The sequence below is a fragment of the Pteronotus mesoamericanus genome, unplaced genomic scaffold (assembly GCF_021234165.1).
Source record: "Pteronotus mesoamericanus isolate MK-2021 breed Mesoamerican mustached bat unplaced genomic scaffold, CSHL_Meso_final contig_20, whole genome shotgun sequence".
NCBI lineage: Eukaryota > Metazoa > Chordata > Mammalia > Chiroptera > Mormoopidae > Pteronotus > Pteronotus mesoamericanus.
The window spans coordinates 11,959,013-12,202,204 of record NW_026555085.1 but is presented as its reverse complement, the minus strand read 5'-3'; the positions used below and the strand labels follow the sequence as shown (position 1 = coordinate 12,202,204).

Sequence of the window (243,192 nt, the reverse complement as noted above, 5' to 3'; positions counted from 1 at the left end):
ATGATCTTCTGTGTGTTAACTTTCTTCTTTACCCAACTTCCTTGCACTGATTCACCCCTAGTCAGAGTCAACCTAGAGGAAAACTGGGGTTGTTACAATCCGGAAGCAAAGACAGTACCACTCTAGGTGTCCTAATATGGAATTAAAGACAGTAAGATAGATTGTAGGAAATTTTCTGCTCTTAACATTATTATTTTTTTCCTTCTATTACTTTTGGATTAATTTTAATGTTATTTTTTTTTAATTCTCAAGTTGGATGTTTGCTACCAATCTTTTTTTTTCAATGTGTTCCTCTAAGGCAGTGATTCAAAAACTTGAGCATGCATCAGAATCACTGGGAAGTGTTGATAAGATACAGATTTCTGGACCTCACCTTCGGAATTTCTTATTCAGGTTTTGGGCGGTGACTTAAAATTTGCATTTTTATCAAGTTCCTGGGTCATTCTCTTGGCCTGGGACCAACTTTGAGAATCACAGATTTATTAAAGCAATATATTTCCATTGTATACTGCTGTAACCACATTCTATAAATTTTGGTATATAGTGTTTTTATTATCATTCATTTCTAAATATTTTCTCATTTATGATTTCTTCTTTGGCCCATGTAGTATATTTAAAAAATGTATGGCATTGTTATCCTTTGTTACTGATTTCTCATATCATATTGTGGGCAGAAAACACAATCTGTATAATACATATTATTTGGTATGTGATGATATTGGCTTTGTGGAGTAGAGTACATAGTCACCTGGCTCTTCAAAGCCATTATTTCTTCAAACATTACCTTTCTTGCATTCTCTCTATTTCCTCCTTCTTGAACTTTTGTTTGATTTCTTTTTTCTTCTTTATGACTTTTAATCTTTTTCATTTTTCCATACTTTTAACTGTCCAAGGTGCATTCTAGATATATCTTCTAGTGTGCAAATTTTATTTTTAGCCGTGTGTATTCTGATATTGAACTATCTATTGAGTTTTTATTTTCAATGACTTCATTTCTCATTTTTAGAAATTACATTCAGATCACTTTCAAATGTTCCTGTTCTTGTTAATAATGTCTTATTATTTATTTATGGTTCTAAATCTTTGTTTTAGATCTTTAATAATTTTAAATATGCTTTTTCAGTAGTGTTTATTATATTGTACTTTTAGAAATCATCTTAGAAATCTAATTGTACTTTTTTTGTGTGTGCTAATCCTCATTTAAATGATTGTTTCCTTTGTGCTTTCTAATTATGAATGTTGAGGTCATATTCACTTAGAATTAGCTGCGGGAGTCTTGAGAGGCCTGTGTTGAGAGCATGTACCTTCAAAGCAGCCTTCCATATGTTTCTGCAAGGGCAACGCATTCTAGGAACATCATACACTCAGGATTAGGCACTCTCGGAATTGCATATACCCAGGACAAATTCTTATATCAGTTTTTTGGTTTGGGGGTTTCCTAATAATGTTAATTCAATTCTGTGGAATTGTCTGTGTATAAACTCTTTTTTTAAAATTATATTTTATTGTTTATTCTATTATAATTGTCCCAGTTTTTCCCCCTTTGTTTCCCCCTTTGTTTCCCCCTTTGTTCCCCTCCAAACAGCTTCCCCACCCCCTCAGGCAATCCTGACACCATTGTCCGTATTCATGGATCATGTACATATGTTCTTTGACTACTCTATTCCCCAGGCTGTACTTTACATCCCCATGACTCTTCTGTAACTACCAACTTGTACTTAAGTCCTTTTAATTTACCTTTTTTTGTACCTCCTTTCATCCCCCTCCCATCTGGTAACCATCAAAATGTCCTCTGTGTCTGTGATTCTGTTTCTGTTCTACTTAATTGTCTATTTTGTTTTTTAGCTTCAATTGTTTATAGATATATACTTGTTGCTATTTTATGGTTCATACTTTTGAATTTCTTCATCTTAAAAAAAGACCCTTTAACATTTCATGTAATACTGGTTTGATGGTGATGAACTTCTTTACCTTTTTCTTGTCTGGGAAGCTCTGTATATGTCCTTCTATGCTAAATGGTAACTTTGCTGGGTAGAGGGATTTTGGTTAGAGGTTCTGCTTTTCATCACTTTAAATATTTCTTGCCAATCTCTTCTTGCCTGCAAAGTTTCTTTTGAGAAATCAGCTGACAGTCTTATGGGAGCTCCCTTGTAGGTACTTAGCTGGTTTTCTCTTGCTGCGTGTAGGATTCTCTCTTTGTCTTTAACCTTTGGCATTTTAATCATCATGTGTCTTGGTGTGGGACTTTTTGGGTTCATCTTGTTTGGGACTCTCTGTGCTTCCTAAGCCTTTGTGTCTATTTCTTTCACCAAGTTAGGGGAGTTTTCTGTCATTTTTTCAAATAGGTTTCTAATTTCTTGCTCTACCTCTTGCTTCGCTTTCTGACACCCCCATGATGAAAATGTTAATATGCTTGAAGTTGTCTGAGAGGCTCCTTACACTATCCTTATTTTTTTGGATCTTTTTTTCTTCTTGTTGTTCTGATTGGTTGTTTTTTGCTTCCTTACATTCCAAATTGCTGATCTGATTCTTGACTTCATCCACTCTACTGTTGATTCCCTGTAAATTGCTCTTTATTTCAATTAGTGTATCCTTCATTTATGACTGGATTTTTTTATGCTGTTGAGATTCTCACTAACTTCATTGAGTATCCTTATAACCAGTATTTTGAACTCTGCATCTGGTAGATTGCTTATCTCCATTTTGTTTAGTTCTTTTTCTCAAGTTCTCTTCTTCCATTTGGGCCATGTTCCTTCATCACCTCATTTTGGCAGCTTTCCTGTGTTTGTTTCTATGTATTAGGTAGAGCTGCTACAACTCCCTGTCTTGGTAGCATGTCCTAATATAGTAGGTGTCCCATAGGGTCCAGTGGCACAGCCTCCTTTATAAAATTTTAAGGGAGATTCCTTTTTCCCACTCAGAGTGAAGATTAAAAGGATTTTTGTCCTTTCTGTCTGCCAGTCAGTAAGTTTTGCTATAGTCTATTATTTTTAATGACATTACGTTCCTTTGAAAGCCTGGATCAGCAATCAGAGTATACCGAAACCCACGCCAGCAGTAGAGCAACCCAGAATCAAGCTGATTCATATGCAGAGCTCTGAAAACTTAGAGATTTGAAGTACCGCATTACTCTGAAAATGGGTAAAATAATGCTAAATACAAGAATATTGTTTGAAAGTCTGTAGAGCAAGAAGTTAGATTATCCCATCTCCCTCTCTGAAAGAAACTGTAGCTATATCCTCTAGAGAGGCTGTACCTGAGGGTCTTTGGACTGGGAGACACCAGGTGCAACTAAGGATAGGGATGATGTACTAAATACTAGAACATTAATTCAAAGTCGGAACATTGAAGAGGCTCACACCAGTACATTACCCCCTGTACTGTGAGAACACCAGTGGCTGCTCATACCTCCCTGGCAGAGTTTGAAAGAGTCTTCTCCAGAGAAACCGACCAACTCAAAAGAAAGAAAATCTGTCAGAGGGTGGAACCCTATATTAGACTGTTTGGGCTGCTATAACAGAATTCCACAGACTGGGTGGCTTAAATAAGATAAATTTATTTTCTTACAGTTCTGGAATCTGAAAGTCCAAGATCAAAATGGCAGCAAGGTTGGTTTCTGGGGAAGCCTCTCTCCTTGGCTTGCAGATGACTGTCTTCTCTCTGTGTGTGCCTTTCTTTCGTGCGTGTATACAGAGAAAAAGAGGTTTCTGAAGTTTCTTCCTCTTCTTATAGAGACACCAGTCCTATTGGATTAGGGCCCCACTCTTATGACCTCATTTAATCTTAATTACCTCCTTAACAACCTTAACTCCAAGTATAGTCACATTGGGGGTTAAGACTTTAATTTGTGAATTTGGGGAAGAGGGACACAATTTTGTCCATAAAAAACCCTAACAATATGCTATATTCAGGTCACCTCACCTAAGTACAAAGAACTTCCAGTCATTTTTTTAGTGACTCATTCTTAACTATGAGCAGACAAGCAATTGTGCATGGACATTTGAGCAAAATCTATAAAAGAGAGGCTAAAACATATGAAAAAGGTAGAAAGAGCATCAAGTCAGAGAGGTGAAAAGAACTTTTTAAAATGTCATTGGAATTCTTGGGACTAAAGATTTTTACATTCATGAAAGAAGAACAGGAGGCCAGGGAAAAGAAACATCCAGGAACAACAACAACAAAATGCTCTTAGATATTTAAAATGCAAAAGCTCTGAATAATAGGAGTTCTAAAAGAGAGAACATCATCATAACAACAAAAATGGATGGATACAAATTACAAAGGAAAATTTTTAAGAAAATTTCCAAGAATTGAAAGACATAAGAGTCAAGACTGAAGTAGCCCATTTAGTACTTAGAACAATTGTTTTAAATATAGTGACATCATGGCAATCATTGGGAAACTTTAAACAACCAGGAACAAAGAGAGCATCCTACGAACTTCCAGAAAGAGAAAACACAAAGGCTCCAGAATCAGAATGGTGCTGAATGTGTCCACCTTTAAAATAAGCATTTTAGATCACATTTATCATGTTTTCATTCAAAATTTTTAGGTATTGGGATCAGGAGGGGTGGTGATTTAGGTAATATTATTTCAAAAATAACTAAACTGTGAATTCACTAAAGGCATGGACCCTGTTTTTATGCACATATCCATGTTCCTAGAACAGTGCCTGAAGCATATTAAGTGCTCAATAAATACTTATTAAATGAATGAATAAATGAGAAGTCCATATTAATTTGTAACCTAATAATGCTTCATCATTTTTCATGGCTGCATAGTATTCATGCTATAAATTCATCATAATGTATTTAACCTTATTGATGAACTCAACGGATCCTTCTAGTGTTTTCTGTGATTAAAATAATACAATACTGAATGAAATATCCTATTCATATAGATGGGCAAACTCTTTTTAAGTATAGTCAGGATAAATTCCCACAAGGGAGTATACTAGGTGAAAGGGAATAATGTAATTGGTGAAAGGGCCAAAGGAGCAAATTGAGGGAGGCTTAGAGTGGACAGGAGTATAGAGAAGACCCATTTGGGTGGCCACCTATCATTCCTAAGCTCCTAGGGCATTCTTTCTGTTCAGGGCTTTTCAGTGTGGCTTCTCACTGGGCCCATACGTAATTCTAAGTCTTTACTTAATTTTTTACTTCTCCTCCTACAAAAGTAAATCTATATTGTTAGGCAAAATGGTTCCTAGTGCTTGTCATGACCATGACTCTGTCTTAAGAAGCAAGTTGCTCTCAATGATGACCAGTTCACCCCAGAAGAGAGAGGCCCGTATCAGCTGAAAGAAATGTTCTTACATAGAGAAGTAAGTCCATTAAGTTGTTCACTGCTTTGGAACACAGAGTTCTTAAAAAGCACAGGTTGGCTGCAAGCCACCTGTGTTCCTGGAGGCCATATAGTGTATATCAAGCCACCCATTCCCTTTTGGGTGTGGAGATCCATAGTCTTGCTTCCACCCCAGACTCTGCTCCTGTCCATAAGTTCCCTTAATAAACTCTTTTTATAATTCTGGAGTTGTTAGCCTCTTTCTTGGGTCTCTCAGCCCCATTCTCATTTGGAGGTCAGTGTCAGTACACCTTGGAACATTTTCCCAACATATGTACCATTCCCTCAGAACCTAACCTAGTGCTATATTTATCCATTTAATGATCAGTTTAATTAATTAATTAATTCAACAAGTATTTTATTGGGTTCCAAGTACCAACTCAGTTCTTACTACAGGAGAAATAAATCAGTAGATACAACAGGCAGGATTACTGCTTTCAAGGAGCTTTCAAGGAGAAATAGGCAATAAGGACTTCCAGTCAAGAAGGAGGTATAGGCTGACATGGTTCGCCTATATGCACAATCACAAGGAGCACAAGTAACCTTAAAACAAAAAATACCCAGAACTGCTAGAAAATTGAACTGTGTGGAAGTCTGACAGCCAAGTATTTAAAGAAGAAATATTCATCCAGATGTGTAGGAGGGAAGAGATGAGGATCTGGAGCAGTAAGGACACAGTGTGGCAGCAGTGAGGTGGCAGCAGCCAGCAGATTCACTTGTAGATAAAAATCAGGAGGGATACTTCCAGAGAGAGTGATCTCAGCCCCAGGCCAGACAGTACAGCCCAGAGTTCCAGCATTGGAAACAAAGTTTAAAAAAAAATTTTGTTGATGATTTCCTTTGCCGTGCAAAAACTCTCTAGTTTGATGTAATCCCATTTGTTTATTTTTTTTCTTTTGTTTCCCTTGCCTGGAGAGAGATATGCAGTAAGGATTTCACTCTCTTTCAACTTCTTCCCCCACCATATATGACTCTTCCCATTCCTCCATCCTCCTGATATATTATAATGTAGGTAGGTAAATTTTCAAGAGTTTTCATTGTTATACCAATAGAAGTTATTTATAGCTGAGTCATACAGTAAATTATGATGATTTTTCCTAAACATTTTGTTTTCCATGGAGTTAATAATTGTCTTATTTTTATAGTTTTTGTCTGAACACACCAGAATATTGAAGCTCTCATTCTCCACCAATTGTTAAATCTCTCATACTGAGACACATCTAGTTGTCTATAAAATTTATCTTATAGAAACTTCTGGAGTTTTTTGACCTACTCCAAGTGGACTGGTTACCCTGTTAGCCATCAGTGGATTTCCCATGAAGTTAATAAAACTTACACTTTTTTACTTTACGCTCACTTACTTTAGCAACATAGCCACATAATCATGAGTTTTGTAAAATTTGCAAAGTAAAATATTTTAATTTTGATTGGTTAAATTTACTGTCTCTTTCCTATCCAACTTTCCATCTGTCACAATTCTTTCACACTGAAGTTTTGGGATCCATCTAAGGGGAAGTAAGTTGGAGAACCATTCAGTTTAGATTTAGTTGGATTTATTTATGTAGTTTGCATCACATTTGTGTAAACTTAGATCATTGTCGGTCAACCATGGAGGAATTGCTTCAGGAATATTCCTCCTTCCTATTGTGCTAACTCACCCTGGGTTGTAACCTGAAGGTGCAGGAGCAGAGGTTATAACAGGATATGAACATGTCCCGTGGTCCCTGGCAGCAGAAGTGGATAGGTAAGGGTGGGGAAGCAAGGTCTGAATGTAACGGAGCAGAAGCTAGTCTGTGGAAATTTTTTGCTCATTCATCAGATATAAGAAATTGTAACTGATGGATTCAGTTCTCAGCAATTCAGGTCTCTCCCAGCAGAAATATACTAGATATTGCAACACATCCAATTATAAATACATGGCATAGTTCTTTTTGGGGGGAGGGGTGGGAAACACATAAATAGAATTTATCAGAATTTTGCTTAAACCTGTAGCAGTGTTACATAGACCACTATGTATATGTGAAGTTCTTTATTTTATACATCTCTACTCTCAAAAATAAAAACAAATTTTGATTAACTATACTCAAGAAAAGATGAATTATCTCTTGGTCCTCTCTACAGAAAAATATTACAAAATTATTGTCATATGAATAAATGATCAAAAAGCATACAGCCTTCACTTACAGTTTTTACATTTTGTCCTATGTAAATTTTCCCTCAAATTTGGAAAGACAAGAGTTGTAAAAAATATTGATCTCCTATTAATTATATGTGCATTGAAGTAGTAGGCAAGAAATGTCCTGGCATGTGCAACTTGCTCTATCTTTATTCATTAAAAAAAAAGATGAGCCCTGGCTGGTGTGGCTCAGTGGATTGAGCATCGGACTGCAAACCAAAGGGTCGCTGGTTCGATTTCCAGTCAGGGCACATGCCTGGGTTGCGGGCCAGGTCCCCAGTAGGGTGTGCGCAAGAGGCAACCACACACTGATGTTTCTCTCCCTCTCTTTCTCCCTCCCTTCCCTCTCTCTAAAAAATAAATAAAATCTTTTAAAAAAGGTGAATTGATGGATGGTTAGAGGAATGGATGGATATGTGATAAAGTAAGTATAATAAAATACGTAGAATTCAAGTGGTAGGTATATGGTGCTTCTTATAAAGTTCTTGCAACTTTTCTGTATATTTTAAATTTTTCATAGTAAACTGTTGGGGGATAAATTATACAGCTGAAATACTTGTATATAAAGGAAAAAGGTATTAGAGAATGGATCAAGCAATTAACTCATAAGAATACTCTGTTTTTCTGGATTTTGTGATGTTTGTGTTGTCAGCTTTTTAACATTTGTAATTTCCTATGATTTCTTTTCACATTCTGCATAAATATTTATTTCCATTCCTAATTTGTATTTGTAACTTTGCATTTTATTTTTTTATCCTTACCTGAGGACATGCTTATTGGTTTTAGAGACAGGGGAAGAGAGGAAGAAAGAGAGGGAGAGAAACATCAATGTGAGAGAGAAACATTGATTTGATTGCTTGGTTGCCTTTTGTACCAAACCCACAACCTAGGTATGTGCCCTGACTGGGAATTGAACCAGCAACCTTCAGCTCTGTGTGGGACTATGCCCAACAAACTGAACCACACCCTCCAGGCCTGTTTTATTTTCTTAAACAAAGGATCCCCAAATTGTATAAACCTCAGACCCCGCAAAGCCTGGATCCACTCCTGCCAGGCACAGAGCAAATATTCTGATATCTCTTTCCACTTTCTCTTTGGAATCTCCACTATCCTTAAGATTCCCTTCATCCCTCCTATGTCGAAGTTCATGTTTGCTGGATCCTATCTATGTCTTCTAATCTTCTATATTCTGGGATTCACCCTTATTATAGTGAAACAAATATTACAGTAGCTTCCTAAGAAAGGTTGTATGACAAATTAATTTTTGAGACCTTGCAATTATGAAATTATTTTTATTTTACTCTTCCACTTGATGAGTTGCCTTAATATACAATTGTAGGTTGGAAATAATTTTCCTCCAGAATTTTGAAGGCAGTTCCTAGTTGTCTTCTATCTTTCAGTATTTCTATTGAGAAATCTAAAGCCATTTTGATTGCTGATTCTTTATTTCTGATCTGGTTCTCTGTCTCTGGAAACCTAAAGGATCTTTTTTGTAATCCCTACAGTTTTGACATTTCACAGTGTTGTGATTTAATGTGGCTTGGTCTTGGTGCTGAGCACTAAGAGGGTCCTTTCAATATGAAAACTCGTATCCTTAATGTCTGGGAAATTTTAAAGAATGTTCCCCCATATTTTCCTCTTTTATTTTCTCCTAGAACTCCCTGGGCTAGTCTATTTTTTTCATCTTTTCCTCCTATTTCCCCTGATTTGTCTCTTTGCATTTCTTTCAGGGAGATTTCCTGAACCTTATCTTCAATACTTTTAATGAATTTTTAATTTCTTCTTTCCATTTTTAATTTTCAGGAACTCAATTTTATTCATTGACCATTTTATTTTAAACAACATCTTGTTCTTATTTTATGCTTTCAGTAGCTTGTACCTGAGGATCTCAATTATAGGTGTGGTTTTTTGTTTTGTTTTGTAGTTGTTGAAGTTTTCTCCCCTCTTACATAGTTTCTGTTTTATCTGATTTCATTTTTTCCAGGTGGTTTTGATCTTTATTTTTCATATTAGAGGCTTTAATATGTGGTTGTTGGCTCATTTTTAAGAATGGGAGACTAAAAACTGATAAGATATTCTGAAAGCACGGGTAGGGCATATCCATGGTGAAATTAGCTGTAGGATGATCTGCCTGGGGTGTTTCATTTGGAAACCTCCGTTGTCAATATCTATAGGTCTTTCCTCTTAGTTTGATCATATTTCTCATAGAAGATCCTTAGTCTTTAGCCTGGATGATAAAATGGTCCTATCTTTTTACACTTTCAAGGGAGCAATCCAGTATGGCACCCACTGTCAGAATCTGCAGGAACAGATTTCCCAAGGTGATATGCTTAAAACTCATTGTAGACTGGAAGGGATGAATGTGTTCTCTTTTCACTGATAAAAGGGTACTCGTATACTTTTTTAAAAAAATGATTCCCAGTGGCCTAGGGTCTGTATACAACAATTACTGTTGACATTTGTTTCAGTCCATTACTTCTTTTGCCAATAGCTGAATCCGTTGATGGTTAAGCTTATACCCCTCTGTTCTTATATCTGCAAATACTGTATACTTTGAGTGTTGTCATTAGAGTATGTGGCTGTCTCATCCCTTCCTAGTTTGGGAGGTTCTTATGTGTTCAATCTGTTCATAACTGATGTATGAGTAGGTTGTGCTGCTTCCCAATGGCGGGAATAATCCCAAATATATCAAGTGTTAGTCTTTGACCTGTAGGGGCCATCATGAAATGAAACACAGCAGCTATACTGTGTAAAAAAGGGAAATTCAAAGATCTGTCCATATGATTTGGGGATATGAATTAATGTTTATGATCATATTCAGTGTTCCCTGGGTCTTCTTCCTTTATGATTTGATTGCAGATAGTAAATTCATAATTTATCTACCATTTGGTTACAAGGAGTTTTCATTTATACTTTAATCTTTCTTCTGAGTTGTGAAATCATAAGTTCCTGTATCAGTTTACTCAGTGATTTATCATTATATTGGTTGCCCACATTGTGTAAAACCCAAAAGTGGGAGGAAATTTCAGTTTAGACTTACATGTTTAGTTATTATTTTTCCCAATTCATAATTCTTCCCCACTGTTTGCATCGATCCTTCACTTGTACTTTGTCAAAGAAAAGTTTTTAAATCCTTATTTTTATTTTTAGGTCCCTTCATAAGTGGCACCATCAGGTATATTTGGGGGTTTGGACCATTTATTGGCAGGACTCTTACATATACCCTATTATTTTTACTCATCCCTTGGTCCTACCACCGTAGAGGTACGTGATAAAGGGCAATTATTACCAGAGTAAATGGCTTATGACAAGACTATAGGCCTCCTCATGCATGTTCTTGAGCTAATGAATATTCTTAGCTACAAAATGAGGGGTCAATTCCTTCCTCTTTTCTTACCTGGTGCTTGGGAGAGATGGACATGTTGGCAGGGCTATTTTATATTTACATTATAAACCCATTCTTGAATCACATTAGCTGTAAAATTGTGTTTCCAAATTAAATAATAAGGAATCAGGAATGCCATACTTCTGCACAGCTTTCTAAGTAAGCTGTTGATGCATCTTACTAGTTGATGCTATAATGGCTGTTTTTAACCTAATTAAGTATTAATTATTGTGAACGTACTTTTGGTCTTGGGAGCTGGGCAGCAGTGAAATGTTTAACCTTTTAGCAATGAGTGTGGTGTTACCTTCAGGCTCAGCAGTAGGTAGGGAAAGGTCAGACTGAAAGGGTTGTTGGCAGTAACATGTTGGCTGTTAAATGCCTTGGGCCCTGGCCCTACCTGGATGAACTCTGTCCACTTGTGTGCCTCCCTTATCTTGTTGGAATATCTGCAGCTTTGTTCCAGAGGAATTCCTCACCAGGGATTTGTTGGCATCCACAGGACGAACCAGGAGCTTAATTTTGTCAGAATTGCCCACCAATTGAATCAAGCAGCCAAGCCAGTGCTTTACACAGTAAACAAGGCCCAGGAATTTTAATATATGAGAAAATGTCTTGTTTTATCTCTAGAGCCCAGGTTCACGTCGTGGGTACTGCCTTTAATCTGCCCACTGGGACGAGATCCTTCATTCTCCTCTCAAGTATCTCCCCCACTCCCCAGGCTAGGTGTAAAACGACTGCCTCTCATGGCGGTTTTAGAAGTGAGGGTGACAGCTTTTCACAACCTAGCGCCCGGGCTTTGAGTAGGAAGACGTCGCTCGGCAATGATACTGGGTGACTGCAGGAGGCGCTCTTGTCCAGGGCTGGCCTCTGCGGCGCCGGGCGGAGGGTCGGTTTTCCTATCCCTGGGGTTCCTTTTCTGTAACAATGGAGCTTGCATTCGTTTGAACACGACCGAGTCCCGTTGGGACGCAGAAATGCTTGATGTCCCTTTGCTGTTTTGGATTCAGTAAGCAGTAAGTAACTGACATTCAAGGGGAGATAGAGTGTTAGGCATCCTCAAGACCAGAAGGCAGAAGCCCATTCCTTCCCTTTCTTAGAATCCCAAAGAGGCTCTAGCCTCCACCGGTCAAGGAGGTATCTCCCATTCTGGTCTGTCATATGGACCCAGAGGAAGGGCGGCACGCACAGCGGTCTGTAAGGCTTCCGAGGAGTGTGGGCCACGCCCTGCACAAATTCTGATACGGTACTCAGATGTGAGGTTTCCGTCTCCAGGGCCCTATATGCCCATTGATACCTATGCTTGCTTTTTAGTGGCAGAGTGCTTGAAGGACAAAAGCCTCCGCCTGGTCCAGGGTGACTCCCCTAGGTGCCAGACTGTGTCTTGGAGGCCTGTGAATTTTCTTCTGGTTGATAATGCATCCATTTTCAGTCAGAAAAATCAAGGGAAGACAGATCTTCAAGGCACAGTGGTTTCTGAATCATCCCTAATTAATATGTGGTAATTGAATCGAGTAACTTCAATGTCTGAATCAAGTCACCTGTTGAAATTGGCCTTATCCGATTATGGCACATTGCTGGAGAATTGATATTTCATTGTGCAGGACCAAGGGAGTTGCTGGCCTTGTATGTGAAGAAAGATCATTATAAGTAGGTTGTCAGTTTAGCAAATACAAATATGAGACACCCAGTTAAATTTAAATTTCAGAGAAACGACAATTTTTTTTGTGTATAATATGTCCCAAATACTGCATGGAATGTACTTATACTAATAATCAATTTGTTCTTTCTCTGAAATTCAAACAGAAATGGGTGTCCTGTATTTTACCTAGCAACCTTAACTGTAAAAGAGGAAGTTCAAACAATCTTAGACCTTGGACTCTCAACCTCATTGTGCAGAGATATCATCATTAAGGATTTTGGTTATATTTGGATACACACAAGTATTTATCTGTGTGTTCAAATCCTGGCTCTTCCAGTTGCTAGCTGGGTGACCTTGGAAAGGTTTTCTAATTTCCGTGGATTTTAGTTTCCTATTTGTAAGTGGGGATAATAATAGTATGTGTCTCACAGAATGTTAACAGGCGTTTTAATGTGTCTGGCATACAGAAGGCCCTGAATTGTTATCACGGATATTATATATTACGTCTTCAAAATTCAAATGGAGACATAGTATATGAATTATTCTATACCTTACTTTCTCCCCTTCCCTACATTTTATATCTTGCTTATTCTTTTTTACAGATGTATAGAAATCCCTTAAAAATGTTAACTAGTTTCTATTGATGGTCATTTAGGTTATTTCAACCCTTTTCTGTTTGATTACTGCTTCAATGAACACCTTTGTGGTACAACAGTTGTCCAAAGGTGCTTATTCTGGATAGTTTAGTCTACTTCTCCCAGTGAGCAGGGCTGCAACTGAACTTGTGGTCAGTGGGACTAGGGGGTTCCCTCACTCAGGGGCTGGCAGGTGGCTTTCCCTGACAACGCAGTAAACATGGTAAAAGGACTGAGGTTAGAGTGCCTGGATGCAAAATTTAAGAGGGCACTCAAATTTCAGTAATCAAGAAAAAAATTAATGTAATTTTTTAAAAAAATCAATGTTAATGTCAAATTCTATGATGAATAAAATATCAAACAAAATATGAAAAACAGGATAACAGTACCATGCTGAGTCATATTGAATTATACATTAACTTTTATTTTAGAATATTACATTAAAATATAATTTATCTTGATTACCGAGTTTTTGGTGCTCCCTGAAATTTTGCACAGAGTGCTTCCTTTGCCTCACACAGGGCCTAAACTCTGGCTGCCACCTATCCAGATGGCACAATGTCCAAGCTTGCATTTCATTGATAAGATGGTTCTCATACATGCCCTAAAAGAAGGGAGTCCCTCAAGGCATGAGGTCCCTCTCATGGAACACAAACCCACACTGCATATACAGTAGACTGCCTCATCCTGGCACACCTCTCCAGGGACAATGGGTTGATGGGGACCACGGGCCTTTTCTTATTGACCTTAACCTTTCCTCATTAAAGCCTGTTCCTTAAACCACACCCTGTGGCTTGTGGAATTTATGTTGAATCCTATCACACAAGAGTTCTGTTCACTTGTTTTTTTTGGAACTCCTGTTATCTGGGTATTGTACCTCCTGGACCAGGCTTCTAATTGTCTTCTTTTCTTTCCCTCTCCTATTTTCCCTCTCCTTGTGCTCTATACAAGGGAGATGGAAATTTTCTCAATGTCATCTTCTAAATCTTCTGTAGGTTAAAAATAAATCTCTGATGTTATTCCTTTATTTATTTATTTATTTTCATTATTAACAAGAATTTTATTTTTTAATTTTTTAAGGTTATAATGCAAATTGCTTTATTTTTTTAAATTTATAAATCATGTTTATTCTATTACAGTTGTCTCAATTTTTCCCCCTTTACCCCCATCCACTCATCCCACCCCGACCCCCACTCCCACAGTCAGTTCCCACTCTGTTGTCCGTGTCCATGGGTCATTCATACATGTTCTTTTAGTCCCTTCCCCTTTTTTCCACCATTGTCCTCCGTCCCCATCCCCTCTGGTCACTTTCAGTCTGCTCCATATTTCCATGCCTGTGGTTTATTTTGATCGTTAGTTTATTTTGTTGAATAGAGTCCACTTATAGGTGAGATCATATGGTATTTGTCTTTCATCAACCAGCTTATTTCACTTAGCGTAATATTCTCCAGGTCCATCCATGTTGTTGCAAAAGGTGGGAGTTCCTTTTCTCTCTCTTTCTTTCTCTTTCTTAAATGCAGATTGACTATTTATTTTTTTAAATGTCAAAATTAATTATAAAATTAAAAAAAATTTAAAACCTTTATAGTCTCAGCAATTAAACCAACATGACACCAGCACATAAATAATCAAGTAGATCAGTGAAATATAATGAGCATTCTAGAGACAAACATATATATCTGTCTAACAATGTAATGTATGATTAAGTTGATATTTCAAAATAATGGGTAAAATAAGGCTTATTCAACAAGTAAGGTGCATGGACCATTATTACTTGAAATAAAACAAATCTAGAGCCCTATTTCACACATTATACAAGAAATATTCAGGTGAGTTAAAAGTCAATATGTAGAATCCAAGGAGTTTTAGGAGAAAATACAAACTAATATTTTCCTTACCCTGAAGTAAAACATTCAAACCCAGAAGCTATAAAGTAAAATATTGACAAAATGACTGTATTAAACATTTAAGGCTATACAATAATATACATATAAGAAAAGTTAAAGGACAAGTAATAGAATAGGAAAGTATTTGCAACACATCTAAAAAAGGGCTAATAGTTTTGTTTTTAGGGGAAAAGTTCTATAAACATTTAGTCAAAAAGTGGATCAAGAATACCAAAAAGCCATTTAAAGCTTTTTAAAAGTAATAAAAATAGGCAATAAATATACAAAAACAGGTTTAGTGTCAACAAATAGTAAAGGAACAATTAAAATAATGCATCATTGTCACAATCAGATTAATACGTATTAAAAAATATTGGTAATATCAAGTACTGGCAACTGTGAAAGGAACTGGGTATTCATAGACTCCTTTTCTCCATTTTCTTAAAGCAGTCCCTTTAGCACATTTTGCAGTGCTGGTTTGGTGGAGGTGTATTCTTTTAGTCGTCTTTGGTCTGGGAAACTCCTAATTTCGTCTTCCCTTTTAATTGAGAGCCTTGCTGTGTAGAGCAGTCTCGGTCGCAGGCCTTTGCTTTTCATTCCTTGGACTATTTCTTGCCGCTCCCTTCTGGCTTGCCGTGTTTCTGTTGAGAAGTCAGCTGCTAGCCATATCGGGCTCCCTGATATGTTACCACCTCTCTCTCCCTTGCTGCCTTTAGGATTCTCCGTTTGTCTTTGATATTTGCCATTTTAATGATGATGTGTCTTGGAGTAGGTCTCCTTGGGTTCCGCTTGAATGGGAGCCTCTGTGCTTCCTGGACTTGTGTGACTTTTTCTCTCCTCAAATTAGGGAAGTTTTCCATCCTTTCTCAAACAGGTTCTCTAACCCTTCCTCATCCTCTTCTCCTTCTGGTAACCCTGTTATACGGATAATTATTACGTTTCAGGTTGTCCTGCATTCCCCTAAACGCCTCTTCATTCTTTTTGAGTCTTTTTTCATTTTCTTGCTCTTTCTGGGGGCTTTTTTCTACCTTGTCCTCCAGCTTGCTGATTCGATCCTCAGCTTCATCTAGCCTGCTTTTGATTCCTTCTGCTGTGTTCTTCAATTCAGAAATTGTATTCTTCATTTCCTCTTGTCTCTCATTGATAGTTTCTACGTCCTTTTTCATGCTGATATGGTTTGCAGTAAGTTCCTCGTAGTTTCCCTGTAGTTTTTTGTAATTCTCACTGAGCTCACTGAGCTTCCTTAGAACTGTTGTTTGGAACTCGGCATCTGCTAGTTTAATTGCCTCTTTTTCATTTAGTTCTCTTTCTGGGAATTCCTCCTTTCCCTTCGAGCCGGGGTACTTCTTTGTCTTCCCATTATTTGTGAGACTCTTCTTCTTTGCTTCTGCTTCTTAAATTGATCTGTCTGGATTTCCTGACTTTGTGGTGTGAACTTCTGTGGTTGGAAACTGCTGTTTTTTCTTTCTGGATCTGCCTCTGATGATGTCAGATGTCATCCCTGACTGACCTTAGGCAGTCTGTTCAAGACTTCCAGGAATCTACTGTCTCTGGCTGTGTCCTTCAGCGGTTAATCTAGTCACTCTGCACTCAGCAGGCCGCCTTAGACAGCTCAGGTGGGGCGGAGGCCCTTGCGGGGGGGCGGGGGGGGGGTTATTGGGTCCTCTTACACGTCGTATAGGGAAGGAGTCAGCACTGGGATCCTGCCGGCTACTCCTCCTTTATCTCCCCTAATCTTCCGTCCTCAGTCTCTCCTCAAGTGTCTCCAGACTTCTCTGAGCCCCCTTTAGCCGGGGATCTGTGCCTGCCACTCTGCACTCAGCAGGCAGCTTAGACAGCACAGGGCGGGGTGGAATCCCACCTGGGGGCGGGGCTATTAGGTCTTCCGACCCTTTTGCTGCTCAGGGGGAGTGGTCTCTGCCTGAGCAAGATGACTGCTGCCGCCTGGGGGATGAGTCAGCACTGAGATCCCGCCGGCTGCTCTCTCAGTTCTCTTCCAAAGCCTCCTTCTCCAGTTTCTCCTCAGGTGTCTCTAGCCCCCTCTGACCTCGCCTTTCCCGGAGTGATGTCATTCCTTTAAATTCCAAGAGCTCTCTCACTCTTTTTTCTCTGAATATTTATTCATTCATTCATTCATTTATTTATTTTTAGAGAGGGGAAGGGAGGGAGAAAGAAAAGGAGGGAAACATCAAAGTGTGGTTGCATCTCACGGGCCCCCTACCAGGGACCTGGCCCACAACCCAGGCATGTGGTCTGCACTTGAGAATCAAACTGGAGACCCTTTGGTTTGCAGGCCGGTGCTCAATCCACTGAGCCACACCAGCCATGGCTGAATATTTTTTCTTTATAGGATTCTATTCTTTTTTAATGGATGCAATATTATAATATCTTTTCATTTTTCTAAGGATATCAATGATAGTTTTTCGTTTGTTTTTGTTTTCTTCTCTATAGAACTGCTTAACCCACTTCCTCCAAGTTCCTTTTTCTGTGTGCATATTTTGGTTTCTATGCTTCATCTTAGAAGTTTTCCTCAGATGCCTGGTGGTCTTTGGGCATCTGCTCCTATTTAAGCCGACTGGAAGCTTTGACTGTGTAGGAAAGGATTTGTAGTGTTCTCTGCCTGGATGGTATCATTGGGGGAACCCTTAGTGTTTATACCTACATATATTTCCTTGTGAAGTGGTCAGATTCCCCGGATTAGTCTTTTCCAGTTTCCTTCTGGAAGGGTAAAAGCCAGGCAACCATCTTCTAAGGAGCAGAGACAAAAGAGGGCAGAAGTTTTAGAATCTAATACTTAAAAGTGTTTTGTCTTGTTCCTCTGCCCTCAGGTGTGCCTAGTGTCCTCCAGAGCAGACACCCCCGCCCCCATCCACCTGTTTTCCCTTCCCGGAGAATAAACCTCCACTCTTTCACTGTGGTGGGGTAGGGAATACGGAGGGTGTTTAGAACTCCAACTGCCACTTTAGCAGTATTTCAGTCAGTTCTTTTTTGTTTATCCCTCCTTCTCTCACTGGTTCCATCAATTCATAGCATTGGATTCTATGGTATAAATGGGTTTGATTCTTATCTTTCCCACTGCCATCTTAGAATTCTATTTTCTCAGGTCTGAGTCATTTACTTATAGGACAGCTGAACTTTTTGTATATTTATTTTGCAGTTGTCTTACTCTTAAATTATCAAAGTATACAATCATAACATCTGAAATTAATGAAAACTTTCTTTTCTTTACTAATTTTTATACTTTCTATTTCTTCCCCTTCTATAGTCGTGCTGGCTTATACCTTCAGTGTGACAGGAAATAGTAGTGGTGATGTGGGCACCTTTGTCTTTTTCTTGGATTAACTGGGTGTATTTTTAGTATTTCACCATTACACATGATGCTGCTTTGGGTTTGATGCGTACATTTATATGTTAAGGAAATATTCCTTTTTTAAGTGAAGAGATTTTAGCAGAAATTAATGTTGAGTCCAATTTTTAAAATCTGTATTCATAAGTGAAAGTTGTCTGTAGTTTTCTTTTGGCTGCTATATTTTTCAGGTTTTGGTATCAATACAATACTGGTTTTGTAAAAAGGAGTCTGAAAACTCGCTTTCTGTCTTATGCTTGTGCATAGTTTAATAATGTTGGAACTCTCTGGGGAGTAAACTATAAAAATTATAGTCCAGTACTTGGACAGGTTGGCCTTCCCCTGTCCTTCAGATCAGATCACAGCTTGTAGGCCGATGCCTGTCTCTGAGCAGACACATGCTGTAGTCTCAGCAGGCACAGAGGGAATACTGAATGAAAGATGAAAAATTTACTTTCTGGAAGCTTCAGGGGGCCGGAAAAGGAGGAGAAGGAAAAGGAAAAGGAGGAGGAGGAAGTTAATTGTATTGTTTGGACAAGAATTTAGTTCGACAGTCCCTGTTTCTCTTTAGCAGGTCTGATAAAGTAGGACAAAGTAAAAGGAATTTCTACTGCTCCTTTCTCCACAGTTCTCAGACTTGGCCCCACAATCCTGCAGTCACCCTAATTGCCTGGTAGAAGCTTATTCTGAGGAAATAGATGATGCCCTCTCTGTACTACTGGAACAAGGTCTAAGGTTGTCACTTGCTTACAAGCAGCGAAGTTCTGTGTTAGTTTTGTGACTTTAAAGAAAGTCGATCCCTTTCTTTAATGACACATGGTATTTGGTTCATTGTACCAGCTTTGTTTTGGCTGTCTAATTCAAAGTTTATCTACCACCTGGAGAAACACTGAGGTGGATGATTCTAGAAAGAGTTTAATATGTTATAAGTGAGAAACTTCTGGCTGTGTTTGCAAATGAAAGTTACTGCCTCTGGAGGCTTGACTTCACCATCAGTGGCTGAACAAGGTGACTGGGTGGTTCTTAATTTTCCAAGTCTACTACTCTATGAAACAGGAAGATTTTGAAGATGTCTTCATATTTTAAATGGGCTTTGAACTTAGATCCTCTCTATACTCCCTTTTAACTATCATAATTGATAAGAGAATCAGTACGGCTCGGTGACCAAGACAATAGGTTCTAGATTCAGACAGATATGATATGAATTCCATTTCTGCTCTAATTAGCTATATGACATTGGTCAAATTAGTGAGCCTCTCTGAGCATCAGCTTATCTATAAAGTGGAGGCAGTCATAGTACCTACATCATAAAGCTGATAGGAAAATGAAACGAGATATTGGGCATAAAGCTTCTGACATGGTATCTTGACCACATTAAGGGCTTATTACACATTAACTATTGTTATTGTTCTTACTATTATTCTATAATACCAAGAATAATAATATTATTATTCTTTAATAATAAGAATAACACTTCTTAAACTGATACTTATATCACTAAATTGGAGCTTTTGGAAAGATACTGATAAAACGCAGTCCTATTTGGGAGTTAGATGATAGCTTCCATGTCCTTTTTTTTAGGGTGAAACTTTTTGGATGCCTAGATTATTTCGTCTGAAAGTGGGCCAGAGTTTTTATTCTGGTTCTGGATGGAGAGACTGGACTCCAGGTCAGCAAATCTGGTTGCTACTTCTGATTGGTCATCAACAGAGCAAAGGGCACCTTTGGGGAGTTGCCTGCTCACTGCACCATCTGAGCCTTTCCTGGTCATCACACCGCCCCTTCAGCACCTTTTGGACAACACTGTACAGCTCAGCTTCCTTCCCTCTGACTCTAGCTGGGTCCTCTTTCTGATGAGTCAGTCCAGGTTCCCAGGAATAGTCTAGACTGTCTACCGATGAAGAAGTTTGTTCCCCACCCCCCTCCACTCTCTCGGCAATGTTTTCCCTCTGTCTTGCTTCCCCAGGGACCCTCCAGTCTCCACCTCCAATTACTCTGTGTTTCTATTCTTCTTCCCATTAACATAAGACTATATCTTTTATTCACAAAGTTTAATAAATGAATCAAATTATTTGGAATGTGTGCTGGACTCCTTTGCTTATAATAAAGTCTTCCTCAGATCAGCACCGAGAGAGGCTTCCCAGCTGGGCTTCACTGGAACCAAAACACAGCTTAGAAACCAGGATGGGGTCCAGGGCCCAGAGCTCTAAGACAATGACTTGTTCTCACCTTGGTAAGAGATTGCCCACTCCTCGGCATGGCAGTGACACAGCTCTCCTCTGCCTCTGCTCCTCACAGTTCTCCCACCTCTCACCTTTTCCCCTCTACCTCATGGCTTCCACTCTCTCCAAGTTTGTGTTTATCAAGAGTTCTGGGCCTCTATGGCTTCTCCTGTCTCCTGTCTGAGAAGCAGGCATTTTTATAGCAGAGCTCTTAGGCTGCTGGCTGGGCCACTCACTGACTGACCTTGCATTGGTTTCCCACCCTTGGTCCATTCACCTTTGGTCATGGAAGACACATAGCTCTGCCTGGGGCTTGTGCCTCAGCATGAAAATATGGCAGGGCCATGATTGTGCCCAAAACTCAGAGCTTGGCTTTATCCAGGAAACACTGGTATGCTTCCCACAAGTGTAAAAGAGTTAAATTGGAATTTCAATGATCCCCAAAACAGGTGGATAGGAGAATCTCATGGGCAAATTTTTACAAATGCAGATTTCTAGGAGCCACTTAGCTATAAAATGGGGGCAGTTATAACACCTCATGAGATCGATGTGATCTTTTCGTGTTTTTTTGTTGTTGCTAAGTTTGTTATGAAAAACAGTTGGAAATCTCATGCCCCCAAATAAGAATTTGTTATATCAGTGGTTCTCAAAGTCTGGGAAGATGAGAGAGGGACTGTATATATACAGATTGCTTGGGATATTTGTATCATCCTCATCCTTTATCTCTATCCCCAGAATGGAGGCAGAGGTTGAATTTCTCAGATGAGATGACATACCAGATGCAACCCTCTACCCACAAAGGCACTGGACCAAGTGACCTAGAGCTGTATGTCCTGAAAATGGAATCTCATGTGGCCAATCAAAATGATCTTGCAGAAGTATATATTTTTAACATGCAAAGGAGGTCATGATAGTAAAAAAGGTTATAAAACATGACTATGGTAGGAATTTTTAGAGAAAAAAGTGAATATATATATTTACAAATAGCTAAGGATCTAGTTTATTAAACATCTGGTTGTCAGACTTGCTGCATAAGCATCATTATGATAGAAATGTAGAATCTGGGGCCTTACTCCAGACTTAGACTCTCCCTTTTGACAAGATTGCTACATGACTGGAGTGCACATTAATCTCTGAGACCCACTTCTCTGGAACACTGGTTCTTGTCTTGGGTGTTCATTAGAATTCACCTGGGGAGCATTAAAAAAAAAAAATCTTGATGTCCAGGTGGCACCCAGACCTATTAAATCACAGTCTCTGAGTATTCAGCTGGGCATCAAATATCTTCAAGCTTCCAGGTGATCCTGATGAGCAAGCAGCCAGGGTTGGAAACAGCTGCTGTTTAGCCTATGGATTGTGAGAATCTGGTGGTTTAGATTTTCTTTCTACTTCTCTGTATTTTCTGATTATGTAAAAGTTTATTTTATTGATTATGCTATTAGAGTTGTCCCATTTTTTTCTCCCCTTTCTCCCCCTCTGCACTGTACTCCCACTCCCTCCAGCATCCACCCTCTTAGTTCATGTCCATCAGTCATACATATAAATTCTTTGGCTTCCGCATTTCCTATACTATTTTTAACATCCCCCTATCTATTTTGTACCTACAAATTACCCTTCTTATTACCTTTTCCCCCATTCACACCCTTTTCCCTCCCCACTGATAACTCTCCATATGATCTCCGTTTCTGTGATTCTGTTCTGGTTCTAGTTGTTCGCTTAGTTTGTTTTTGCTTTTGCTTTTGTTTTTTAGGTTCAGTTGTTGATAGTTGTGAGTTTGTTGTCATTTTACTGTTTGATTTTGATCTCCTTTTTCTTAGATAAGTCCCTTTAACATTTCATATAATAGGGGCTTAGTGATGATGAACTCCTTTAACTTTATCTTGTCTAGGAAGCACTTTATCTGCCCTTCCATTCTAAATGATATCTTTGCTGGAGAGAGTAATCTTGGATATAGGTCCCTGCCTTTCATGCCTTTGAATATTTCTTTGTGGTCCTTTCTTGCCTGTAAAGTTTCTTTTGAGAAATCAGCTGATAGTCTTGTGGGAACTCCTATGTAGATAACACTCTGCTTTTGCTGCTTTTAAGATTCTCTCCTTATCTTTAATCGTGGATAATGTAATTATGATGTGTCTTGGTGTGTTCCTCCTTGGGTCCAGCTTCTTTGGGACTCTCTGAGCTTCTTGGGCTTGCATGTCTATTTCCTTTGCCAGACTGAGGAAGTTTACCTTCATTATTTTTTCAGATAAGTTTTCTTCTCCTTCTGGCACACCTATGATTTCGATGTTGGGTCATTTAAAGTTGTCTCAGAGGTTCCTAAGCCTCTCCTCATTTTTTTCTGAGTTTTTGTTTCTTCTTTCTGTTCAGGTTGAATGTTTATTTCTTCCTTCTGTTCCAAATCATTGATTTGAGTCCCAGTTTCCCTCCTTTCACTGTTGGTTCCCTGTGTATTTTTCTTTATTTCACTTTGTATTGCTTTCACTTCTTCCCTTATTTTGTGTCAATATGCAGTCCTGTCTGTGAGCATCCTGATTATCAGAGTTTTGAACTCTGCATCTGATAGGTTGCTTATCTCCTCATTGCTTAGTTCTTTTTCTGGAGTTGTGATCTGTTCTTTCATTTGGGCCATATTTCTTTGTCTAGGCACACCTGTTACATTGTAAGGGGTGGAGCCTTAGGTATTCACCAAGGTGGGGCAACCTACTTTGCTGCGTTGTGGAGCTGTATGTGGGGAGGGGTCAGAGAGGGAACAATGCTGCTTGCTTGGCTCTCACCTCACTTTCAGTCATTTCCCCCATTACCCACAGTGAAATGGGCCCTTCTGGTGCTGATTCCCGAATGGGTGGGTTTGTTTACGTCTAGGACCTGGTGGGCCTCTCCAGTGAACTCTCCTGTGAGGCAGGGGGTTTCTCCCGCTGCTGCAACCCCTACAGATTTTTACAGCCAGAGGTTTTCAGGCTTTCTTTTCCTGTGCTGGAACCCTGAGTTGCACAGTCTGCCTTGCTCCCCCAGCTGTTCTTTCCAGTTTATCTATACACAAATGTGGGCTGTCCTGTCTGCCAGCCGCTGCCTTGCTGCACATCCTCTTTGCCTCCGCTGCCCATCTCCACCCCTCCTACCGGTCTGAATGAATGTTTCTTCTTTAACTTCTTGGTTGTTGGACTTCCATACAGTTCGATTTTCTGGCAGTTCTGGTTGTATTTGTTTTTAAATTTGTTGTTGCCCTTCTTTTGATTGTGTGAAGAAGCAAAGTGTATCTACCTACGCCTACATCTTAGCCAGAACTTGAATGTCTCACAATGCTGCCTTAGGCACCCACAGCCAACCAGAGTATCCTCATGCATTGCAGAAGGTCTGCGGCTTCACTGAGCCTGCTGGGAGCAAATGCTTGCTTGGTCCTGATTTTTGTTAAAGGAAGCATGTGTTATATTTGTAATGATAAAGAAGTTTTTTTCATTGTAAAACCCTAAACAAATGCCAGGGTCATCTGAAATTTAGAAGATAGCCTTGAAATGAGGAAGGTGTTTTAGAGTGGTATTCATAGTAAAAAAGGGAGTAGGGGGCACATTCTCCCAGGTTGGGGGAGGGAGAGTGACAACAACATAATCTTTGTACTATTTTATTTTCAATCATGATATTAATTTTTTTACTGTATTTTGAAGTTAAAAGTATCATAGAAATAAAGCAAGAGCTTTTTCATGTTTAGCAAAAGGGAACATTGGTTAAATGTGTTGAAAAACTGTTCTGGAGGAAAAAAAGGGAGTCATCCCATCTACCACATAACCTGGTGTGTTGCTTCCCCTTAAGACAAAAGAAACCAAACGTTGTTGAGAGATCACTAACACCCAGCATTGTAATAGGCATTTCATTGATCCTTGTAATAAGGCCAAGGATCAGCACTACCATATCCCCTTTTTACGGGAGACTGAACCCTAATTAATTAATTAATTCAATTACTTAATTTGCATTTCATCCCTACCCCTGGACTGTCCAACATGGTAGCCACTAATCACATATGGCTATTGAGTGCTTAAACTGTGGTTAGTCCAAATTGATACGTGCTGTGAGTGCAGGATATGCACCAGATTTCAAAAACTTAGTGTGAAAAAAATAAAAAGAATGTAGAATAGTTTATTAATAATGTTTCACCTTGCCCTGACTGGTGTGGCTCAGTGGATTGAGGGCCACCCTGTGGACAGAGGGTTGTTGGTTAGATTCCCAATCAGGGCACATGTCTGGGTTGCAGGCCAGGTCCCCAGATGGGGTTGTTAAGAGACAACCTATCGAGGTTTCTCTCCTTCTCTTCCTCCTTTCCCCTCTCTCTAAAAATAAGTATGTAAAATATTTTTAAAAATGTTTCATCTGCATTACACATTGAAATGATATTGTTTTGGATGCATTTGGGGTAAATAAAATAAACATTAAAATTATTTCACCTGTTTCTTTTTCCTTTTTTGAATGCGCCAACTAGAAATTACTTATGTGGCTTGATTTGTGGCTCAGACTTATTTCTATTTGGGCAGAGGGAATGAGAAGATCCAGGGATATTGTTCAAATTTGTTGTTCATTCTCTTTGGAATGCTCCAAAGAACAGAAGAAGTGGTCTCCCTAGCTTGTTGAGGATTGAAGATTGGGTTGAAAAGAGGTTAAAATGAGTTTTAAGGCACTCTTGCCAACCTTCTTTAGTCCAGTAGTTCTCAGCCTCAGTTGAACATTAGAATTTGCCTGAGAGCTTTTTAAAATCCTGGTGCTCAGCCACACTACTATCTGATAAAATCAGAACCTGGAGAAACCATTTTTCATCTGGCAACTTTTAGAAAGCAGAGACCAAAGATAATCTTAAGGGCTGTTACTTGGGTCATTATAATTTTTAAAAAATGTTTTCAAATTTTCATTCATCGATTCTAGGGAGAGAGAGAGGAAGGGAGATGGAGAGACATCCGTCTGCTGCTCCACCTATTGACGATTCCATTGGTTGACTCCTGCATGTGCCCCCATCAAGGACCAAACCAACAACCCTGATACATTGGGGCTACGTTCCAGCTAACTGAGCCACCTGGCAAGGGCATAATTTTTTTTTAACTGAGGTTGCTTTATTTTCCTTTTGTAAATTAACCGTGGAAGAACAGGATTAGTTATCTTTTTAAAAGAAGATTTTAAACATTAATTTTTAGAGAGGGGAAGGACGGGAGGGAGAGAAACATCAATGAGTGGTTGCCTCTCTAGCGCCCCCTACTGGGAACTTGGTCTGCAGCCCAGGCATGTGTCCTGGACTAGAAATTGAACCAGCAACCCTTTGGTTTGCTGGCTGGTGCTCATTCCACTGAGCCCCACCAACCAGTGCAGGATTAGTTATCTTGAAAATTCAGTCACTCGGCCACTAGGAGGACTGAATTAAACACTTGCAGAATGATAGGCTTGTGTGGTTCAGAAAACAGCTCAAAGTGGAGATAAATTGGCCCTGTCATTCTGGTTGGCAAAGGACCAGAGCACGTTGCTACTTTTTAACTTTTAAGTCCTAACACTCAGAAAGGACTTTACCTTTGTATGAATGACGGTTGATACAATCTTTTTGGAGATCACTTTAGCAATTTAGTTATAGAAAATATTTTTTGAGTGCTCATTCTACATCAGCCACTGTGGTAAGTGCTTCACATGCATTATCTCGTTTAAAGCCTCACAACAATCCTATGAAGCATGTACAATTGTTATCTTAAGTTCAGTTGAAAAAACAAGGCCTGGAGGTATTAAAGAATAGATCCATGGCCACAGAGCTGGAAAATACAGAATTTGTATTTTATCTCCTCAGAATGTGCTTCTTAACCTCTAAATGATGTCATATAAAATAGACTTTGCTTAGTGACTTTAGTTTTAGGACTTTACTCAAGGAAGAAATCAGACAAGAAAATAATTCAGAATAAAACTATACCTAGAAAAACCTCAATGCCTCTATTTTTTAGGAGACTAGTTAAATAAACTAGTATATAACCATAAAATGAAATAATAGGTAACAACTAAAAGTGCTGATGTAAAAGTAATTTATTAAAAAAGAAAAACCTCCACAAAGTATTATTGTTACAAGAGTAAGTTAGAAAACATATTCAGTACAATATCCAGGAAGAAAGTGTTTGGGTGCATGTGTGTGGTACAGAATACTAAAACATTCATAGTGGCTATATTTAGAGGGCATAGCAGGAATTTCAACTTTCATGTTTATATTTTTCTTTATAATTTCCCCATAATGTATCTTTCAGGTAGTAATTTTTTAAAGCAATGCAAACTAATATATTTCAGGATATGAAAGAAAAATGCCTGATTAAAGGAAGTGGAAGAAATAAATGGGAACTGGTTCTTGAAGTTGTCCTGGGCACTAAATTTAGCACTGAAACTCTGGCAGCTAAAGGAAAAGGAGAAATATGTTGGTTATTTAAATTTCATATTATTTCATTTAGTGTTTTAGGAGAGAGACTCTTAGGTGATTTTTTTGCATTTCTAATTGTTTACTCTGGTGAACTTCAGAGTGTGCCACCCAAAATAGATGCTCTAGGCATATCCCAATTCTGTGTTACCAAGTACATTGAACAAGACTACACTTGTGTTCATTGAGTACCTCCCTGGTGCCAGGCTGGGGGCCAAGGGCTAACTCTTGTCTTCCAGAGTACAATAGCACTCTGACTCTTACTTCCTGCTCAGCCCCATATCTGGAATCCCATCCTATTCAAATGTTTCTTGTTCTTAAGTCTAGTTCATGCACATCCACAAGGGTCTCTGGTGCAAACCAATCTTCCCCTTTTGAGAATCCTATTGCACCACCAGGCCTCAGGAACAATTCAGTACGTATGCATTCCCTCATCATAAGCATTTACAATATCTTCTTTCATTATACTGGAAACAGAACTTGAACGTGGGTTAGTTCTCTCTTATGTCTAGAACCCTGGGATCATAGCACTTTTGACTTTGAAACGGGGTACTTGACACCTAGGAAAACTACTGCATCCTGGTTTGTCTGGGACTTTCTTAGTTTTAGCCCTGAAGGCCTCACATCTGGAAATGACACAGAGTCCTGACAAGGTAGCTGGGAACTTTATGGGTTCTCACTAATTATTTCTTGATTGGTTGGGTTGCTTTATATGGTAAAATCCCTGCTGGGCACATTCCCATTTTTAGCTATAGATTGACAAAAAAAATAGCCCCTTATGGTGACATGGCTCTCTCTAATGCAGTGCTTGTATGATCCTCAGGCAAACTCTGAATAAAGGAAAAGACAGGGATTATTAGTCCAGTTGAGAAAACTGAAGCTGAGATGAATTCTGTGAACTTTTCTAGGTACAAGGAGACTAACCAAAACTATATTAGGTCTTTTGATTTTTAACTTGGGCCCCCTGGAATGTGAAACATCCATCATGGAATTTCAAATTGTATCTTCTATCACTTAAAATAATTGCATAGATTTTTGTGAAGAAAACATAAATTTTTCTATGAGATCCAGAGGGCTTGCATATATAAAACATTGAATATCATATTTCTAAATGGGACAATTCAATATTGCACAGACGATTTCCCCAAAATTAGTTATTAAATTGAATGCAGTTTTAATAACAATCTCAACAAGATTTTTTTTGGATTGTGACAAAATGATCCTAAAGTTTATCTTCTAGAATAGTTGCTGGAGAAAAGCTCAAAAGTTTTTTGAAAAAGAATAATTATGAAGACGGGGGAGTTGTAACACTAGGTATTAAAAGTTATTAGACCACAGTAATTTAAACAGTGAGATGTTGGCACTAACTTGATTAATCAATGCAACAAAATAAAAAGTACAGAAAGAGAGCCCCAAGTATTATATATAAGAAATTTGGCTTAAGACAAACATGATTTAGGTCAACTGGGGAATAATGGTTTATGTAGTAAATGATGTTGGGCAAATAGACATTATTTGAATGCAAATAAAATTAGGTCCCTACTTCTCCCAAAATAACAAAATAAATTTCAGATGGCTTACAACTTTTAAGATAAAAAAAAAAATGAAGATACTGAAGAATCAGAAGAAGAACCAGTGAATGTTTATGTGATCTTTCTAAATATAATATAAGTAGTCACCAAAAGGGTAAAAAACAGATTAAATTTGGCTACAGGGAAAATCCATTTAAAAAAGTACAGTAGAAATAACAATGAGGGAAAAACCTTTACTGCGTATATGACAATTTAAAAGACTTCTTACAAAGTTATTTTTAAAAGGACAAGCATACTATTAATACAAAAGTGGCAAAGTACACAATTTACCACAGAAGTAAAAAGGACAGCAAAATTATTAAAAGTTCTCTCTCCTTAGTAAGCAAATGAAAGTAAATACAAACCAAAAAGATCTCTCCTTCATCCCCCACTTTTTCTTTTTTTAACTTAATGACATTTGAAAAAAGTAAACAATATAACCTTTGCTGGTGGGAGAATAAATTGGCATCCTTTCTGTAAGACCAGTGGTAATAGGAATCAAAAGCCTTATCAATGTGCATTCATTTTGACCCAGAATTCCACACCTCTATATATTTTAAAGTAATAATCAGAAATACAAATGTGCAAATATTCTCTGATAATTATGCACATGGGAATTTTATTTATTGTAGTTAAAAGGAAGAAACAAGTTAAATGTTTAGTTCTCGGGAGTTGGTTGCATGACTGATAGATAGTATATTGCTTCAGTAAATTATGAGGCAGTTAAAGAAACATACATACTAAGCAGTTAATCTTGTAGAAGAATATATAATGACATGAAAAATATTCATGGTGATGTATATTGCTAAGTGAAGAAAGCATGTTACCAGCCTGTATTTAGAGTATGACCCTATGTTCTCACACACACACAGAGAACATAACTTGTATATTACAAATGATTTTTTCTTTTTTACTTTTCTGCATTTCTACAGTACCTGTTTATTGATTTTCTAATGATAAAAATTAATAATAACTATTCATTGTTATTAAAGTGCACTTAGATCCAGAGTCAATGATTTTTTGAGGATATGGAGTTACAGGGATGTTCATGTCCTATGATATATATGTACTTCTGTAATGCTTGAATTTTATTTATTGAATCTGTTAATTTTCATAATCAATAGGAAATAATTTTTATTTATTTAAAAAATATTTTATTTATTTAGAGAGAGGGGAAGGAAAGAAGAAAGACAGAGAGAAACATCGATGTGAGAGAGAAACAACAATCAGCTGCCCCTTGCACACGCCCCAACTGGGGACCAAACCTGCAACTTGGGAATGTGCCCTGACTGGGAATCGAACCAATGACTTTTTGCTTTGTGGGACGGTGCCCAACCAACTGAGCCATACCAGCCAGGGCAAAAGGAAGCAATTTTTAAAATGAAAAAAGGGTTAGGGAACAGAAGTTCATACTCTTTGATCCAACAATTTTACTTTTAGAAATGTTCTTAAACTTGAATTTGAGCAAATATTTATATAGAGATTGCTTTTCACAGCATTATTTATAATAGACAAATAAAAATCTTATAACAAATGTATAAGCATATCTAAAAGTCTAACTATAGGGTGCTAAATAGACTATGACAGACCCATTAGCTGCACCTACAGCAGCATCATGAAGTCAGTATGAATCCAACCTGCCTGGATTCAAATCTCAGCTCTATCACTTACTTGCTGTGTGGCCTTTACAAGTTATTTAACCTCTCAAAGTTTCCATTTTCCCACTACCAAAACATTATTCCCATTATTAACAGTAGTGCCTACATTATAGAATGGTTATGAGAATTTTTAAGTCAAGAGTCCATGCAGGAAACAGGTGACACACTCAAATTGGGTGTTTTGAGACTTTAATTAAGGGACTTTTTTTTTTTTTTTTGCGCAAAGGCAAATTTAATTAATTAACATTTTTTTAGTTATATTTTTCATTTAATATTGTTTTATATCAGTTTCAGATGTACAGCATAGTGGTAAGACAATCATATTTCCAGTGCCCAGCTGACATTATACCTAGTTATTACAATATTATTGACTATATTCCCTAAGCTGTACTTTACAGCGTCATGACTATTTTGTAACTACCAATCTGTACTTCTCAATCTCTTCACCTTTTTCAGCCAGTCCCCCAAACCCCTCCCTAAAGGGACTTTTTTCAGAGATGTCAGCATGGTGTAGGGAAACCACCAACGATAGTACAGTACCCTGGGTAGTAACAGCAGGTAGTCAAAGGGAGAATTTAGGCAGTTATTGGAACCTGGAGAGAAAGACAGAGATCCTAGGAGGAGATGAGCTCTGTGATGAAAGCCAAGTGACCCTTCATAAATACCTTGACCTCACTCTCCAGACTCCTTTTGAAACATCTGTGATTAGCCACCGACTGTTGAGATGATGGTGCATACAAACCACCCCAAATCTCAGTGGCTACCACCTACAAGCATTTGGTTTCCTCACTTGCAGGATGACTGGGGCGCCTCTGCTTCAGGTTTTGGATTGGCTGGGTTCAGGTCAGCTTCGTGGGCCTCTTATTTTGAGACCAGCAGCCAAGAGGCCAAATCAGTCAGTCCACTTCAGGCCTCTGCTCGTGCTCCGCCTGAAACATTCCATTGGCCACAGCATGTCGTGTGACTGAGCCTAAAATAAATAGAGTAGAGATATTTATATTACATATACTCTAGTAGAAGGCAAAATCACATGGTAAATCCTAACACAAGGAGAGAGGGGAGAGTCCAGCTGGGGATGGTAGTCCAACCTACCACAACTTGTCACTGGCCAGACCCAAGGGGAGTGGGAGCACAGAAGCTTGTTGAAGCAGTCTATCCAGCTCAGTGTTCAGGGGCACAGAGAGCAGTGTGGACCAGGGGAGAGGCAAACAGAGATATCTGTGCAGGATTACATGAGTTAATATTTTTAACGATTTTAGGAGAGTGGCTGGCACATAAAAAAATGCTATATACTTGTAAGAGTTTGTTAAATGAAATAATTAAAGACAGTGCCATTGAGAATGACATGTTCAAGGATATTTAATGAAGTATTTAAAATGTTCATAATTGTTAAGTAAAAGAGATTTAAGACACGTGTACATTATAATGTCATTTAAAAATACAATATCCCTAGAAGAAAGACTAGAAGAAAACTTAACAAAATGTTCACGTTGTGGCTGGGAGGTAGAGTCCCAGGGGATCTTTTCGTGTCTCTCTCTCTGTTCAGAATCAGGTTGCCACACACGGTCTCGTAGGCTTGTACTGCACAGCTCCGGGAGGCCCCATTTGTCTCGCTCACACCTTCAGCTTGAACAGACTTCTTTTTCGCCCCTGGCTTCTGAGGTATACATGTATTATTCTTGTGTAATCAAACAAATAAGTGCAGTTTTTAAAAATTGCAACCTTGATGTTTCTTTCTAGAACTTTTCAAATACATTTGAAGTTGATCTGGTATGGCATTTTTGAATTAGAATGAAAGAGCAAGTATCTCTGTACTCTAAAGCAATTGTTTTAAAGGCTCATTCACCAGCACTTGGGACTATCAGGGAGTAGGTATATCATCCCCTCAGCACAACTGAAAGGTATTGCTTCATGCATGTAGCATAAAAAAGGAAACATTTTTGGCCTGAGTTATTAAAATTTAAAAAGCTGTAATATATTTTATTCACTGGAGAAATCCAAAACTGATGGATCAAAAATGATGAATATAAAAACAATATTTATATTAAATCCACAATGGAGAAGATTTAAAGGAAAAGGAAGGCCTCTCTCCCCAAGCCCATGATGAAAGGAGCCCAGTCCTTAATGACATCCAGGCCAAACCTGTACTTCCTGCCTTCATTCTTCTTGTTATGTGAGATAATAAATATCCTTACTTTTTAGGCCACTGTAGTTGCGAATTCAATTACTTGCAGCCAAGAGTTATATATATTCTTGTAGCCTTCCCTTCCCATTTCCTTCTATGTGCGCCTACAACTCCTGACTATGTCTCTGTTCTAGCATATGGTGTAATAGTCACTGACATGACTTGTTTATGAGATCATCTGAACAATTCATGGATCTTCTTTCATTTTTGTAACCTCAGTATCCTACTTGGTATCTAACACAAAAGCATTTGCTTTGTAGTTGTCAAGACTTCATACACTCACTGTTCTGGGAGGTGTAGAGGACACTCATCCTTAAAGAGTGTGATAAAGTGGTGGACCCACCCCACGCATGTGTGCGTGCGGGCACATGAGCAGTCTCAGAACGCGGGTGAGGCTGTCAGTAAAGGCTGAGCCAGAAACAAAACCTCCTCCAGCCCTGAGCCCCTGGCAGTGCACTCCTGAAAACTAGTAAATGGAACGGCAAGTCTCACTAGTGCAGGGTGGGGCGACAAGGAAAAGTATGTCTCTTCTCCCATTTGGATTCTTTTAGCTATTAGTTTAATTTTATTTTAAAAAATTATTTGGAAATTAAAATGTTAACTTCATTACAAAGCTAGATCGGGGATGTGGTATGCTTGTGAAGTTAAATGGGCTTGTCAATACTCTTCTGTTCTGAACTTCATCCAGCAAAATACTATCCTCCACCCCTGCTGGGATAGAGGCTCTCCGTGTTTGACTTACCAGGCTGCAGGAACAGACCAGAACACACCTGCACCCCCAAGACCAGGCTGCTAACCATTGGCCCAAGCAAAAGTGAGTTCAGAAAGCCAGGCTTGCTACGGGGGAAGGCGGGAGTGAATATGAACAAAGACATGAACTTCTATACTGGATAATCTGCTTCTCTGAATTCTTTACAATCTTTCTCGCTTTCCTCTCCTGGTTTGGATCATTGAGAGGTCACACTACTTGAACATCCCCCGCACCCCAATCTTGGTTTGGCTTTTGCTTTCTTACAATATGAAGAATGCAGCTTCTGAACCAGCCGAGGAATGTGGGCTGCAAAGCATGGACTGTTTTGTGTTTGTCATCATCATCATATTTTCATATTTTATGCACAAAGCCTCGGTGTGGTGGCTGCAGTTGTCATTGGCAGAACTATGCAGGAATCCGAACTTGACAACCTGGGCCCCCTGGCTACAGTAAAAATAGCCAGTCCAGGCTGCTCTTTGCAGAGTTCACATGTCCCAATGGGCAAATCTGATAAACTAATTTGATAAGGTGTTAACAACAGAGAAGAGGTTTATATGTTACACCTCCCAAACCTCGTTTGCTTTGTCGCAGCAGCTTCTAATGCCTTGACTCAAAGGAGGGTGTCCTGTAGGTATGTTAAGCCATGTGGCAGGTCTCCTCAGGGAGGGGTGCTTTACTTGGCATCCCCAAATCATGGCATACAGGAAGCTCTTGCTTTATTCTCCCACACACAAAGTTGGTGATTGTGAGAATGTGGTGGGAATAGGGGGAATTTTTCAGATTTAATTCAGAAGGAGTAAAACAGGGGTCGAGCCAGAGCAGGGAGCCTTCCAGCCCCACCCCATTGCAACACACTTCACCAGCGTGGGCAGAAACAGGAAGTAGGTGACAACATAGGGCCCTGTGAATGTGACTAGGGCACTATTTCTAGGTTCTGTAGAGTAAGTTACCTGATCAGGATCCATCCAACCACTCTGAGACTCAGTGTCTCCGTTTAGCCTCCTCAGCCTAACTCTGCCATGGGCCCCAAGGTCCACCTGCCCCAGCCCCACATCACAGCCACAGTCTGTGCATTGCTAATCCTGGTAAACCTCAAGCAAACAACTCTCTTGGGTTCTCAGGGGACTGGGCAAGAGTGTGGATGACTCAGTGCGGCCCATCCCCCTGTGAGAGAAACAACTCAAAGCAAACAGTCTGTGACAGTGAGTTAGTAATGTCCGCTTTATTGCAGAATATTTTATGGAAGGTGCAGCAGTGAATAAATAGCATTTGCAAACCTTTTAAGACTAATTTTTGTGTCATGAAAGGGGAAGTTAAATAGACTGAGACTCAAATGATTTATTTCTCAGTTTAGACTTGTGTGTTTCATGCACTTCTGGGACACTTCTTCTCATCTATCTGCCTTTGGGGATCAGCATTGAAAGAAGAGTGAGTCATCATTTGGCCATGTCTTATTTTTCTGTGTTTAATCCATTAATGTAAAATAGAATTAGGCAAGAGGATTAAGAGAGATTAAATGGGATTCATTACTGAATTATTAAAAATTAAGCTCTGGTTTAAGACAGCCTTAGGAGAGATGTGTACAATAAGGTGAGGGACACAAAATTAAGCACAAGAGATATTATCCATTTGTTTCTTGGTAAAAATCAATAAACAGCAACAATAATATGCTCGAAAGATATTATAATGTTTCTTCATCCATGAAGAGACCTTCTGACCCACCTCAGGTAGGGTGTGGACTTAGAAGAGCAGCCCTCGTCCTGAGACGAGCTGATCGGATATTTCTCCTCACTGTCCGCAGGACCAGTCTTCTTCCCCAGCGGGCACTCAGTTTCCAACTGCTACACCATCAAATGGACGCTCGGGGGGATTGTAAACTCCTAGGTAACACTCCAGGGCAGGGCTTCATTGAGATACCCCAAATTATCACACTTCCTGGTGTTCCTTTTAATGACAGAATTGGCTTCCAAGATCAGCTTCTTCGTCTATTCATGACTTTAAGTTTTTATGTGGGAGAACAGAGAGTGAAGATTGAGGGAAAATGCCAGCAACATAAAATTAGGTTTTCCTCAGAGGACTTCTCAAAAAAATAAAATGTTTCAAATATAGAAATTGAATAAAATGTTTCACTTTTTATTTCACTTATATAAGATAAGATGGTCATATGTTGCTTATTCAGTTTCATTTCTCCCAACATACTTCTTAAAACCACGAAATAAGGAAAGTTTCTGTAGGTGCAGCTCATTCTCAGAAGATCACACTTCCAGACTTCAGAGACAGACTGAGCTTTCAAGAGACAAAAGATGTTTTTGCCTTCAGAGTTGCTATGATTTTCATGAGAGCAAAGTAACTGCCTTTTCTTTGTGGGCTCCTTGCTGTTGTGTTTAGTCAAGGGCCAGGGTTTGTAACTCCCTAGGAGGACTCCATAGATAGGCAACTGGGGCTCTGTGAACCCTATGAACTTGTAGCAACATTTTCAATTATACTTATGTGGGTTGGGGAAAATGGAGGATCCAAAGCTCTTACTAGATTCTCGGAGAAGTTGATGATCCTATAAACGAAGAACCCTGGTTTCAAGAATGGAGTATCTGCATACTTTTGGGTTCAGCTGTAGAACCCACAGCTTAAGTATTGGTGATATTATTATCCCCATTGTGCAGTTGAGGAAACAAGCTGACAGAGTTTATATAACCTGTCCAAGGTCATGCAGCTGGTAAGTGGTGAAGCCAGGTTACAAACCCAGATCTGTGTGACTTCAGAACCTGAGCATCTCACTAGTGGGCAATGCTTTCTCTACATTTAATAAGTTTAAAATAATAAGATCTAAAATTTGTGAGGGCTTTTCCAATTTCTCCAAATTTTTATAGCAGCATCCTTGATGGGTGACCCAGTTTTGTCTGATCCCTGTTGGAAATGGGAGCTTCCTATCTCCCCAGAGGTTGGCTCCATTTTTAGATTTAATGAGTGCTTTTAAAATATTAAGTCCCAACTTACCATAGGATTGGGTGCTGGCAAGATGCTTTTAGATGTAAAATGCAGAACGTCTCAGCTGTGCTGTCTAGGACTGAAATTCAGCATCAGTGAGACCTCTGCTGCTTTCCCTCTTCAAAGCGGAGCACATGGGGGAAAGTGGCCTGTGTTCGAAACTGCAAGCATACGCATCAGGAAACAATCTGACATGTGCAGTGTCATATAAAGCAATTTTCCAAAAGTGTTAGAAGGAGGTGTGCTTTGAATATGAGAACGAGCTGGCAATTTCCATATATGGCAAAATCTTTATTAGCTGACATCGAGGTCTTTTTTTCTTTAGCTTCTTTTGTAAGAATGATCCTTTTTGTGTCTCTGTTATACTTTAGAGAACAAGAAATATGGAAGGTAGGGAGGATGTTTTCTTAAGAGTGTTGATTGTTTCTTGTGAGTTCAAATTTTTTCCTGCTTCTCCCAATGTCCCAAATAATAGATGCCTTCAAAGTTGAAAGCGTTTAACAGTAATGCTAGCAAATTAGAAAATTTATTATTATTGCCTGAGTGAACTATTGTTTTTTGTGTAGCTAGTCTCCAAAGATGGTCCCCACAGATCCATGCCTCCCAGGACTCATGTCCTTGCATATGATTCCTTCATGCAGAATCTAGGCTGGTCCAGAATGACTTTAACCAAAAGAATGTGGAGGACTTCCATCCATGCCAGGTCTAGGCCTAAGCCTTAGAAAGGTCCCAGAGCTCACACTTTTGCACTTTTGGGGGTTCTGTGCTGCTATGTATGATGTCTAACTACTCTGCAGGAAAGTAGAGAGAGAAAGAAGCCCTGAGACTATGTGGAAAGAAAGAAAAACTCCCAGCTGCTCAAGTATCCCAGCCTTCTAGCCATCTCTCAGCCTATGAGAAGGTGCTAGACATGTAGGTGAGCTATTGTGGATGTTCCTGTGCACTTGAGCTCTCAGACAACTGCATCTCCAGCTGATATCACATGGAGCAGAAGAACCACCTTGCTGAGCCTAATCAACCTACAGAATAATGAGAGATAGTCAAATGGTTATTTTAAGCCCCTAAATTGTGGAGTGGTTTGTTAGATAGTGATAGATAACCAAACATTTTCATTTTCGTATATCAAACCTTGTTATTTTTATGAGTAAATTAAGTTAATAAGAATGCATATGATAGAAAAGTGATTTAAAAAAATTCATTTATCTTGTAGAACACCCAATCAGAAATAAGCCTCAATAAAGCAATATTTGGACTACAACTTTACACCCACTAGGTTGGTTATAATCAAAAAGAGAGATAGTAACCGGTGTTGGTAGGCAGGTGGAGAAATTGGACTCTCATACGCTGCTGGTGGAATGTAAAATGGTGTAACTGTTTTGGAAAGAGGCCTGGCAGTTCCTCATAGAGTTAGCATTCAACCCAGCAATTCTACTACCAGTTATATACCCAAGAACTTGTACAGGATTATTCATAACAACTTTATTTATAATAGCTGAAAAGCAGAAACAACACAAATGCCTATCAACTGATGAATGAATATATAACATGTGGTACTATCTGCTCAGTATTTAGCAATGAAAAGGAATGAAGTAAAGATACATGCTGCAACATGAATGAACATTGAGAATGTTATAAGTGAAAGAAGCTAGTCACAAAGAACCACATATTGTATGATTTTATTTATATGAAATATTTAGAATAAGCAAATCTATAGGGCGAGAGAGTAGATTAGTGGTTGCCTAGGGCTGGAGAGCAATGGGGAGTGACTGCTAATAGGTACAGAATTTCTTTTGGGGGTGATGACAATATCCCCAAATTGTATTGATGATTTCAAAATGTCAGTATACTAAAAACATTGAACTGTCCATTTTAAATGGGTGAATTGCATGGTATTTAAATTGTGCCTCGATGAAGCTGTTTTAAAAAGTGCAATATTCTTTAAGGCAAATGTTGCTTTTCTTTAGACCACTTTGGGTGCCAGACTCCTGTCTATCATCAGACGAGGCTAACTCAACCCAGATAATTAACTATAACAACAGTTACATGGGCTTTTCAATGGGGGAGTTTGTAGAAACACATACAATGAGAACTGATTCTTAATTTATTATGCAGTTCATATAGTGTAATATTACCATTAATATTTTTATCTTCCTTTTACAAAAAAGGTGAAGATCAGTACAGAAATTTGGTCTGAATCCTTATATTCTCCAACTGCAAGGTTTGTTAAATCACTTCTTGGGGCCTGCTGTGTTCTGGTTATGAAGTGATAGTAGCTTGTCAGCATAAAGAAAAGGAAGAGGGAAGTATTGCACCCTTCTCCACTTCCCAGAAAACAAAACAATGTTTATAACAATACTTTCAAAAAATATCAAAATATCCGAATTCACACTTACATAGCAAGAAAACATAAGTAACATTTCAACCACATTTCTCATTGTCTAATGGTAACAATAAAGTTGAGTTTTATAGATATTTTACATGCTTTCAAATTAAACATACTTGCTCTCTTTGTAGTTAGGTACAGTTCTATACATATCCATTAACCCAAGCTTGCTAGCTGTGCATTTATATCCTCTGTAGTCTTACTAATGTTTAGTGACTTCATTTAAAATTAAAGTAATAAATATTTAAAGAAAATTCTCACTGAAGGACATTTTTCATTGCTTTTAGAGAGGAAAGGGGAAAGAGAAACATTGATGTGAAAGAGAAACATCAGTCGGTTGCCTCCAGTATATGTTTGGACCAGGGACTGAACTCAAAATCTATGTTTGTATGTGTCCTGACCAGGAATCAAACCCACAAGTTTTGGTTACCAATGATGCGCCAACCAACTGAACCACACTGACCAGGGCTAAATAATTACTTTTTGATAAACTAAAATGTGTTAAGTTTCTGAGTATTCAGTTCTGATCAGAACACAATTCCTGCCCTCAGGGAGCTCAGAGTAGATGACAAATGTCTCAATAATGTCTCAATACATGAGGCTATAAGACCTGCAATGTCAGTTTGTATTTACTTTGAATTTATATTTTATATATATATATATAATTTATTTATATATGTATATAATTTAAAGTTTTGCTTTTTTATTTATTTATTTTTTTTTTAAAAACAAAGTTAAAATCTCCCACTATGTCTTGAAACCATCAAATTTTCCTTTGGACTTGCCAAGTTTTGCTTAATATACTTTGAGACTCCACTGTTACGTACACAGTGGTTCAGGATTTTTATAGTTTTCTGATGAATTTTCTCTTACTTCCTGTGGTGTCTAATCTGCTGTTCACACCATCCAGTGAAATTTTGTCGCGGACAGTATTGTCTTTGTCTCTAGAGATTTAAGTCTTTTTTATGTCTTCCATATCTCTACTTAACATGTTCCCTCTTTCCTCTCTACCTTCTTAAACTTATGGAATATACTTACAACAACTTTTAATGTTCTTGCTTATTAATTCTGTTGTCTGTGTTGTTTCTGGCTATGTTTCTAAAGATTGATTTTTCTCTTTGTTATCCATCATAGTTTCCTGCTTCTTTGCCTGGTAAATTTTGATGGGTTGTTAGACATTGTATATTTTACCTTGTTAAATGATGGAAGTCTTGTATTCTTGTAAATATTCTTTTTTTAAAGTGTGTTACTTTTTATTATTGTTTTTTCTTAATCTTCATCTGAGGAAATGCTTATTGATTTTAGAGTAAGGGGAAGGGAGGGAGAGAGGGAGGGAGAGAAACATCAATGTGAGAAAGAAACATTGATCTGTTGCCTCTTGCGTCACCCCAGCTGGGACCAAACCTGCAACATAGGCATAGGCCTTGACTGGGAATTGAACCCTAGCCCTTCCAGTTTGTGGGATAACACTCCAACCAACTGACCAGAGATGTATTCTTGTAAATATTCTTTAAAATAAGAAAAACACTTTTATTTATTTTTAGAGAGGGGGAAGGGAGGGGGAAAGTGAGAGAGAGAAACATCTATCAGTTGCTACTCGTATGTGCCCCAGTCAGGGACCAAGCCTGCAACCCAGGCATGTGCTCTGACCGGGAATCCAACCAGTGACTTTTCACTTGGGTGACACCCAACCAACTGAACCACAGTGGTTAGGGCTGTTTTCTTGTAAATATTCTTGATCTTTGTTCTGGAACACAATTAAGTGACTTGGAAAGATCCTTTTAAGACTTTTGTTACTTTTAAAGCTCTGAGAGGTGGGACCCAGTAGTCTTTAGTCTATGGCTGATTTTTTTCCCTTTACTGAGGCAATAGCCTTCTGATTATTCAATGCCCCATGAATGACAAGGTTTTCCACTCTGTCTGATGGGAGTCCAACTATTCTTAGCCTGTGTCATCTCCCTGGATTGCTCCCATAGGCCATTTCTTCCCTGGCTTTGTGTAGGTTCCTCACACTCAGGTGCTGATGAGCCCTCAGCTGAAGACTGTAGGGCGATTCTTTGCAGATCTCTGGAGCTATCTGTCTCTGTGAGCAACTCTCTCTTCTCCAGTTCTGTGCCTGCAAGCTAGCAGCGTGGGCTCCCTCATGCTCCCAGATCATCTCTTCAACTCAGGGAGACACAGGTCTGCCTGGGTTCCTTGTCCTGGTGCTACAGCTTGGAGACTCTCCAGAGCCTGAGCTGGCATAATCATCAGGCTCACCTCATTTATTTCCTCTTTCGGGGATCACTGAGTACTGCCTGGTGTCCAAAATATGAAAAATCATTGTTTCAGATTGTCTGTCTAGTCTTTTAGTCGGTTCAGGAGACAGAGTATATTTAGTCCCTGTTATTTCATCTTGGATGGAAGCTGAAGTCTACTTCCTTTCTACTAATGCTTTTTGCCTTAATATTTATATTTGTCTGATAGTGATATTGCTAGCTTTTCTTCCATTAGTATTTGCCTGGTGCATATACTTTTATCCATTTACTTTGCACTTTCTTTTATCATTATGTTTCAGGTTTGTCTCTTTAAAAAGAACATAATGGTTCGGTTTTGTTTTATTTTCTAGTATTAGAATCTTTGTATTTTAACAGTTGGGTTTCATCTTTTACATTTATTTGGATTAGTAATCTCTTTGGATTTATTTCTATTTCTTTTTTTATGCTTTTCCTTTATCACCCTTTTTCTCTTATTGCTCTGTATTGTATTTAAGTTTTGCTTATTCTCTCTCTCTCTTTTATTTCTCCAGGTTTGCAAGGTATATACTCTATTTTTATTCTTTTAGGAGTTACAGTTATAATTTTAATATGCATTCTTGACATAATAAAGCACAAAATTAACTGGTATCACTATCCTCCTAAAAATACAAGGTCTTATGAAGATTTAATTCCTTTCTCTTCTCTCCCACATTCCACATTACTATTCCTTAAACTGTGTTTCTGTCTTGTTTTTAAATATCTCCATACAAATTAGTAATTTTTAATAGTCAGTGGCCATTAAGGTTTAGATGATCACCCCACCTATTTCCTCGCCATTACCTCATGCATCCCACTCCTTCAAAGGTCTCACTGAAGAATATCCTTCAGGAATTCTTTCTCTGACTGTCAGTGAGAAGTAAACTCTCTCAGTCTTTTGTTTGTCTGACAATACCTTTATTTTATTCTGTACTCATTCTAGGAACATGATTTAACTGAATATAAAATTCCAGGTTGACAATTACTTTCCATCTGTACATTGAGGATATCGTGTCTCTCTATTTATTTATTTTTTTTAGCCTTTGTTATCACTGATGAGAAGTATGTTTTTGGTAATTTTCTTTTGTAGACAACCTGTCTTTCCAATTGGTTAGATTTACCTTTTCTTGGTCTGTATTGTTCTGCGGGTGTGATAATGTTTCTAGGTGTGGGTTTGTATGTATTTATTCTCTTCAAGACTCACTTTGCTCCTTCAGGCAGAAAGACTCAGTATGTTTGATGATGTCTTGCCCTACCTGGATCCCTCTTCAGGACTGAAGGACCTAATTCCCCAGGTGCTGGGAGCTGGGTGTGCTTCCAGCAGTCCATGGTCAGATGTCAGCCCTCTCCAGGACTTGCCCTCAGAAGCTGAATAGTGCTGCTTCGTCCACAACAAGGTCACACCCCTTCCTGAGGACAGTCTGCATCCAATGATCGGTCGATGCAAGGTTTCAGTCAGCCTTCTTGTCCCAACATGAGACAATTCTAAAGGTCCATTTAGCCTCAGACCTCCCCATGGTTGGATGATCAACTCCTTCAGGTTTTCCAGAGTCCTGCATGTCTGAAATCCCTCAATCTCATGTTCTAAGAAACCCTTCAATACTGGGCAAACCAGGACAATTGGTCACCATTCCCATGAAGCTGGCTGAAGTCTTAGTTGAGAGGTTACACTGCAGCTCATCTTCTCCTTCTGCCCAGTCCTGCTTCCATCCTTTTCACTAGCACTAATTTCAAGAGGTCTCTACAGTAAGTGTCCTGCATACTAGTCTATTCCCCAGGGAACTCAATCTGCAAAGCTTGTCTTTCTAAATTTAATTATAGAAAATTCTTAGCTATTTTCTCTTTAAATACTGCCTTTCACATTCTCTATTCTTTTCTTCAAGGACATCTATTGAGTGAATGTTGAATCCATTCCATCCTCCATTTCTCTTCATCACTGTTTTTTTCCTCCATCTTTCTATCTCCCTCTTTGGATTTGCTAATTTCATCTTCATGTGGGTCTAATATGCTATTTAACCCACCTATTGATTTTTACATTTTAATAACTTCCTTCATTTGGCTTTGAAGACACATACTCATCTAGGTTTCTTCCTGTATTTCTGGTTGCTATGTTTCAGTCTTATTTGCTGGTTCCTCTTCATTGTCCCTGCTTCTAAGTGATGAAGTCACCGGGACTCAACTCTTGGACCTCTTCTCTTTTTCACAATCTAAACCACTTTCCAGATGAAGTCATCAATCATGGGAGTTCAAATGCCATAGATATGCTGATGTCCTCCGAATTTATATATCTACTTCAGCTGTCTCCCTTAAATGCCTAACCAGCTGGCTATGAGACATCTCCACTTTGGAGTTTTAAAACCAAGCTGCTGACCCTCATTCCCAAACCATACAATTTTTTCTATCTCAGGTAATAGTAACTATTATTATAGATGTTTAGGCTAAAATCCTTGGAGTCATCTTTATTGTCCCTCTTTGTCTCACAATACAAATATATCAAATTCTATGGATTTTACCCAAAATGGATGCAGAATGTGACCACCTCTTGCAATCCTCATTGCTGCTTCCATTGCCCCCATCATTTCGTGCCTGGATTACTGTGAGAGCCTCCTGACTGGTCTGCCTGTGGACTATCCTCAATTTGACAGTCTGAGTGATCCAGTTAAAATGTTAGTTGAGATCCTTACCACCCTCTGCTCAGAACCCATTAGGACGTCTTTGTCACTTAGAGTAAAACTAAAGTTATTATGGTGACTTGCAAGTCCCTGCCTGATCCAGCTCCCTGTTACCTACAGCACTCATCTTCCACTGCCCATCCTCTCCTGTGCTCTCTCTCTCTTTCTCTCTCTGCTCCCACCCACCCACACTGAGATCCCTGTGTTACTAAAAGACACCAGGCATGTCCCCACTCAGGGCCTTTGCTCTGGCTGTTTCCCCTGGCTAGAAAGTTCTAACCCACGCATCCACATGGTTTGTTCTCTCACTTTTTCAGGTCTTGAATAAAAAGTCATTTGCTCAGTCCTGGCTGGTGTGGGTCAGTTGGTTGGAGTGTCATCCTGTAGACTGAAGGCTCATGAGTTCAATCTCCAGTCAGAGCATATGCCCAGGTTGTGGGTTTGATCCCTGGTCCAGCAGTGTACAGTAGGCAAGAAAGCAATGCTTCTCTATCACATGAGTGTTTCTCGCTCTCCTTTCCTCTCTCTCTCTCTAAAAGCAATGAAAAAATGTCCTCAGATGAGGATTAAAAAAAAATCACTTGTTCAGTTTGGTTTTCCCAGATACCTTATCTAAAATTTCAACTACTTCCTCTTGATATTTCATACCCTTCTTTGCCACTTTATTTTTTCTCCTTAGCACTTACCCCCATCTTATATGCTACACATTATATTTATTATCCATCTTCATCATTAAAATGTGAACTCTATTAGGACAAGATTTTTCTTTGTCTCTTTTTTTTCACTGTCTATTTTGTATCTCCAGAGCCTTGAACTATGTCTGATACATAAAATGGTCTCAATAAGTATTTGGTAAGTGAATGAATGGGTGACTCTATTTTTCAATTCTAGAAATTTGATTCATACTTTCTTCAGATCTGTCTATTCTTATTTAATAATACCCTGTTACTTTTAATTTATAGTGATGGATAATAGCATGTGCCCAGAACTAGACTGCTTGGGTTCAAATCCAAGCCCTGCTACTCTAACAATTGTGTGGTCATGGACAAATTCCCTAACAACTCATCTGTAATGTGGAGAAAGTAATAGTACCTACTTCACAAGGATTTAGTGAAGATTGAATGAGTTAATATGCTGTAAAAGCCCTTAGAACAGTGTTATGTGTTAGCTCTCTTCATTACTATTATCATATTTAAAATTTACTTATTATTTCTAGTATCTTTAAGATTTATATTATTTTGACTTTTGAGGAGGTGCCAATTTTTGTTTCTTGCATATGCAGACTCTACCGATAAAGCCTAATCAGCCATAGAACACTAAGAGCAAGTTTCTAGTCTGACCAAATCTCAGTTGCTGACTCAATGCAGCCCAGGAGGGAATGCCAGGGGCACTGTGGAATGTGGCTCCACAGAGGGCCGAGGAGGGCAACTTTTGTAAGGTTCAGGTTCTCCTGACACAGGTTCTGAGGACTCTAAGGGAAGTAGACATCAATTCTGGATGTTTGAGGAAGGATTAAGAGAAGTGGGGATTAACCAGAGATTGTGTCATGAGCTGAAGGTGGCTTAGCAACTGGGTACCCCAGGAAAAAAAAAGGTCTGGCAAAGTGGTCTGGGGATTTGGTAGGAAAGCAGTAGTCACTGAAAGCAGGCGTCATTATGGCACTTTACCTCTATTGCCTGGCCTTGGGAGAAACACTTTTCCTTATTAACTCTGCAGCTGGCTTTATGGATGTCTGTCCTCCCAGCCTAATTTGGCAGGGGTGCTGTTTTCTATTTCCCAGTCCCAGCTGATTTTCACTTTTTAAGTCCCAGGTAGGATTTTACTCTTTCACCAGCGCAGCGGGATATTTGTAATTTTTTATTGTGAGCTTATCTTCAGCAGGAGTTTTTTCTTTTTATGGGAGTCCCTCAAGTTCTGGACAGTGACACATCTTCATGGAGCAGATGCACATTTGCTTCTGCCAGATGTTAAGTGTCTCGATGGCCCTAAACTATTTTTTTTATGTCAAATTTCATCTTGGAATTTGCACCATGCAAGTAGCTTAATTTAGACCCTCTATTCCTGCACATGGCATAGGCCTAGGGTCTAAATTTCTTACGCGTGACATTTTGCCTCCACAAATAAGAACCTAGACAAACAGTGAACTTCCTGGCCAATTCCTAGGACCTGCATGCAGTTTTTCTGCCCCTGTTTCAGAGGGAAGAGTTCTTCAAGGCCTGGATTTTATGGAGAAAATGCAGTCATGGCTCAATGCCCGCTCCTTTCCCTCATGAGCATTAGCCCTTGACCCTACCTCCAGATCCAAATTCTTGAGGGCTGCTGTGACATCAGCTCACCTAGCTGCTCTGCCTTTGATAACTCTCTCCAGTCATAGCACTTGGAGATTTCTCTTTACTTTTTTCAAGCTTAGTTGTTTACTTAAACACATACTTGGATTGTATTTTATTCAGAATCTTCTTTGTATTTGTGTTAGAACTGGGCCCACCTTCACAGTAGCTCAACTCAGTCAGTCTTGATGTTACTAGGACTTCAATCAATTTATTGTTTGTTAATATTAAAGGCTTAGGCTCTGAGGTCAGCCTTGCTTTAAATTTCATTGTCTGTCCATTTTGTTGTTGTTGTTGTTTTGTATGACTTTGGTAGACTCTTTAAGCTGCTTTCTCCTGTCTATAAAATGGGAATCATAAGACTTTATTAAAATGAGGTAGTAGACACAAAATACATATGTAAGAACTCAATAGCCCTAGCCAGTGTGGCTCAGGTGGTTGATCATTGTCCCACTAACTGAAAGGTTGTCAGTTCGATTCCCGGTTGGGGCACGTGCCTGGATTGTGCATCCAGTCCTCAGGTGGGGTGTGTACTGAGGGCAAGGAATCGATGTTTCTCTCTCACAGGAGTGTTTCTCTCCCTCTCTTCCCTCTGAAAATAAATAAAAATGTCTTTAAAAAAACTCAATAGACATCACTGTTAGTATGGCTATCAATACAAAAAGTTAAAGAGATAAAAAAGAGCAAGAAAGAAAATGGTGTGCACCTTTTGGTGGCAAGACCTACCCCCTGAAACCAAGAACTCTTCCTCTTTTTACTTCAGACATAGTCTGCCTGTGAATATAGAACCCATTTTGCTGCCAAAAAACCTTTGATTTCCTCAAGAGGGTTCTGAAAAACCTTCCTCTAGTTACGATACCCGGGCCGTGGCTGAAGACTTTGGCTGCCGTGGGTGGCACGTTTGCCTTTTAATATGAGAACCCTGGCCAGCTGTTTGTGTTCTGCATCGTATGACTTGCTGTGCCCATAGGTTAGTGATTTTCCGTTCCCTCTTCAGTGAATGAAAAGCTTTCTCTTTCGTGTCTTCTGAAACTGAACCCCTCCACTCCCAACACACACACACACACACACACACACACACACACACACACACGCATTACTCGTTTCCCAACTAGGGAGAAATACCAAGGTCACGACCCTTCTTTTGCAACACTATTAAAGTTAAGTTATATTTACCTTCATCAGTCCCATACCATGCAGGGTTAGATATATATTTAAATTTCTTCCACATTCTGATTTTGGAAATCGACATCTTTTCTAAATAGTTTCACCTATCTTTCAACTCTCACTTTCTCCAGCCAATAAAGATAAACGAGTCACCACATATACCAAGTTTCTTCTCCACTTTGCCCCTTCAGGGAAGTTTACACGCATGCGCGCGCATGTGCGTGCACACATATACACACACATACACACAGATGTTTGTATACATATGTACATTTCCATATTAAATATAAATACATTTTAATATAAATATATATGTATATATGTATATATACACATAAAAATTTATATACATGAATTTACGTATATACATCTATATGTGTGTCTGTCTGGAAAAAGTCCAGCCATTGTTAATATAATGAGAACAGTTTGCACTACATCAGTGTAACCTGGCAGCCAAGGAGAGTGGACTGGAATGCACATGCATGAACAATAACAACTTCACTGTACCAGTCAGTGGGGGCAGGAGATGCCTTTGAATGAGCATGTGTACTGTGTGGGCATTGCATTCAAAGTGACTGAGTGAATAGAGCAATGAATCTGCATCAAGTTTTGCATTAAGCTTGAACATTCCTCTGTGGAAACTATTCGGATGATTCAGAAGGCCGCAGCTATGGGCAACTGGTGATTGTCAGCTTCACCGGACAACGCACCTGCTCATGCATCATGTCTCATGCAGAGTTTTTGGCCGAACATCAAATCACCCAGATGCCTTAGATCTCCAGTAGCTCAGATTTGGTGCCCTGTAACTTCTGGCTTTTCCAAAAATTAAAATCTCCTTTGAAAGGGAAGAGATTTCAGATCATTGATGAGATTCAGGAAAATATGACAGGGCAGCTGATGACAACTATGAGAACTGTGTGAGGTCCCAAGGCACCTACTTTGAAGGGGACTGAGGTGTCATTGCCCTATGTACAATGTTTCTTGTATCTTCTTAAATAAATGTCTTTATTTTTCACAGTACATGGCTGGATACCTTCTGGACAGACCTCGTATGCACGCACACACACACTATACATATCATCTCAACTTTCAGGAATTCTGAATTAATATGTTATGAAGACTAAATGAGAAAGCATATATGAAAGTATTGTTTGGTATTATATAGGCTCATAACGAATACATATTGTGAATTGGACATATCTCTAGCCTATACATACTGATGACATCTAAAGCATATTTTAAAAAATGCAAATAATAATTTCCTAATGCATTTGTTTTCAAAGCAATTGGACTACCAGTCTGAGTCTGAGTTCCTGTTTCTCAGATGAGACAGTATAAGTTCTAGGAAGCCAGGAATGACTTATAGTTATACTCTGAGTGTTCCCCTACCAGATGGCCTTATGCTCTGCATGGTTTCTTCTTATATACCTGATGTTCATGCCTGGCCTTGGTGTATGAGAATGAACATCCAAGTGCCTTGAGGAAAATGAAGTTGTCTCCCCTCCTTCCTCCCATGTCAAATATTGTAAATAGGTTCAACTCAGCTTCATTCCAACTCCCTTGTAATATGCCTTGCTAAATAAACAGATAAAAAGAGAAACACTACATGTTTCCTAGACTCCTTGACAGCTTGAGTTCCAAGTCCATCAAAGAAACACACCTGAGGTTGGGAAGCAGGAATAAGGAGAAAGCCATGCTTCTTCTGTCTTCTGTCATTTCTGCTGGTGGGCACGCAAGTAGATATGGGTTGAGTTCTTCTGTGACAGTAGTGACAGGAGTCCTAGTGCCTGGCTTTTGGCTTTGTGGGTGTCAGAAGCAATGTGGCCCTAGAGCTTCCTGATTCCTCAGTTTACTAGTGTTGACAGAGTGCTGGCTTCATCTGTGGGCTACTTCTACTATCTTGTTTTGGGAATTCATTCTTGGAATCTCATCCTAGGGCTCTTCCAACAGCTCTTCAATCAATTTTGTAAGCACCTAATTCCCTAATTAAAGTGTTGTTTAAACTGGCCGAAGTGGCTTCTGATATCTGCACCCAGACCCTGACTGATAGAATGTACGAACATCCCTTCCTCTCACATCTCCACAAGGCTGGTAACTGTAATTCTAATTTAAAAATGTACTCCATTTGCTTGAGACTTTGAATCCTACAAAAGCTTACCAACCCTGGGAATGTATAACCCATTGTACGATATTCTCAACCAGTTATAGCTTAGAACAATAAACTTAGATTTCTCTTGGTAAAGATTTTGAATGTGTGGAGAAAAAGGAAGAAAAGAAGGAAGGAAGGCAGGAAGGTATTGCCATTGACAGGGAAGAACCACATGCTGAGCCAGAAGATACACTTGCGCCCTCTAAATTTTACCCCACATCTTCCCCTGATGATGACGAGTTTGGTTTTAGGGCAGAGTGTGACTGACCATCAGGAAAACAAAATAACTGAGAAAGTAGCTAGAGAAATCACCAGTCTCAACTGTCCTTGCCTGGGTCTGCATTCATGATGCAAATTTTCCAAAGTTCTGCCTAGCAAATAAAAAGCTGGCTATGGGATTTGAAGAAAAATCCCTGACACCCTGTACCCACCCCAAGTACGCTTTCAGGAGAAAAAATTTTAATTTAAAAGTGAAATGTAGTTATTTTTAAAGACAGTTCCCCATCTTGAATGCATTTACATTTTTTCCTTCCCCCATTTACAGCCTATTTCCTGAAAAATGTTGAGAAGGTTTAAGTGTCTAATATTTTCCAAGGCCATCTCATGATTCATCAGTTTATTGTTTGTTAATATCAGTCTCGAGAAACTGGCTTAAATGGGAATGTCCATCTGGATTTTCTCTTCTGATTTACTTCGTGGTTGACATGAGAATGAATTAAAAGATTAAAAAGTCAACATTGTGCTGAATCCCTTGAATAACAAAGAGGCCCTGTAAGAACCAAGTGAGGTTACAACAAGCACCCCTCTCCTATGAGAGAATCACATGTTAATAGAATTTGTAACCAGAAGGGGCCTTAGAGTTGTCACCTCAATTCACAGAGGAAGATGCTAGGTCCTACAGAAGGGAAATGACTAACTTGGGATCACACCCTTAGCCAATAGCAGAGCTAGGCCTAGAATTCAGGTCTCCTGAGATTCACCCTCCAGTGCTCTCTCTCCTGCCTTGTTATTTTCAAGTGTACCTGTTTTTATCATTCTTCCCTTCCCTGCTCTCCAGCTGTTTCTACTTTGGTAAAAGTCAGAAACCTTTCTGAATATCCCTACTTATGAGAAATCAGAGGTCAGTTAAGAATTTCCCTTCTCACTAGAGCTCCATGAAAGTCAGAACTCTCATCCCTCCTGTGCAGATGAGGAAGACAAGTTCAGAGACAGAGTTTGACTTGCCCAAGGCCGCATAACCAAAGAGGCTCAAACTCAGGCCTCCTGACACCCGTGCAAATGTCCTTCCTGGCACATTACAACAAGTGGCCTTGTACATTACATGAAAGTGCTGTGCTTTTGTTTTAAGTATATTAAGCAGAATTTGGTCTCATTAAAGGCTGTGCAAGGGGCATCAATGAAGTACAAAAAGGACCTCATTAAAGGATCTGTCCTTTAAAAAGCAAGTCAGTGGTAGTTACCTTTCCAGAGTGAACATTAGAAAGCACTTCCTCTGTAATTTCCTAATCATTTAACTCCCAGATTTTTACCTATAGAGTACACGTGATCTGCATGTCCTTTTATGATGACCTGAATCAAGGTTGACTTGAGCAGAAAGTTGCTCAGGTCAATGATCATGAGCTATTACTTTTGTTCGTGTATAATTGTTTAAATTATGAAAGAATATAAAAATATTACAGATCTTTGGATGATTTAGGAAAGAATAATATATACCCATAAGTCTACCACCCATCATAGTCTTGTTATTTTGTATATTTCCTCTTTGTCTTTTCTTCTAGAAGTGTTTTTACATAGTTTTAAGTGGCCTTCCTCTCATTTCTGTAGCATACTTACAACCTTGCATCCTGCCCTCCCCTGTGGCATTATATCATAAACATTTGTCATGTATTATTGTCTTCATGAGCATCAAGTTTAATGGCTGCAAAACATTCCACCTCATGAGGGTCCTCTAAAATGTCTCTCATCCTTTGCAAGATCCATGAACATTATTCTGGGAAATTCCAAGGAATGTGGAATATTATTGAGGAAATGTGTGAATATTATTCCACATTCAAAGATAGCAATGGTTTGTTTGAATTTCAAAAAGTAAAGGGTAGCTAAATTAGTTATTTAAAATGTTTCCCCTTTAAAGCTGAGCAGTGAGAGAACCTCTGGGGGTGTATTGAGGGAACATGCAAAACAGGATTAGTGGAGAACTGTGAACCAGTCCCTCAGGCTTTATGCCTCTTGACACAACACCATTGAAATACATAACCAACCCTGAGAGTTTTACATTGTTTTTATTCCTTATTATGTTATTCAGTGCAAACTCGTGGTGAATTACTGTCTACCAACTGAAAGAATAAGAAATACTGTCATTAAAATATAAGTTAATGAGAAGAATTAAAATTATAATTCTGTACAGATACATGCCAACATGGAGGAGCCTTGAAAATATTACACCAAGTGAAACAGGCCAGACACAAAAAGGCGCATATTGTATGATTCCATTTATATGAGATGTCCAGAACAGGCAAATCCATAGAGACAGAAAGCAGATTAGTGGTTGCCAGGGCCTGGGAGGCGGGTGGGGACAGGAATGGGGAATGACTGCTTAATGGTTATGAGGTTTCCTTTTTGAGTGATGAAAATGTTCTGGAAATAGAAAGTGGTGATGGTTGCACAACATTGTGAATGTACTAGATGTCATTAATGGTAATTTCTACATTATGTGTATTTTACCACAATAAAAATTATAATTCTGAATTTTTCCTTCAGATAATTCTTACCCGATATGTAAATTGTATTTATTTTATAATTCTAAAAACATTAATTCAAACATCAAAACATATTTGAAACTTCAAAATCTCTTTTGAAAGTGGGAAGGAACAACTCATTTACTGGGGATAAGGATTATAACACCCAAATTCCATTCACAAATGTATTTGTAGAGAAGTACTTGGAAAAAATAAATTCTGAAATCTCTCTCTTTTCTTCATTTGTAAACAAAACATACAAAGTATAAAAATAAAACAGCTGATATTTTAAGTTAAAATGCAAGAATTCTAAACATTATGTAATGAAAACAATTTTTGTCCATTTTAATGCCATATTGTAGTTTCTTTCAATCTATATTATAGATTTTTGTCTCTAAACTAAACACAATGAATGATTCCACTTCAAAGTGTATATTACAGCCCTGGTTGGTGTGGCTCAGTGGATTGAGCAGCAGCCTGTGAACCAGAGGGTTGCCAGTTTGACTCCCAGTCAGGGCACATGTCTGGGTTGCGGGCCAAATCCCCAGTAGGGGGCACTCAAGAGGCAACAACACATTGATGTTTCTCTCCCTTTCTTTCTCCCTCCTTTCCCCTCTCTAAAAATGAATAAATAAATTCTTTTTTAAAAGTATATCACAAATTATGTTTTTCTTATATAATTATTTTAAAGTATGCATCACATGTTAATAGGAAATTAAATTTTTTTCTTAATAATGTGGATATTAATAAAGATTGTATTAAACTAATCTACCATACAATTTTAATAGTATTTTGTTAAAATTAAATAATTTATAAAAGATTTTCGGAGAGTACCTCCTTTGAGCAATGGCTGCACCTGGGAAACCTGGGAGGCAGTGGAGGGAGGAAGTGGTGGCAAAAGTAGTGGCAGGCTTCTGCATGATCAATCTGATCAGGCACTTTTCTAGGTGCAAAGGATACAGCAGAAAAACACAGCCAAAAAACCTGGCCTCATGGAACTTACATCCTAGTGGAAGAGACAGTATCAATAGAGACAGGTAAAATAGACTTCCGGTCAAGATGGAGGTATAGGTAGACATGCTTTGCCTCCTCGCACACACACAAAAAGGAATGACAACTAAACCTCAAAACAAATAACACCCAGAACTGTCTGAAAATTGAACTGTATGGAAGTCTGACAACCAAGGATTTGAAGAAGCCACATTCATAGAGACAGGTTAGAGGGGTGGAGACCTGGAGACCAGGTGGAGAGGCAAGGAGATGTGGAGTGGCGTGGAGAGGCAGTGGCAGTGGTGGCAAACCAGGCACAGGCGGTCCCACATTCATGTATGGTGGATAAAAATCAGGAGGGACACCTTGGGAGCAAGTGATCCCAGCCTCAGGCCAAACCACACAGCCCAGGGTTCCAGCACTGGCAAGATAAATCCCCCTAACTTCTAGGTGTTAAAACCAGTGGAGATTGGTACAGTGGAAGAAACTGCCAGATATTTGGAAGCTTTGCTTCTAGAGCCCATGTAGTCTTAAAACATATGCAAAACCACGCACTCTGTGATTCAACATTGAGAACAGCTGGAAGAGTGACAGTTGCATAGAGGGAGTGCGTGAAATGTCTAGAAATGGGGCAAGTGCCAGGCAAACGTCCAGAAGCCAGGTAGCAGGAGAGTACCCTCTCTAAGTCCTCCTACCTCACAGAGCCACAAAGCAGTGAAGCAGGTTGTCCTGCCCTGGTGATTACCTAAGGCTCTGCTCCACACAATTTACAGGTGCCTTTTACTGGCAGTCAAAGCAGCTCTACCTAATACACAGAAACAAACACAGGGAGGCTGCCAAATTGAGAAGGCAAAGAGATATGGCCCAAATGAAAAACAGAACAAAACCACAGAAAAAGAACTAAGCAAAATAGAGATAGCCAACTGATCAGATGCAGAGTTCAAAACACTGGTGATCAGGATGCTCAGAGAACTCATTGAGTACAGCAACAACATACAGGAAGAAATGAAGATTACACTAAATGAAACAAAGAAAAATCTATAGGGATCCAAAAATGAAGGGAAGAAAGCTGGGATTCAAATCAATGATTTGGAACATAAGGAAGAAATAAACATTCAACCAGAACAGAAAGAAGAACCAAGAATTTGAAAAAAAGAGGATAGTATAAGAAGACTGTGGGACATCTCCAAACGTGCCAACATCTGAACCACAGGGATGCCAAAAGGAGAAGAAGAAGAATGAGAAATTGAAAACTTATTTGAAAAAATGATGAAGGAAAACTTCCCTAGTCTGGCCAAGGAAATAGACATACAAGTCGAAGAAGCACAGAGAGTCCCAAATAAGTTGGACCCAAAGAGGACCACACCAAGATACATCGTAATTAAAATGCCACAGGCTAAAGATAAAGAGAGAATCTTAAAAGCAGCAAAAGAAAAGCAGAGAGTAACCTACAAAGGAGTTCCCATAAGACTATCAGCTGATTTCTCAATAGAAACTTTGCAGGCAAGAAGGGACTGGCAAGAAGTATTCAAAGTGATGAAAATCAAGGACCTACCACCTAGATTACCCAGAAAAGCTATCATTTAGAATGGAAGGACAGATAAAGTGCTTCCCAGATAAGGAAAAGTTAAAGGAGTTCATCATCACTAAGCCATTATAACATGAAATGTTAAAAGGACTTATTTAAGAAAAAGAAGAAGATCAAAACTATGAACATTAAAAAGGCAACAAATTCACAACTATCAACAACTGAATCTTAAAAAAAAGAAACAAACTAAGCAAAGAAGCAGAACAGGAACAGAATCATAGGTATGGAGATCATTTGGAGGGTTATCAATTGGGAGGGGGAAGGGGGAAAATGGGGGGAAAATGAAGGGATTAAGAAGCATATTTGGTAGGTACAAAACAGACAGAGGAATATTAAGAATAGTATAGGAAATGGAGAAGCCAAAGAACTTACATGCATGGCCCATGGACATGAACTAAGAGGGGTATTGATGGATGGAAGCGGGTATTGGGTGGAGGGGGGCAAAGGGAGAAAGACTGGGACAACTGTAATGACATAACCAATAATGTACACTTTAAAAATTTTTAAACTTTTTAAATACTCAATATTTATCAATACAATATTTTTGAGGTGCTTAGAACAATGCCAGGTACATATTACTATGTAAGCACTATATTTTAAATACATATAAGTACATATAAGCACTATATGTTAAATAAAACAACACAAGTTATAAAGTTATTTTTAAAAATACTATGAATTTTATGAGGTTATATATGAGTTGATAAAAGAGACTTGTATAATAACAAAAATATTTATCATTATCTATATCTGCATATGTAGGGAAAGGCAGATTTATGTAATGATTCCTTCATTGTGTGGCTATTTGGGTTACTGCCAATGCCTTGCTTTTGTAAGGGTTACTATGGTGAACATTTTTTCAAACATAACGATGGTTCTGTAGTTTGTTATTTTCTTGGGGTATATTCACAGAATTGGGGTTATTGGTCAAAATGTTAGGATGATGTGTTGCTTTTAATATGTGTCATCATTGCTAATCTTGTCTGCTTATCTAAGCATAGGAAAAAAATAAAATGTCCCAACTCATATAGCCCCTGTACTAATCTTTTTTTTTAATCCCTATAATAACTCTGTAGGGTAGGAGGTAAAATGAGAGTTGAAGAGTTGCTTCATTACTTGATATCTAGGAAGACAAATTGAGTTTCAACTGCAAAGACTCCAAACAAGAAAGACTATCTTGTGTGGTAAATTTCTTTCTCTTGACTGAAGGGGTGGGAGTGGGGTGTGGTCAACCTACAAGGGAGATGGAGAAAACTTACCTCATGGAACCAACAATCTTCCAGTTAAGATTGGAAAGATGAGAAGTAGGTTGGAGAGGGAATAAAGAGTGATTTGTAGGGTTTTGTTGTGTAATAGTTTCCTAGGGCTCCTGTAACAAATTACCACAAACTAGGTGGCTTAAAACAACAGACATTTTTTTTCTCTCACAGTTTTGGAGGCTAAAAGACTGAAACCAAGGTGTCAGCAGGGACATGCTCCCTCTGAAAGTTCTAGGGGTGGGATTCTTCCTCGCCTCCTCTAATTCCTGGTGGTTGCTGGCCATTGTTGACATTCCTTGGCTTATAGACACATCACTCTAATTTTGGCCTGTATCTTCACATGGACTTCGCCATGCATTTGGGTCTTTGTGTCCTTTTCCCCTCTTCTTATAAGAGCATCAGTCATATTGGACTGAGGGCTCACTGTAATACAGTGTGGCCTCATCTTATCTTCATTACATCTGCAAAGTTCCTATTTCCAAATATGGTCATATTTACAGGTTCTGGTAAACATAAATTTTGTATAGACACTATTCCACGAAGTACACTTGAGAAGGAGGAGGTCGATAGTTCTGTCCCTTCCCACTTCCCACTTTGTGTCATGCGGTGGTTAACGCACAGATATCTACCTCTAAACAGTGAGGAGAGACCCTTGGGCACAACAGGCAAGGCAATTATTTTGGGAGGCTGATGTTACCCAGGCACAGAGACCCTCTCTGCACTGAGAAGGCCAGGTATGGGCCCCACCAAAAAGATGTGCACAGAGCCAAAAATTACTAATGTGTCATAAAAGAGAAACACAAAATGCAACGTGTGACTAATACTCACAAAACTGTTAATAGAACTCACAGAAGGTAATTTTAATGGAAATGTAATTAAAGCCATCACAGGAATAAAAGAGATAATTGAATTCATGAAACAAAAAAGAAATTATGAAGAAGAACCAAGTAGTAGAGGTCTTGGAAATAAAAAATATTCAGAAGAAGGAGAAATAGCCAAATGAATACAGATGTAGAGCTACTTAGTGAGCTGGAAACAATAGCTGAGGGATTCTCTCAGAACATATAGTACAAGAGGAAGGAAAGAATGAAAGGAATGCTTAGAAACATGAAAAATAAAACCAGAAGCTCCCAGACCTATTTATACATGTTCCAGAAGAAGACAAAAATTTTTAAAAAGAGAAGATGAAAGGGAGAAAAAATTCAAAATATAATAAAAGCAAAATTCCATTGTTGAAGAAAGACAGTCTTTAGGTTGGAAACTAAAAGAGAGGCATCTACACCTGGATACAACAGAGTGACATGTTAGAACAATAGGCATCAGGAGACTTCCTAAAAGCATCCAAAGATTTTTAAAAACACTTCTACAAAGATTGGTATCAGAATTCTTAATGGAGACAAGTTGGATTATAAGAAGACAATAGAAATATATCTTCCAATCTTCGAGAGAAAAATGGCTACAAATATAAAACTCTATACTCAGCTATTATTCAACTGTGAATGCAAAATAAATACATTTATAGATATTTAAGGACTCAGAAAATTTATCATGTTAAAGAAATCAGTGAAATTAATTGTAAATCCATGTAAGTTAAGGTAAAACTCTGAAAGAAATAGCAGATACAAGTTCTAAGTTTTAAAGCAGATAAAATAGGACAAAGAAAATCCAATTAATCTTACAAAAGACAAAACAACAAAATCCAGAATAAGTAAAAAAGGCAAAATAAAATAGAAGTTCAGATTTATCAATATCACAATGAATGTGATTGGGCTAAGTCCATGGATCACACAGAATCATTTTTTAAACATTTTAATTATATTATATTGATTATACTGTTAGTTGTCCCAATTTTCCTCCTTTTGTCCCCCTCCACCAAACACACCTCACTCCCTCAGGCAATCCCCAAACTATTGTCCACTTTCATGCTTATATGTTATTTGTCTACTCCATTTCCTATATTGTACATTACAGTCCCATGGCTATTCTGTAATTACTTATTTGTACTTCTTAATTCCCTCACTTCTTCCCACATTCCCCCATATACCCCTCCCATCTGGCAACCATCAAAATGCTCTCTGTATCCATGATTCTGTCTCTGTTCTTCTTATTTGCTTGTTTTTTAGATTCAATTGTTGGTAGATATGTATTGCCATTTTATTTTTCATAGTTTTGATTTTTTTTAAAAAGTCCCTTTAACATTTCATCTAATAATGGATCGGTGATGATGAACCCCCTTAGTTTTTTCGTATTTGAGAAGCTCTTTACCTGCATTTCAATACTAAATGATAGCTTTGCTGCATAGAGTAATCATTTATGTAGGTCCTTGTTTTTCATGACTTTGAATATTTCTTGCCACTCTCTTCTAGCCTGCATAGCTTCTTTTGAGAAATCAGTTAATAGTCTAATGGGAACTCCTCTGTAGGTAACTCACTGCTTTTTTCTTGGTGCTTTTAACATTCTCTCTTTATCTTTACACTTTGGCATTTTGATTATAATGTGTCTTGGAGTGGGCATCTTTGCATCCATCTTGTTTGGGAATCTCTGTGCTTCCTTGACTTGTATGTCTATTTCCTTCACCAAAATAGAGAAGTTTTCTTTCATTATTTTTTTCATATAAATTTCCAATTTCTTTTTCTTTCTCTCCTCCTTCTGGCACTTTATGATGCGAATTTAAATGTTGGAACACTTGAAGTTGTCCCAGGGGCTGCTTACACTATCCTCATTTTTTGGATTCTTTTTTTCTTCTTGTTGTTCTGATTGGCTGTTTTTTGCCTTCTTATGCTCCAAATCATTGATTTGATTCTCAGCTTCATCCACTCTGCTGTTGTTTCCCTGTAAATGGTTCTTTATTTCAATTAGTGTGTCCTTCATTTCTGACTGGATCCTTTCTATGCTGTTAAGGTCCTCGTTAATGTCCTCATTAATTTCCTTGAGCATCCTTATAACTAGTGTTTTTAACTTTGCATATGATAGATTGCTTATCTCCATTTCGTTTAGCTCTTTTTTGGAAGTTTTGATCTGTTCTTTCATTTGGGCCCTGTTCCTTTGTCTCCTCATTTTGTCAGCCTCCCTGTGTTTGTTTCTATGTATTAGTTAGAGCTGCTATGACTCCTTGTCTTGGCAGCATGGCCTAATGAAGTAGGTGTCCTGTAGGGTCCAGTGGCACAGCCTCCCCTATCACCCAAGTTGGATGCTTGAAATGCACCCTTGTGTGCGCTGAGTACACCCTCCTCTTGTAGTTGAGCCTTGATTACTGTTGGCGGATCAATGGGAGGTATTTACCCAGGCCAGTCAGGTTCAAGGACTGGCTGTGACCACTGACCACCAACCTCTGCCCTCCAGGTAGTATCAGCAGGGGCGGGGTGGTGGTGCTCCGATGTGGTCTATAGCTGTCCACTGGGTGTGCAGGCTCTTGGGTTTCTCAGGTGGTGCAGGCCAAGGTCAGCCCCCATCTGTCTTTTTCCTGGGGCCACTCTGCCGGAGCTATAAAGCAATCTGAGATGGCTGCTACTTGCGCTGGACTTGGAGATTTCCAGATGAAGTCAAGCTGTGAATCTAGGTTGGCCGCTGCTAGTGCTGGGCTTGGGTCACTTAGCAATAAGTACATGAGTTGGGGGCTTAATGAGGCCAACTGTTGGTTGTTTGATAGGATTTAGGAAGTTGTGAAGCATGAGCCAAGTCCAGCCATTCATTGGAAAGGTCATGGTTAACAGTTTGGGTGCACCCATAAGTTAGGTGGGGTGGAGTCTCTGGGTGTCTCCAGGATGGGGCAACCAGTGTTAGGTTGATGAAGTCTTAGATGTGGCACCCAACTGCTGGCTTGGTGGTTCTGTGGGCAAGGGCTCAGAAAAGGGACAATGGCCTCTGCCCAACTTACTGTCTGAGAGAAAGCTGCCCCCAGCTCCCTCCTTAGTGCCAGACACTTCAGTTCTTCCCTGTATGCCACTGGTGCCTTTCAAGCTGCTACCCCAGTGTTGGAGCTCAGAGGGAGTGAGTCCGAGTAAGTCCATGTGTGGGTTCTCTAAGGGGAACTGCTTGGGACTTCAGTAGTTTGTCACAATGACTCAATCCCTGTGAGTTTTTGCAGCCAGAAGTTATGGGGACTTATCTTCCTGACACTGGATCCCTGGGCTGCAGGGCCTGGTGTGGGGCTGTGTCTCCTAGCTCCTGAGATATTCCTCTCAAATTTTTATCCACAACATGTATGTGTGGGACCGGCTCCTTCCACATCTCCACCCCTCTGACCAGTCTGGAGGGATGTGGTTTCTTTAATTCCGTAGTTAGACTTCCATTCAACTCAATTTCTGATGGTTCTGAATGATGGTTGTTTTATATTTTAGTTGCAATTCTGATGTGGTTCTGTGAGGAGAAGAGCTGTGGTTACCTAGGCCACCATCTCGACCTGAAGTCCCCACAATTTTGCATTAATAAAAACAATACTGGATTTAAAACACTTTAAATATATTTAAGTTTAGAAGAATGGGGTAATTTTGAAAGTCCTTTTTGGCCATTTTCTGCAAGTAACAGGGCACAGAAAAACATATTAAACAACACCATAAAGATATAATGAACAAAATCTAGACTGTAGGACATTCTACAGAACAAACAATCCGGTTCCTTTGACAAATAAATTCCAAGGAAAAGCCCTGGCCAGTAGCTCAGTTGGTTAGAGCGATGCCCCTATATGTCAAAGTTGTGGGTTCCATCCTCAGTCGATCAGGGCACCTACAAGAATCGTCCAATGAATACATAAATAAGTGGAACAAAAAATCGATATCTCTCTCCCCCTAAAATCAATAAATAAACCTTTATGAAATTCCAAGGAGAAAAGAAAAGTGTGGGGGCAGTGGTGAGAAAGATATTTATTATAAAATAAATAACCTTTATTTTAAAGGTCAAATAAACCTTTAAAAAAATTCCAAGGAGAAAAAGAAAGTTTGAGGTTAAAGTGGGGGAGGGGTGATTTATAAATTAAAAGAGCCATGAAAGACAGACCACTCAATTACAGGTGTGGAACTTCATTGGATCTCAATACAAACAAATACACTGTTAAAATATTTATGAAATGTGCAGGAAAATTGGATATTTAATGATATTGTGGTAATGTTAAAAAAAGTTCTTATATTTTATAGACAGATGCTGAAATATAGATAAAATGTGATTTTAAGGATTTGCTTCAAAAAGATAATTGTTATGAGTTGGTCATTTTTGGCTATAAGTTAGTAAGTGGGAGTTTATAATTTTTCTCTATTTTCAAAAAATACACCAACCCTTTGAAGTTTTATAGGTGAGTTCCAGAATGAGAATTTCTGTTATATACATTATGCTAGTGTTGGGAAGATGTCCAGCAAAGCAGCAATGCCTAACCTGCATATCAACACCACTTGGAATGTAGATGCAAAAATGTTATATAAATGTCAGCAAATCTTGTACAGCAGTATATCAGGGGAATATATCATGAAAAAGGGAGGTTAATGACAGAAATCCAAGCATCTAATTTTAACTTAAAAGTTTAAATAATTCACTACATTTACAGGTTAAGCCATCTGATTATCAATAAGTGCTGAAAAATAATTGGTAAAATTTAATATTCATTAATGATTTTTGAAAAACTCTTAACAGTTACCTACAGAAGGGAAATTCTTATCTTAACCAAAGTGTGTACCAAAAACTTTCAGCTGTCATAATCTTAGAGGTGATTTTAGAGGTAATCCTAAGTAAATCAGGAATAGGACAAGGATACCCACTTTCAAGAAACATAAAAAAGAAACCTATACATGAGGATATTTTCCTCCCCAATTAGAAAATCTTATTTGAAATACCTTATACAATAAATAAATTTTAATATCCCACATAATAAGAAATCCTGAAGTAAGACATCTCCAGAATTGGTTAATTCAGTGGTTTACTGACATCATTAAAGGACCCAGGTTCTTTCTGTTTTTTAATTCTAACATACCCAAGAGGTCAGTTTTGCATCTCTCAAGCTTGTGCCCCACCCCTGGAAATAAGATGGCTCCCACACTACCAAGCATCCTACGTAAATCTGTGACGCAGAAGAGATGTTGATTCTCTTCAAAAGTGAGGAAACATTTCCCAGAAGTGGTCCAGAATGTTTCATCACATCTCATTGGCCAGAAATAGGTCATTTGCTCATCCCAGGTTTACAGAATACAACTCCCAGTCTATTCATGATAGATATTTTGTGGGGGAAAGAAAGGAAATGTTGATGGTCAGACTACTGAGATTTGTTTTTATTTTTTTTAAATTTATATATATTTATATTATATATTATTGATTATGCTATTACAGCTGTCCCACTTTTTCTCCCCTCTATTCCCCTCCGCCCTGCACCCTCCCACCAGCATTACCCCCCTCCCAACTTAGTTCATTGACATGGGTTGTACACATAAGTTCTTGGGCTTCTCCATTTCCTATACTATTCTTAACCTCCCCCTTGTCTATTTTGTACCTACTATTTATGCTTCTTTTTCCCTGTGCCTGTTCCCCCATATTCCCCTGCCTCCACTGATCTCCATTTCTGGAATTCTGTTCCTGTTCTAGTTGTTTGCTTAGTTTGTCTTTGTTTTTAGGTTCAGTTGTTGATAGTTGTGTTTGTTGTCATTTTGCTGTTCATAGTTTCTGATATTCTTTTTCTTAGATAAATCCCTTTAACATTTCATATAATAAGGGCTTGGTGATGATGAACTCCTTTAACTTTACCTTATCTGGGAAGCACTTTGTCTGCCCTTCCATTCTAAATGATAGCTTTGCTGGATGGAGTAACTTTGGATGTAGGTTCTTGCCTTTCATGACTTTGAATATTTCTTTCTAGCCCCTTCTTGCCTGTGAGGTTTCGTCTAAGAAATCAGCTGATAGTTTTATGGAAACTCCCTTGTATGTAACTCTCTCCTTTTCTCTTGCTGCTTTTAAGATTCTCTTCTTATCTTTAATCTTGGCTAATTTAATTATGATGTGCCTTGGTGTGTGCTCCCTTGGATCCAACTTGTTTGGGACTCTCTGAGCTTCCTGGACCTCCTGGAAGTCTATTTCCTTGGCCAAATTGGGGAAGTTCTCCTTCATTATTTTTTCAAATAAGTTTCAATTTCTTGCTCTTCCTCTTCTTCTGGCACCCCTATGATTCACACTTTGGAACATTTAAAGTTGTCCCAGAGGTTCCTATGCCTCTCCTCATTTTTTTGAATTCTTGTTTCTTTGTTCTGTTCGGGTTGAATGTTTATCTCTTCCTTCTGTTCCAAATCATTGATTTGAGTCCCAGTTTCCTTCCCTTTACTGTTGGTTCCCTGTATATTTTTCTTTATTTCGTTTTGCATAGCCTTCACTTTTTCCTCCATTTTTCGACCATACTGAATCATTTCTGTGAGTATCCTATTACCAGTGTTTTGAACTGTGCATCCGATAGTTTGGCTATCTTTTCATCACTTAGTTCTATTTTTTTGAGCTTTGATCTGTTCTTTCACTGGGGTCATATTTCTTTGTCTCAGCAGGCCTGTTACATTGGAAGGGGAAGAGCCTTAGGTATTCACCAGGGCTATGCAACCCAGGTTGCTGCGTTGTGCCGCTGTATGTGAGGGAGGGGTCCAAGAAGGAACAGTGCCACTTGTTCAGCTCTTGGCTGGCTTTCAGTCACTTGCCCTGTTACCCACAAGCAATTTGGGCCCTTCTGGTGCTGATTCCTGGTGCTGATTCCTTCTGGTGGGTGGGTTTGTGTACATTCTAGGACCCTGTGGGCCTCTCCAATGAACTCTCCTGTGAGGGTGGGAGTTTCTCCCACTTCCACATCCCCCAAAGGTTTTAACAGCCAGAGGTTTTGAGGCTTTCTTTTCCTGTGCTGGAACCCTGGATTGCATGGTCCATCTCACTCTTCAGTTGTTCTTCCTGGTTTATCTGCACACAAAAGTGGGACAGCCCTGCCCACCAGCTGCCTCACTGCCCACCCGGCCCTCCAGTCTCTGACTTGCCGAGTCCTCTCTGCCCTGGCTGCCCATTTCTGCCCCTTCTACCTGTCTGGATGAATGTTTCTTCTTTAACATTGGTTGTTGGACTTTCATGCAGCTCAATTTTCTGGCAGTTCTGGTTATTTTTTGTTTTTAAATTTGTTGTTGCCCTTCTTTTGGTTGTGTGAGGGGGCAAAGTGTATCTACCTTTGCCTCCATTTTGGCCAGAAGTCAGACTACTGAGATTTGGTTGTGTTTGTTACTCCAACATAACCAAGCCTATCTTAACTCTATTAACAAACCCAAAGTTAACATCTTTATCCTCCTGAACAATAAATCCCGTTGCTCCCTTTCCTATTGATATGCAACATACTCCTTCCCTCCCTCTGTAGTCAAATGCTTTTATTAGTTTCTTTTGAATACTTCCAATATTTATTTATGCAGATATAAGCAAATAAGGATATGTATTATTTTATCCTTTTTTTGCATAAAAGGCAAAACTTTATTATTTTGCACCTTCTTTTGTTTCTTAAAATAGACCCTAAAGATCTTTTCATATCAGTACGTAAAAAGCTTCATATATATATATATGTATATATATATATGCCCAGCATTTAAAATCATTTTATCTTTGACCAGAACATCTATATGTATATGTATGTGTGTGTGTGTGTGTGTGTGTGTGTATTTAACAGCTGTATTGTGTTCCATTGTTTGAATAGAGAATAGTTTATTTAATCAGTTCCTTATTAATGGGCATGTGATTGTTTCCAGTCTTTTTCTATTGCAGATAGAGATGCAATGATAAATTACCCTATACTGTACATACATCATTTTGTTAATGTGCAGAGGAACATATGAAATTTCCAGAAGTGAAAATGTCAGGTCAAGGGGTAAAAGCATAATAAATTTGGAAACTATTGTCAATTGCCTTCTATTATGGTTGTGTATTTTACTCACACTGGCAGTGTTTGAGGTGATCTGATTCCCTATAGCTTTGCTAACAGAGAATGGTGTTGCATTTCTGGGTTTTTCCTAATTTAATAGTTATCTTAGCTTAGTTTCATTTTGCACTTTTTAAAAATTTAAGTTAAAGGAGTTTACTTTCTTTTTTATTAATATGTAAATTTTTAAAATATTTTATTTATTTATTTTTAGAGAGAGGAAAAGGGAGGGAGAAAGAGAAGGAGAGAAACATCAATATGAAAGAGATGAACATCAGTCAGTTGCCTCTTTCACATGCCTCAACCGGGAACTGAACCTGCCATCCAGGCGTGTGCCCTGACCAAGAACCAAACCAGAGACATTTTTGCTTTGCAGGATGATGCCCAACCAACTGAGCCACACAGGTTAGGGCTCTATATGAGTTTCAAATAGGTTGGATCTCAACCCAATTTCTCACCAACCCTTAATCTCTTTTGGGGACTATTTTCCCAGTAAAAATGTTTATTATTCTACAAAAAAGTTACTGCTCTCTATAAATGAGTTTCCAGGATAGAATTCATGACCTGGCCAGTAAAGGGAAGGCCTTGTATTTAAGACATGAACAACTCCCTGTTCACCTAGCTATTAACTTGACTTTTTTAAACTATCATTTGTGGGTCCTCTGTGTAGTTGTGGCTATTTATGTTCAATCAAAAATAACAAGTCAGAAACTGAACTGCAGAATTCTCTTTCTACAATGCCTGTTATTTCACTATGTGTAATTGGACTTCTAATAAAGGATTCCATTATTGTTGATATTCTTCTAGAACTATCTATCTTTCAAGAGCAGTTGTAAGGCTGGAGATGTACCATATTTTGCCATGTATGATGTGCACTTTTTTGCCCAAAATTTTGAGGGAAAAATAAAGATGCACATTATACATGGGTAGTACCTGAAATACCTTGTATCTGTTCTTGTGTTTTGTAATTATTTGCTACATAAAACTTCTTGTACCATAATATATTTTTTAAAAGTGCTAAAATTCTTTTATGATACAAAAACAAGTATCTAAATATAAATAAATAGAAAATTGGGTTAAAAAATTAAAACAAAAGATTTTTTTCCTGACAGTTTGGGACAAAAACGGGGATGCGCATTATACACGAGAGGATATTATACCTAGCAAAATACGGTAGATGTTCTGGTCAAAGATAAAATGATTTTAAATGCTGGGCAAGACTATGTGGGAAGGCAATGGATTTCTTGATTCCTAGAGACCTTTATGAATGGAATGGACTGAAACTTGTCTTTGGTAGTTGAGTTGTTCATCTATCTGAAGGAAGAGTGCAAAATCAGATATTCTTTCAAGGTCCTTTACTAGTTCTTGGTTTTTATATATTTAAAATTTAATAGTACAAACAGAATTTAAACTTACCATTTTGTTTTGCCCAGAAGGTACGTAAGTTTGACAAAAAGCATGAAAATGGTGAATGGAAACAAAAACACAAACTTGAATTTAAATTTGTTCTCCCTCAAAATGACAAAGTTTATGATTTCCCACAGATTCTGTATATTTTTGGAACAAAATTTTTCCTCCATTTATTTCTAAGAATTGCTATATTCAGGAGAAAGACATAGGGAAGAGTGTTTCTTTTTAAATAAGATTTTATTCAAGGTTGGCAACCATTGATATTCTAGGGAATAATAATAAGACAGTAATCATTTGTTCTGCCTGCAAAGTGCTTTTCCATGGAAGGAACTTGAAGAACATTTAGAAATGGTGACCTCACTGACCCCAGTCGCATTGTGTCAAACAACAGGCACACATGTGTGACGATGTTATAGACAGACAAATGGCTGCAAAAGAAAATTAAATGATTTGCTAAAGATCTATTTACAAATCCCGAGTAACAGTTTAATGATCATTTTTTTGTATTTTAATTATTGACAATGGTTTATACATTTCTATCCAAGGTTATAGAAACATCTTAATTTTTTGGAATAAGTGTTTCCTTTAAAATATAATTTATTTTACTTTATCAGATTATGAAAGTAGTCCATAATTGTTGTGGAAAATTTAGAAAATAGAAGACAGTAGGAAGATGAAAAATTCACCATAAACTCACACTCTCAAAAGCAATATCCTTTCTTTTTTTGAAATACCTGGAATGGCCTCTGATTTGTTTGTTTGGTTGTTTTTGTGGTTTCAGTTCCTCTAAGCTTCGTATTTGCACACAGACTTCTAATACGCTATTGCTTTTATTTTTACTATCACTTCAATGTGGGCTAACTCTGTTATAACCAAAGATGTTTTTCTTCAAAAGCACTCCACCATTCTGAGCTGTCCTTCTCCCCCGAGACTCTCAAGCAGCGGAAGAGCTGGCTAAGCCACGGGACAGTGCCATTCCCATTGGCAGCGGCAGCTGCGGAGGGGCAACAGGACTGGACCTGCTGGCTGGTGGGTCTGTCTATTCCCTGGAGGCCCTTCAGCCAGCCCTGCCTGGGCACTGGGCCTCAGAAGGCTAAGTCTTGTTGGGATCACCAGGAAACAGCTTGTGACTGTCAAACCAAAGGCAATGAGGAAGAAAGCATTCACTACCATCTCTCGTTCTAAAGAAGCCCCAGATCTCAGCTGGCTTGTCTGGGTGTTTCCATCATTTGGGAGGTGCTTCATGTCCTAAGGATCGATCATTTTGAAAATCGCCCTGGGCCCTAGCAGGTTATATGGTGTTCCCAAGGCCATGCAGCTGGTTGGTGGCATAGCTGGGACTGGAATCTGTAACTTCTGACTCCAAGGCCAGTGACCTTGTAATCTGCCGGATTCTGATTTCTTGATCAAGCTCCGACTGATATATTGAACCACATGGTTCAAAATCTACTGGAGGATTTCTTCATGCTAGATATTATAGGTCATAGATATTGATTCAGGAGGTCAGTATCAGAAGGTCAAGAAAATGAAAAAAGATGTGACTACAGAGAATTGTACAGGCATACAAATGCCTTGTTTCTCCTTTGCCTAAAATGGAGCAAAATTAACCAGATCAAATTAAACCCACCCAAGACACTTCATTCTGTATGCTCCTGTGGATCATAGAGCAAACTTTCCTCATTCATCCTGTGACCTAATAATGTCCTTCTCCCTCTTTTTCCTGTTATCTATCTCTTTCCTTCCTTCCTCCCTCCCTCCCTCTCTCCCTCCCTCCCTCCTTCCCTTCCTTTTTTTTTCTTTGCATCTTACAGGTATATTTATTTATGCCAAATTCTTAAATAATGACTTCATTTGTAAAGATAAAAACTGCAGTGGAAACAATATTAACTTTTGAAATTGGAGCAAAAGATCAATGGGCATGATTTTAAAGAGAGCAGTTCTAATACTAATGAGGGTGAGAACTGTTGTGGGTCAGAAGGAAAATATTTTCCAGCTTTAACAAATAGCCCTTTAGAATGTATTACTGCTGTGTCAGGCACTGCTGGCGGCACGATGGTTAAAAAGCTCATCTGCCCTTAAAAACCTGGACTGGACAAGAAGGGAATTTGACTGTACAAAACAACAATGGCTTAAAAATAAAAGGGTTTATTCTTTTCCAGAAAAGCAGTCTAGAGGAGATAATCCAGGAATGGAATAATGGTTTCAAAAAGTCACTGAACACCAGGCTCCTTCTATCTTTCCACTCCATTATCCTACGCCAGTGGCTTCCATCCTGGAGGTCACCTCATGATTCAAGGTGGCTTTTTCAGCTTTAGCCATCCCCTCTTCACCCCAGGCAGCAGAAAGGTGGAAGAAGGTTGAACAAAAGGTCCAACATTCCACCTGAGTCTGTTCTCCTTAAGCAGTCTTCCTGGAAGTTCTGGAAAACATGTCTCCCTATAGCTCATTCAACAGAATTTAGGCCCACGACCATCCTTGGCAAGGGAGGCTGGAGAGGGTAATTTGTACGTGGGTTATTGCCACCCTGAATAATGGGGCCCTGCTGCCAGACCATGGGGGAGAATAGATATTGGTGGCAACTTACAACTTCTGCCTAGAAATGTCTATCTGGGGAAATAGGAAACTGTAGGCTGGGAAAGGCAATTAATAGTGCATTGGGAAGGGCCACACAATGGGTTGCTGCAACTTGAAGGACAGAGGGAAGGTGTCAGTCAGTCTGGGGTAGCTTTTTGGAAGAACTTTTTGGCTGAGGAGGATTCAGTAGGCACCAAGGACTGACGGAGGGCAGCCCAGCAGGGGGCACCGGCCTGAGCGGAAGCCTAGAAGCTGGACAGTGCAGATCAACCCTGGGCAACAGCAATAGGGGCCAGGTGTTAAACTGGGATGTAATGGAGCGTTTGGTTGGGAGGGAAGGAATATTGACTGATTTTTAAAAAATTACCTGGGGCAAAGTGTTCTAAGACCACTTTGCCAAGATAAAATATGAATACCAAATTTGCTTCCTTGTTACTGAAATTAACACTCCTGTATTCTGTACATGACTCACACCCGCAGAAATGATCACATTATTTACTCCAATGAGTTCCCCTCATTTGGGATTGTTCAAAATAGCACAAAGAGTGTAATAAGTGAATATATGACAACAGTAATCAAAATAAACACATGGGGATGCGTAAAGACCATTGCCCAAGGCTATTACTCATTAAGTCAGGGAGAAAAAGCCTACAATAGAGGGTTCTGGGCCCTTTTCCTAAATATTAATTGTTTATTTCATGATTCTTTTCTGTTCTAAACAGACCTTAAACTGTCCCTTCCTAATATACTCCCATAAAGGATTATAAACTAGAGAGGAGGTTGGTTTAAACAAAGTAATCAGAAAGTAAGCAATCTTCTTCTCTTTCTCTCTGGCTGGAAGTTTGTTTTGTCTGTTAGGGAACTTTTCTCTTCAGCGCACAGACCTCAAGGTCAAACAGAGGTCACTCTTCTGCTTTTTGAGGTATGGGTGCTTTCATGTTATTTGCTCATTTTTATTGCTGAGAATAACCATCCATTTGCCCACATAACTGGGGCCTCCCCAACACAAAGACTTGAGAGTGGGCACTGGCAGGGGAGTTAATCCCATTCCACACAAAGCAAACAAGTTCAAATCTCATTAAATGTTGGACTTTGCAGCAAGAATACAAACATTTCCCATTTAGCAAAGGAAGATAGAAATGTGACATAGAAGTATTCTAATCATTTAGTGGAATAAATCGTACCAACATGATACTAAAACTGTCAACTTGGTGGAAAGAAGAGGATAAAACTCCATTAATAATACAACAGCAATGCTTAGTTTTTCACACGAGGAAAATTCCATTACGACAAACAGCCCGGGGCTCTCAAATTGCTTTTGTTCTAGATCAGTGGAATATTGTTATAAAGAATATATTTCTAGCAATGATAGTTTGGTTTGAAGATGAAGCCTCGCTGATTTTTCAGAGTGAACCGGCAGAGGCGGCAGTGGATGCACGTGGGGCAGGCTGCAGCTCAGCCCCCTCGCCCCTCGCCCCCTCGCCCCCTCAGCCAGAGCACAACTGTACAGCCCTTTGCGGAGGCCCTGGTTGCACCAGATTGCTCTTTTGAGTCCTATTTACTAAGTTGACTCTCTGAAGTGCTTTTCATTAAGTCTGCCCCAAGACAGGCCTCACTTTTTTAGTGAGAAGCTCCCCCTTGAAAGAATTTCCCATTTCAGGATTTGGACAAATGTTTGTCCCCCAGTTTGGAAACACTTTAGATTCATCCTACAAGGGTCTCGTGAGGCTCTCTCCCCCAAACTGCCCCCCCCCCATAAAACAATGCCATGCTCACGGTGCATCTGGCAAAACGTGGGCCCAAGTCTGCCAGAGGCCTTGCCTGATAATCAGAATTCTCAACTGACATGCGATCTCCAAGGGTACTGTCTTGGCTTGAGTTCCCTTAAAAGCAGATATTTAGACAAGAATTTGGATAGAAATAGTTTGTTTTGGAGGTGATCCTAGGAAGCACAGTGAAGGCTGGAAGATTGGGACAAGAAACGGGAAATGTCAATAAAGAATGCATCAGTAGGCAGGCTACTTCTGTGGGGGCAACTGGGGCCCAATCTCACTGGGGACCCTCTGAAAAACTATAAAAGACACCTTAGAACTGTTCCACTGAATGCAAGGACACTGAAGTATTTTCTCACTGACTCCTGCACCGGTTGATTAAGGATTATGCCTAGGAGTGTGGACTGACATGGTCCTGGGGCCAGAGAGGACTCAGAACCGGAAGAAGCAGTTGCTTGGGATACGAACTGGGTTCACCCAGGAACTTCCACCAGAGCTGCAACTGGCCTCCTGGGTGGGCTGAGGGGTTAGGGAGCATCGAGGAGCACTGACAAAGTCTTTCTCCAAAGCCCTTGCTCACACATCAGATCCCCAGATGCCCACCGGCAGTTCGTGCCCACCTGAGATATGCCAGGGCAGAAAAAGCTTGAGAGTCATTTGTATACTGAGTGGCCTTTTAGACCCCGCTCATGCTCTTAAAATATGGTTCTTTCTCCATCTTAATTCTCTAAACCAGTGCCTTCTGATTTTTTGCATGTAATTGAACTCATAGAAAGGATCCTATTTGAGTAGCATGTTGATTTCCTCAAGTTTTGCTTTTAGGGGACCAGAAATTAAGAGGCTGCTCCTAACTGGAGATGCCAACAAGAGTAAAGAGATTTGGTAACTTTGAGAGCAAAGGGACTTTTTACCCCGGTCCCTTGGCCTGTCCCTGCACACCAGACTTGGACTGGAAGTTCTGTACCTGTATCCTCTTGCTCGTCAAGTCCTGCTGACACTCCTTTATCCTAGTAATTCTAACCTTTCCATGCTCGGGGTCCTTAAGGCTTCTGAGAATCAAAGGAGAACCATGGACTTGGTCCCTAGAAAAATGTGCAAAAACACACACTGAGATACATAACTTGCATATAGCGTCAGCGGCTCCACATAACCCCTGAAGCACATCCTGGGTCATTCTGATCATTGAACCATGGTATTGCTTGGGTGTGTCCATTTCCCTCCATTTCTGCAGGCCAAATGCCTCCATTGGGTTGGCCTGGCTTTCTGACCTTGTCTTTGACATGGTACAGTGAAATGATGAAGAGCTAGAGAGCCAGCTAGCACCTTAGCTGTGCTACACCTTAGCCGTGTGACTTTGGGCAGATCTCTTAACCTCTCTGTGCATTGGTTTCCTCATCTGTACAATGAGGACCATAATAGTACGTACCTTAGAGGGTTGTTTTGAGTCTGAGAGTCAGAGAGTCAGTAAAGGCAAAACACTTAGGGACAGTGTCTGGTGCATAGCACGTGCCATGTCCGTGTACGCTATTGTTACTGTTGTTATTCGATGGAGGCCATTGCTTTGGAAGGTAGAATGACTTAATGGAAAGAGTCTAGGTTTGATATCAGTCAGCAATAAATGTAAACTTTCTCAATTACCAACTGTGTTATCTTGGGGCAAGTGAGGTTTTTTTTTTCACTCTCTTATCCTAAATTTTCTTATTAAGAATCTATTAGTGCCCTGGCCAAGTGGCTCAGCTGGTTGACGCGTCGTCCCACTCACCAAAAGTTCGCAGTTTCGATCCCCGGTCAGGACACGTGCCTAGGTTGCGGGTTTGATCTCCAGCTGGGGGTGCATACAGGAGGCAAACAATCAATGTTTCTCTCTCACATTGATGTCTCTCTCTTTCCTGCTCTACCTTTCTCTCTCTCTCAAATCAATAAATGTATCCTTAGGTGAGAATTAAAAAAAAGAAACTCTTTGTTCGGTGGTTCTCAGTAAATATTTTGTGATTTTCCTTATGTCAGAATGAAATTCATAGGTAATATGATCATCCTTACATAGAAAATTAAAAAATAATTATAATACCCAAATATAAAGGTGAAATAAAAGAAGGGCTGGGGGAAGGGAAGAGAGATCCATGGCAATTGTCCAGGGCCAGCCCTGGAAATGACTTTGAAGAAGGTAAATGGTACTTCTGGCTTCTCACTTCATCTCTCTTTTCTGCAGGACTTTTTCCACTTTCTCCTCCCTCTCAGTTCTCCCTATGAAAACTCCCTTTTAGAAGTAGAGATGATCTCCAGCATTTACATCTTGGTGTGAATATATGTTAATTTTGTATCTCTCAAATCCAAATGGCCTATGAGCATATAAAAAGATGCTCAACCTCACTACAAATTAAGGTAATAAAAAATTTATAACAACGATGAGATACTATTTCGTACTCATCAAACTGGGAAAAATCTAAAAGTTCACCAATACTAAATGTTGGAAAAAAGGTGGAGAAATTGGAACAACCACTTTGGGGAGTAATTTGATATTATCTATGCTGATTAGAAATGCTCATATCCCTACGTTCCAAGAAATCTATTCTTAGGTCTATACCTCAGAGAAAGTATATTTGGTCGCCCCAGAAGATGTACATGTTTGTGGGAGTGTTACTGTTAATAGTGAAAAATGAAATCAAGTGAAAATATTTAAGTATCATTAACAGAAGATCAGATTTATATATCATCATGTATTCACACAAGGGAATATTATGCAGCAATTACAATGATGAATCACAGCTCTGTGTCTGCACAGTGAAGAATCTTAAAACCAATACAGAAAATCTAATTGCAATGTATGTAGTGTGACACCATTTAAATAGCTTAAAAACAAGCTAAACTGTACAATACTCGTATATTGTTTATCGATACATGAATATGTAGTAAAAGCATAAAATGTGTACAAGAATGATTAATACCAACTTCATGATTGTAGTTATTTCTGGAGAAAAAGAAAGAAGAATGAGATTGGGGAAAAAGGTACAGAGAAAGATTTTAGTTGTATCAGCAACGTTTTTGTTCTCTAAAAAAATATGAAGGAAATGTGGCAAACTGTTAAGATTTAATTTGCTACAGATAGTGCTGTATATACTAAGTATTCATTATGCCTTTTATATATTTCTATGAGAAATGTACCATAATAAAAATAATTTTAAAAATTGATGCATCTCTAAGGGGTATTTGTATTTGTCATTTAGTAAATTTTTTTTTGACCTTCTAGGCACCAGCTGCTGAGACAGAGTACTCAACAGTAAACAAGATACAATTCCAGTTTTTAACAGTGATTCTCAAACTTTATTGTGCATCAGAACCACCTGGAGGAATTCTTAGAACACAGATTGTTGGGCCCACCCTGGCGTTTCTAATTCAGTAGGTCTTGGACGGGGTCTGAGAATTTGCATTTCCCAGGTGATGCTGAAGTTCCTGGTTCGGGCACTGCACTTCTTCCTAAGTCTTTTAACTCTACTGTGGACGGACAATCTTTATTCCTGCTGTAAGAATTCTAACAATTCTTGATGGGAGAACCATTTTCTTCATGGCATGCTTGGCCAAGGCTGTGAAAGCACACTTAACGCTGCCTACCCTGAGCCACCAGAAACACATCTTCCTGGCTTCTCAAGAAATTTAACTTCATCCTTTTACCCCTTCCTGCTTGTGGTTGTGTATATTTCACTTTATTATATTAAAATTTTAGCTCTCTTGGGGAAAACACACATCCTGTTCAGTGTATACCCTATATAAAATGTTAACAGTAGTTATTCTTGCATTGTGAAATTATGAGTAATTTAAAAATCTTTTTGCTTGTCTACATTATGTTTCCATAACAAACATTCCCATATGAACAAGTATTAGTAATACAGTAGGGATATTACAGTAAAATAAATACATATCAAGTTGTGCTATGCTCTGCGATGAGGACGGAGATGCTAAGAAGTAATACAAATATGTACTTGCCTTTAAGAGGTTAGTGATCTTATAAGAGAGAACATACATTGGGAAAATATTTGCTAATAAGACAAGATATTTAGGAAACTGTTCATTAAGACATAAATGTACAGTTGACAAGTACTTTAGAAGGAAAAAATGACTGGGCTGAATGGCCCTGGATGGGGCACACAGGCCCAGCCTTGGATGATAAGCCAGGTTGGCATCTGCCAGTGCCAGGAAAAGGGTGAGAGAGGAAGCGGGCGCCTCTGCAAACCCCCCTGGTGCATCGCATAACAGGTGTTCACTGAACAGTGTTGATTAAGCCAAGTGGAGCATTGAACAATTATTGAGTTTATAGAGAAACTTCACTTGGGCCCAGGGACACATTCAGCACATTTACATCCTTCTCAGACTGCAGGTACAAGATAGACAAACAGAAACCAGAATTAATTTCATTGTGGGTTTCTGACAAGTCAAGTATGGGAGGCAAGTCTGTCATTTTCTTCTTTTACATGATTTCTGCATTGATGACCTTATCCCCAAAATGCATCCACGAGTGTTTACAGAGAGACCCCGCTGGACTGCACATATTTCTTAGGTGTGTGCCCTACTTTTGCCCTTAAAATTGGGGAGCTGGTTCTCTGTGGATTATCCATCTTCTAGTTTCTCTGTTCAAAATTATACTTACCCTGAGAGAGCATCTTTTTACAACTTCATGTTTGAATTGTTAATATTTTTCTCTGTTATAAAAGTACTGTGGGCCCTGGCTCGGTGAATTGTCAGCCCACAAAGCAAAAGGTCACCGGTTTGATTCCTCATGAGGGCACCTGTCTGGGTTGCCTGCCAAGTCCCTGGGAGGGGGAGTAGTCCCTGGTTGGGGGTGTGCTAGCAGCAACTGATCGATCTATCTCTTGTGCATCAATGTTTCTCTCCCTTTTTTTCTCTGTCCCTTCCCCTCTCCCTAAGAATTAATAAATAAAATCTTTTAACAAAAACAAAAAAATAAAAGTACTGGGGAGAAAAAAAAAAAGCCTGGAAGCACAGGCACCATTAAAAAAATAATACTTTCATGCTATTGGATAATTTCTCTTTCTTTTAAAAAATACTGTTAAGCAGAGGTGAATATACAGTGAAAAATACTTCCATACTACTTAATTGAATAATTAATCTCCCCCTTCTTATCAGATTTGTTATTATTGTTAAGCACAGGTTGATACACTGTGAAGCTAATGAAGTTAAAGCTCCTTGACTCTCACTTCTAGAGTTCTTTCCAAAGTCCTATACCTAACTTTTGATTTGCAATGGTGTTTTCTTTTTTAAAAGAGGCTCCAGTTATATAAGATTTGGGCTCCACAAAACATGGATACTACACCACTGTTAAAAGCAGCTAAAGGAGTATTATGTGAGCAAATTGTTCCCATTGTTATTGCAGAAAGGACTCAGGCACCCAAGAACTTTAGGGCTATGGTTGCTATGCTTAGATGTAGAGCATCATTCTTTCCTTGGGTAAGACTTTGTGGACTTGGCAAAAGCAGCCAAGGAGCTGTGAATAACATTTAAGGCTGCCTCGCTTTCTCTCTTACCAACTGCTCTGTCTTGAGGGACAGGGTGTGAAGGAGAAAAATGGTCCAGTAAGTACAATTCATTTTCAGCAGCTCATGAGCGTTATTTCCTGCCTCTTTCAACAGCAATCCAGAACTGAGCAAATGACGTAACATAGGAGAGCTGTGCCTCAGGTGCTCTCTGCGACGAGCCTTGGAAATTTCAGTTCCAACACCTCGAGAAAAGGGGCCTTGAAGTAATCAGGGAAATGGGGTATTTTACTACATTTGGGCTACATTTTACACTCTTCTGAGTAAAATATCCTAGTTCTTCCTGTCTGCCTTTCAGATCCCATCAGTCCCTCAGTATAAGCTCAGAGCCTTCCTCCTATACATGCCTTCGCCGGTCTTTTCAGTCCAGAGTGAAATCCTCCTTCCCCAAACATGGCTCTTAAGATATGTACCATTCTTGAAGCTGTTAGAAGTTTAGATTCCAAGTCCTATATAACATGTGATCTTGAATTAGTGATAACTTTTATGAGCCTCGAGTCCCCCAATAATCATTCCTTTTTCCACTCTAATATGTATTAATTTTATAATTAAAATATTTTCTGATGGAAATAATAATTCCTACTGATGTCACAGAGTTGGCATGAAGCTTAACTAAGACAATGTATGTAAACATCTTTTGTGAACTGTTAAATGCTACACAAATATAAGGTACAGGCAGAGATGATATTCCAAATATTTAATGACTGCTAGGCACTGGCTTTGACCAATCAGAATAGTACTTAACCACAGTTCTGGAATTGGGTCCAGTCAATTTCCGACTGGGCCAGGCATTCGCTGTTTAGTTGCTGGATTAAAGGAAGGTGTGGGGTTTCCTGAAGAAGCAGCTGAGGTAAGGGGGACCTGGTGGAGAGAGACTGAGGGATTAGAGACTCAGATATCAAAAATATTTTAACAAGTATTTTAACATGCATATCAGTACAATCTACTATGGTTTAAAAAAGCAATACTCTTATTCATTTGCTAAAAAGCAACAGAGTTCAAAATGAACTTTTGTGTACATATTCAGTGTATGTTTTTTTTTAAAAAGCATGCCCAATCATCTTTTTATTGCACTGGTTTGTAGTGATTTTACAGAACTCAGTTAAACTTGAAAAGCCTATTAACAAATCCTAATTTTTGAGACCTCCCGTTTTCATGCTTAGAAATGTCCAAGATACAATCCAACATTGATCAGCAGACAAAGAACCTGGAAAATCTCAAGTAATAAAGGAAAAGATAATCAACAAACACCAACTCCAAGAAGACACAAATGTAATTATGAGACAAAGACTTTTAAACAGTTATTATAACCATGCTCAAAGAAGCGCCAATGAACACCTTTGAAATAAATGGAAATATAGAAAGTCTCAGTGAATAAAGAGAAGATGCAAAGAATTGAATGGAAAAAAATTTTAAAGGCAAATATAACAACTAAAATAAAAAATTCACTGGATGAGTTCAGTAGTAGAATGGAGATGACAGAGAAAAAACTGTGAACTTAAAGACAGATCAACAGAAATGATTCAGTTTTAACAATAGAGAGAAGAAAAGATAGGAAAAATGAACACACACTCAGGGACTCATGAAACCACACTGGGAGTTCTAACATACACTTTGTCAGATATTTAGATAATCCAAAAGAAATAAGGAAAGGAAAAACACAGGGAAAAAACCCAGAAAGCAATAGTGAAAAGGTAAACATAAGTCCAAATATACCATAAATTACATGGAATGCAAATAGTCAAACACATCAGTTAAAAGACAAGAACTGTCAGAATTGTTTTCTTTAAAAAATAATCCAAAGATATGCTGTCTATAAGAAACCAAGTTTAATTATAATAGCAGAAGTAACAAATAGAAGAATTTAAAAAGATATACTATGCAAAAGGTAAGCAAAAGAAAGCTGGAATGGTTACATTAACATCAGACAAAATAGACTTCAAAGCAAAAAAAAATTAACAAGCACAAGGAGGAACATTACATAATTCATCAAGACATAATAATCTTAATGTATATGCACCAAACCACTGAGCTTCCAGATATGTGAAGCAAAGACATAGAAAATTCACAGCTGTAGTTGGAAATTTTAATACTCCTCTCTCATTAATAAATGGAACAGCCAGACAGAAAATCAGCAAGGATATAGAAGAGTTGAACAACACTATCAAACAACTGAGTTACATCTAGCCATTTGTAAAATAGCTCATGCAATAACAGCAGAATGCACATTCTTTTCAAATACACATGGAACCTCCATCAATATGGACCACATCCGGGGCAATAGAACACACTTCAACAAACTTAAAGGAATTGAAATAATATAAAGTATGTTCTCTGATCATAGTGGAATTGAACTAGAAATCAAGCAAAAAGATAACTGGTAAATCTCCATACCCTTGGAAATTAAATACACACTTAGATAACCTAGAGTCCCAATGGATATTTAAAAATATTTTTGACTGAACAAAAATGAAAACACAAAACATATGTGAAAACAGTGCATAAAAGGAAATTTATAGTGTTAAAATGCTTATATTTTAAAAGAAGAAAGATCTCAAATCAACAAACAAAGCTTTCATCTTAAGAGACTAAGGAGAACAAAATAAACCCAATAAGCAGAAAGAAAGAAATAATAAAAAGCAGAATTCAATGACACTGAAAACAGAAAAACAGTGGAGAAAATAAATGAAATCCAATAGCTGGTTTTATGAATAGATCAATGAAATTAATAAACTCTAGCCATACTGACAAAAAAAGAGAAAAGACACAAATTGCCAATATCAGTAATGGAGGAGGGACTATAACTACAGATCCCACAGTTATTAAAACAACGCTGTTAACAACTCTACATACATAAATTCAATAAGTCAGATAAAATGAATCAATTCCTTAAAAGTTACAAACTTCTAAAACTCACCCAAGAAGAAATAGCTAACATACATATTAAAGAAATTAAATGCAAAGGTAAAAACTTCAAAAAATAAAAAACCCAAATAACTCCAGGCCCAGAGATTTTCTTTGGTGAGTTCTATCAAACTTTTAAAGAACAAGTAGCACCAATTCTACACAATATCTTCCAAAAATTATAAGAAAATGGAACACTTCCCTATTATTTATTTTATGAGGCCATTGATACAAAAATTAAGCTGAGAGTACAAAAAGAAAACTGTAGACCAATATCCCTCATAACTTATATACAGAAATCCTTATCAGAAATTAAGAAATTGAATCCAGCAATATCTAAAAAGAATAATATTCCACAGCCAAGTAGGGTTTGTCTTAGCAATGCAAGGCTGGTTTCAAATTCAAGAATCAGTCAATGTAATTCACCATTCTAAAAAAACTAAAGAGGAAAAATAACAAGAGCATATCAAACAATGCAAAAAAAAAAAAAGCATTTGAAAACATGCATCCATTCATGATGAAAAAAAAACCAACTTTCAGCAATCTAGAAACAGATGGAATTTTCTTAATTTGATAAAGGACATTTACAAAATACTGATAGTTAATATCATGCTTAATACTGAAAGACTAAATGCTTTCCCTTAAGATCAGGAACAAACCAAGGAGGTCCTCTCTCATCATACCTATTCAGTATAGCACAGGAAATCCTAGTCAGAACAATAAGGCAGAGAAAGAAAGTAAAACACATACAGACTAGAAAGAAAGAACATTTTGCCTATTTGCAGGTGACATGGTTTTCTATATTAAAAAATCCCAAGGAATCTACAAAAAACATGTCTTAAATTAAAGAGTTTAGCACAACCACAGAATATAAGGTCAACTCACAAAAGAATGCATCATATTTCTATATATTTAAACAATTTGGAAACAAAAATTAAGAAAGATATTATTTAAAATTTTAACAATACCTCAGTAAATTGAATAATAAATAAATAAACATTAAATCTTTGTTTTAAAAAATAGAAATACTTTGGTACGAACCTAAAAATACTCGTGTAGGCAATGTATGCTGATAACTATAAATACACTTGAAGAAAGACATCAAAGGACATAAATAAATGGAGAGACATACCGTGTTCATGGGTTGTAAGGCTCCATTTAGTTAGACACGTCAATTTCCTTCAAATAAATTTACAAATTTAATGTAATTCCAATAGGATTTTTGCTGATATAGACAAACCAATTCTAAAATTTATTTGGAAAGACAAAGGGAACAGAATAGCCTAAACAGTTTTGAAAAAGGAGGAATCTGTCTAACCAATTTCAAGACTTACTATAAAGCAGCATTAATCAAGACCATATAGTATTGGTAGAGGACTGAAAAACTCTCAAGACGAATAAGAGGAACACAGACAGCCCAATAAAAAATGAGGAAAACATTTTGTTAAAACAAAGATACTTATCATGATAGGGAAAATTGACCAATGATTTTTGTTTGTTTATTTCCAATGCTTTTTAAAAGTATAGTGCTTCCTGGGTATATTACTGTAAATGAGAACATACGTAATTTAGCTTTAAATTTTAATTCTGTTTAATATTATGGGGAAGGTATAAGATAAGCATTTTATTTACTGCAGTTTAATTCAAGTGATCAGCTCTTCCAGAAAACTTTCTTTCACCCTTAAGTCTGATTTCAGTGTTCCTCTGCTGTGCTGTGCCAGGTTCCTCTGTGCATGTCTTTATCATAGCACCTTCCTTATCTCACAGTGTTAACCTGTCTGTGTCTTAAGGATCGTATTTGTTTTATTCCTAAACTCTGGCATAGTTGCTGTCACATAGTGACCACTCAGTGTGTTTGTTAAATAATTGAAGACTTACAAGTCTTTAAGTTAAAATTATTGATAAAATAATTACATGGCAACAAAAAACAATAAATGTGGTGGTTTTAGAATGGTGTCTGACATGTACTCAATAAATGTTAGTTCATTCTTTCAACAAATAGTTAGACTATGTGAAGCACTACTATAGGTGATTGGGTATTTTAAGTTGCAAGCATTTTAGGTTTTAGTTGTTAAAGTAATTAATGGTACAGACGAAAATCTCTGCCCTTATGGGACTTACATTTTTATAGGGGAGACAGACAATAAGTAAAATAAATAGATGAAATAAGTAAGTGGTTTTTTTAAAAGAGGGAAAAAACACTTAAATGTCTAGACACTTCACCAAAGTATGCACGCAGAAAATAAACACATAAATAGAAGCTCTACATCATTAGCCATTAGGAAAACGAATTAAAACCATGATGAGATACTATTGTACATCAGTTAAAGTGAAAAAATAAAAAAGGAGGCATAACAGTACCTACTGATGACACCACTGGAACTGTCTCATTCATTGCTGGTGGAAATATAAAACAGTCCTAAGGAAAACAGTTTGCTCATTTCTCATAAAGTTAAACACATACTTACCTTATGACCCAGCCATCCCCCTGCTAAGTATTCATTTTAGAGAGCAAATCTTATGATCATCCAAAAACCTGCACAAAAATGCTTGTATCAGCTTTATTTGTAATCATCATCAAACCCTGGAGACGACCTGAATGTCCTTCAATGGGTGAATAAATAAAATGGCTACATTACTACTACTTAGTATTAAAATACTGTTTAGCAATAAATACTCTTGCTAGTATAATATGAATAATACTTAGCAATAAAAAGAAATGAACTATTACTATACGCAACAACATGAATCTGTCTCAAAGCCACTGTGTGGAGTGAAAGAAGCATCTCAAAGGATTATATACTGTATGATTCCATTTAGATGACATTCCGGAAAAAGGGAAAATAAAGGAGTGATAGGGAACAGACTAGTGGTTGCTAGGCGTTAGGGAGAATGTGACTATAAAGGGACAGCGCAAGAGATTTCGGGGTGGGGAAAAGAACTGCCTGTATCTTGTTTGTGATAATGTTTACGCATAGGACTACACACACAGACACACAACGTCAATTTTATTATATATTAATTTTAAAAAGAAAGAAAAGAAAGCCTACACCTAGGAAGGGCCTCTGAAAGATACAGTTTGCCAAAGTTTTGTGTTCCTTACTCAATTTCAAAGTAGAAAACAAATATTCTTAATTCAAATAAATAGATTTTTAAAAAATCAAGAAAAAACAAACTCAAAACATACTTTCTAAATATAGGCTCAGTAACACAGTGCCAGAGTTGATTTATCAGGTAAATATTATTCTACATAACTATACAATCATACCTCAAATGATTACAGCAACAGGCTAACTCAAAAAACTAGGTCGGGTGCTTTCTGATATGAAATTGTTACCATTCAGAGTCCTGCTGTGTTGTTTTTTTTCATTGACAATTTAATTTTTTAATTTCAGGCTGAGTCGATTGATAAGCACTGTAGGGCTATTTTTGTAAAAAAAAACCAAAAAAATACTTGTGAAAGGGTTCACATGGTGTATAAGTGATCTGTATTTTCTTTTTGCCTGCATTAATTTTATAACCTAATAATCAAATAAATTATAATAACTCAAGTCAATTGCTAACTAGAATATCATTCACACAAAAATTTTTTTGGACTGTGTTTTATTTTGTAGGAAAGAATGGGCTAGGTTACTCTAGGTGTGAAACAAGTAATTGTAAGTATGATTGTAAATGAGTACATCTGAAAGGATTCCAAACAGTGAGTTCCCTTAAGAAAGATTAAGTATAAAAAATTTGGCAGTTCCTCAAAAAGTTAAATATAGAATCATTATATGACCCAACAATTCCACTCCTGTGTGTATATAACCAAAAGACCTGAAAACACGTGTTCAAATAAGTACACATAAATCCATGTCCACAGCAGCATTATTCTCAATTACCAAAAGGTCGAACAACCCAAATATCCATCATCTGATGAATTGATAAAGAAAATATTGTATATCCATTCAATGGAATATTATCCAGTCATAAAAAAGAATGAAGTACTGACATATGCTACAGTATGGATGAACCTCAAAAACATTATGTTAGCCCTGGACGGGTAGCTTAGTTTGTTAGAGCATCATCCTAATACACCAAGGATTCAGGTTCGACCCCTGGTCAGGGCACATAAAGAAATCAACCAATGATATATAAGTAAGTGGAACAACAAATCAATCTCTCTTTCTCTCTCCCTCTCTCTCTCTAAAACCAATAAATAAAATTTTTAAAAGACGTTGTTTCTTTAACAAAGCAACAACAAAACATCATGCTAAGTGAAAGAAGCCAGACAGAAAAGGTCACTTTTATTGTGTGATTTCATTTATATGAAATATCTGGAAGAGGTAAATCTAAAGTCAGAAGACAGATCAGTGGTTTCCAGGGGTTTGGGGCAGGGGAGAATGGGGAGTTACCGCTCAATGGGTATGGGTTTCCCTTTAGGGTGATAAAAATGTTTTGGAGCTAAAAAGAGGTAATGGCTATACAACATTGTGAATGTATTAAATGTCACTGAATTTTACACTTTAAAATGATTAATTTTGATTTCTGGGCAAGATGAAGGCATAGGGAGATATGCTTTGCCTCCTTGCAGAGCAATAAGAAGGATCACAATTAACCTCAACACAAAAAATCCCCAGAACTGCCAGAAAATTGAACTGTATGGAAGTCCAACAAGCAAAGACTTAAAGGACCCATATTCATCCAGACAGGTAGGAGGGGTGGAGACTGGGAGCCAGGGTGGAGAGGACATGGTATGATGGTGGCAATGCAGTGGTGACAAGGCAGCAGTGGTGGCTGGATAAACGTATGGTCCCACATTCATGTGTGGCAAACAAAAATCAGGAGGGATACCTTGGGAGCAAGTGATCCCAGCCCTAAGCCAGACCAAGCAGTCCAGGGTTCCAGTGTCAGGAAATAAAGCCTCATGACTTCTGGCTGTAAAAAGCAGTGGGGTTGGGGTGGCAGAAGGAATTGCCAGTCTCTTGGGAGGGCTCGTTTAAAGGGCCGACTGGGTTCTAGAATGTATGTTAACCCATCTGCTCAGGGTACCACCACCAGGGCAGCAGCTAGAGGGATGCGAGTCACATATGGGAAGGGGGTGAAGTGACTGGAAACAGGGCGAGTGCTGAGCAAGCCTCCGGTAACCAGGCAGCAGCACTGTCCCCTCTCCAACCCCTCCCCCACAAACAGAGCCACAGAGCGGTGAAGTGGGTTGCCCCACCCTGGGGAATACCTAAGGCTCTGCCCCTTACAACTTAACAGGTGTGCTAAGACAAGGAGTCAAAGCAGTTCTACCTCATACACAGAAACAAAGGCAGGGAGGCTGCCGAATCAAGGAGACAAAGAAATATGGCCCAAATGAAAGAACAGAACAAACCCCCAGAAAACAAACCTAAGTAAAATGAAGAGAGCCAACCTATCAGATGCAGCATTCAAAACACTGGTGATAAGGCTGCTCAGAGAACTCACGCTGAATAGCAAAAGTGTGAGGGAAGAAATGAAGGCTATACTAAGTGAAATAAAGAAAAATCCACAGGGAATGAACAGTGAAGGGAAGGAAGCCAGGGTTCAAATCAATGATTTGGAACATAAGAATGAAAAAGCATTCAACCAGAACAGCAAGAAAAAAAATAATTAAAAAATAAAACAACAACAAGGAGAGAATAAGAAGACTCTGGGACATCTCTAAAAGTGCCAACATCCAAATCATAGGGATCCAGAAGGAGAAGAGGAATAGCAAAAAATTAATAACTTATTTGAAAAAATAATGAAAGAAAATTCCCCTAATTTGGCAAAGGAAATAGACATACAAGTCCAGGAAGCACAGAAAGTCCTAAATAAGTTGGACCCAAAGAGTACCACACCAAGACACATCATGATTAAAGTGCCAAAGTCTAAAGATAATCTTAAAAGCAGCAAGAGAAAAGCAGAGAGTTACCTATAAAAGAGTTCCCATAAGACTATGAATTGATTTCTCAAAAACAAAAACAAAACTTTGCAGGCAAGAAGGGGCTGGCAAGAAGTATTCGAAGTGATGAAAAGCAAGGACCTACAACCAAGGTTACTCTATCCAGCAAAGATATCATTTAGAATGGAAGGGCAGATTAACTGCTCCCCAGACAAAGTAAAGTTAAAGGACTTCATCATCATCAAGCCCTTATTATATGTAATGTTAAAGGGACTTATCTAAGAAAAAGAAGATCAAAACTAGGAACATTAAAATGACAACAAACTCACAACTATCAACAACTAAATCTAAAAAACAAAAGCAAGAACAAAAACAAACTAAGCAAACAACTAGAACAGTAACCGAATCACAGAAATGGAGATCATATGGAGGGTTATCAGAGGGGAGGGGGAATGTGAAGAATGGGGAAAAAGGTATAGGGAATAAGAACCATAATTGGTAGGTACAAAATAGGCAGGGGGAGGTTAAAAATAGTATAGGAAATGGAGAAGCCAAAGAACTTATATGTACAAACAATGGACAGAATTAGGGTGGGGAGTGGGGGGGAACGTTGGAGGGGGAGTGCAGGGCAGAGGGGGTAAAGGGGAGGAAAAAAGGGGACAACTGTAATAGCATAATCAATAAAATATACTTTAAAAAAAAGAAAAAATGGCAGAGGAAATGGAGAAGCCAAAGAACTTACAGGCATGACCCATGGATGTGGAGTAAGGAGGAGAATGCTAGACGGAAGCGGGCTCCCGAGCGGAGGGGACAAAGTGAGAAAAATTGGGACAACTGTAATAGCATGGTCGATAACATATACTCAAAAAATAAATAAAATAAAATGATTAATTTTTTGTTATGTGACTTTTACAGATAAAGTGTGTCCCTGCACTCTTGTTCACATTTGTAGCAGATTTTTTCAAGGAAATGATGAAGCATTAATTTAGTTTAGCCCATATCTGAGTGGAATGCAAATTAATCAGTGATAAGTACATTTTAAAAGTGATCTGAATACAGTAGCCACCGGTTACCAAAGAGGGACATTCCAAGACCCCCAGCGAATGTCTGAAACCGCAGATAGAAGCAGACACTATATACACTGTTTTTTTATATATGCCTATGACAAAGTTTAATTTATAAATTCAGTGCAATAAGAGAGTAACAACAATAACTAATAACAAAGTAGAACAATTACAATATACTGTAAAAAAAGTGATGTGACTGTGATATTATTAAGATAAGAATTACTTGAAGAAAGAAAGTAAACAGAAAAGAAGAAATAAAAAGATGAATTACTTGAACACAAGAACTTCAGTACCATGACCATTAACCTGATAACCCAGGCGGTTACTAAGTGACAGAGGGGTGGGCGGCATCTACAGTGTGGATGCTCTGGACAAATGGGTGAGTCATAGCCTCAGTGGAATGAAGCAGGATGGCACAAAATATCATCACACAACTCAGAACAGCACACAAGTTAAAACATGAAGTGCTTATTTCTGGAACTTTCCATTTAATATTTTTGGACCTCGGTTGACCACAGGCAACTCAACAAGACCACTGAAAGTAAAAATGTGGATAAAGGAGGACTACTACTCTCATCTAAAGTGTTCAGATGGAATTGAGAAACTGGAATGGTTACAAATCATCACAGGAAATGCCCTTTGTCAGAGCTTTCCAATGCTCCTACAAATATTTAATTATACCAAAGTCCTCTTTTGGAGTATATTCTATTTAGCTGCTATTGCCCTAGTGGCCCTTGCAGTTCTTGGGATGTTGTGCGTGTAACACATGCTTTTTGTTGTGATCTTGGCCTAAGAGTGAGAGGAAAAGTAAAGGTGAAGAGGAATGGGGTATTGTGTGCAAAATTTGACTTTGGGACCTGGATGTTTCTAAAATTTTGAAATCTGAGGCTTCTCTCCACTAACAATGGCTCTTTCAAATACCCAAGCATCTTTTCATGGGAATTTTTAGATCATCTTGTTCTTTCTTTGAAAATATATAAAACCTGTGCATGATGCATATCAAATGGTCATCCTTTAAAAATCATCATGGCCCTGACTGCTGTTGCTCAGTGGATTGAGGATCGTTCTGCAAACGGAAGGTCATGGGTTCGATTCCAGGTCAGGGTGCATGCCTGTGTTGCAGGCCCCAGTTGGGGTGAGCTAGAGGCAAAACCTATCGATGTTTCTCCTGCACATCCATGTTGCATTTCCCTCGTTTTCTCCCTCCCTTTCCCTCTCTCTGTAAATGAATAAATAAAATCTTTAAAAAGAAAAAGCAAAACAAAAGGAATCATCATGAAGTTCTTTCCTGAAGTACACTATTTGTGATATTTTCATACTATTTATTCTGAATCCTGACCCTGAAAATTTCAAGTAAAAGTCCTGAGCTCAGTATTCTCTGCTCTTTCCAGACTCACTCTTACCTTTTCTCACTGTACCCTCTGTCCTGGAAGGCTGATTTCCACTGATTTCATCAATGGGCTCCCAGACCCTCTGGCTTCCTATTTAGTTCATCTGTGGGAGGCACATGCAGGTCAGGGGCAGGGGCAGGGGCAGGGGCCGGGGCAGAGGCAGGGAGAAGTTAGCGTATTTATCACCCGCCTCCCTCTCTACATGCTGTGGGTTTACTATGGCTGTGTTCTTCTACAGAAGGCCACCACTTCTGTTGTGTGACCTTCTCACAGCTAGCTATAGCCATAGACACAACTTCAGCAACAGCTCTCTCTCCATTCCAGACATTTCTCTTCCTTGCCCTTTCTGACTTCGGGGTGAAGGGCCCACGCTGCTTTTGGTCTTTTGCTGCTATACCATCTCTTATATAGTATATAACATGGAACACAGGACTGTTGACATAATTTGTGGGGCTCAGTGAAAAATGAAAATGCAGTAACTTTTGTTCAAAAATTACTAAGAATTTCAAGACGGCAATCACAGGCATTAAAGAAAATGCAGGACCTTTCTAAGTGTGGGATGCTGTATGATGGCATAGGTTGCATGCACATCCATGAAGCCCACCCTGCTCGCCGAAAATGCTCCTCGGTTACCTATTGAGTGTACCACCTGTTTCCTGCCAGAATCCTTTCTAATATACAGTCTCGTGGGTTCAACTTCCCACTTGAAAAAAAAAAAATTGTGGTTCCATTAGGAGTTCTAGAAAAGTACTCGTCTACACTTACATTTAAACATTGTGCAATTGAAAACTTAAAAGACTTGCATCTGCAGTAGGAAATTCACTTAATCTCTCTTTTCCTTGCCCTCACAGCTAATGAAGCCACTCATTTGGGAGCCATTGCGGGTTACCACAGCCCTTGGGCACCAGCTACCATGTATTAATTCTATAGCTGAAATGCGTGAGTTCCAAGCATAACTTCTGGGCAGGTGCAGGAAGTTTTAGCAGTGATTTCAACCAGTCAGTTGCCTTTTATTTTTTGTATAGGTTACAGGATCTACTACATAGTTATATTTCCAGGAGAACTTTTAACTGAGCACCTTCTCAAAGCCTAGAACTTATTTTCTCTCTCTCTGGCTAGAAACTTTGCCTGAGATAGTGATCACTTAGTATTACTAAACAAACACCAGTTAGACCTCTTGTCTTGAGTAAGGCCTGGTCTCTCAACACCACCCTCAACAGACTTAGGAGATGGGGTGACTACCCAAAATGATGCCTACTGGTTTTAAAAGGGGAGTCCCATAAGCCCTTCTGTGTCACTATGTTTTACTTGCATTGCTTTGGTTGTTACTGATTCAAGGATGGCAAAGAAATTCGAGTTTGAGAAACACCCCGCAACCATATTGTTTCATTGCCTGAACTTGTCATAGATTCATTTGCTCTTGATCACCAAGCCTTCAACAACTGCATTAGGCACATATTACTCATTCCTAAAGCACACACTTGATTTGTTCCATCCTCACGGTCCCTGTTGCCGCTCAGAGCCTTCACTTGTAGCCTTGGAGGAGGCAGGAAGCGCAAGTGGTATTTTCGTTCCCCCTCCAAGTCTCCAGCTTTTAAAAATTTCTCTTGAAGGGTCACTTTTAATATAAAGGGAAGTATTATACAGAAGTGTTCACTTCTTTGAAGAGTTTCCAAATATACTGTCTTATCTTTTCTCTGAAACATAAATTTTCTCTCAAAGATGACAAACTTTCATTTCAAATCAGGGTCATACATAAAAATAATTCCTGCTCTTTAAATCCAGATGATAGAACAATTACTCTTAGAACACAAGTGCTCCCTGGGCCTAAAACTTTTACTTGGTTATGAATTGGCTACATTTTCATTTCCATTTGACTCTGATCTGTTTTTGGGATAAGCAAATCACCATTGTGGCCTCAGAAATAATCCTTCTCTTGTGAAAGCCAGACTTCTTAGCACTTCTTAGACTTCCAGTCTGGAGAGCTGGAGGGTCCCGAAGAGGTGTTGCACCCAAAAGGCAAATGAGGATACTCAGAGCTACAGCTCTGGACTCTGTGGAGATACACATTTTTGGGGAAAATCTGCCCTCAATTTTAACTCGCCTGTCCCTTTCACCCAGCACTTCTGCCATTCACCTTCCTGTGCGTTGTCCTCTATGTGGTTGTACAGATCTTTAACAATCACCAGCCCACCTTGCGGTCTGCAGTGTTCAGTGTGTTCTCCTTCACTCACTGAGTTACCTGCCAGACACGGGTGCTGCCATGAACGTCTCGTTTAACAAAACTGCCATTTTGCATGCCTACTTATAAGCCAGTATTGTGTGTCAACAATTTACATTAAAATTTGATTAGTTTTTAATGACAATTTACAATAATTGAATAAATCTGAGTTAAAATTTTTAACGTTTTAGAATATTTTATTTTTAAATTATTTCAAATTTATTTGAAACATTTCAAGCAGTCAATAGAAGTAGGGAGAACAGTATATTGAACAACTTTTACAATTATCCATACTTTACTAATCTTGTTTTATTTATCTCATGGTTTTCTTGGGAGAGGGCTGGAGTATTTGAAAAATAAATCCTAGACATACTTTTGCCTCGAATTTCTCATTATGCATCTCTAACAGATAAGAACTGAAGAGAAAAACATAATCCTAATGCCGTTACCACATCTAATGAAATTAATAATTTTTTTAAAAGATTTTATTATTTTTAGAGAGAGGGGAAAGGAGGGAGAAAGAGATGTGTGAGACAAACATCTATCAGTTGCCTCTTGCACGCCCCCAACTGGGGACCTGGCCCACAACCCAGGCATGTGCCCTGATGGGGAATCATACCGGCAACCTTTCAGTTCGCAGGCTGGTGCTCAATCCACTGAGCCATACCAGCAAGGGCCAAAATTAATGATTTCTTAAAAAAAAAATTTTTTTTTATCCTCACCATTGATGTGAGAAACTTCAATTGGTTGCTTCTCCCATGCACTCCGAGCAGGGATTGACCCCACAATCTAGGTATGTGTCTCATAGGGAATTGAACTTGCCGCCTTTTGGTGTACGGGATGATGTTCCAACCAACCAAGCCACACTGGTCAGGGCAAAATTAATCATTTTTAACAAAATAATTTCTTAACATGTATATCAAGTCTACATTTTATTTCCCAATGTCTTTTTAGCATTGGTTTATTTGAATTAGAGCAATACAACATCTAAACATTGCATTTGATTTCCTAGGCATTTGAAAAATCTTTATTTACATGCATTTGACCTTTACATCAAGCCAACGAAAAACGTAGGGTCCCAGTTCACAGGTGGGTGAACTGGAACTTGGAGGTTACAAAACTTCCCCAGGGTCTGATTCCTGGTCAGTGCCAGACTCAGAATCTGAATTCAGATCTGTCCAAGTTCAAAGACTCCATCTTACTCTTTCCTCTTCAGGTTCCCAGAATTTTTCCTGCGTTGCAGAGAGGCAAGAACGCTAGTGGTTAGGACAGGGTTTTGGGTTAGGTTGGCCTGGATTGAAATTGGAGCAAGTTACATAATCTCTCTGATACTACATTTACATCTGCATCTGTAAAATAAGAATACTGTAACGATGGTTTGGGATTGACTAAATAGGAGAATGCATATCTAGTACTTAGTACAGTGGTCGACACCTAGAAACCTCTAGATAAACTTTAGTGACTATTATTAGTGTAGAAGAGAAGAAAGAACAAGAAGCAGTGTTTGCTTTTGTCAGTAGCTCGGGAAAGTTGTTCATCCTTGTTCATACAACCTGTTTAGGATCGAGCCTGAAGGGTTAGAAAGGGTGGGATTAGTGTGATGATTTTGCATGGTTTGGAGAAGGGAACCCTGGACATAAAGTATTAAATAGGCACCCAAGGAGTTTCAGAGGCCTCAGATGGAAAACAGCTAAGCATGTCTTCTGAAGGCTAACTCTTGCCTCCACAGAAGGAAAACTGGTGGGTAGTAGACAGGGTGGGAGGGAGGCTTCTCAATGTTTATTTGAATTTGGAATCATGTGAATGCACTAAATCTATTCCAAAAAATGAATTGCATTAAAAAAAGCCTCTTTTACCATGGGGTACGTGCTGCAGATGGGAAGGTCAGGGCCTAGTCCTCGTCATCACCACCATCACCATCACCCGCTTACACTTTTGCAGCCCGAGGAGGGTTTTGGTCATACAAGGCAGGGCTTGCGCCAGAACTGGGACTGTTCCAGCTTGATTCGGATTCCAAAGATCCAAGGCAGTATTTTAACTATCTACCCTCTGACACTCATTTTAAGAGTTTACAACAAGCCGTCACATATTTGGGATTATTTACCCCTTGGATTGTTTTGAAGCATATGCACTGTTGAGGGTTGAATGTGTTGTCTAAATAATGTCTTTGTATGTATTGCCTGTGCATTTCCCAGGTTTTTAAAGCCATTTTTGATGCTTAAATCAGTTAAGACTCTGGGGACCTAATTTTCTAGGGTCCCTTGGAGGGGGCACATAACCCCACTCACAAATAATCAAGAACTTGCCTAGACACTGTTCTAAGGTCTTTACATATGACACTACACTGTAGATACTATTATACCGACTTTACAAAGAAACAGAATCAAGTGAGATGAAGTAACCTGCCCAAGGTCAGAGGCTGTACAGCTAACCATTAGCCGATACTACCTCTGTTGGCAGTGGGCCAATCATTTAGAGGTCCTTCGAAGGTGATACAAGCCTCCTTGACTGTGTAGCAGCCATACCTTGAGTACCAAATGTCAAATCCTTCACTGCAGTTTAGGGTTTAGGAGCAGGAAAGATCAGAGTGTGAATTTCCGCCTTGACCTCGGGCACTTTACTTACTCCCTCGCAGCTTCAGGTTCTTTATCTGTGCGAGGAAGGAACTTTAGATTAAAAGCTCTCTCCTCGCATTACGAGTGTGGGTGTGTGCTGGGGGTGGGCGGTGGAGGGGCTGAGGTTTCTGGGCGGTGCGCTTTTTCCAGGTCTCTTGAGGAAGCAGAGCGTTTTGAGGTTCTGTCCCGGCCAATTCCCTCTCAGGTCAGGCCCCCGGGCAGTGCTGGCGCTCCAACTTGGCTATTCTTCCTCCGCGAGCAAAAGGGCTGCCCCTGGGGCCAGTTCCGACCACTGCCGGGAGGTCTAGGGTGGGTTCCCCCCCCCCCCCCTCTGAGGGAGTTAGAGATGACTGTATCCTCAGGAAGGCTTCTGGGAGGTAGTGACAGTTGCGTCGAGTCTAGAAGGTACAGCAGGAGTTAGTACAATAAAAAGAGGTGGAGGGGGAAGGGTTAGCGTCCCCCACCCCACCCCCAGCCACAGAACAAAGAAGCACGACCGGCTTACAGTAAAGGAGGAGGAGCTGTGAGAGTGGAGAGGTCTGTAGAGGCGAAATCACACCGGGGCTTCAGGGTTTGGCTTTATTATAAGAGCAACTGGGAGGGGTTTGGAGGAATGTAGTCAGGAGTTTAGAAAGACTCCGTAGCCGCTCTGGAAGAATGGGTCGCAGGGGTCCAGGCGGCTATCGCAGAAAGCAGTTCGGTTAGAGGACCGGCGACTGAATAAAGGGGGGCGGGGACCGAGCATCTGAGACTTTTCTCGGTCCTCGCGACACAGTGCACCGTCCCTAGACTTTCTTTGCTTATATGGAAAGGCCCCAAAGGGGGCTGGGCGCCTGCCAAACTCTCAATCAACAAAATAGCCCAGAGCCCTCTCCTGTTTCGAGGACTTTCTGGTCCAGGTGTCCCAGAATTGGTAGGGTTATGCAGAAAACTCATCGCTGCTGAAGATGGAGAACCGTTACCCCTCAGAATACACAAAAACCTCCGCCGCTTTTGGCAGCAGCCTCCTCTGCCCATGACCTCATGCTCTAAGCTCCAAAATAGCCTTCCCCCGCCCTGTCCACACCCAGCGCCGAGTGGGGGTAGGGTGGGGGACAGTGGTGAAGATCTGGGTGGCGGCAGCACCTTATTTATCCTGCGTGACATTTGGTGGGAAGGACGCAACGACATCCCCTTACTGCAGAAAGCATGGTTTAACTTTCCCGTGAGCAAAAGAGACTCTGTTGTGCGCCCTCGATGAGACGGATGCCTCGAACCGTCTCGAGTAGTCTGTAGAGCCGAACCACCTTCGGTTCACGTTTCTTCGGACCAAGAGAGACGCCTGGAAATGCTGGGGGTCCCGGGCTAGACCAACTGGCGGCCGCGCCTTCGCGGGACCTGGGGGCTGCCCTGCTCTCGCCCTCCTGGCGCCGCCGAGGTTTGAACCCAGAGCTCGCCTTTCAGCCCGCGCCCTGCCCCCTGCTCGCAGCTGCTCTCGGTTTGGGTGCAGCGGTTTCCCCCGCAGAGGAGGAGGAGCATGCAGAGCGGGGAGCGACTCCCGGCTCGGGTTTCTACACCAATGCCGAGCAGCCCCGGGCGGCCTCCAGCGGCCGTCCCTCCTCCCCGGCACCACGTTCCACAGTCATGGCGCGCGAGGAGGGGCGAGCGCGCTCTGCGACAGCACCGGCTCGCCCCCTCCCCTCCGCTGCCCAGCCCGGCCCCTCTCCTAGGCAACCTCCCTCCTCCGCCTGCAGCGCCGCCGAGGTGGAGACCCCTCCCCTGAGAGCTGCATTTCCAGAGCCGCCTGCGGCACCCGCTCCCCGCCCCCATCTGGGCGGAGGGATGGAGCCGCGCGCTGCGCGAACCTCCAGCCCCTTCCCCGGAGTCCCGGCCTCTCCCCGTGCCCCACCAATGCCGGGGTGCAGGGAAGGTTGGGGGAAGGTGCAGACCGTCTTACCCCAGCCTACCTAGACTTCGGCATCTTTGCAACCGCTTTAACAAATAAACCTCAAACCCAAGTTGTTAGATTGCAAAGCGCGTTACAATAACCGGGACGGCTACGCAGGAAGCACTCCTGCACTGGTCCGGGTCTAAGGCGGCAGCTTCCCGGCCACGCTGCCTTTTCCTGGGCCTCTATTTTCCGGCCAAGGCGCAGAGTCTGCCACACCTCGATTTGCTGACAGGTCCCACGCGGGGCCGCAACTCTGTCCGCGCCCCCCGCCCCATTCCCGTCCAGAGTCTCGCCAGCCTACAAAAGGTGCAATCTCACGCACATGCAGAGCAAACAAATAAGGTCGGCAGCGCAACGCCGGGAAGACTGCGAACAATGCGTCGGGCGGGCAGCGCCAGCCAAAGCGAGGGGCCCCGTGGGACATGGGGCGCGGGCGGGGGCCGCGGCGTAGCACCCGCCGGCCGAGGCGCTGGACACCTTACTTCCTGCTTCCCCGCCCGCCGCCAGACCGAGCTCTGCGGAGGGATATCTCTCCCCTCCTCTGTCCCCCTCTTTCCCTCCCCCCGCCCTCCCCTCTTTTTGCTTCTGCTCCCCCCCCCCACCCACTCTGCCTTTCTCTTTTAGCAAGAAAATTATTTGACAGTCGATTTGCTGACAGGGGAGGAATTTGCATCCTGGATTAAAAAAAAAAAAAGGCCGAGAGGAGCTTGGGAACGGTTGCTAGGGGTGGGTAAAGGGTGAAAAAGGGGGGGGGGCGTCGGGGAGCGGATAAGGAGGGTTAAGGGAGGGGCGAGGATGGGGAGCAATGGAAAAGGTAAGGCCAGGTTACCGCGGCTCGGCCCCGAGTGGGCTGCGGCCGGGGGAGGGGCGAGAGATACATATGTATTTCTGTCTTCTTAGCACACCCCCTTCCCTCTAAGCGATGGCTGAGAGGCGGTGCATGCAGATGGGGAGTAAGTTTCCTGAAGGGGAGGGTGGATGCACGCGCGCGGCCCCGCGCTGCAATTTCCACCGGGGAGGGAGAGTGGTTGGATGCGGAGAGTTTGGAGTTGCTTGTGGCGGAGGGCAGGAAGGGTAGCAGGGCCGGGAAGGGGGCTGGCGGGCGCTATATCTGGGAGTAAGTTTCCAGGATCGGGAGAGCCTGCACGCTTGCTCGCTAGTAAGTTTCTGACCGGGGAGGGCGCGTGGGGAGGAGGAGAGGGAGGGGTGCATGTATATAGAAGGGGGGAGGGGGGAGCAGATTTCCTGCGGGGAGGCTGAATGCATATGGAGAGTAGATTTCCTGAAGGGAGGGTGGAGGCTAGACGGACCAAGTAAGTTTCTTGCTAGGGTGGTGGCGGAGGTGGTGGGTTGGTGCTTTGGGAACCCGGAGCTTCCTACTGGGGTTGGGGGAGCACGCTGTTGGGTGGGGGTGGGGTGGGGGGCGAAGGGCCAGGTCCCCTGCTGGGGAGAGGGGCTTGCATCTGGGGAGTATGTTTCCTGGCGGAGCGATATTTGTTTACAGGCTGATGGCAGTACTGTAAGTGAGTAGCGCTTCGAGGAGGCGGCTCTGATATAAATTAATATTGAAATTACTCCATCAGCTCTGCTTGCCCCTCATCTCACCCCCCAAGCGGAGACTGGTCTTGTCGGATTGTCCATGCACTTGTTGCAGAAACAGCCAAGGTAGGCAAGAACCTTATTAAGTTTCATTTTAAAAAGAAAATTAGTTGGGGGATGCTTCGTGAGAAGATGCGGGGTGGGGGGAGGGGAAGGGACAAAGTGGGGGGGGGAATCGAGAAGGAAAAATATTCCCCCACTTCTTTATTTTCAGTATATAACTAGGGCCTTCTCTCTGCTTCCCTTCTTCTCTCTTCCCTCTCTGAGCTCCACGGCTTCCCAGCAAAGGGGGAGGGGGTGCGATGGGCGCTAAAATTGGCAGACCCCGCTTAAAGGGTGGTGGTGGGGTTTGCACTTGAAGGTTGCGATGTTATAAAGCCTTCATTCTTCCAGCCAAGAAACCGCAGGACCCTAGGGATGTGCCTTTTGGGGTTTTTGACATGATGCTTATGTGTCTGTATATGCGCCTGTGGGCTCTTTGGGGGCTGGGTACCCTCCAAGAAGTTAAAAGTGGCCACCCAGATGGGAGAAAATGTGAGGGGGTAAACCTTCCCCTCCAGTCCCAACTTCAGTTTGGAAGATTGGGAAGTTGCTGCTGGCGGTCTGAAGAAATAGATATTAGAAAACAACACAAAACCACCCATTCACTGGCTGAGGCCAAGAGCACCTGGCGGGCAGCCTCTGGTCAGCACTGGGCTGGAGCATGTGCGCTGCCATCCTTAGGTTAAAAGAAAATGACTCCTGGTTCCTTCGTGTGCTTTCAACTGGCCTGCTAGAGCCAGCTTTGTGGAAAACTCTTCCCAAACTAGACGCGGCTTTGGCAAGTGAACGTTAAGTGTTGAAGTCAGTTGCTAACATGGCCTGGGCTGTCTTGTGAGGTGCATGGAAGTGATGCTTAGGAATGACGATCCACGGGTGGCTGAAGAGTTCTTTCAAAAAATGCCTTCCGAAAGCCGACTGGGTGCACTTTCTTAGCAGGCCTTGGAGCAGAGCTTTAAGAAAGGAGTTTTCAGTTGTCCCAGTTGGTACCAACCTTCTGCATCATTAGCTGTTTCGAGAAAGCAGTCTGGTCACGGATGATGTGGTTTTGTGCCCGCTGGAAGGATTACAAGCAGAAGTACTCAGCGGTTAACTAGTTAACCAGCAGTCTTTGCTTCTCCCTGCCTGTTTTCCTGGTCCTCAGCCTGCTGGTTTCTGCAGATGGGTTGTAAGTTTTGGCTGTGAGGTACCTGGATTATGCTGAGAGTTTTAACTTTGCCAGGATAATTTTAGCAACCAAGGTTTAAACCTAGACATGTTTTAGTAGGGGCAGGGAGTAAACACTAGGCAGTGTGGTTAACTTAAGTTGATTAAGCTTTCTGCAGTCCTGTAGCCAGGCTCAATTCTAGTAGGGGAAAAAATGGGTTTAAAAATATTTCTCTACATATTACTGATGGACAGTGCTTTCTTTCTTTCCTTCCTGTCATCAGATTTCCAGATTGAGAATTTGGTATTTGGCAGCTTGAGAGTTGAGTTAGTTGGGAATTAAATATTATTGCGACTTATCAAATGTTCCTAACTAGGCATTGGTTAAACAAATTAGCTATTATTTTTTCCTGCTTAAAATCTGTGCCTGGTTGTTGAATATGCTGGGAAGATAAACAGAATCTTTATGTATGTTTATCCTAGGGTACTGGAATTATTGACATGCTTACCCTCGAAGCCAAGGGCAGTCATTCAGGTTTTTTTTCCCTTGTATTTATGAGATTTATTTTATTGTCTTGCGTTGGCCATTAATCAAGTCAGCAGCTTTTTTTTCTCTTCTTCTGGGATGTTCTTGTGGTAATAAAGGTTTGAAGGCCCATGAATCATAATTCATTCTTTTAAAAATATTGTGGCGATTGTCAGGATTTGATTTATAGGAATTGATACCGGGAGTGACACACCTCTGTGGGCCCCGCCCTTTTAGGCATGTCCATTTTTGCCAAAGATTTGTTGAGAAGCCAGCTTGACATCTCGAAAAAGAGCATTTCCCTTCTGCTTTATGGGCATGAGAAGATTAATTTTACAGGTTCCATAGTAAACATGAGTCTTTTCACAGCTTGGTAAGCAGGCTTCCACATAGCAGGCATGTGTTAATATCACATAGCATTTATGTGAGCTTGCTGTGAAAACAGTTGTTCTATGAACTGTGTGGAAAGTACTCAGTTTTGCTTCCTTTAACCTGCTTGGGCCTGTGGTTTTTGTTGAGGTAGGAGCATTAGTTATAAATGAGGGGACTGCTGCTTATATAATAAAATGTGTGGTTACAAAAACAAAGCTTATTTATAATATTCTTTTCATCATCCTGTGATGGCTGAGTTGGTCACAGTAATCAAAAGCATTGTTTTTTTGGGGAAGTTATAAGGATTCTCCGTAAAGCCGATTAATCAGCAAGTGTTAACATTGTTTTGCACTCAGTAGTTGGCTCAAGATTATAGTATTTGTAAAGTGACAGAGCCTTTGAGGTGATCTGATGGTTAAAGCAGGGGGAAAATGTCACTGAGGTGTGGGAGGGTACCAGTTTCTAGTATTTCTGGGTTTTGGATTTTTTTTTTTTTAATTAAAAAAAGCACGGTTTGATCCATGAGTTCCATCCATGTCTGAAATTCTGTGACTTGGTCTTGCGGAGAGAGGTCTCCAGAGGTCTTGACCGTGTCTTCCTGGGCCAACGGCCAAATTGCTTCATGGACTTGGGCAAGTTGATTAACTTCTGTTTTTGTCTTCTCACGGAGAGAGTGGATTTGTACCTTGGCATTCCAAAAAAGACTTTTGAGTGACCGGGTAATCTTGACCATCATCGCAAGGAAATACTTATGAAAGCCTGCCACTGTCTTGGAAAAAGAAAGTGCATGGTTGAAACCCAATTATATGTGCTAATAGAGAGTGGCACATAATCCCGGTCACCAAAAATAATTTCAGTTCATCTTGGAAGTTTCCCCTGCAGCCAGCTGGTTCACCTGTCTGATTATGCTTGGTCAAGTCTAAGGTTAATTGAGCAGTACCAGAAAGCCTAGTGTGGCTTTACTCATTTTCTGTGAAAAAATTCACATGTGGGTAATTGGAATTTGCTTGTCTATTTGCCATTGGGTTAATGGTAATGATATTGTATTACTGTCGCCTCTGGGATATATCATATTTCACTGTGGGCATTTTTGGGGAAAAACTCTTGATGCTTGTATTGACTTTGAACATTGACATGTAAAGTAAGGATCCAGACAAGTGGCTCAGACCCCAGGCAGTTCAAATTTGTGCTGATTGTCCTGCTCTAAGAGCAGTTGAATTCCCCTCGTTTTATTTCTGACTTCATAAAACTATGTAATTTAGGGAGGAGAGAGGGGTAGAATCTGCTGGAATCTTGTGGATTGATTAGTAGTAATATATCTGAATTTGCATGTTTAAGGCGAACCAATAAAATAAAGGGGAAATGAAAAGGTTGCTTTCTTTTGTGGGGAGAGGGTGACAGGAGCAGCTGGATCTTGTTCCTGGCATGCTTTGCAACAAGGGTACTGCGGCATTTTGAGGAATAATGTAGGCTTGATAACATGAGTTTGATTGCAGGGCTCTTGTAATCTTTTTTTTTCCCCCTGGGTTAAATAAAATATACAACAAAAAGCCTTGTGATATTTTGTAAGAATTTTCAAGTTCTCTCGGCATCTGCTTATAGGGTTTACTGGTTAATTTGGGTTTACTGAAGAAATGGATGAGTTTTGCTTTTTCCTCATGGAAGACAAGCTGAGAATGGGTGGGGCATGCTGAGCTATTGGGCTTTTGGTTCGGCGATATTAACACTTTTTTTTTTTTTTGATAGGAAGGGGGAGAAAGAACTTGTGTGCCTAAATGGCAACGATAACTCTAGGCTCATAGATGGTAACAGTTATTTTCATGCCATGACTGGCTCTGGTTTATTCATTTATACATTTAGCCGCTACTTGTTGGGCACCCACTGTTGGCTAGGCACTGAGGTTAGGCTCTGGGAATATGTTGATAATTCAAGCAGACATAATCATCTCCCTCTGTGAATCCCCCACCCCAACCCTAGTTAACAGTGCAGAGGCAGGTTGACATGTCAAGAAATATGTGTTGCAAACTGTGATAAATGCTCTGATGAAACCTCAGGGAGCGGTGACCTGGACTTACTTAGCTAAAGCAGCCTAGAAAAGCCTCTCTGGGCATTGGGGGTAGGGGGGAACAGAGGGCACCAGGCAGCGAGAGCCTTGGTGGAAGTACTTTGGCTTTGGGGGCAACTGAAAAGAGGCAAAGGTGGACAACAGGGAGGTAGAGAGGGCACAGGAAATGATTGATCATGCAGGGCTCTGGGGGCCTTGAAAAGATTCGGGTTTCGTTTGCAGTGTAGTGGGAAACCATTGAAACTTGGCTGTGGGAAGTGACAGCCCCTAACGAATGCATTGGGGGAGAGGGGCAGGTGTGGGACTGGGGAGCACAGTAACGTGGCGGTTGGAGCTGGCCAGGCGAGGAGGTGACAGGAGGTCAGTGGAGAGAAGCACTTGGGTGTGCAATGAACATTTGAGGTAGAATGGGTGGGGCTTGGTGATGGATTTGTTGGGAGGTAGGGAGGAGGACTCTAGGATAACAGGTTTCTGTCTTGGGCAGCTGGGTAGATGGGTGGTACTCTGCTGAGATAGGGAAGCAGGAGAGCAAAGGGAGCAGAATCACAGTCACGCTGTTTCAGTTTGGGCTCCTTTGAATTTGAGGTGCCTGTTCGACTCAACGTGGAGATGTTAAGCAAGCAGTCCGATACAGCATCCAGCATCCAGTGCCAGAGGGCTGGTGGGCAAGAGATGAAATGTGGGCATCGTCAGCCCAGGGGCGGTATTTTAATCCAGGAGACTAGAGAACATGTACTAAGGAGCCTGGAGGGAGAAGGCAATGTGTATGTGGGTGCGTGTGATAAGGCCAGAAAAATCACCAATGGATTTGGCAAAATGGAAGCCACTGGCAACTTTGGAAAAAACAGTTTCAGTGGAGCAGTGGATTGGGTAGGAGCAAGATTGGCGGGCGTCGGAAGGGGAATAGGAGGTAAGGAACTGGTAGTAGCATGTGTAGACAACTTTTGGGCAAAGCCTGACTGAGAAAAGAGGGCAGAGGAATGGAACAGGAGCTGGAAGGACATGTGGTAAAGGGAAGGGTTTTTGGGGTGCTGGTGGTATATTTGTGTGCTGATGTGAAAGATCAGTGGAGAGGGAATGGTTGACAAGAGCAGTGGGTTGGGTCACCTGAGCAGGAGCCCTTGTGGTCCGTGGGGAACGATCTGGCCTTTCCTGGAGGAGGGACACTTCTTCCTTGTGCCCAGAGTGCAGGTGCAGGTAAGGAGAAGGTGTGGGAGCCGTGCCTGGGTTCTGAGGTGCTCTGCCTCTCCAGGCTGAGGCCGCAGCCTCCTTGGAAAGCACTTTGGGCTCAGGATTTGACTCCAGCGGGAGACTGCAAGGGTTAAGACTGCATCAGAAAATTGTACTGCATTTTTTTGAACATTTGACTGCATTACTGAGCAGTACAGAGGAAAGAGCAGATTCTTTTGCTTTGGAAAAAGAGTCTTCAGTTAAAGTGATTTGGGCCTTCCATTAGATTTATTTGAAAACTATGATTAGAAAAAGACATCTGTGATTTTCAGCCTTGTTCAAAAGTTGGTGGGCACTGTGTCATATGTTTTGAACAAAAAGATCCCCCCCCCTGCAAAAAAAGGCAAAGGTGTGCCTCCTTTAAGGCTGCCTTTCACAAAAATATGCTGTAGACTACCAGCCTCTGTGGCTGACCATGGGGTTTGCATGGAAAGTGGGCGGGTGAGGAGAGAGTCAGAAAACCTGGGTTGGGGTTCAGCTCCATCTTTGGGTCTGGACAAGTCAGCCTCTGAGCCTGTCTCCACATCTGCAAAAAGAGGGTGATAGCATCTGTCGCCTCTCCTCTTAGACTTGTGAGGATGGAATCAGATAATGTACGGAAAGTGCTATGTAAACTGTAAGAGGCAACAGCGAGGTGAATTGATCTTCAGCCAGATCTTATTTTCAGATACAAAAACCTGACAACCAATGAAACACTTTCCTTAATTTCCCAAACCTTCTACTAAAAACCGTTCACCGTATCCACTCCCACTGATGTTTCCTCCTTGAAGCCACTTTCCCTTTGGGGTTTCCAAGTCCTCTGTGATCCCTTTAGGGAAACTGATCTTTCTGTTGGAAGGCAGGCGTCAGAATGCTGACTGTGAAAGGCTAGTCAGTAGAGTTTCAAACTCTGATTCCATATTTAGGATTTGAGAACTGTCCACTCAAAGGGCCAGACTAACTTGATTTGTGAACTGGGTGCAGGAGGACCTTGAACCTACCCAAGAAACACTCTGTGGTGCCCCCCCACCCCCACTTCGTCTCAGCGGTCTTCATTTGCATTCGCAGTGTGTTTTGCAAACGAAGACTTGTGTAGAATTGCGTCTACTTAAAAACAGCCTTTAGTTTTACTGCGTATGCTGGGAAGTCATTTCCAGTTTTAAAAAATATCACATGATTTTCACTAATTGGACCCCTGGCATCTGCTTAGTAGAGTGAGGCTCTTTTTCTTTCTTTCTGCATTAATTTTTATCATGAAAAATCTTTAAACATACACAAAAGCAGGCAGAATGGTATAATGAACCCTCTCGTACCCCTCGCCTAGATTCAGCGGTTAGTCAGATTTTGCACACCTGTGGATAATGAAGCTTCTTGTATTTGTGTAATAAATACAAGTCGTCGGTTTTGAGAGATCAGTGGAACCGATATCAACCCGGTTTCATAGAGAGGGGAAAATAATCAACGAAAAATCAGAGAGGGAGGAAATGGATGCCGTCATTGAAATAACTAGTGTTTACCTAGCATTTTATTGGTCCATGGCCTCTTTGGCTGTCCTATTTTATCTGTCTTGCAACAACCATAGGAGGTAGGTATTCTCATTTTTACAGCTGGGGAAAGTGAGGCTCAAGAAGTAAAACTGAAAAAATACAAATAAGTTATTAACCTGGAGTCACGTGACCAGCCAGCATTCAAAGAGCATGTTTAATGCCAGAATTTGAATGGTCTGCAAATTTTGTCACACTCTCAAATAGATACTGCTATACAGTATTAAATAAGAATGTGACAGAATAGATGCAAAAGATCATGGAAACTGAGACGTTCATCTGGGAATTCAGACTTATAAGTCCAGTGACCTTAGCTGGAAATACTCAGATGATTTAAGCATGTTTTGGACATTACATTTTTAAAAACTTGAGTCGTCTGGCTCATTCTGGAGCATACAGCTTTAAGCCTGACTCATAATTAAAGCCAAAACTTGACTTTAACAAATTGCGTGGCTACTCTCCATCAGCCTCCTACTCTCAGCCCAGTCCCTCTGTGGGGCCCCTCAGTGGAGGAACCAGGACAATCCGTGGTCATTTTTAGATAGTGTGGTCTTTAGTCTCCAGACTCCGGCTTTGGACGTAACTGGGCCTGGGCATTTTGCTGCCCTGGAAAGCTTCTTGAGGGCCTCAGGGGTCTTTGCCATAACAAAGGCTGCTCTGAGGGCCTCTCCTCATCATTGAGAAATTGCCTCCAACCTAACCTCTTTGAAAGATTTTTAAAAGGAAGAGGGGGGAAAAAAAGATGGATTTGATGCCAGGGAGTTTTAATTCCTTCTGTTTTCATCACAATGGGAGATACCAAGCTCCTTTAAAATTTAACTGAAGGATACCAGTAATTGAGGCTGATTATCAAGTACTGGGACTTGTTCACTTTCCTTTGTTAGTTGGGTGAACACATGCTAGCCAAGGGGTTTTCATGGGGAGCTACAGTAGGTAGGGCATTTAGGGGCCTCTTTCCTTTTGAAGAGTCTGAGCTTCTTTAGAAACCAGTATGGAATTCAGTTTCCCCGAGCTGACACTCATTCCTGAAGTCCTTGAGGGTGCTCTGTGCCTGGCTGTGGGTTAGGGCTGTGGGGTGGACTGGAGGGGGTGCAGCGGGGCTCCGGCAGCCCTTGGTGCTGCTGTCGAACTTATCACTGGGCGTGTCTTCCACCCCTTCTAGACTGCCCTGGGGAGAGCAGAACTGGGTCATTCATTTTTGTACCCCCAGGCCCCAGCACAGAGCCTGGCATTAGTACAGTGTAAATGCTTACTTATTTAAGAATTAGCTGCTTTTGTTTGTTTGTTTGTTCGGTTTTGTTTTGCCTTTGGGTGTCTATCTACGGGTTCTTGCTGGAGGAGAAATCCAGGCCTCTCTGCCGCCAGAGTCGGTTCCTGCAGCCGCTGAAGGAGACCAGACTAGAGAAATGTTTCCTTCCTTCTTGCTTTCTTGGCCTCACTGCCTTTAGCTGGGTTGGTTTAACTGAGCTCTCAAATGCAAATGCAGCCCCATCCCCCATCCCTTTTAATAAGTGACATTTTGTTAAATCAGTTATTCAAGACCTTATCTATATTTCTGTCTGTGCTGGCTTAGTCAAAATAGGAAAGAGAGTGAATATTAGATTTCTTCACCCACCCCCTCCTCCCTCCCCTTTGAGCAACTCTACATAAGATTTCTGATAGGGGAGGGGTGCTCTGTCCTTGAAGAAGTAAATGCTGCGTGCAGAAAAAATGTGGAGGGCTTTGACTTGTAGCGAATGCTGTTTTTCAGCAGCTGTGATTTTTCCATTTTTCTTTTTCTTTCTGTTTTGATTAGTGGAACTCATTGTGCTCCAGGGTTGGGAATTGCGTTGGGGGAGGGCGCGGGGAGAACAGCTTTTACTGGGAGAGCTGCGATGGGGAGGAGGAAGGGGAGAAGGGATTTATTGAAAATATATGTCTACTTCTGCTATGATAAAGCGGAGGGCATGTACAAATGCAAGGGGGAAATCATTATTGTGGTAATGTAGGCAGAGCACTGCTTTCTCATTAACGGAGCTTAGCCCACGTGGAGGAGGAGGCTGCCTAGCTGCTTTGAGAGTTGGGGTATTCAATAATAGCAGAAACTCAGGGGATTGTCTCCATCCCCCCCTGCTTACCCCCTCCAGCTGCCTTCTCCTTTCTTTCTCCCATCAGTTTGTAGCCTTTTCATAGCTGCTTGTTGGATTTCATGGGCTCCTTCCTCAGCCCTGCCACCTCCAAATGCTGGAAGGTCTGTTTAATTTTTAAAGTTAGAAGGAAATAAAATAAAATTTCTCCTGGGAACTTGAGAAGAATTTTGGCAACACAGGGTGAGTCAGAGATTGGATTATATGCCCTGCATCCAGACTGCACCATTTTTAGGGGCTCAGGAATTTACATATGCTGTGGGGGTATCCAAATGAGGGTTCCAAATCTCTTACTACTGTTCACAGAGTGCTTACTGTGTGCCGGGCCTTGTGCAGATGTGTCCGTCAGTCAGCCTCCCAACGGTTGTAAGAGGCAGATGTGATGCCCACTTTTCACTTGAGAAAACCGGGGCTCAGGGCATTTCAGCACCCAGCCACAGAACACGCAGGTGCCGAGGTGCGGAGCTGGTCTCCAGCCCCAGGACTACCTCTAAAGATTGGTGGCCTGTGCTACCTTTAAGACCTGGCTGGTCGCTTCCCCTGCTCAGACCTCTAGATTCTAGGAACCTGGGCAAAACAGCCACCGCAAGGCCTGCTGTGGACAGTTACGGGTAGAGTGCTCAGGATGTTCATGAGGGCTCATCCCGAGCTTTCATTCTAAGGAAGGTCAAGATTAGGGACTTGCACCTTTGGTAGAAGAGGTGACGGCCCCGCCCCCATCTCTACCAGGCTGCTCTGACTTTGCCGACAAGTTATTCATCAGGCTTTTATCGAGTGCCTCCCATGTGCCAAGATTGTACCAGTGGCTGGAATTACCAGGACAAATAAGAGACAGAGCTCAGAGTCTAATGGAAGATGGTTATGAGAACATGTAAATATGATACATAGTGATGCCTGCCTAGAAAAAGACAACATTTCAGAAGCAATAAAGGGCGAGAGACTGCGGAGAGCCGCCAGGAAAGTCTTTGTAGAGAGGTGGAACACGGCTGGCCTTGTGTGGGTTCAGTGGAGGCTTGCCAGGTAGGCTGGGGAGGGCACAGCAGGTAGCATGGTGAGTATAGGAAGCCACATGCACTCTGGCCTGACTGAAACATCACTTCAAGGCTTACCTATCTAACGTCATTTCCTATTACCTTTGGTTTGATGCTCTAGAACTGTGCTGTCCAATACGGTAGCCATTAGCTAGGCATGGTTATTTAAATATAAATTAATTAGAAATTAAATAACATGGACAGTTAAGCTCCGCAGTTGCACTAGCCACATGTCAAGTGCTCAGTAGCCACATGTCAAGTGCTCAGTAGCCACATGTGGCTAGTGACTGCCATATTATAAAGCATATAAAACATTTCCATTTGTGCAGACAGTTCTGTTAGCTAGTGCTGTTCACAAACTTTGCTCCTAGGTTTCCTCCTCTACCCCTCACCTGGCTTACTTCCACTTCCTCCACAGGCTTGTCCTAAACACCCCGGCCTGGGCTTCCTTCCCACTGTCCACCTGCATTGCAACAATCCCTCTCTGTGTCTGTCTCCCCTGTCTTCCTTCTAGCTTCTTAAGAGTCTAAGTAAGGTCTTGTTCATCCCTGTGCCGTGGCCTGTTTATCGTTGAGTCCGTAGTACCCAGGTGGCGCTTGGCCCATTGGAAGTGCTCAGTGGCAGTTACAGGTGATGGGGCTGGAGAGGTGAGCAGGGATTGCGCAGGGAGGACCCGGTGCTGCGTTTCGGAGGTTGGTCTGTAGGCAGTGGGAGTCACCACAGGGTTTTAGTGAGGAGGGGTGTGTGGGGGGATGGGGTCAAGTCAGACTTATATATTGGGAAGATTACTCCTAAGGGTGTGGAGGACGGGCCGGAGTGGCTGAGCTTGTAGATGAAAAGATCAGTTAGGAAAGTGCAAGAAACGCAGGGGCAAGAGGGCTAAGAGTCTGGACACTTAGGCTGTGGCAGTGATGTTGAAAGAGTAGCATCACCATCTTGCCAAGTCAGGACCTCCTTCCATTTCTCTCCATTTTGGATGCTGTTTGTGGTTTCTAAAGGCAACTGTGGAAAGAACTCTCTTTCACGTCTTCTGGGTCCCTCGACCCCTTTGGTCTTTGAGGCCCCGGGCCAGTGCCCTGTCACTGTCCCTTTCCACTCTTTGTTGGAGTGCCACCTCTTGCCCTGCTCTGTCCCTCCCTCTCTTTGCTTACCTGCTTGTTTCCCTTCAGGGGACGCCTTACTCTAGGCCGTACCATTTCTGACCCTTAAGATGGAATCTGAGTGAATCTGAGCGGAGGCTGGGGTTTCAGCCTTTTGTCTTGGTCAGCCTGTGTCAGGTTCTTCTCTGAGGGCACTTTGGGGGGCTTAAAGTTAAGAATCTTGTAGAATTTTGAAGAGGAGTCTGGGAAGTAATGTGATCAATCTAGACTCTGAGATAGTTAAGAAGGAACCAGGATGGCAAAATTTAGAGAGGCATAAGAGGGTTATTTGCTTTAGGAAGGTGAGGCAATGTGCTCTGGCCATGGTGACCTCACATCATGCACGTTTGAGGGTAAAATACATTTCAAAATATAACAGCTACCTACTAAGTACAGAGATGTGCCATCATTTTACATACAGGGGTAGGCTAATAATAATAAATAATGCAATAGTTAATTAATAATAATACAAAAATAAACTCTGTTTTGCGTACTCACAACTCTAAATTTACTGTTGCCCACCTCTGTATTTTACCTCATTTAATCTTGAAAGCAAGTCCATGAATAAGGCGTTATTATCCCCATAATACAGATGAGGATGAAGAGGTTTACTCAAGGTCTCATGGCTAGTAAATTGCAGAGCAGGGATTTAAACCCAGAAACTGGAGCTGGGTGACTGTAAAAAGCAGGTGCTTTTCTCTTCTTATCCTGCCTCCCGTTTAGCCTTGCCAGTCAGCATGGCCTGAGTTTTGTTCAGAAATATGACTCATATGATATGGTTCAAGAAGACCATACTGACCCTCTGGGCATATTTCTGGGCAGCAAATTCTCAGAGCCCCTTCTTCCTTATCCTCAGTTCCTTTGCTTTCTTTACTGGCTGAAAAACTTTATTTTGAGAGGGAAAAGATTTAAAAGACACAAAATGCTTTGAGAACTATAAGCTTTACTAGAACTTTACTCTTCTGCCTCATTGTTTTCTGAAGGGGCGAAGTTCTGTAAGGGCTGGGTCCTGGTGCTGTGTTTGCGTTTTGGGCAGGATGTATGTGCAGGTCATACAGTCACCATTGTTCATTTCCAGAAGTGCTCGGGCTTGTGCGTGCTCTCAGCTCCGCCCCAGTTGTTCCGCAGGATTTGGGGGAACGGTTGGTGGCGGGGCTGCACGGTGGGCAGGCATCTGACCAGAGCTGGAGTGCCCTGCGTGGCCTTGGGGCAGTCTCCTCGCCTCCCTAAACCTCCCTTTCCTGAAGTGGTCACATCTCCTTGGATAGGTCATTGGGAAGATTAATGGCAGAATATACCTAAAAATCAGCACTTTGTAAGCCAGATGGTGACCTGGGTTTGTGGAACGGAAGTCACGGACTCCAAAGTCTGTTGAGCAGGCTCTAGTCCCATCCCCTCTCCCTGGTCAGCATGTCATGGCTTAGACTTAAGTCTTGTCTCCTGCTCTTAAGGCCTGGAAGAGATGTGATTCAAAGCTTCATTAGCGCTAAGACTTTTTTTCCCACTGAAATTGTGTATGTGGTAAGTAAGGGTAGTTCATAAAACTTTCTTTAGGGGAGAGAGACTACAAACAGTACATGGTAATTATAGAGAATTTGGAAAATGTTGACAGGTATAAGGAAGAAAATAAAAATAGTCTTTATTTCCTGTTAACATTTTAATAAATTCCTTCCAGAATTTTTTCTAGGCAGTGTAGTCTGAAGCCAGTTTGCCAGGATTTGAATGCAGGAGCCTTCACTCACTGGAAACCCTAACACTGACCTGTAGTGCTGGGTGGGATGAAATGAGATGATGCTAGTAAAACATTTGGGGAGCCCCTCGCAGGTAGTAAGTCCTCAGTAAACATTTGCTATGATATTATGCTTTAAAATCTTATTACGATTATTTTGAATGTGCTTTAATATAGTTCTCATTAAATGTCCCTTAGGAACTGTATTTCTTAAATAGTTGTTTAACATCCTCTCAAACAGATTCTATGTTTAATAAGTATTTGTGGAGCACCAACTGTGTACCAGGTACTGGATCCCATAATTAATTTAGTCTCTATTATTAGAAATTTACCTTATCATTTTTGACTATTATAAATAATGCTTTGATGAACATTCAGGTACATAAAACCATGATCATATCTCAGATTATTTTCTTAAGATAAATTCCTGGAAAGGAGAATTCCTATGTTAAAGAGAGGAGGCATTTTTAAGGCTCTTGATAACATTTCCTAGTTGTTCCTCACAAAGTTGAAAAATGAATTTGTATTCGCACTACAAGCATTTGAGAGTACCTACCTCACTTCATTGGCCCTCATGTCATTGTTTCTCAAAAATGGTAATTCTTGTGTTGCATGGATTACCTTCTAAACAAGACACATTAGCCCTGGCTGGTGTGGCTTGGAGAGCAAACTGGAGGATCACAGGTTTGATTCCCTGTCGGGGCACATGCCTTGGTTGCAAGTTTGGTCTCCAGTTGGGGTGTGTGCAAGAGGGGACCTATCGACGTTTCTCTCCCTCTCTTTTCTCCCTCCTTTCCCCTCTCTGTAGAATCAATGCAAATTTAAAAAAATTAGTAAGACACATTACTTCTCTGGGCCTCCATTTTTTCTTGCTGCAAGATTGAGTGCAAACGTCTCTTGCGTGATGACTGTTATTTGATAATTTAGCAAGGTCTTTGGATTTCTGTTAAGGAAAGACAATGCAGATGACCTGAATCGCTATCAGAAGTGATTCTTCCTCTTGAGTTAGATTTTCCTCATGTTTATGTAAAGACGACTTAAGGAGTGCTTCTCTCACACCAAGCACAGAGTGAGTGAGCCTCCAGCCCCCGTCTGGGGCACAGGATGTGCCTGCTACCTGGGCTGTCTGTGTTGGCAGACAAAGGCATTCTTCACTCATATGAACAAATGTTGCCTATAATTGGCTGCAGAATTATAGGTTCTCTGTCCAATTTTCTAGGAATTTCTCCTTTTTGAAACTTTATAAGAAAATGAAGGCTACTTTCAGCTCCCTTAAGTATAAGAAGATATAATCGTAGTTTTATATGAAATTAAATACTGAGAAAAAAGTTGTTCTACTGAAAATGCTGAGGAGTATAAAGAAAATGAATACTAGTCACCATTTCATCAACTTGATAGAACCTCTACTTTAAAAAAATGGTGTGTTTCTTTCTAGTATTTAAAAGAAAACATATACATATTTGTTCTTTAAAGATTTATTTATTTATTTATTTCTAGAGAGAGGGAAAGGGTAGGAGGAAGAGAGGGTAAGAAACATCAGCGTGTGGTTGCCTCTCGTGCGCCCCTCACTGGGTACTCAGCCTGCAACCCAGGCATGTGCCTTGACTGGGAATTGAACCAGAGACATGTTGCTTTGCAGGCCGGCGCTCAGTCCACTGAGCCACACCAGCCTGGGTTCTTTACGTATTTTTGGATAGTTGGATGCTTTGTGTGATTTTTTATTTTGTTTTTCAGAACCTACCTTAAATTAATACTTTAACCATTTCCTGCATGATGCAAGTTTCTTATAACACTTATAACACTCCTTTTATGTCCTAATGCCTTTTGAGGTCTTGGATTTTGATTCTCTCTCTCTCTACAGGGTGGGGCAAAAGTATGTTTACTGTTGTTAATACACAAAACAGTTTATTCTTGTATTATTATTTATTATTATATTATTTTCCACACAAACAACTGTAAATCTACTTTTGTCCCATCCTGTTTATCAAATCCCACAGGACATTGCTTTAAAAAGTCAATAGTAACTTAGATTAATCCACATATTTACTCTTTTTGATGTTCTTTATTTCTTCCTATACAACCATGCTCAGCTCTTCTCTCAGGTTAATGACCTTCTATCTGAAGAACTCTGTTCAGTTTTGTATGTGTATGTGTGTATCCGTGTGTGGTGGACGGTGTCTGCTGGTATCACAGTTCACTCAATTTTTGTTTGAACACCTTCATATTTGGAGGATATTTTCACTGGGTAGAGGATTCTACCTTGTCTTTCTTTTTTATTTAATCCTTTAAGATATTTCATTGTCTTCTGGCTTCCTTTATGTCTATTAAAAAGTCATCTGTCAGTTTTATTGTGGTTCCTTTGAAAGTAACATGTTTGTTCTGTTTAGCTTTGTTTTTTAGTAGTTTTACTATTATGTGCATAAATAAGTGTGGTTCTCTTTGTATGTATTCTCCAGGGAGTTTGGAGAGCTTCCAGAATGCATGGCTTGATTTTTTTTTTTTATTAGTTTTTGAAAATTCTTGGGTAGTTCTCTTCAAATACTGCTTTTGCCCCATTATTTTCTTCCTCTTAGATTCCTACTCATGTTAGACCCTTTCATGGTATCCTACGTGTCTCTGAAGCTCATTTTTGTATTTTCTGTGCTTCAGTATGAAAGTTTTTTTCTACTGCCCTATCCTCCAGTTCACCAGTCATTCCTTCTGCTGTTTCTTGTTTGTTGTCAAACCCATGTATTCAATTCTTTTTATTTTTTATTTTTATTTTTAAAATTTAAAAAAACTTTATTTATTTTCAGAGAAAGGGGGAGGGAGGAAGAAAGAGAAGGAGAGAAACATCGATCCTCTCGCATGCCCCCAGCCGGGGACCTGGCCTGGAGCCCAGGCACGTGCCCTGACTGGACATCAAACTGTGACCTTCTGGTTCACAGGCTGGTGGGCGCTCAATCCACTGAGCCACACTGGTCAGGCCTTATTTTTTAAAATTTTTAAAAAACATTTTATTTATTTTCAGAGAAAGGGGAAGGAAGGGAGAAAGATGGAGAGAAACATTGATGTGGGAGAGAAACACTGATCAATTGCATCTCGTATGCTCCCAATGCGGGGACCTGGCCTACAACCCAGTCATGTGCCCTAACCAGGAGCCAAACTTGTGACCTTTTGCTTTGCAGGATGATACCCAACCCCCTGAGCCAAGCTGGTCAGGCCCGTGTATTCAATTTTTAATTTTTAAAAAAAATTTGTAAATATTTTATTTATATAAATAATATGTAATGTTTATGCATTTTAAATATGAAATATTTATATATTTATAATAAATTTTTGAGTGGATATTTTTCTTTTTTTGACTTTATTTTATTTTTAAAATTTATTTTAAATTCTGGTCGACATACATTATATTAGCTTCAAGTGTGCCACATAGTGATTAGACAGTTATATAATTTACAAAGTGCCCGCCATGCTAAGTCTCGTATGGACCTGGCATCACACATAATCATTGCCGTATTATTGAGTATATTGGCTATGTTGAACTCTGCATCCCCATGGCTAATTTTATAACTGCAGTTTGTACTTAATCTCCTTTGCTGTTTTTGCCAATCCCCCCACCCCCTCCCATCTGGCAACTATCGATTTGTTCTCTGTATTTATTCAGTTTATTATTTTTTTCATTTATTTTGTTTTTTAGATTCCTAAGTGAAATAATATGGCATTTGTCTTTCTGTCTGATGAATTTCACTTAGCATAATACCCTCTAGGTCCATCCATATCACAGAGGGCAAGATTTCAATCTTTCTCACGGCTGAGTAATAATTCATTGTATATATGTACCGCATCTTATGTATCCATCCCTCTATCAAGGGGATGATAGTTTTTCATGATTGCATTTTTCTCAGTGTTCCTTTCTCCCTATTTGGTGGTGTACTTGGTCATTTTTTAAAAGAAACATTTTATTTATTTATTTTTAGAGAGAAGGGAAGGGAGGGAGAAAGACAGGGAGAGAAACATCATTGTGCAAAAGGAACATTGATCAGCTGCCTCTTTCATGCCCCCAGTGGGGGATCTGGCCTATGACCCTGGACCCTGGCTTGTGCTTCGACCGGGGACTCAAACCAGCCATCTGTTTGTGGGACGACACCGCCCCGCTCCGAGCCATGCCAGTCAAGGCCTACTTGGTCATTTTTGTTTGAATGTTGGGCATTTTACATGGAAAATGTAGAGGCTCAGGATGGTGCATCGCCTTGATTCAGTTAAGGCTAATGTGTTTCTGATTCCCCTTTACGTGTAGGGTGGGTGTTTGTTAGAGTCCTTCCTATTTGGTAGGCCTGGATAACCAAGTTTTGTTTCTCTGCCACTGAAACCCAAGTCTCCGCTTAACTTCTGAGTCTTTTAATAGCTGCCTCCTGCTTGGGTGCCAGAGTCTAGCCCTCTACATACATGGCTTAGGTGTCAGCAAATGCCTGGAGGGGAAATCTGCAGAGCCCTGGGCTGCCTCCTGTGCTGTTCACGTTTCTCTGGTATCTGGGCCTGTCAAATCTTGGATGTCTTTGTAGCCCTTGACTCCAGTGTTTAATTTTCTCTGTCCAGGAAGAAAGCTGCTGCAAGCTTTAATTTGCTGCTTTCTTCTACCAGATAGGGAAATGTCCCGAGGGGAAACGTTAGCTGCTGGTGTACACCTCTCTGAGCTTCCTTTCCTCTAGGAGTTTTGTCCCTCAAGTCCGAGCTGTCTTGTTGTACTCTCATACCTTCACACAGTTACTGTTATTATCACTGTTTTGTGCTTTATCTGCCTTTTATTGTTGTTCTATATAGAAGTCCCGTTAGCTTAATAGCTGTTGTGTCATAATAGCTGAAAGTGAAGTCTAATTCCGTGTCTTTTATTATTTGACTCGTAGGTATTTTTCATGTCTTTAAAATTTCTTTATTAGGTGATTTTTAATATCTGTACAAAACCCCTTCTTATGACTTTCATAATCTACTCAACCATTCTTTTACTGTCAGATTTTTAGGTCATTTCCCATAACTTACTTTTATAAATAATGCAGTAAGTGTCTTTGTGCGAAGCATTTTATTAATATTTTAAAAGGATAGAATAGGACTTTCAGAGTTGAAAATATTAATCAGTAGTGATTGTTTTCATGCATATGTCGTATACATAAATAAAACTGTAGACCTTTTCTCAGATGTTTCAGAAAGAAGCTTTCCTTTAAAAAAATGGTTTTCTCTCTTTGAAAAATTCATACAATGCTTCCTATGTGCCAGACATTCTTTTACATGCTTTATTCTACAAACTTTAATTCTCCTAAGAGCCATAGGACACAGGTACTAATAATGATCCTGGTTTTAAAGATGAAGAATCTGTGACTCAAGAGGGTAGATAGCTGGCCCAAGGTCAGATGGGTAACTTGTCCAAGGTCACACTCTTGTCCTAGTGCAGAGCTGTGCCTTGCGTTCTGGCTCTAGAGCCCAAGGTTTTAGATACTGTAGTGTACCACCTTGAGCTAATTGTTTTAATTTATTGCTTCCTTTCTACCAGTTTTACAATAGCTTATTCCAGAGCCTTATTTTTCTTCTCTGCTGTGTGGTTGCTGGGGGATGAGTGTGAGTGTGGGGACAGTTTGAGGAAGGAGGTACCATGGATAAGAAGATACTCTCGGAACTGGGGCTGGCTGTGTGGTTGCATCTGACTTGATAGATTGACCAGGTATGGTTGCCTGGTGGCTGGTAGTGAATCTGTTGGTGATCCCTGATGTGGATCTAATGACAAGGGACTTTCTGCTTCCATCTCTGATTTGACTGGTTAATGTTAGCTGAGCCACTGCCTTTGCAGTTTACAGAGGAAGAGTGAATATTTCTCTTCCCAACTCCACTTAACGTTAGGATAAAGAGTAAAGATGTGTAAAGAGAGAGGGCTCATCTGCCGACTGCACTATCAGGCTACCCACCGGCAGCAGGGATTGAAGGGATTAATTGCTGGGGCTTTGGACCTAGTAAGTTGCAGGGAGTGAAGAAAGAGTAAGGAACCTATTGAACTTTGTGTCTCTTTGGAGCTTGCTCTACTGTTCCATGTATATCTCTCTGTCCCTCTCTGTCATATTTTCCTGGTACCCATTCTTCTCTTCATCTTTCTACCCACCTTCCCTTTTGGGTCCAGGTTTTTTTTGGGGATGGAGATAGGTGTGAGAATTGGCTGTTTTTCTTTGGGTTGTTTGAGTTTAGAGCTTGCAGTGAGTAATCATAGAGGGCTTTGCAGGAGAGACAGTTTTGAGCTCTATTTATTAAATAATGTCAAAAGAGGTTGCCAGGAAGAATGACAGGATGGCAGAGAATGGAAGGGGAACCTGCCCCTTTCCTGCCTCCAATCCCTTCAGTGACACCCCTCCATAGTCATCGAAAGCCAGGGTCCTTACAGTGGTCTGGAGACACCTTGCCCCTCGCCACGTGTCTATGACACTATCTTCCTTTCTACCGCGCTCCACCTCACTGAGTCTGTTCCAGCCACACTGGCCTCCTGGCGGTGCCTTAAACACGCCTGGCACGTTGTTGCCTCAGGGCGTTTGCGCAGGCCACCTCTCTGCTCAGATTGCTCTTCCAGAACCTAGACACCCATGTGCGTTGCTCACTCTCTGTCCTCCTTCAAGTCTTTGCTCAGATCTCTCTCTCTTCCTCACTGAGGCTTTTCTCGCTCCTGCATCTAGCACTGCACCCTGCCCTCTGCCTGATTTTCCTGTCCCCTTTATCTACCCCTCCAAACCCTTTAACCTCTAATATTTTGTGTAGTTCACTTGTTCATTATCTTTACTGTCTCCTCCTTCCCAGAATATGGGTCCCAAGAAGCCAGGGATATTTGCGAGCCTGTGCACTGCAGCACCCTAAGCACCCAGAATCATGCCAGGCACCTCATAAGCACTCAGTAAATGTATGCTGAACGCTGGTCCTTGGTTGCTCTGTAGGGGCCCCAGCTCAAGAGACTTTTATCACATCTTAAAGTCTGTAAAATCTCTTTGTTGGAATTTTTTAAATTAAGATTTTTATCATTGTCATCTCCTTCCCCCTTCCAGTTCACTTAAGACTGTTATGAAACAAAACTCATTATGCTTCAAAATCTGACAGAGCTGAGGCCCTGGGGAAGGTGAGAGGAGGCAGCAGCAGCGGGTGCTTCCTGCCATTCCCCCTCCTTGGTTTTCACATGTGGTTGGTTCACTTAGGAGGGCCTGGACCCCACTGGGTGGAGCTGAGCAGCGTTCCCTCGCCTCCCAGGGTACATCTGAGGGAGGGTCTGCTGTCAGCCAGAGAGCAGGCCACGTCCTGCAGTGAAGGGTTTCTCCAGTCACCAGTACTCAGGATGGAAGGAAAAAGGCTGGGGAGGAGAGCAGAGAGAGGAGAAGGGAGCGTTTCTGTGGTTCCGTTGGAGGAATAATGTCACAAGGAGAAATTAGGAGTCTGGTCTTCCTTGAGTGTGCATTTTAGTTTTCACTTAGAGGGAGTGGATTTCATTCATTTTTTCCACACCCGGAATGGAATGCCTGTGTGGTACAGACAGGCGGGGAGGATCTGTGGGCCTGAGATGGGAGTCAGATCTCCCCTCACTCACTACTCCTTCTACCAAAGGAGGGACCCCACCCGGGGACCTTGGGTGTAACCCAGTGGCTCAGGCCAGTGTGCTGAACTCCTCCTGGACCTCTGGGTTCCTGGGAAGTGGGAAGGCCTGCTGGGTATAATTAATGTGGGCAGAAGGGAGGGAGGAGGCTGCGTCTATGAGGAAGTGGCCTAGGCTCCTCCCAGCATTTTTTTTGAAACATTTCCCTAAGTGAATCCCTGCTGAGGCTTTTCAGAGCCAGGGCAGACCTGACTGTCCTCTTACTTCCAGCAGGCCAAGGGTTTGCTCTGGCCCTCAGAGCTTCGGCTCTGAATCTCCTCTGGACTTTTGGTTTTTTTCTTACGAACAAAGGAAGAGGGTTTAGAGAATAATCTTGGATCATTGCAGGAGTGGGCCTGGATAACAGAATTATTGATAAACTCTCGGTGTGCAGTGGTGTCAGATGTGGAGACCGGAAAGAGGAGGCCTGAGGGGAGCCTTGGCTCTCCAGACCTGAGGTTTTACCCTCTACCACCCCCCTGCGCCCCAATTTCGGTATCTCATCTGCTGGTAAAGTAGCCATGCCAACTGATTTGAGTTTCTCCTCCTTTCATTTCCTTGCTTCTGTCTTCTGGTTCTGGGGGCATAATGAGCTTCAAAAAGCCACCAGCTGAATGATCAGCTTCTGAAAAATCGAGTATGCAAAACTAAAACTATGTGGTCACATTAATTCAGATGTACTGATAAATTAAGGGGAAAAGAATTGAGCTTACAGTTGTTTATTGATGCACTGTCCTGACCAGAAGTTACATGGGAAATACGTGATTTCACCTTGGTTGGTTCTGGGCCTGTAGCTTCGTTGTTGAGAATATAAGGCTAAGGAGGCCAAGATCCCGCTTTGAGCTCCACTTGGGTATTTACAACATCTTGCCAAACCCTCATTTACTGTGTTTCACTGGAGCTCTGGAGTGTACTTGACTTGGTGTGATCCATCTGTACCATGGAAGAAGACAGTGCTCTAGGCATACCTCCTACTGAGGATACCTAGTGTCCCATTTTTTAAAAAAATGTGAAAGAGAGCTTATTTCCTATTTTCTAGGCACTTGTTATTATAAGGCCTGGGCAAATAAGGTCTTTATTCTTATGTATTAGCTAGATTTGGGCTTATTTGAAATAATTAATTCAACAAAAATTATTGAGTCCCCACTATATGCAGAATATTAGGCTCAGCATTAGAAGGCAAACTTTCAATAAAAGGTTAGAGAGTAAATATTACCAGCTTTGTAGGCCATGTCTCTGTCCTTAATACTCAACTGTGCCATTGTATTGTAAAAGCAGCTGTAGACAACACGTATATGGATGCATTCCAATCAAACTGTATTTTTAAAACCAGGCGGCCAGATAAAGCCTGTAGGCCACACAGTTACTGACTCCTTCGACCCCTTCCTTAGAGTTATAGCTATGAACAAAACAGACATGGTTGTGCCCCTCAGTGAACTTTCATTCTTGCTGGGAATAATTCTTTGCTACTCTTAGTAGCATTGCTTTGAAACTAGACTTGTTATAAATAGTGGACAAGAAGTTGTGTGTGGGGGAGCATTGGAAATTTAAGTTACTTTACTCAAGAAAGGTTCTGGTGAACACTTGGTTCTAGGTGTGGGGGTACTGTGTGTACTTAATTTGTCATGTAGGTACTGTTTCTGAGTTGCTTTCCCCTCACTTAACATAATTTCATGTGCATATTTCTATGCATTGGCCTGGATTGTGTAATTTTAATGGCTACATTGTATTTCTTGCTGAGTTAAGGCATATCATGTGCCGCAGGTATAGTAGGCACTTGTTGGATGTTTGTTTCCAGTTGCAGTAAAAACCCTCTCAAAGTTGAAAAGGAGCTGGTTTCTGCAGAACCTCCACTGGTAGGGACTGTGGACTTGAGAGAGCTCTAGAGCCAGGCGTGGGTGATGTCCTTGTGCCAACCTCCTGGGTGACGCGCAACATCTTGCAGCCCAGGATCTGACAAGTAAGTGTGTTGTCATTGCAGATGTTTAAGAGACAAGCTGAAAAGCATCTGTGGACTGTGGAGCAAAAGTTGGTGTGAGGAGCTCTGCGGGGGCGAGTGGGGAGGAAATGCAGCCTCTGGCAAAGAAGACAAAAAGGCCCAGGGGACGGGGTTGGTACAGCTGTGTGGAAAGGGCATGGATCCTGGGGTGAGACTGACCTTGATTTGACTCTGATGATGGGTTTGCCCCTCGTGTGCTGTGACTGGGCACTCCCTTAGATTGTCTTAGATTCTCTCAGCCTCAGTTTTTCTCTTTGCTGCAAAATGGGGCTGTCATATCCATTCCATAGATAGGTTGAGAAGATCAGGTGAATAACCTAGTAAGCACGTAACACAGTGCTTGGCATATAGTAAGCACACTATGTAAGTAAGAACTGTTATCATTTGGTGTGAAATGTGGGGCCCATGTGAGGCTTATAGTTCACAACAATAGTTGTTTTACTATTATTGTTATTGAGGAGGCACTGCAAATTGCCCTGGACCAAGACTGCCCTCTGTGGACCTTTCCCTTCAGTCCAGGTTTGGAGGTACCACCTCATCACCTCTACATCTCCCCACCCCTATGACTCAGTTGGGGAGATCAGACCCTGACTCATGAGCCCAGACTTTTAATGAAATCAGGTTAGAGCCTGACAGTCATTTATTCAGCTATCCGTGCATTCAGTCATTCAACACATACACTGAGCCCCTACTTTGTGCCTGTTGTATAGTGTGCTGTGGTGAAGAAAACAGGTATGGCGATTGTGGATTTAATCAAATAATCCCACAAATGTTTAATTACACACTCTGATAAGAGCTGTGAATGAAAAGTACAGGGCATTAGGTTGGGAGAGGATCTCTTTTTATGAGACACTTAATTCTGTTAGTAATCAGGCAATACAAATTGCAGTGAGGTTCCATTTTATCCCCATTTGATTGTCAAGAGCTGTGTAATAGCAAGCATTGAAGAGCAAACATATCATACGGCTTCTTACATGCTGCTGTTCGGAGGGTACATTGACGCACGTACTTTGGAAAACAATTTGGTATTATTGTCTTGTAAAATTGTATGTGCACACACTGCATGACCTGGCAGCTCCACTCCTAGTTACAAAATAATCATGAAAAGCTTGTTCATGTGGGCACTAGGAGATGTGTACTAAGAACATTCCTGGTAGCACTGTTGATTATAGCAAAAACCTGGAAACCCAGATGCTCATCAGCTGGAGAATGAGGAAATACATTATGGTATCTGATGGGCTGTTTATAGCTGCAAATTGAATGAACATCATCTCCATTCAACCTCATGAGTGAATCTTAGTAATCTAAGTTTGAATTTTATTTTATTTTTGTTTTTTAAAGATTTTACATATTTATTTTTAAAGTGAGGGGAGGCGAGGGGTGGGAGAGAGGGAGAAAAACCATCAATGTACAAGAGATGCATCAATCAGTTGTCTCTCACACACCCTCAACCAGGGACCTGGCACGCAACCCAGGCATGTGCCCTGACTGGGAATCGAACTGGCGACCTTTTAGTTCACAGGCCGGCACTCAATTCACTGAGCCACGCCAGCCAGGGCCTAAGGTTGAATTTTAAAAGTAAGGCTCTGACTATTCCATATCGCATAATACCTTATGAGTAATTTTTCAAGTTGACAAAAAATTTAAGACCCATTGTTTAGGGACGCAGATATATATAATAAAACCATAAACGTTGGGTGGTGGGTGTGTGAAGCTTCCTGTGGGACTCTCTGGGATTTGTTCATGAAGGGATTCCTAAGTGCAGTGATCAAGATTGGAGTGAGGAGGAGACAGCTCATGTTTTGAAGGCATAGTAGACGTAGACTTTCTTGTTTTTGCTTTGGAAACTTTTTTTTAAACCCAAATTACAAAATGTTATACGTCAGAGTAGTGACACTAGGTACATGTGTGTGCATTTTATTTTTTTATGATCATGAATGCAGTTTCTGATGACCACAGATGCAGATAGGATATGGGAAACTGTGGCTGTGTTTGATAGCTCTTGTTTCCGGCTCATGCAGGGTGGTGCTGGGAGATCTCAGCTCTGAGGGGCTGTGTTTGCAGCCAGGTGTGAGATTCCCTGTCGCAGGGCTGCTTTCATGGTGAAGGGACAGATGTGGCTGGGTGATGAGGCCTCTCGGTTTGGTTCCAGACAGAGCTAGTTCAGAGATGAGTAAGGAGGGAACACTTTCTGGTGGTAGATTTGGGCTCAGGCATATGGAGAGAAACTCTTTCTCACTTTCGCTGTCCTCATTGGTAGGCCTGAGGCATCCTAGTCTCATTTGTGGAAGGACAAGAGTAGGAGCTAGAGGGTACACCTCAGAGGAAAGGACCAGACAGAAGCTGGGATAGGCCGGAAGAAACCAAGATGAGTTCCTCTGGGGATGAAGAGTGCAGCTGGTGGGAAGATTCAAAAAGATGCCTGTGTTTGGCTACTTGACCTGAGGTGATGTAGAAGCCACCAGAGGACAGAGCATCTGCTAGGTAAGCATGGCCCTCCTGGGCAGCAGTGAGTGAAGGAGGAAAGTTTGCAGAGGAAGGAAGGAGTCCAGAGGAGGTGATGTGGATAAGTGAGACCAGATCACATATAGCAACTGCTTGAGAGAACAGGGAATGCTTCAGACACTTGAGAGTATAACATATGGAAGGCAGAGTGGAGTTGTTTGGCTCCAGACGGTAAACCTGGAATTGAAAGGTGGAAGTGTGTTAGTAGAAATCATTGTTTTTCAAAATGCAGTTTGCAGTCCATTAGTGGGTCGTGTAGTCAATTTGGTGATCAAGACCAGCAATTTAAAAAAATGAAGTAAAAAGGAAACAATAGAAAAGGAAAATAAATCTTGAGTGGATCAGTTGTCACCAGTGTATGGGTCACCATTGTTTCTTGAAAATATTTGTTCAGTTTTATATATTTATATGGGTATGTATTTTATGTACTGAGTCTGTTATTATTTCTTTGTAGGGGGAGGGGTGAGGTGGAAAAAGTTAGAAAATCATTGTTATGAGCTACCATTTAATAATAATATTAAAATTTTTTTTACTGTAATCTTTTTTTAGTATATTTTAATTGATTATGCTATTTTAGTTGTCCATTTTTTCTCCCCTTTATCCCTCTTTACCCTGCACCCTCCTTCCTCTAGCATTCGGCTACCCCACCCCACCCCGCTCCCTGCTTAGTTTATGATCCATGAGTCATAGGTTCACCTACATATAAGTTCTAGTTCTTTAGCTTCTCCATTTCCTGCACTACTCTTAGCCTTCCCCTGTCTATTTTGTACCTACCAATTATGCTTTTTATTCCCTGTACCTTTTCCCCCATTCTCCCCCTTCCCCTTCCCCTCTGATCTCCATTTCTGTGGTTTTGTTCCTGTTCTAATTGTTTGCTTTGTTTTTGTTTTTTGTTTAGGTTCAGTTGTTGATAGTTGTGTTTGTTGTCATTTTACTGTTCATAGTTTTGATCTTTTTCTTAGAAAAGATCTTTAACCTTTAACCTTTCCTTTAACCTTTCATAAGATAAGGGCTTGGTGATGGTGAACTCCTTTAACTTTATCAGGGAAGCACTTTATCTGCCCTTCCATTCTAAGAAATAGCTTTGCTGGACAGAGTAATCTTGGATGTAGGTCTTTGCTTTTCATGACTTGAATACTTCTTTCCAGCCCCTTCTTGCCTGTAAAGTTTCTTTCAAGAAATCAGCTGATAGTCTTATGGGAACTTCTTTGCAGGTAACTCTCTGCTTTTCTCTTGCTGCTTTTAAGAGCCTCTCCTCATCTTTACTTGTGAGTAATTTAATTATGATGTATCTTGGTGTGTTCTTCCTTGGGTCTAACTTGTTTGGGACTCTTGGAGTTTCCTGTACTTGAATGTCTGTTTCCTTTGCCAGACTGGGAAGTTTTCCTTCATTATTTTTTCAAATAAGTTTTCAATTTCTTGCTCTTCCTCTTCTCCTTTTGGCATCCCTATGATTCAGATGTTGGAACGTTTTAAGTTGTCCTAGAAGTTCCTAAGCCTCTCTTCATTTTTTTTTTTTTTTTTTGAATTGTTGTCTCTTCATTCTTTCCGGTTGAATGTTTATTTCTTCCTTCTGTTCCAAATTGTTCATTCGAGTCCTGGTTTCCTTCCCTTCACTGTTGGTTCCCTGTATATTTTTCTCTATTTCACTTTGTAAAGCCTTCACTTCTTCCTTTATTTTGTGTCCATACTCAATTATTTCTGTGAGCATCCTGATTACCAGTGTTTTGAACTCTGTGTCTGATAGGTTGTCTATCTCCTCGTTGCTTAGCTCTTTTCCTGGAGTTGTGATCTGTTCTTTCATCGGGGCCATATTTCTTTGTCTCAGCGCACCTATTACGTTGTAAGGGATGGAGTCTTAGGTATTCGCTAGGGTGGGGCAACACACTTTGCTGTGTTGTGCCGCTGTGGGTGGGGGACGGTCAGAGAGGGAACAGTGATGCTTGCTTGGCTTGGCCGGCTTTCAGTCATTTCCCCTGCTACCCACAAGTGAATTGGGCCCTTCTGGTGCTGACTCCTGGGTGGGTGGATTTGTGTATGTTCTAGGATCCTGTTGGCCCCTCCAGCAGACACTCCTGTGAGGTTGGGAGTTTCTTCTGCTGCTGCAACACCCACAGAGTTTTACAGCCAGAGGTTTTGAAGCTTTACTTCCTGCCCTGGAACCCTGGTTGCTTGATCTGTCCCACTCCCCAGTTTTTCCTCCAAGTTTATCTGCACGTGAATGTGGGACTGCCTGGTCCTCCAGTGACCGCTTTGCCGCTTGTCCGCTCCACCCCAGCTGCCCATCTTCCTGCCCCTCTTACCAGTCTGGATGAATGTTTTGTCTTTAACTCTTTGGTTGTCAGACTTCCATACAGTTTGATTTTCTGGCAGTTGTGTTTGTTTTTTTGTTTTTAAATTGATTGTTCTCCTTCTTTTGGTTGTGTGAGGAAGCAAAGCGTATCTACCTACACCTCCATCTTGGCTGGAAGCTCTAAAAAAATCTTTTTAAATATTTTACTTATTTTTAGAGAGAGGGGAAAGGAGGGAGAAAGAGAGGGAGAGAAACATCAATGTGTCATTGCCTCTCACACACCCTACACTGGCGACTTGGCCCTCAACCCAGGCATGTGCCCTGACAGGCAATCGAACTGGTGACCCTTTGGTTCACAGGCTGGCTCTTAATCCACTGAGCTACACCAGCCAAGGCATAAAAAATCTGTTTTTAATCTTCACCTGAGACATTATTTTCATTGTTTTCTAGAGAGAGAGAAAAGAAAAAGGAAGGGAAAGAGAGAAACATTGATGTGAGAGAGAAGCATTGATTGGTTGTCTTCCATAGGCGCGTGGACCTGAGATCGGACCTCAACCTAGTCATATAACCTGACCAAGAATTGAACTTATAACCTTTCATTTATGGGACAACACTCAACCAACTGAGGCACACTGGCCAGGGCTATTTTTCTTTTTAATCCTCAGCTGAGGGTAATGCTTATTGATTTTAGAGATAGGAAGGGGGAGAGAGAGGGAGGTATGAGGAAGAAACATTGATCGGTTGCCTCCTGTACATGCCTCAACCAGGGATCGAACCTGCATCCTAGGTATGTTTCCTGACTGGGAATCAAACCCACAGCCTTTTGATGTATGGGAAGATGCTCCAACCTACTGAGCCATTCCTCTACCCCTGAGCTAAAGCATACAATTTAATTTTCTCTGAGGACTTAGACTGGGCTAGGTACTTTGCTGAGTGCTTTATATACATCTCATTTAAATCTCACAGTGACCCTTCATGCAGGTATTATTGTTCCCATCTTAGAGATGAAGAAATTCAAGTTTAAAGAGGCTAAGTGACTTTCCCAGGGTCATGGGTCGTGTAAGAGGCTGTGTGGAATTTAATCCAAGTCCAGGTCTCTCATAAGCCTTTGCGTATAATGACTACCATCTACTGCAGCAACAACCATTGATGGAACTTCTTCAAAACAGCACAGACTGCCTGGAAAAGGTCTAGACAGTAGGAGGAGTTCAAGTAGAGGTGGGTGGCCACCTGTTAGGGACAGTGGAGATAGGGGTATTGGACTATATCATCACTATGGATCTCTGACTGTCCCCCTTGACATTATATGCAAAGCCTAGGACACAACCTGTATGTCTCCAAGGTCAGTTCCAACTCTGGGGTTTCTTTGATTTCTCAATTGGAACATGGTTTAATTAACAAATGAATTAGATTTGTTTACATTTGTTTTTTTTTTTAAAACAAGTTATGATTTTTCTGCAATGAATGTACATTTATTTTATGATCTTGGTTTTCGGCAACAACACAAGTCAATTTTATAATTCAAAAAGTCATTAGAAAGACTATAATACTGCACTGCAATGAAGAACTTTAATTAAGAATTCTTTCTGGCAAGTTTGCAAAGACAGATGGCAGCTGGCTGTCTCTCCTCTTCTGTGGGCTGGGAAGCTCTGTGTGGACGATGGGAGGCAATGGGTGGACCGGTTCTTCGTGTACTGCAGTTTCTTATCAGTTGACTGGACCAGCCCATCCTCCTTGCACAGAGCTGAGTGATGCAGGGCCTATGGCTTGGGGGAGCCCCTATTTTCTCCTAATTGCAAATCGAAGCTTCCATTGATTCTGTTTAAAGCTGGAAATAATCATAGAAGTCATGCTACTAAGTCTATAAGAGGGGATGTGACTTTCCTTATCCTCCATCCATCTCATGGAGAGCAGACTGGACCAGTTCTCCAGGTGGGTTAAGTTATGTTGCTTCCCCAACAGAAAAGAGGCCCTGAAGGCTGATTGAGGTGAGGGGGGATAAAGGGCAAACTGGGAAACTTTCTGACTTCATAGGGGAGTTCCAAAGTGGAGGTAAAGGGAGTGTGATTTAGTTGAAAGAATCTCGAACTGGGAGTTGATGGAGCTAAATTCTATTCCCAGCTTTAAAACTCACTGTTTAATCTTGGGTGAGTCATTTGCCCACAGCCATTGGAGAACAAATTAATTCTTGTTCCTAAGGTATAGCTTAGTCAACTCACCTCAGTAGAACATGTCCTCATGTTTATTTCCTTCCAGAACCAAGAATAAGAAATTCTCCAGGTTCGGGCTATCTCAGTTGGAATGTGATTTAATTAACAAATAGATTTGTTTACAGTTGGGATTTTCTCTTAACAAGTTCTGATTTTTCTTCAACGATGTGCATTTATTTTATGATTTTAAAAAGTTATTGGCTGGTGGGTGCCAGCCATTGAGGAACTTAAAGTATGGTTGTTGCTGCAAGATCATGGGACACTATACTTCTTAAACAAATTCTCAAATTCAGGTATTACATTTTCTAAATCCCCACAGTATATAGGGTAATGAGGTTCTGCACATGTTAGGTACCTGATTCATTGAATTGATGATTGTGTACAGTTTGTGGGTTACATGGGGGTGAGGCCCAGATCTACCTTTGAGTAATCTCTTTTGATTGACCACCTGTCTCATTTCCAACCAGCACAGGCATGTAGCTTGAAACACAGGTCATCTGATTTTAGAATTGAGCCATATTGAGGAGCTATGTGGTTTGTGATGAGGTTGATTTGAAGCGGTTACTCTGTGCCTGGGTATGTGACCTGAGGGGAGGGGGACTCAGCAGAGCATGGAGAAGGAAACAGAAGTTTCTTCCAGGTATCCAAGTTACCCAAGAGGTGGAGACAGTAAAGAAGTTGCTAGGATTGCCCTGACTGGTGTGGCTCTGTTGGTTGGGCATGGTCCCACAAAGCGAAATGTCGCTGGTTCGATTCCCCGTCAGGGCACATGCCGGGGTTGTGGGCCGAGTCCCCCGTCGGGGTGCTTATAAGAGGCAACCAATTGATGTTTCTCTCCTTCTCTTTCTCCATCCCTTCCCTTTTCTCTAAAAATAAATAAATAAACTGTTTAAAAAAAGGAAGTTGGCTAGAGTTGTGGGAAATCGTGATCAGTTTTCAGAATCTTCTCAGAGAATCATAAAAGAACCGATAAATTTCTCTTGCATGGCCCATCCTACATACATAGGAGGTTCTCACTGGTTAAATGTGTGTGTTTTCCCTTGACCTGGGATGGGAGGTAATGCAAACGTTAGCCTGACTGATGGCTTCACCGGGGAGGAAAGGCAAAGGGGATTGTTGTTGGGTTTGTTTTACGCTCTGTTATCAAGGCTAATAATATGACATTGGAAGGCTTTATGACTTAATTAGTGGCATCAGCACTTGAAAGAGCTGGCTTCAGGCTGCTGCAAAGGTTACAGGGAGAGTAATTAGACCCTAGTTGTGAACTGCTGGGTGGTTTACATTTACTAATGGCTTCGAGGGAGCTGGAGGGAGCTGAAGGGAGGGCCTGTTACTGAACCCCTGTGGTGAACTTTTTTTAATAGAAAATGAATTGGTTAGTTTAGGCGCTCTGCTCTAGACCCCAGACAGCCCTGAGCTTCTCTCTGCCTGTAATTAGTCCCCAGGATCTGCTGCCTGGGAGCCCACTAGAAGCCCACTATCACCTAGCCCTCCGCTACTCAAAGTGTGGTCCCAGGATCAGTGGCGTCCTGCATCGTCTGGGAGTTTCTTAGATATGAGTGCAGAACCCACAGTTAAAGAATCAGGATCTGCATTTTAAACAAGATCCTTAGGTGATTCGGGTGCACTTTAATGTTGAGAAGAGATGCCCCCTGAAGTTAGAGACTTGTGCCAATGTTGTCTTTATTGTGCAGTACAGTAAAGTATTTAAACCCTAGTGCTGTGGCATGATTCCAGCCTGGTGTCTTTAATTAGAACCTGGACTTGTGTGTGTGTGTGTGTGTGTGTGTGTGTGTGTGTGTGTGTACCCATTGTCACTTGTGGCATCAGCTTCGGGTTGTGGTTTACGGCCTTCCCCCACAGCTCACCAAGTTCTTGGTACAGATAGTCATTTCTTTGAATGCAAGTCTGGCAACATAGAATGTGGGGGGTGTGACCAAAATACCACTTTCTTCCTGTTACTGCCCTGCACAGGAGCCCACGGTGGCTCTCATTGCCTGCTGTGTCATGACCAAGCCTCTCGCTGGGGCTCCCAGTGTCATCAGGGTCCAGGATTATTTGTCCCCTTCCCTGGCAAGGCAGCATATAGCCGTATATGTGTCAGCTCACTGGGCTGATGCTCCTTTGGCCTGGTTTCGGGTTGCTTGCTTGAAGGGTCTTCGCCTCTGCCTTCCTGGTGACCCAGCGATTTCTGTCCTCTGCACTCTTGGTTTGCTCTGCTGCGCTATTTTGTACCTAGTCATTCTGGGCCTTGTAGTTACTTGTGGGCAGGTCTTCACCCATCACTTAGATAACGTGCTTTTAGAGGGCAGGTGCCTGGTGATGAACACCTATGGATTCCTTGATGATGTGTCTCCATCAGGACGCTGAGGGTTTTGTGTGAGTGAGGTGAGGTGGGCTGTTGACCTCAGAGATGAGTAGGGTTGGGAAGAGCTCTGAAAAGAAGCTCAGAAGAGTTGGAATGGACTCCACTGAGGGAGGTGGAGGGTGTTGGGCCTTTAGTTTACAGTCCCTGTCTGATGGACCGGAGGTGGAGGAGGAGCGCCAGTGTGTTTCTGGTTTATTGCAAATCTGTCCATTCTCTTTGTACATGAATTTGGTGGTGAGAAAAGACGAGGCCTTCAGGAGGAGCAACGAGGATGGGTGCAGAAATTAGGAACCAGGCCGTTTGGTGTGGAGGCTATATTTACTTCTTAGAGTGATGCTGTGGGATCTTTTTCTAAGTTAGAAATAGTTTTTATAACATGAAAGTATGTGTTCTTTAAATTTCTTTTTTTTTAAACCTGACACCAGAATAGAATAACATTTAAATAGACCAATTACCATAGAAGAAATTGAGGAAGTTATTAAAGAACCATTCCTTAAAATAGTTGTAGGACCAGATGGCTTGACAGGTACATTTTTTTCAAATGTTGAAGGTACAGGTGATTCTAGTGCTATTTACATTTTTTCTAGAACAAAGAAAGAAAGAACACTATTTCTTTTTAGGAAGCTAGTGTAAGAAAATGTGACAAAAGAGCAGTATATGCACACACAAATCTGCTAAATGATCTCTATTCTGAATATTGATGCCAAACCTTAATAATATAATTAGAGCAAATAGAATCCAGCAGCTTGTTGAAAGAACTCCATGTACAGGTGAATTTTAAAACAGGAATGCAAGGATAGGTTACTTTTAGGATTTCTTTGAATAAGATTCACCATGTTAAAAGATCTAATGAGAAAATAAGATGATGAAAAGTGTTATGAAAAACTAAATGCATCTGTTTCTATTAAGAATTCATAATGTAGGAATAATTAGGTACCTCATCGTGAGAAAATGCAATTTTGTCAAACTAGTAGCCAGATTTTGCTTAGCATTGGAATAGTGAATACTAGATGCCTTCACATTAAAATTATGATTAAGCAACATAATTATAAGACCTTGTTATCAAGGGATAAACTGGCATAATTAGATAAGAGAAAGACATAAGAGATAAAAAAATTAGAAGACAAAACTAAAAGACAGAAATCAGCGAGGTAGTTGGGTACAAAAATAATGCACAAAAATCAGTAGCACTCCAACATAAATAATCTCCAACTAGAAAGCATGATGGAAGAAAAATTTCATTTATGTAAGCAAAAAAAGATAAAATATCTAGTTATAAGCTTAATAAAAATTATATTTATATGTAACTTCAGTGCTACAAAGGAGCATAAAAGAAACAGAAAGATAATATAACTCTGGCTAGAAAGATTTAGTGTTATAAAAATATCACTTCCCCTATACATGTAAAATGTGATCACAATAAAATTACCAGTAGAATACTATTTTCAAGAATACTATGAAAATAGTATTCTACTATTATTAGAAAGGCTGATTCGAGACAAATGGCCTGTCTTGGCTCATGCTGCAGACTTTTCTACAGTTTGTCAAAATTTCAGAAACCTCAAAAAAGCAGCATCTGGCCTCGGCATGCTCTGTACCTCTTATTGTGCAGCCCCAAACCTGATATCAGTGGCAGCCAACCTTGGTTTGCAGCTTAGCCTCTCCCAGGTATCTCCAAGCCCAACAGAAGTGGCAACTATCTGCAGATCACTTTGTAGCTCATGTCAGGTGGTCCTGGGCAGAGAAAAGGCAGCAGCTGACCTTGGTCTGCGTCAGAGTTCCTCCCACGAGGTCCTAGAACCAACATACCTGGTGGCCAGCTTCAGACCACACTAGAGCACCACCTAATCACCTCTACAAATTCTGACCCATCCAAGGGGTAGACTCAACAAATGCCAGCAAATCCTATTCCATGGGGTCAGCCCATGCACAATAGCCCTTCTACTGTAGTCATGGCCAGTCCTCACAGCCAATCAATCTGAGGGTCAATCCCTCTAATTGACATGGCAACAACAGTCAAGGCTCAACTACAGCAGGAGAGCACACAACCCACACAAGGGGCATACCTGGAGCAGAGGGTCAGGTGATCAGGAAGGCTGTGCCACTGGGTTCCAGTGGGCACCTAACTACATAAGGCCACTGCACCAAGTCTGGGAGATGTAGCAGCTCTACCTAATACATAGAAACAAACACAGGGAGGCCATCAAAATGAGGAGATAAACATGTCCCCAGTGAAAGAACAAAACAAAACTCCAGAAAAAGAAATAAACAAAATGGAGACAAGCAATCTTGCAGAGTTCAAAACACTGGTTATAAGGATGCTCAATGAACTCAGTGAGAACTTTAACAGAGAGATAAGAAACATAAAAAAAGGAGACACAAAACATAAAAAAGAACCAGTCAGAAATTGAGAATATAGTAACTGAAGTGAAGAATGCATTGGAGGGAATCAACAGTAGCTTAGATGAAGAAGAGAATCAAATCAGTGATTCTGAAGATGAGGTAGCAGAAAACACCCAATCAGGGCAGCAAAAATAATGAGGATAGTTTAAGGAGCCTCTGGAACAATATCAAGTGTGCCAACATTCTCATCTTAGGGGTTCTAGAAGGAGAAGAGAGAGAGCAAGGAATTGAAAACCTATTTGAAGAACTAATGGTGGAAAACTTCCCTAACATAGCAAAGGAAATAGATGTACAAGTCCGGAAGCTCAGAGAGTCACAAACAAGATGAACCCATAGACACCTACACTAAGACACATCACAATTACAATGCCAAAGATTACAGACAAAGAGATGATCTTAAAAGCAGCAAGAGAAAACCAGTTAGTTATCTTCCTACAAGGGGACTTCCATAAGACTGTCAGCTGATTTCTCAACAGAAACTTTGCAGGCCAGAAGGGATTATCAAGAAATATTCCAAGTGATGAAAAGCAAAGGTCTATAACCAAAATTACCCTACTCAGCAAAGCTATTATTTGGAATTAAAGGACAAAGAAAGAGCTTTCCAGATAAGAAAAAGCTGGGAGTTCATCACCACCAAACCAGTATTACAAAAAACATTAAAAATGGCAATGACTACATACTTATCAGTAGTTACTTTAAATATAAATGGATTAAGTCCTCCAATCAAAAGACAAAGAGTGGTTGAATGGATAGGAAAACAAACTTGTACGTATGCTGCCTACAAGAGACTCACTTCAAATCCAAAGACAAAGTGGAAATAAAGGGATGAAAAAAGATATTTCATGAAAATGGAAAACAAACAAACAAACAAAAATATGGGGTAGCAGTACTTACACCAGACATAATAGATTTTAAAACAAAGGCTATATAATAAGAGACAAAGGAGGATCCAGCAATTCCACTTCTAGGTATTTATCCAAAGAAACCCAAAACACTGATTCAAGAAGACCTGTATATTCAAATGTTCATTGCAGCATCCTAAGTGTCCATTGATAGACAAATGGACAAAGAAGAAGAGGTACATATATACAATGGAATATCACTCAGTCATAAAAAAGAATGAAGTCTTACTATCTGCAATGACATGGATGGACCTAGAGAGTATTATGCTAAGTGAAATAAGTCAGACAGAAAGACACATACCTTATGATTTCACTTATATGTGGAATATAAAAAACAAAATAAATGAAGAAACAAAACAAACAATCTCATAGAGATTGTACAGAGAAATTTTGATGGTTGTCAGATGGGAGAGGGGTTTGGCGGATGGGTGAAAAAGGGAAGGGATTGAGATGTGAAAATTGCTAGTTATAAAAACAGTCACAGGGATGTAACGTACAGCAGAGGGAATATAGTGAATAATATTGTAATAACTATGTATGGATTAACTATGTATATAAGTCTATAACAACTATAGGCTTACTGGGGCAATCACTTTGTAAGTTATATAAATGTCTAATCACTATGTTGTATACTTGAAACTGATATGATAATATGGTATGTCAACTGTAGTTTAAAACCATTTTAAAGCTCATTCTAGGTTCATATGGAAAAATTAATATGCATAAAAATATGAAAAAGAAATAGAGCCTAGCTCTAACAGATATTAAGTATTTTAAAAGTTACAGCAATTGAGATAATTTGATACTGAATAGACTGAACAAGTGATGGACTAGAGAGCCCCAAAATGAATAGGGTGTGTGTGTAATTTGTGAAAAAGGCAGTATTTCAAATTTATGGGGAAAGATAGTATCTTCACAACTAGATAGGGGTGGTGTGCAGAAAGCAGGAGCCTACTTTGTGCCTTAGATCAAAAAAGATACCAAAGATAGATCAAAGATTTCTTTTTTAAAAGAAAAGGTTTTATTTATTTATTTATTTATTTTTAGAGAGATGAGAAGGAGGAAGAAAGAGAGGGAGAGAAACATCAATGTGTGGTTGCCTCTTGCACGCCTCCATCTGGGGACCTGGCCTGCAACCCAGGTGGGCATGTGCCCTGACTGGGAATCGAACCAGTTACCTTTTAGTTCACAGACCGACATTCAGTCCACTGAGCCACACCAGCTAGGACAATCAACAGATTTCAATAAAGAATGAAAATATAAAAGTACTAGAAGAATTTTTCTACACTCTTGGAGTAGAGAGACCTTTCTAAGTTTGACACAAATTCCAAAAGACATAAAATAAAAGGCTGATAAACTTAACAGTATAAAAAGGAGAACTTACATAAGAACAACACCATAAACAAAGTGAAAAGATAGGTGATAATCTGAGAAAAAAGTATTTGCAATATATATGATAAAAGGAGCTAGTTTGTTTTTTTTTAATACACAGAGAGCTTAGAAATAAAGGATCATTGACTTGAAGAATGGGCAAAAGACAGGAACAGAAATTGACAGGAAAAGAAGGGTAAATGACTTGTAAAAAAGAAAGATGCACAAACCCTCTAAAATAAAACATGCAAATCAGAAGTAGAGTAAAATGGCATTTGTAACCTATCAGAGTGGAAAAGATCATAATGTTTGATTATATACAACTGCGTTGGTGTGGGTGTTAAGCAAACACATTTTTGTACATTGCTGGTGAGAGCAAATGGATACAGTTGCTTTGGAAGACAATTTGTGATATTTATTCAAATTATAAATGCCATATCTTAGAACCTTATGGTTCCAGTCGTGGGGATCTGCCCTAGAGAAGCATTCACATACATGCACAGTGTTCATTGAACATTGTTTTAATAGTGGAAAATTGAAATCAACAATGTAAATATCCATCAGTAGGATAAATATTTGTTTATTTAGTAAGGGCTAAATAACACTTGGGCTGTTCAGACCATTAGTTGGTCAATAAATCAACTTAGCGGGCTGTGACACAGTGTGAAACAAAGAGTAGAAAATAACAGTGCGTTGTACACAGTGACGGTAAATATTTGGTGAGATTTTTGTTTCAGTTTTGCACATTTGCAAGTGTGAACTGGGTCACAATATAAAACATATTTCTTACTGCAGGACTCAGCCAAAAAAGTTGGAAAAAGACTGCAGTAGTGGTTAAAAGGAATGTATTAAATTGATACATTGTGATAAGAAGAGGTCTCAGAAATGTAATGTTGAGTGATAAAAGCAAATTGCAGAGTGATATGTATAATGTGATGTCGCTTTTGAAAAAGAAAATGGTGTCATATTTTTGGCAGAATCCTGTATTCATACAAAACAGGCCTGAAAGATGTGCACCAAACTCATAGCAGAGATGCCTTTTGGGGACTGGAGTGGAGTTTAGAGAGGCCCCAGTCTTAAATTGCATGCTTTAATTTGTAAAAAGAAAACTATGAATGTTTTACGTAGATGTTTTAAGTGATGAAAAAATGTATACACATTATAGAAAGATTTCCCAAGCAACCCATTAAAAACAGGTGTGCTTTTCCCTTGGTTGTTTCTGCCTTTTTAAATTCATCTCCTGTTACTGATCAGTTCAGGTCTTTCCTTTTGCTTTAATTGGAGTACCGTATAAATTTTTAAGTATTATCTTAAGTTTGTCTTTTCAGTTATTAGTTTAAGGTTGCACATAAAATCCCTTAAACAGCCTATCAGTGGCCAATTTATTGGTTATTTTTGTTTGTTTGTTTCCTTTCTGTCTTTTCCAGTTTATCCTTTTGAAATCACTTGGGCTCATGATTTAGTAATTTCATTTTTGTTTCTAAAAGCAAACTTTTGGCTTTTGTCTCTCTGGACACTTGCTCACGTTCTTATTTATTAGTTGTTTTCATTCTTACCTTTTATGTTATTCTTCATTTTTCAATATCATGAATTTCCACCCACGCAAGTCCAGCAATGCTTCTTAAACTTGAAGGTGCATGCAAATTACCTGGAGCCGTTGTTAGGTGCACATTCTAATCCAGCAGGCTGGGAGGGAAGCCCCAGATTGTGTGTTTCTAACTGGCTCCAGGTTGGCCGACCCCTGAGGAGTGAGAAAGTAGAGGAAATGGCATTCGTTCTTCCTCTGACCCAAGGGCACCAAGCCTCCAAGTGTCCAGCATCCAGTGAACCCATCAGCAGTGTTAAGATGATGCTTTTACTATTGCAATGAAATCCATACTGTTCTCCTTTAAAGTTGTGAAGATGGGATGCCCGGACCCACCCAGTCACTTTCTTTGGCTTCATTAGTGACTGCACACTTTCCAGATGGTCTGAGGGTAGAAGGAAGTTTGTGGCTACAGAATGTCTTCGGACATACTTGGTTGGTTGAGCTGACTGCCTGGGCTCAGCACCACTGTCCAGCCTCCGCTGGTTTAGCTGACTTTTTCAGTACCTTTGGATTAGTTGTTTTGAACCTTTTTATCCATGGAGCCACTTGGGAATGTGATGGAAGCTATGATTTCCTCTCCAGAAATGTACCCACCCCATCCATGCACACTAAAAACCCCTATTTTTCTTTTGCTTATATGGGCTTTAAGAAAGTCTATGTATGGATTGTAGGACTCCTGATTTAAAGGGTGCTGCCAAGGCGAAGCCTCCCAAGATGAGGCCCAGAATTCATAGGCCATACAGAGGTCATCTGGTCCAGCTCTGTCCACTTTGCAGAGAGGGAAGCCAAAGGCCAGGATTTTCAAGCATTTATTCACAGCCCGATTCTCCACGTTCCACTAGCTCCCATCCTCGGTGCAGGTGGTGTTGCGCATGGCAGTGGCAGGCTTGCTTGGCTAGGCACAGGCTCTGTGGAGCCGAGAGGAGCATGCCCACCCAGAGCCAGCCTGCCTCATCCCTGGTGGGGCCAGCCCCACCGGTTACTTCCTGCAGCTGAGCCCTGCCCTCAGCTTTTAGAATCACGTCTGGTCTGAGGAAGCGGAGTCTCAGATCCCTTCCGGCCAGGACTCTGGGCTCAGACGCTGTTCTGGCTTTGACATTGCAGGGCCTCCTGCCGTGTTCCTGTGTCCCGTTTCCTTCTTGAAGTCTCAGTTCTTCTAAGAGGCTTCTGTGTTGGTTCCTGTTCTGCTAATATGACTGATACTAGGTCCTGTGCGGGGTCCAGGACCCTGCCCTGGCCATTTGCTAGAGATAGCAAGTTGTGGTGGGAAGTGTGAATCCCAGCACGTCCACTTAGTGGCTGTGTGACTCTGGGTAAATTACAATAACCTGACTGGTCACAGTTTCTTGATGTATGTGATGGGAACTATGGAATGTACCTTACAGGGTGATTGGAAAGAATGGTGTAAGGTGTCTGGTGCATAGTATGTGTTGATAGCAGTAATTAGCATGACTAGACCTGCTCCCAGGAGTTGGAGCCTTGCCTTATCTAGCCATCTGGGGCCATGGTAACCTTCCTTGTATGTCCCGCTGCCTGTGTTGCAGAGCGTCACCTGTCCTGCTTCCCCCGTCACAGGGCTTTGTCCATTTGTTGGGACGGTACATAACTTTATGTTATGCTCTCTGTCCCCTTTCCTGAAGTTACTGTGAGCCCAACGTCTGGCTGGCGAGCTTCAGCATCTCCTCGGACAGGGGGCCTGCCCAAAGGACCATGGAGGGGCTGTGTGTACGTGGAATCGGCTGGCTTGTCCATGCCCTGCTGATCCCAAGGATTGTACAGATCAATTTCACTTAAAAATACAACCGTAGAAATCATCCGTGAAATACATTAATAGACAACTAAGCTAACTATTTTGAGAAATATTTAATGAGTAACTCCCGTCCACTGGTCCTGGTGCCGAGCGCTGGTGATCCATTGTGCTTCTGTCTGCAGGGCAGTGATGGAGTCAGGGGCTGGGGGGCAGTCCCTAAAGTTAATGTGGGGATGGAGGGAGGGAAGACGATGGGAGTCTAGAGGAAGGAGCTGAGAAATCTGCTTCAGGAAAGTGAGGGTTGGGAAGGCCTCTTAGAGTGGGTGATGTTTGAACTGGTTCTTGGAGGTTGATACCGCAATAGTCTTGTCTATTAATTTTTCCAGATAAATTTTATAGTCACTTAGGCTCATGAAAAATGAGTCTTGAAAAATTACCACGCAGGGCTCATTTCAGGAATACATGTCTGGTTCAATACAAAGAGGCTAATCTGAATAGAAATAAACCATCAAAAATAGAACAGTCAGTATTCAGCACAGTGTCTGGAATATAAATTAATGCTCAACAAATATTTGATGAATGGAAGGAAGTTGGCCTCAGTAGACATAGAAAAATAATGGAAATAGTTATATATGTATTATAAAGCATCATAAAACCAAAAGTAGGGTGTGTTGGGGGGGATTTAAAGAGCCTGCTTATGTATAGTCATGTCTCCAGCCTTCCCTGGTGGCTGCAGATACTGACAGCAGAGTACTAGAAGCTTGCCCCCCAAAACAGGAACTAAACCAAAATGTCCCTAATCGCGACTCTTATTTAACACGGTCTAACAGATGCTTGTCATAACAATATAGGAACAAAAAGAAACTGGACAGATTGGTATAGGGAAGGAAGAGATGAAAATATCGCTGTTGCAGGTGACACAATTTCTATTCAAAGAAAATAATCCTACATGCCTGCTTCTGATCAGAACTTAAAGAGCGTTGAGGATCAGAATCCTGAGGTTTCTGCCTAGATTTCATGCCCTGGCAGTTAAAATTCCAATGAAATATTTTACAAAATAAGAAAAATTATACTAATAATCAGGAAATATTGGTGGGCAAACCTACTGAAACATGCTTTGAAGATCTTTTAGCAGTGGGCTCCTTTAAGCAAACTAGGCAGGTAAGCAGTAATTTTTAAAACTGTGCAGTATTAGCATAAAATGGAGACATGGGAGATTGGTACAATAAAATAGATCTAAATAAATGGAAGACATTCATATATGGCAAATTTGGAAAGGCAAACAGTAGTGAAATAAATGACTTTAAAGTAAATGCCTCTTCGGAAAAACTAGATAAATATATGGAGAAAATAAACTTAGATTTATGTGTCATTATATGTTATAAATTCTAGATGTATTAAAAATTTAGTTTTAAAACTCAGAGAAAGCAGATGGAATGTTTATCTTTGCTGCAGAGAGCAAATGTGTTTTTGAAAAATCTGTCAAAATGACCACTGATGAAATGGTATGTGTTCAATTATAGGGGACCAAAATCTGTAAAATAAAAATTCTGTAATACTCATGCACTTAGTGATTTCATCATGGACTGTGTGGCCTGGGGGGTGGGGTGCTCTCACAATGGCATATATACAGCTGGGTGTGAGTCAGTAAAGTGGATTTTAAGTAATAATAATAATTGTGCTAAAGGGGAAGGTGATAGAAGAAGGAAACAGTTGTTGATAAATTGATGAATAAGAACATGTCAGAACTGATAAAGACCTTTAAGGCAAATATTCGGACTATTGGTAGAATAACAAGACAGAGGAAAAGATCATTTCCTATGAAGCCCAGATAATAAACTGATATCTGCAAAAGTATGCAGGTTCCTAAACACAAAAGATATACAAGTTAAAACAGCTCTCAGGCAGTACTTGGGTCGGCCTAGAGCATTAGGGGCAGAGGTTGAATTTGTAAAGCCCAGTGTGAGGCCATGGGAAGGAGAGCAGGTACCACTTGCATTACGGAAAAGTAGAGCTGCTCTTCTGGAGAGCGTGGTGACTTGGGACCACAACAGCAGTGACAACGGTCATACCTTCTGGCCAGTGTTTTTACTTCTGGGGGTCCCACAGAATAACCCTATAGGGGCAGAAAACCAATTTGTCCAAAGATGGAAAAAATTAGGAATAATTCAAATATAGATAATCAGGGAATGGTTCGGTAAACCCTGTGACAACAATACCCATGGATAGATGTACAGAATGCAGTTCAGTGGAGCAGAAAGAACGTGGGGCGGCTTAACTGTACTGAGGGCACGCAGGTAAAAACCTCTGCACACGTACTGATAAGAATCTGGAAGAGTGCAGAGCTTATTTGATGTGTTTTCTTTATTAAATTTATTGGGGCGATATGGGTTAATAGGAGATTATTTGATGTGTTTTTGGTTGGGTTTTTTCTCCCTGTCAAATTGTTAATAAGTAATGCAGGTTTTTAAAAGAAGAAAGGAAGGGGGAAATTCTGGTAGTAAGAAGAGGAAACGTGGGCAGCGTATTGTGGTGGAGACACGGCACTGGGCAAGGCGTCCACAGGGGCTGGATTTGAGTCACAGCGTTGCCCTGTGGTCTGGGGCAAGTCACATATCTTTCCCAGCTCCCTTGTCTCCACCCCCCCAAAGGAGCTAAAGGTAACACCCACAAATTAGATCCCAGGAGTTCTTGGCTTCTGAGTGAATACTCTTTTCATTAACTGCTTTGCAGGGTGCTGGGGGCCCTTTCCTGCTCTCCCTTATTTTGTCCCCATCTCTGCAGAGTTCTGGTTTGGTGGCAGGTCCGCTTTCAGTGGGCAGCAGAGAAGGGGAGGCAGAGAAACCTTCCCCCAAGTAAGCAGCCAACAGAGAGAGCTGTTGCAAATAATCCTGAGAAGGCACTGCAGCCCCCAGGAATCATGAAATAAAGAAGTATTTGCCCCGTCCTTTTGGGACAGGAGATGTGGCCCAAGAGGGAAAGACAGAGACTTAAAGAGACCATTTCGTGATTGGATTCAGATATATCATGCTGTTCAACTTTTCATGAAAACTTGATTGCGGACTAGGAAGGCAGAGAAGGGAGGCCAGCCACTTCTCTGGTGTGCCTGGGATGCTTTGGGGCCCAACTAATAAACTCTAGCTTCTCTACTGAGGAGCTGGGTGACCTTGAACTTCATAACCTGAGGCCCAGTTTCCTCACTGTGAGGAAATTCTCCATCTCCCTAGCTTGTTGGGAGAGTGACTTAAGAGGTTATGCTTAGATGGTCTCTGCTTTCAGTGACTGCTTGTCAAGGTGTTCCCCTGAATGCCTGGCAAAGAAGGCATAAGGCTGGGTCTGATAGGGAATACGGGGCCATCTGGATTATCGTCCCTTCCTGTGGGGCGCCGGTACAGCCCAGAGGGGGCGATTACCCAAATCCCTACCAAGGTAGGTCATGAGAAGGCAGCAAGGCCAGGGACGGTAATTTTAGGATGGTATTTTTAGGATGCGGGAAATTGGGGCCATTCAGGGCAAGGCGATAGAGAGTAGTCAAGAGATAGAGTGTGAGGATGCCCGAGAAGGAGGTGGTATTTGAGGGGGGAGGTTCCAGGAGGCCTCGGATGGGTGTGTGCAGCCCTGTGGGGCGTACTGAACACATCCGTGTCTGTTACCTCGGGTGAGCCTTCTAGCAACCTGTGAGGTGAAGGCACTAAGTTTTGCAGGGATTGAAGGGATCTGAGCTCCGCCCTGGGGCTGACTCCGGTCCCCGACAGGCATCTTGTTTCCTCTCTGGTGCTCCTCTTTTTGTACCACACACCCTCTCAAGAGGACGAGTCGTGGACATACGTGAGAGTTCACCTCTGAGTGAGGAGAGGGGTGGAGGGGAAGAGGATGAAGGAGGGGCAGGAAATATTTTGACGTAGGGAAGGAAGGTGAAGGTTGTGAAGAGGGTCTGACTGATTTTCCGGAGGCAGCAATTAGGATATGGGACCTGGAGTCAGTCACCTGTGGGTCAGTCCCAGCTTCACAACCACCAGCCTCCATGACCGAGACCACATTAATCAACCTTTCTGAGCTTCAGTTTCTCCCTCTGTAGAATGGGGATAAGCAACTTACCCCCTACGGGTGTAAGAAGACTAATTCATATAGAATTGTGTACAGAAAGTGTTTGGCACTTAGTGTCCCCTGCATGATAGCGGCTGTTATCATCATCATCATCATCATCATCATCATCACCACCACCACCAAGGTGTTTCTGGGTTGGATTTGCTGCATAGTGGGTTAGTAACACTTTTTACTTCGCATGGCCCGCTAGAGGCTTCTCTCTGCTCCTCTCTATTTTCAATTTAAAGCAACTAACCTTTTAGTAAGCACCTACATGTCAGGCATCTTGTTCTGTAATCTTTACAAAAAGATTTTATTTATTTATTTTTAGAGAGAGGGGACGGGAGGGAGAAAGGGAGAGAGAAACATCAGTGTGCCAAAGATACATCAGACGGTCGCCTCTCAGATCCCACCCACCTCCCAACAGGGGACCTGGCCCTCAGCCCAGGCATGTGTCCTGACTGGGAATTGAAGCAGCAACCTTTCGGTTTCACAGGCCGGCACTCAGTCCACTGAGCCACTCCAGCCAGGGCTTATTCTCTAATTTTACATGTGTTATCTCATTTAAATCCTCCCGATAATTCTTTGAGGTGAGGTTATTTTCATCTTTCAGACATGGACATTGAGGCTTAGGGAGTCCCACAGGAGACTCAAAGCCTGTCTGGACCCCTGAGCAGACAGACGGTGAGCACTGTGTGCAGGGCCTGCTGCTGTGGAGCCCAGTGAGCCTGACTCCCTGCCCCTTCCTCATCAGTGAACTGGGACAGCTGGGGTGGTCCTTTATCGCTGCCTTTTTCCTTCCTAACTGTAAGACCTTGAGTCAAGATACTTAGCCCCTCAATGCCTCGCCGTACTGTCTGTGAAGTGGCAGAGGCACCAGCACTTGACTAACTGGTAGGATCACTGTGAAGCTCAAGAGCACAGCTGTGAGTGGTGGCTGCAGCCTCAGGTACCGTGCAGCCCCCCGGAAAGGGACCTTTGAGGGGGTGGTAGAAGGGGTGTATTAGCCTGACTAAAGTGAGTGCTTTAGTGACCCTCTGCGCCTCCTGTTTGTGCCCTCAGGCAAGAGGAGTTCTCTGAGCACTGCAAGTGTGAACTCAGCTCCACTTTTGATGAATACAAAAGAAAAAAAAACACAACACAGTGTGAGAGTTCCTAGTAAGGGAAAGCAGGCAGTCCTAAGGTCCTGGACTGACTTCTCGGGACCTTTGATTCTGTGGTTGCTTAGCTAGGACAGGAAGGAGGAATTAGCCCACAGAACAGTTAGAAGGTAGGATCCAGAGGCGGGAGGAAGGATCTTGCGGGGCAGGGAAGGTAGGGAAATGAGGTTGGGTGGGGCTCCTAACTGAGTCAAAGCCTGTGAATCAGCCGGAGGCCTCCAGACTGGGTGCAGTGGGGCCAGGTTTTCTGAGCGCCGTGCTTGGCTCTCATATCCAGGACGGCTGGTGCGGGGTGGGGTAGAGAGGAGGGGTAGCCCTCCTAGAGGAATGAAAGCCCATGATGCAACCCCAGAGAAATCCAGTGGGAAAGGAAGCAAGGGGAAAAGTGGGGGTGGAATGGACACAGGAGGCGACTCCTTGGATGTGGAGGTGTGCACAGGATCTGGACTAGGGGGAGCCCCAGTTTTAGGGCGATTACTGTGTGTTTGCAGTACCACTAACAGAGGCGAGGAGGAACCCAACAGAAGCAAGGTGGCGGGGGGCAAGAAGTGGAGCTGAGCTCACCTGGGGATATGTTGAGTATGAAAACCTGTGAGAATGGCAGGTGGAGGTGTCTGGTCAGAAGGATGTCTTGGCTGAAGCTGGGAGCCATCTGCAAACAAATTCTGGTACTTAAAGCTACAGGGGTCAGTAAGACCAGCAAGCAGAGTGTGGTGGGCAGACGCGGATGGGCGGGGGAGTCCTGGAGGGCACTAACAGGTATAGGACTGGAGGCCACACATTTGAAGGGTGTAAGCTCCAGAGTAATTTTTATAAAACACCTCACCCTGAGTGTGCCTCACTCTGTGGCTTAAAAATCTGCCTTACAGGCTGCAGGGTGGAGTCCAAATGCCTTAACCTAATGTATAAGTTCTGACCACATCAGGCCTTGTATTAGCCTCCTAGGTTGTGTAACAAAGTCCCGCAGGCTGGGTGATTTAAAACAACAGAAGTGTATTTTCTCACGGTTCTGGAGGCTAGCAGTTCAAACTCGAGGTGTTGGCAGAGTTGGTTCCCTCCAGAGGCTCGGAGGGAGCGTCTGTTCCGCGCCCCTCCCCTAGCTTTTGGTGGCTACGGCAATCTTCGGAGTTCCTTGGCTTGTGGACTCATCACTCCGGTAGGCCTCTGTTGTCACATGGCTTTTTTCCTGTGTGTGTCTGTGTCTCTGTTTTCTCTCCTCATAAGTCACTGGATTAGGGTGTGCTTAAGAAGAGCATGGCCTTATCTTGACTAATTGTATCTGCAAAGATTCTATTTCTGTTTTTTTTTCATTTAATTGAAAATATATTTTTTTACATTTAATATTATTTTGCATTAGTTTCAGGTGCACAGGATCATGGTTAGATAATCATGTGCTTTGCAAAGTGTTCCTCTAATATTTCCAATATCCAACTAGCCCTGTACATCGTTACTACAATATTAGTGACTATGTTCCTTATGCTGCACTACTGTTTCGTAACTGCCAGCCTGTAGTTCTTAATCCCTTTGCCTTTTTCACTCAGTCCCCCAAACCTCCTCCCTTCTGGCAACCAACCGTCAGTCTGTTTTCTGTATCTATGAGTCTTTTTCTATTTTGTTTGTTTGTTTGCATTGTTCTTTATTTCACTTAGCATAACACCGCCTAGGTCCATCCATGCTGTTGAAAATGGTAAGATTTCATTCTTTTTTATGGCCAAGTGATATTTCATTGTATATATGTACCACAGCTTTTTTTATCCACTCGAAAAGACCTTATTTCTTTAAAAAAATTTTTTTTAATCCTCACCCAAGCATATGTTTATTGACTTAAGAGTGAGAGAGAAACATCGACCAGTTGCCTCCCTGCATGCCCTAACCGCGGATCAAACCCCCAACCTAGGCATGTGCCCTGACTGGGAATTGAATCCGAAACCGTCTTGGAATACAGGACAGCGTTCCAACTAACTGAGCCACCTGGCCAGGGCAAGACCCTATTTCTTAATAAGATCATATTCTGAGGTTCCTGGTGGTCATGAATTTTGGGGGGGAGGCACTATGCAACCCCAGTATAGAAAGCCTCACTTCAATCTGCTTTTTTAGCCTTATTTCTACCTCTCCCCAGCATGACCTCCTTTAGGAAGATATCCAGAATGTACCTCAGTTGAGGTTCATTGTCTTTGTGAATTTCTCCCTCTATGAGCACCCCAATACTGTTTATTGTGTGTGTGTCCCGAGCTCCTCGGGATGGGACCAGACCTTGCCTGTTTCTCCTTACTGCAGGGTAGGTTGGCGTTTGAGGGTACCATGGAGGAGGATTGGGATCCTAGCTCTCCACCTAATTAACCATGTGGCCCTGCTCCAGCCTCTCAGCCTCAGTTTCCTGATCTGTTAGATGGAGCTCTTAAATGAGAATTTAATCAATTAAATGAGAAGCAATGTGTAAAGCAGCCAGTGCAGGACTCAGGACATCGGTGAGGGGACTTGTCATGTTTGTGTGTTCGTTTTTGTGTGCCTGGCACTTGGTAGGTAGTCCATGAATGTTTGTTGAATGAGTGATTGCATGAGGAGACTTAACTTGATGAGAAGTGACACGCCTGTGTTTATGGATGTGACCCTTCCTTAGAAACCCCCCTTCTTCCTGCCCTCAAGAAGCTGGGTAATTACAGTTTGAGTTTCAGCCGAGTACTGACGAGTGGCGGTGAGCAGGGGTCGCAGTTTGAGTCAGGCTCACAGCCCTGCACCCAGTGTTTCTCTTTCATGTGGATGGAACAAACTTCGGCTTATTACATTGGCGGTGCCTATGGTGGCTGCAATAGATGAGTCACCATTTACTGTAAAGCTTTCAGATGCCCGGCAGACACATGCCAGTCGGGAGAGAAAGGCCTTCTGCAGTCTGGCAGTCCAGCCATGAGTGTCTAAAAGAGACGTAAAATACTTGTGTTTGCAGCTGTAGGAAGGTGCTGGGGTGAGAGTCCACAGCCTTAGGCTTCCTCCTTCTCGTATTTCCTTCAGGAGTTTTATTTTGATCTATATACCATGGTGGCAGGCATATTTTGAAGTCAGTTAAATGTCTGTGCCAGTTTGTGTTTGCTTGTTTCTAATCTAGAGGTTTATGCTTGTGTCTGGTTTTGTTTTTTTGTGGAATATTTTTCCAAGATGTTTAAGGGACCTATACTCATTATTTCTTGATTATCGGCCACTGAGAGCAACACTTCAAAGACTGAGACCTTTTTTGTTTTGAAGTAGAAACGTCTTCAGCTCCTGTCTGCCTGCAGGTGATGGTTTTCTTTTCCTTTCAAGAGAAGAACCTGTGAAATCCCGTTCGGTTTCCAGTGGCAGACGGGGCTTGGGGCATTTCAGTCTTTGAGGATGAACTCGGTTATGAAGAAGTGAAAAGACTGGCAAGCGCAGTGTGTCCCCCTGTCGCAGGTGCTGCTGGGTTGGGCAGGGTGCGGGGAGCGTGGCTGCAGGGGCACCCCCAGTGTGCCCCGTCCGTGCCCGGCACCGCCCTATGGATCAGGCTCCCTGCAAGTGGGCTGTGTGGCAGGGCCTGGGCTATCGTGGAATCTAAAATCCGCTTGAATGGATAAACTGTTTTTGTGCTTATCTGTGCCATGGGGCCTTGGGTAAATTGTGTAACCTCTCAGCCTCAGTTTTTTTTTCATCTGTAAAATGGGTCTGCTGACACCTTAATCGGGTGGTTTGAAGAATTTGATGAGATATTAAGAGTATAGGACTTGTCCATAGCAAGGCTCAAAAAGTGTTAGTTGTAATTATGAGAAGTACTCTGAATCTTTTGTTCTGAGAGCAGGAATGGTGGGGGAGACATTTGGTGAGAAGAGGCGAGTTAAGTTGTTCCTTGTAGATAATTAGCGGTCAACACCCTGGTTGTTTATGGAAATTAAGTTGGCCTCTGTGCTCATTTGACTAGGGTCTGCCTCTCCACCTAGGATTCGCTGTTGGCCCTTGTGAACACCTGCTTTCCCATCCCCCTGGGCCCATCCCTTCCTCTTGGGCTTCTCTCACAGTTGGCAGGACGGTGCTTCTGTGGTGCATTCACAGGACAGCTGTGAGCCCCTGCAGTGCCCTCCGCCCCTCCCACCGTGCTCTGGCCAGTCAGGCAGAGAAGGTGATCCCGAGGCCCTAGTCGGGCCCTGGGTCTCCCAGGGATTTTTATGCCTCCCCTGCAAACAAGAGACTGTTGAGGACATCCCTTTGGGATTCTGAAATTTGGGGTTCTCATAGCCAAGGTATATGGGGGTATTGGTGACAGACTATTTGCAATCGGAACTTTGGGGACGTTCAGAACAATGGTTGCCATAGTTGGACATTATCTGGGGTGAAGGATGGTGGCCTTAAGGGGCCGCCTCCCTTCTCCCAGCCCCCGGCGTCCCTCAGTAAGCCAGCTTTTGGAGGCGGGAGTTACTTACCTAGAGCAGAGCACCCTTGCTCCTTGAATTTGCCAGTCTCTCAGTAACCTTGTTGCTGTTCTACACTGGTGTTCACCACCCTCCAGAGGGCACGGTCCTTGGTGGGGGCCTTTGTGTCTTGTTTGCACTCCCTGGGTAAGCCAGTGTTGAGCGAGGGAGTGAATGAATGAAGGGCCAAATGAAAGCCCCTCACAACGACAAAAGATTCAGACAGGGTGAAATTGTTGCTTTCCACCCCCACAGGAAGGAGGAGTTGTAATACATTATTCTCTCTTCTTTGTATGTATTTGTGTGCTGGGCTGTGTGGCTGTCATCTCAGTCATACAACACTGAGCCCTAGAGATCCCTGCACTTGGTTTCCCTAGTGTAGTAATGGTGTGGCCTTAAGGTGTGGCTGGCTGGGGTGATGGGGACAGTCCGTGACTGGGTCCAGGAGTATATTCCTTGCACAGAAGGTGTGGTTCCTATGACGTCTGTTTCATGATAACTGATCCAACAGGGGGAAGAAAGCCCGCTCATGTCAGATAGGCAAGGGAGGGTGAGCAGCCCCTTATATGTAATAATCAGAAATCTAGTGCAGTTCTGACTCCACAGATAGTGTTCTTTCTGTAGCCTCACACTGGGTCCTGGAATACCAGAATGTTCTGCTGTCAGAATTCCAGCCCACCCAGGGTCCTACGGAACCTGCTTGGAACACAAAGAATGTGAATAGTCGTGGTCACCAAAAGCGATTGTCTCTGTGCACTGCCACACTACAGAGGACCTGACCTCGGGAGGGATGGGACTCGGAGAAGCTGGCCTCTGTTCCCAGAGCCCTCAGTGACTGTCGAGTTGTTCACAACACCAAGGTTCTGGTCTCAGTGAGCCCTGGAGCTCCTCTCTCCTTCTTCCTGGACCTCTGACCCCTTTGTCAATTCCTGGTTCCTTCAAATCAGCCTTAGGCCTGGCACTGTCTACAGCAGCAATTTTTCAACCTTTTTCATCTCATGGCACCCGTAAACTAATTACTAAAATTCTGCGGCACACCAAAAATACATATTTTTTGCCCATCTGACAGAAAAAAAGGTATAATTTTGACTCATTCACACCAGACGGCTTTTGTTGTGTTGGCTGTGGTCATTTTTTTATTTGACAGTCTGAGGGAAAAGAGGTCAGTGTAACGAAATAGTAGGGTATAGCATGTTTTAAAAATTCTTGCAACACAGTGGTTAAAAAATCGCTGGTCTACGGCAATACACATTCCTTTTCTAAAGCCTTCCACCTGGAAAAAGTGTCTCGTCACAATGTTTTTAATATGAAGCAACATGAGGATTGCGTTTACCAGGTACCCTAGAGCTGTGGCCCCCTCAGAAGGTGTGGGTCCTTTTCTGGTTAAGTGTTGGCACTTGAGTATCAGTTTCCTTTCAGTAGCAAGGCCTCTTCTTTTCATGCAAGCAGGCACCTGAGGAAACCCAGGGCCCCCAGGTGGTAATTGGGAAAGATAAGACCTCACTGTCTAGGCACCTCTGGGGGTGGAACCTAGTTGCAGTGGGGCCTCTACTTTCTCTTTGATCGTCACAGGTTTAATATACTCTCATCTGTAATGGAAACCATAACACAAACTGATTACTAAAATTTGACTATTGGTTTAATGAGAAACCTGTGAGAGACCCACTTCCTCTTGATTTTTGTTTTATTTTTAAAAATTCTGTACAATCTGTTTCATCTCTCTTCCTCTGGACTTTTCTTTTAGAAGAGTCGCAAACAACATGCTATAAAAACCAAAACCATTTAGAAAATAACAGTAAACCCTGGGGAATACACAGCACTTTTCCTCTAGGGCACCTTCCTTCCTGCCATCTGGTTGTGGCTCTCTGTGTATCTACGGGGTAGCAGGTAGAAGCGGACATGGAGAAACAGGCCCATAGAGGGGGTGGAAATTGACTGGAGTCTGCACTGGAGTAAGACTAGAATCAGGTGCACACCGCCGAGGTTCCGCGCCGAGGCCTGTGCCTCTCCCCAGGGCGCTGGCGTTACCAGTGGGACGTTGCTCCCTGTTGGTGTGATTCCTTAGCCTTTCCTTCTTGTGGTTTCATTGGCTCCCTTCACCTGAGCTCTCACTAAAGCATTGATATAATAATGCATTTTAGTGATGTCAGGCCAATCTTAAATGGATTTCTTCCTCATTCATCCATTCTTCTGAAATAGTTCTTGACCTGCTCTCACAAGGCAGTGTGCCAGGCCCTGAAGGTTTGAGGGGTGACGGAGACAAAGTCCCACTTTTGAAGAATCTTTTCTGTGGAGTTGGGGGACAGAACCATAATACAACTATAATATGAAACAACAAAGTCAGTACTGTAATAAGCGTACAAGCAAAATGGAATAGTGAAAGGGGGTTCATTTTTGTTGAGAGATGCAGTGGAGCTGTGTTTGGAAGGATGAATAGAATTTTGGTGCTGGGCTGTGCATAAAAGGCTCTCAGGGAAATAAGGACCAAGGGCATGCCGTGGCCACATCTTGATTCCTTAACACCGCACGGCACAGATTCCGAGGTGATCTGTTCTTGGGTTTAAGTGGTACTTGCCCAATAATGGTTTTGCAAAATGCTTGGACCTTCTTTACTTTGGGGATACAGTTGGAGGTGGAAGTTGGCATTAGGAGAGGCCTAGTATTTACTGAGTGTTACTCACATTTATCAAGTTGACATACATCATCTACTCGAGAGCACACAGCTAGCAAGCACTGGAGCGGGGATGAAACCTGAACTCTGACTCCAGGGCCCCACGTCTTCCCCACTCATGCCTCATCACCTTCTCCTGGGAAGTTGCTGACGCCCAACAGTCCTTCCCAGATAGTGGCGTTCGGGTTGCAAAGTGGAGTGACTTCTGACTGGTAGGAGTGCTTGTGAAAATATTTTGCTGTATTAACTCGATTCAGCCAGACTTTCTGTTGTTCGTGGAAGGAATATTCCCGTTGTGGCCGTGCCTTGCGGCGGCCCCTCATTGGTGCCACCCTTGTAATGTGCTGTTTGACCAGTTTACCGGATGATTGCCGTGGGTGTTATTTTTTGAGGAGCAGGTATTTTCTGATCTATGACCAGCCCAGACTAGCAAGTCACATTCCATGCCCAAATGGGTTGTTAAGGCATTCCTCATGGAGACAAGCTTTTGAGCTGGTAAAATTGGCTCAATACCCTTTTGTTTGGTGTGGGGAAGTGTTATCGGACAAACTGAAGTTGTCTCATGAAATTTAAAATGAGAAACAATGAAAGTGAGTGGCACGAGGAACAGTGGCTGGGTAGGAGGTGGCACTTCCTGGGGCAGAGGCAGTAGACTGGGCATTGGGAATTTTAGACCCATTTTCCGAAGTGATGTCTTGAGCTATGAGGGGCGTGTCAGGTGGGTGATCGTCCTTCTGGAAGACGGGTGGGTTTTTGAATCTTAGTGAATATCTGGCAATAAGGAAATGATACTGTAACTCTGGAGTGTGTCTCAATGGTGCCTCTGTCTTGTCATTTTGGCCCCTCTACGAGGGGTTTGTGCAGCAAGTGCTGTCTGGGGAAAGTGCCTGAGGCTTGTTGGTTTTGTCACGAGTGAGATGCCATCCCCACTGCAGGTCCCAGTTCTGCTGCACAGCTCATTTCTGGCCTCTGTTCTTCTCTGTTGACTCCTTCTGTGTCCTTCCTCTCCTTCCTTCCCTTCTTTCTCCATTACAGCACAATTTTAGTTTGCAAGATTTTTCCAGGGCTACAGGTCAGTTAATCTTAGAATCTGCTTCTCCAAGAGCATCTTACCTTTTACCTTTATTCTCTGTATTGGGATCTGGGATTCTGCTGCTAATACAAGTTGGAAGACCATATGCCTAGAGCACTTCTGTAGTGTTTGTTGTCTGCAGGGGTGGCCCAGGGGGGTTTGTGGGGGAGGGACACACCTCCTGCTGCAGGGTGCATGTACTGGGGGGTGGGGAGTGTGGATAGAGCCTGACCCATGTTCCTGCCCTGCTGCTCTTACTCTGCTTCTGGAATTTGAGTCATTCTAGTTCTTGAGGGACTCGTAACGCTCCCTCTTTCATTTCAGCCTGCTGAGGAAAACAACTTGTGGGTTAATGAGTAAGTTGCAAGTTATATATGCTCTCTCCTGTAATACTCATTTCATAGACCAAGAAGCTCAGAGGGGTTGAGTGAAAAGGCCTAGATTTGAATCCAGACCTGATTCTGAAATTCATGATTTTTACTACTATAGTCAAAAATTTTATTAGTCTCTATTTCTTCCATCTTGTGGAGGTGAGCTGCATAAATTTAGCACTGTGAAATAGTGCAATGTGTGTATCTCACTTTTTATTCGCCTTGGAAGTACTCCTTTTGGATGGTCAGGCGTTCTGGGCTTTGAGGACCGGCCGAGGTGGCCCCTGGTCACAGTAGGAGTCATGGTGCGGGGAGAGGTCTGGGAGGCTTACTTCCCAGATCCTGAAGCTGGACAGTAAAGTCACACCTCAGAGAGCTTCAGAGCACTGAGGCCTTTGGTGCCCTCTTCTTTCTCTAAATCTTTCTTTCTGATCTTCTACTGGATTTCTGATGGCGTCCTTAGAGCATGGCTCAGCAGATGAGGAACTGGGGGCAGCCTGCTTAGGAGGCTCCAGATGTGAAGGGGGCAGGGCCTGAGGAGGGCTGGAATTGGGTGTGTGTGGAATTGAGGTCTGGACTGTCCGTCCATGGATTGCAGAGAGTGGGGTCCCAGTTAGGTTAATCAGTGTACCCCACTCGTGGGTCTCACTGAGCGCAAAGCTTTTTACTGGTTCCTCCAATAGGGAGCTGTGTGTTATGCTCTGTTAAGGCAGAACTTTTCCTTGAGTCGTGAAAATTAATTTGATTCCCCTTTTCCAGGGTGCCCTATACCTCTGTTTGAGGGAGTGGGTAGAGACCCACACTAAGAGCTTAGACACATCTAATGAAACTCTGGAAGGAACCTTGAAAAGAAATCCATGCATTAAGTTGTTGGAGGAAAAGTCTAGCCAGCCTGTGGGTGCCCAAAGCCTCAGCGTCAGCCAGAAAACCCAGAGTGTTTCTTTAGCTAGTAACTCCCATTTCTCTGGCCAGATTTCATTAAAAAAGTCAGGTGTAGCCTGGCCGGTGGCTCAGCTGGAGGATTGTCCCATGTATCAAAAGGTTACTGGTTGGTTTTCCCATCAGGGTACATACCTAGGTCGCAGCTTCGATCCTCGGGCAGGGCCCATACCTAGGTTGCATGTTCGATCCCTCGTTGGGGTATGTCCGGGAGACAACCGATGGATGTTTCTTTCTCTCTCTCCGCACCCTTCCTTCCTCTCTCTGAAACCTATAAACATATCCTCAGATAAGGAATTAAAAAAAAAAAAAAAGTTCAAGCGTGAGGAGAGGGGATCAGGGACTCTTGAGTTTGTCGAGACCCAGCGGACAGAATCCCTGCTGGTGTTACCTGGGTGGGACCAGAGGGTGACTGGCCAGAGCTCTCCTTACTGAAGCCTTCCCTGTGGCTCAGCCATCTCTCTCCAAACATTGACCCGAGAGCCTAGCACTGCAAGGCTGGTGCCGAAGAACTCCTGCTCCAGGTCCGGCCAGCTCATTTAGCCCTGCTCACCCACATCTTGGGTTGCTGGTCCTTCATTCTCTGGACGTCAGGAGGTGGGATGGGATGTTCCGGCTTTGCCTAGCAGGCTGCCCTCTGCAGGGGAGGGCCCTAGGAATCACAGAGCTATACACTGAGATAGGCTTTTTGGATCTCTTTTGTCAGCCCCCTCCCCCAACCGCCTCCCTCCCGCCTGACTTAATAAAGTGGTAGCTGAGACCCAGAGGGGAAGCCACAAGGTCACACAACTCCAGGCAAAGAGCCAGCTCACAGAACCTGCTCTTTGCAAAGGGGTCTTCTGAGGCACAGCCCGAGACTGCACTGTGATGTCACCCCCATCTGCCCTGCCCCGTTTTCCTTGGAACCGATGAGGACTTCATGACTTCATATCAGATAATGCAGTTGGGTACGGTTTGCCTGGTGGTTGCCTAAATTTAAACCAAGTGGGCTGGGGTGGGTGGTAGTGAAGATTGGCTTGGTGCTTTCATTAAAGCACAGTGTGTTGGGGGAAGTTTCGATTTTTATTTTTACTTCACTGAATGAGGGATGAGCACAGAGCTGAGGTCCTCTCCCACCTTTTCTTTCTTTCTTTTTTAAATTATTAAATAGCTATACAGTCTCAAGTCAGGACTGGTGGTGCATTCCACTTTTAGCCTGAGTATAAACTAAAGTTGGCTGAACTGGGATATTTTGCATTTCCTGATCATTAAGTGCAGTTGCTGGGCAAGCCACTCAAATATCTATAGACCAATTCTGGTTAAACTTGGGTTTCGTTTCCAATTCTGGGTACTTGTGGGCTGTGTGACCCTGGATATCATTTGCGAACTTCACTTCCCTCCTCTGTAAAATGCTGGTAGGAATACCTACGTTTTAGAATTGCTGTATATCTGAACTCATCTATGTGAAGCTCCCGGTGCGCTGCCTGGGGCATGGAGGGCACTCATGAATGATTATTGGCTGTCTCTCCTCCACTGTGCCCTCCCTGCCTTTGCCCCCACCAAGCTGCAAATGGATCAGGGGATGAGGTTGAGAGGAGGGGCAAGGGGATGGTATGGAGGCTTGCACTTGTGTGTTGCGTGTGTTGGGGGGGCAGGGGGGGATGGTGGGAGGAGAGGTTGGAGTTTGTGAGGAACCTGGCTTGACTCCTTGAGGGGTCTGCAGAAAGTATCAGGGGCCTGAGCGCCTGGACCTTTGCCCCAGAAGAATGTCTTCCTGGGGGTTTACCTCGCTGATTCTCTGCAGTTTGCCTTCCCAGCCTTTGAAAATCCCAATGTAAAAATATGGCCCATTTGTTGTTTTTCTTGTTATAAGAGCAACATGTTAGAGAAAAGTTGAAACATACAGAAAATCATAGAGAAGGAAATAAAAATCATCCATAGTCCCACCCTTCTGGAAGAAACCAGTGTGAGGATTTTGAAGTCTGTGTCTCCAGTCTTTTTTTAAATGCATATATGCATAGGATGTATTTGCCTGCTTGTTAATTTTTATAAAACTGGAATCGGAATCATACTGCACATGTTATTATGTAACATGCTTTCAAAACAACATTCTGCTAGAAATTCCTGGTTATAAGCTGTTTTTTACATGACTTAGGGTGGCTGGCGGCACAGCATTCTGTTAATGCGGATGTTCCATGACGTATTTAACCAGCTCCCTATTTTTCATCATTTACATTGCTTGCTATTTCTTTTCCTCCTTCATCCCATGCTGCAATGAATTGGGGAATGCAGGTTGAATAGTTGTCTCACTGTTTTAGGAAAGCAGTCCCCTGGTGAAGCATGCTGAACCAAATGGTTTTATTAGTTTCATGTTTGTTCATGCCCTGCAAGCTCCCTGGGTCTTTGGACTGTTCGTGTATTTCCCACCCAGGTGAGCACTGTACCTCTCCTGCATTTCCGCCCCATTCTCCACCCTTCAACCACCTGTCCTCCAGGAAGCCCTAGTTATCAGGGGCGGTGGAACACTGAGAACTGATGGCTGCCCCAGAAGATTCTGGTCTAAACCCTGGCAGTGTCATTCACTAGCAGAATGGCCCTGAAAAAAATGTGCTTTTTGACGCTGTTTCTTATATGGAAAATAAGGGCAGTACCTTTCTGACCAGATGGTGAGGGTGAAGTACAGCTGTGACCTCTGGTGTGCTTTGTAACCTGAAATACCCTAAAGATGTTAGTTGTTAGCACTCATGGCCCTTGACCTTGTGGAATAGGATCTAGTGGTGTGCTGCAGCTGGCTCACACCCGCTCCTGAGAGTCGACTGTGCACGTCCCTTCCCAACTCCTTGTCCGCTGGCCCTCACATTGGTAGCTTGAGCTTCGTGCTGGAGGGAATATTTACACCACGGAAAATGACATATGCTGAAATCAAGACTTTTTTGAGAGCTGGTTGTTAAGCATTTACCGGCCCTTGACAGCCCTGGTCTCCAGTGTACTTATTTGACATTTGATATACATTGTTTGGATTTGAGTTTATAGTTCTCCTTTCATATATAGGCGTACCTCAGAGATATTGTGGGTTCGGCTCCAGACCACTGCAATAAAGTGAGTATCGCAATAAAGTGAGTCATAACCTTTTTGCTGGTGGAGGGTCTTGTCCTCAGTTTGTAAAAAATACATCTGTGAAGTGCAATAAAGCAAAGCACAATAAAATGAGGTATGCCTGTATTAATGTCTCATTTTCCCCAGTGGGACTTAAAAGCTCTTGAGGGCAAGAATTAGATATTTTAAGACTTTAAATTGCTTGGTTGATGGCTATGATAGGGACCCATAAAGCAGCATTTACACAAATGAGCTCATGACTTTAAACTACATGAAAACATTTTTCACTAAAACTTAAGCTCTGAGGGCTCCGTAGTATCTACTCAAGCCCATGGCCCAGACCTCTCTTAATGATCCTTTATGGATGGGTATTACATACACAGAATCTTAGTTACTTAGCCTAAAAACTGCCCAGGGTATAATAAAGAGGCTTTATTTCCCTGCATTTCCATCAGTGACTGTAATAATAATGGTTAACAAGTAATAGCTAACATTTATTGATTGTTTGCTGTATGCCAGGTACATTCTAAGTGCTTTTACAATAATTTTCTTGTTTAATCCTCACTCCAGTCACATAAAAAATACATTAATATTATCCTTGTTTTAGAAATGTGAAAAGCACGAAACCTAAGAGACGTTAAGTAACTTGGTGATGGTCGAGGAAGATTCGCTCATTCTTTCATTCATTCATTCATTTGACACCCGGCTCCTGCCATGTGCTGAGTGCTGCTCTGGCTGCCAGGATCAACAAAACCAGTCCCTGCCCTCATGGCACATTTCTTCTAATGAGCAAGACAGATGATAATAAACATAAACGTGTATACCACCATGCCGGGTTTTGATTTTTTCTATGAAAAAAATCAATCAGGAAAGAGATAGAGACTGACGGGGCGGGGCCGGGGTTTGGCTCTGTAAATTCTAAACCTGGCGGAGCACCCTGCACACCGTAGCTGCTCCTCACATTCTTATTGGCTGGACGATTGGGAACAAAGCCGTATCCCTGGGGGTGATACGGGAAGGCGCAGTGAGAACTCCTGGTAAGCTCAAATGGGACCAATGCACACCGGACCCTCCAGTTGCAGGATGTGCATGCTGACGGCTCCCCAATGTGCTGGGCAAGTGGAACAGGCCAAAGGGCTGAGCAGTGAAGGTGGAAAAAAGAGAATGAGCTCTATGGTGGTCAGGCGGTTGGAAAGGTAATGCGGGTTTAGAATCAGAGAACCCCAGGGGGCAGTGCCTTCTTAGAGGTCAAAGTGTTCACGATATGAAGGGACATAGGAAGGCGCTGAGGGCAGGATGGTGCCCCCTTGGGCGATCCTTGTGTTCACTGAGGCTGGAGGCCATTTTTCCACTCCCAGTCTTGTACCTTGTACAACACCGCCATCTCCCAGATTTTATTTCTTTTTATCCCCAGCTGGGGAATAATGGCAGATTGGTGCCGTAAGCCAGTTTAGGGATCCCCTGAAGGGCAGCTCCTAGCTTAAGGAATTCAGGGGCCAGGGTGGGTTATGAGGACAGGCTCCTCTACCCCTGCCCCCCGCAAATGTACTTCTAGAAGTTGGGACCTTCTTGTGTGTAACAGACAAAAAGTATTTCAAGGTCACCCTCCACACTGCCACATACTACGGACCAGCCAGCATCCAGTGTGGTGGAGGCAACATTGATTGACCATCTGCTTGGTGTTCATTTGATGTGTAATGCAGGTCTTGTTCTTGGCTTCCTCCTCTGTAACAGAAGGGGGCTGGTCAAATGGCTTTTGGTGTTCCGTTTTGGTCTGACCTTTAATCTAAGCTGGAGATTAGACACCCCCCCCCACCCCCCAAAGCATTTAAGTCTTTCAGTTTCTTTTCCAAGTGGCCATTGCTCCCTGGAGTGCAGCATTTGGGGGAGGATTTCAGGACTGGAATGTGTATCTCCTGGGAATTTCTTGGTCTGTGGGTGCTGAGTATTTCCCGGCTCAGTTCCCAGTTCTAAGCCACCTGGTATTCACTAGTGGTTAGGTGGCCATTGCCCACACAGGACGTTCCCCACAAAGAAAAGCTCGCCCACAAGTGTTTTCCTAGCACACCCACTGTCGACGGGAGGGGGTAAAATTTTGCGTGTACTTTCCTGATGGTTGGGTGGTTGTGATTTCATGTCTCAGAACAGTATGGTCCTCATCCTGGTCCCCCGTGGCCTCCCACTGAAACCTTACAGTGCTACCAGAGCAAACACACAGGCTTCAAAACTAAAAAGTGATGAGGTGAGGGAGCAACAGGAAGTGGGGAAGTGAGCAGAACAAAGCTCGCGATGTGTACTCAGAATGCTGTTGGCCTTTTTTTTCTTTTTAAAATCATATAGTTCTCTTAATTTGTTGAGGTAAAAGTTCGTGTTTGTTTGAAAAGGTTCAGTCCCTTAAGAGGCCTGTGGAGAGAGCGTGCGCAGTACTTGTAACAAGTTTAGGGAAGATGCAAACCACCTTCCTCCCCCTGTGCTTGGCGAACGTATGCAAATTCATGTCAGTCAGTGTTCTCAGGGCTGTTTGAGCCTATCACTCCACTTTTCTTTACTGAGCTGGGGAAAGTTATTTAAATTGCTCCTCTTTTAGACCTTGCTTTGAAGGACTCGATTTAGCTCTTGTACTGCGTTGAAGACGGTGGGGAAAGTGGAATTCTGCCCCCACACTTTTTCTGCCTCTACCTTCGTTTCTCATTTCCTACCAGTGACTTAAAAAGGAGAGAGGGCAGATTCAGTAATTAGTTTCTGGCATTGTGAGGGCTAATGTATGTTGACTTTAACAAGACCCTGGCAAAGTCTTGCAAGAACTGTCACTCTCTAAGATGCCCCCCTCCAGGGATGGCACAAGGACACTTCACATGTTCAGGGACACACTTCACATGTAGAGAGTGGGGGAATCACTGGCTAATCAGATGGAGAGAGGGACTGTTCGTTTAGACAAATAGCTTTTCGTCTGAAGAACAGATACGAACAGATATGGTCCTGAGGACTGAAGCTACTGATCTTCGGTTCCTCCTTAGATATTAGAGTCCAATTTGCTCAGGCTGAGTTAGCTACGCTGGGGGCTTTGAGTAGGGCTTGAGTCAGCGGTAATGGTGCCTGTGATAAGGGCTGTGTTTGTAGAAGCTTCATCTACATTTTGACAATTTACTCTCCTACCAAACTGATGAAGTTGGAAGGGGAGATATTGTATGTGCTCAATCAGTGATGGCTGGATAATAGAAATAATGAAATGATGAAAGCAGAAATGGTTAGCCGGCACTTGCTGGGTATAGTCTTTCGGTCCAAAGGCTGGGTGCTAGGTCGCAGGTGTGATCTTATTTAATACTGAGGGAACTCCATTGACCGGATGGTCATTGGAGGCCTGCCACAATAAGCTCAGTGACCCTGAATGATGGCACAGGTGTCTTGGCCCTTAGAGCACTTGGGCCTCAACTTGGGTCCCCTCTGTCACTTTCTGTGTTCACTGATGTTCATTTCTGAGATGGCTGGGTTTGGGGTGTGGTCTGTGGCCTGGCAATAGAATGTCTCTCTGGGGGAAGCTCATCGGACCAGGAGACATCCAGGCCCTGACTCCATTAGCTTTGCTGATGTATAGGCAGCCTTGTCACTGAGACACAGGTGCACCTTGCCGCCTGCCACAGCCTTGCAGATTTATGTCAACTGTATTCCATTGGAAATGCACCAGGGCACAGGCTATTTCAAGGAAAAGCTAGTTGTTGCCTTTTTTTTTTTCCTTAAAGACACTCTCTCCCCAATTTTATTTTATGCCTGTGACATTTTGGCTTTGCCCTGATCAGATTGTATACAAGGCCTGCTCTGAATAGTTTGAGTTTGAGTCTTTTCAGTTATGAGACTGGGGCACATGACTTGAACACCTCCCTACCTTCTTGTAGCTTAATTTCTGTTTTGTTTGTTTCTTTATTCTTGTTGGGCTACAGGTATGGAGGGCATGGCAGGCAGGATGATCAGCTAATTTAGCAAACTTGTTCACAGTGAATAGAACAGATAGGACGTGAGACTTAAGCAGTTTTAAATAAACCCAAGCAGGTTGGCTTCCCGTGGAAATTAGACATTTGTAGGGTGATTTGGGGGGAGTTCTAAACACCTTGCTAGTGGAGTCCCACCTTCTGAAGAGCCCAAATGTAGACGTCTCTTACTCTGGCGATGCCATCAAGCTGTCCGGAGTCAATGGTGGTGATAGCTGGCATTTTTCGAGTGGATGAAAGATAGAGCTTTAAGGCAGATCTCACAGCTGCCTGGTTTTCAACTGTTTTATGGCTCAAACATGCAGAAGGTTGGTTCTGCGTGATTGAGACCTGCACCGCTTGAATGTGGTCAGTGGCCACAGTGTAGCCCTGACACGAGGCCACCGAGCCCCAAGCCTGAGGCCACGTCGGTGGGTCCAGCTCACGTGGTTCCCATCCTTTTGCCATGTGGGTTGGGCACCGTCTAACTGATGGATGAGTATATGCGTGTGAAAACCCATTCTAAACTTTCGGTCCAGTTTCATTTTAATATTTTCTATCCCGTTCGACGCTTCCTTAATAAAGTGACCGTTTTAGAAAACTCCACAATGAAATCAAAGGTGAAATTTTTAACAATATTTTTCTGAGTTCAGCCCAGGTTCTGTTATCTCCCAGGTGCTTTTCGTGTCCTGAGAGCAAGACGGCTCCCTGGTGGAAGCTTGCACGCTTCAGTGTACCATCTTGGTCTGTTGATTGTAAAATTCTTGTGGGAAATGTGGCCTGGAATATGAACATATGAACTGGGCCTTTTTTTTTTTTTTAAACTAAAAAGTGGTTTTCTATCGTTGTTTGATTATTTAAGCTCTGTGAGGGGTTCAGTGTTGAGCACTGGGGAGGGATTGCCTCCTTCTCTTGCCCATGAATAGGGAGAGTGAATTTGAAAAGTTTAAAGTTAATAGTGTTTGTGGCTTAGAAACCCACCTTGTCATTAACCACAGTGAATGCCAGCCTGAAACATGTTCTTGTGCCAGAGTAAACCACAAGGTTGTGGAAAAACATAGAGGAAATAGAGGGTAAGTTAGAAGTAGAAGGTAAAGACTGGTGGGTGGGGGCATGTGGAAGAGGGGTGCGGAACAGGGAAAGGGGGAAGGCAGGCGGAGCGCGGTTCGGCACCCTTGGCCTGAAAGCAGGTTTGGTTGTGGCCTGTGAGAGAAGGTTAACAGCGTGTGAAGTAAATATTGATGTTCTGATTTTTGCATTTCCTTAGATTTGTATTTTGAAAATCAGAAGAAGTACTGTAAAGGAAAATTACGTTTGTTGGAGTGGATTTGTCTCCATCAGCCCTCCTTTGGCAAGTGAGGCCTAATTCATCCAGGACAGTGGCTCTCAGCTGGGCGTGATTTTGCCCTCCAGGGACATTTGGCAATGTCTGGAGACATTGTTGGTCTTCACGATTGTTTGGGGCTGTGTTACTAGGCACTAATGGGCAGAGGCCTAGGGTGTTGCTAAATATCTTATAATGCACAGGATAGCCCCCACAACCAAGAATTACCAGCCCAAAGTGTCCTCAGTGCCAAGGTTGAGAAACCTTGAACTCAGGGCTCGGTTGCTGTTCATTCCCCCTCAAGCAGAGCACTGTCTGTCGTTCCCACCAGGCTGTGGGAAGTACGCACTTCTACTGATGTGGAACCTCCAGGTCCAGAAGGCTCACTGCTCCAAAGATCTGTAAAGGTCCCTGGAATTGGCATTTTGGCCAAGCTGTAATAATTTTGCAGCTCGAAGTCATAGTTCACCCTTTTCTTGTTGCTTCATGCACTTGTCCCCAACATGAATCCTCTAACTTAGTGTGTTATGCCTCCACCCCATACAAAATGCTATAGTTTTAATTTTTCTCGATTGCTTTTTTATGTAAACCAGCCATCTTAAGGCTGTTTGGATGAGTTGGTCCTCTTTGGGGAATCTGCTCTCCTCTGCCCTCAAACAGGTTAATGAATAGGATGGGTCCCTTGTCCCCCGCCCTGAGAATTAAAAATATCAACTATTTAATAAACTGTAGACTTACTGCCAGTCACCTATAAAACACATGCCTCTTTCAGGCCACTTTTTGACAAGTTTCAGGTAAGAGTGATAGCATATTAAATTATTAGGCAGTTTTATGACTTTGCGTGGATGGTTTATCCTTTGATGAATAAATATTGCTATAGCCCAATTTAGAACTTGACAAATGCTGATTTACAGCTTAAAATACTCATAAAGGTTATTTTATGATGAAGTGGAGTGGGAGTGGGGTAGGTTTAAAAGTGTTGGCTGTGGCACCTTTGCGTTAAAAGCCACTAAAACATTGCTGCAGGGACGGTGCTCCAGGTAGGAATGGGCTTCCAGGTCACTTTGTCGTGAGCAGCCCCAGCTGGTAGTACTTTGGGGCTTTACCAAATGCGTGGGTGCCCGGGTCCCTAGCAGCTGATCCTGCTGTGCTGCATTAGGGGGTCCCACTTGGCCTGCATTTGGAACTTCAGGGTGACCGTGGTCCCAGGGTTAGTGGCTGTACATTTTTCAGATAAGGAAGGTGATTTTGAGGATGAATGCTTTCAAAACCTACTTGAGGGAAAGCTTGGTGCGTTTCTTGTGCGTTCTGGATGTGGTGATCATCCTACTTTTGAATTAAAAAAAAAAAAACAACACCGAAAACAAAAACATTGGGGTATTTGAACTGACCATCATGAATACTGATAGGAATAGAGAATTAATAATTGAAAGTGACGTGTAATACCTGTTTCATGCACACATGCATAATGATGTAGAGCTAAGTCAGTTACAGTCTTTTCCTACTGGTTGATTGAACAGTTATCATGTGCATTTGGAGTAAAAGTTGGAAGTTAACAAAGAGTCTAACGTGGTGTATAGTAGCTCTTCCTCCTCTTCCTGCTCCTGGTCTCCCAGTTCCCCTCTCTAAGGGTGACCAGTTATTAGCTTTTTAGTTATCTTTTTCAAAGGTAATCTGTGCCTCTAAATGCATATATGAACACATAGTATTTTCAACACCTGCTGACATACTATTCATGTTGTTCTGTGCTTTATGTGTACTACCTAACAGTGTATATGGGAAATGCTTCCATATCGTGACATGGAGAATGCCCTCATTGTGTTTCACAACTGCAGAGCATTCCGTCCAGGGAGTGTCATTGTATACACATCAGTTGGCACGTGTGGAGGTGTGTCTGCAGAATAAATTCTTAGAAGTAGAATTGCTGGTAAAAGCAGATATACAGCTGTGATCCTTTAAGGAGGTTGTAGCAATTTACACCAACATTCTCAATGAATGACACAGCTTTGCCAACACAGTGAGTTATCAGACTTTTTGATCTTTGCCAATCTGATAGGTGAAAATTGGTATCCTACTTAGTTTTTATTTGCATTTCTTTTATGAGTGTGGTTGAGCATTTTTTCCACAAGATCCACTTGTATTAACTTTCCTTTCTGTTCATATTCTTTGCCTGTGTTTCTGTCAGATTGTTGGTCTTTCACGGTCTTTTCCGTCGGTATCTCTTTGACTCATTTCTGTGTTTGGTATGGCTCACTCCTGGGGGCCGAGGCAGACTATGCATTGAGGCCTTGCGGAGTGAGATGAATGGACAGTGCTGTTCATGAAAGTGAGTCTGTTTTCTTGGGTGGCCATTGCTGCCTCGGGGCCCCTGGAGCCCGAGAACCGGGTGGTTTCTGGTCTTACCCGTGCAGTGTTCCTCCAGAGATGCCAGCACTCTGAGAGCAAGTGCCCGCTGGTGTGTTGAACGCATGAGGATGGCTCAGCGCAAGGGACGGACATGAACGAGACTGGAGGAGCCAAGGTTGGGAGGAGGAGCGGATGGAGTGTGGACACCCAGGGTACCTCTGAGTACTTCGCTTGAGGCAGATTCTCAGGAAAGAGGCATGGCGGCTACACGGAAAAATCTGGAGTACTTGATGTCTGAGAAGTCAGGAAATAGAGGACAGTTATTTTTAAGTACTATGTCAGTTACATTTTCAGCATTGTGTACAATATGGTTGTTTTTTTCAACCTTTAGATGCCTTTTCACTGAAGGTTATCCGAACATAAAGCAGTGGTCCTCAACCGAGATTGATCCCCTCGTCTTGCCCCTGGGGTTTGGCAATGTGTCTGGAGGCCCCTTCTTTGGTTGCCACATTTGGGGCGGAGAGGTGGGAGAATACCACTGGCATCTAGTAGCAGAGGAATAAGTCTATCCCATGTTTTCTGAGTTTTCAGACGGCCCGTGGGCTTCGGTGGGAGCCGAGACCTGTCACTGCCACTTGGCCCTCCTCACTGCTTTCGCTCTCCCCTGTGGATGTGCCAGGTGCAGAAAGAGTAGAGATTTTTTACCTGAGACTCCTGAAAAGAGTGAGTCATCGGTGCCAGCAAGGTCGCATTTTCAGACCATCAGGCCCTCAGCACAGCGGGAGAACAGCACTCGGACCCTGCTGGGCTCCGACTGAGTCGCCAGCACTCCATTCTCCTAACCCTCAGGATGCTTGTTGCCGGGGGCCTTCAGCCACAGCGGTTCAGAGGAACCAGCAGAAATACCCTAGGATTTTCCCTGTTGTTTTCAGAGAAGGAGGTGGCTAGAGTGCATGTTGGGGAGCCGAGCTGCCCACTTGAAATCTTTATTCCTTACGTAAGCATGACTTTGGATAGGCCTCAGTTGCCTCATCTGTAAACAGCGTGTAATATTAGAACCATTATGAAGATTAACTGAGTTAGTGTATGGACAGGACTTAGCACAGTACCTGTAAAGGTTAGCTACTGCTGCTGTTCTTCTTCTCCTTAATTATTGGTGTCAGCCTTCGGAAGTCCTTGCCCCTTCTCAGCAATTCTGTGGAAACTCTTTGCCAAAGCGAGCCAGCATACCAGGTTCCAGGGGAGCCTGTGGTGGCATCCCCGAGTCCACGTGCATCCAGGCGCCCTTCCCATGCCCAGGGTGGGCTCTGCTTCTCCCAGGAGGCTCCAGGGGCTTGGTCCGAGCTGCCATGTGCCCGCTGCCCCGTCTCCGCCCACCACGCCGACCTCCTCCATCCTAATCAGGCAGGTGCAGGCCTGCCTCTCTGAGATGGGGCTCCTCCTCATTCCTCTCAGCCACTGATTTTCAGTTCCCACCGCCACTGCCCCATTTCCCACCACATCATTTGGCATCACTGCCTTGGAAAAGCTCAGGTTGGGAGCTGTGGGGTGGCTGTCTCTGGGCTGTGGCTGCCCTCCCATGGAGGCCTCGGCTTTGGCCAGGTCAGGCCAGGCCAGTGGGCTCCCTGCTGTTTGTCTTCGAGGTGCATTTCAGCTTGGCCTCAGCCACTGTCACCAACGGTGTACCAAAGGGTTGTTGGGTGAAGCCAACTTTTAATTTTGTTTTCATTCAGCTTGGAGGTTCATTCATATTCAGATAGTTTTCTGATCATTTAGTGGCCGGGGATCACAGGGTCTTGTACCTAGGTGAGTAGTTCAATGTGAGCGCTTCAGTCAGCACCTTGTTTTAAGAAATTGCTAAATATACAGAGGTTTATAGGATGCACTGAGGTGATAGAGGGAAAGGGGCAGATAAACCCTGTCCGAGGTGGATAGCAGAGCCTTGCCGTCACGTGCTCCCTCTCTGTTTGGAGAGATATAGCGCCAGCCCTCATGGAGCCCTGGTCTGATGGAGGAGGTATAGGATGAATTCAGTCTGATGGGGGAGAGACAAACTCTGCTTATTCCAGCCTGATGGAGGAGACCTGAGCCTTGCCTTCTGACCCAGTTTGATGATGTATGAACAGACAGAACCCTCAAGGATATGATGGGATGGAGCAGTTCTGAACACCGTAACTTTCTCGCTCCGTGTTAGAAGTAGGGGAGGTAGGAGAGACTGGCGGCCCCTGGCAGAAGCCAATTCGGCGGTGCCCTTTGATTCCGCGGTAGCAGTGGCTTTGGGTGATCGAGCCCCACCCTGAAACAGTGTGGAGGCTGTGCTATCTTTAGTGGCCACCCTTCGTAATCTTTAGAGGACGTTGGTGACGTGGTCGCTTCCTGGGCTGGACCTTTCTCCCTAGAGAGCTGTGCCTTTTTCAGGGTGAGAATTTGGTGTGGGGCAGAGCAGGCAGTGGGGAGTGGTTGGGGGCTTCTAACACTTGGCTGCTGTTTCTCGCCTTCTCCAGAGTCAGTGGGTGAGACTTTTAGACCCTTTGGGTAGTTTGTCTCAGGGTCACAAAATAAGAATATTGTAGATAGGACCTTAGACATCGTCTAGTCTTACCTTCCCATTTCACAGAGGAGACTGTGAAGGCCCAGAGAAGGCCAGTGTTTTTTCCACTGCTGCTTAGAGCCTGTGCTGGGTCTGGCTTCTGTATCTGGTCGCCAAGCTCAGGTGGCCTGGTAACAGTGATCAGGGTGTTTCTGGTAAAGCCTGTGTCCTGTCAGTTCTTCCCTGGCCCGGAGCCTTGCGTGCTGCCATCCCACTTGCAGTACAACCAAAGGCCTTGCTGTTGCTTCAAGGGCTGGCTTGGTTTGGTGCCCACGGCCCCCGCCCCCCATCTCTCTAACCCGCCACTCTCATTCTCAATCCTTGAATGCACTAGGACGTTCCCACCTCAGGGCCTTTGCACTTGCTGGGCCTTTTGCTTGGCATTCCTTCCCCAGATACCTATTGGCTCACTTCTCCTCCTTCAGGGAGCTCTAACCTGGCCATTACAGATAAAATGCTTTTTTTTCCTGGCCATTTTTTTTCTTATCCTACTATGTTTTTTTTCCAGAGAATTTTTTACCGTCTTACAGGGTATATATTCACTTACTAACACCTTCCCTCCCTCCCTCCTTCCCTCCCTTCCTTCTTTCCTTCCTCTGTTTTGTTCACTGCTATATCCCCAGCAACCAAAACATTCCTGGCACAGAGGAAGTGCTCAGTATTTGTTCAAAGAAGGAAAGGAGGAAAGTCGAGAGGAAGGAAAGGAAGAATAAAAGAGGGAAGGAGGGAGGAAGGGAGGGTGAAACACAAATTGAAATCAGAGGAATTCAAGCACTTGGTGTTAAGGATGGTTTGGTTTGGTTTGGTTGGGTTTTTCTGTGCTTTAGATAAAGGACAGAACTTGATGGGATGGCTGAGTCCCATCCCTTTCCAGTGGCCCATCTGGACCCATCTCTGGTGTGGTGGTCTGGCAGCACTTCCTGTTGACCCCTGAGCGCCATCCTCCCTGGATGATCTTTGTACCTGTAACTGGAAAAAACTTGGTTAAACTTCACTGTTCCCAGAAAAACTGTTTAATAAATGCCCTGGATATGGAAAGGCTCTGAACCCTTCTTTGGAGTTCTCTGGCCCTTTGCCAAATGATGGAATAAAGATTGTACTGGTGAAAAGAAGCTGCGTCTTATATATCCTCAGTTCATCTTCACAACCTGACCTTTTTTTCCCAGGGACAAGTACTAGAAGACGTGAGTTGACGATCCAAGAGAACACTGGGGGTGGGGGCATACACCAACTATGTGCATTTTGGTTGGGCTCATGAAATGGGGAGGTTGGAAGGGGAAGCTGCAAGCTCCCGGGTTCTAGTCCTGCCCCTTTTTGTGGGTGGCCGTGACCGGTTACTTCCCCTCTCACAGCATAGCTTCCTCATCTACAAAATGGAAATTGGACTAAACCTGGGGAGGGGTGTTTAGAGGGGATCGAGGTTCCTGCAGATCCACGTGGATGGGTTGTTCCTAAGGTTGCCTCTAGAATTGGCATCAGCATAGACAACTACATTTTAAATTCACCCCCCTCTTTGGCTCAAATACCAGATATTTGGAGACAACCATGACTTCCTTGATATGCTGGAAATAAAGGTGACAGTTTAAAACAAAGTAAATATTTAAAAAGTTTTCTCAGTGCCAGTGCCAGTTACTTCAGTAAGTATGGGGGGGGGGGTGGGTGTGTGTGTGTGTGTGTGTGTGTGTGTGTGTGCGTCTTTTTAAAAAATTTTCTTTCTTTCTTCTTCTTGGTCTTAACCTGTAAGCCATTACAAGATCAAACAAGTTTCAGTTTGAGTCCCCCCTGCTTTACGGTCTGAGCCTATTGACTTATCACATTTACTTTCAACTATTCTGGCTGTTCTGGGGAGGTCTTACCAGCCAACTGTTACCCCTCGGGGTAGGAAACCAGGGTTCGGGGAATTGGGAAGCTGGGTCCTCAGCATCACTGTAGACCTGGGCCCTCTCCTGCAGGTGGGCCTCACCTGGTCAGGAATAGTGTCAAGCTCCAACCCCTTCCCAAACCCTTGCCTATTATCCAGGGCCAGCTACACAATTTGCTGGGCCCAGTGCAAAATGAAAATGTGGGGCCCCTTGTTTAAAAATCAATAAGACTTTCAAGACAGCCGCAGCAGCGCATTAAACCAAGCGCGGGGCCCTGTGAGCCCCAACAGGCTGTACGCCTGTGACGCCGGCTCTGCTTTTTCATCTGTCATTACCAGGACCATGGAGGTTTATAAAACACATTTTAAGAGTCGTTACAAATTCCCTCAAAAGGAATTTGAGTTGTTTCTCTCATGGCCTGGTGACTCAGGGCTGCCCTCCGGAGCCGCTGTGTGCTTGGAAAATCTCGCCAGCCCGCTGCGGGGCTTGGGTGGTATCTGCCGAGCCTAGTGGGAGGAGCAGAGAAGGAAAATTTCCAAGTGGTTGTACTATCCAAGCAGCCTCTTGGGGACTGGAGGCTCCTTTCTGCAGGAGCATCATGTTCTGCCCTTTAAAATGTGGTCTATCCATACTGTAGAATATTATCCAGCCGTAAGAAAGGAATGGAGTGCTGATCTGTGCTACAACATGGATGAACCTTGAAAACATGCCACGTGAAAGGAGCCAGATACAAAGGCTGTGTATTGTGTGCTTCCATTTATATGAAATGTCCAGAATGGGCAAGGTCATAGAGAAAAGGCCTGCCAGGGAAAGATGGGGACGGAGAGTGACCGCTAAGGGGTCCTGAGTTTCTTCGGTGGTTACAAAAATAATCTGAATTAGATAGTAGTGAAATTAGATTGGATAGTAGTTGTGCGTTCTCGTGAATATGCCAAAAAACCCTGGATTGTGCAGGTTAAAGGGTAGATTTTATGGGTTGTGCATTACATCTCGATTTAAAAACAACTAGTGAGAAAAAGTTTTTTGAAGGCTCAGCATTTAACTCTCTAGCCCTCTGCCCTTGGTGGGAGTTGTTGGTTTAATGCGGGAGCCCCCTGCTCTCCCTCTTGCCTTCCCCTCAGTCACAGATGATCTCTTGAGCATCCTTTATGCAAAAGTCTGTTTTCCAGGAAAGATCTGGAAGCATTCATGCTGAGCTGATGCGTGGCTGCTAAGATTTAGCCTCTCCCAAGACATTTGCATATTAGCTTATAAAGGGAGAAAGATTTTAGATGAGAGGAATGAACATTTAATTTTTAATTTTAGAATTTCAAGGAAGAGCAAGACTGTTGAAGGGTTTCTGTTTTCTCGTGGGGTGGGGTGCTCTCCCTGGCTCTGGATCTAGAGGTGGCTGAGCCCCAGGCAGGACCAGGCTGGTGGTGAGTGGCAGGCTGAGAAAAACCCTTCAGGACAAGCATCTTTGCCCCAGACTTCCTTCAGCCAGGCTTCCTTTAACATTTTCCAAAGTGGGGAAATTTTGACTTTGGAGGCTGCTGGAAGGAAATATCTTTCTGGTTAGGTGTCATTTCTGCTGTTAATGTGCTTGCTTTTTGAATCAGACCCAATTTGAGACAAACCCCTTGCCCAGCTCTTCTCTGCTCCCGTCCCTATCCATTCGGTCCTTCTTGTCCTTGTCTGCGTTCCTGCACCTCCCACCTGCCTCTTCATGGCTCCTGCTGCTTTCCTTCCCTCCCTACTCTCACAGCCCCGCCTGCCTGCCCACAACTAGTGTAGTTCAAGCTTTATCTCCTCGAGAACCCCCTTGGTCAGTAGCAAACCTTTGTTGTTGTTGCTGGTCTCCTCCTCCTCCTCCCTAAGCTGTGGGCAGCTTAGGGAATCCAAAAGATAGCCAGGTACCCCGGGGCTGGTGATGTTGGGAAACTGTTATCTCCCCTAGGCCAGAAGGTGGGAGCTCCAGAGTTGGGAGAAGGGACCCACGACAATGGTCGTGATGCTGAAAGGACACAGCCATTGCCGAACTGGGGTGGGGAGGTGAGAGGAAAAGGGAAATAAATTCGTAGTTATTACAAGGAAGTCAGTGGTCCAAGGAGAACCGTGTGTGTCTGCAGTTGAGAATACCCACACCAGGTTACTCAGGATATGACCAGTCAGCCAGTGTTCCCTTCTTCCCAGCATCATGGTTGATGTAAAGAGCAAAGTGCTTTGTCTGCATCGGCAGGATGGGCACTGGGTAGTTTTGACTGTAGCCAGGATAACAGGTAACATTCACTGATGGCAAGGCCCTGAGCACCCTAAGCACTTTATGTGCATCCGCTCATCAAAGTTTTCCAGTAACCCCAGCAGGTAGGCACCATAGTTATCCTCACCTCCATCATGCTGCTTCATCTGTGTGAAGAATGTAGGGCTGAGGTAAGTTACCCCAACACACAGCTAACAGGCGGCGGAGCTGGGCTCAGAGCATGTCTGTCGGACTTTTCAATGCACACTCGTAGCCTCTCGCTGCCTCACGGTCCCGTTCCCCTGCAGTGGGGCCCTCCTCGCCATGTGGTCAGTCCCGTGTGTGTGCTGGTCCCACTGCCTGGAATGGTCTTCCCACTTCCTCTCCACTTGACCCAATGGAACCCTCTTTTCAAGACCCAACTGAGGTCTCACTTCCTCTCTGAGACCTTCCCCAGCCATTCCAGCCCCACCCCTGCCCCCACCTTTCCTTTAGCAAGCAGAGGTAACTGTCCACTGTGCCCTCAGGGTGCTGCTACCCAGCAGTTTTGAGGGTGTACATCGCCTGAATCTCCAAGAAGACTCCCAACATGATGAGAACCAGTGAATTTGAGGATTGGTTTTCTACTTACTTACTGAGTGCCCACTGAAAGCCAACAGGGAGTATTTTTTAAAAGGAAAGAGAAGAAGCCAGAGCTGAGTCCAGGAGGAGCTTCCAGTGTGGTTGAGTGTTGGGAGCACGGAAGGTGGGCACATACTGCTACCTAAAGCAGCACCGCACTGTTTCCGAATAGCATTTCCCAGGACAGATGAATGTGCCATTAACCAAGCAGTCAAGCCCAACGGAGGTAGACAACTTAGGAGCTGACATTAGTGAAGGCTTCCTTCCTGCAGGATAGGAGGTGATGCTAGTCCAATGCCCTCCACTGGGCTCACCCCAAAGGCCTCACAGGACACAGAGGCTTCCTGGTGGAGCATGGCCAGTCTGTGTTTTGGCAGTTTAAGTTACAGAGTACTTTAGAAATGTCTCTTGAGGGACCTGAAGTTTGGATAATTAACAGACATCCTTCATGCTTGGTGCTGGAATCAAGGAGACGGGTAAGCACCACGTCCCCTGCCCTCCCTGAATAGTCACCCAAGGTCATTTCGGTTGCACTGGGAGGACCTCAGCCTGCCTCACTGTGGTGTTGCTTAATCTCATTTCTTTTTTCTCTGTTCCTATTTTTCCACCCACTCCTGTTAGCCTCTACCAACTAGAGACTGGAAGGGTAGAATGAATTGTGGGGAGGCGGTTGGAAGGATGAATAGCAGAGAACCCTTTGCTCAGGCCTCCCTTTGTTAGTCCCTGTAAACATTGCTATTGAGTTTCTTTGGATTTTTCTCTCTGCTGGGCTTTGGACATGCCGAACACCTTTTTCTTCTCTGAACACATCACATACCCTCCAACCTCCAGACCTTTGAGTTTGTGGCTCTTGCTGCCAGAAAGACTCTATCACCCCTCTTCAGTGCCTTGTTAGACATTAGGGGGTAGTGAGGACTGTGGAGGATTCCGTAGTTGACACTGCATAGAGTTTCTTGGCTCCTGGTCTACAAGTTGTGGGTTTGAATGTTACTTGGAGTAGGGGTGCCTGCTTGCCTTGGTGAAGACTTAGGAAGGAAGCAAGTAAGGGTGGGTGACAGCCTGAGCAGGAACTTGGAGGCAGGGAATAGTGGAGGCACTTAGGAGAGAACAGCTGACCCATGGGGCAGAAACTGGAGGAGCACAGGGAAATGAGGCTAAGGGGGCTTGACACCTGTCCTAGAGCATCTCTTCTACATCCGTTCTTGGGGACTGGCAGGGCCTGGAGGTGGCTTGGGGTCAGTCGTACAGGCAGACTTGTCCCTAGGCAGGGTGCAGAAGCCAGGGCTGGACTGGGAAGAAATCTTCCATTTTTATGAAAAGGCGATATCCCTACACCCCAGACTGGGACCCACTCTGGTGCATTTTCTTCTCAATGCTATGTATGTTTCAGAGATTAGATAATGCTTTGGTTCAGGTTTTAAATGATCATAATTAATTACATAAGTAAAGCATAATAAAGGTAAACAAAGAGGAAAGGGAAGTGAAATTAATGTTACCCATAATCCCACCACTTAGATATCATTTACATATAGAAGTTGGGTATGGATACGTCCCAGAGGATTTTCTGTATTTTCAAAGTGGAAGCAGACCATAGATGTATTTTGTGACCTGCTGTGTGTGTGTGTATGATTTTGTTCCATTGAAAAAATACATGCTTGTCCAAAATTCAAACTGAAGGATAGAAGGAGAGTCTCCTCCCTCCCTCCCTTTCTTACCCCCTGATTTTATTCCTCAGAAGTAGTCCTCAAAAATTTCCAGTGTATCCTTGAATATTGAGAAGTTTAGAAGGGATAATATGTGTGGAGTAACAAACCGTAAATACTGGTTGTTGTAGCTTGTACAGATATTAGCTGTCACATGTCAGCCAGGAGGAAGGTGCAGGGTGGGTTTGGCGGGACTGGGAAGTAGTTTGTGGTTAGTTAAGGGACTTTCAGAAATAGATATTGCGGAGGTAGGGAAAGGAGGAGATGGAGAATTTTTGAGGAGCAGGGTGAGTAGAGGTGAGTGAGACTGTGGGCCAGGGCCTGCTGTTGGCAAACCTTGCCGCCTGGGCCGGCTCGGGGTGGAGAGGGAACTTGGCATGCAGATAAGCAAGAGACCTGTAGGAAGCAGTGATAGTGATTGGTAGATATTTATAAAAATACCTTGCTTGACAAAACAAAAAGTCAGCAACTCTGTGTTAGTCTCCCCAATTAAAAAAACAAAAAGATTTTAACAAGTCTGTGAATACTGAAAATATGAACAATGCTGCAGAACTGGATGGGGAGTTATAAATGTTGGATTTGGTTCTAGTTTTGTGTCTGGCCGAATAGTTTTGGACTGAATCTTAATTTCTTCAGATCTTAATTTTCTTATCTGCACTAGATCAGTGGTTCTCAACACTAGATGCCCATTAAAATTACTGGGAAATTAAAAAAACAAAACAAAACAGACAACCCAATGCCAGATCCCCACTCTAGTCTATATGTACCCAAATCTTTGGGGTTGGGGTCTGGGAGTTTTTTTAATGTAGCCAGTGTTGAGAAACCTCGGATTATCTTAACTGTTCATTGGAGCCCTAAAATGTTAGGATTCTGTGTGTTATATTATACAACTTTTTTCCGTTCATATACTGTGCACAAATGTAAACAACTTACATAGCTAGATGTCTTGCTATTTATGAAAAACTTTCCATAATTCTCATTAGGCCAGTGAAATAATGCCAGCATTTTTTCTCTAATAAATCAGAACCATAAACGTAATGGTAAATCATTAAATAATCCATTTTTGACCCAGGAGTTTAACATGGACCTTAATGTCTTATTCCTTCACTTTGTAAAAGCTACTGACTGGAGGCCTGAGGCCACCTCTGTTTGTAAAGAAGACCCTGAAAAGTTCAGAGAGAAGACATTACTGGAAATGTTTTTGCTAGAAGAATTGTGTATATTGTAAGTTCCAAATTAGGAGGTCCAGTTTGGGGAGGCTTTATCAGATCTAAATTCTACATGGAGTAGGAGGTGTTAAAGAGACTTGGTGCCGTTTTATCTTTACCATTGAAGTTTTTGGTTTTGTCTTCCTAAATGAGTCATTTTTTTTTCAAAGGAACCTAACTTGGGGAGGTGGGGAAACCACTGTTGGAGTTGCGGAGAGCTAGGGGGCGGGCAGCGAGGCTGAGGTCGGGGCTGAGTTTACAATTGGGCCGTTCACCGAGGAGGGGCGGGGCCAGGGACCTGTCTGCTGAGGTTGGATCAACCTGGTGGGGGTGGGAGAGTAGAAATGGTGTTGATGTTTATTCATTTATCAGTTATATTCTGGTGCACAGCCATCAAACATCTGGCCTAGTATCCAGGTTCAATCCACAGGTGCTGACGGATTGTGAGCAAGGGGGAAGGAACCACCTAGTTTTTACGATGGTGGGGGAGATGGGACGTAAATCATGGAGGTTAGGCGTGTCCATCTTTGTCTGCTCCTACAGATAAATGGACTGAAATTATAGTGCCCCATACCGGTGTGAACAGCACACATGCAAATGATAGTGCCAGACAAGATTTCAGAGGAAAACCTGGCAGCCTGAAGACCCCATTGTAGGGCGCTAGGGGGCCTGTGAACACGCACTGGCCAAGCAACCAGGTGGAGATCAAAGAGCTCTGTGGGACTCCAGCACACCACTTCCTCTTTCTCTGCTGCGCTCTTCCAGCCAAAAACTGATGCCACACACCTAAGTCCCCCAGGCCCGGATCACTGTTCAGTGGCTCACTGTCCCTGATACAGTGAGGTACAGCGAGCCCAGGGGAGGGGTCCTGGCTTGGAAATCCAGAGCAGCTCCACGTGATTCAGCCCAGTGCTTTGGAGCAAGGAGCTCCCTGGCACCCAGGAAGAGTCTCTTATTCATTTGGCCCTTGGGCCCAGCTTGCTCCTTTCATTCCTCACAGATGCCGCCCCCCCGCCACACCTACCCCACCCCAGTGCTGGTTTTTATCTTTTCTGAGTGGTGTGCAGCCTCCTGCAGTTGTGAGTGCATGTTTGCTAAGTTTGTCACAAACTTCCTGTTTGGGTTTGGTCTGAAGCTCGAAGCTTTGTGTGTTCTGAAACCAGGCGTTCACAGAAGTCCAGTGCTTCTCTCTCAGTGGCCACGGAGTGGCCTGTTTGTTTTCCCTACCTTTTGTTGGCTTTTGCTATCCTTGGCAGACCTCCTGTCTGGGAAATGCTCTGTAGCTTCTGTACTTGTTCCTGTTAGTGAGGGTTGTGAGCTTTGAGATCTGAGAGCTGGAAGGAGAGAGGGAATCAACGCTTACTGGGCCCATTATGCAATGCCAGGCACTGTGCTAGATGTTTTTATGTATTTTTTATTTTATTTAGGCTTCACATTAGCATGTGCAGAACCAGACTCAGAGAAATCAAGTGACCAGCCCAAGGTTGGACAGCCCCTGGGTGACAAGGGCAGGCTTTGATCCCAGGCCTGACTCCAGAGCTCTGGTTATTTCCATCATGTCATGAAGCCCATACTGTGCCTTTGGTTCCACTGTTTGGGTATCTTGCCAGACAACATCACCTTGACTTTCAGACTCTAACTGTTCAGGTTTTGCCCATTCTGTCTGTGTGAGGTGTAATCTGATGGCCCTTTAGGGCTTTGCTGACTTTAATTTTTCCCAACCACCCTCCCTCTGGGGCCCCGGCAATCACAGAATTGTTCTGTGGCCTGTGCTGTCGATCAAAGTGTGTTAAGGCCAACCCCCAATTCCCTGGAAATAGCATATCCTTTTCCTACTGTAGGGCTCTCAGCACCAACCATTCTGCTGGTCACCATGAGCCCCCCTCAGCTGGATTTCTGACATTTCATGCTCTTTCCTTAAAGAAGGAAGAAGTGAGGATCTCTGACTGTGTCTATGAAAGTGTGTGAAGGGGTAGCGAAGGAAGAAGACCCAAGACCTGAAGTGTGTAGGGGCAGGAAGAGGAGAGAGCTGAATCCAGCCACCCTCCTCCTTATTAGGAGATCTTTATAGGATGCCATACTCTGGGTACCCCTGCAGAGGAAGAGTAGGCATGCTCCCAAAAACTTCAAGAAGCCTGTGTGTGCATCCTTTCCCTTGCTTATCCCAGGTCTTACATTTTCTGAAAAACTTCTGAAAGTATATCATCTGAACTTCATCAGAATTGCTCTGTCGATCAAGTGACATTTACCCAGGTAGAGCAATGGGCAATTCCAAGTGTTTTCAACACAGATGTTAATTACCTTCAGGGGGTTTGTGGTCTACATGGGTGTATGTGACACTTGGCGAGAGAAACGAAATGCAGTGAGCACAGAAGAGCAGGAAGAGCTTAGCAAGCGTGATGTTGCTGTTCAGTGGACTGTAGGAGAGCGGGGCAGTCAGAGGGCTGGACCCGCAGGGGAGGAATGTGCCCCATGGGCGGGGGGCGGTGATGCAAAGAGGAGGAGCATCCTGGATGGGGTGGAGCAGAGGGTGCTTGTGGGAAACAGGTTGAAGAAGGGAATGTACCTCATTTTATGAAGGACCCCAAGGGATGGCTACAGAGTTTGAAGTTGTCCTGTATTGGAGAGCCACCAAAGCCAGTCAAATAGGACGGGGATGGGTAAACAGCGCTGGCAGAAGGTTCACCTGGATATGTGCACTGCGAATGGGGGTGCTGGGAGGTGGGTTAGAGGACATTTATCATGTTGAATTTTAGGAATGAAACATTGAGGGCTTGGACTCAGGTGGTGAAAGGAATATAGAAAAGAAGATAGAGAGATGGAAATTTTCAGATCCTAGCTCTGCTACCCATATGACCTTGAGCAGGTTACTTAATCTCTTGAATCCCGGTTTCATCATCTGTAAACAGAAGCTAAAAACACTTCACAGAACTGTTGTGTGAAGATTTTAATTTGCATCACATCTTGCACATAGTAGGTACTCAATCAAATAGGATTTCTCTCATAGTGTTGGAGGCACAGTTCGTGATTGGCCAGGCGGGATTGGAGGAGTGGAGAGGGAGGACTCTAAGGCACCTCAAAAGGTTGGATGTGGGAGCTTGGGACAATGATGCAAGCTTGACAGAAATAGATGGAGCTATTTAGGGTCCCTGAATTCAGAGTCTTGGGAAGTCTCTCCTCCTAAATCCAGGCTGCTGAGGACCTGTCCCAGAAACCCTACAATCTGGGGATTCTGCCTCTAGGAAACTGTGGCCTCTCATTTCAGCTGGGCCCTCAGTGGTGCTGGCCAGCAGCCAGCCCTCTCTCCAGTCAGGGGTCGGGGTCGGCACTGGGTGAGGTGAGTGAGGCACCCAGGGCACAAAATGGAAGGAGACACTCATTTTCAGGGCCCACCCTGCACTTGCACGCTTCTCCCACCGCAGTGAGCCCACTCAGCTTATGGCCCCCCCTCCCGGATGGTTATTGGCATCTGGGCTCATCCAACCTGCCTTCCTTCCACTCAGAGAAGGACATGTTCCCTCCCACTAGCCGGAGAACCTTCTCCCAGTACATGGATCGCTCTGTATCCTGTGGCTCTTGGCACCTCAGCCCCTTCAGTTATTCAGCAATCAATTTTTTTCTCAGACTTTCAGCCCCCCTCGATTTTGCTTTCGCTCTTTTCCTCTCTTCTCACGGACAGAAACTATGGAAAGATAACCCCTCAGGTTTTGCTCCTTGGCTGACACAGCCGTCTCCGGCTGGTCTGCCTGTGGGAGGGTTGCCGACACAGTAGAGGGGTCCGGTGGATTTGCTGCAGAGGGCTCCCGCCTTCCACAGGAACTGTCCTCTCTTAGGTCACCTGTGGCTTTCACGTGACCACAGCCAACGGACACTTCAGTCCTTATCTTTTTGGACTCTTTGCTACTTTTGACACTGTGGACAGCTTCCTCTTTCCTCTTGTATCTTTCATTCCACAAATAAATCTTTCAACAACTATTTACTGAGCAACTACTATGTGCTGGGCTCTGGGGCATACCACAAGACGATATCCTGACTCTCAGGGAGTTTGTCGTCTAGTATGAGAGAAGAGGGATGAAAATACATACAAATGTCAGGTAGTGATAAAGCTACAAAGAAAAATTTAACAGAGCCTCACTAAGAAAGTGACATTCGAGCAGAAACCTGAAGGAAGGAAAAGATAGTTAGTGGAAGAATATTCTAGGCAGTGGGAAAAGCAAGTACAAAGGCCCTGAGGCAGGAGCCTGGTTGGGATGTTTGAGGAAGCCATGCGGCTAGAGGGGTTGAGGAAGAGTGGAGTAGGAGAAGAGGTTAGGGAAGAGGTTGGTCCAGGACATGCGGGCACTGCATGTCATTTTAAGGACTTTGTCTTTTACTTTGAGAGAGATGAGATACTATAGGAATATTTTGAGTAGAAGAGTGATTTTTAAGTGATCATTTAGGCTGCTGTGGGGGAGCGTGGTGTAATTGTTTGCTAGGACTGCAATAACAGACTACCGCAAACTGAACAGTTTAAACAACAGGCGCTTACTGTCTTACAGTTCTGGGGGTGAGCAGCCTGAGATCAAGAGTCGGCAGGGCCACGCTCCCTCTGAAGGATCTGGTCCAGGCCACTCTCCTAGCTTCTGGTAGCTTGTTGGCTTCTGGAAGCATAATGCTAATCTCGTGATGCTCTCCCTGTGTGGGTGTCTATGGCCAGATTTCCCCTTTTTATAAGAACGCCAGTCATAATGGAGTAGACACCCACCCCGTTCCAGTATGACCTCATCTTAATAGCTAATTAAATCCTCAATGACCCTATTTTCAAATACGGTCATACTCTGAGATACTAGGGGATAGGACTTCTACATAGGAATTTGGGGGAAGCACAATTCAACCCATATCATATATGTATTGCAGAAAGGCGAGGGTGGATGTAGGGAAACTGTTAGGAAGTTACTGCAGTAACCAAGTGAGAGAAGTGGCTGGCTTGGACCAAAATGGTAGCTGTGGAGGTGGTGAGATGTGGTGAGGGTCTGGATCTGTCTTGAAGATAAAGGTGACATCCTATGCTGATGGCTTGGACGTAGGGTGTGAGGGAAAGGGGAGAAACAATGACTCGGGGTTGGGGCATGTGTAACTATGAGAATGGAGCTGTGAATCTTGGTCTCCTAAATCCTCTCCTCCCCCAGGGACTGGCCTCAGCAGCCTCTGCAGGGTTCTCCTCCTAGGCAGGTGCGTCAGCTTGGGGTTTTCAGGGCCCCCTCCTTGGCTGCTTCGATCTCTTCCTGATTGATATGACTTGTTCCCATGTTGAAGCCATGTAACCTGAGTGTGCTGTTTGGGTCACTCCTACAGGCCCTGGCTCCAGAGGATGCTGAAGGAGGAAGACACGGAAGCAGGACAACCCTGAAAGATTAAGACTCTTAATCCTGAAACAGGTAGCTTCTTTGAAATTCTTGGTGGCTGAATGGTTTGTGAAGGGGTCATAGATCATTTCTTTGACCCCTGTGATGTGAAAAATGCTCTAAGAAGGAGGGGAGGGCTGCTCTGGACCTGGACAACCACAGATTTCTGGAAACCAAAGTTGTCTGGAAAACTTGGCCCAGGAAATGATCAGTGATTAGGGAGTCACATATTGGAATTTAGCAGCACTTGGAATGGCGCCCAGGGCATCCTGTCTTGTCTCCCATGACTTTGCAGAGTTATTGTGAATAGGAAAGGATCTAAGGATGTTCCTCAGTGGTAACTCTAGAAGTGTTAAGAGGGAATTAGACATCTCTGGAGAATGGTAGTATAGAAGGCCGTGCTGAGAAAATCCACAGAGCCTGTCGGAGGCGGGTTCCTGGAACAACGAACCTTTGAGCTGGCCCTGGGCATTTCTAGTGTTTTTATCAGCTCTGGCCCTGCGTTCTCTTCCAGGCTCAGTTTGTCCATCTAGAAAATGGACACCTAGCTGTGAATCCTCTGTCAGTTTCCACACAGAAGCTGTCTGAAGGGTCAGTACGTGGATATATAAACAGACTTTTTTTTTTTTTTTTTTTTTGAGGCTAAAACCCTGGTCCAGCAAGAGATGGCTGTTTTCCACACATTCTCAGTGCCAGTAGGGTAGGAGGGTAGTGGTGTCTAATTCGATTCTCTTGGTGTGTGGGTTTTTTTTTTTTTCTCAGTAAGTGCCAAACTTTTCTTCTCTCTTATGTGAAACTCAGAGTGGATTGTTCCTGTTTCTTTTTTGTTGTGGCTGATTTTGATTTGACTTTTAAGTCATTGTGTCTTGGGGTTCCAGTAAGAAACAGATGATTCACTCAAGTGGACCACTGCAAGAGACCCCACCGATGGGACTGTTTATAGCACTGTAGGCAGGGTAAGGGAAACCAGCATGGGATATTGAAGCATGTCAGGCCTAGCGACGTCAGGGAGCTGTTCCCATGCCTAGGCCTGAAAGGAAGAGGGCAGGATTGGTTATTGGAACTGGAAAGAGAAGCCGCATAGGAAGGCTATTTCTGGAGGAGGGATGCAGTCATCCTACACCAGCGTGGTTGGGAAAGAGCCAAGAGAATAAATACCCTCATTGAACTCCCCTTGGTTCTTCTGTCTCCTGATGGTGCCTCCCACTAGGCATACTCAGCCAGAAGCCAGAATGCAGGGAGCCATGTTGATGCTGTCCGTAGAGGTCAGAACCTCTGGGGTCCCAGAGCTGAGTGGAGAAGGGTGGAGGGACTGATAGGGCGGTGCAGATGGAAAATATCTAACCCAGCAAGAGAAGCTGATTGCTTAGATTATATTATAAAGGATGTTTCTACTTCAAAACCAAAACCCTTGGCTGTGAGGGCTAGAAGGAACAACAGAAATCCTCTAATCAAACTTAGATCTTTTTGTAGTTGAAAAAACCAGGGAAGTCAAGTGACTTGCACAAGGTCATTCTGTAGTTCCTGAAAGTGTTTCTTGAAAGCCCAGTACGTTTTCTTGAGAACATTTAAAGCAGTTAAGAAACAGTGTAAAGCAAAACCTGAACAAGTACTAGGAAAAAGCTGTGCATCAGTGGTTTTTTTTTCATTTATCAGTTTGGATTCTTTGGGGTTGTAAATAGCAGAAAACCAAACTCAGAGGGGCTTCCACAGCACAGGGGACTCATTAATTGTCTCGTGGGATGGACTGCAGTGTGGGTGTGAAACGGCGGCTCAGGGGCCACCGGGTTTGTTTCCACATCTCTGCTTACTGTTTCGTGGAGCCAGTTCATCCTCAGGCTGGCTTCTCTCCTGGAGGTAGAACGGCTGAGAAGGGTCTTAGACTCATTGATACACATCCCTGTGGTCAGAAGTAAAGAAACATTCCTTCTAATAATTACTCTTAATAACTTTAAAAAGTCTTCCTTTCCAGAAGTCCCTCCTCAGCAAACCAACCCTGGCATTTCACTGGTCTGAGTTGAATCATGTGCCTATTACTTAGCCGGTCCCAATGGCCATGCGAATGCCCTCTTTTGATTGGTGGGGATGGGAGACTTTTTTTCCCCTTCTGATTGGCCTACCCTGCTACTGAGGAAAGCGTCAGCCTTCTCCAAAGCACCAGGACTGGGGGTGGGGGGCCCCCCCGAAGTAAGCAGATCTCTGGGCATTGTTCACGGAAGAAAATGGATTCTGGGAGTATGGCTGATATCCACCATACTTTATCGTTTATAGAAATCTTACTAATTTTGACTAATTGTTGTGGGTAGTACAAGTCAGTATTTTAAAGTCTTTTAACACAGTGTAGTTTCAGATGGAATCTTCCCAGTTTCTGCTGGAATGCTTGCAATTAGCACCTGCTTTTCAATATGTCTTAAAACCTAGGACTTTGTAGTAGGTTAAATATGCCTTCTACAATTCTGTTTAATTTCTAATTTGATTATTCAACCTATTTATATCCAGAGTAAGCATTGAACTCAAATTTTGGGTTAGTGAAGATTAAATTACAGTAATGAGGTTCCTCATTTATAACCTCATCTATAAAGTGGGAATAAGAATAGTACCTACTTTATAGGCTTGTTGTAAGGATTAACTGAGATAATTTAAGTAATGTGCCCAGTGCCCCAGTGGCTGGCCCGATAAATGTTACCTTTTTTAGTGTCATATAATCTCAAAATATTGTCACATTTATATGTTTAGTGCATATTTAATCTAGGAAGTTAACTCTTTACAACAAATATATTATCTGTTACTGATTAGCTTTATTAGAAATGAAGTAAATAAAGGTATTAAAAATTTATTGTTTATGGTTTTTCTAGACTGAAGTGGGGTTGTTTTTAGAACTTATTTTGGGGAAACCCTAAATAAAGAAAAACTTAGGTAGCATGCAGTTGAGTTAAAGATAAGTGTAGACTCCCTTGGAAAAATAGGAATTTTTAATATTACTGTAAAATATTAATGTATTCTTAGCTGAAAAATCTTTTAAATAGTTGATGGCCTGTCGTGACCTCTCCTAGCTGATTCTCTTGCTTTTGTTCTCAGTTTGGACATCCGGAGGGGCAAGGGACCCTCCTGGGCTTTGGTTTTCTAAAGCAACGACATAGCCCCGCTTTCCTGAGTGGGTGGATTTTAGAGTCCCCTGGATCGGTGAGATGCTGCCACAGCCAGAAGCAGTCTTGGGCATTTACTTCAGTGGAATTTCAGCTGACAAAATACTGTGACTCACTCTCTAGAGCCTTTGACACCGTAAGGCTGATGTCTCAGAATCCCTTGATTTGGGGCTCCCAGAGTAGTGATGGATTGTTACAGACCCCCCCACACTGTCAGAGGTGGCTTTGTGGGTCAGGGGTGGATAGGGTATACAGCAAGGGGCCTGCGGCTAGAGGAAAAAGTTCTAGGGCAACCATCTTCATCCCTCCCTCCCTTGAGTATTGATTAAAATTAGCCTTAAATGTTCTGTAGATTGTTTGTTGCCCCTGAGGCCGGTCACCACTGTGATAACTAGATGAGAACTAGTGGTAACTACATGATCGACCGTAAATTCCATGGTTTGGAGGACACTGTAGACAAATGGTTCTCCACATAGATCACCTGGGCCAAGAAACTACCAAAATAAAAAGATTTGGAGGGGTTTTCCAAGGAATGATGTTTTAAAAAAAAATCTAACAGCCACCACCACAGTTTCCTAATGGAAAGAACTATCTTGATGCTAAAATAGAAGGAAGGAAATAATTTAAGAATAAAACAAATCTTTATATTGAAAACAGTAGGCTTTAGGAAGAATTTACTACATTTCTCTTACTTTCCTGGCATCACCTGTGAAAACTCTACCAAGGATGGGTGCTGCTCTGCCATCCATCTAGCAAGTGCTGGGGAGATGAAGAGTTATCTGCTTAATGTGCAAGTATCGGGGGAAAGTCATACTTTTTGAAGCCTCTAAAGTCATGTCTTTATTTGATTTAAAGGGATGGGAGAAATTCACTTGAACACAAGTCTTGATAAATCCAATTCATTTTGTAAGGAACTATTTACTCGCAAGTCATTAACTTAGAATTGTTAGTTTACTGTATTTTGCTATGTATAATGCACGCCCACGTTTTTGGCCCAAACTTCAGGAAAAAAGTCTTTCATTTTAATTATTTAATTCAATTTTTATTTATTTATATTTAGAAATAAAACCGATTATCATAATCCAATATATTATTTTGCATACAAATATCGTTATTGCTTTCTACAGTTACATTTTTAACACATAAGCGTAAATAAAAGAATTAAAACTATATAGATATGGAATTAGTACTATACATGTATAATGCACATCCTTATTTCTCCCTCAAAAATTTGGGCAAAAAAGTGCACATTACACATGGCAAAATACAGTAATTTTCCGCCAGTAGGAAGAAAATTTTGTAATATCTAAATTGTTCAAATTAAAAGGTATGTCAACAGCCTTTTTGTTTGTTTGTTTTTATAATTTAACTCTAAAAAACAAAATGCCTGTTCAGTTTGGTTTGGCCTTCAGTTGTGTGGTGTGCGTCTGTGCGTGGGAAGGTGCAGGTGTGCACGTGCCCACGCACACACGCACAAACTTAGTTTGGTCTGAAAAGTCCAGAGAGAAAAGGGTATTTGAGAAAAGCATTGTGTTCATCAGCCAATCCCTGGTAATGTTAGTACATGTAGCACCAATTGCATCTTGGAACTGCCAAAAAAGTATGACTTTTTAAGATGTCTTTTGGAGTCATTAAAAACCCCCAAACATCCAAAACAGTAATAAAAATGTTCCTCACTCTGTTTCACGTCACATGCCTGCTTGGCTTTGCCAAAACGGTCTGCCTTCCAGCCAGGGATTAAGCTTCTGTGTGAGGCCATGGCTGGTGTGAAAGCAACTTCGCTGCCCTGGTAGAGGGGGAAAGACTGCTTGAGTGCCTGTGTGATATCCTGGATGGAATCATGGTTTCCAAAAACCTGGAGCCTAAGAGGGTTTTGAGGTTTCTGCCTCGTTATCTATGCTCATCACCTTACCTGACCTCATCCTAACTTTTCATTGAGCTCTAATGTTTTATGGTTTCCCTGCGAACTAAGATGTGTCTTTCTCAAAAAGGAGCAGGCTGTTCTTTGGCATACTCACATCTGTAGTTATTACCCTACTCACAGCGTCATTCTTGAGCATGGTGTCCTGTTTATATTCTTACATGTGCTCGCTCATATGGCACAGTCCTTGCATGGTCTAGTGGACACTCCATCTTAATTTGCCTAGACTCCTTACCACTTGTTTCTCCTAAGGAGTATCTCACTCGACAGCGAGCTATGTGATCTGCAGAGCAATAGCTCAGTGTTCTGTTGGACAGGCATTACCACAACTCTCTTGTCTTTGTCAGCCTGGGCTGCCATAACAAATACCTTAGACTGGATGGCTTAGACAATAAATAAATGTATTTCTCACAGTTCTGGAGGCGAGGAAGTCTAACATCATGGTGCTGACAAAGTAGGTTTCATTCTGAGACCACTTCTCATGGCTTGTAGGTGGCCACTGTCATGCTGTGTGCTGGTATGACCTCTCCTCTGTGCACTCGGGAGAGAGGAAGCTCTGGTGTCTCTTCTTCCTTTTATAAGGGCACTAATCCCATTATGGGGGCTCATCCTTGTGACTCAGCTCCCAAAGGCACCCATCCTAATAGCATCAGACTGGGGGCTGGGACCTCAACCTATGAATTTGGGGGAATAGAGCTGATATCAACATTCAGTTTATAACGTTCTGAATCTTTATGTGTGGCTCCTTGAAGTGCTCACAGTGTCGTTAGTCCAGGAGCCCTGCAGCAAGTACAGAAGGCCTTAGAGTCACATGCATTTTTTTTTTCCCATGGAAGAGTATAGTGTACTACATTTGGAGAAGAAGGTTTGGTGGGCCAAAAGTTAGAAGACCTCTACCCTGGAACTAGAGGTGACCTGCAGTAGACTGATGATCTGCTTGTCTCTGCAGACCATAGGTTTCCTAGTTCCATATGTCAGTGATAAGGTGTGGTTGCTAAACTCAGTCAGCCTCAGTGAAATTTGGATGGTTCAATATTCACGATTCCCTCACCACCTTCTGTAGGCTCCTTAACAGGACTCTGAAAAGGAGGCTCTTAGAACCAAAGCCTGGGAAAATGGTATTTTTTTAAAGTACTTCCTTATCTTTGACATTTCCTCCCTTTTCATGGAGAAAGAAAGGCATTAAATTATAATAAAACTGTCCCCTGTTCCATTTGAGATCAGTATCTTAGAGTGCCATTTTAAATGTATACAAACACAGTAATGGCCACATGGACACAGGCATGCATACACACACACCTGTGCCAGGTGGAATATTTTAAAATATAAAAAGGCCTTTGAAAATAAACTTTAAAGGAACAGATAATTCCTGTGTTATATAAACTCTTCCAGGATTTATAAAAATGATGGAAAACTTCCAGATCCTTGGTCAAGCAAGCATGACCCTGGTAACAAATTTGGCCAGCTCCCAAAGGGAGAGTTTATAGGAATGTTTAGGAATGTAAAAATTTTAGATAAAAATTTTAGTGAGTAGATTTCAATAATAGAACACATGGCTGTTTCATCTGCCCAAACAGGTTATATTCTTGGAATGCAAGATTGGCTTCATATGCATATATTTTCATAGGATTCATGATGTAATAATCTCTCTCATTCCAAAAGCACAATCAATTCAGCTTTTAATTTTTACAAACTAATTGAAAAGGAATATATAAAATGACCATTCATTAATATGATAAGGAAGATGGAAGTCATACGTTTGTTGGCATTATACTTACTGGGCCCTTAAAAAAGGTATCAAGTTACAAAATAGTAACTTGAAGAATAAATGTTATGAAGGAAGGATAAAATTATCATTTCACTACAGAGTGCTTAGTTGTAGGCCAATGAGATTTAAAGAGTTTAACCAAAATTCTATTTCTAGGTGGTGAAATTAAAATGAAAGATTTGGATAGTTCTGAAATTAGTTCATGAGTCTAATGCCATTCCTCTCAAAGTCCCATCAGGACTTTTTAAGTTTCACAGGATGGTTCAAAAACTATTTGGAAAACTAAGTAGATGAGAACCTTAAGGGGAATTCTGAAGATGGTTTTAGGAGAAGGGAGTTAGTTTTACTGGCTTTTACAATATATAGCACTGCCAGATATTAAAATGCATTATGAAGCCTTAGTATTAGAAGACTGTGGTACTGGCTGTAGAAGAAGTAGGTAAGAGAACTAGGATAGTTCAGAAATAGACCCTCTCATAAATAATTTAATAAATTAGAAAGAAGTCATCACAAGTCATTGGGGGAGGGAAATTACTCAATCAGTAATTTTGATTCCCAGTTAGCAATTTGGAAAAAATCATTTTGACTTCCCCAAAATGAATTACAGATGGATTAAACAATTAGGTGCAAAATGGAGAGGCATAGGAAATCTATAGAATTGAGTATTGCTTAGAAACAAAACAAAAACATTCAAAAAGGAACAGAAGGAAAAGAATAATCAATGAAACTAGAGGAAAATCAAAGATTTCTTCATGTAAAAAAATGAACAAGGAAACAATAGATGGGAGGATTTGCAGTAATATGACGGAATTAATATTTTGATTATGTGAAATGTTCAAGCAAATTAAAAAGGTACTAAAACCATGGTAGAACACTTGAATAGATGACTAAATGTAACAGTAAACAAATACATGGAAAATGTTCAATTTTGTAATGAGATAGGTAAAACAGCAGTAAAGTACTACCTTAATATATCAGCCAAAAATATATTTTAATGATTATCCCCAATTCTGGTGTTATTACAATATTGTGAAACAATTTTACAGTGCATTAAAGATTCACATTAATTTATACATTTTGATCCATTAATACTGTTTCTGTGGTCTATCTTCCCACATTCTCCCTTGAAGGAAATCATACAAAATATTTAATAAGCTATTTAGTCAAAGATGCTCCCTGATACGTTATTTACAAAGCGCGCACGCACACACACACACACACACACACACACACACAAACACAATTATGCCCAGCAATTGGGTAACTATAAAATAAAATAGTCTTCTCTCAGCATAATACTGTCAGCATAATACAAAATAATTAATAATTATTTCAAAGATATGTAGCAATGTGACAAGATATTTACAATACAATATAATTTTATGTGCAGAAATTGCAATATAAATTATGGCATAGTTTCACAGTGGAATAGAGTTGTATCTGTACTATTAAAATGCATGAACCATAGCTGCATATATGAGAGCCCAGAAGAATCTCAGGAATTATAACATTAAATAAAAAAGCAAATTGCAGACTAGCTACAGTGTGATTCCAATTACATAAAGCTCAGGTGCATGCAAAACTAATGATATAGTGTTTGATATCTGTGTGCATGTGGCAAGACTTAAAGGACCAAATGAGCAGAGACAAAATTTCAGGATCATGGTGAGAGCAGAGGATAGGATGAGGGAGGGGCCCATGGGGGCTACCTAGGAGGCCTGTCAAGTTCTCTTCTTCAAGCTGCGGTATGGGCACGTGTGTATATTATTGCTATTTTTTTTCCTAAACTTAATATAAGCTACAAAAATTTTAAATGTTTTTAATGTTGAGTAAAGGGATATTAAAACACATTATTCACTGATTATAATTAGGTACAAAATGTGTATTCCTAATAGAGAGGCTAAGGAAGTTACGTGTACAGGTAACAGTGACTGTTCTCGAGGAGTGACGTTATGGGTGATTTGTTCCTTCATTTTCTCTCATTTCCAAATTTTCAATTATGGGCTCATGTTACATTATTTTTAAAGAAAGAAAAGAAAGGAATATTAAAGACAGCTGCCATCATGGGATGACCTAATGTGGAGGGAGCGCCGTTGCTTCAGAGGGTGATGGACTTTGCCACTGAGGCAGAAGGAACGTGTTTGGAAAAGCAAATGGGTCCATTAACAAGTCACTGAGCATCTTTCTGAAAAAAACTTTTAAGACACTGAATTTGAATGACTTGCTGAAATGGATCGATTAGCAAGGGTAACATTTCATTGGTTTCCTTTAAAAAAATTTTTTTAGCTTTATTGTTTTGTCTCCTCATAAAAATAATCAACTTGATTTGAAATAGTCTTCCAGAAAAATAATAGACACTGAAGTTGATTACACAGTAGAAGTTAAACTTAGCTGAAAGGAAATACAGGGAATACAGGAACACGTTGAAAGACACCAGTAGGATACAATCAGGAAGTTCTTGGGACATACGTTCAACAAATTAAATGGCATGGAAAAGTGGGGAGGTCACTATACAATACATTCAGAAAACCTCAAGAGATATAACCAAATGCAAATGTAAATCTTGTTTGGATCCTGATTTAAACAAACCAACTATAAAAAAGCATTATGGGATAATTGGGGGAATTAGGAAACTAGATATTTGATATTGAGGAATTGTTAATTTTTAGGTGTGATATTGTTACTATGGTTATGTTGTAAAGATACATGCTAAAGTAGGGAGTTTGAGTATTTAAACATAAAAAAAATCCTTAATGGATTGGATGAATGATTTATCCAGAATTTATGTTAAAATAACGCAGGGGTATGGGGCACAGAGAGATCACAGCTGAAACAAGGCCAGCCATGTATGGTAATTAAAGCTGGGCGACGGCTACATATATTTTTGCTACTTTTGTAAATGTTTGTAATTTTTCACAATAAAACAAAAAAATGTTCATAGTTCAAAATGTATAAAACATTTTATACATTTGTACAATTGTATACTTTATACAAATATAAAGAAGGAAATGGAAAGTCATTCATAATACCGTTCCATTGGAGATAACTACTATCAATATTTTCTTAAAACTCTTTCTATACTTTTTCTTATGCATGTACAATATAGATTCTTTATACATACATTACTAAACAATTAAGAATTACTATCTACATTGTTTTGTATCCTACCCTTTTACATTGTGAGCACTATTTTGCTTTAGTACATTTAGATCTTCATCATAATTTAAAGTTATGGCTGTGTATTATCCTAGTATGTGAATACACACACAAACACCATAATTTATTTTTCTTACCGTCCCTTATAGATGGGTATCTAAGTTGTTTCATTTTTTTTCTATCCAAACAATTTGTCTGCATACTTGTTTATTTCTTTTGACAAAAGATGTGAAATGTCAAATATTTTTTAAGGCTTTTTTTCCTATTATGCCAAACTGGTTGTTGGAAATGTGATACTATGTTGAACTCCCTCCTGTAGTGCTTATATATTACCCACTTTATCATAATCTTAGCAACATTGGATGCTACAGTCGCTGTATTTTAAATGTTTGCTAATCTGATGGAAAGATAAAGGATATCTCGTTTTAATTTGCATTTTTATTAGTGAGCTTAAAAATCTTTTCATACATGTGTAAATATAGCATTTCTTATTTTGAGACTAGGTGTTTATATCTTTTCCCCCAGTTTTCGTCTTTGTCCCTCACTGATTCATTAGGGCTCTTCACATATTAAAGGGTGCTAATACTTCATATACTATATAAATTGCAACTTTTCCCCATGCTTTGTTGTTTGTTGTTTAATCTTAGGTCATTTTTTAACATTCACTTGTCTGAAATTGTATTAGATTTTTAAAGGTAATAAATCTAGATGTCTCTCCCCACCCTGCATTTAAACCCCTGTAATTTTCCACATTTTTATTTTTGTAACCTTATTCAATATTTTACTAAGATATTTCATTATAGCCCTGACCGGTGTGACCCAGTTGGTTGGACATCATCTTGCAAACTGAAAGGTCGCCGGTTCGATTCCTGCCCTGGGCACACACCTGGGTTGTGGGTTTGGTCCCTGTCAGGGCATGTGTGAGAGGCAACTGATCGATGTTTCTCTTGCACATTGATGTTTCTCTCCCTCTCTTTCTCTCTCCCTTTTCTTCTCTTTAAAAATAAATAAAAAAATATTTTCAAAATACTTTAAAAAGAAATTTAAATATATAGCATTGCCCTCTTAAAGTTTACTTTTTATTTTAAAATTTTTATTGGTTATCAAATAAGACATGTTTGTGGTAGGAAAGACTACATTTTAAAAATTTACCTATAACTCTGACTGATGTGACTCTCAGTTGGTTGGACATCATCCCACAAAGCAAAAGGTCACTGGTTCGATGCCCAGTCAGGGCACATGCCTGGGTTGTGGATTCAGTCCCCAGGTAGGGGCACATGTGAGAGGCAACCTATCAATGTTTACCTCTCTCCCTTTCCCCTGCTCTTAAAATTTTTCTTTATTTCTAATTTGGCAATTGCACAGTGTATTGGATAAAATTTGGTAGTTTTGGTAGTTTTCCCAAACAGTTTTTCTATATGTATATGTCAGTAAGAGTACCACTTGCTGCAGAAACAACTAAAACCCCGAATTATAACGTTAGAGGTTTATTTCTTTCTTACTCAGACCCTTGGTGCTCCTGATTGAGAGTTCTTCAATGAGTGATTTGAGTGGCCCAGGCCCCTTCCATCGTATGGCTGTCCTCTTCCCTAAGTCTTTGGGGTCCTCTGCCTCTCGCTGGCAGATGGGAGGAAGAGAGCCTAGAGAAGACAAGCCACTTTCTAACCACCACCTCAGCCTAAAGCGCCTCACACCACTTCCTCCTGTATCCACTGGTGGGAATGATAGTGTGGCACCACCTGGATACGTGGAATGCTGGGAAGTGCAGCCTCTGTCTGGGCAGCTGCCTCCTAGTGAAAATTACAATCTGGAAAGAGCATGAATATCTGTTGTACATTTAGCTGAATCTGCCAGCAGTTATTATAGTTATAACATATCTGATACATATTTTCTTTACAAAATGCAAACATCCTATTAAGAGTTTTGAAGTTTAGCATCATTTTGTGAGCATTCCCTATGTTTTTAAATCTTTTTCAAAAGCATGAGACTTGGTGTCTACGTATTATTCCTTACTTTGATATATCACCGTTCATTTTTCTATTATGGTACAGTTAGGTTTTTCTGGATTTTTATTATTATGAATAGTGCTGCTATAAATGTCCTTGTGCATAAATCTTTGAGTACTACTCTGATTATTTCCTCAGGGAAAATTCTTGGGAGTGAACTTGCTCAGAATTAAGGCTGGTGATGCAGATTACTAAATGGCCCTTCAGAAATGTGGACTAATTTACAGTCTCATCAGCAGTGTCTGAGGATTCTTATTTCAGAGTATCCTTGACTGTCCTAGGCATTACAGTTGTTTGGGTTTTGTCAATTTGTTGAAAATGGTATTGCATTGTTTTAATTTGCAAATTTTGCTTAGTAATGAGTTTGAACATTTTCATGAAGCCATCAATAATCGTTATTGTGCTTGTGTGTGTGTTGGTGTGTGTGTGTGAATTGCCTCATTGGGTTGTTTCTCATTTTTATTTTTTACTGCTCTACCTTTTTTCGTTTATAAGAGATTTTTATGCAGTATATTGTATTAACTTGTCATACGTTATAACTATTTTCATCTAGCTTTTCCATTCCTTGATTGTGCTCCATAACCTAATTTTTTAGATTAAACTCTACAGTTGGAACTTTAATGTGTGGTATCACACCCACTGGATCTGGCTGGTTAGCAGTACTCCTGAGATTAACACCATTTTAAAAAGCAAAGTAGATTCTTTTTTCTGACCCATCATATGGTTTGAATGTTCTTAATGTGAGTTTGAGTTATCTAAGAGTGAGGGAGTTTAAAAGCAGTCATCAAGAAAATGCGCTTGACAAGAAGGATTTGGGGCACTTGTCTAAGTCGCACATGGAGATAGTGAAATTGACTTTATCTTCCCTGGGTATGTGAGGGAGATAGGACGATAGACTGTATCTGAGGACTTCGTGGCTTTAGCTAAGTGAGTAGCAGCAGGGACTCAGAGGCTCTCTCTGGCTGTTTTTCTCGTTAGACCTTATTAAAAACATAATGTGGTAGAGTGGCAAGGGCCCAAACCAGGGGTCAGGGAGCTGCATATAGTCTCAGCTATGCCACTAACTGATTGTGACCCTGAGCAAGTCAGTCCCTCAGCCACATGATTCCTCAGTTTACTCATCAGCAAAACTCAGGGGGTTGTTGCAGGTGCTGTTTTGAGTGTATGAATTCCAGGGCTGTGCAGTGGAGTTTTCCATGAGGCCTCTTTTCCACAGGCCTCTGACCTGGGTCAGGTGGGTGGGCGGGGAAGAGCAGGGGGCGGGGGGTAGTCCCTTTGGTCTTCCAGTGATGTATGAAGGAAATCAATCCAGTATATATCTGTTCTAGATATAATGTGATCTAAATGCGATATTCACCTAATAAGATTAGATGAATCTAATATGGTTTTCCTCTAAAACACAAATACTACGCCACTTTGAATTGTAGTAGCCAAATTAAATTACTCATCCCAAATTAGATTTCCAGCAAACTTAATTTGAACATGAGCTCAGTGCTGCAGGCCCTAAGTAATTTTTTAAGATATAAAAATAAATCAGTAGGATACTGGTACTGTTCCTCTGGGCTCCTCAGTGGTTACCATAAAAGAATAGGTAAACGTCTGCATGGAACATGTGGAAGTACAACTGAGGCAAGAAACACTGATTCTTCAACTCATCATTTAGGGTTATTTTCCCCCCTTTCATTGCTTAAGCCTTACTACTTAAAATTGCCTTTCCTCTTTTTGTTCCTTGGTTGAGCTCCGTAAAATCTCAGCCCCTCAGTAGGACACTAGGTATGAAATGGCTCCCTGGGTAGTTGATGGAGCCACAGGGATTTGGTGAGGGACCGGAGAGGTTTCTGGCATTGCATTAGCTATGTTTTCTCTCATTTTATATTAGGTAACAGATTAACTGAAAACCAACCCAAACTGGTTTAAGCCAAACCAGAAAACATACTGACTTATGTGGCCAAGCAACCCAGGAGTAGATTCTGGCATCAGGTGGGACGATCCAAGGCCCAAGTGACGTGCCCAAGACCAGTTTTTCTCCTTCAGTGTTGGTTCCTTTCTCAGGAATGATCTCCCCTTCCTGCTCCAAGATGGCAGCTCATAGCTCCTGGTTTGGCCTGTTTTTTTCTCCACTTCCTCTTCCCTTTCTCTTTCCCCTTCCCTCCCTCCCTCCCTCCCTCCCTCCTTCCCTTGGATTTTATTTATTTATTTTTAGAGAAAGGGGAAGGGAGGAAGAGAGAGAGAAAAACATTGATGCAAGGGAGAAACATCAGTCGGCTGCCTCCCGCATGTGCCCAACTGGGGACCTAACCTGCGACCCAGGCATGTGCCCTGACCAGGAATCCAACTGGTGAGCTTTTCGTTTGCGGGACAATGCCCAACCAACTGAGCCACGCTGGCCAGAGATGGCCTGTTTCTTTATTCTCATCCAGTGGGAGAAAAGAAGATGTCATCCTTGGTGGGTCAACCAAAACTTTGAAATTGAATCTAGTTACCCCTGGTTGGTTTGACTTGGACCTTGTGCTTTCCTGAACCAGAACTGTTTGGAGGGGGTGGGGCAAACTGACTGTCTGGTAGATTCAGGGGACTGTTGGAAAAGTAGACAGGGCAGTAAATGAGACTGAGTTGGTACCTTCAAACCTCCACGATGCATTATACATAGCCTTCCGTTTTTCCAAGCACTTAGGCTAACATTGTCTCATTTGAACTAAAAATGACGCTAAGAGTTGGGTAGGGCATGTTCACTGATGAGGAAATGAAGTTCATCATGGGGTCAGCTTACCCAAGGCCAGTCGATGGTGGAGCTAGGACCAGACTCAGTGCCCTGTGAGTCCTCTGTTTCTTTTCACCACATCCTGCTTTCCTTCTACCCATGTCCCCCACCGCCCTCTTCTTCTCACTCCCCCAACACCAGAGCAGGGTTCTTCATTAAACAGACAGTCAGTCAATAGTCGTTAACCTGTTATTGACTGACCAGTGTACCATCAGACCAAATGTGGCCTCTCTGCTCATACTTTGTGAATATCATTATAACAAAAATCAATGTGGTCGATTCCCAGTTATTAATTTGTAAATTGTCCCTGGTAATTCAGTTTCTTCTCTGAATTATGGGGTTTTTCCAACAGAAGGATAGAGTTTGGATTGCTTGAGGATAGACGTACAGAAAGGAGCTAAGGGGGGCTGTGTGTGTGCGCGCACGCGCGCGCTCACGCGTGCCTACATTACAAAATAAGTATGTTTTAATTCCCTGCCTCCTTAGCATGGATAGCTGAAAATAATTTTTATGCCTATTTTTCCATTTAAAAGTAACTTACATTTGTAAAAGTCACTGTTGGCAAAGTCCCTATTTGAAAAGTCCCAAAGACCTCTGAATAGGTGTGCTGTTTGGAAATATTTTGAGTGATAACTATATATTTGCTTTTCATGTTTTGTGAAAATCATAGATAACTGTTGTGTTCTCCCTGCCTGAAAAACTCTCCCTTGTCAACTTTTGTTCTCCAAGTGGTTTTACTTCTACTTCCTCTGGGAAGCTTTGTGAACTTTCTCCAGCTCTGCTTCTCTGTTGCTGAAGGTCTGCATTCCACAGTTAGCACTTCACCCTGCATCCTGTGATCCACCGATTGTTTCATTTGTAGGGGTCTTATCTCCTTAATCATCGTTAACTCTTTGAGGTCAGGGTTTGGTCTTACCACTGTTTCTTTGTCTTCTGCAGCACTTATCTCCATGTTAAAGTGAAGTGTGTGATGAGTTGATACCTGGTTCTGTGACTGGGGTGTGCATTCCTCCCGAACATTTCCATTTCACCATCCTACTTACGTTGGCTTTAGTCGTCCAGTTACCTGTCCACATTCTTCAGTACAGTGCTTAGCATGTTTTAAGGACAAAGTAAATGTTGTTGACTGATTGATGATTTTCAGCCTGCACTACCCCAGCGCTCTACCTCCCCACCACGGAACCATAAGTTTTTTGAAGGCAGAGACTGCCTTACTATTCTTTGTGTTCTCCATAGTATCTAACAGGGCTTGTCGCATAGCACACATTCAGTAAATCCTTGTTCATTGAATGGATTCCATGGGTGGGGAGAAGCCATTGGTACCCTGTTGGGACCCACCTTGTAAAGAAGCGGATGGGAACTGAAGCTCTGAGGGAGAAGAGGGTGGTTGAGATTGGATGGGATGGGTTCAAGGGCCAAGTATGCCAACCTTCCTTCTTCTGATTTCCAAGTACAGATAAGGCACTTCTCTAAGGGCAGAGTGCAGTTTCATTGCCCAACTGGGCTGCCAGTGAGCTCAGTGCTTCAGAAATAGTTGAGTAAGGTAGTGGCTATGATTTGGGGTTTTATTTTAGCAACAACAATAATTTTCTCTTCTACCTGAACTCTCTTTGAAATGAGGGGATAGCTAGGGACGGGGGCATGGTCCCCTTCCTGTGTTGACCTCTTTCTTCCCATTGCCCTGGGGGCAGGGATGGTGCTCAAAGGAAGGGGAAAGGGAAAGGTCAGCAACTCCTTAGCATCCTTGAGTGGTATGGTACCACTGGGTTGACCAGTTCATCCTGGTTTGCCTGGGACTGTCCTGAATTTAGGCCTCAAAGTCCTCAGTCTCTGGAAAACGAGTACGGGTTCCCACTTTAGATGCCATTTGCTCCCTTCCCTGCCCTTGGCCAACTCTCTTTCTCAATTCCTTTTCCCTTTGCAAGATCCTTGATTTGGTCTTTTTCCTCCTCTCTTTTGCCGAGCTCTTTCCAGGTAGCCCGTGAGCCTTGCCTGCATTTCTCTCTTAGAGGCCTTTGCAAACCAGTGTTCTGAACCCCTGTGGGTTGACCAGCATTCTTGGAACTAGACGTAGTTGTAGGTGCTGCAGGTGCTGCCTTCTCGTCTGGCTTCGGTTGGCTCGTGAAATCCACGGAGCTATGAAAGCTTCTGTCACAGAGCGAGAGCTCATCTGCCTTCAGAGAGAGTCTGCCCTGCCTGCGCGAGGCTTAGTGCAGGTGTGGCGCTCAGTTCAGCGGGCACAGCAGGTCCTCTGCCTGCAAGGTCAGCTCTGCCAGCAGTACCATGTGGCAGGTGGTGCTGCGGCCGGGGCCGCGGCCCTCAGCTCCTCTCCTCCCCTGCACTGCGGCCTCCAGCTCTCAGCGAGGCCTGCCCTCTTCCCCGAAGCCTCCTTGCCCCCACTTACATCTTGTTCTCAGAACTCTAATTATATATACAGTGAGTACTCCTCCATGAAATGAATGTAAGTGTTTTTTTCTGCGTTTGTCATGTGTTCGTCCTTCTTTGAAGGCAGGCTTGTGTTTCCTTCCGCCTCTCAGCACCTGGCCTTGTGCTGGGCCCACAGCTGGCCCTTGCTTGATACATATTGTTGATTAATGGACCCTTCTGTGATTTGTAGGTGACAGTGGGATGGTTCCACGTGAGCACCTGCGCGCATTACACGTTGGCAGCATGAGGTGGAGGGCGCAGGAATTGAGACTGCCCCAAGCCAGGCCAGGATCCAGGGTGGATTCAGCTCTCCTTTGTCAACACTGGCACTGAAGAATGAGACTTTTAAAATCCAAAGTGAATTTTTAGTTGCAGAATACCTTGTTTTAAGTATTAGGTTAGCTTTGCATTTTCTGGAACATTCAAATGTAATTTTAAAATAATCACAGAAGATTAAACAATTTTGAGACTGCTCTAGAGAGGCAGGAAAGTGGGTTTTGATTTCTGTAGAATTTGTCTTTTTTGATTCATTCCCTTTTTGGGGGAGTTCTGAAGGAGGGGCTGCTTAGTCCCAGGCCCTGTAGACCTAATTCTGCTCTCCCTCTCAGCGTTGCTCTGGCTTACCACCAGGAAGATGGGGACTTTGAGTGGGGTTGGGGGCGGGGGTCGCCATCCAGACCTCTTGCTCGGGTCTCTGTAGCAGCTGCATGCTTCTGCCGTGTGTGTGTGTGTGCACGTGCACAAGTATGTTTACTGTCAAGTGTAAATAGCTTTAAAAAAATTACAGAAATAATACGGGGTCTATGTAAAACATTTAGAAGTAAGTTAAAGCTGTCTGCTCCTATTTCTTAGAATAACCACAATGAACATTTTTCACATGTATCTTTCCAGATTTTTTCTGTGCACCCACACATATGCTCAGACACACACACATACTCACACACAATCCTATAGTTACACAGATGGGTTCATTTTCTATAAAATTTAGGGACCTGCTTTCTTTTGCCTCACAATATATTATGGGCATTTTTTCTGTGCCAATAAAGATTAATTTATCATCCATTCAGCAAATCCTTACTGAACGCCTACCACGTGTTCGACACTGTTTTGGGTGCTAGGGATATAGCACTGAAAAAAAAAGAGAAAATTCTTTGCCCTCACAGAAGCTGTAGTCTAGTTAGAGTAACCGGCAATAAAAATACAGTATGTAGTGGCTTAGAAAGTAGTAAATGCTATGGGGGGGGGGGGGCAGGATGAGATAAGCAGGTGAGTGGGAGTGAGGAGGGAAAAAGTGCATTTTGCAATTATAAACAGGGTGGTCAGGTCGGGGGAGGCCTTGGAGCAAGCCCTGGGGCTGTGACTTCTGGCAAACAGCACTTACTGCTAAGGGGCCTGCCGGCTGAGAAGTCTGTAGCTTACAAGCCGAGCCTCAGGAGTGCTGGCAGGAGCCAGTCAGATCCCTTGTGGTAGCAAACACAGACTTGAGCATCCAAGCGTTGCCCTGTGTTGGTCATTAACAATAATAATGCGCCCCACTTACATAACAAGTTAGTTTCCAAAGCAGCCTTTTTATCTATTTTCCTGGCCTTGGCCGCTTACTAGTTGCACAACTTTAGGCATATAACTCCCCACCCTCTACCTTTTCTGGGTCTCAGTTTCCTCATTTCTGAAATATTAGGATTCTTGTACAGTTTAAATGAGTCAATCCAAGTTCATGGAACAGTGCTGATAAGAGCCATTACCAAGAAGTACAGCCATTATTACCGCTGCCTTTCATTGATCACTTGGGACAGTCCTATCGGGAGGATGTTATGCTCAGTTCGGAGATGAGGAAACTGAGGTTCGAAGGGTTAGCAGCCCTAGTTCATAAGTTCAGATCACTAGTGGGTGCTGGGACGGGGCCTCACACCCCAGCCCTCAGGCTCTGGGCCCTGCCCGGTCCCTACGAGCAGCTGCCTTCCTCCAGGAGAATCCAGCTGCTCCCGCTTCAGGCCCAGGGGTTGTGGTCACAAGTCCATTCAGTACCTCCCGGCTGCTCTGCAAACTCCTCAGGAGAGAGGCAGCCCTCGGAGGCGGTGGTCCCGGATGGTCCGGGAGGGAAGAAGGAAGGCTGTGGAGCTTCCACCGGGAAGAACTGACGCTCGACAGTCTGCGTGGCATTCCCACTGCTGCCAATTTGGTGCCAACGCATATTTCCCCCTCCTCTCCCATCACCGTAGGCACCAACTTGTAAAGAGCCATCTTGAAGACCAAGAGAGGAACATGATAATTAGTAACTTTTCTAGTTGTTAAGTTTCTGGTTTTGAGAAATACCCCTATGCTTGTGTCTGCAGTAGACTGTTGAAAAACACCACCACCACCATCACAACCAAACCCCATAACCATTACCACGTGGCTCCTTCCAGAAGGTCTCCTGGCAGCAGCCTCACAGATCACCCGGACCCAACACACCCTTGTGTGTGGAAGTCGTACCCTTAGGACAAGGTACTTTAAAGGACCTGTTGGTCTGAGCGGAGTGTGAGGAACTACTGTCCAGAGTCCTGTCATTTCTCCTCAGAGGTCAACACGTCCTGTCGTCCCCCGCCCCAGCGCCAAGCACGTTGGCAACCTAGAATAATGCAGCACCGCATTTACCTAGTGTCTAGTTCTCTGAAATGAAACGCAGAGCGTGTGTTACCTTGGAAACCGTAATATAAATGGTGGTTACATGTAGTTAAAATAGCACTCTTAGTTTTATGCTGCAGGTACACTGTAAGTTCAGAAGGCTTTTGTGGGCTGGCCTGGGAGTCTAACCATCATTTTAAATATGGTTTCTGTGGCTACATGCTGGCAAGATTTTAAAGAAATTACTTTTAAGCAAACCCTTACAGCAAGTTGTTTGTTAACAGGGAAATTGGCAGTCGGTAATTTATAGGCTCTTTTCTTGACCATCTTGCGGGGTTTCTCATATCCCGGGATTCCAGATGGAGTATAAGCTCCTGGGTAGTCCTGTGGCAGATGGATGGTGTTGTGGCTCAACAGCGGCATGTTCAGAAACAGTGTCGGGGTGTTGGTATGAGTCAGTGTTGCGGGGAGGGGAGCTTTCAGATGCTCTGGTAGCAGAAAACCCACCAGGAGCAATGTAACTGGCATGGGGGGTACACCTGGGTACCTGACCCCAAGAGGGGCTTAGACGGGATGTCATAAGACTGAGACAGGACTCCAACTGTAAACCAAGCCATGTGAGTCAATGATGAAGAAATTGGGCCCAGGAAATGGAAGTCTTGGGAGGAATTTAATAGCGGTGTTTCATTATTTGAAGCATCATGTGCCCCCCCCCTCAAAAAAAGACCGACAAGAGATGTTTTAGTAATTACAGAAAGGAGTTTAACAGTCCAAATTATTGAAGATAGGAAGAGTTGCTTTAATAGATAGTGAGTTCCCCATCATTAGAAGTATGCAAGGAGAGGCTGGCTGGCCCCTTGTGGAGGATACCAGAGAGGAAATTTAAGCTCTGGATGAGTGATTACACCAGACTTCAAAGATCTTTGTAAGCCTATATCTTCTGTGATTCTAGGGCATAGGTGGAAAATAAATTTAATTTTCTGGGCCTCCTATTCAGGGTTATTAATAGTGGCTGCCAGAGCAAGGGTGAGAAGGGTTTGGGGCCAGCTCAGCCAGGGCTGAGGATCTTCTTGGTCACTTAGCAATGTCTGCCATGACATGGGGCCAGGCCGCGGGACGCCAGGGCTCGCCATCTCCTTCGCGGTGGTGACTGTTTGTTGGTGAACTTTGACTCAGGTCAAGCAGAAGTAGGGTGCCCAACCATCCTGTTCTGCTTGGGACCTGGACTTTCTAGTTTTAAAACTGACAATCCCAGGGAAACCAGGATGAATTGGTCACCCTCGGCAGAAGGAACGGTGATTGGTGATGGCATGTTGGGCTTCTGTTTCTGTTCACGGTGCGCTGTGATCCTTTTTTCTCCTCAGAACACGAGCGCGGGGCTCTGCCCTCTGTAGGACCCCAGTAGACACATGCAGGATAAATGAGTTGAATGCAGTTCCTGGGAAATGGTTGCACTATCCTTGCAATTAATTAATTTGTTTAATTAATTAAAATGACTTCACTAATTATATATACAGGAGATTGCACATTTCATTAGGCTGAGCAGATGGCTCCACTAATAATTACCAAAGTCTGGGGTTGAAGGAGTGGGGGGTGGGGGTATGTCGGCATATGAATTGATATTGAACATTTAAATGCTGTCCTTCCTGCAAATAAAGCTGAAACTCCTATCCCCACTGAGTCCAAGATGGATTGAGGAGCAGATAGTTTTCTTCCGGTAGTGCCAATAGGTTGTGGTGATTTGTTCTTTGTGACTGGGGGTCATTTTCTTGATGTAACAGCTGGCAATGGAAGGGTGTGAGCTCCATGGCTTTGGAGGAGGAGGCCACGTCAGGGTCAGACCTGGGGCTTCAGCATCTTGCAGGCACCTAGCTAACCACTGAATTGTGACAGTAAGCCAGATCTCCCAGAAAAATAACAGGCACCTCATCTCCTTTCTCAGCTTCATTGTCTAAACCCTGTCCTGCTCTCTCACCCTCTCCCATCCCCGGAGTCTTAAGAATTGAAGGCAGACCCCCAAACACACCACAGAATGAAAACTCCAACCAGAGGTACACCCAGACCAGGCAGTACCTGCACTTAAGTGACTCAGCGTCACAGAGGTGAGTGTGTGTTTCTGGAGTGATCTCACTGTGGTGATAAAGATGTTGGTTACTGGTAATTGACCAGTACCAAGCATCCCCTCTGGGCCAGAAACATCCCTGTTGGTAATCCTTGAAAGAGCCCTGCAGGGCAGGTGTTAATTTACAGACTAGAAAACCCACGCTTGGAGAGGTTAAGTAATATGCCTGGGGCCACCCAAAGCTGACTTCAGACCCACAGCTTTGTGTCTATAAAGCCCCTTGTTCTTTCTACTCCTGCCCTGCTGGTAAATGATTTGGGGTCATGAAAGTCCCACACCCAAATCTGGAAGGACCCGAAGGGAAGCCACCGGCCGGGTTCACCACTGCTTGCGGGAACTGCTTGGGATGCTGTCACCACTGATGGACTCTCAGTACCTTTACTGGCAGAGGGCCCCGGAGTAACTGGCTCTGAACAGTTTCCCAGCACCCACAGCCAAGTGCTGGGTGCATAAAGATTACCATTTAGAACCAGTTAGCTGTGTGTTTTATGGAGGAATGAGGTACTACTTGTCAGAGAGAAGTTCCAGAAAAAAATAGATTATTTTAGGAGAATCTTCAGAATGTTAATTTAATGTGACCTGATAAGAGGGTTTTTTTATTTTTTATTTTTTTGCTCATTTTCATGGTTGGAGTAAGGTGACCCTTCTGAAGCTTCGTGTGTGTTGTGTGAAGAAGAAACAAAGCTAAGAAAGGGGAAAAAAAATACCACATGTAAAAGAACAATAGATCAGCCCATGTGCAGATGAATCGATGAACATGGCAGCAACATTCCTGTTTGGGCAAATGGCGTGTTGCAGTTAGAGAGACCACCCCACCTCCTGTGAGGGACCTGGTGAGCTCCCATCCCTTGTCGTCAGCCCACCTGCCCCAGGGCCACCTTGGGCTGCTTCTCCATCCCTTGAAGCTTTCACTCCACACTCCTTATGAGCTAGAGCAGGAATGGGGTGGTGTGTCTGAGTCACAAAAAATTGTGAATCATTCTTGAAATGAGGGAGCCCTGAAAATGTGACTAATTTCTGTAGCAGGTACAGGTAAGAAATGGCGGTTTGGTTGTGACTGGCAACTGCCGTGTAATTTCTAATTTTGACTGGTTGCTGGGGATAGGATCAGACCTGGCCCTGGGTGGGTGCAGTGTGGAAGGACACCGTGCCATTTGGACACAATTCCTACCTCTGAGCACTTCACAACCTGAAGGAGGCTGAGGCATGTCGATAGTTGCAGAAAACATGCTGGTCTGAACATATGTTGAGTGGTAAACTGAAAGATGGAAATCTTAAGCTTAACAAAGGTTAACATATACTTTCCCAGTTATATATCCAATTAGATGCTGGAGGGAGGGGGGCCCTGGGGCTCAACGAGGTATGTTGGGAATAGCCTGGAGCTAATTCATAAATTGTGTTTCTGTTTACATGTCTGTCCTTAGGAGTAGTTACTTATCAAGGCCTTCTGTCTCTGTTGATGTGTCAGCCTGGATGAATTGGCTGAGTCTTGATACCTGCTATGAAACTCAAGGTTTGTTAAATATAAATGCACTTGAGAAATCGCCTTATGTACTTTCATTAGCTTACAACAGTAATCCAAGAAGTAAAGAAATGTAGTAATGGAATTTGCTCATTGTTTTACAGCTTTGGGTAAAATTTGTATCTGTGCCAAAATTTCCAGAGGTCAGAAGAGGTTGCTGCGTGAGGACCAAAGATTGAACATTCAAACTTGATATTTCAAAAATGGGATTTAGGTGCCTGGCCCTGCTGTTTGTTAGTCAGGAGATGAAGCAAATGGAGGGAGAGCAGCGAGGGTAGGAAGAGACCGTAGGCATGCTTTTTTGGGGCTTTAAATAACAGAACAACAAATGAATAGTGGCCTGAGTAATACATTTCATTGTCCCACAAGGGGTTCGGGTGGAACCAGTGGTCATCTTTCTGGTGGTGGTCTGGCAGTTCAACGATGACATCAAGGGCAGGAGTTTTTTCCTTCTTTCTGCTTTGCCATCCTTAAGGTTCTGGCTTTTTGTCTTTGTCCTTGTCTCGTCAGTTCTAGGAGTATAACATGCTCATCCCTAGGTGCGAGGGAGGCTGGTGAAGGGATTGTTTAGCTTTTCTAGCCTCAGTAGTAGGTGGGCAAGTTGGGTTAGGAATGGGTGGTGGGTTATCCAGCCAACGGTTGGGCATGGACCAGTTGTGGGAAGGAAGAACAAAACAAAAGAAAAAAGCAAAACACAAGTATTCTTTGACTCATCACAAAAAAAATCAGATGGCCCTGGGAGTTTTCAGTGTGTGGGCTATGAATGGAGTCCCCAATAGGAATCTTGGTGGTAGGGTGTGCAAAGGCCTTTCTCGGTCCCATTCTAGCAATGTGGCTGATCCCTGCCGAAGTCTGGGCGGGAAAATGCAGACCAGATTCAGGGAAAGCCACCTTCAACCTTGCTGGGCAGTGATGGTGATCAGAAGGCAGCACTTCCGTGGATGAAAAGTAGCACACCTGAGCGTCTGCCTTTGCTCCAGGCACCCGCCCGTAATTCTCAGGAGCAAGACTGCTGTTTTCAGAAGTTAATACTAGAACACTTGTTAATTTCTTCTCAAATTCCATTTTAAGAAACATATGCCTTTAGTTTAGGATATTTGGCTTCTGGTAGTAGCTCAGAGTCTAATACATCTTAATAGCGCTGTTTGGAATTTTGCGCCTGTGTGCGTGTCTGTGCGTGTCTGTGCGTGTGCGCATACCCTGGTGCCCCCTCTCTTCAGACCCCTGTGACCTAGATTGCTTTCCCTCCCCATCACCTCGCAGAGTCCCAGCCTTGTCAGAATACTGGTTGCCTGCCTGCCACTGTCTTTCTTCTCTCTTTCCTGATTCACACGGTGACCCTCCTTCCCCAAGGTGCTTAGTAGAGGCCAGCTCCCTGATATGTAGATCTTGCTACTATTGGTTATTTGATTATCTTTTTTTTTTTTTGAAGGGGGGGCTTCCTGCCACTTTCCCGCAGTAGCGAGCCAGATGTCTTTGATCAAAAAAATGTAAGCTAGCTGTTGTCAATGCAACTTCTCTCTCTTTCTCTAATCCTCTAGATAGAGCAGGGCTTCTCAAACCTTCATGTGTACACCAGTCAACCTGGCAGAGATCTTGTGAAGATTTAGATTCTGATTCAGGAGGTCTGAGGTGGAGCCTGAGACTCTGCATTTCTAATAAGCTCCCAGGTGATGCTGATGCTGCTGCTGGCCCAGGTAGCAATGATCTCAACGTTCAACCCTGAGGAGCTTTCAGTAAATACTAATGCTGGGACTCAGGAGTAAGTCAAATTGTCCCTGGACCCAGAGACAACCCACAAGGGCCTTAGACCTTCCACAGCTAATTTCTCCTGAGTGTCCTTGAGGAGCAGGAACAGAATAAGAACTTGAAACCCAGTTTTTCCAAGAGGAAAAGGCCAAATGGGAAGGGTTGCTTCAAATGTTGGAGGAGGTCGAGGATTTTCCAGGTCTTGCTCCACCGCCCTCGGGTTGCATGCAGCTGGTCCAGCTCAGCTCTGGGGTGGGGCTCTTGGCCACCTGCTCATTGTCCCCTGACCACCTGCCTCCCAACTGGGCCTGGGCAGCACCTCTGCAGAGAGCCTGTCCCAGGCTTCTCATGCTCACACTTGCACTGAGCTCAGGGTGCCCAAAGGAGGCATCGCTACCTGGAGTTTATCTGGCATCCTCCTGCCTCCCTTACTTCTTTCCCCTTTTCAGATACCCACTCTCCCACACCCCCCAGGATTCCATTGCCCCAAGCTGCCCTCCTTAAAGAAAGAAAACTGTCATGTATTCTTCTTCTTTTGGCACTTTCCAGGGTCTGCAGGAAACATACCGCCTCACTCTCCGCCATATCCCCAGTATCTCGCACAGCCTCAGTGCAGCTGCGACTTGACGAATATGAGCTGAACATATGTTGGGCACCAGCTGCTGTGATGGGCCTAGGAGGCTTCACCAAGCTATGTGATATGTTAGTGGCAGAACTGGCGTTTGACCCCCGCTGCTGACCACCCACTCCGGGGTGCTGTGAATTTGCCCTGAGACATGATAGCTACTGTTTCCTCAGGTCATGCTTCTCAGCCAGGGGTTGGAGGCGAGGGTCTGATAAGATGATTTTCACTTGCCCCGCTCAGTTCTCTGTGGGTGGGACGAGAAACCCCAAAAAGGGCACGGGAGATGCAGAGCGGAGCGCGGGGAAGAAGAGGTGATGATCCTTCTCTTGGGACAGTCTTCCTTGCAGAGGATACATTGTTGACTCCAGCATATCACCAGTAGGTGGAATAAAGACAGCCTGCAGAAGATACACTTTCTGGGAAAAAGGAGGGCTAGAAAGGGACATTTATGGCTCCCGACTCCAATGGACATTGGCGGATGTGGAAGGTGAAACAGGAAGCTGCTCCCAGGGGCCAGGGGTAGGGCGTGAGGGCCGGGGATGGTGGCGTGTGGCAGGTTGGCCGGGCAGTGCAGACAGACTGGGAAAGAAGAATGTGGTGCCTCCTTTGTCCTGCCTCTTTCTTCCTCATCAGCTGTCCTGCTGTGTGTTTTTGCCTTCGTTCATTTGTTCATTCCTCATTCATCCATTTAAAGGTTTATTGCATCCTGACCACGTCAGTGTCTGGGGATACTGCAGCGCAAAACAGGCCCTCGCAGGGGTTAGATTTGCACCGTCCAATATAGCAGCTTTCAGTAACATGTGGGTATTTAAACTTAGTTGGAATTAATGACATCTAAAATTCAGCCCACGTTAGCCAAAATAGTTGCATCAGCCAGATTTCAAGTGCTCAACAGCCACATATGACTGACTCGTGGCTACCACACTGGACAGTGTAAATATAAAATGTTTCCACTGTTGCAGAAAGTTCTATTGGATAGCACTGGCTTGGAGTCTAGACAGGGAGAGAAGCATTTATTAAGTAAGCGGACAAGCAGATGAAGTGGAGCCACGGAAGGTGATAGGAAGACGAAATAGAGGAGCCATGTCAGCAAATTACAAGAGTCAGACCAAGTTGGGGGGCCAGAGTTTTCTGAGGAAGTGATGGTTGCACTGAAGTTGAACCAGGTTGTAAGCAGGTTGGCAGGGAAGTTGGGAAGGAGAGTAGAGGGCGAGAATACCAGAGTTAATGCATAAGGGAGCGCCCAGACAGAGCACATGGCTGGCCTGCGAGAAATGCAGGCCCTGTGCACGTCTGGCCCAGAACTACGTGGAAGCACAGGCACTGGCTGCGCCTGGATCCGCATTGCCTGGGCTCAGATCTCTTTGCTTAAAGGCCTAGTGCCTCAGTTTCCTCAACTGTACAATGGGCAAAATAGTGTGTACATGATAAAGCTGTTGTGAGAATAAAATGAGTGAATGCATGTAAGGCACATAGAGCGCCTGGGAGTGCCTGTCACCCTGTGAGCACTGTAAGCGCTGGCTGTTGTTGTTATCGTTGCTGTTCTCGGTGGCCCTGACTTGTCATCCACTGCTAGGTGAGCCGAGAGTTCTGGCTCCCTGTTGCCCCCTCCCCGCCCTGCCCAATTCCCTCCTCTCTGCTTTTAATCCTGACCCCATGAATGCTTTGTTTGGCTGTGCAGAAATCACAGCAGTTGTAGTCATTTCTGTGGCCCCTTATACCATGTAGCTTACGAACCTCCCAGCAAGATAAGTGCTGACACAAATGTGTCAGGTTCACATCGTTGTGAGTATTTGGACTCTAGAGACGGAAATACATCGCCGATCCAGGATCAGCCCTCAGACCGGAACCCCAGTGTCCACTCCTGCCTCCCTCCATGCGTCCCTCAGGTGTGTGCGGGGCATCTCGATGCCTGCTGCTCCCATGACTGCATGGCTCGCTCGCAGCTACAGAACGTCAGAGGGAGCATCCCGCCAGCCCTCCCCCGTTTCTCCTTGTCCATTCCAGTGCCCCTGGGCCTGTGGTGTGGCGACCCTCGCGTGGGTGGGGATCTCAGGGTTCAATTCCCTTTCCCATTAGGGAGTCAAGGCCATAGGCAGAGCCATGGCCTGCTCCTCCCACCCCGCCTCTTGGGCCTGTCCTCCTGCCAGCTGAGAACCAGCTGTGTGCAGCATAGAGAGGGAGCCCTGTAAACGGTCAGGCTGAGACAGAGGATTTGCTGTACAGGTTTAGTTCCCAGAGAAGCTGTTTTCTAACCAAATCAAAACATCACCATCACCATCCAAGCAATTCTTTCTTATAATGAGATTTGATACTTGAGATTGACTTGCATAATATTGTTAGGTAATACGGTTGTTGAGAATATTAGAGTTGGGACTTGAGTTGCTTTAAAATGTGAACGGGGGTAACAATGGCGGAAGTTGCTGAGGAAGCCGAGATGGTGGCTGTTCTGGAAGGAGTGAGTATGTCCCTGGCAGTGGTTGGTGCGGGCGGATCGCCTGAGGTTCCTGTCTTAAGCTTGCCATAACCCCCACTACTCAGCTACCTTAAAATCATTGGGTTCCACTTGCTTTTCCCAAGTTTGTTTTGTTTTATTTTTAGGTTCCCTCATGTATCCCTCCAGGGCTTCTTGGCTTGTGTATAAAATAGAGGCACACACGCATGCATGTGTGTGTTTTTGTATTAACTTCTATACATATTTTTGTGTGAAAATACATTATAATTTGTATTTTATGTACTACAATATATATTATGTTAACTTCCATATATGTGTGTTAATTTAGTGGCTCCAGCCTGAAAAATATATGTTTGCTGGATCCTTGAAATTTTCCATGTCTTCATGGAGGGAGGGGGTCGGATGTGGCCGTTGGGATTCGTCACTGCCCTTGGTTTCCATGTCTCGGCACCCGTTGGCGGGTGTCTGTGGGGCAATTTCCTCTTCACATTAAGTAAGCGCACGAGGGGCCCATGTGGCCCTAGGAGGTGCCACTGTTTTCCTCCCACGGAGGCTAAAGTCAGTAATGGGGCCCCTTTGGATCCTGTGGTTACTTTCCACCCCTTGTGCCAGTTGGATTGGGGGAGGAGCGTCCTTTGCCTAATGGTAGTGGGAACTCCACGTCCTTGTTCAGGGACCAAGGTCAGTTCTCAAAGTGAGCACCAGTGGGAAAGAAGCTTAAGTGGCCAGTGAGTTGGGTACCTGATGGAAACACACTGTAGGATCTTCAGAAAACAACCCCTCGGATGCCTGATCCACTTCTCACCAGGCAGAGGGCAACTTACTCGTGTTTGTAAGGCCTTAAGCATTGACCTGTTCCCCAGCTCCCCACCGCTGACGGGTTGTGAGCTCCCGAAAACGTTGCCTGAACCCAGCTCTCCAGTTCGTGTGGGATCCGATACAGGCGAGAAATGAAATAAGCTTCTGAAAATTAAGGCACCTTTTCACTTACTGATGATTTTAACCAGGAACCATCTGAGTTAACCCCAGCCAACACAGGATGGATCGTTGTTTAGGAAGAAGCCTTTAACTGATGAGCAGTGCCTCTGTGCGGGGCTGCGGGAGGCCCGTTCATTCCTCTGGCTCACTCACTGACTTGTGTATTAGCCTCCAACCCCGTCACTCGCTAGGACCTCCTCGCAGGTGGGATTGGTCCTTTTGCCTCCCAGCAGCCCCTGGTACGCCATGGATGCTCTCTCTCTATACATGTTTGTTGGAAACCTGACAGCAGGCCGATTTCCTGTCCTTTGCTCTCTGCTCAGCAGAAAGGCCTGGTGTTAACAGAGTCTGTGGCTCCTCAGGAGACCCTCATTTTACCCAACAGGAAACATTTTCACTTCTTGACCTAAATCTTCATGGCCAGACACAGCCCTCTGGAATTCTTAGAAAGAGTGGACGCTGTGACAGGAAAACAAATCTTGACTGTCTTTAAGAAGCCAGTGGAAGCAGCGTTTCTCAGACAGGCCCTAAGTACAATAGTTATGAGAGCCCTTTGAGCACATTTACCGAGGTCAGGTTCATGGTGATGGGGAGGGAGTCTAGAAAAGGAACACGACTTGTCTTGCCTTAGAGGGGACTGTCCCCTCCGTCGGGGAGCTGAGACTGTCGCCTGCGCAAGTGGCTGAGGAGAGATGCTCCTGCCCTCAGCCCTACCCACATGAAGTGTCTCTCTGTTTCAGTTTTGCCTGCAGCTCAAGTAGGTAAAGCGGCTTTGCCATCAGCTTCAACTCTGAGAGAGCCCTGACAGTCCAAGGGCATCCTATAAGGCAGCGGTCCCCAACCTTTTTGGCACCAGGGACTGCTTTCGGTTTCGTGGAGGAGAGAGCGGAGGGTGTTGGAGCTCAGGTGGTAATGGGAGCGGTCGGGAGCTGGGGAACAGCGGTGGGGAGCTGGGGAACGGGTTGAAGCCTTGCTAGCTTGCTGCTCACTTCCTGCTGTGCGGGTTCCTAACAGGTGGGGAACCCCTGCTGTAATGAATAGTCTGTTTTCGGAGCCACGTTCTCTCTCTGTAGAGATGTAAGAAAAAGCCGGAGCGGGCAAAGCTTCCTTGGTCTCAGCCCCACATACCGCCCCTGCCTCCCCGCCCTGTACATGCACTGGGCCTCTTCTTTGCAAAGATACCACGCCTGGTTTAGAACATTTCCTGACTTTTCAGGAAAAGAATGGCTAGTGACACATATTTTACTTCCCCGGGAAGTCCCCTATTCCCAACTCTTTGGCTGAGCTCAAGGGAGGGAGGGACACTGAGAGCAGAAGGGACTGTCCGTGTGGATAGCGGCCTGGGGGTGCACGTGCGCCGGCGGCGTTGTGAGTCCGGCATTACTTGGCACTCAGAGCGGCCCAGATTTCAGAGCTGGGAGTAAGGGCAGCCAGCACCAGCCCAGGGCCCCGCGGAGGCGCCCTCCTCCCACCGAAGGTCAGACCCTACCCCGGGCTCTGAGTCTCTTCCTCGCTCCTGCTCAGGGATCTACACCACCCAGTGGCCCTACACTCTCCCGAGGCTCTGCCTTTGCGCCCTCTGACTTAGTGGTTAGCAGCCGGGGAACTTATTTAGGTGACCCACGGGGAACTGGCCACCACTCGGGATGACATGTTGGTCATTAACCCGGAAAAAGGAATCTCTAGCCCCCTACCTGCGAGGTGCATGCAGGTGGGAGGGGGAGTGAGTGAGAGCATGCGTGTGTCAGTCTTCCGTTCTCCGACTTATGGCGAGTGCCCGTTTCAGTCTTGTTTCACCCTCTGCCCTTCACCACTCCTGGCGCCCTCGCTTTTCTCACTGCACTTTACAGAGGGACGGTCCTGCTCTGAGCGTCCTGTCCTGCTGTCTCAGTGACGCCGCCTCTTCATTTGCTGTCTTCCTACAATGCGTTGCTAATCGCCTCTTCTCTGTTGTTTCTAATGCTGGAAGTGTATTCAATTATAAAATTCTTTTACTTTCATTTCTGGGAGTCTTCGAAGGAAAAGGAGATAAACCTGTGTTTGCCATCTCCTGTTCTTCTTTTTTACCGGAAGGCCTACAGCAGAATTTGGAATAGCTTCCTAGTACTCGTCTTTGTCTGTACCTTCTACTTACCCAGTCTCACATTCTCCACATTTGTATTGTCCCTCCCACTGCCCCACCCGCCCCCCATTAAAACAGTGCATGAGCAGAGCATATTCATGATGACTTCCTAAGGGTGAACCTCCCTAAATGGCACTTCTAGGTCAAAGCATATGTAAAACTTCAAGGTGTTTCTCATGCATATTGCTAAATTTCTCTTCATAAATGTAATTTACAGTCCCGCCAGCAGTCCATGAATGTGCCTGGGACTCCATATTCTTGTCACTGCTGGGTCTGTTTGAACATGCACTTTGGTGTATGTAATGTGAACATTCTGCAGAATGGGCTCCTGGGTCAGAGCGCATGCACATTAGGTTCCGACAGACATTGGTGAACTTATCCTCAGTGTGTGAGCATGCCCGTCTCCTCCGCACTCTGCCAACGCTGCAGTATGATTTGAAAACCTTTTCCAATTTGATAGGTTATTTTCATCTACATTTTATTGATTTCTCCTGAGGCTGACAATTTTTCATGTATTTGTGCCATTTCTATTTCTCCTTTCATGATTGCCTGGAACCCATTTTTTTTCTTTGTGTGTTTATCATTTTCGTATTGATTTTTAAGCTTTCTTCATATATTAAGCATATTAATAATGCAGATGGCAAATAATTTTTTCATTTGACATTTAATTTTGTTTACCCTTTTGTGTTTGTTTCCACATACAACTGATAAGTTTTAAACAGTAAAATTTATCAGCCTTTTGCCTTTGTGCTGTGCTTCCAGAATTACCCAAATCCCTGGTTTCCTGGATTTCCTTTGCTTCGTTTGCTGGGGCCTGAGTGATGCGACTGTGTCTGCGACCGAGCTCTAGGCCGCGGCCCAAAGTTCTTTCAGAAGAACGGCGAGCTCACCATTGACAGTTCTTCCCACACAGGCTGCTGAACCGAGGTGGCGGTGAGGGTCGCGGGAGGGCAGGAGATAGGTCCTGGGGTGCTGCTGGCCGGGTGTTCCAGGACCCAGCTCCCACTGGGGTGATCCCGAGGCGGAGGCTGGACCTCTGGGCCTGGTGCCCACAGGAGGCGCCGTTCCTGACCAAGGGAAGTAAGGACCAGATTGAGCCGACAAGGAAGTAAGGACCAGACAAATGGGACCAGTGCTTTAGAGGGCCCACGTGACTTGGCTCAACTCAGGTTTCCTGTGATTACAGCCTCAAACGACACAGGACAGTGTGTTTCAGTGCAGGCTTTACCTTCCAGTGGGTTTCTCTCCCCAGTGCTCACTGCACTGACTCGTCTCCTTCCTCGGAATTTACTAGATTTGCTCCTGGTGAGACCTGCTCGGGCAGGAGGCCACTGGGGGTGGATGCTGGTAAATTGCTCTCAGTGGCTGCTGCTTAGTGTAAGTGGGGACTTCCAGGATGGAGGTGACTTGGAGCCGTGTTCTCCCCAGCCTGTGTCGTCCATGGGCTAGAAAGTAAGATCAGTTTTAGAAATGCATGAACAGTGCTGAAGAGATTTTCTTTTTTCTTTTCCTTTTTTTTAACTTTCAGCAAAGCAGGCCCTTCAGACCTATTTGAGATACTTTGGCCAAACCTTCCAAGTGGCCTGTAAGACTCTGCCTCGTGTAGGGTGGCTGGCTCTGTAGATGGATAATTCCACATTTCCTCCTAAAAATTAGGGTTAGGAATTGGGACATTAAACCATAATAAGGCAGATCGTGATAAACTAAACTACCTCTTCATCCTGCCCCTCAGACGGCCCACGTTTTTTCCCATCTCCAAGCCTTTGCCCGTGTCATGCATTCTGCCCGTCCTGCCCTCCCCCAGGTCCGGCGGGGCTGAACCTTTTGTTCACTGAGGTCTTGCTCCAGGGTCGCATCATCAGGAAGGCCTTCCCTACAACCCTAGTTAAGGTGGCGCCACCCCCACACGCATGCCTCTTGCCCTTATATAACCTTATTCTCTTTTCTTCATAGTAATTGTAACATCAACAGTAATGGCAGCAGCTAATATAAGAGTACCAACCACGTGCCAGGCAGTGTGGTAAAAACTTTACTTACATGAATGCATTTGATCTTCACATTAACCCCCTGAGAATATTGTTACCCCCATTTTAGAGATAAAGAAATCCAGTCCTGAGATAGGTTAACACAGTAGCTTGGCACCAGGAGTCCTCTGTTTAACGAATGTTTATTGAGAAATTACTGTGGACCAGGATCCGGGGATCTGCGCGAGGATCTGGGGATACAGAAGTAAGTAAGTCGCTGTCTCTGCATTCATGTCGTCAGCAGACCAGTGTTCCAAACCAGACAGGGTCTCCTCTCTGAGACCCTGGGCCAAGTTGCTTACTACACAGATGGACGCGCTTTGATTTTCCCATCTGTGAGATGGGAATCAAGGAACCTGTCCTAGTGACTTATTGGGGTTCTGGGGAGATCTGTTGGTAAAAACAGTTTGAGACAGGCACAAGATGGTGTAGAAGCAGGGAGTCCCTGGGCATCCACACTCTGAGGCTAGGAGTCAACACACATATTCCCAGGAGGAAGAAAAGGTCAAGAATTAGCCACCACTCCTCTCTGTCTTGTTGGTACTAAGTTCTTATCAGATTCCACCCCTCCCTTATTTACAGCCATTTTATAGTATTGGGATTCTTAAATGTCTCAAAGAGTCAAGCGAGGATGTCAAAGTCACCCTTTGGTCCACTGATGTAAGTGATGCTGTAGTTATATAACTGATCAATGGGACTATGATATATAGGGCAGCGGTCCCATCTGATTGGAAGTGGTCGGTTTTATTGTCCAGGGAAGCAAAAGTCTCTTCCTTGCCTACGAATGGCACTGTTTGAAGGAAGCTGTTCTTACTCATTGTTGGGCTACCAGCCTGGCTGTTTAATTCCAACAGCTGCTGTTATCCTGGAACCTAATGCAGGAGCACTGTTTTGCTTTCTATGATTTTTGCCAAGACCATCAGTTAAAAACAAGCCCATGGTAGTAGATGAGATGTTGGTGTGTGGTGGGGAAACAGCCCTGTGGAAATGGAGTCTTGCTCCTTGTCATCCTCTCAAAACAGACTAGAAAGAACGAAATGATTAAACCTTTAAAGAAAGCAAGCCAACATGTCTGACCCCATCCTCCTAAATTGTATGAAAGAGGACACTTTGCTCTCTGGTTCTTGCTGGGCCCCACCTGCTTTTCTGTCATTCATGGTTTGTTTCCTGTGTCTAATTTATTGCACAATCTGTTAATAACCAAACATGCCCTCACAAGCTGGGCATGTTTGTTGAGTGATAAACCAATTGTGAATATTTGTTGAGTGATAAAGCAATTATGTTATAATCTCCCTCTTTCCAAAAGAGACAGGCATCGGGCCTGCACACTCTGGGAAGCATCCAGGTGTCAGATCGTGCTGATCTTGCCGTTTCATTCATTTGCGCTGTTACCACCCTAACGCAGGCTCCTGTCACCCAGTCATCCGCCCATCCACCCATCCACCCGTTTTTCCGCCCCTTCATTCATCCTGAGCTAGGATCTGGGGGTATAAAGATGAGTAAGTCACCACCACTGCACTCATGGGATTCATATGTTAATAGCAGGAAACATGAGTTCAGTGAAGTGTTCCAACCTCAGATATTTGGGGTCTAATATTTCCACTGTCAAGGAAAAGTAGGGTTTGGTCAAGAAAAATTTAATAGAGGAAACGACCCTGTAACTGAGTTTTAAAAGAGAAGCTAACCCTGACCGGTGTGGTTCAGCTGGCTGGGCATTGTTCTGCAGGGCCAAAGGCCACCAGTTCGACTCCCAGTCAGGGAACGTGCCTGGGTTGTGGGCCAGGTACCACGTTGGGGCCTGTGGGACAGACAACTGATTTGATGTTTTTCTCTCTCTCTCTGTTTCTCCCTCCCTTCCCGTCTTTCTAAAAATAAATAAATAAAATCTTTAAAAACAAAAAAAGTCAAGCTAGATGCCTTACTATATCCATCCCCTCTCCATCCCTCCGTGTCTCATCCTTCCGTAGATATTAAACACCCACGAAGAGCACGTCTCCCTCCTTATAGCCCCACCCTCTCTGTCAGTGACATTGGTTCAGGTTCCATCCACATAATTTCCCTAATGTTTCAGGCATGGTACTTGATCCAAAAACCTTGGCAATATCCTGTGCCAAAAAAATAAACGTTCCAGTCCCTGAGACTGCCATTTGGATCTCCATTATGCTGCCCAAATTCTGTCTTATTCCTCCTGTGATCAGAAAGACCTACTCAAAACCCCACTAACATATCTCTGGTGCTGCCTCTCGTCTCGCTCCACCCACCCTTCAAGGGCGGAACAAGGCTCCCTGGTCAGAAAAGCTTGGAGAGACATGTTGCTTCCTGATTTGGGGCTTGGAGCCTCGTGCAGTTGTACTTTTCATTGGATGCTCATCACACTGCGTTATATCATCATTGTTCTGTGTGGGTCTGCCTCACTCTCCTTTTCTCAGTTGATGGGATTCTGGCTTCCTATACCTTGTTTCTCCTCTGTGACTACATGTAGGGCCCAAATACACATATGAAAGTCATCCATCTATATTCACTAATGGAAATTGGGGGAAATTACATGTCTTTCATCACTTCTTGGCAATCCCTTTGTTCTGCAGCTGAATTAGAGAAGCCAACATTACCACTCTGGGCAACGTGTGCTTTTTCTAATCCACCTTTTCAGTTCTAGGTGATGGAGAGGGTGAGAATATATGCTGATTACTCTCCATCTGCCCCCCCCCCCCCCCCGCGCCTGGTCCCTGCGGGTCACATCAGCTGGCTGCTTTACCTGCTGGGCTTTGGGCGTGGCCAGTAGGAGACACCAGCAGGAGACGCAGGAAAGGGAGGAAAGTGAGAGGGGAGTATAAATACCCGCGTGCACCATGCCCGCCCCCCCACCCACCACGCTCCATGGGGCTCCAGGAACATGGTTCTTCCCCTTGCCCCTCACACTTGGGAATAGTAAGTATTAGTGTCTGGGTGCTGCACCGTCTGTTTACCCTCCCCACACTTCTGTAACCGGTCCATTTATCAAATTATTTTCATTTAAACCCTATTGAGTGCCATATATAGTATTTTACTGAGAGTCAGACTTGCATGCTTAGTTAGGTGGCCCAGTAATCAACCCCATGTATTGATCTGTTTCATTTTCTTGCAAAAGGTGTTTTTTCTTTTCGTTAAGTGGAGGGGAGACACACATTCGGAAGAATTTATTATTTATAGTCTTCTCTTCGGCTAGCCTGATAAGCGAGATTCTTACTGTCATATTTCCTGTTCATTAACAACAGTATCTCTTGATTCCCCACTGAGTGAGATGAAGATGTTAAGTGTCCTCACCCCAGCTGCCTTACAGTTTCCAGCTTCTGGCATCCCTGTCTTTACTTGTACATTGTTATGGGTGATACCATGTTTATTTAACTGCCATTAAATCTTCTATGCTCTGTCTGTAGGTTGATCCTAAAAACTGAAAGATCAGCAGATAAAGTTAATGTTATTGTGAAGGTATAAATGACAAGTTGTGCATTGACAATTCAGTCTTGGATCTACCTGTTTGGTTTGCGTAGTGGTTTTTAACAATTTTTCATCCAACATTCTAAAAAAAGGAGAATTTTCACCGAGGATTGAGAGTGTGTGGTACCGTTCTAAAAGTGGGGCGAACTGGCACATAGGGTCTAAGTTCCTGTGTGGTGACACTGCTGGAGGCTGCCTGCTCCCCCACGGGCAGGGCCGTGCCCGTGTGCAGTCCCCGCCACTCCTGCAGTGTCTGCGTGTGCCCACAGACCTAGCCTGCTTGGTTCATTGACTTACGTGTCAGACCCTGAAGGCTTTTAAGTGTGTGATGCTCGTGGCCTGGTTTCTTATCCTCTTTGGAGCCAAGTAGTACGTTATGAATCTTTTTCTTTTTTTTGTAAATAGCTTTTTTATTTTTCCAAGAGTATCTCATCGCCTTTAAGAAAAAAAAAAAATTTGCTATTAGCATTCTCATTTTTCCCCTTGAACTCTCTGGCCAGTTGAGTCTTTTACGTAGTCTCCTTTCAAGATGGGCCTGGTTGCCCTCCAGGCCCGCTGCACGACTCGCAGCTGGGGTTCTCCTGCACTGCTTTCCCAGGTTTGTGCTACTGCTTCCTGGATCTCACTTCTTTTCTCTGGGCCCATTCAGTTTCTTCAGAGAAGGAAATTCCTTTTGCTTGGTAGAGTACATGCCTGGCTGCCCCATGAGCTACCCGTGGGGGACTCGACTGTGTGACTCAGATTCCGTATGATCTCCCATCGTCACATCCGATCCCTACCTTCCACTGCCCTGGCTCCTGAGAGAGCAGCCTCTTGGCCCTGTGCCAGGCAGATAGACTCCCGTGCTCTCCCAGCCCAGTCGAGACCTAGGCTTCATGTACAGCACCATCAGTTCAAGTCTTCCGTAGTCTGTCTCTTTTCCATAAAGTTGTTTCAGTCTTTTCCCTACTAGCCTTCACCTGTTTCTTCTGATATTTGAAATGATGTCTTTATAAAAATTCTCTCACTCTCATCTTGGTGATGATATGTCCAGATGGAGAAGATATAAATGAATACAGTCAATTTGTTGTCCATCTTTAATAAGTTGCTCTCATGAATTGATCTCAACTCTTCTTGAATCTGTTTAAATTTTTGCCTACCTCACTTAAAGAGCTAACAGGTTAAACTCTCTCCCATCTGAAGTAGGGGCTTTTAATCCTAGGTTTACCTCCTTTAGGATTTAGGAGACGTTCCTTGTTGTTTGTAATACTACATGCCTGTCCAATTCTATCCAATTCATAATTTTTAAAAAATGATCAGATTTAGATCTTGTGTTACCATTGTGAAGGCAGTGTTAGCTTCCATAATCATCACCCAGTTTTGGGGGGTTGAACATGATAAGAGCCATTTCTAGCTCTCATAACCAATGCAGGTGCCAGTCATATGTGCCCAGCATGCCTCCAAGGGTAACTAAGGAGCCTAGCCACCTTCTATCTGTAACTCTGCTTTGCCCTGGAGGATACATTCTCAATGGGACAATATTGCATGCAAGGGGGCGGGGGGGGAGAGGGAATCTTACCACACATAAATCATCAGTGTGCATACTGTACCTAAACAGATAGTGTGTCTTTGCTATTACAATTTCATGGAGGAAGGAGACTAGGAAAAAAGTGTCTAAAAAGGCTCCTTTCAGGGAGAATAATGAAAAAAGGACAAGAAACCTGACTGCAGTGTCTAGGAGTTCCTTGGGTTCAGGTTGAAGGGGAAAAGGGACGTGGTGGAAGTTCACCCACTTTTTTACCATTTTGGCCCCAAAATGACACGCATCCCTTGGCTCACATTTTGTTGTTGAAAACCAGTCATGCGGTACCACCTTGCTGCAGGAAGGGCTAGAAGATGGAGTTTCTGGCTTCTAAGTGGCAACTCTCAGCTAAATAAGTGGGGGGCACAGATGCTGGAGGGTTGTTGGCCTCCAAACACAGGGGTCCACAAACTTTGTCTTAAAGAGTCAAGTAGTGGTTTGGCCAGGTAGCTCAGTTGCTTAGAACATCGTCTGCGTATGCCAAGGTTGTAGGTTCCATACCTAATAAGGGCACAAACAAGAATCAACCAATGGATGCATAAATAAATGAAACTACAATCAGTGTTTCTCTCTCTCTCTCTCTCTCTCTCTCTCTCTCTCTCTCTCAATTAAAAAATAAAAAACAACCATGTAGTAGTAAATACTTTAGATTTTTAGGCCATATGGTCTCTGTCACAACTACTCTGCTCATTGTGAATGAAAGCAGTCATAGGCAATATTTAAATGAATCAGTGTGGTTGTGTTCCAATAAAATTCAATTTACATAAACAGTTGGCTGATTGGCCTGCAGGCTGTGGTTGACCGGCCTCTCCCTATCCCTGTACCTGGTGGCCGTTCGGAGCTCTTCCGTTGTCCACATTTCCGCTGCATCTCAGGACCTCAGCCATGCATTCTCCATTACCCGCGCCTGCCTAGGATCTGGAGCTCCTCCTCGACTGAATGAGGAGGGTGAGACCCTGCTTTTCCTGTGAGAAGAGTGGAATGGGATATGATCCTCACCAAGTGAAGTACAGAGGTCCTAAGTCTGGAGAAAGGGAAAATATTCTGCATATGACAGTATGATACTAAGTTATCCTCACATCTAACCCCTACAGGCACCTGATGTAGTAGGAGGCAGGGTACCAGGCACATTGTAGTAAGTACTAGGAACATGGTGACAGTTCCTCTGTTCATGCCTGGGGGTCATTTAAAAGTACCTGCATCAGGTGAAATAAGTCCTTGGAGGGTATGCTTCTCTTAACATTAGGGAATATACCATAATTTTCAGTGGGTTATTATTCTATAGTTAAAGCTAGTATTTACAAAGAACATGACTAAATGCTTATGTAATAAACAGGTTGCAAAATTCTATATACATTATGATCTTAATCATAGTGTCTTAAAAGTTTAGCCTGGGGGGCGGGGAGGGAACACAGAAAGAAATATCCTTACAAGGTGATGGGATTATGAGTGGCTTTCCTTTTTATTTTGTATATGTTGACTAAAATTTTTATAGTGAACATGTTTTATTGGTGGAGAAGGAGAAATGTGATTAAAAATTAGGGGAGGGGAGCCAGCACTGAGTGAGGTTGTCAGGGAGGCGTCCTCCTCCTGAGCCCACACAAACTCGGGCTGAAAATGCCACCAGAAACCCTGCTGGAACGGGTCACTGTGAGACGGCTCCTCCTTTTCTCTCTCCCCCGAATTAGGAAGGCTTCTGAGGAATTTTTCTCATTTCTCAGTGATGAAAAACCTCATCTAGATTCTCTTTCCACTGGGGTGGGACCTGCTTTTCCGGGTGACTCATCAGTATTGTCAGTGGAGCCCTGGCCGGTGTGGCCCAGTTGGTTGGCGTGTCCTCCCGTAAACTGAGGGGTCTCAGGTTCAGTCCCAGTCAGGGCACACGCCTAGGTTTGGGGTTTGGTCCCCAGTCATGGTGTGTAGTGTAGGCAGTTGATCAAAGTTTCTCTCCCTGCTGCCCCACCCCACGCCCCCTTCCTCTCTCTGAAAGCGATGAAAAAAATGTCCTCAGGTGAGAAGAAATAAATAAATAAGATCAGTGAGCATGTCTTCTGGTGAGGAATTTTCTTTTTTTAAGGTTATCAGTAGGGTGAGGAGGAGGGACATTCCTGGGGTTAACTGCATGTCAAAGCCAATGGTCCTGTGGGCCGCTTCACCGGATCGGTGGACTGACTGGACTTTGGGGAGAAGGGAAGTCACTTGTGACTTGAAGTGCTGTCTGTTGACCAGGAGGGAGGAGGCCTGACATCCAGGTGCCTTCACTCCCAGTGGAGCAGAGAACAACCCATTCTGTGGTAGTAACCGTATTCGAGATCATACTAAAGTGTCCCTTATTTTCCAGGTCCCCCTTCATTCCCCTTCCAGGTATTGAGTCTCTGGGTGTGGTGGCCCTCCCCCTGTGTCACACCCTCCCCGGGCCCTTCTCTTCAACTCAAGGCTGTTTCTTCTGGTAATTCATTCTTGAGTCCTGGGCTGTCTACGCACTGTAGCATCCTCCAGCCCTTTGCCCTTCCACTGTGACTCTCCCCATCACTCAGGGCCCTGCCTCAACTCCTCAGGTACATCAACGGCTTGAAAACAGCCCTCGGTGTCATCTGTCTGCTTGCATGTGGTCTCCGTGGCCTCCCCACATTCAACCTCCTTTGTCTCTGCTCCAGAAGCTCCTTCTTAGCTCCAAATGAGGCTGGAGTAACCTCACCACAGCGTTTTTGTCCCCACCCTGACTCCTGTGTTCTGAGAACTGATCCGAGCATCTTTCTCTTTCCTCTCCACACACATACCTGGACCCAGGTGGGATGGATGTGATGCCAGGCATGGGCATTAGTTATCCTCGGTCTGTGCTTCTGCGTGCACACAGACCTCTCATTGTGCCTCATAAGGCCCAACACCAGGGTTTCTCATCCTCAGTACTATTAGCATTTAGAGCCAGGTAATTCTGTGTTGAGGGGCGCTGTCCTGTGCATTCTAAAATGTCTCGCAGCATCCCTGTCCTCTAGCCACCAGACGCCAATAGCGCTTCCCCAGTTGTTACAACCAAATATGTGTCCAGACATTGTCAAATGCACTCCGGAGGGCAGAATCACTCCAGGTTGAGAACCACCGCCCTATGTAATGGGAACGCCCCCCCCCCCACCGTTCCACTGCCTCTGTCCCACCCACTGCACACAGCGCTCAGCCCTGCCACAGGGCCATTGTTCTTGCTGCTCCCTCGGCCTGGGATGTCCCTCCCCAGATCTACCCATGGTTCCCTCACTTTCAGGTCATTTTTCAGATGTCACCTTCTCAGAGAGGCCTTCTCTGACTACTACCCATTTCATTTTCTATTTTTGTCCATAGTGTCTATAATCATCTAACATACTGTGAAATTTCACCTGAAACCTATGTAATTTTGTTAACCAGTGTTGCCCCAATAAATTAAGTAAAAATAAAAATACTAGCCCAGGCTGGTGTGGCTCAGTGGACTAAGCACCCACCTTCGAACTGAAAGGTCACCAGTTCAGTTCCTGGTCAGGGCACATGCCAGGATTTTGGGCCGGTCCCTGGGTGGGAGCGTGTAAGAAGCAACTGATTGATGTATCTCTAGCTCATCAATGTTTCTCTCCCTCTCTTCCCTTCTCTCTAAAAATAAATAAATAGAATATTTAAAAAATAATAACACCAAAAAATGTACTGCGAATTTTAATTACGTACTCTATTTTCGGTTTCCTCCTGTTAAAATGAAAGCTCTGGGAGGGTAGGGAGCTTTGTCTTCCTTGTTCACCATTGTATGCCAATCACATAGAACCATGCCTAGCACAAAACAGACACTCAACAAAGATTTATTGGATGCATGAGCTTTATTCTGCATGGCTTATTAGTATCTGTGCCCTCACCTAACTGTGGACATTTGCAACTGGGGCAAGGTTGGCTTCTAGTTGTGAAGCCAGAAACTTAATGTTCTTATGAATAGGGGTGTTTACAAAGCCCAAAGTGATGAATTTGCTAATAGCTCTTTTACTGGCAGTAGGCAGAGTTCTGACTTTAACTATGACTTATATTTACCATGCCTTGGTTGAGGTTTTTATTTCCTTATATGTATATGCATGTCACATACATATGTGAGGTTTTAGTTTTTTCTTAATTATGAGCCACAAGACGTTGGGACCACCACTATGATTGCTTCTTATAAAGGGCCATGATTTTTTTTTAAATTTTTATTTATTTATTTTTAGAGAGAGGGGAAGGGAAGGAGAAAGAGAGGGAGAGAAACATCGATGTGAGAGAGATACATCGATCGGGTTGCCTCTTGCACACCCCTAACCAGGGACCTGGCCCACAACCCAGACATGTGCCCCAACTGGGAATCAAACTGGTGACCTTCTGGTTCGCAGACCGGCACTCAGTCCACTGAGCCACACCAGCCAGGGCAAGGGCCATGTTTAATAAATGCTAAATAAAAGCTTTACGGCCACACTTCTGCCTGACCCCTGCCACCCAGGGTCTTTTTATTTCTCACCTCTGCCTACTCCAGTCTTGCTCCTTTGCTTTTCCTCTTACTGGGCTCCCTTCCTTGACCGAAAGTCTGCATCCTTACCTCCATGACCCCTAGAGACTCACATCTCCCAGAAAGCTGAGTGGAAGTGAGTCAGCAGCACCTCCCCTCTTGGAGCCCAGGAAGCCCCAGATATGACCAGGCCAGCTCCCAAGGCCACACAACCTGGGCATCCTACCATTTGGAAAGCCCTGGGCTTCCAAGGAAGCCCCACCACATGTGCCATCGGGGATCTGGCCAGCCTTGCCAGCCTCCCCTCAAAGATCCTCCCTTACACGGTCACGGTGCCAGAAATCCCACCCTGGGGGGCTGGTGGAGGCTCTTGGCACTTGCAGGAAACTCCCTATTTCAGGGAGACATCTAGGTGAGGGCACAGCAAAACCCTCTGCATCCTGGCAGGGGTTCAGGGGAGGCTCAGATTTAGAGGTGACAGATGAAGACGGGTGGGTGGGAGAGTCAGGAGGCTGCAAAGAAGACCCTCTTCCCAGCTTATGTAATCACCCCGAGGAGCGAGAGAGCCATGGGGCTCAGCAAGTGTGTTTCTGGCTGTTCGTCATGTGAAGAAGACTGACGTGAACAACACTTTTCCTCCTCTGCTTCCTGCCTTGCTTTTAAATTCTTTGTGTTTTGAATAATGAGAATACACGAGCCTCACACTTGGAGTTATTTTTATAAGGACTCCTCTCTGCTTCAGATGACTCAGAGCTGGAGCCTTCTCTTGAAGATGTTCTTTGGGAAGCCCTGGAGAGCTGCTGAGCCCTAGGTGAGCCGAGGGTCAGGAGTGGGTGTCCAGGTCCCTGGTCTTCCCAGCCTTTTTTTTCTCTCGGAGTCATGTCCACTTGACGGAGGAAGTGGGGCTGGAAGGAAGGCCTTGCTGAAGGCAAAGATTTCTTCAGTTTCCCTCTGCCCTGCCAGCTCTGCCTTTTTCTCACTATCCTTTTCCAGTCCAGCAGAAAGGACCAGGCCTGCTTGCCAGTGTGGAGACGAGCAGAGGTCACTGTCCGCGGGTGGATGCTACCAGTAGTCAGGGGGATGGGAGCTCAGAAGCTAGTGACTCTAGTCTAAAGGCATGAAATCTGTCTGGGCAATGGTCACCACAAACTCTCCCCACTGCCCATATGTTCTTGGGGAGTAGGGGCTGCCCCTTACTCTTTGTTCCTTCCAAACACCACACCTGGCACAAAGACCCAATAAGTGCACATTGAGCGGATGAATTAATGGTGGGTAAAGCTGAGCTACCTGGGCAGGAGAACACACAGACCCACCCATGTGCCTGTGGACGATGGTTCATTCTGCATCCGCTCCAGGATGCGTGGGCCCAGCTTCGGCATGTGGGCCAGAAGCTGCCGTCACTGTCGGCCCAGGCACCGTCTCTGATTTGACCCCTCACAGCACTCTGGAGACGGGTCTCGTTTCCATTTTACAGAGGGGCAGGGAGATCGGGGGCCTGCCCCGTCTGTGCAGTTAGGAAGAGGCACAGCTGGCTTATTCTTCCCTGAATTGCCGACTCCCGTGGCTGTTTCCCTGACATGCTGTGTTTCCCTGAACTCGCAGAGACCGCAAAAGTGGAGAGTTTCCAACTTTTGGAAAAGACTCCCTGCCTTCCTCCATTCCCAGCTGCAGTGCTGTTCTTCTGAGAGAACCGGTCCGTTCCCTTCTGTTCTGCCTGTAGTGGAAGAGCTGCACCTCATCCTTCCACTGCCCAAGAACCCTTGGAAAAATTATGACGGGAGGCCCCTCTCAGATTTTGCTGGCTTTGGAGAAAGGGGAGCGATCAGATGATGTTTCCTTTTTCCTCCCACACGTCTGCCCAAGCTCCCACCTCCCTTTCCCTCCTGTCTTCTCCCCAATCACACGGTCCCCAACTTAAAAGTCAAGCTGACCATTTAGAACCCAGAACGCATTTTTCTATGGAAGTAGCTTGAACTTGATGCGTGGTCTACCCATAATATATCTGAGATACAATATTAATAGCATTTGCCAAATAGAGAACTGGTATTAATAGTTGCATTAATTAATTCATTCGTAATAAATCATCACCGTCTCTTGCTTAGGAGATTGCAGCAGTCTTTTGTACTTGTCCTCCTATAGTGTGTTTTCCGTGTAAAAATTTAATTCCATCTCTCCTCTGCCCAGACCGGCAGTGGCTTCCTGTCCCCGCCACCTGGCCCCTGTTGCCTCACTGACCTCACGGCCAGCCCTGTCCCCCTCCACCGATCTTCTTTCACCAAAGGACGCAGCACCTGCTATTCCCTTGGCTTGGAGTCCTCTCACCGCCTTGAATCACCTGGTTCGATCTCAATCTATTCAAATCTCTTCCTAGATGTCACCTATTCAGGTGACCTTCCCTGGTCAGTCTTCAAATAGATGACCCTCAGATACTGTCCGCCACCACCCATCCGTCCCCTTACCCTGGTTTATTTTCCTTCATAACACTTATCACACCCACCATGACGCTGCGGGTGTATTTGTTTACTTGCGTGTTGTCGGTCACCTCCACTAGAATGTCAGCTCCGCAGGGTGGAGACCCGCTTTCTTTTATTTACTGCCCAGTTTCCAACACGAAAGAGTACCAGACACATAGTAGGTGCTTGATAAATACTTGAAAATAAATAGATGCATGAACAAATGAATGAACAATATCTATACCTACCCAGCAGGAAGACTGATTTCCTGTGGAATTGATTACACATTCCAAACAGCAGTGCCAAAAATGGATGTCTGCCTTTCCCAACCTTTGGGATTTGAAGTGTAGGGACTTCATTTTCGTTATGAGTTTGTAGGTTATTTTAGAAACCAGAAGTTCTTATTCTTTATTCTTGGCAAAAATAGACACCTGTTTGCTTAGGGCTTCTGAATAGGTCAAAGGAGGGATGCAGGGCACTTTGGTCTCATGAGTCTCCTGCCTCTATTTTACTGAGAATGACTGTTTTATTGATTACTCTATAGTAGGGTTCCTTTGACACTACTGACATTTTGGATGAGGTAATTCTTTGTTGTGGGGATGTGCTATGCACGGCAGGATGTTTAGCAGCCTTCCCGGCCACTACCCACTACATGCCAATAGTCTTCCAGCCATGACAACCAAAAAATGTCTTGGCGTTGCCGGGTGTCCCTTGAGGGGCAGAATCACCCCAGACTGAAAACTACTCCTGTTCTATCATAAGCTGGAAGCCTCTCTTCAAAGTGTCCCCCTCTGAATGCCGAGACAGCTGCCCGAGGACCGTGCTGTCAGAACTTTGGGCCATTAATGGAAATGTTCTGATATGCATTGTCCCGTGAGGGAGCCACTGGCCACATGTGCCTAGTACAGCTGAAGAACAGAGTTTTTAAATTTATTTCATTTTAATTAACTTTAATTTTAGTAGTTACTTGGGGCCAGTGGCTACTCTGTTGGACAACACAGCTCTAGAGGGACGGTGCTGCTCGTACTGTACTGTACACACGAGTATTTGGGGGCAGCAGGGTCAGGTTCAGCAAACCTCAGGTGAGGATCGAGAGTCTGCCTTCTAGTAAATTCCCAGGGGATACTGAGACGACGCCTTGAGTAAGATGATCGAAGTCTAACAAAGAACATTTTGCACATAGAAATACAACAATGATATTTCTGCCCCCTGGAAGACCTTGGTAAAGGACACGGTGGCCTAAGTGAAGGGTGATGAGGATAATATGGTCTGTGGAATTAGACAGGTACTGGTTCAAATCCATTTTAATCAGCTGTGTGCCATGGGCAACTTACCTACCTACCCTCTCTGAGCCCAAGTCATCTCTGAAACAAAACTGCAGTCATTCCTACCCTGTAGTGTGATTCTGCGATACTGTATTTGCAAGCACTTCGCCCAGCCCCTGGCACATACTTTGCATTCAGAAATAGCAGCAATTCACCTAAAGTAAAGGCAGCATTCACACAGATCAGCCCTGCCCTACGGGCCGTGCTGGGGACCCCCCATGTCAGAATCATGCAGCCCGGGCCTGCTGGGCCAGAGTCTCTCATCGTAGGGCTCAGGAAGGTTTTCGTGAAAAAGATGTTGAGGTAAAACTCATGTAACATAAAACAAACCATTGGCCCTTTTAAAGCGGGCAGGTCTGTGGCATTAGTGCATTCTTGTGGGACCGTCACTTCTGCCTGCTTCCAAGGCACTTTCATCATCCCAGTAGGACATCTCGGGCTCATTAAGCAGTCATTCCCCTCCCCGGAGCCCCTGGCAGCACTGATCTGCTTTCTCTCTCTCTGGACAATCTATTTGGAGTGTTGCAGATAAAAGGAATGATACCGTAGGTGACCTTTGGTGTCTGACTTTAACTTAACATAGTGTATTTGGGGTCATCCGTGTTGTGGCATGTGTCCGTATTTCATTCCTTTTCATGGCTGAATAATATTCCATTGTAAGGCTGTGACAGATTTGTTTATTTTTTAGTTAGTTGATGGACATTTGGGTCATTTTCACTTTTGTGGCTATTAGGAATAAAGTTATGTTAAACATTCGTGAACAAGTTTTTGTTCTGAGTACCTGTTTTCAATTATTTTGGCTATGTACTTAGGAGTAGAATTATTGAGTCAAATGGTCATTATATGTTTAAGGTTTTGAGGACCCTCCCCACCGTTTTCCAAAGTGGCCGCATTATTTTCCATTCCTACCAGCAATGCATGAGAGTTCTAACTTCTTCACATCCTCACCAACACTTGTTTTTGTGTTTTCATTATTATGGCCAACCTAGGGGGTGTGAAGAGAAGCTTTATTCTTAAGTTCACTGGGTTCTCCCCATGGTTGTAGAAGTTGCTACTTGAAGGAAAGCTCAGCCTACAGTTCATTAAATGACAGTCTGCTTCACACAGGGTTGTGGGACCCCGTTGGACAGCGCTTTGGTTGGGCTTGTGAAGCTCTCAGAAGTTGGAGTTGTTAGTTCATGTGCTATTTAAGAGGCTAGATTTTTTTCACACATCTTACTTAGTCCATCTGAGATGTCATAATGAAATACCACAGACCAGGTGGCTTATAAGCAACAGAAATTTGAAATTTATTTCTCGCAGTTCTGGAGGCTGGGAAGTCCAAGATCAGGGTGGCGGCCTGGCTGTGTTCTGGTGCGGGCTGTCTTCCTGGCTCACACTGGCCAGCACGCCTCCTGGCTGTCCTCACGCCTGGGAGGGGCGAGGGAGTGTTAATTTGACTCATGAGGGTTCCACCCTCCTGATCTAAGCAACTCCCAGTGGGCCTACCTCCTAACACCATCGCTTTGGGGGGGTGGTTAAGATTTCAGTGTATAAACTGTGGGGACAGAGACATTCAGACCATAGCACTTACTCCCTCCCCCGTTGTACGGGTAACCGAGTAGGTAGAGACAGTTTGCTCTCTGCCTACCCTGGAAAGGCCAGGTCAGCCCCCATGACCTACCACTACACATGGCCCACCTGTCCCCATGAGTGACCTGCCTCCTCCGCCCCCCGGTGCCCCAAGTGTGAGTGTCTACAGAGCACCCACCTGTGGTTGAGGGCGGGCCTGAAGGGCCTTTTTCCGGCAGGAACTGGCTTTGAACTCCTGTGTTTTTACAAAATTTAATGTGAAGTTTTACGTTCTCTTGTATGGTATGGCTGGGCCTGATTTAATTTTTTAATAAAGGATTTCACCCCAAGTATCTAAGTGTATTTCAGGACCACATCAGATTAATCCTGTGGCCCTGAGGATAAAGGTGATAAACCAGGGCGAGGGGACAGAGGGGTGGCGGGGAGGGGCTGCAGGAGGAGCGCCTAATGAAAGGGGTAGTATCCCTCTCTAACAATGAGGGGTTTGTTTCCTTCTTCTGGAATTTCCTCACATTTAATCTCTGGGGTGGAAGAGAACATTTAAATTAAACATTGTATCCACAAGCAAAGGGAGCAAGGTCCTTCTGTAAGTCCGTGGGCACTGAAGGCTGCTCTGGGACAGGAGCCCAGCAGCACCCACGGCCTCCTGGGGTCAGCGGTTCTCAGCCTTGGCCACATGTTACAACCACCTGGCAGGCTTTAAATACTTACTTAATACGTTTGTGGTGGAACCCAGACATCTGTGTTTTTTAAATCTCCCTGGGTAATTTTGATACGCAGCTAGGATTGAGAACCGCTGTGCTAAACCATGTGACGTAATGGTGAAAAAACCAGACATTGCACATGCCCCGGTGGTAGGGCAGACAGTCTGGGGACACCAACTTGCTCGGCACATAATTAATTAATTGCAATTGTGATAAGTGCTGCTTCACACTTAAATTTCTGGAGGGCCAAACGAGTCTCACTGATGCTATAACCTGAAAGCTGAGTAGACATTAATGGGGTGGAGGGAGGTAGGAGAAGAGCATCCTAGTCAGAGGGACCAGCGTGTGCAAAGGCCCTGGGGTAGGAAAGAGCTTAGAGTGTGTGAGGGCCCGAAAGACCAGCTGTTTGGAGCTGTGAGCAAAGGGATGAGAGGTCCGAGGACGTTACAAGGTGGATGGTGGCCTGCCATCCATTGTCGGCCTGCAGTCAGCCCATCTGATACGCTCCCAGTGTGGAAGCTGCTCTGATATTGATGGGAATGACCCAACGTCTGTGCTCTGGAATAACCAGGGGCAAGAAGGCCTGATTAAGTGGTCTGCCTCTATCTCGTAATGGTCTAGGAAGCCCCTTCTCCGGTACATGAAAATTATTCTTTGCTCAGCCTCCCTGGGGTGGGAATGGGGCGACCAAAGAAGAGGAGAGATGCCTGGAGAGGAGGTGGGAGTTTCCCCCCACATCTGGAAAGATGCCAGGCCTGCCTGGCTGTTGGGAGATATGTCTCGCTTGAAAATTAGGTCTTCTTTTATGTCACCATTGTCTCTACATAAGAGAACTCATTGGACAGAATGGTTGGCCCCCAAGGGACTAGAGTCTCATATTTCTCATCATGTTGATTCCTCTCCCCAGTTTCTCGGTGTGCTTAGATTAAATCTATAGGTTTAACTCCTCCTCCTCCTCCTCATTTTCCTTCTCTTCCCCCTCCCTTTCCCTGCTTTTAAAAATCCGTGCCAACTTCTAATGTATTGTGGGTGGCATGGGCAATTCTTCACACTTAATTTGGTCCTGCTTCCCATTTCGGAAGCTTCACAGTTTACATCCTGTGTCCCCTCCCTCCCCTAGCTGCCCCATTTCCATGGCCTGCTGACCTGTGAGCTGTTTTTTTGTTTTTGTTTTTGTTTTTGTTTTTGTTTTTGTTTTTCATTTCAACTGCCCTGTGGCTGAGTAGAATGTTTCCTCTTTGCTTTGGGCTTCTCTATAGTCATTTAAAGTGTTCCTTTCTGCATATTATTTTTTTCCCTCCCCAAGACTCTTAAATCTTTATTTCCCCCTAAACTCTAACGGCAGTGTGGTACATAACAACAACATTGGTCACCGCCTGTGTACAGTAGGGAAACTGAGGCCCGGGCAGCCACATGGGGCCGCGGGAAGACTCCGGCCTTCCCTGGTGGCTTGCCAGCTGTGGGTCCTTGGAAAGGCACATAGTCTTCCAGGGCTGTGTCCTCACTGGTCATGTGGGAAAGAGATAAGTAAGATTTCCATCTTGTAAGCCTTCTGGGCTTCACATTCTAGCTCTACCACTCAGGTTTGTGGTCTTGGACAAGTCGGCAGGCCTCATTGTCCTCACTTGTAAAATCGTGATACACACAATGACTCTGAGGATTGTTTGATCTCTGTGTGCTCAGGGCAGAGAACTGCATGGCCAGCCCACGGGACACAATGTGAGAGAAGCAGACACGGCCGGTGCCCGTGTGGGCTTGTAACTGGGAAGTCCCAGCACCACACCTGGTCTGCATGAGGCCTTCAGGATGGCGCAGCTCTTCTGTCTCCTCTACCACCCAGCAGCTTGTCTAAGGGAACCCCAGTCATTCTCGGTTGAGCTAGAATCAGGACCCAACTGTGCTGGCTGCCCGTCCAGCTCCCGGGGAGACCTATCCGCAAGTCCCTGGGAGTGGCATCTGGATTCCTCCGGGAAGGCTGAGCCTAGGGATGATGAGGTGTGACTCAGTGAGGGACAGCCCTGGTACAGAGTGGGACTTCCGGCTGGGAATCCTCAGCACAGTGGCTGGGGACCCTTGAGGGCACACACCAAGAAATGGTGAGTCTGCAGGACCCTTGGTCAATTATGGCTGACCCGTGCGTCCTTGCAAAGCTGCCCTGCAGCTCCAGTACTGTCTGGGAAATCACGTCAGGGATTCCTGCTCTTGTTCACATCCAGGGAGGGGCACAGCTGCCTTCACTCACTGGTGTGAGCTGGCAGTAATGCAGCCACTTATCCAAGGGCTGCTGGCAGCCCGGCAGTGTGCTCAGTGTGGGACCTGCGTGCTTGCTAGGTCCCTGGGACCACTGCAGGGAAGGCACTGCTAAGACGAGAGTGGCCAGTGAGGGATGGGGCCGGATTTGAACCCACGTCTGCTTGGCCCCAAGGCTCACACTCTGTGCATTAAATTGCATGACCCTCTGTCAGTTAACACCCACCACGAGGCTTCTCCAACAATTTTAATAGAATGTTTGTCCACATCCTCAAACCCACGCTCACTGTCAGTCTTATGTCAGCATTGACCAACTGATTCTTACCACTGGCCGAATTAGATTTAGCCAAGTTACCCCTGCTGAAGGGAACATAGATAAATCGCAAAACTTGTTATAAAATGGGAGGAAGGGCAAAGTGGCTCCTATTTTGGTGCCTCGTGCCAGCCTAGGATGTGTAGTCCCAGGCACTTTCTGGAAAAGCCGGTACATCTTTAATGCTTGCTTTGAATACAGCAGTGATGGAAGCATGGTGTAAGGTCAAGACCTATTTGATCTTATTAGATCCTCCGTTCACAGCTGGAGCGGGCCATGCTTCTCACCTCGGGACCTTTGCACGGGTTACTGATTGTGCCTGCAACACGTTCTCTGTCTTTTCTCTACTGCCCTTCCTATTTTTGTTTCATTAATTCATCCTTGGGGCTCAGATTAAAGACTGATTCTTTAGGAAAGACCACTGGCCCTTTTCCATACCTTCTGTCATATGCTTTTATAGCAGTAGCCATACTTTTTTTAGAGCATATCACTATTACAGTTATTTTTAATCTGTTAATGTTGGTTTCCCCTACTAGACTCTTAAGCTCCATGAAGGCAGGGGCTCCATTGGTCTTAACTGTTGTGTGCCTAGCGCCTTGCTCTTACCTGGTACACACTAGGCACTCAGTCAACAATGGATGGACAAATCGTTGCTTGGATTGGTGGACTGAGCTAGTTATCTTCCTTTTCTTTCCTTTAACTCCAGCCAATAGACTGTTCTTAGCAGGGGTGTGGAATTGTAATGACCTGTTTATAATACTCTGTTGGGCCTCTTTGAAGAAGAACCCATCTGGAGAACCCTAAGGTCTAGCCCAGCACCTGACATACAAGATGGCCACTAAAAGGTAATCAAGTGGTTGTCTAAGCTTAATGCTTGCCCTTGAGACTAGTCCCAAGGACTTATGCAGCTGTAGGGGACCTTGGAGAGTTACTTTCCCATGTTGAGAATAAGGACAGCACATTTATTCATGGAAGCTGAGGGAACTACATTCTTGCTTCCCACCCCATGCCATGGTCTGCTATTCAGGTTGCCTTTTACTGTATTGATTTATTTGTACATAAATAGTTATTTCCATAACATTCTCTTCTCCAACATTTAAAGATAATGATATACAGTCTTTGTAACATCACAGACATAGCTTCAAAAGCATTCCGTTGCTATAGGAATGTTTATGATGTGCTTATCGCTAGAATTTCATGAGCAACAAACTCACAAATTGCAGATGATTTAGCATTCGAAGCAGGGAGTGAGAGTATGTGTGTTTGCATTTTTTAGAAAAGGACTTTGAAAAGAATTTATCTTGTGCAGAGCTTTCTTCTTGTAAAGTTTAAAATAAGAACTACTTAAAAGCTGAGAGTTTAGAGGAATGAGCACTTTCTCTTAAACATTCAAATAGGTGAAAATGACTTGTAATCTCTCCCTCAAGTATTAAAGCAATAGGCACTTAAAGGCTTTTTTTTTGAGCTGGCTGTCACAGACAAAGGATTTCTCAATTAAAAAAAAAAATCATTTGTATAGCATTAAACAGTAGAAATGAATACCAGCAGCCCTCCTGACATTTTAGAAATGATTTACTTTCTGAAATGTCCTCATCCATTTTAATAGATGACACTTTGTTCTTCCTGTGCAGGCTGGGGTTGTCATAGTTAGGATCAGAAGTTCGGGATGGAGCAGGATAGGGCTCCAGGCACGACTTGGACCAGGTCCATGAGCCTCCTGCCCTTGGGAGCCTCTGTCTGGTCACCCCAAAGACACATTTCCCAAAGTCCCCGCTGTGGCGCTCCTTCCTGGAAAGAGGCTCACTGCACTCTCTGAGTGGTAGTCCAGAGGGTAAATTTAACATCGTTTTTATTTCCGGCCACCCTCTCTGAACCAAGAGATCAACTGGACATCTTAGGGAAGGTGCACTCTGTAAACTTTTACTATAGTGATGCTGCCCGACCGTGGTTCGTGGGATGATGCTGGCCTGCAGGCTTTACCGGTCTATAGTAAAAGTACAGAAACTGAGACTATGCACTTTGAAACTTTCATATTGATATGACAGAGTCATCAGTTCAATCAAATTATTAAAAAGTAGGCTTATACTTTGTATGGATACTTTTTCATTTTACTTTTCTAGTGGTTCTTTCCCATTTTATATTTTATAAAAGCATTCATTTGTGATGGATCAGAAATTAAAGACAACTGGCCCCTCACCACAGACACGGTGGTTTGAGAAGCCCTGTGTTGCAGTGCTTGTGCGCTGCCTCTGCTAGCAGGTGGGACAGGTAGGCTGCTGAATGAATTTGGGGAAATCACAGCACTTACTACATGATATTGCAATGAAACACATCTCTCTGTCTCTCTCAGTAGACTTTCTTGAGAGCAGCGACTGCGTCTAGTTCATCTTTGTAGCCTCATTCCTTAGAGCCCTGCCTGGCATATTGGAGGGCGTGGGAAACATTTGTCCCATGGAGGCCGGCCTTGGGGACTCCCAGGGCTTCTGGATAGTGTCTTCTGCAGGCTGGTGATGGAAACCTAGGAGCAGATGATGAAGAGGTGACCTTTCCTTCTCTTTTCCCACAGAACCAGGTCTCCTTTTCCCACCTGCCCAGCAGCATGAGAGCAGCATGACCGGCCGGCCGCAGGAGACGCCCCCAGAGCCAGGCCCCCAATTGAACCATCTGCTGCGGAGGTCACGGTGAGGTGCTTTCCTTCTCCTGGAAGGTTTAGGGATGTGCGTTTTAACTTATTCTATATGCTGTTGTAATACCTTACAAAACTGGATTTTTTTTTTTTTCTTGCTGGAAAAATGGAGTTTCCTGGGACATGGGTGAACTTAGAAAGTGGAACCCAGACTAGTGTGGCTCTGTGGGTTGAGTGTCATCCTGCAAACTGAAAGGACTCCGATTTGATTCCTGGACGGGGTACATCCTTGGGTTGCGGGCCAGGTTCCCTGGTTGAGAGCATGAGAGAGGCAATTGATCCATGTTTCTCTTGCACATTGGTGTTTCTCTCCCTCTGTTTCTCTCTCCCTTCCCCTCTCTCTAAAAATAAATAAATAAAAATCTAGGAAGGGAGGGAGGGAGGTAGGGAAGGAGGGGGTGTCAGCCTAAAGGGGCAAAACATGCTCATTTTGGTGAAAGGAGAGGACGACAGTAGAGCAGATAGGACCCTGGAATTGAGTTTCCAGGGATTGAAGCTCTCATTGTTCCTCCCCCACCTCCTGAACTGCTATCTTGGATGGGTCTTTCAGGGGTTGGGGATCCACGGAATTTGGGGTGAAGGAATTTCTGGGACAGAATGGCATTGGAAGGACGGTCAGTCTGTGGTCTGGGACACCTAGGACACTCTGGACAGAAACTCCTGTCCCGCACAGGTTGGTAAGGGGCCTTCAAGGATCAGCCAGACCAACTCCCAGCCAGTGTTGAAGAGTGAATCTTTAGAAAATTCTTCCTAATGTTGGACAAATTCTTTCCCTCTGTAATTTATGTCATTCTTAGCTCTGCCATACGGCACCACAAAGACTGGATTTCAAACACTTTCACGTGACCGTCTTGGATTTGAAGATGGCTGTCATGACTCCGCTTTCCTTTTTTTGTATAAATTCTCCCCAAAGACTGGCACCATTCACCTTGTCCTCTTGTTCCCTTCCACATGGAAAGAACTTCATTACCTGCAGTTGCTCATTTAACAGGTGCTATGCTCAACAGAGAACCTTTCATTCCCTGTTCACTAGAACAGCTGGTCCTTGCATAACGGCAGCTCCATGCATGTCACCTTGATGAGATGCTGTGGAAACTTAACTCTTGTTTCTGTCAGTGAGCCTATGGGAAAATTGGTTTCATTTCATGTCAATTCACTTAAAGTCACAGAACCTGTTGATGACACTTAGGACTCACTGTACATATTTAGAGACTCCTTTGTGACCGTCACTGCTCTAGACTCTGGAAGTACATCGGTGAACAAGAAAGACAAAGTCTCTGTCTTTTTTAAGACAAAATATGTTTGGAACCTTAGAGTTTGAATTAAGCGTTAAACCACGTCTGTGTGTTCCTTTTAATATTTTATTTCTTTCCAGTGTTTTTCTTAAATGTTCCATGAGGAAAAGAATGTATATTCTCTAATTATTGGATGTAGTCTTCTATATATGAGCATTGAAATAAGTTAATTAACTGTACTGTTCAAATCACCTATAATATGTTTTTTTCTGTTTTTGTCTGATTAATCTATCAATTATTAAGGGAAATGTGTTAAAAAATCTCCCACTGGATTTGTGAATTTCTCCTCACAATGCAGAAGTTTTTGCTTTATCTATTTTGAGGCAATGCTATTTGGTGCACAGATGTCTAGATGTGGTATATCTTATTGATGAACTGGGATTCATTTCTACCATCTTTATATGCTTTCCATTTTTTCTGCTTTTTTTTTAGGTTAAGGTGTTTTCACCTCTCATGCTATTTTCCATCATCTTATTTGGAGGTTACAGGTTCTGTCTCCATCCTTTCAGTGGTTACCCAGCTATTTTAACAGGCACACTTTAAAAAGTCTAAAATTCATCAGTGTCTTTATCTTTCTCCCAAACAATGTAAGACCCATAAACCGGTTTAATTCTAACTAACCACTGCCTCTCCCAATGTATATAAAGTTGTTGTCCTGTGTTTTCATTCTGTCCTGTTTTCCCCTACAAGGTTTTATACAGTGTTTGTATAGATTTACCCATGTATATCCATACTTACCATATTTTTTTCTCACCATTCTTTTTTTTTTAAATCCTGACTTGAGGATGTGTTTACTGATTTTCAGAGAGAGAGGAAGCAGGGGAGAGAGAGAGAAACGTCAATTGGTTGCCTCCCATATATGCTCTCCGACCAGGGACCCAACCCTCAACCTAGGTATATGCACTGACCTGGGATTGAACCCACAACCTTTTGGTGTACAGGACAACACTCCAACCAACTGAGCCACCAGGACAAGACTTTTTTTTACCATTTTCTCATGAATCTGAGATCATTTTCCTTCCTCCTAATATAAAACTTTAGCATTATCCTTTAATGAAAGGCTATTGGTAGTTAAGTCTCGATTTTTTTTCTCTTTTAGTTTGGGTTTTTGTGTGTATGTGTTTTGTTTTTTTTTGTTTGTTTTTTTGCTTGACAATATCTTCTTTTGCTCTCAGTTTTGAAAAGTAGCTTTATTGAATATATTCTTGTAGGCCATTGAAGCCACTAATCCACTGCCTCCGACTCTGAATTTTGCTGTCGAAAAATAGGCTGTCAGTTTAATTGCTGTCCCGTCATACGTGACCTGGCATGTCTCCTTGGTTGTGTTTAAAGCCTATGTTGTTTTCTTTGTGTGCTGTAGCTTCAGTGTCATGTAACTAGGTGTAAATTTCTCTGTTTTTATTCTACTTGGGGTTTGTTTGGATTCTTAGAGCTGAAGATGGGTGTCTTTCAACAATTACGGAAAAACTCTCACCCTTTATTTCTTTGAATGTCACCTCTTTCCCATTCCGTCTAATATCTGCTTCTGGAACTCCCGTTAGACTTATGGTAGACCTTCTCATTCTGTTATTCTCTGTACCTCTTCACTTCTATTTCGTATTTTTACCAGATCGTATATACGAAATATAAAGATGGTAGAAATGAATCCCAATTCATCAATAAGATATACCGCATCTAGACATCTGTGCACCAAATAGCATTGCCTCAAAATAGATAAAGCAAAAACTTCTGCATTGTGAGGAGAAATTCACAAATCCAGTGGGAGATTTTTTAACACATTTCTCTTAATAATTGATAGATTAATCAGATAAAAACAAAAAAAAACATAGGTGATTTGAACAGTACAGTTAATTAACTTGTTTCAATGCTTGTATATAGAAGACTATATCCAATAATTAGAGAATATTTTACATATCTTCGTCTATCTGTGAATTCTGAATAATTTCTTCAAATGTCTTCTGTTTAACTAATTTATTCTGTGTCTCAAATGCTATCTAATCCATCCATTGAATTTTTCCCTTTCAGTTCCTTTATTTATCGTTTCTAGAAGTGCTGGCTCATTATTTTTCAAATATGCTTGGTGATTTTTCTGGTCTCATTTCTTGTTCATATTGCAGATTTCTTTTTCTATTTCTTTAATATATTGAGGTAGCTGTTTAGAAATTGTAGAACTTCATGTCTGGTAATTCCAGAATCTGAAATCTTCAGAGGTCTGATTCTGCTGCCTGTTGTTGCTAGTGCTTTGTTTCCTGTTTTTGTCTTCTGTGGACTGTGCATTTTCCTTGCAGCTTGATCTTTGTGAAGTGTTTGACATACAGGTTGACATTGAGTTTTCCAGAGAGGATTTGCATTAACTTCTGCTTGTTGTCTGGGGGCACAACCAGCCAAAATCACTTTAATTTTCTACCTAAGGCTTTTCTGGCTACAGAAGTAGACTGCATTCAGCTTGCAAACCTGTGTGAGGTCCCGCTTTTGATGACGCATTTTCAGGAAAGACCCCCACCAGCTGGCATTCTGCCTGCCTAAAGCCAGGTGTCCCTGCACTGCCCTTCTGTGTTCTTCTCTTTCTCGTTCAATGGTGGTGCAGCCTTTTGGAGTCCCAGCTTTAGGGAGGGAGGAGGCTTTTTCTCCAGTGTCCGGAACCCTGTGAAGCTCCCTTGGGAAACTTAGAACACCTAGGGTTCGGCAGGAACCCTCCAGGCAAAAGCCAACTTTACTGCTAGATTACCTCCCAAGCTTCTTGCTTTTGGCTTGATTTTGGTCTTTGAAGAATCCTTCCATTGGTGCCAGCGCAGCAATGTGTATACATTTTTTATATTTTAAATTTTATTCGGCATGTTAGTTGCTTCAATTGGGACGGTCAAGTAAAGTATGTAGCCGAAGGATGTCTTCTTTTTTCTCCCCCATGGCCCTGTGGGGCAGGAATGACTATTCCTTGTTCACTTGGAATCCGAGTGGATCCAAGGCTCAGAGAGGACACTGTCTGGCTCCCATCACAGGGTTAGCAGGCGACAGGCTGGGAAGGAGTATGTCCCTTTCCTATCCCCTTTGACCACCTTCCCTTCCCCCAAAATAACTGTTGACCAGTTTAGGGCGGGGATTAGCCTTATGCTCACAGAGGATTTGAGTTCCTACCAGAAAGCTTTAAATAGTTGGACAGCTTTTTAAAATTTGTTTATGAATCTATTGTTTATCTTCCTTGAGAGAGGAAATGGCTTCTGCATATTTTATGGCTTATTTTTCTGGCTGTCCCCAGCACTTTCCTGCTTCATTCCTGCTCTGCAAAGGCCTCCTGGACCCACGCCGGTCCCTTGTGCGCCTCCTCAGGCCCCAGCTTCTTCGTGTCCTCTTGAAACTCTCCTCCTCCTCCTCCTCCTCCTCCTCCTCCTCCTTCTCCTTCCCCTCCTCCTCTTCCTCTTCTTCCTCTCTCTGCCCCTCCCCCACCCAGTCTTTCCTGCACCATGATGAGACTTTGGGGCTCTGGATCAGGGACCAAGAGCAGAGTTTGAACTCACTAGCTTAGTCTCTCTAAACTTCAGTTTCTTCATCTGTAACAGGAACAGGGGGCGATAGATGGAGCTATTCAAGGACTAAATGAGACGAGGTACATAAAGCTGATACCATGAGCTTGGAGCCACGAAGGCACTCAGTCCATGGTGGTTAATGTTATTGTGACTGAGTACAGACCCCTGCATGGCGCGTGCTTTTGTTCAGTGATGCTTTTGTGTTGACAGAACTGGTTAATGAAATGTAATGAAAATGGAGGCGGAAGTCTAGGGTCTGTGTTTCACTGTTATGTTCTTCATACGAGGTGTTCTTAAAAATAATATGAGGGAAAAGAGAACACACTGGTCTAGCCAGAGTGTGCATGGGTTCTAGAAGTGAGGCGCGCCAGCATCTCGGCCCTCGCTTTGAGGGCTCCTCTGTCATAGAGTCATGAGGGGTCTGGCACCTTGTGACACCACTCACTGGGGAGTTTCCCTTTTGGAGCCTCCAGGTCAAGGGATGGCACAGCCTCTCTGCTGGACCCATTTCTGGTGGGGGGGAGGGGTGGTCTTCACGGTCCATCTTATTTTCATTCGTAGAGCTGATGTGACACTATTTCACACACTCCCTTCTAGTCAGTGGCTTTATGTTACTCTCAGATTTGCATCACTTCCTGATTTGATATTTATCAGGCAACAACTTTTTTCGGCACCTGCTATTTGTAGCACTCTGGCTTTGTACAGTGGGTAAGTGGTATTAAAAAAAACTCAGAGTTGCCATAACCCTAAAACTGCTCTAAAAAATAAACTCTATTAATTTAAAAAGACTTTATGACCAAAAAATGTACGAAGGATAAACCATCTTCATAAGATTACGTGTCAGGTACGGAGAGTGGGTTTCCAAGGGGGACAGCACCATACCCTCGAATGGTCAGGGAAGGCAGGGGAGGTAGATTGGAGCTGGCCCTGTGGGGCAGATAGCATGAAGCACCTGTAAGGGAACCTGGCACCTTCGGGGTGTAGAAGTGGTGGGAACCGAGGTGCAGAGATGGGCGGGCCTTTGAGAGCCAGCGAGACCTGCTGGGATGCTTCCAGCCCCACAGATGACTTCTGTGGCCCCTTGGGCAGCCACCTCCATCAGCATATCAAAAGCCCTGGGAAGTCCTGCAGTTAATGTTTGACTCTGTTTCACCAGCTTTCCCAAGTGTTTTGGACCCACTCATGGCCCACGAACATGATGGTCTTGAATGGATTTGCATTTGACTTCTGACAAATGCTTCAGTTCATTCCGGGCCACCAACCCATTTTTGTAAAACAGGGATTGGCGACTTTCTTCTCTCTCTCTCTCTCTCTTTATTCCTCACCCGAGGATATGTTTATTGCTTTTAGAGAGAGAGGAAGGGGGGAGAGAGAGAGAGAGATCCATGTAAGAGAGAAATATCAATCGGTTGCCTCCTATACGCACCCCCACTGGGGACCCAACCTGCAACCTAGGTATGTGCCCTGACCGGGGATTGAACCTGCAGTCTTTTGGAGTACAGGACGACACTCCAACCAACCAAGCCACTGGCCAGAACTTGGCAACTTTCTTTAAAAATTCAGTTGGTGAGTACCAAAAAATTACTTGGAGTCAACCACTTGTCTTTTTCCAAGAGTTGCTCAGATTTCTTGAAGGGAGAGGGTTTCTAAGGAGCCTGAGTGTTGATGTTGCTGGAATTTGGGAGAGGCTTCTTCCTTCTCCACAACTCCCAAGAAAATGTCCTGGGTCTTCTGGACCCCGCTGCGGGGCCAGACCCACCCTTACCTGCAAACCTCAGAGTCTGTTGACAACCTCTCTCCCAATGGTGATTCGTGCTTCCTGTCCCTCCTCCATTTTAGCTACTCAGAGCTGTGAGCCGAGATTGATTCCTCACACCATCCAACTGGCCTTGCCCATGAGGAGCTCAACCTGGGTGATGCCCCACGTTGAGTATTTTTTTTTTTTTTTGGCCGAGCCCTGCACAGGGAAACAAGAGGCTGCCCTAGACGGAGATGTGGAGACCATTCCCAGAGCCAGGAAGCTGGGGTGCCATGTGTCATAGGCTATCTGAGGAGCGTAGGGGGCCAGGGTTATTGTGGGTACAGAGACAGGAGGATCCCAGGCAAAAGCCTCACTCAGATGCTTGCTCGGCCACATAAAAGCCAACGGAAAATGTTATACACTGAGTCTTTACATGCTGCTTGGAGGTTGACCATCAGCTCCTTCTCACTGTTGGGCAGTTTCCCTTCTAAAAAATATTTTTGAAATCTTTATTATTCTAATCATATACATTATTCTGTTTTTTAAAAAAGTTAAAATACTATAGCTGGGGTTGAAGGGTGCTCTGATAGGCTCTTCCACTCTCTCCTGTCCCTTTTCCAAAAAGTGGCAGAACTGAGACTGAAATGCAGATGGTCTAACTTCCAGCCCTGTACCCCCACCCCCCCACACCTTCCCTGCCCCATGAGGCTGGATCCTTCAGGATCAGGTGTCAGAGGCAGAAAATCCTACTGCCTCAGTCCCCTGTGTCAGGATTGTTGGGTGTCCCTGAGACAGGCAGGGCCTGGGAAGGCTCATCCTGCCGAGCCTTCCCAGGTCAGAGGCAGAGGGGCCCCCTCGCAGCCCACTGGGTCCGAGCTCCCGTTCTGCAGAAGCTGAGTGTGAGGTGTAGGGAGGGGAAGTCACTTGCCCATCAAGGTCACAGGGCTGGTCTCCTTTTCTGTTTGGTCCGGGTTATCTCTATATTGGGTTTGCATTTCCTGAATACACAGCAACGGGGTGGGGGTGGGGCGGGGGTGGGGCGGAGAGCAGGGGAAGTGGGCTTAAAAGAGCCCCATCTGAGAATGTTTAAATTTCCTGTGAGTGTCCCATGAAGAGGGAGATAATCTGTGTGCACACTGTGAAGAGGACGGGGGAGACTTGGTTTATGTCCAGAGAATGAGAAAGGAGGAAATGAGGAGGACAAAACGAGAGCTATTCAGAGAAGTCTGGGACATTTCTATTGATGAATAAAATAAATAGGAGTTTGTTTCGTAGCGCTTCCATGATGCCTTCTTGTTTGTATTTTTTGGAGAACACTCAAGCCGCGTGGAGGCTCTGGTCTCGTTTTAGTGGCAGTGGTTTTGTGGTTTCTGGGGGCTCTTCGGCCTGGGGCCAGAGGCCTCTGGCTGTCCTCTCCCTCAGGTTTGCTTCTTAGCAGCTCATGTGAACCTTTGGAAGTCCCTTTCTCCCTGGAGCTTCTGTATCTTTAGCTCAAATGGGAACACAACCTCCTGCTGGGGCTGCCTCACTGAAAAATAATGGGTGTGAAAATGTCTCCAAAATGTTAAGGGGTTACGTTGGCCTCATTTTTCCTTCTCTAAGGTCTGCGAGGCTGGCATGAGCTCAGAGGGAGTTAGGAGCTTCCACCAAGAAGGCTCTCGTTTGCCCGTCTGATCAGGTAGCAGATTGGGCCACCAGGACAAAGTGTCCGAAGTTCCTTAAAGAGGGCCGTTTTTTAAGCAGACAGAGCAGCAGATATGGACAGAGTTACTGCCAATTTCCTGGAATCTGAGAGCTGGGGGCCCCCTTGCAACAGGAAAGGAAGTAGACTGTCTCCTTATCTGGTGTCATGGAGGGAATGTAATGACTCGCCGGATAACTGTGTCCCCCCCTTAAAACTCTTTTCTTTAATGATAACCACAGATATTCTTAAGCTTTAGATGGCCACTGAAAAACGACTTCTCTTTTCCTCTCCTGGGGTCTTGAACTGCTTGAAGCGAGGCGCAGAGAACAGAACACCTTGTTCATTACCAGTAGCCACATTGGGCAACTGAACCTGGCCCTGGCACACTCAGAGTTCCTTGTAGGCATCTCCTGACTTGCACTGACCCCGGGAGGACCGTAGGCCTCTCTAGCAGAGGCTGACCTGCCCTAGAAGCTCCCGCCACCAATGAGCAAGTCACATGAGCATCTACACTGTTGTGTTTGTTCCTCTGCCCAGTGAACAATACACTAAGTGCACTGTGACCTTTCCATGGTGTCTCTGCATCTTCGCTTTGAATATGAGTGAATGTTCCCTGATGCAGCGGTGCTTTCAGAGGGTATCAGGGCAAGTGTGGTTGTCGGTCCCTACCCCAAAGGGCCCGACTGCTGAGGTTTTTCCAGCAGACTGGTTTTTCTCTCTTCTTTCCTGGGTCTGCTTCTGCCAGTTCCTGCCTCCCAAGCACCATTCTGCTCAGCGAAACAAAGGGAGGGCTGAAGGTTGCCCAGGAAACAAATAACCAAACTGATTCAATCACAGCTGAGTCACTGAGCCTATCTACACTGTACAGAGTCAAACAAAACAACAGAAGCCCCACCCAGGGCAGTGAGCCTCGTGGAGTCCTCACTGGTGCCGCACAGGTCTTGTGCATTGTCTTGTTTAATCTTTTCCAAAAACCTGGACCAATAGGTAGTGTTATTCCTCTTTTACAGATGTCAAAACTGAGGCTCAAAAAAAAAAGATTAGATCAGCCTGCCCGGCCCCCACTTTGCCCATAAAAGACTGAGATTTGAACTCTGGTCTTCTGACTGTAGAACCAGTGACCTTGGTGCTTCTGAGAGGAAAATGCCTGCCATATAACCCCTCTGTTTGTCTCCAGTGAAAAGTTCCTTATGAGTAAAGAAAACCATTTTCCAGGTAGCTGAAGCTTAGCCCTTGAAGCCTAGAAAGTTTTCTCGATATAAAATACACCAGTTTTTCTTTTTCTCTTCATTCTTCCAAGTGCATGGTTGTATGCGGGAGAGTTGCAGGTTGCTAGGGGCTGATGGCCAGACTCCCAGCGCCTGTCTATACCGTGGTATAGGCTAGTTCTCTTCCACCCTTCAGAGGTCAGGGATGGATCTGGGAGGACCCAACCGGGGGAAGTAGCTTCATGCTAATCAGATTGGCAGAGGATGTACCTGGGACACTGCAGAATATCAGAGGAAGCTTCATCCTGACATCAGAGGGTTGGGGACCAAGCCCTTGTCACTGATTGTGTGACCTTGGGCAGATCATCCCCTGCACGTGAATTTCCTCGCTTTTCAAATGGGGAAAAAAATTCTGACCTTGCAGGTTTGTCGTGGGGACAAAATAAAATAGAATATGTCTGTGCTTTGTACATTGCTTTCCAGAATGTTCCTAGTGACAGTGAGGACATGCACAACCTCCCGTGAACTCCTCGATGTCCTTATCAGAGACTCCACATTGGGCCAGAGGATTCCTGGCTGTGGCCCAGGGGGACTGGTCTGCCCCAGGGCAGGTCACACTACATCTCAGGATTGACCTCCTCGCTGTTAAAACAGAAGGAACCATGAGCTTTTTATCCTTCTGTTCAAAAAAGGAAAGAGAAAGGAATAAAGAGGGGGGAAATTGATTTTATTAAACCTATTTTTTTTCTTCCCTCCCTTCCTTGCTGGGAGTGGGATTGCCACTTCACTTGTTCCTATTTTTTTCTTTTAATTAAAAAATGATGTTGTGGGTGATGGAACGTAATATTTAGACATGTTGAACTGACAGCTGATGGGTTTGTTGTCAATACAGCATCACCACAAATCACGTTCCACGGGTTGGTGGGGAGGAGATTTGCATGTAAATGCATGTGCGCCCGCACACACCTGGGTGATTGACAGTGACTAGGAGGGTCCAGTAACCCTTATCAAAAGTGGCTCCTGTGGAAGCTCAGCCGCAGGAGACAGTCAGCCCTTCCGGGCAGCAGTGGGGGAAGTCAGCTTCCACTGGAAAGTGAGGGGATCTACTCCTTTGTCTCAGGTCCGTAGCACCCAGTGGGTGCCCTGTCTGTGCTGACCCCTGAAGACCCCTGAAGGGTAGATGCTGCCCTTCCCAGAAGATGTCCCAGTCTGACGGTAGAGGCAGATAAAGCAGCTGGGAACAGTGTGCTAGATGGTGTGTTAGAGGCTTACAGACTGAGTGCTGGGCGCGTTTTCACTTGCTCTCTAGGCATTTTTCCTCATGTCTCTGCCTCCATGTACAGACTTTCTACTCCCTGTTACCAGGGGGCTCACAAACCTCTGTGAGCCCTCGTCCGGCTGCCTCAGGGACAGCCCCTGTTGTAGATCTCAAAGCAAAACTAAACTTTCACGGCGCTCCCCTCTCCGTGGTGCAGATCGGGCAGCGAGGCGTCGCCATCTTGACTCCCGCCGCTGCCCCCCATGCCCATTTCATCGCCAGGCTCCATCACAGTCGCCTTGGAACGTCCCTCCATTTCCACCCTCGTCCCTGCTGCCTGACCTCCGCCACAGCAAGGTTAAGGCTCCCACATCCTTGCTTAACCTGCTCCAGTCGTTATCTGTGCCAGGTTTCACGAACTGGGCTCCGCGGAACAAATCCAGCACTGGCTGATTTTGTGCAGCCCATGAGCTAAAAATGACTTGTGCATGTGAACATTTGATAATATGGGAGCACTGACTTTGAATACCAATTAGGCAAAATGTTATCCCTCCAAAAAAAAAAATTATTTCCATTCTTCTCATTAGTAGATCTGTATTACAAAAAACTATACTCAATTACTATTATATTATGAGTTACCTCAGAAATACTTGTAGAAGTTTGTTTTTTCTTTAATTATCTAAGTGTCTGTAGCATAGCCTATCCTTGGCCTCTTGGCTGCCAAGCCCTCTTCTACTGCCTGGCCTTTTACGGGAAAAGTTACTGACCCTGGTCTACACTGTGGCCTTTTCAAAGTGGAAATCAGATTAGTTACACACACTTGTGCAGACACACGAACACACGCACACACTCTGCTCAAAACACTTGAATGGTTCTTCACTGCTCTTGGGATAAACATGAAACTCCGTACCCTCAAGAACGTCGGGTGGTCTGGCCCCTGCCCCCTCACTGTGCTCCTGGACCCTTATTCCCACCTCCCGCCTGCCTTTAGTCCCTGGTGTGCCCCGTTCCCCACCTGCCACGGGGCCTCTATTCTGTCTGAAGTGCCGCCCTCCACGCTGATTCCCTGCTTAGTCTGTGTCATCCTTCAGATCACAACAGCCCCTTGACTTCTTCAGGTGAGCCTCCCTGCCCTTTCGGCTGGAGCCATGGCCTTACTGATAACCACTCATTAGAGTCATGGAATTGCATTTGTCCGTGTCTGACACTCCCTGCAGCCCAGGCTGCAAACTGACATCGTGTCATGCCCCCACTCTCCACCCCCCAATTATGCCTGGCAGAGGGTGGGCACACAGCAAGTATTTTGTTAACGGTGAATGGCTGAGAGTCAGGGAAAGCTTTTTGAAAGATCCAAGTTTGAACAGGACTTGCAGTCGGAGAAGGCGGAGAATGGGGGGGAGAGAGATTTCAGGTGCAGAGATCAGCATTCTGGAAACCAGCTCTGTAGGTCAGGAGCTCAGTGTGCGTGTGGGTGAATGGTTGGAAAGGAAGGCAAGGCCATCTCCTGGGGGGCCTCGTAAGCCAGGCTGAGCGGTTCGGATGTGTCTTCTGCTAGCAGATGGAGTGTTGGTGGCTTGAAGCAGAGGGGTGGGAGGGCTGGAGGCGTCGAGGCCGCCTGTGAAGTCAGACAGCGGGGGTGACAGCAGGTGGTCAGGGAAGTGCTGTGGCGCAGAGGTGAACAGGAATCGAGGACCTGTTGGAAGAGGTGTGCTCTCGGCGTCCCAGGGTTCTGATTAAGGCTCCTCCAGGATTT

General features: G+C 43.1%; 1 long non-coding RNA gene across 1 annotated transcript; it reads left to right on the top strand.

Moving 5' to 3' along the window:
- Nucleotides 1-95,571: 95,571 nt before the first annotated feature.
- LOC129067451 (uncharacterized) lies at nt 95,572-230,724 on the top strand. The gene is made up of 3 exons (XR_008528762.1): nt 95,572-95,627; nt 176,470-176,552; nt 230,610-230,724. It is a non-coding gene; the product is annotated as an uncharacterized LOC129067451 (long non-coding RNA).
- Nucleotides 230,725-243,192: the final 12,468 nt, after the last annotated feature.